General features: G+C 50.8%; 6 protein-coding genes and 2 long non-coding RNA genes across 23 annotated transcripts; 3 read left to right on the forward strand and 5 right to left on the reverse strand.

Moving 5' to 3' along the window:
- Positions 1–10,421: 10,421 nt before the first annotated feature.
- On the reverse strand, positions 10,422–30,489 carry B3GNT3 (UDP-GlcNAc:betaGal beta-1,3-N-acetylglucosaminyltransferase 3). 3 transcript variants are annotated; one of them, XM_070792546.1, is made up of 5 exons: positions 30,345–30,484; positions 17,821–17,924; positions 16,950–17,009; positions 14,654–15,270; positions 10,422–11,983 (listed from the first exon to the last, which is right to left on the reverse strand). In XM_070792546.1, the coding sequence occupies exons 4-5, from the start codon at positions 15,218–15,220 to the stop codon at positions 11,432–11,434; spliced, it is 1,119 nt and encodes a 372-aa protein (XP_070648647.1). In that variant the 5' UTR covers positions 15,221–15,270; positions 16,950–17,009; positions 17,821–17,924; positions 30,345–30,484; the 3' UTR covers positions 10,422–11,431. The 3 variants fall into 3 exon arrangements, with proteins under 3 accessions (XP_070648647.1, XP_070648646.1, XP_070648648.1); XM_070792545.1 differs by lacking the exon at positions 17,821–17,924 and having other exon boundaries at positions 30,345–30,476; XM_070792547.1 differs by lacking the exons at positions 16,950–17,009; positions 17,821–17,924 and having other exon boundaries at positions 30,345–30,489.
- Positions 30,490–34,409: 3,920 nt separating this feature from the next.
- On the reverse strand, positions 34,410–64,261 carry FCHO1 (FCH and mu domain containing endocytic adaptor 1). 7 transcript variants are annotated; one of them, XM_070792551.1, is made up of 30 exons: positions 64,175–64,260; positions 59,416–59,464; positions 59,096–59,181; positions 58,621–58,691; positions 54,490–55,195; positions 53,131–53,222; positions 51,995–52,069; positions 50,765–50,906; positions 48,831–48,983; positions 48,490–48,594; positions 47,395–47,493; positions 47,224–47,320; positions 45,620–45,664; positions 45,426–45,504; positions 44,409–44,433; positions 43,948–44,005; positions 43,079–43,257; positions 42,952–42,976; positions 42,518–42,569; positions 41,851–41,942; positions 41,210–41,485; positions 39,420–39,532; positions 39,228–39,315; positions 38,963–39,071; positions 37,868–38,023; positions 37,443–37,575; positions 36,837–37,036; positions 35,912–35,967; positions 35,236–35,400; positions 34,410–34,693 (listed from the first exon to the last, which is right to left on the reverse strand). In XM_070792551.1, exons 5-30 carry the CDS (start codon positions 54,490–54,492, stop codon positions 34,671–34,673), a joined length of 2,640 nt encoding a protein of 879 aa, XP_070648652.1. In that variant the 5' UTR covers positions 54,493–55,195; positions 58,621–58,691; positions 59,096–59,181; positions 59,416–59,464; positions 64,175–64,260; the 3' UTR covers positions 34,410–34,670. The 7 variants fall into 7 exon arrangements, with proteins under 7 accessions (XP_070648652.1, XP_019819426.2, XP_070648649.1 ...); XM_019963867.2 differs by lacking the exon at positions 54,490–55,195; XM_070792548.1 differs by lacking the exons at positions 54,490–55,195; positions 64,175–64,260 and adding an exon at positions 60,906–60,994.
- A 108-nt stretch (positions 64,262–64,369) lies between these two features.
- LOC139184041 (uncharacterized) lies at positions 64,370–70,050 on the forward strand. The gene is made up of 2 exons (XR_011567468.1): positions 64,370–65,041; positions 69,577–70,050. It is a non-coding gene; the product is annotated as an uncharacterized lncRNA (long non-coding RNA).
- Positions 70,051–73,702: 3,652 nt separating this feature from the next.
- MAP1S (microtubule associated protein 1S) lies at positions 73,703–106,700 on the reverse strand. The gene is made up of 7 exons (XM_070792554.1): positions 106,549–106,700; positions 105,190–105,291; positions 103,761–103,843; positions 102,605–102,745; positions 99,601–101,962; positions 75,846–76,081; positions 73,703–74,926 (listed from the first exon to the last, which is right to left on the reverse strand). Exons 1-7 carry the CDS (start codon positions 106,667–106,669, stop codon positions 74,771–74,773), a joined length of 3,201 nt encoding a protein of 1,066 aa, XP_070648655.1. The 5' UTR covers positions 106,670–106,700; the 3' UTR covers positions 73,703–74,770.
- On the forward strand, positions 106,131–120,102 carry LOC139184042 (uncharacterized). Its single transcript, XR_011567469.1, has 3 exons — positions 106,131–106,409; positions 108,882–109,008; positions 119,850–120,102. It is a non-coding gene; the product is annotated as an uncharacterized lncRNA (long non-coding RNA).
- A 6,014-nt stretch (positions 120,103–126,116) lies between these two features.
- Positions 126,117–195,599, forward strand: UNC13A (unc-13 homolog A). 5 transcript variants are annotated; one of them, XM_070792560.1, is made up of 44 exons: positions 126,117–126,224; positions 135,647–135,676; positions 136,266–136,365; positions 138,403–138,520; positions 140,126–140,249; positions 140,956–141,029; positions 141,879–141,933; positions 143,848–143,883; positions 147,134–147,341; positions 155,215–155,748; positions 156,257–156,365; positions 158,103–158,149; positions 159,967–160,045; positions 160,706–160,777; positions 161,066–161,285; positions 162,278–162,505; positions 163,705–163,846; positions 163,964–164,133; positions 165,120–165,235; positions 166,525–166,688; positions 167,055–167,205; positions 167,515–167,583; positions 167,897–167,986; positions 168,216–168,350; positions 170,254–170,387; positions 171,543–171,628; positions 171,824–171,950; positions 172,723–172,819; positions 173,194–173,337; positions 174,166–174,249; positions 174,823–174,900; positions 175,128–175,216; positions 175,882–176,034; positions 177,196–177,319; positions 178,246–178,251; positions 179,801–179,839; positions 180,962–180,991; positions 182,413–182,469; positions 182,825–182,905; positions 184,026–184,173; positions 185,342–185,398; positions 187,727–187,819; positions 188,544–188,703; positions 190,581–195,599. In XM_070792560.1, exons 1-44 carry the CDS (start codon positions 126,203–126,205, stop codon positions 190,879–190,881), a joined length of 5,181 nt encoding a protein of 1,726 aa, XP_070648661.1. In that variant the 5' UTR covers positions 126,117–126,202; the 3' UTR covers positions 190,882–195,599. The 5 variants fall into 5 exon arrangements, with proteins under 5 accessions (XP_070648661.1, XP_070648657.1, XP_070648658.1 ...); XM_070792556.1 differs by lacking the exons at positions 178,246–178,251; positions 179,801–179,839; positions 180,962–180,991; XM_070792557.1 differs by lacking the exons at positions 178,246–178,251; positions 179,801–179,839; positions 180,962–180,991 and having other exon boundaries at positions 174,166–174,246.
- A 14,562-nt stretch (positions 195,600–210,161) lies between these two features.
- Positions 210,162–232,749, reverse strand: COLGALT1 (collagen beta(1-O)galactosyltransferase 1). Of its 4 annotated transcripts, none has more exons than XM_070792561.1 (12): positions 232,337–232,749; positions 230,867–230,977; positions 230,008–230,125; positions 223,629–223,763; positions 222,260–222,464; positions 220,250–220,369; positions 215,170–215,246; positions 214,990–215,096; positions 214,600–214,732; positions 212,895–213,022; positions 211,920–212,126; positions 210,162–211,739 (listed from the first exon to the last, which is right to left on the reverse strand). In XM_070792561.1, exons 1-12 carry the CDS (start codon positions 232,597–232,599, stop codon positions 211,472–211,474), a joined length of 1,872 nt encoding a protein of 623 aa, XP_070648662.1. In that variant the 5' UTR covers positions 232,600–232,749; the 3' UTR covers positions 210,162–211,471. The 4 variants fall into 4 exon arrangements, with proteins under 4 accessions (XP_070648662.1, XP_070648665.1, XP_070648664.1 ...); XM_070792564.1 differs by lacking the exon at positions 232,337–232,749 and adding an exon at positions 231,785–232,308; XM_070792563.1 differs by lacking the exon at positions 232,337–232,749 and adding an exon at positions 231,773–232,308.
- Positions 232,750–233,531: 782 nt separating this feature from the next.
- NIBAN3 (niban apoptosis regulator 3) lies at positions 233,532–252,779 on the reverse strand. Its single transcript, XM_019963871.2, is given in 16 exon segments — positions 233,532–233,810; positions 233,813–233,891; positions 236,636–236,717; positions 238,538–238,649; positions 239,611–239,718; positions 239,799–239,915; positions 241,180–241,338; positions 242,854–243,044; positions 243,692–243,854; positions 244,051–244,155; positions 244,238–244,353; positions 245,078–245,245; positions 247,202–247,316; positions 247,882–248,007; positions 251,030–251,160; positions 252,533–252,779. Coding segments are annotated over 16 exon segments (1,959 nt in total). The 5' UTR covers positions 252,588–252,779; the 3' UTR covers positions 233,532–233,678.
- Positions 252,780–256,126: the final 3,347 nt, after the last annotated feature.

The raw sequence follows: 256,126 nt of genomic DNA on the forward strand, positions 1-256,126 counted from the left end.
GTTCTTGATGTCTCATTGGAGAAAGAATTCAATGAGAGACAAAGTGATAGGTAAGAAGTGGATTTATTCAGATACAGAGGGAAGCACACTCCAGAGTGTGGGCCATTGCAGAAGGCAAGCACAGCCCTGTAATTTGGTGTGGTTGTTTTATATAGGCTGGGTAATTTCATATGCTAATCTGTGGGAGGATTATTCCAACTATTTTGGGGAAAGGGTGGAGATTTCCAGGATTTCAGCCACCTCCCACTCCTTGGTCTTTTAATAGTGCCTTGGAACTGTCAGGGCACCTCTGGGTGTGTCATTGCACTTGAAGATTAAGAATCAAGGTCTAGTCTTATCTGCCATAAGACTGGTCATGATTCAGTTCAGTTCAGTTCAGTCGCTCAGTCATGTCTGACTCTTTGTGATCCCATGAATTGCAGCACACCAGGCCTCCCTGTCCATCACCAACTCCCGGAGTTCACTCAGACTCGTGTCCATCGAGTCGGTGATGTCATCCAGCCATCTCTTCCTCTGTCGTCCCCTTCTCCTCCTGCCCCCAATCCCTCCCAGCATCAGAGTCTTTTCCAATGAGTCAACTCTTCGCATGAGGTGGCCAAACTACTGGAGTTTCAGCTTTAGCATCATTCCTTCCAAAGAAATCCCAGGGCTGATCTCCTTCAGAATGGACTGGTTGGATCTCCTTGCAGTCCAAGGGACTCTCAAGAGTCTTCTCCAACACCACACTTCAAAAGCATCAATTCTTCGGCGCTCAGCCTTCTTCACAGTCCAACTCTCACATCCATACATGACCACAGGAAAAACCATAGCCTTGACTAGACGAACCTTTGTTGGCAAAGTAATGTCTCTGCTTTTCAATATGCTATCTAGGTTGGTCATAACTTTCCTTCCAAGGAGTAAGTGTCTTTTAATTTCATGGCTGCAGTCACCATCTGCAGTGATTTTGGAGCCCAGAAAAATAAAGTCTGACACTGTTTCCACTGTTTCCCCATCTATTTCCCATGAAGTGATGGGATCAGATGCCATGATCTTAGTTTTCTGAATGTTGAGCTTTAAGCCAACTTTTTCACTCTCCACTTTCACTTTCATCAAGAGGCTTTTGAGTTCCTCTTCACTTTCTGCCATAAGGGTGGTGTCATCTGCATATCTGAGGTTATTGAGATTTCTCCCAGCAATCTTGATTCCAGCTTGTGTTTCTTCCAGTCCAGCATTTCTCATGATGTACTCTGCATATAAGTTAAACAAGCAAGGTGACAATATACAGCCTTGATGTACTCCTTTTCCTATTTGGAACCAGTCTGTTGTTCCATGTCCAGTTCGAACTGTTGCTTCCTGACCTGCATACAGATTTCTCAGGAGGCAGGTCAGGTGGTCTGATATTCCCAACTCTTTCAGAATTTTCCACAGTTGATTGTGATGCACACAGTCAAAGGCTTTGGCATAGTCAATAAAGCAGAAGTAGATGTTTTTCTGGAACTCTCTTGCTTTTTCGATGATCCAGCAGATGTTGGCAATTTGATCTCTGGTTCCTCTGCTTTTTCTAAAATCAGCTTGAACATCTGGAAGTTCACGGTTCATGTATTGCTGAAGCCTGACTTGGAGAATTTTGAGCATTACTTTACTAGCGTGTGAGATGAGTACAATTGTGCAGTAGTTTGAGCATTCTTTGGCATTGCCTTTCTTTGGGATTGGAATGAAAACTGACCTTTTCCAGTCCTGTGGCCACTGCTGAGTTTTCCAAATTTGCTGGTCATGATTAATTGGTAGCAATTTATTCTAATCGTTTTATGTTGTGTCATTCTTTCAAAAGTTATGCCCTGCCCCTTTCCCTCCTGTTACATTCCCGCTCGGAGGTTTCACTCCCATATTCTTATGGGAAGCAGGAGGGTGAAGGTCCATCTTCTGTAAATTGCTTCGAGGGTGAGTAGAAATCCCTACCTAGCCATCATCTTGATGTAGAACTGCTGTAACTAGTTCCTTAGTCTTCTTATGTATCTTTTTGATTGATGAAGCATGTTTGTACCAGCACCGGTATACAGAAATATCTCTAAATGACAGAAGACTCAAAAGGCATGGTCAAATATCTGATTATAGTGTAACATAAAGTTTGGTTACAATAACCAGAATTAGAAATGATCACATTTAACATAACATACCAGATAACCCTAGTTAAATATTTCTCTTTAAGATGACTCAGGAGCCCTCTAAAACATCCCAAAGTTAGTTTTTAGTCAGATAAGATCGTAAGTTACTGGGAGACAGTCAGATCAGATCAGATCAGATCAGTCGCTCAGTCGTGTCCGACTCTTTGTGACCCCATGAATCGCAGCATGCCAGGCCTCCCTGTCCATCACCAACTGCCAGAGTTCACTCAGACTCACGTCCATCGAGTCAGTGATGCCATCCAGCCATCTCATCCTCTGTCGTCCCCTTCTCCTCCTGCCCCCAATCCCTCCCAGCATCAGAGTCTTTTCCGATGAGTCAACTCTTTGCATGAGGTGGCCAAAGTACTGGAGTTTCAGCTTTAGCATCATTCCTTCCAAAGAAATCCCAGGGCTGATCTCCTTCAGAATGGACTGGTTTGATCTCCTTGCAGTCCGAAGTTATAAAGATCTCAAAAGCAAATACAAATCACTTACAGCAAAGAAATTCACCTCAATCTATTTGTCAAAAGCAGCATTTCAGGAAAACTTCAGAGGGAGAAACCAAATACAGTCTTGTCTTAGCCCATTCCTAACAAAATCCATTTACCCAACTAAATTTAATCCGATCTTAGAAAATCCTGATCATGTGTAACTCTTTGCCTATATTAATCACACCAAAAAGCTTAAACCACTTTCAATGCCAGATATCCGTTTTGTCCTGAACATTTTTCAGATAACATGAGCCTGAAATTCATTCTGGCCAGATTATTTTGTATTTTTGAGTATTTACATGAGTATTTAATTTCCTTTAAGTCAATGAAATAGAACTCCTTTATGAATTAACTTTTGGCAATATCATACATCTATAATGATGCTTCCCTTGTGGCTCAGTCGGTAAAGAATCTGCCTACAGCGCAGGAGACCCGGGTTCTATCCCTGGGTCGGGAAGATCCCCTGGAGAAGGAAATGGCAACCCACTCCAGTATCCTTGCCTGGAGAATCTCATGGACACAGGAGCCTGGTGGGCCACAGTCCATGGGGTTGCAAAGAGTCGGGCACAACTGAGCAACTAACACTTCCTTACTTCCTTATACATCTATAATACACATATAAACACATATGAACACACAGACACAGAGACCTCATAGTTCCTGTTCCAGAATTTCAGCCATGATCTTGAGAACCAAACCATTTTTCAAAAATAGTTCCTAAATCCAGGAGAGATTCCTTATCATCTTGTATATATTAAGGTAATCTTAAAGGTGGGATTATCCTTTTAATCAAGTTCTTTGTTACTCCTGCCTTTTCTATCTGTATGGCAAAAGTCTCCACCCATCCAGTGAATGCATCTACCTATCCCAATAAATATTTGTATCCTCTGGACCTGGGCATCTGAGTAAAATCAATTTACCAGTTCTCCATGCTGCTTCCTTGGTGTTGAATGGATCTAAATAATGGAGGAGGGCGTGGCATTGTTCTAGGATTGTTTTGTCAACATGTGTCACATGATTTGGTAATCTGGGCCGCCATCATTTCCATTCCTTTACCCACAATCTTTGTAGTAAATTCCAAAGAGCTTCACATCCATAGTGTGTAGTTTCATATAGAAAGAAAGAAAGGGGAAAGTGAAGTCACTCAGTCGTGTCTGACTCTTTGCGACCCCATGGACTGTAGCCTACCAGGCTCCTCTGTCCATGGGATTTTCCAGGCAATGGTACTGGAGTGGATTGCCATTTCCTTCTCCAGGGGATCTTCCCAACCCAGGGCTCAAATCCGGGTCTCCTGCATTGTAAAGACATAAAGACATAAAGACAGACGCTTTAATGTCGGAGCCACCAGGGAAGTCTAGTTTCATATAAAGCCTTGATTACTTTCCATTGCTGAGCTTGTGTAAACATAATCTTTTCATCTAAGATATACCATCCCTTTTGATTTATTAAGCCTCTACTTTTAGCCCAGTCTTCTTCCTTGGTGTAGCAATGTTGTGACATTTCCTCCGTCAAGCCTAGGACTTTTAAAACTGCCCGTATTTTATCTGCTGATATGTCAGCTGCTTTCTTTGCTTCTTGGTCTGGTGATTTCCCTCTCCAATTTCAGACCTGGGATTCTGAGACTGGTGGGCCCTACAGTGAGCAGCAGCCATTTCTTGAGGGTCTTGCATAGTAACCTGTCAGGGAGCGTTTAACTTTAGGATGTTAAAGCGTTTAACTTTAGGATGTTAGGATGATTGTTTTTTGTTGTTTTCTGTTTCTCGTTAACCCTCTGTTCCTTATCAGTTCCTGGCAGACAGGATTGAGTGGGGCGGCACGCTGTTCCTAGGACTGAGGTCATGGGATGGAACACATGCATGGATTTCCTTCAGTAACCTGTTCCCCTAAGGTAACATTGTTTAGTCACGACCCTCTTACTCAAGTTATGGATTGTCTTCTGGCCTTGTGACGATTGTTATTTCTTGTTATTCCCTTGGTAACGGTTGTTATACGTCTGGTTTTTTGTTCTTTGCCTAATTTTTTACCTAAAGCTTCCTTGTATAACAATATATAAGTGAAAGTGAAAGTGAAGTTGCTGTCGTGTCTGACTCTTCACGACCCCATGGACTGCAGCCTACCAGGCTCCTCCGTCCAAGGGATTTTCCAGGCAAGAGTATTGGAATGGGGTGCCATTGCCTTCTCTGATATATAAGCTCAAGCAAACATGAATAAAGCACCCTTGTTCCACTAGAGACTTGGGTCCCCCGTGTCCTTCTTTCCCTTTCTGGCTAGTTCTTTGGAGCGTGGAGGCCTGCCAAGCTCATTTTCCTGCCCGGGCTTTCAAGACTTCCTCCAGAGAACGCCCTGTGCCTTTGTGAGCGGTACAAGCCCTATTCTAGGGCTTTATTGGTTTTCCACATAACCCAGAGAATATTAGTCTCTCTCTCTTTTGCTTTCTTTTTGTCAACTCCGATCCACCAGGTCCTGGTTTGTAAAAAAGACTGCAACAGTAGCCATTGGCTCGACCTCTTTGGCCAGACCTGGAACCTCGATATTCTACATTCCAGGGCCTATGAAATCTTCTATCTCAACTTCAGATTCAATCTGTCTCTTTCTGTTTTCTGTTAAAATCATTTGACGATGAGGGTGGTTCTCTTTCCCCTTCCAGAAACAGAGTGGCCGCTGTAAGGTAAAGAACTAGAGAAGGTGAGGTTCGGAAAAAGAACGAGACCAGCACTTTACAGGAACAGATCACCTTTAATGAGGCGAGAAGGGGCAGCAGTGAGATTAGAGAGCTGCTGTGCTAGGTCAAGAAGAGAGTACGTATATATAGAAAACATATATGTGGAGATATATTGTTTTGAGGGAGTCTGTTTTTCCTCAAGATTATTTTTGATTAGTTAGCTTTAAGCAACTGGGGCAAGAAATTCCTGAGACCGGCCGCAGACTGGGATTGGCTGGGAGCTGAACGTACTCAATCTTAATGTCCATTCCTTTCTTCGGGGGAGAAAGTTCTTTATTCTGTGTAGAATGGTGGGGAGAACCTGGAGGGGAGTTTTAACTACAGGGTATTTTGAGCCATGTAGCTTTCCTTCAGCCCCTGACTTAGTTAATAAATCTCTTCCCATTAAAGGGATGGGACAATCAGGCACAAACAGAAATGAATGTAAAAACAGCTGACTGTTCATTTCAGTTCAGTTCAGTCACTCAGTCGTGTCCGACTCTTTGCGACCCCATGAATCGCAGCATGCCAGGCCTCCCTGTCCATCACCAACTCCCGGAGTTTACTCAAACTCACGTCCATCACTTCGGTGATGCCATCCAGCCATCTCATCCTCTGTCATCCCCTTCTCCTCCTGCCCCCAATCCCTCCCAGCATCAGAGTCTTTTCCAATGAGTCAACTCTTCGCATGAGGTGGCCAAACTACTGGAGTTTCAGCTTTAGCATCATTCTTTCCAAAGAAATCCCAGGGCTGATCTCCTTCAGAATGGACTGGTTGGATCTCCTTGCAGTCCAAGGGACTCTCAAGAGTCTTCTCCAACACCACACTTCAAAAGCATCAATTCTTCGGCGCTCAGCCTTCTTCACAGTCCAACTCTCACATCCATACATGACCACAGGAAAAACCATAGCCTTGACTAGACGAACCTTTGTTGGCAAAGTAATATCTCTGCTTTTTAGTATGCTATCTAGGTTGGTCATTACTTTCCTTCCAAGGAGTAAGTGTCTTTTAATTTCATGGCTGCAGTCACCATCTGCAGTGATTTTGGAGCCCAAAAAAATAAAGTCTGACACTGTTTCCACTGTTTCCCCATCTATTTCCCATGAAGTGATGGGATCAGATGCCATGATCTTAGTTTTCTGAATGTTGAGCTTTAAGCCAACTTTTTCACTCTCCACTTTCACTTTCATCAAGAGGCTTTTGAGTTCCTCTTCACTTTCTGCCATGAGGGTGGTGTCATCTGCATATCTGAGGTTGTTGATATTTCTCCCGGCAATCTTGATTCTAGCTTGTGCTTCTTCCAGCCTAGCGTTTCTCATGATGTACTCTGCATATAAGTTAAATAAGCAGGGTGACAATATACAGCCTTGACGAACTCCTTTTCCTATTTGGAACCAGTCTGTTGTTCCATGTCCAGTTCGAACTGTTGCTTCCTGACCTGCATACAGATTTCTCAAGAGGCAGGTCAGGTGGTCTGATATTCCCATCTCTTTCAGAATTTTCCACAGTTGATTGTGATGCACACAGTCAAAGGCTTTGGCATAGTCAATAAAGCAGAAGTAGATGTTTTTCTGGAACTCTCTTGCTTTTTCGATGATCCAGTGGATTTTGGCAATTTGATCTCTGGTTCCTCTGCCTTTTCTAAAACCAGCTTGAACATCTGGAAGTTCACGGTTCACATATTGCTGAAGCCTGGCTTGGAGAATTTTGAGCATTACTTTACTAGCGTGTGAGATGAGTGCAATTGTGCAGTAGTTTGAGCATTCTTTGGCATTGCCTTTCTTTGGGATTGGAATGAAAACTGACCTTTTCCAGTCCTGTGGCCACATCTGAGTTTTCCAAATTTGCTGGCATAGTGAGTGCAGCACTTTAACAGCATCATCTTTAGGATTTGAAAGAGCTCAACTGGAATTCTATCACCTCCACTAGCTTTGTTCGTAGTGATGCTTCCTAAGGCCCACTTGACTTCACATTTCAGGATGTCTAGCTCTAGGTGAGTGATCACACCATTGTGATTATCTGGGTCATGAAGGTTTTTTCTGTACAGTTCTGTGTATTCTTGCCACCTCTTCTTAAATATCTTCTGCTTCTGTTAAGTCCATACCATTTCTGTCCTTTATTGAGCCCATCTTTGCATAAAATGTTCCCTTGGTATCTCTAATTTTCTTGAAGAGATCTCTAGTCTTTCCCATTCTGTTGTTTTCCTCTATTTCTTTGCATTGATCGCTGAGGAAGGCTTTCTTATCTCTCCTCACTATTCTTTGGAACTCTGCATTCAGATGCTTATATCTTTCCTTTTCTCCTTTGCTTTTCGCTTCTCTTCTTTTCACAGCTATTTGTAAGGCCTCCCCAGGCAGCCATTTTGCTTTTTTGCATTTCTTTTCCATGGGGATGGTCTCGCTCCCTGTCTCCTGTACAGTGTCATGAACCTCCATCCATAATTCATCAGGCACTCTGTCTATCAGATCTAATCCCTTAAATCTATTTCTCACTTCCACTGTATAATCATAAGGGATTTGATTTAGGTCATACCTGAATGGTCTAGTGGTTTTCCCTACTTTCTTCAATTTAAGTCTGAATTTGCCAATAAGGAGTTCATGATATGAGCCACAGTCAGCTCCTGGTCTTTTTTTTGCTGACTCTATAGAGCTTCTCCATCTTTGGCTGCAAAGAATATAATCTGATTTCGGTGTTGACTATCTGGTGATGTCCATGTGTAGAGTCTTCTCTTGTGTTGTTGGAAGAGGGTGTTTGCTATGACCAGTGCATTTTCTTGGCAGAACTCTGTTAGCCTTTGCCCTGCTTCATTCCGTACTCCCAGGCCAAATTTGCCTGTTACTCCAGGTGTTTCTTGACTTCCTACTTTTGCATTCCAGTCCCCTATAATGAAAAGGACATCTTTTTTGGATGTTAATTCTAGAAGGTCTTGTAGGTCTTCATAAAACCATTCAACTTCAGCTTCTTCAGCATTACTGGTTGGGGCATAGACTTGGATTACTGTGATATTGAATGGTTTGCCTTGGAAACAAACAGAGATCATTCTGTCTGCTGGGACTCAAACCCAGCCAAAACCCTGCTTGGGACTTGGACCCACGTGACTGGGATTTAAACCCAGCCAAAACCCACGATACCTGGTTTCAGAACCTAATGAAGCTCTGGCTCTTGATATCTCATCACAGAAAGAGTTCAGTGAGAGACAAAGAGATTTTAAGAAGTGGATTTAATCATACACAGAGAGAAGCACACTCCAGTGTGTGGGCCATTGCAAAGGGTGAGTGCAGCCCCGGAATTTGGCGTGGTTGGTTTTTGTAGGTTGGGTAATTTCATATGCTAATCAGTGGGAGGATTATTCCAACTATTTTTGGGAGTTCAGTTCAGTTCAGTCACTCAGTCGTGTCCGACTCTGTGACCTTATGGACTGCAGCACACCAGGCTTCCCTGTCCATCACCAACTCCTGGAGCTCACTCAAACTCATGTCCATCGAGTTGGTGATGCCATCCAATCATCTTATTCTCTGTCATGTGTGATGTCTTCAATCTGCCTTCAATCTTTCCCAGCATCAGGGTCTTTTCCAATGACTGAGTCTTTGCATCAGGTGGCTAAACCTTTGGAATTTCAGCTTCAGCATCAGTCCTTCCAGTGAATATTCAGGACTGATTTCCTTCACCTCACTTTAATTCTCTTCAAAGTTCTTACCACTTCTGGTAACTTCCTGTTTCACTGTTCACAGGCTTGTTTTCTCACTATAAGGTGGCTCAGTGCCCACTGACCTTTCCCAGGGGCTGGAGGAGGAGTACAGGGCAAGGTGTGTAGCATACAGTATGACAGAAGGGGAACTTCCCGGGTGATCCAGTGGTTATGAACCTGCCTGCCAATGCAGTGGACATGGGTTTGATCCCTGGTCCAGGAAGATCTCACGTGCCATGGAGCAACTGAGCCTGTGTGCGCCAACTGTTGAGCATGCATGCCGTCACTACTGAGCCCATGCAGGACAATAGTGAAGCCCGTGCGCCTAAAGCCTGTGCTCCACAATGAAGAGGAGCCCCTGCTCGCCACCACTAGAGAAAGCCCTTGTGCAGTAACAAAGACCCAGTGCAGCCAAAAATAAATAAAATGAAATTGAAAAAAAAAAAAAAAAAAAGCAGAGACACAAGGAAGGGGACAGAGGAAGGGGACAGAACTGTAGTCCCAGTGGGAGGAGGTGAACCCAGTGAAGAGAGGGAGGGCGGGTGGGAGCATTCACAAGGAGCCTGGCCAGCAGCGGGTGGGTCCAGTGTCCCATGTAGAGAGAGGAGCACTCTCTACATTGTGTCCCTCTTTCCTGAGTCTGCCACTAAACTGGCAGTGAGAATCAGTCTGGGGAGGTAATATTGTTAGGAGAAAGCATGCTGACTGAAACTGCCCACCCTGGCCAGGCACCATAGCAGCCATTTGCGTGAGTTATTTTATGACAGGAGGTCCTTGTAAGGTCCTTGTAAGGAATGCAGAACTAATAAGCCACCATCAACCAGAAGAATTTGGAAAAGGTCAAAAGAAGACATCACGTGTCCAACCACCTCCCAGAATCCTCGCTGGCATCCATCCTGGCTGAGCAATGCGGGCACCACCAGGAAGGATTCTGAGTCAGAATGATTAGTCAAAGGCAACCTCAACTCATGGGGAACTAACCCCATCACCATAAAACCTGAGACTGTGAGCCACGTGGCACAGCAGTTCTCCAGCATTCCCTTACCCTGCTGCTCTCCACCCAGGTGCCATTTCCCAACAAAGTCTCTTGCTTTGTCAGCACACGTGTCTCCTCGGACAGTTCCTTTCCAAATGTTAGACAAGAGCTCACTCTCAGACCCTGGAAGGTGTCCCTCTTCCTGCAACAATACGAGCTGAAGGCAATAGGGAGCCATGGAGGGTGTGTGAGCAGGTGGGGGGATAACGTGAGATCTGCCTGACAGAAGGTCTATAACTTCTTCATCCATGCCCTATTTTTACTGGGGTATATTTTCTTCTGGAAATAAGATTTTAAGGATGAATGTAGACTGATCTGATTTAAAACTTGTAAATCACTGTGAAAACAAAAGACCTCAAATTCTTTTGTGAAACATTTTATTCCCTGAGGTCTGCTCTCTGCAGTGAGACCCCCCTTGCCACCGTCCCAATTCCTGTGAAGCCCATTTCAGACACCTGTTTGAGGGTAGCAGGGTGGGGGGTCACCAGTTCACTTGGATCTCCTCAGTGGGAGAGACACACTGGGGTGGGGGCCAGACTGGGAACTTAGGCGTCCCAAATACCTGGATATCCCCCTTCTCTGGGCACAAAAGAGTGTGTATGCAGGACTTGGACCCAGTGAGAACCCCTCTGGCTTCATTACTCTTCCCTGAAATCTTGGGGAGCACAGATGTGGGTGCTGGGCCCTGCCAGGGACACCAGAAACTCTGAGCTCCCATAGCCTGAGACAGATAGCTGCCTCCCTCCGCTGCTCAATATTCCCACTATTAGAGCGATTGACGCCATAAACGGGGAGGAGGCAGTCACGTTCACAGCCTTTCTGGCCCCTCCCACCATCTGAGGGGTCCAAGATCTGGAGAGGCATGGAGAACAGTAACCCTCTCTCTAGCTGAAAAATCCCTCTCCCTTCAGCTATGTGTGGACCCAGAAGTTCTCAATTGGCCTTGAACCATGGCCAGAACTCACCTACCACAGCAGGTTCATGACCGAGAAGCGGCTGGCCACTGCTTAGGGTTCAGCCCGTGATGAAAGTTAGGGCTAGGAGGTGGGACACTGAAAAGGAATGGATGTAGCAGCAGTAGCTGGGACCTGAGCAGAAGTGCTTCTGCCCTTAACAGCCATGGAAAGAGACGGTCCCTCCAGCTGAGAATCTAGGGAGGAAGATGGAACATGGTCTAGGTAGTACCAGGTAGGTTTTGAAGGATGTGTAGGAGTTCACTGGCCAGATGATTCACTCATCAAGCCCTCCCTAGTACCCTCCTAGCTCCGCCTACTTAGGAGGACAAAGGTCTCAGCTTCCTGGATGGAAGATGCTGCCTTTTCCATAGGGATGGAGATAGTAGCCTCAAGGCTGGGGGCATCGACACCACCTCAGTAGACCTGTCCCTGCCTGCCACAGGTGACATTGGGCTGGCTCAGTGCATCCCACATGAGCAGCATCTCATAGGGTAAGAAGCGGTGCACCAGCAACAGCTCTCGGTAGAAGCAGGGGTCAAAGGAGGACAGGCGGCTGGAAGGGGACTGAACACCAGCTGTGCGAATACCACTGTGTGAGGCAGGCTCCAGGCCCTCCTGCTTCAGGCACATGCCCAGGAAGACATCATCGATGGGGAAGAGGTCCAGGGTGCGGGAGGCGTGGCGCAGGGCGGTGGCCGTGAAGCGGGACAGTAGGAAGCCACCACCCCCGCAGTAGGGCGGGTAGTGTTCCTCCTCCATGATCACCTTTGGCACGTAGTACTTGCTCCATGGAATCCGGATGGGGCCCACATCGTGGATCAGGTGGCCCACAAAGAGGTGGTGGTCAGGGTTGTGGCTCTGTAGGTAGGCGACCATGTTGTCTGTGTGGGCAAAGACGTCATCATCCCCGTTGAGCAAAAAGCTGGCATTGGTGCACCGTGTCTTCTGCCACTGTAGGAAGAGCACCTGCAAGGATCGGGGGTGGGGTGGGGGTGGGGTGGTAGACAGGGCATGAGGGCTTGATGCCTGGGCTATCGGCTTTGGGTCCCTATCGGCCACCCCAGTAGCCCCCAGTCAGGCTAACCTGGGTTCAGTAATTCACTCTGTGGGATGATCTTTGCAACCAACAGCCCCCTCTCGGTGCCTCAGTTTTCAACTTCCCAGACAGGACTTGTCATAAGACCTACCTCCTGGAGTGTTGGGGATCTTCAGAGATGATGCTTTGTAATGTCCCATCACTTCATGGGAAATAGATGGGGAAACAGCGGAAACAGTGTCAGACTTTATTTTTGGGGGCTCCAAAATCACTGCAGATGGTGACTGCAGCCATGAAATTAAAAGACACTCACTCCTTGGAAGAAAAGTAATGACCAACCTAGATAGCATATTAAAAAGCAGAGATATTACTTTGCTAACAAAGGTTCGTCTAGTCAAGGCTATGGTTTTTCCTGTGGTCATGTATGGATGTGAGAGGTGGACTGTGAAGAAGGCTGAGCGCCGAAGAATTGATGCTTTTGAAGTGTGGTGTTGGAGAAGACTCTTGAGAGTCCCTTAGACTGCATGGAGATCCAACCAGTCCATTCTGAAGGAGATCAGCCCTGGGTGTTCTTTGGAAGGAACGATGCTAAAGCTGAAACTCCAGTACTTTGGCCACCTCATGCGAAGAGTTGACTCATTGGAAAAGACTCTGATGCTGGGAAGGATTAGGGGCAGGAGGAGAAGGGGACGACAGAGGATGAGATGGCTAGATGGCATCACTGATTCGATGGACGTGAGTCTGGGTGAACTCCGGGGGTTGCTGATGGACAGGGAGGCCTGGCGTGCTGTGATTCATGGGTTTGCAAAGAGTCGGACACGACTGAGCGACTGAACTGAACTGAACTGAATGTACCAAGAAGTGCTTGAAAATTGTCTTATTTACATTTATTGCTATTCTTTCTCACTCTGCCTTGCCAAGCACTGCCATCACAGAATTACTTGTATGATTCTTATATAACATCTACTTCCCCTACCATGGTTCAGATGGTAAAGAATCTGCCTGCAATGCAGAAGACCCAGGTTCAATCCCTGGGTCTGGAAGATCCCCTGCAAAAGTTAATGACTACCTACCTCAGTATCCTTGCCTGGAGAATCCCATGGACAGAGGAGCCTGTCAGGCTTCAGTCCACGGAGTTGCAAAGAGTCAGACATGACTGAGCAACTAACGCTTCAGTACTTCCCCCACCAGACTCTGGACTGCCGCTGGGTGGGAGCTGTGTCTCTCCTATATGCCATCAGCACCCAGGAGGGGGTCAACACTTCGTAGACTCTGGATTCATGTTTGTCAAGTTGACGTTTATCACAGGCTGTTATGTTTTGCATTAAGAGGTTCTGGGTCCTCTGCCCACCTTGGCTTTAGTAACCTTCGTAACAACTATTGCTGCATGCCAGTACTTGCTCAGTGTCTGCCCTACCTTGAATCCTTAATACAATTTTAGGAAGCAGGTGTGGTCTTCAACCCCATTTACAGATGAGAAAATAGAGGCTCTCCAGAGAAAGCGCCTTGAGTAAGGTCACACAACAGAGATGGTCTATTGTTCAAGGTCTTGAACCCAGACCTTTCTGTACTTACTATGAGCAGGAATCTGCACTGGGTCTCTTTCAACCTGGATCTCTACTCAGCTTGCTCCATCCCTCCTACCCCCCCAAGCTGGTTGGGTCCTTGGAGCCTTCAATTCCTCCTCTGAGCATGAGCAAGATGACCTCGACTTCTCATGGTTTCTCTTCATCAGAAAGGTCTTTGTTGAATATCTACTGCACAGACCTGAGCCTCAGAGGGATTCAGACCAGAACAAAGAAACAAAGTGTGCTCTGTCTGGTGTTCCCCACTGTGGGACGTCGCTCAGTCATGTCCGACTCTTTGCGACCCCATGGACTACAGCCCACCAGGCTCCTCAGTCCATGGGATTTCTCTGGAAAGAATGCTGGAGTGGGTTGCCATGCCCTCCTCCAAGGGATCTTCCTGAGCCAGGGATCAAAGCCAGGTCTCTTGCATTTCCTGCATTGGCAGGTGAGTTCTTTACCACTAGCTCCCCCTGGGAAACCCTACCTGGCACTGGCCTAGGAACTTTATAAATATAATATCATCTCAGGGACTTCCCTGGCGGTCCAGTGGTTAAGACTCTGAGCTTCCACTGCAGGAGGCGCAGGTTTGAGCCCAGATGGAGGAAATCAAGATCCTGCATGCTGTACCACCAAATAAATAAATAAATAAAACCTCATATAATCCTCACTGTAGCCCTCAGAGGTGAATGAGTCCAATTAATATCCCATTTCCTTGATGAGGAAACTGAGGCACAGAGAAGTGAATGATCATCTAGGGCAAACAGCAAATAAGACGTTTGAACCCAGGTCATCAAGGCTTGGAAAGCCAGGCTTGCAAGCTCATACCACACTGTCCTTTCTCCCTGCCTTTCCTGGATAAAGAAGACTTCAGATCACTATAAGGACAGTAGAGGGGCTGGGGGTGAGGGGGATTCTGGTCTCTAGTACCCCTCAGAGGAGATGGTAGCAACTTCGGGCAGGAAGGACAGGTGGCCCCAAGTAGGTGACACCCCGCCCCCCCCGCCCCTCCCCCCACCACCACCCCCAGGCAACCTGCTTGAGCGTGAGGTTGAAGAATGTGTCATAGAAATCCCACTGCAGAATGTCCTCGTGTGTCCGCGCCTCCATGGCCAGCAGCCGGTTGACCTTTCGCGCCTCCAGCGGGTTGGAGTCGGTGCCCACCAGGAAGAGGCGGCGCAGCTGGACACCGAGAATCTGGCGCTCACGGCCCCACGTGCGCCGGACCAGCTCCCGGCGCTCGTAATTGCTGGGCGAGGACTTGATCACTAACAGCAGGAAGACAGGGTCCGCACACTTGTCGGGTGGCACTTCCTGGAGCAACGCGAAGTCGCGGCAGTGTTTGTACAGCAGGAAGTCGCGGATGTGCGGCGGCTGCCCTGCGAAGTCCGGCAGGGACATCAAGGAGGTGTTGGGCTGGCAAGGGGCGGGCGGGGCGCGGAAGTGCGGTGAGGGCCAGTCAGGAGCCTTGGGGGCGCGCGGCGGCTCCTTCAGGTGGGGGCAGGTGGGTGGTGACCAGTGCAGACTTAAGAGAAGGAGGGTGAAGGTGGCTAGAAGCAGAGCCAGGCCCGCCTCTTTCCGCAGGGGACGGGAACACCTCATTGTGGTCCACCGGAGTTCCGGAGTGGTCCGAGGAGACCCCTGGGGAGCTCCTGCAGACAATAACAGTCGCTGAACAGTTGCCAGAGGGGCCAAGCGCTTTTCCCGAGCTACCTGTGGACGCCAGCGCCTGGTTGCAGCCTTACAGTTGCTCAAGTCGGTAAAATGCTGAAACCTACCCCGAGATTCCCCTGCCCCCCACCCCCTCCAGTACCCCATTTGGCTCTGACTGTTGCCCAGGGCCTACTGGGGATCAATATTTACAGAGAAAACAGGCACGGAGATGCCAACGTGAGCCTCCTAGATTCAGTGTGCCCAGAATCCTCGACATCCAACCTGGCCCTCTTTATGTTCCAGCCTCAGAGATGGCTCAGGAGCCTCCCAGAGAAAGAGACAGAGAACTCCCCTTTTAGTAGCTGAGAGCTGCTGGGATCCTTTCTGCTTCCCTTTTCACTTGCCCCTCCAGGAAGCTCTGAGCTTCTGATATAACCATCACTCATTCTACATTCTGGTAGCAGGGCACTGTATGTGGGATCTTAGTTCCCCCACCAGGGGTTGAACCTGCTCCCCACTGTGGTGGAAGCACAGAGTCTTAACTCCTGGCCCACCAGGGAAGTCCCATGACTATTTTTAATGGTCCTGTGAGCTGAGCATGGACTTTCCTGATGGCTCAGTTGATAAGGAATTTCTTCCAAAGCAGGAAACTCAGGTTCAACCCCTGGGTCAGGGAGATCTCCTGGAGAAGGGAATGGCAATCCACGCCAGCATTCTTGCCTGGAGAATCTCATAATCAGCGGAGCCTGGTGGGCTCTAGTTCATGGGGTCACAAAGAGTTAGACGTGACTGAGGGACTAACACACACTGAGCTGAATGAACATGGGCCCTGGCTCTTCACAGACCTCTCAGGCTCAGCATGTCTCAAACAATGCTATCTTCTTTGGCAAACTCCTGTTTCTCTTCTAAAGCCCATCTCAAATGATCCATTCTCTGGGCTCAAATGATCCATTCTCCTGGAAGCCCTCTTTGACCCCTCAGGAAGAGTCCTGGTTCCCTATTCACCACCTCTAGTCCCATGGCCCTCTCTGGCTCAGTCATGGTTCCATGAGGGTGTCTGTATCTGACTTTGATTTCTTAAGCCTGAGGGCTCCTTGAGGGTCCTGGCATTGCCCAGCATGAGGCAGACACACAGGGGAAGCAAGGAGTGTCTGAATGAATAATTTATGAATAAAAGTAAGTTCACTTAGTTTCTTTCTGGCAAACTCTTGTTCATCCATCAAAACCCCTCCTCCTAGAAGAGTTCCTTTCCCATATCTATGCAGAGCCCTTGGTCTCCTGTTCAGATCCTTTCCCAGGCTTCCCTGGACTCCCTTGATGTCCTTTTGTCTGAAAAGGTGGTATCTGTGCTGTGTTCCGGCCCTAAATGTGAAGATGAACAGCATGAAAATGCTAAATTAGACCCAAGGCAGGACCTACCGATCCATTAAACGCTTACTGGCTTATCTCAAAAAGGTGCCCCCTGGAGCCACATTCCTGGGTTTCAATCCCAATTCCGTCACTCCCTGGCTGTGTGCCCTTCATACCTGGGGCCTTAGTATCCTCAGCTATAAAGGAGACACGTGAGCAACCCCCAAGTCACTGGGTTGTGCGGGTGTGAGGAGAGCTCCTGGCACCTGGCACCTAGTGGGCATTCGACCAGTGTTTGTTGAATGACTATGTGAACCTCAGCATTTACCTCAGATTGCTTCAGGAAGTCCGTGCTGGTCTGGGGTCCCCTCGTTCTCCCCTTTGGCACCTGAAACACCGTAGGGCAGTCAGCAGATCCTCCTAGGCCCCTCCAGCTCTAAGCAACTTCAACCAGCTCTTCCCTAAGAGCAAGAGTTTCCCATCTTATCTAGAGCCACAAAAGCGTGCTGGTGCTGGGGACAGGGCTTCCTTCCCTGATCCATGAAGTCGTTTCCCCAATGTGCCCATCATTATCTCTGCACACTGCCTAGCCAAGGACTGTCTGGCCAGGTATGTCCCCAAGAAAGGGCTCAGACTCCACTCTACAAGTTCTACTGTGTGACTTTGGGAAAGAAGCTTGACCTCTCTGAGCTTCAGCGTTAAATGGGAATTAACCCTATGTAAGAATGTGATTGGGATTTTAACCTCAAACATGCTGAGGACCTCAAAAATGGTCCTGCCTTAGGACCTCTGCGCAGGCTGTCTCCTCTGCCCGATTCCCCAGATTTCCACACATTCCCTGTCTCACCCCCTTCCTGTCTTTGCTCAAATGTCCCCGTCTCAGGAACACCTCCTCAGGACACATCGTCTCACTGGCAGCCCCGGATCCTCCACCTCAGCCCACTTTTTCTGTCTTCCACAGCGCTTTTCATCTTCTGAAGTGAAGTGAAAGTTGCTCAGTCGTGTCCCACTCTTTGCGACCCCATGGACTATGTAGTCCGTGGAATTCTCCAGGCCAGAATACTGGAGTGGGTAGCCATTCCCTTGTCTAGGGGATCTTCCCAACCCAGGGATCAAATCCAGGTCTCTGGTATTGCAGGCAGATTCTTTACCACCTGAGCAACCAGGGAAGCCCAAGAATACTGGAGTGGGCAACCTACCCTTTCTCCAGCAGTTCTTCCTGACTCAGGAATCGAACCAGGGTCTCCTGCATTGCAGGCCGATCCTTTACCAGGAGAGCTACCAGGGAAGCCCCTTTCATCTCCTAAAATACATGATAAAACTTTAAAAAGGTACTGCTTTTCATCCATCTTCTCCACCAGAACACGAGCTCCATGAAATGTCTTGTTCACCATTCTATCCCCAGCCCCCAGAACTGTGCTTCGTGCATAGTGGGTGTTGGGTAAATGAGTATTGAACGAATGAATGAATGCTCAAATGCCAAAGATTCTGAAAAAATATTGACTCTTGGGACTTCCCTGGTGGTCCACTGGTCGGGACTACTCGCTCCCACTGCAAAGTGCACAATCCCAGCTGGAGAACTAAGATCCTGGAAACCCCACAGTGTGGCCAAACATACCAACGTATATATAGACTCTCGGAATGACTTTATACATTCATTCAAGCCAATATTTAGTGCTTGTCCTATGTGCCAGGCACCTCCTGGGAGCTGAGGACCCAGTGATGAACAGGCATGGGTTACCTCAACATTTCTGCCACTCTGGGACCCACACTCTCCAGGGGGGAATAAACACTAAATAAAAACGTCAGTGAAATGACTTGGGAGGAAATGGGGTCTGGTGTGTGTGGAGTGTGGATTTTGAGATGACATTTAAGTGGGATGTGAATGGCACAGAGGAGCCAGCATGGCTGAGGTCGGTGGATGTGGGAGGAGGGCAGGAGGATACCAGGGAAGGAACAGCAAGTGCAAAGGCCCGGAGGTGCGGATGAGTCAGTGGAGTCTGAGTAGCTAGGGACCCTGTCTGCTCGTGGCACAGAGCCTGTCTTATTGCTGTGTGTCCCCGGCTTGGCTGCCGGCCTGAGAAGGGGTGGTTTCATCATCTGGAGGGCAGGTCTGTGAGTCCTAAAAGGACATATCACAATCTTGGAAATGACAAATGTGATGCAAGAATGAACAAATCCAAGAAGGACATTTTCCTGAGCTGAAGAGGAGCCTGAGTTCAGAGTGGACCACAAGAAAGGAGTGTTTCAGGCAAACCTGGCAGATTCCTGAGCTCCAAGGATGGGGGCAAAAAACTCAGGAGCTGCAATAGAAAGCCCAAGTCACCAAAAATCAGACGACAGATGTCACAATGTTCTTTGGTGACACTGGTGGCCAGAGACGCACAGATGCTGGAAGACACATGGGACCCCAACTTCTAACTCAGACACCTTCATTCAGAGGGTGAATTCATTTACAGTCTAAATCAGTTTCAACCAGGGATTATTCTGCTCCCAGGGGATATTTACTGGGCAACGTCTGGGGACATTTCTGGTTGTCATGATTGGGGGAGGGTAGAGATATGGGGCTGCTAATGGCATGGAGTGGGCGGACGCCAGAGATGCTGCTTAAATGAACATCCTACAGGTCACAGGACAGCCCCCACAACAGAGAATGATCCAGTTCCAAACGTCAATGTTGTCAGGATTGAGAAATCCTGGTCTTATTTAAATAAATAAGAAACGGAATAGAGAATTGAAAAGGAGGATGGATTCAAAGAGGGGAATGAGGGCTGGACACAGAACCTTGATATAGGTTTAGATAAATTCCCTGGATGGAGTATTTGAGATTTATTAGTGTTTATTTCTATTTAAATAGAAAATCAAACCTAAATGGCCAAAGATCCCTTAGCTGGGAATGTGTTTAGTTCCCATAGCAAAGAAAAATAATTCAGTGAAATAGGAATACCTACAACTCAGCAGGCTTCCCTGGTGGCTCAGTGATAAAGAATCCACCTGCCAATGCAGGAGAAAGGGGTTCAATCCTTGGGTCAGGAAGATCCCCTGGAGAAGAAAATGGCAACCCACTCCAGTATTCTTGCCTGGGAAATTGCACGGACAGAGGAGCCTGACAGGCTACTGTCTATGGGGTCAGAAAAGAGTCAGACACAACTTAGCCACTAAACAAGAAAAACAATTCAGCCAAACCTGGGCATTGGGAAGGGGGAAGGAATGAGAAGGGATAAAATGACTAAGTGGCTCATATTACAGGGATCAGTGTCCGGGCAAAAGAGAACCTCTTGAGGGTGGTCATTTGGTTCTAATTAATTCCATTAATGCTTGTTCTTTTCCTTGCACTTTCTTTCCTCTTTACTTGTAAGAACTCTTTGCATATGAAACATTCACTCTTTGTTGGCTACCTGCATTCCCAACTTTTTCTTGCCAGATCTCTTCTTAAAATGGAGGGAGCTTACAGAGACTCCATCTCCCAGTCTCTGTGAGTCTCCTGACTGGGATCTGAGAGTTCAGGTTGGGAGCAGGGGAGGGGATGGAAGTTCATTTCCCCTTCTCCCTACACTAGACCTCTATTAATGCACCCCAGTTCTCCTTCCCTTTTTCATCCACCAAGGTCACCCTCAGTGCTGACTCATGGCCCCTTGAAACTTCAAGCAGGAAATATTTCCGAACTCACAACATCCCACATCCAGATTGGCATAAAAAAGAACCCCTGGGGCTCCCTTTCAGTCAGGCTGAGAGTACTGGGGATTCACTGATCCAGAATACCTTGCTGGGTATCTCAGTGGATGGTACCCCACGTGGTCCCCAATCTCCCCTTATAGGCTTTACTTTCTTAAAGAGGTAATGACCTCACACCTACTGTGGGAAAGACTGGGTCTTAGGGGCCCAGTTGGGGAATCCCTTGGCATTACTTCCTCCAAGCAGCTATGCAGCAATTCTGGGACCTTTGTTGGGGGGCTGGGTGAGAAGTCCTTCTTGGTGAGAAGTTCCTCTCAGGCCTGCTTTCAATTCTCTGACCCTCCACCCCACCCCAAAATTCTGCTGTCTACCCTCTCCAGACTGGGAAGGACCGGACTTGTAGAAACCGAAATAGCTGCTCACTTTGAAGTCTGGGGGTCTGAATAACTCTGGGAGAATCCCCACCCTCACTCCATAGCTGGGGAAGTGAAGCTCAGAGAGTCATCCTAAGGTGGCCCAGCAGGTGACTTGCATTGCCGCAGAAACCCACTTTGTCTCCAAGTTCTTCAGTCCTAAGAAGGGTGTTGTAGTCTCTTACCCCAAAGCACACATATGAAACATTCATTCATTCAACAAACAGATTCTGGAGGAACTGAGAAGCCTCAGCCCTGGGCCTGGCCCTCCAGAAGCTCTCAGACTTGGGGAGACAAATCCAGACACCTGTGGTTTCAGGTCTGGGCCAGAAGAATGGATTGGGGTATTGAGGCTGAGGTTTTGAAGGACGCATATGAGTTCACCGAGGGCGTTCAGATAGGAGGGTGAATGCAAAAGCAAGTTAGAGAAAGAAAACAGACTATTCAAGGAATCATGTGGTTTATTTGGTTGAAAAGCAGAATTTGGAGAGGGGTTGATTTCTGAGGCTAAGAGGTGGGGCCAGACCCCATAAAGACCTTGAATGCCAAACTGAGTACTGGGGTTCTTTCCTGGGGGTAATAGAGAGCCATGAAATGTATGTGAGCAGAGAGGCCCGATTCCTTGTTGAAGGGTCCCTCTTTGCTCAGAGTTGAACTTGGTTAGGCACTTCCTCTGGGGCATCTATTTCTTTGCTAGCAGAGGGAAGTACTGAGAACATGCCTTGCCCTATAAACACACAATGGGTCACTTTCTATATTAAGTAGCAGAGGGCTTGGCATACACTGACTATGTGGGGACAACCTCAGTAACCTTGGCTTATGGTCCTGGATCCTTTAATGCCCCCAGAACCCCTACTTACAGATGGGGATAATGAGGCTCAGCATAAGGCAGGATTGGAACACAGAATCCGGATGGGTGGGAACCCTGTAGTTCCCACCTGGACGTCCCTCCAGAATCTGTCACAAGGAACCCATGTGCTAAACATCTGATGTAGGACTGAGAACCTGGTGAGCAGGTGGGGCATGCTGGGGGGAAGGAGGGAGTGGGTGGGGGGGACTGGTGAGTGAACCTAGGAATAGGCAGTAATCCTGTTGTTTCACTTGTTGCACTGACTTGTGGGCCACAGAGTATTTACTCTGCACCTACTATGTGCAAGATGCTGGGGACACAGCCACGCCCAAGTCAGCCCCTCTCTTATGATATCAACACACGAGGTGGTTCTTTTAGTTGCAACCGTGTTAAATGCTGTCAAAGACAAAGGGATCCGTGGCAGGGAAGGGACCTGACCAGCCTGCGGATCCCCTTAAGGATGAAGGGAAATCACGTGGGCAGAGCCCTGGGAGGAGGACATTCTAGGCAGAGGGTGCAGCAAGTGCCAAGGCCCTGAGGTAGGCACAACTTCAGGTTTTTGAAGGGAGAGGCAGGAAGTGGTGTGGCTGAAGCCGAGGAGGGGGAGGAGGAGGAGGAGGGGGAAGATGAAGGCAGGGTTGCCAAGGATGGCAGGGGGAGGAGCAGGAAATGGGGCCTGGAAACAGCTCTTGTGTTGCCGGTAAGGAGCCATGGAGGGTGTGTGAGTAGGGGAGGGACAGAGACTGAGTTATGCTTTGAAGATGTTCCCTGTGGCTGCTGAGCGGGGAAGTGCAATCAGGGCCCGAGTTAGAGGTCAGGGCAGCAAGAATTTGGGGACCTGGATAGGGGCTGGCTGGCAGGGTTCAGGGATGTGGGTGAGTTCAGCAAATAGGATGAAGGGAGTAATCAAAATTTAGAACCTGAGTCTTCCCCGGAGGTGTAGTGGTTCAGAGGCTGTGCTTCCACTGCAGGGGGCATGGGTTCAGTCCCTGGTCAGGGAATTAAGATCCTGTATGCAGCGCAGCGTAGCCAAAAAAAAGAAAACAAATTGAAACCTGGATGTGGGGGAAAGAGAAGAATGGACCAGGCAGAAGAAAATGTGGGAGGTCTCTGAGCCTTTCACAAGGGGATGTTATGGGACAGCAAGTGACCCAGGTACAGGGTCTGGGCAAGAGCCTTTGGCACACGATGGCAGGTACACCAGGAAGACCCCCCGGGTATCTGATGGATGAACACATCAGTCTATTGCTTGCACTTGGCAGGGCCTCCTCCCTCTAGCTCATAGTGCCACTATGTAGAGAGTTATAGCAGTGATGTCCAGGCTGACTCTCAAGGCCCATCACCCAACCCCGCACTGCAATACCAGCCAATCCTGCCGGGGGCTGTTTGCCTTCCATGCACCACTGCAAGTTCACCATCACCCAGAGCCTGCTTCTTCCACTGCACACGGCAAAGCCTCTTGTTCCCCCTGACTGAGACCCATGGCCTCTGCCTCTTGCTGTTCAGTCGCTCAGCCGTGTCTAGACCTTGGTGACCCCACGGACTGCAGCACACCAGGGTTCCCTGTCCTGCACCATCTCCCGGAGTTTGCTCAAATTCACGTCCACTGAATCGATAATGCTCCCCTCTCTTGGGTGCTCTCAACCCCCTTCTCCCCCCGCCCATGACCTCTGCCCCTTCTCCTCCACTCCAGCTACACACAACCTCTGGTGGCTCAGACTGTAAAGAATCTGCCTGCTGTGCAGGAGACCGAGGTTCGATCCCTGAGTCGGGAAGATCCCCTGGAGAAGGAAATGGCAACCCACTCCAGTATTCTTGCCTAGAGAATTCCATGGACAGAGGAGCCTGGTGGGCCCCAGAGTCCATGGGGTCACCAAGAGTGGGACACAACCGAGCGACTAAACACACACGCACTCAAAACCCAGGCTTGACCCTGCCACAGAGCCTTTGCACCTTCCACTTCAGACGCCCTTCCCTCCTGCTCTTCCCTTGGTTCTCCTTGATCTTCAGGCCTCCGTCCAACATTATCTCCTTAGAGAGGCCCCGGCCTCCCAACTAAACCACCCCACCTTGGCTCCACCACTGGACAAATCTACTCGCTTCTTTCCTGTTTATTTCCCCAGCCAACATGGAGTCCCAGAAATGGGGCCCAGCGTCTAGGCACTCACAGCTCAGTCCCCAGGTGACACTTGCTGCTGTTTGTTGTACGGGCAAAAATACTAATGATAATTCCCGTATCGGCTATTTCCTTGCGTGTCGTTTCAGCCTAACCCCATGGCAGACAACGACTGTCACCGTTCCCTACTCAGGACCCTAGAGGATGCAGTGATTCAGTCCTGGTAAATCAGCAAGCCCAACCGTGGAGCCAAGGGGGCAGGACCAAGAAGCACTGAATATCCCTGACTCCTTCTTAACATGTGAAAGGGCCAAATATTCCTGGCACTGAAATAGATTCACGGTGTATTTAATGAGCAAGAAGTGTTAAATATGAATGACCCACTAACTATACAGGAGACACTCAGTATTTATAAGACATGAAATAGTTATAAGGCAACAATTAAGAGTTGCAAGGTGCATTTGTTATGCATTAATGAATATGCATATTATCATAATTGTATTCAACTGTTTGCGACCCCAAGGACTGCAGCCCATCAGGCCCCTCTGTCCATGGGATTCTCCAGGCAAGAATATTGGAGTGGGCTGCCATTTCCTTCTCCAGGGGATCTTTTCTACCCAGGGATCAAACCTGGGTCTCTTGCATTGCCAGTGGGTTCTTTACCAACTGAGCCACCAGGGAAGCCCTAATGAATATGCATGTTATCATAATGAATATGATATGGACCAGCCACTAAACAGCCCCGAGGCACCAAGAGACATGCTCACTGAACAGTATTGATTCATTGCATGTATACATACACAGTACTTCTTGTTAATAACTTATTGAAAATTCATGAGACACTAGATGTGCAAAAGAGGCCAATCACTCAGCAGAATTAATTAGGAACCCCCACTGGTGAAAGGTTGTTGTTGAACCACGAAAAGATGCCTGGATTCTTGGCCTCCGGAGGAGAAGAATTTAATCCGGGGCCAGAAACAAGGCTTGATCGCTCAGAGCTTTTGTGTAATAAAGTTTTATTAAAGTATAAAGGAGATAGAGAAAGCTTCTGACGTAGGCATCAGAAGGGGGCAGAAAGAGGATCCCCCTGCTAGTCTTCAGCTGGATGTTATATAGTCACTAGCAGTCTGTTAATTAAAGAAAGAAATGTCTTAAAATTCAGAATGGCACCAGGCCCCTCATCCATAAAATGTATTTTGGAATAATCTTGGCACCAGATGAGTCATCCTGGGCCGTAAAACGATTGACTTGAATCTTGTAGAAGGGCAGATTACCATACAAATAGTTTCCTTTACATAGATTAGGGGACAATGTCTAACACACTGGTTTGTCAAGTAGGTTCTGAGCCATTAGGCAAACCGAATTGAAGGCAGAGTCTGGGGTGAATGACATTAACATAGCTTAAGACAAACATTTTCATAAGAAAAATACATCGGTTAACTCAAGGTTTGAAAACTTGTTAACTTCAGGTGAAACCAGGTGTCATTATGGCAACACAGTATTTTAAGAGAAACCTCCTTTTTAAATTTGTATGGAGAAGGCAATGGCACCCCACTCCAGTACTCTTGCCTGGAAAATCCCATGGATGGAGGAGCCTGGTAGGCTCCAGTCCATGGGGTCACTAAGAGTCGGGCACGACTGAGTGACTTCACTTTCGCTTTTCACTTTCATGCATTGGAGAAGGAAATGACAACCCACTCCAGTGTTCTTGCCGGGAGAATCCCAGGGATAGAGGAGCCTAGTGGGCTGCCGTCTATGGGGTCGCACAGAGTTGGACGTGACTGAGGCGACTTACCAGTGGCAGCCGCATCAGAGAAGGAAAAAATATCGCTAGTTTGTTTCCTTCTGTCGCTTAAGATAGAGAAAAACGTCTGACATTTGCAGCCTATCTCCTCCGTTTGGACACTGCTGGCCTTCCTGCCTGTTACCCTCTCACTGGTAACAGTGCTGTAGCCCCCATCCTCTGTCTACACCCCCAAGCGGCAGCCAAGGTGTGGCAAGGTCCGGGCATGTGTGGGTCCAGGCACCTCTATTCTCACCTGTTCTTGTCACTGTCCCTTGGGAGGCCAGGAAGACAGAGAGGCTGAGACACGCGTGCTTAGTCACTCAGTCGTGTCCGACTCTTTGCCACCCCATGGACTGTGGCCTGCCAGGCTCCTCTGTCCATGAAGATTCTCCAGGTAAGAATACTGGAGTGGGTAGCCATGCCCTGCTCCGGGGGATCTTCCCAACCCAGGGATTGAAACCAGGTATCCCACACTGCAGGCAGATCCTTTACCGTCTGAGCCACCAGTGAAGCCCTGGGACACGTGGGGAAGTGAGAATGCCACACGATCCAGGTTAGCATCCTTGGGGGTCTGGGCCAGCCCCGCAGCCCCACCCGGCACTAGTTCACAGATGGTGAAGGCGTGCCTGGCGCCAACTTGGAGGTCATGTCAAGGTGATTTCCCACACGAGACTCCCAACTTGCAGATGAGAGCACTGAGGTTTGAAGAGGGTGAATCCCGGGTCCTTCTCCAGACCTGTCAGACACACAGCCACCTGCCCCACTTCCTACCCTCCGGTCCCGGGTGCTCCCAAACAGCCCAGGCCCTGGGCTCCGTTTTTAAGTCAGGAACATGAGGGCTCGTTCCCCTCTCACCCAGCAGGTGTGAGGACCAAGAAAGCTGATGCTTCGGAAGCTGCCATGGTGGCCCCTGGGAGTAGGAAAGCCTGACCCAGCTGCTACTGGCCATCTGCAGACTCGGGGCAAACAGCTGTCCCTTCCCACTCCAGGCCTCAGCATCCCCTGTCCAAAGCCGCCTGGTGTCAGCTGACCACTCATGGTTACCCTCAGCACGTGCTAAATATCAGCCACTGGGGCTTTCCTTGTTCCTCCTCTCCCCAACAACCCTCAGCTGGCATCTGTATGGGGATGGGGACCTGAAACATTCTGGGGTGACAGGAGAACCCGATTTGTATATATAATCCCCTGAGCCCTGGGAGAGGCTAGAGGACCAAGCGGTGACTTTTCCTCCAAGTCACACACACAGTTATGAAGTGCCAACATAGTGCCAACAGTAACAATATTAGAGCAGCACCAGCTATTGATATGACTTGCACACTAGTCACATCTGGTAAGCTCTGAGGTGAACACCCAGTGTATGTATACCAGGCCCTACTCTAGGTTCTAGGCACCCAGCCAAGTCGAGGGAGACAAATCACCGTTACCATTGTCAGGGAGGTGATGGGCTAATAGGGGACAGAAGTATCGATTAAGACAATTTTCCAGGAAAGCCCAAGGATGGGAGTCGGGGGTGCTTGCAGGAAAGGGTTCGAATCGCTGGCCTGTGGATGGGCCTCTGTAGCTCTCAGTGAGCCTCCCAGGGAGGTCCCAGTTCCTGGGGGTGGGGGGTCAGGTGAGCACAGAGAGGGCATCCACTTACCAGAGGCCAGGCTGCTGGAATTTGAACACTGACCACCTGGACTGTGGGTGACCCCTCACTGGTTCATACCAGTTTGGCCTTCCAGCAATGATAGGCTGGTCCCTTTTTACAAGAACCATGGGTTGCTTTTGTAAACAGGAATAAAAAGGAGCGAAAGCCCAGTAAAGATAATTTCTAAGAATGGCTCATTATGAGCTGACATTGCTTACCAGGTGTATGAGTGGGTTTTATGCAAATATACGCCCAACATTCACTCTGGTGAACCCCTGGGTGTGGAAGAAAGGGTGGGAGGGGGCAACACATGCCCTTTAGACCCTTGAGTCCTGTTTCCAGGTCCCAGGGCTCCTAATGGATGACTCATTGAATGAGCCAGCCCTCACCTAGTGCAGAAACTGCCCGGGGTATCTGGGATGAGCCCAGGAAGGATTCTGAGGCTGGACATAGGCCCCTGATTAAATGCCAGCCCTGCCCCCGGATAAGCCACAAAGGGCATCTCTGGGCTCATTTCTTCAATGGGAAAACTGAGGCTGGGGGAGGCAGGCCATGCATCGCAGATCAAGGCTTCAACTCTTCCCATGATCCAGGGCTGATACGGAAACTGAACCCCTGGGAACCTTCTGAAGGACTCTCAAACTAGGTCAGGGCCCTTTTCCGGGCCTTGTTAATTTCTCGCATGCAACGATCAATAAATGTCATGAATGAGAACATAATCAAAGATAGAGTTAACATGCAGGTCTTGCAGGCAGCCTTTCCACCTGCATTGCGCACCTGCGCTGGGGTAGGGCTACGTTAGCGTCATTTCGTTTCCTAGGAGAACTGAAACACAGAGAGGTCAAGGAACTCATTCAAGGGAGGTTAAGTGGTAGCCCATTCCCTGCCTTTAACCACCACCTGGTGGGATCTCCTTTAGTTTGTGATGTTGGTAGTGAGTTTCCCTATCATGGGGGTCAATCAAGCTGAACCAGATTCCCATCAGGTGGAGGGACCACGGTGCATCCTCCTGGGGTCATGGGGGCTGGAGGGCAAACTATTGTCCCACTCTGAGCCTCAGAGGCCATTGGCAGGAAAAGAAGACTCAGTGACACCTTATCTCCTCCCCTTGGGCTAACCCAGCCCAGCCCTAGGGTCCCTGGGCCAAGCCGGCTTGTCTGGATTCCCCACGGTCTGGCTTGGAGGAGAGAAGCTCCAAGGCCCCTCCTCAGAGGTGTGTGGCCCCTCCCCTACACCCAGAGGATCAATCTTCACTCTCTGTTGTTAGGGATCAATCTTCACACTCTGGGCTGAGGGAGAGGTGAAGGGAGGGTGTCTGGGCTGGGCTGTGCAAACATGAGCTGTTCATACACGCAGCTAAGAGGTGGGGGCCCAGTAGCCTGACGCAGGGGCCACACCTCTTCCTCTGGACTCTTCAGACCTGTCTGGCATGGTGGCCACCTGGGAAGGCAGCTATACTCACCATTAAACCACCAATGCTGGCGGCCACCTTGGGAACAGACAGGGCTGTGGGAGAAAGCTGCGGCCCCAGTTGGAAGTGTGTGGCTAGTCGCTCAGTGTCAGACTCTTTGCGACCCATGGACTGTAGCCCACCAGGCTCCTCTGTCCATGGGATTCTCCAGGCAAGAATACTGGAGTGGGTAGCCATTCCCTTCTCTAGGGGATCTTCCCGACCCAGGGATCAAAACAAAGTCTCCTACATGGCAGGCAGATTCTTCACCATCTGAGCCACCAGGGGAAGCCCATGTGGCCCCAGGGCGAGTTCCAAATCCAGCAAACTTCCCCTGGGTCCTGAATTCCAGATTTGGACAAGGAGGCCCTGGCCCAAGGGATAGGGGATAAGGGTAGGGGTAGGGAGAGGGAGTGGAGAAGGCGATGGCACCCCACTCCAGTCCTCTTGCCTGGAAAATCCCATGGACGGAGGAGCCTGGTAGGCTGCAGTCCATGGGGTCGCTGGGAGTCGGACACGACTGAGCGACTTCACTTTCACTTTTCACTTTCATGCATTGGAGAAGGAAATGGCAACCCACTCCAGTGTTCTTGCCTGGAGAATCCCAGGGACGGGGGAGCCTGGTGGACTGCCATCTATGGGGTCGCACAGAGTCGGACACGACTGAAGTGACTTAGCAGCAGCAGGGAGAAGGGGCAGGAGAGGCCGGGGTAGAGGGTCGGGGGGAAGGGGAACAGGTCCTCAGTTTCTCCATCTGAAAAGTGGCCATAAAAAAAAAAATCGGGCCCAGAGGGAAAGTTGGTGGAGAAGCCATAAAGATGGCTAATGATGCAATGTAATAATTATAGTTACTAATATATTCATGGGGATGGCTGGCTTTCTGTGGCCCCACAGTTTGGCTGCTGCTCTTATTTCACCTTCACCACAGTTCCACATCATGAGCCCCACTTGACATACAGGGAAGCCAAGGCTCAGAGACATACAAGTCAGTTGCTTGAGGTCTTTCAGTGGCCAGAAGCGCCCCCACCATAAAAGCTTTTGCAGGCTAACCGCTCAGGCATCCTCGTGGAAGCTAGGTCATTTTGCTGCCCCACAGAGGGGACACTGAGGTGCATTCAGAGAGCAGGAGCAATCAGAAGCAAGCTATATAGCCAGGCACTGGCTGACCTGAATGAATTAGGCCTGAATGACCAGGACCTGAATGAATCCCAAAGGCAACTGTGAGCTGGGGTCCCGCGAGGGAACCAGGTGCAGCGCCTGACAAGGCTGTTGCTGTTTCTGCACAGACCCTCCCAATCAGCGTGCTAACAATCTCAACAATAACGATAACAGTAATAGTAATGGCCAGCGTGTACAAAGCGCACTCCACTCTTCGTTCGGTTCCCACTCTGTCCTAAGAGGAAGGCGGGAGGTGGGGGTCCAGGGTGGCTTCACTTTGTGCACCACGGCTGCAACGGGACACTTACAGGATCAGGGGCCTCGGTGTCCCGCCATTGCCCAGGCGTGAATGAGGCTTCCTTCGAGGCCAGGACTGATTCGGCCGTGGGAAGCAGGCGACTACTATTACCGATGGGTGACGGCAACAGGGTTATTGAGACCCGGGGCTCCAGGATCTCCCCCCATGGGATCCGCCCCCATGGGATCGCAAGAGTTGGTCACGACTTAGCGACTAAACCACCACCACACTTCAGGGTACACGCAGCGGGATACCGCGACCCCAGGGACCAGTCCAGGTTTCCCTAGAGCCCCGACTCCGCCCCTCCACCAGAGTTCCACTAGATCCTCAGGGGCCCCAGTACTTACCCCTAGACAACCGTCCAGCCTCCGACCCCTTATCCTGCTCCGGAGCAGGAGGAAGAGTTTCACTTAAGCGCGAGGCCCCGCCCTTCCAGGCTTCAAGCCTCCGGCCGGACCCCACACCCTAGCTGAACCGCGTTCCAGGAGGGCCGGGTTGGTTTTCCGGCCGGCCCCGCCCCTTCCCTCCCCGGCCCCGCCCCTGTCCCTCCACTGGCCGGATCGCGCCAACCCCGCGGCTTCTAACCTCCCCCGACCCTATCCTGGCCCCAGACCCCATTTGAGGGAGCCTGGAGCCAGAGAGTGAGCACTCCGAGGCTGGAGATACGCAAGAGGCGCCTTCCTATCTCTGGCAAAGGGCCCCAGGATTGGTCCAACATGTGTTCGATAAGAAATTATTAAGAGGGTGTGTGTGTCGAGGGGGTGGGGTGGGGGAGCAAGGAGGCGAGTTGATCCCAGTGGCTCTTCAAGGGGTTACAATATTTCAGAACTCCATAATCTATCCGGAGCCCCCAGACGTCCGGGTGCCGCGGGCTGGCATTGGAAGATTCTTGAGGTTGGGGCTGGCCAAGATGCGAACCCTGCCTGTGCTGCGTTTGAGTGTCTAGAACTTTCTGGTGTTGGCACATTAGATGGGTCGGGTTGCGGAGGAGAGCTCCAGTCCACAGGTGTAAGCCAGGTGGTGATTCAAGCCATCCTCTACTTCCTTCCCCATCGCGATTTTCTCCCTAGGAGGAAGAGGAGCAGGTCCTGGCTGCACTTCAGTTTCCTCATCTGTAAAATGGAGGAACTACACCCGGGCTCGTCCAGCTGGGACAGGTCTGGGGAGCAAGGTCAGCACAGAGCAACTGCATGAGCTACTCTGCGGGAGTTGAAGAGCGATGACATTAAATGTCTGCCTCAAATGGGGGCATCAGATCCCTGGGTCGGAAGATCTCCTGGAGAAGGAAACGGCTACCCAATCCGGTATTCTTGCCTGGAGAAGTCCTTAGACAGAGGAGCCTGATGGGCTTCAGTCCATGGCGTCGCAAAGAGTCGGACACAACTGAGCGACTAACACTTTTGGGCCCCAGAGACCCTAGCTCTTGCACTTTTTCGCAATGACAAACCTTTGAACTATGGAACCCGTTGAGGTTTCCTGGTTTAAAGTTCCTCTTTAAAGGATGGGGCCCCTCGGGTTTCCTGCGTTCACAAGCCCCGTGTGTGTGCATGGTCAAGTCGCTTTAGCTTTAGTCCTGCCCGACTGTTTGGGACCCCCTGGACAGTAGTCCCCCACGCCTCTCAGTCCATGAGACTCTCCAGGCAAGAATACTGGAGTGGGTTGCCATTTCCTTCTGCACAAGAGCCGGGTAGGAGAGCTTAATCAGACAACAGATCTGGTGGGTGTGCCTCTGCCCATCCCCCTCCACATCAGGCAAGGGCCCCCTTCCTGTGTCATCCCTCTCCCCAACCTCCCCTCCCCAAATGTGTGGGCCCTGGGAGCTGACCAGGCTCTCCCAGCCTGGCTGGCCGGCCTGGTAGGAAGTTGGAGTCTCTTATTACAGCCAGGGTAGAACCGTGGGGCTGGAGGGCTTGAGTTCAAATACAGACTAGAATTATCATATGACCCAGGAATTTAATTCCACTCCTAGGTATCCACCCCGCTAAAAATAAAAAACAGGTGTTCAAACAGGTGTACACCCTGTTTATAGTACATCAAGACAATCACCAAAAGGTGGAGACAACCCGTGTCCATCAAAGGATGAGTGGATGAAAACAATCTGGAATATTATTGAGCCACAACAAAGAAGAAAGCAGTGACACATGCTACAATGGGCTTCCCTGGTGGCTCAGAGGTTGAAGTGTCTGCCTGGAATGCAGGAGACCCGGGTTCAATCCCTGGGTTGGGAAGATTCCCTGGAGAAGGCAATGGCAACCCACTCCAGTACTCTTGCCCGGAGAATCCCATGGACAGAGGAGCCTGGTGGGCTACAGTCCATGGGGTTGCAAAGAGTCGGACACAACTGAGCGACTTCATGATGCTGAGTGAAAGAAACTGCCTCGTGTATGAACCCACTTACATGAAATGTCCAGAACAGGCAAATCTCTAGAGTCAGAGAGCAGATTAGTAGGTACCAGGGCCTGGAGGGAATGGGGAGTGGCAGCTAATGGGAATGGATTTCCTTTTGGTGTGTTCGGAATGTTCCAGAACTAGAGGGGACAGTTGACAACATTGTGGTTGTGCTATCTGGCACTAAATTCTTTTGTATTTAAAAAAAATATTGTTTTATTTATTTATTGGGCTGCGGGAGGGATCTTTTCACTGTGGCATGTGGGATCTAGTTCTCAGATCCAGGACCCTGCATTGGGAGCCCTGTGTTTTTAGCTACTGGACCACCAGGAAAGTCCCTGAATTGTTTAAATCATTAACTTTCTGTTATGTGAATGTCACCTCAATTAAAAAAAAAAATATCTCAGGCCATTCACCTACTGGGGGTGGCCTCTGGCTGGTCTCCTAATTGCTTTGTTTGGAGGCCTCCACGGTGTAGAAGACCAGGGCATTGTAAATCACCAAATGACAGGGCCGCCTGCCTGGGGTTGGCCACTTAAATGGGGATCCCACCTTCCCCCCTGGGACTCACCCTCCCACATAGGCACCTGTCACACCAGTTCTGGATGTCCGGGCACTTAAGAGGCCGCACCCAGAAATGCCCGACGTGATTTAAAGGTTGCCCAGCCTCACTTGTGACCCAAGGAAAGCAAATGAAAGCCACCAGGAGGTACCATTTTCCTGCTTCTTATCAGATGGGCCAGAACCCAAACCCAGATAATGCCCGGAGCCGTGATTAACACCAGTGTCTCCTCACGCTCTGGTCCACAGCGTGCATGTGGCACCGCAGCCTTTCAGCCATACAGGACTAGCAAAGGGACTGTTCTGGAGGGCTCAAAGCCACTGAGAATACGCGTACTCATGTATGCACGTGTGCAAATGGAGGGAGGGGACAATCCCACAGGCTGTGACATATGATTCTAGCTTATTTATGGGGCTCATGACTTAGGGAACCTAGGGTGAGTGTGGGCTATGAACCTGCAGCTGAGGAGTCGAGGGCCTGTGAGGGGAAGGACCCACCTGTACTGGCTCTAAAGTCCTGCTGGAGGCAGCAAGGTATGTGCGCTGGTGCCATCCTTGGGATCTCCATGGCCTTCAGGGTCAGGTACCCAGGATCCCCACATGTCCACCCGGACCCAGGACTTTCCATCAAGCTCAGACCTGCTCCCCACCGCAGTATGCTGGCTACCTCACTTGTTCTGGCCCTCCCTCAGGCCCCCTTGCCCACCTGCACTTAGGTCCCCACCTTCCCCCCGGGGACCCCTAGTAAATAAGAGAACACCAGGACTTCTGGAGTGCTTACTCTGTACCAGGCACTCTTCAAAGTATGTGACCTCCTCACAAGCACCTAGTGAGCTGGGTTACAGATGAGGCCTGGGGAGCTCATTACTGGCTCAGTCACACAGCCGCTGGCTCTAAACCCTGTCTTTTCAGCTTCACAGCCTCACGGCTTCCAAGAGCTTTGTTTTGCTCACAGCAGTAGGTGGCTGCAAGTCCTCGGTCAGTGTTTGTGGGCTATTCGCTGCCTCACACTAATTGCTTTTTGCACCATTTTCTTTTGGCCCCACAGGGCTGTGTGTGGTTTGCAAAGGAATCCTGCCTCGAGGTCTTTGCACCTCCTGTGCCCACCCCCTGGGATGCCAACTCATATTATTCTGCTTGGCATGTCCATGCCAGCCTGAAAACTTCTACTCAAACCTCAAAGCCCCGTTTATAATGCCTTCTGCTTAGGAAGTCTTTCAGGCATCCCCCACTAGGTTCCTGTAGTCCATGTTCTCTTTCACCAGCCCACGGGACTGGAGGTATCCATAGGGTTCAGGGTGTTCATATCTGGCTTTTTTCACCTCAATATCACCCTGCACTGGCTAGGTAAGGGTGGAGGGGTGGTGGTAAGATCATTAGGAACTTTAGATCTCTGCTACCCATCTGTCTATTCTTCCTCTCCTCTCTGGAAATGTGAAGGAAACTTCCTGGTGCAGGAAAAGTCTTGTTATTTATTTTATTAGAAAATAGAGTGTTTATGTAAAGAACATCAAAAGGTCGAGGACCTGCATGGGAGTTGGTGTGAGCAGGAGTGGATCTCAGGCTCAGCCAAATTGAGTACGGGGATCCTCTCCATGGAGTCAGGGCCTCGGGGGAGGCCAGGTGGGGAGCCCCCGGGGCCAGCAGGAGGGCAGGAAGCAGTGAGTGAGCACCATGATGCAGTGCAGAGCCGGGGCCAGCAACGCTGGTCAGCTTCTGCGGGCTTAACAGCTCACCAGGTACTTCCCTGTGGAGATAGAGTGGTGAGGGGAGAAAAGAGCCCCTAAGCTCTCCCAAACACCCCTGTAACTCACTGTTCCCACTGTCCCATGGACCCCAGCAGTCGCTCATGGGGACAGAAGCATGGGATGGGGCTGCGGTTGGATGCGCCAGTGGGGCTTCCGGCTCCCTGCCTCGGGTTCTTACAAGGACGCCAGCCAGCCAGGGGACACTTCTTTTTTTCTTTCTTTTTTGGCTGCACTGCACATGTGTTGTCTGACTAGGGCTCGAATCCACACCCCTTGTAGTGGAAGCATGGCATCTTAATCACCAGACGGTCAGGGAAGTCCCATAGAGGATACTTCTTGGTCCCTTTCACTGGGGCTCTGACCACCCATCTCTCCACCCGTACCCCCCACCTTGGGTCTCCAGGCCCCAACACCCACCTATCTTTTCCAAACACCCCAAATGTCTCCCCTCCCCCTGCATCCTAGCAGAAGCAATAAGTGGGACTCAGAGCCCGGCCTGGTCTTGGCTCTGGGGATGCGCAGTGGCAGGGCGAGGGCGTACCTGTGGCGAACCTCCTCTTTACCAGCGACATGCGGTAGCCACTCCCCACCAGCTCCAGGTCCACGCCGGACAGAGTGGCCCCCTCACTGGTGAACTGAGCAGCCACAGGGCTGGGCGTGCTGGGCCCAGAGCACGGCTCCCAGCTGGCAGACAGGCGGCCAGAGCCTGGGGAGGTCTGAGGTCAGCTGTGCCCTTTTCCTCACCCCAGCCCTCCAGTGCCCTGGGCTCCTCCTCAGCCCTGCACGCAAGCCCTTTAACCTGTGGCTGTGTTCCCTTTGACTTCTTCTTGTGTCCTGCACCCTTTCCTTTGGTCCTGCTGGGGTTGTGTGTGGTTTCCAAAGGAATTCTGTCTCAGGGCCTTTGCACCTCCTGTGCCCACCCTCTGGGATGCCCTCTCTTCCCACTTTGTCAAAGCCCTTTTAAGCTTTCCTTAATGCCTACATTTCTCTGCCTCCAGCACATCCCTAGTTTTCCCCTAGTTTATTTACAAAACATTTTTAGCCATGTCCCAGGGCTTACTGGATCTTAGTTCCCCACCCAGGAATCGAACCCCCGCCCTTGGCAGTGAAAGCGTGAAGTCCTAGCCACTAGTCTGCCAGGGAATTCCCTCTTCCCTAGTTTAAATAAGCCTTTCCCATTTGAGACCTCCAAGCCCTTACGTACAACCATAACTCACCCCCTGCCTCAGACACATCTGGAAGCTTCCATAGGAGCCGCTTCTCCTCCAGGTTCCTGGCATCAAGAGATCAGGTCAGGTCTTTCCCAGAAAAGATATTCGGAGCCCAGGGTCCCAGCTCAGTTGCCTCTTGGCTACATGACCCAAGAAAGCCATGTCCCCTCCCTGGCCTCAGTTGCCCCATGTGTGAAAACGGGGGCGGGAGTGTGGAGCAGCTGTTTCCTGAAGGCTCCTCAGCCTTATAGGACTTGTAGGTGATGCATCCAGGCCTATAAATTTGGTTTCTTGGTTGTAGGTTCTACCTTTTGTACAAAACAAAGTGGAACTGTGACTAAAAGCCCGGGGCCACGAGTGGGCGGCTGGTTCACATCCTGGTGTGACCTCCGGTAAGTGAATTTGCCTCTGTACACCTCAGCTCCCCCTCGGTAAGTGGGGATGATGGTGATCCACCCCTCAAGGGATTGCTAAAAGCCCCGCCCCAGTCAGTGTATGCAGAGATGGAGAACAAGCCTGACATGTAGGAAGCCTTTGGTGTCAGACACGACTTTTGTTAATGATATTGCTCTTAGCTCCAAGCAAGGCACGTGCATGCGTGCTCCGTCACTCCGGTCCTCCCTGACTCTTTGCGACCCCGTGGACTGTAGCCCACAGGCTGCTCTGTCCACGGGGATTCTCCAGGCAAGAATATTGGAGTGGGCTGCCATGTCCTCCTCCCGGGGACCTTCCTGACCCAGGGACTGAATCCACGTCTGCTGCGTCTCCTTGCACTGGTGGATGGGTTCTTTAACACCAAGCTTCTTTGGGAAGCCCCTGAGCAAGGTGAGCCCACAGTGAATGGTCAGGCCTACGGTGGACCCATCAGTGGCTGCATTGAAGGGAGGTCCACTAGGTTCTGAGCCTCCCTCGGCCTCCTGCTCGCCCTCACCAGGTGGCAGCTGGCTGCAGGCGGACATTGGTCACAGGTTCCCCCACGGGCAGCAGGATCTGGACATTGGTGAGTGGCGTGGGCACGGTTGTGGCACCGGGTTGGTAGCTGTACTCCACCGAGACCTGAGTGAGGGTCGGCCCACACTGCCAGTGGGCGCTCAGCTGCAGAGGCATGGACTGGGGACCGGGGCGGGAGAACTAGGGGGAACAAGAACAGGAAAGAGGATGTGGCTTGAGCTGCCCTGTCCTGCCACACCGCACACTATCCAGCCACGCTGCCCCTGCCATGCCACCCACCAAATGGCCTGATCCAAGGAGCTCTTTGTTGATGAGAGGTTGTACTACATGACATGTCCAGCAGAGGGCAGTAGAGTGCCTCATTCTAACAGTCTTGGGGACAGGCCCTGGGAAAAGGCCCCTTCTAATTTGCATAATGCAGCCGCCTGCCCCAGCAGAGTCCTGGCCCCCTTACACTGCCCACCCTGCCTACCTCCCACAGCTCACCCCGCTCTCATTGCTCTCACCAGTGAGAGCTGCCTGCTCACCCTGCCCCCACCCACCATCCTCTATGCCTGCTCTGCCCCACCCCATCTACCTGACCCACCTGGTACCGCAGGAGTACTACATTGTAGTAGGAGGCGGCTGGATTCTGCTCTGCCTGGCGCTGCAGAGTTTCAGTCAGAGTCGCCATGTTCAGCCAGAAGTCTTTGGTCTCCGGGTCACTCTGGGAAGGGTCACTGCAGAGACCGAGAATAATCACCCCAACCCTTGGGAGATGCCTACACCAAAGGCTTCCTAAAGATGCAGATTCCCAGGCTAACCTTGGGACCAGTGAAGTGTAACTCCCAGGAAAGGGGGGTGGTGGGAAGCAAAAGAGGGAAGGAAAGTGAGTTTCGGAGAGGGAGAGTGACTTGCCCAAGGTCACACAGCAAATCCCAGGAGGCAGAACAGAAATTCAGAGCCGGGGAGCGCCTGGCCTCCACCAGCCCCTGGTACCACCTAACTTTGCACCCTTTTCTCTAACGGTACCTGAAGAGCAGGTCAGCATTGGGCTGGAAGTGCTCAATGGGGGCCGTATGCACGAGGCGGAAGCTGAGGACGGGAGGGGGTGGGGTCCCGCTGAACACGCGTACGATGCCGGCAGGGAAGGTCATGGTCAGCTCCCCAGTTACTCGAGCCAGGCAGCTGGTGGGGGGAGTTGAAGAAACTGGGCATTGGCTTAGGGCTCTACCAGGCCCCTCATCCTCCCCTCGCTCCTAGCTCCACTGTAGCCTGTGGCTCACCAGGTCCATCAGAATCAGCAAGGCCCTGACCACAGCAGCGTCCCAGCCCCAGCTGCCTCCCCTTGTGTCCCTGCCTGGACAGCAATCTGGACACCAGGAAGAATCCACAATGAGCTGAAGGAGACAGGGACACTCCCTTCCCCAGTTCTCTTTTCCCCTAGGCCACCAGGAAGCTCAAAGCAAAACATTCAGCCCTCAGCTTAGGTTTTGGGTCTGATACTCTCCTCCTCTTTGTGGCTTGATCTTATGGTGTCTTTCAGCTGGGCGCTGCCCCCAGATTATCCCTGGTCCCTCGATTCACCCTACCCTTTCCCGCTCTGTGGCTGGCCTCTGGTCTTGCTCCTTCAGTGTGATGCCCACAGCAGCCTCGGAGGAGCTCCTCTAAACCATGGATACATCAGTGCCTGTCTGCCTGCCTGTGAGTGTGTGCACACCCGCTCAGTCACTAAGTCACGTCCGACTCTTTGCATCCCCATGGACTATAGCCCGCCAGGCTCCTCTGTTCGTGGGGTTTTCCAGGCAAGAATACTGGAGTGAGTTGCCATTTCCTTCTCCAGGGGATCTTCCTGACACAGGGAATCTGAATCTCCTGCTTGGCAGGCAGATTCTTTACCACTGAGCCCCCCTGGGAAGCCCACATCAATGCCTTAGCCCAGTTCAAACGCCCTCTATGGTTCCTATTGCTCTCAGGATGGGCCTAGTTGTTCAGCTCCATGTTCGCGGCCATTCCATGGTAAAGCAGATCATAAAACCCCGCTGAACGCTGGCCCTGCTGGAACCCAGATGCACAGCTCCCAGGAAGCCCTGTTTGCTGGTCACCATCTGCCCCACCCCTGTGTACCTGGGGCTGTGGCCACGGAAGTAGGCGTGGACGTACTCAGTGAAGGCAGTGGCCACGGGCAGGGCATCCTGGGAGCCCAGGACCACAGGGCTGGGACCCCGGGAGACTCCTGGGGGTGGCAGGGAGGGAATGGGGGACAGACAGAGTGAGCACAGGTCCCAGGCTCCCGAACCCCCACCCTCTGCAACAAAGCCTCCGTTGTATCTCTTGGCCACCCACCCGGACTGGAGAAGGTGAACCTGAAGCCCAGAGAGGACCCACATACCATGTCCGGTCTGGGATGCGAAGCTGGGCCGTTCAGGGATAGAGCTGGGAGCTGAAGAGCCCAGTGGGGAGGGGCTCAGGGAACGAGACTGGAAGGGAAGAGAAGCCGGCCTGTGAACACCCTAGCAGAAGTGCCCCGATGCTGGTCCTGGAGGCGACCACCCAGCCCAGCTCCTGCTCCCCCCGACCCTACCAGGTCTCCATTGCTGCGCATGAGGGGACAGGATGCCTTCCTGGAGCGCGGTCTCCGGGATGGGGCTGCCAGACCCTCCCTGACTGCAAGGTCAGCAGGTACAGGCATCAAGTCTGGGGAACAAGCATAAGCACAGACGTGGCTTAGCTGCTGTCTGGGCCTCTAGGCGGAAGAATTCAGCCCCAATCTGAGAATCGGGCTTACAGGGGGAAACCCCCTGATGGTCAGAAGTCCTCGGGCTGCAGAAAAGGTGCTGGACACGACTGGAGACACCACATGCAACCCTGAGTCTCCCAGACACTAGACTCGCAGCTCAATAAGGGGTGAGCTCCCGATTGCTGGAGGCATGCAAACAAGGGCTGGATGTTCAGAAGGCAGGCACACTGTTGCGGGGGGTGGATTTGGCAGAGACCTTTTATCCAACATTTGGCAATTCTACGACCTTCATCCTCTCTGAGAGGGTCTCTCACCCTGGCCAGTGTCGAGTCACACCCTTCTAATTTAACTAATCTCAGTGTTAACACCTCAGTTCCCCTTGCTCTCCTGCTTCCCTAGTATTCCTGCTTTACTCCATCTATAAACGCTTACTTGCCCACCTACACCCCAGACTATGCTGTCTATCCCAAGGTTCTCAACAGGGTCAGATCCTTTGCTGTGGTAGGGTTGTCTTCCTCCCTGGCCTCCATCCTGCAAACGTCAGGTGTACCCTGCCCCCAAGTGGTGACAATTAAGTATCAGTGATGCCGTTGCCAAGTGTGCCTGGAGAGTAAAGGGGCAGAACCGGCCCAGTTGAGAACCTTAATTCTACAATAAACCTCTGATAGCTTCATCTGTCTACACTTGTGGTCTACACTCACTCCTCTGAGCCCTGAGCCCTCCCTTGAACCATGTCCAACCAGGCTCTTTCTTTACACCAAGGATGGTACCCTCTGCCCCCACTGCTGGGGATCTCACGTGGCCAAAACCTGCAGCCCCTCTAACTCAGGCCCCAGAAGCCAAGCCATGCCTAATCCCCTCCTCCTTCCCGGCCTTGACACACCCCCACCCCAGCTTCTTCCGCCCCATCCTTTCTGCTCTTTCCGTCCCTCCCTCTCCTTTCAGCTGCTCTCAGGCCCTCCGCCCTGACTCCTCTTCTCTCTGGGCCCCATGTCTCTCAGCAGCTTCTCCCCACTGTTACCCCATCACCACTTACCTGGACTCATCTCCCTGGTCTCCAGCTCCCATCCTCACCGACCAAGTGGTCAGAGAGCCTGAAACCCCAGCAGGTTTCACCCCTCTCTGCTCACAGCCCCTCCCTTCTGTGGCTCTGACCTTGTTAGGGGTAAAACTCAGGTTTCTTCCTGGGATCACTGGGCCTCATCTGGTCCCATCTCCCTGTCGACATCTCCCCCTCCACTCCCTCCTTCTCCTTGTCATTATTCTGTTTCAGTCACACTGGCCTCCTTGCTCGTTGTTCTTCAAAGGGCCTAGCCCACTTCTACCCCAGGGCCTTTGCACATTCCTCTGCTGAGAATTCCATTCCTGGAGTCCACATGGCTTCATCCTCACCTCCATCAAATCTCAGTTCAGCCTCTGTAGGAGGCCCTACGTTTCGGAGCCGTCACCAGGCACCTGTCACCTCCTGCCTTGTTAAACATTCATCTCATTAATGTCCCTGCAAGGATTAGGGTTTCTGCCTGCCTGGGTTCCAGCTGTGTCCCTCAACACCCTGTTCAGGCCCTGGCCACACTAAGAACTCTCTCATCGCCCAGGGCTCAGAAAACTCTCAGACCAGGGGTAGAGGGACTCACCTCCTCCAGCCACAGCCTCCGGCCCCCAGGGGCTCGGGGATGCTGCAAGGGGATGTGGCGAGTCTGATGGCAGCAGGGACTGTGTGCCCCTCGACTCCGGGGGTGACACCCGACAAGTAGGTGGGCTCTGTGGGGTGCCGGGGCGTGGGACCCAGGAATCCGGGGAGGGACCCGGCGCCGCGTGGGATGGTGAGTCCAGTCCGGAGTCCTCCACGTTCTCAGGAGACGAGGAGGAGAAAGGCGAGGGGCTGGAGGTGAAGCCGAGGCTGCTAGAGCCTGGGGGGGGGAAGGGGGCAGCCAGCTGGAGACCCGACTCATACGGAGTGCTGTCAATCCTCCCGCAGGCCACACCCATGCTGAGATGGTCCGCCCCCATTCAATGTCTTGCCCTCCTCGGCAGGCCTCGTCCATCTCTACTGGTGCCCCGCCCACCCACTATGGTCATCCCACTCCCACAAACGCCGCACCTTCTCGCCAGCTCCGCCCATTCCTGCTGTGGCCTCCCCAACCCTCACTTTGACCCAAAGGATCCCCACCTCCTCCCTCCAACCCGTCCCGCCTATCCGAGCCTCCTACTCTGGTAGTGGCCCCACCCACCCTCCTGTAGCCACGCCCACGCCCCAAAGCCCCACCCCCATCACCTGTAAAGTCTTCGTGGTCCAAGGCGGACTCTAGGGTAGGCCCAAAGAGGTTCTTGGAAGCCTGCTCATCTGATTGCAGCTTCTCTGCACAGCTGGGGACACGGATTGGACAGGCGGGGTGCGTTCTATTACTTCCACGCTTCCTCCCTTCCACTTCAGGACCTTGGCATACCCTGTTTTTGGTCTTGAGCTCTGTTCCCCCAAATCTCCCTACAGCCACGTCCTGCTCCTCTTCAGGAGTCAGCTCCAGGCCCTCCCCACATCTCCTGTGACCCCTCCTAAAGTCACTCACTCCTATTTTCCATCACGGTCCCTGTTTTAGTTTCTTCACAGTACTTCGAAGCATCAGAGATGCTCTAACGTGCTTACTATTTAAAAAATCCGGGCCACTAGAATGTGACTCCGAGAAGGAGGATCTATCTAGATCATTTATCTTTGGAACCCAGAACAGCAGGAGTACACACAAAGCACTCAATAAATGTTCATCAAATGAATGACTAAGTGGTCCCTCAAAAATGGCACGTCCTTAACTCCCTGCCAGGGTAAAAGAAGGGGAGTCAGAGACCTGGGGAGGCAGCAGGGGAGGAAGAGGAAGAGGTGGTGTCGGGGACGGGCCACCCACCTGCCCACTCATGTGGGCCCAATGCCCCACCCCCATGGAACCCACCTGCTGGCCCTTGGGGCTGACTGAGGCCTCTGCGGTCTCCCGGGAGTGTCCCCTGTGAGAGATGGACCTCCTGAGCCTTCCCGTCGCCAGGCCTGCATGGCTTCCCACTCCATAGACCAGGAGACCAAGGCTTGGGGCTGTCCAGTCAGCCGCCCAAAGTGACCAGCAAATCAGGTAGAGAGGGATCTGAACCTGAGCCAACTTGTCTCCAGCTTTTGGCTTCTCTCCCAGCCTCAGTGATCCCTTTTGGCTCTCATTTAATTCTCATGAGGCATGACCCCACGTCATTAAAGGAGAGTAAGATCAGAGTGGGCAAGCAGCTTGCCCCAAGTCACATAGCAGAGCTGGCATTCAAACCCACACCCACACTCCAGGCCCAGTCTCCCCTCCGCGGGCGTCTTGTCGAACTAAAGAACCCTCAACAGACTACTTACGTGAAGAATGGCGTTTCATGGTGCCCTGTGGAGAAAGGGGTGGCGTCAGGTCCAGCGGCATTTGGCCAGTGCCCCCGCCCCACGCAGGGCATCTCCCCACGCCTCACCCCGGGGCCAGGCACCTCACCCCGGGGCCGGGAGGAAGAATGAGGCTGCCTGCTGTGGCCTTGAGCTGGGCCGCAGCTGCCTTGGGACTGCAGGGTGGGGCCCGGGCTGAGGCAGGCTTGATGTGCACGTAGATTTTGCGGGGCTCCTCGTCATCAAAATCAGAGTCACTGGATGAGAAGTGGGTGGACTCTGCTGTGCGTGCAGTGTAGTCAAGGCACCAACACTGGCTCCCCCCAGTCAACCCTCACACCTGTCCCTTCCTGCTCGTACCGCTTTGGGGTGCTGCACCATCTCCGCTCTCATCACTTGCCCCCCTCGCCTTGACACCACGCATTTGCCACCATGCTCCTCTCCCCACAAGCCTTCATACAAGCGTGTGTGTGTGCTCAGTCATTAAGTCATGTTTGACTATTCACAACCCCATGCACTGTAGCCCACCAGGCTCCTCTGCCCATGGGATTTCCCAGGTAAAAATACTGGAGTGGGTAGCCATTTTCTCCTCCAGGGGAACTTCCTGACCCAGGGATCAAACCCACGTCTCCTCCGTTGGCAGGCAGTTTCTTTACCACTGATGCCACCTGGGAAGCCCCTCATATAAACATTCCCTGACCTAAGTAGTAAACTAGCTGCTAAACCCCAACACATGACCACCTCTTCCAGGAAGCCCCTTTTGCTCCCCTCTCTGGGATAACCAAGCCCTCCTCTCCCTCTCTTGCTCAGCTCTGACCCCTCAGGGTGAGTGTCTGCATTTGAATCTGCTTGCTTCACAACTGGAGGCTCCACCAAGGATGTTCGCAGAGAGGGTTGCTAATGGTGGGTGGATCCCTGCGGATGGAGCTTTGTCCTTGCTGTGCCAACAACTGCCCCCAGAGGGCGCCAGGAGGATATTGTTCTGGGTGACATCAGGCCTGACGGTGAAACCTTCCTCATCCACCTCTGGACAAGTCTGGGGAGGGACAAGCAAGCAATGCGTTAGGCTCTCCGGTACCAAACCTCCCATCTCACCCTGCAATGCCTGCCTCCCACCTCGGGGCCCTGACTCAGATAAAAAAAAAAGAACCCCAATGGCAATAACTATCTTCCCGCAGCGTGCGGGCAGGTTCTTAGAGGAAGAGAACATGCCACTACCTGTCCTGAGGGGCAAACTGAAGCGAAAGGAGGGTATTGGTCCCTCCCACATCGTCCACGGGGCTTTGCAGCTGATGTGGGACTGGAACCTGGTCCCTAAGCTGTGTGACCTCTAGCCCCCTGAGCTCCAGGCGTGGTTTCCAGGCATGGGAGTGGGGAGCAAGGCAGGACTGGACCCCTCCCACTGGGCAGCGCGGCCCGGCCCGGCCCATGGCACTTACCCCTAAATCAGGTTCCAGGGAATCTCTGCGGATGGAGAGCAGATGTCAGTGTCTGCGTTGCCATCTCCTCTGGCCCTCCCCTCCGCCCCCAACACCAGATGGGGAACCTGCAGGCAGTCCCCTGGGCGGCTCTGTGGTCCTGGGCCAGCCCTGCGGGTGGGGCAACCTTGGAGCTAGCTTGGGGCTGGGGCCAGTGAGTCTGAGTTAGCTGAGTACAGGGCATTCTCAAACAGCTTGGAAGGGGAGGGACTTGGAAATCAGTCCGAACGCAGGGCTCACCTTGGCAGGGAAATAACGAGGCCAGCCTTGGCAAAGAGAAGAATTCTGGGCTAGCCTGGGCAAGGCTAACCCTGGTCTAGCCAGGGAGACCACGGGTATAGGGAAGAATTTGGTACTAGTTTGGGCAGAGAGACTCTTGGGCTCATCTTGACAAAGGTAGAATTACCAGGCTAGATGAGATGAGGGAAACAGCAAGTCTGGCCCTGCCAGGGAGAAATCCCGGGCCAGCCAGGGCAGGGGTAATCCTGGGTGGGTCTGGAACAGGCCGCCCCTGGTCTAGTCTTGGCAAAAGGAGAATTCTGGATGGCCTTGTGTGTGTGCTAAGTCACTTCGCTTGTGTCCAACTCTGTGTGACCCCATGGACTGTAGCCCCCAGGCTCCTCTGTCCATGGGATTTTCCAGGCAAGAATACTGGAGTGGGTTGCCATGCCTTCCTCCAGGGGACCTTCCCCACCCAGGGACTGAGCCCACGTCTCTTAAGTCTCCTGCATTGGCAGGTGGGTTCTTTGCCACTAGTACCATCTGGGTAGCCCCCTGGACTAGCTTGGGCACTGGTAATACTGAGCCAGCCTGGACAGAAGGGCTTCTGGGTTGGCCTGGGTAGAGGGGATCCTGGGCTAGCCTGGAATAGAAATTCTCTTGGGCTACCCTAAGCAGGGGGCTTCCAGGAGAGCCTCAGAATGAGGAGGGATCCTGGGTTAGCCTGGGCCAGGGCTGGGGGTCGGGGTGCTTCCTCACACAGCTGTAGGTGGCTCCCGCTCCCGCCGGCTCAGTCCTGGGAGGCGAAAGGCCTTGGCTCCACGCAAACGTTTCATTGCTGAGAACAGAGGAAGGGGTGCAGATCAGCCCTGGGTGGGGGTCCCCTTCCCATTCAGATTTGCCTCCCTCATCCCCACAGTCCAGCCTGGGCATCCAGGCCCAGACGTACTTGCCTTCCTGCAGCGTAGCCGTTCTGTATGCCTCAAAGTCCAAAGGCCCTGGGACAGAAAAAATTGAGAAACTCAGCCAGGCAGGGGGACTGAGCCTGGGAAGAGTAGCAATATACCTTTGGCCACACAGTGGCACCTGGATCTGAGCTTAAGGTGAGTCAGGGTCCAAGTCATGAGCCAAGATGCTGAACCAGTCTCTGAGATAGTCATGAGTGGGATGGGCCAAGGGTTCTTGGTCTTGCCTCGGATGGCTGCCACCTTGGGATGGACTGGAGGGACTGCCTGAGTTACTTCCACTTCCAGAATTTCTGGGTAGAACTTGGGTGGGTCAGAGGATGGATCATAAATGTCAGTGCAGTGGGCTGAGCCTTAAGTCCCAGGATGAGGACCTGGGACTCTCTCCCAAGGGTGATGGGAAGCCATAGAGGTTATGTGAGCAGGGACAGGGCATGGGAAATCTGGAGCCAGTGAAAGACAAGAATGAAGATTCACACAATGAGAGGTAGCCTGAGCTGGTGCTGAGCTATAGAGACGGGAGGAAGAAAAGACAGACCCTAGTGGTTGTCTATACCTAAGGATGTAAACAGCATTTACTAAAGTGCCTACTGTGTGCCAAGCACACATTTTTGTCCTTTATTTGCATCAAATTAGTGAACCCTGAATAGTCATTGGAAGGACTGATGCTGAAGCTCCAATACTTTGGCCACTTGATGCAAACAGCAGACTCACTGGAATAGACCCTGATGCTGGGAAAGACTGAGGGCAAGAGAAGAAGGAGCCAACAGGGGAGGAGATGGTTGGATGGCATCACTGACTCAATGATGTCCATTGAGTTTGAGCAAACTCAGTGAAGGACAGGGAAGCCTGGCGTGCTGCAGTTCATTGGGTTGCAAAGAGTCGGACATAACTTGGCGACTGAACAAGAGTAACAGTGAACTTTCACGACGCCGTCAGTTGGGCGCTACCATCCCTGCTTTACAGAAGAGGAAACAAACTCAGAGAAGGCAAGACTGACGCCCAGGGTAACACAATGACTGACAAGGGAAAGATACAAACCCAGACGTGACCCTACAACTTGGGCTCTCAGTTCTTCCTTGACCCTGTACCTGGGACATCTTCAAATGGGCCTTTTGCTCAACAATCCTCAGTGGTTCCCTTGGCCCCTCAGGGAAACAGCTGAAAGGCTGACCCTGGCATTCAAGGCCTCTCTGGCTTAGGCATCAAGTTCTCTCCCTCTGTAGGTTGCTGAGTTAGATTTGTCTTCAGTCCATTTGTTTAAAAGATTGTTTTTTAAAATGTGGACTATTTTTAAAGTCTTTTATTGAATTTGTTACAGTACTGTTTCTGTTTTATGTTTTGGTTTTTTGGCTGCAAGGCATGTGGGAGTTCCCCGACCAGGAATTGAATCTGCAGCCCCTGCATCGGAAGACGTCAACCTCTGACCACCAGGGAAGTTCCGTCCATCCATTTTTTCCTTTTTTTTTTAACCCCATTTTTCTGGTGAGGAAAATGAAGCTCAGGGAGGTTCATCCTCTAGGCTCTGGAATCCCGTTCCTTCCCCATAGCCGTGGCTCCACAGCCCAACTCCTATAGACGCCCCGACTCACCAGGCTTCTCCTGGCCTGTGCCTTTGCTCTCTGCAAACTTCCTCAGCAGCATCTCCACGCTGACGTTTTCTACGTTCTGCTTAAACTCCTCGTGCACCTGGGCCAGGAGGACGGAGGCTGTAACCAGGCAGGGCCTTCTTGCCCAGCACCCCAACCTCATGCCCCACTCACCTGCCCAATCTGCACATGGGTGTCCTCCACTGAGTGGGCGTAGGACCCCATCAGTGCCTTCATTTGCCGCAGGTGGGTCTCTTCCATGGCTTGGAAGCGCTGAGGCAGGAGGGGAGGAGCAAAATGGGAAGGTGTGGCTAGTGACCCCACCTGACCAATCAGAATGTTCCAAACCCCTGGCCTCAGTGATTGATTTGGGTAAGAGCTCTGGCACTTCTGCCGGAATCATAGAAAAAACACCTTCATATCCTGAGTCAATGAACTGGTAGATAAATGGGGCCGCTGCTGGTGGCTACTTTGCTACACACACACACACACTGAGGAGGATATGTTTACCTGGGAATGAAGCCCTCAGGGAGAAAAACAGATTTGAGAAGCAAAGAGGCACAACTTCCTGCCAACACCATTTGGGCACCTGGATCCAGCCATGCCTGAAGCTCTGCCCCACCCTGAACTTTTCAGTTCCCTGAGCCTGTAAGTCTCCTTGTCAGTTTGAATGAAGATTTCTATTGCTTGCAACTTTCTATCACTGCAAAATCAGAAGGAAAAAAAAAATCTAATTCTTAATCCTGAGGTCCCAATCTGCTTTTTAAACCTTTGAGTAGACAGAGACCCAGAGAGGTGCAGTGCCTGGCCAAAGGGTGTACAGCTGGTGACGGACAGAGGCTAGACCAGGAATCCAGGCTTTTCAGTCACCATGACATGTCAGGAGACTCTTGGCTTCTAAATCCTGCCCCATCTTGTTGAAAAACCTCATCAATAATAATAATAATAATACATCTTAGAGTGGTTTCTATGCACCTGGTACTAGTCTGAAAATTTCATATATGGTGACTCATTTAATCTTTACAAGTCTATGAGGCAGGTAGTATTACTGTCCCCATTTTACAAATGGTGAAATTAAGGCACAGAACTGATTTGGTCTTTGAAATAATAATAACAGCAACAACAAGAGCTAACTGGCTCTAGAATTTTACAGTTTTAGCCTGTGATTCTAAGGCTTCTGGGAGTCGAGGGTTTGGAAGGTTCTGGACTTCTGAGGCCCATAGCATCCTGGGCCCAGGAATGTGTAGGTCTCCAAGGCCCGGTTCTTACCAGAGCTGAGTCCAGCATTTTCTGCTCAAAGTCAGAGCGGGCTGAGTTGTATTTCTCCACCAAACGCCGCAGGCTCTCTGCTGCCTTCCTGGTCTTGGTCTCTGCCTAGAGGGCACAAGGAGGGGACGGGGCTGGGAAAGGGACACTCGGGGCACTTTCCCTGGCCCCATCCCCCAGCACGTGGACTCCCGGGGTGCCCAGGGTGCGGTTCATGCAGGTTCAATGACCATGGCTCTGTGCTATGTTTTCACTCTCCCATCAGGCAGCCCCGCCACCTCTCGGCAAATCCCTCGGGTTTGTGTGGGCCAGTGGTGGCTGGGGACCTGCAGCTGTGCGCCCACCTTGTCCATCTCCTTCTGGCTGGTGCTCTCCCTCCGCAGCCGCTCCTGGTCCATGCAACGGTTCAGGTAGTTCTCACGAGACTTGGGCAGGAGCTGGCTGACCCCTGTGAGGACCTGTATGGCATCTAAGGTGCCCACTGCTTCCTCTTTGCACTGTGGGGGTGGGGAAGAGCATGAGGACCCCCTGAAGCCCCTGCTGGGGTGCAGGACCTGAGCAGACCCTGGCACACCATGAAATTCCCAGCCTCCCAAACTTGTGGGGTTCCAGGTCCTACAGAATACTTTTTTTCTGAGAATTCTATGAATTTCAAAAATTTTAACTCTTTAAATAGGTAATGTTTACACATAATTCACATTTCAGAAAGTTTTAAGGAGTGAACTCCTCTCCCATAATTCACATATCAGAAAGTTTTAAGGAGTGAGCTCAGGTAAACCTCCTCTCCCCCCCTTTTTTTTTTACTATGAAGTCTTTTATTTTTCTTTTGCCCCACTGCAAGGCAGATATGTGGGATCTTAGTTCCCTGACCAGGGATCAAACCCACACCCCCTGCATTAGAAACACAGAGTCTTAACCACTGGACCACCCAGGAAATCCCAAACCTCCTATTATTACCATGACACATTTCCCGAAATAATGGGCATGAAGATCAGTGAATATGCCCATTTTTTATGACAAATGGTGACAGGCCATCCTGTTTAACTGACTGCTTTTTCCACTTAATAATTCATTCTCAAGACTGTTCTGTATCAGTCCAGAGAAAACTTCCTTGTTCTTTCATTTTTTAAAGAAAGTTGTGGTAAAATACACATAACGTAAAATTTGCCATCTTAACCATTTTTAAGTGTATGAAGTACTACAACTCTCTTCCTTAATGGGGGTTAAAAACTGCAGATTCTAGGGCTCTGTAAATGCAAACCCTCTATGACTCTAGATTTATAAGCTTCAAATATTTTGGAATCTTGAGAGTCTAAGGTCTGGGTCTTCCAGGATTTTAGTTTTGTCAGGAGTCTAGAAGCCTGGCACTCTGTGACGACATAGAGGGGCGGAATGGGTTGGGCATGGGAGGGAGGTTCAAGAAGGAGGGGATATATGTGTGTTAGTCACTCAGTTATGTCTGACTCTTTGTGATCCCATGGAGTTAGGGTCCTCTGTCCATGGAATTCTCCAGACGAGAATATTGGAGTGGGTAGCCATTCTCTTCTCCAGGGGATCTTCCTGACCCAGGGATCGAACCCAGGTCTCCTGCATTGTAGGCAGATTTTTTACCATCTGAGCCACCTGGGAAGCCCCATGTTATTGTATGGGAGAAACCAACATGACATTGCAAAGCAATTACCCTCCAATTAAGAATAAATTTAAAACAACTTCATTTAAAAAATAAAGTTTAGGCTAAAAAAAAAGAGTCTAGAAATGTCAAATAACAAGATCTGTAGCTTCTAACGCTCTAGATCAAGGGTCGGCAGACTTTTGCTGTGAAGGTTCAGGTGGTAAATCTGACACTGAACTCAGCCATTGCAGTTCACAAGCCAGCCACAGAAGATCTGAACGTGAATGGCCATGGCTGTGGCCAACACAGCTTTATTTACTGGCATTAAAATCTAAATGTCCTGTAATAGTCACACACCATAAAATATCCTTTTTTTAATTTTTTTCCCCCAATCCCTTAAAAGTAGAAAAACTACTCATAGCTCGAGGTGGTGGTCTAGCCATCGCCCGCTGGCTGTAGTTTGCAGACCCCCTGCTCTTAGAATTTTGAAAGTCTGAAATTCAACAATGCTCAGGTCTGTGAGATTCTGAGTTTGATGTCGTGGAATTAACAGAGCCCTCAGGGGCACACACCAGGAGCTGGGGTTCCAAGGCCCCAGAAGTCCTGGGATCCTAGCAGCCACAGCTGTTCCCCACCCACCGGCCCGGCGGCACCCACGGCACAGACCTTCTTGTGCGCCTTGAGCTGTTCCTCCCCGTGGCGGAGCACATCCTTGATGAGATCCTGAAGCTTCCGCGTCAGCTCCAGGTGGCAGAGCGCCAGCTTGTCTGAGGAGACTCGGAAGACCTCCCAGAGCGGGGCAAAGGTCCTGGAAACAGAGAGGTGGGGGTCACACCCAGGGCCCAGCAGGCCCGACCCCAACCCCTCGGCAAGGGACCCCTCACCCAGCATGGCCGGCTTTGGCTCAGACACCTCATGTGTTCTGGGCCCTGCTAAACATGAACACATATGAACTTATTTAATCCCCACTGCAGTCACGGAAGGTGGGCGACAGGGAAACTGAGGCATGGGAGGCCCTGTCCCTCACCCAAGGCCCCTCAGCAAATGAACATCAGAGCAGGAGTTTAAACGTAGGCTGACGCCCGCCGTCCTCTGTCTGGACTCCAGGCCCAGCCTGATACTCCCCTTCCCCTCTCTTTCTCCCCCACCTCATCTCCACTGTGCCCAGGCCCTGCAGCCACGCCTGCCTCCTTGCTCTTCCTCGAAATGCACAAGTGCGCTGCTGCCTCAGGGCCTTTGCACTGGCTGAGCCACCTCCCTGGGTCTCTGTCCCTCGGACACCCCCAGGCCTGATCCTTTCTCATTACTGAGATCTCAGCTCCAGATACAGTGCCCACCTTCTAATGCTCCTATTTCATTCTCTTCCTAGTACTGTTCTCTCTGGGAAAGGACTCTGCTCGCGTTTGGTTAACATCTGTCACATATCCCAGACGCACACCAGATGAACAGGGCATGACGGTGGCTGGAGGCTTGATCTGTTTTGATTGCCCCTGGGCCCCCTTGTGCCTCGAACAATGTCTGGCACACAGTATGGGCTCAGTAAATAGCCACTGAATGAATGAATGAATTATAGCCCGTCAGGCTCCTCTGTCCATGGGATTTCCCAGGCAAGAATACTGGAATGGGTTGCCATTTCCTTCTTCAGGGAATCTTCCCAACCCAGGGACTGAACCCAAGTTTCCTGCATTGCAGGCAGATTCTTTACCACTAGTGCTACCTGGGAAGCCTCTTTACCACTGAGCCACCTATATATACATTCATATTCCTCTGTCCAATTAGCCCATAAGCACAGGGATGACTCCACGCCCCACATATCACAAGTGTGAGGAGATGTACAGCCAAGGGCAGCCTCACCCACACCCTTGGCGACTCCTGCCTCACCCACAGCCCACTCACCCCATGGGGGTCCCGTTGCTGGCCAGCTTGGAAAGTTTTGCCATCGCCTTCGAGTAGGTCTCCTCGATGGTGGCCCTGGGTAGGAGGACAGGGAAAGGATGGGGAAGGTCCTGGGCACCTTGGGACAGGCCCCATACCCCTGGGCCTCAGTTTCCCCATCTCAAACATCTGAGCAGAGGCCTCCAGGAGAATGATACAGCCCCCTGGCAGGGGAAGATGCTTGGGAAATTCACGGGAGAGGTTTTCATCCTTACATAAAATTTTACTAACAGAGTAGTAGTAGCAGCAGCAGCAAGAGCAAGTAAACAAAATTTCGAGCTTAGTATCAATGTTTCATGTGCTTTGTCTCATTTAATTGCAGAAGATAAACTCAGATTTCTTTATTCCCTCTAGACAGACACTGCTAAATGCTTACCTAATATCCACTCACATTTTCATCCTAATAGAATTTCAGTTCTGTGTGGGGTAGCCATGTGCCCAGTTTAAACTAGTTACCCACTGGGGTATCTTTTGAAAGAGGCACCCATGGGGTACCACAGGCAATCGTGGATGGATCCAGGGTCTGAAGCCTCATGAAACGGAGCACGGCTGTGACAGTTCTTGTGTGACAGCCTCAGAGAGGAAAAACCTGGTTAATAATCCTTTGGACTCTCTGCCCGGATTTAATGGGCATTCAGCTGCTGAGTGGCTAGGGAGCAGAGGTTGCCTTGCAATTTGAGTTTATTGTGTTTTCAGGGACGTCAGAGCATTTACAAGCTGAAATGTAGATTATTTCATCATACATGTATTTTCTTTTATTGTACCCAGGGCCCGAGATTGAGTTTTCAAATTTCTCCTTGTAAGTAGGTCATATTATCATCTCTACAAGAGGAGGCCTTAGAAGTCTGGTGATTATTGCTTAAAATGGGGCATAGGGCTGACAGTGTTGAGAACTGTCGGTCAGGAGGGTCTTCAAGCTCATTTGGTTCCTGGAGACCCCAGGGATCAAGACCCTTTCTGGCAGAATGTGGTGCCCTGTCAGGGTGGGATGGGCAAGGGAAAAAGGGGGCAGAGCCTGGGTGGAAGTGCAAGATGGGCGTGGCAGTGTGGACTTCAGGTCTTGGCCGTGGGGATGGATGGGGCTTGGGGAACCTCACCTCTCCCGGATGAAGTCTGCCAGCTCCTTGGTGGAGATGGGCCCCTGCTTCACGGTGTGGTACAGGACCTCAAAGCCATGGTTCTTCTCTCCCTGCAGGGGGTGAGGATGGAGATTGAGAAAGGGGATGGAGAGGACATCAAGGATGCCTAGCAACAGGGGCCTGGGCTGAAGAGCTAACGGGCAGAAGTCCATCCTCTTGGCCATAGGCAGTGGTTCTGGCCTGAGCCAATCACCTGTTGCATTTCCCCTGGTCCTAAGGATTGGCTTATGGACCTTAATTTGGTCTAATTAGAAAAGACCCTGGGATTCTTGTGCCATAGTTGAGAGAGAGGCAGTCTCATTCACTCTTATCTTCCTCTCTCACTATCTTTCTGTCTTTCTGTGCGAGTGTGTACATATCTCTCTACCTCTGTTTGCTCCTTTCTCTTTGGTCTCTTCCCCTCTGTTTTTTCTCTGTATCTTTCCATAAGTGAGAGATTATGTGGTCACAGGAGATCATGGAAACCACGAATTTTGGAAAGATGCTGAACTTGAAGGTCTGAATAAAAAGCCTGTTGAGGGACTTTCCTGGGGGTCCAATGGTTAAGAATCCACCTTCCAATGCAACGGATGTGGGTTCAATCCCTGGTCAGGGACCTAAGATCCCACATGTCGTGGCGAAACGAAGCCCATGTGCCACAGCTACAGAGCCCAGGCACTCTGGAGCCTGTGTGTTGCAACAAAGGTCTTGGTTGTGAAGTCTTTAAAAAAAAAAAAAGCATCTTGAGTAGAGAAGTGCTGGATCAAACCAACCCTGAAAGCCACACTACTGCACAACTCCAGTTTTATGAATTAATACAACCCCTGTCGCTTAAGTCACTGTAGCCTTATTTTCTGTTCTCTTCAACATGAAACTTCTCTGAGGACCCCACAAAGCAAGATGTGGGTCTGATACTCTCTCAGGACCCAGCAATGTGCAGTGCAGGGCGGGGCGTAGAAAGGGCATTTGAGTTGGTTGAATAGAAGGACAAGCTATTTTGCTGTTGCCTGGTGCTGGTGGGGACAGAGCCTCTACCCTGGTGTCTGCTGATGCCTTGCACAGAACCCCTTTTCTCCCAGTTCTGGGCTCACCATAGTTTGAGCGGGGGCTAGGGTTACACTGTGTGATCCAGACCAGTCATGTCTCTCATCGAGCCTATAGTGCCTCCTCATTAAGATGGGGCCAGGGCGTCATCTACCTCTGATATGGGATGATCTACATCATGGTCCTCTAAAGTCCCAAAGGCAGCCCTCCTTGCTGAATAAGTCACTAGGTTAGTCACTATCATGCCCCACTCTTTGCAGCCCCATGGACTGTAGTCCACCAGGCTCCTCTCACCATGGGATTCTCCAGGCAAGCATACTGGAGTGGGCTGCCATGCCCTCCTCCAGGGGATCTTCCCGACCCAGGGATCGAACCCACATCTCTTGCGCCTCCTGCATCGGCAGGCAGGTACTTCACCACTAGCGCCACCTGGGAAGCACAGTGGGGAGGCCTCAGCAAACAACCCTAGCAGCCCCCTGCCCACCCCACCCAGGGGATCCTGGGGTGAGGCTGCACCAGGCACTGCTGCCCAGGCCGGCATCTGGAGCTGACTCAGAGCCAACTGCTGGCCTGCTTCCCAGACCTGGCAAACGCCCAGCAGTGTCTGACCCCCTCGGGCTGGGCTGGCAGCCGAGGGTCCTGGGAGGGGCTGTCTTGAGCCTATGTCTCCTATCAGAACCTCTGGACACCAGTCTTGCTCTCAAGCCAGGCCCAGAGAGATGTTTCTCTCTCTTTTAAACTTATTTGTTTTTGGCTGTGCTGCATCGTTGTTGGTGTGCAAGCTCTTCTCTAGTTGCAGTCCGTAGGCTTCTCATTGCAGTGGCTTCTCTTGTCGGGAAGAACGGGCTTTAGGGCGCGAGCGCTCCGGTTGTTGCAGCATATGGTCTCAACAGTTGCGGCTCCCCGGCTCTGGAGCGCAGGCTCAATAGTTGTGGCGCACGGGCTTAGTTGCTCTGCAGTATGTGGGCTTTTCCTGGATCAGGGATCGAACCTCTGTCTCCTGTATTGGTGGGCGGATTCTTTACCACTGAGCCACCAAGAACACCCAAGAGATCTTTCTAATACAGCTTGATCATGTCCTTCTCTTGCTCATACTTCCCCCGAGTGCCCTCCATGCCTCCAGCCCTGCCTTGGCCCAACAAGACTGGGGCATCCTTGTCTGGCTTGATCTCTCCCAAATGGAGCCTCCTTCAGATCAGTTTTTATTCCAATCCCAAAGAAAGGCAATGCCAAAGAATGCTCAAATGACCGCGCAGTTGCACTCATCGCACACGCTAGTAAAGTCATGCTCAAAATTCTCCAAGCCAGGCTTCAGCAATATGTGAACCGTGAACTTCCTGATGTTCAAGCTGGTTTTAGAAAAGGCAGAGGAACCAGAGATCAAATTGCCAACATCCGCTGGATCATGGAAAAAGCAAGAGAGTTCCAGAAAAACATCTATTTCTGCTTTATTGACTATGCCAAAGCCTTTGACTCTGTGGATCACAATAAACTGTGGAAAATTCTGAAAGAGATGGGAATACCAGACCACCTGATCTGCCTCTTGAGAAATTTGTATGCAGGTCAGGAAGAAACAGTTAGAACTGGACATGGAACCACAGACTGGTTCCAAATAGGAAAAGGAGTACGTCAAGGCTGTATATTGTCACCCTGCTTATTTAACTTATATGCAGAGTACATCATGAGAAATGCTGGGCTGAAAGAAACACAAGCTGGAATCAAGATTGCCCGGAGAAATCTCAATAACCTCAGATACGCAGATGACACCACCCTTATGGCAGAAAGTGAAGAGGAACTCAAAAGCCTCTTGATGAAAGTGAAAGTGGAGAGTGAAAAAGTTGGCTTAAAGCTCAACATTCAGAAAACAAATATCATGGCATCCGGTCCCATCACTTCATGGGAAATAGATGGAGAAACAGTGGAAATAGTGTCAGACTTTATTTTTTTGGGCTCCAAAATCACTGCAGATGGTGACTGCAGCCATGAAATTAAAAGACACTTACTCCTTGGAAGGAAAGTTATGACCAACCTAGATAGCATATTCAAAAGCAGAGACATCACTTTGCCAACAAAGGTTCGTCTAGTCAAGGCTATGGTTTTTCCTGTGGTTATGTATGGATGTGAGAGTTGGACTCTGAAGAAAGCTGAGTGCTGAAGAATTGATGCTTTTGAACTGTGGTGTTGGAGAAGACTCTTGAGAGTCCCTTGGACTGCAAGGAGATCCAGCCAGTCCATTCTGAAGGAGATCAGCCCTGGGATTTCTTTGGAAAGAATGATGCTAAAGCTGAAACTCCCGTACTTTGGCCACCTCATGCGAAGAGTTGACTCATTGGAAAAGACTCTGATGCTGGGAGGGATTGGGGGCAAGAGGAGAAGGGGACGACAGAGGATGAGATGGCTGGATGGCATCACTGACTCGATGGACATAAGTCTGAGTGAACTCCGGGAGTTGGTGATGGACAGGGAGGCCTGGTGTGCTGCAATTCATGGGGTCGCAAAGATTCGGACACGACTGAGCGACTGATCTGATCTGATCAGATCAGTCAGGGCCCCAGCATCATCCAGCAAAGAGCCAGCAATACTAATAATAGATTAAAAGAAACATTAATTAAAAGAAATAGACAGGGGACTTCCCTCACAGTGGTTAAGAATCTGCCTTGCAATGCAGGGGACACAGGTTCGATTCCTGGGCAGGGAACTAAGATCCCGCATGCCCCTGAGCAACTAAGCCTGCCTGCCGCCACTACTAAAGCCTGCATGCCCTGGAGCCTGTGCACTGCAATTACTGAGCCCACAACTAGACAGTCCGTGCACCACAATCAAAGATCCCACATGCTGCAACTAAGATCAGACACAGCCAATAAATAGATAAATAAATAAACAAATAAAAGAGAAACAGACATTCTGGGGTGCTCCCTGAGCCCTGGGGAAGTAGGAGCTTCATTCTCCTTTCCCAGATGGAGAAACTGAGTCTTCAAGATGCAAAGTCACTTGCCCAAGCGCTCCCAGAAGAGCCCAATTCAAATCTCAAACTCAAAGCTCTCATCCACTCTGTACCAGGCTATCTTTGGAGGGAGGGGTTGGGGGTAGCTACTATTTTCTCTTTGCTAGTCTGAATTTTCTGCAGTGAACTTGCCTGCCTCACACAATTAAAAAGAATTTAAAATACATGTAGGTGCCCCCGTCAGGACTGCAAAATGTGGGCAACAACTGATCCTCAAAAGGTCAAACCCCCTTACACAAAGTGCCACCGGGGTCTCAGAGAGGGGCAGCCCTTGGGTGAGGTCACACAGCCATTCAGAGGCAAATCCAGGGATTGTGACCCTTGGAAAGAAGGTGGAAGTCCAGCCCTCCCCCCAGCCCTCCCACCCCCCTACCCACCACCCGCAGGTGGCAAGGGGGTGCTGCCTCTTTAAGAAAGCAAATGCTAGTAAGAGGAGCCCCAGCTGGGGAGGGAGAAGGGCCTGTTGCCAGGGGCAACTAGTTGCCTAGCAACGGGCTTCCTCTCTGCAAGCTCTGGGCCTGCAACCAAGGAAGGGGCTTTCTGCCCTGCGTCCTACCCTATTCTCCTGTTCACATGTCCTCTGTGTCTCCCCATTAGCCTGGCTCTGCAAGAGGAGTCCTTGTGCCCTCCACTGGCCACCCCGTGTCACGCCTCTTTATTTTTGCCCAGGTGGCTCCCCCTGCCCAGAATGCCTTTCTGGCATCCTGGAAAATCAGCCTTCAAAGCCCATGGCAAACACAGCTCTGCATCCTGCTCCTTCTCTCGCACACACAAGGTTGGGCTCAGTCCTGACTCAGTAGGACTAGAGGTGTCTTACTAGCTCTGTGTCCCCCAGATTTGGGGTTCCTCAGGGTCAGGGTTGGGAGGCAGTCTCCTGGGGGCTCCAACATCTCCTAGAGTGGGCTGGGTGGGTGGTAGTGGTGACAGAGAGGGAGGAAGAGAGTGAACAAGTAAAAAAAAAAATCTGTCTCACTTGGCTCCTTGGGTCATACTATTTGGTCCCCAGTCTGGAGAGCAGACAGGTGAGCCGGTCCCTAGGGGTCAAGTCAAGAAAACCCCCCAACTCTCCAGCATGGGGAAGATGTGGAAATTCCCGGCTGGAATGATCCTGGAAGCTCGGTCGGGCCCTGGGTTTGAGACCTGACTCTACTTTCTCGCTGGGCAACTTCAGGTCAGAGATTCCTACTCTGGGCCTCAGTCATCCTGTTCAAGCTGTGACATGCCCAAGACCACAAGGCCTATGACATCTGGGGCTATAGATTCAAAGCCAGCCTGACTCTTCCCACTTTTAACTTCTAACCCCTGCAAACCCTCTGTCTGCCCAAAACTCTGCCCACAAGCCACCAGGTTTCTCCATCTCCATAAAAGCCCCCGCAGCCCTTCCAGGACACCCCACCAAAATAAGAGTGAATCTTACTTACCCAAAAATACTCCCCAAAATATGACATTTTGATGGCCTCTGTGGAGAGCCCTGAAGGTTCCTATCTTGTGCCTATACAAAGAGAGAGGCAAATTTGAGTTGCAGTCACAGCCAGCTCAGGCCTAAGGAGGGGAAATTCCAACTTCTCTCCTTGTGGAGGAAGGAGAAAGAGGATGGAGGAGGAACCAAAAGCCCCAAAGTTGGGAGTATGCCAGGGTCCCTGGAGTGATTCAGCTTTGGGCATGGTCCCCAAGTAGCTCCCAGCCTAGGGGGACAGAGTTGGATACAGATACCCCCAGCCCTGTGGGGTCAGAGCTAAACTAAATGAAGGGATAGGGGCTGGGGGAGCCTAGACTAGAGGAAGGGGCATGGGGGTGGGGTTTTTAAGCATGAAGAGGAGTTCAGGGTGGGGGATGGGTAGAAAAGCTCTGGACCATTTCAGAGACAGAAAAACTGAGTCCCCTCAAGCTACTTGCCAAGGTAACAAAGCCAGGAAACGACAGTGGATTTGCGCTTGGGTCAGCTGAGTCCCGTGAGCACTTGGCTCCGCACCGGGCAGCTCCTGTCGGAAGAGGGTCTGGTAAGAGGTGGATACTGGGACTGTGATTGGCCACGTGGGAGTTGGGGTCCTTCAAGTGGCCCTAAGGTTCCCTTAGGGTCTCCTGAATCCCTTTACAACAGTCCCCATGCCATGCACATTCCTGGGATGGAAAGTCCAACCCTTGCCACGGTGACTCAGCTGACACTGGTGTGTCCATGAGTCCTGCCCCTGCCCCCTGGAAGCCCGTGTGTTCACCTGGTAGGTATCTGAGTCACTGTCCAGCTCCGTGCCTCAGTTTCCCCATCTGCAAAACACGAGGAAATGCCTAGAAGGGATCTTACTGGAGGACCCCAGGCCTCCCAGGCGAGGGAGGGACACTTGGTGTCCTTGGCATGTTGTCAAGGTTGGGCTTGTCACTAGAGCCCACAAGCCTCATCCATAATTCATGACCCCGAGGGCAGTTCAGCAGCAGCTGGGAGCCCAAGAGGCACAGTAGCATCAGAGATGGGGCTGGTGACTGCAGGGATGGGAAAGCTACCTGGGCCTCACCAGAAAGGACTGAGCAAGGACCTTGGGCAAGGCTGCCCCTCTCTGAGCCACAGTTTTCTAATCTTGAGTTTAATTTGACCCTTTATCAGCTAGCCTCCAGTTATATGACTTCTATAAGTCACCTAGCACCCACCATGTGCCTACCTGGCCAGGACAATACCAGGGTCCATGAGATGATTCGGCTGGGGGACTTGAACTAAAGGAGAGGGCATGGGAGTTGGGATTTTAAAGCATGAATAGGAGTTCACCAAGCAAACAATTATTTTATTCAACAAATATTCCCAACCACCACCCTGTGTTGGGTGGTGCTGGGACCCCTGAGAAACTCCAGCCCCCAGTGTAGCCCATGAAGAAACCTAGTCTAACTGGGGACATACAAAGCTGACATCCCAAGAGGGAAAAGCCCTAAATTCCCATCTCATTTCTTAGATTTTGGCCATGACCTAGACCCTGAGCATCTTCAAATCCCTTGGAGCTATGCTAACTGATCATGGGAACCACTAGCCCCCATGTGGCAACTTAATTTTAAACTAAATAAAATTAACCTCCTACTTCCTCAGTTGTGCCAGCCTTGTTTCCAGGGCTCAGTAGCCACACAAGGCTGGTGGCCACTGTACCAGAAAGCACAGATGAAGTTCTGCTAGAGAGTACAGGCCTAGAAGATCCTAGGAGCCAGAGGGCCTACGTTCCCCCGAAACCAAGAATCTTTGCTACTGTTTTTACAGCTCCCATTGGATTGCCCCTCCCCGTTAGACATACACTGAGCACCAGTGTGAGTGCGACACTGTGTCCAGCTCCTTTCAGGCACCACACACTCATTCAACCTTCACAAGCACAACGTGGGGCTCAATATCAGCTTTACAGATGAGGAAACTGAACACAGAGAGGTCACTGACTGTCCCCAGGTCACTATGGTTTTGTCCCTGACCTGTCTGCCGAAGAACCCCTGTTTGAAACTACCAGATGGGGCTCTGGTTCGCCATATTTCCGCGACCGCCCTGCCATCCATCCTGCCGCTCAGGGTTGTAAAGTCGGGGAGCACAGTGGCAGAGCAAAGGGTGACCCTGCGCAGGCCCAGGAAGTGACACCTACTGTTTCTCTCGAAACCCGGGCCAGGTGGGGGGGGGGTCTCCCTTCTGTCCCTGAGAGGGGAAAGGAGGAGCAGTGGGGGCCTCCTGGCCTGGGCTCAAACTCACCGGACAGCGAGTGGGAACAGAGCCCCTGAGACAGGGCGGGTACCAGGAGATAACCACGTGGCCCCTGCCGCTTCCGTTAGCTGAGGCCCCTGTGCCTGGGGCACAGGAAGCTCACCCAGCCCCGCCCATGGCCCAACCGCCAGCTCACCTCCCCCGCCAGACCAGCACCCCTGGGACCTCCCTAGAACTGTGCAGGTGCTGGCTGGGAAAGCTGAGGCCCCTACCTTGGGGCTATTATTAGTGCGCAAATACAATCTTGATAACAATTGTCAAATAGTACCCACAAATTTGAGCACCAACCACATAGACTAAACATTCCACATCTCACCATTCTCAGGTGGGCCAAGACTCAGAGAGGGGAGTCCACGTGCCCAAGGTTGCACAGCCTGTGAATGGGAGCACCAAGACTCAAACCCAGGGCGGGATGAGGCCTTCCACGGGCCTGAGGCACTTTTGCTTTCAGAGTCCCTTCCTCCACTAAAAAAAGAGTCTAAACTATTTTTACAACTACATTTGACATAGAGACGAATATATTAATGGGAGGCTGGTGGCTCAGAGGTTAAAGCGTCTGCCTCCAATACCATATATTAAATGTTTTCTTTGACCCCAAAGCCTGGGTTTTCTTTCCCTTCTGATTTTAAAAGAAGTTAAAAACACCTTTATGGACTCCACGGTTGTGCCTGAGACAGGGTGGTCACCGTGTCTGATGGAGAAGTCAGCCCTGTGTGAACCCAGGTCTCCCAGCCTCCTCAGTGCCAGGGCAAAGCCCAGAGATGGACAGGTCCTTGCCCAAGGTCACAAAGCAGGCTGTCAGCTGACCCGGATGCCCCCATCCTCTGGCTGCTGGAAGTGGGGAACAGAGTCCTTCCCAGAGATGGCTGACACAAGCTCCGGGCACTGCCTGGAGATCCAGCCTCCCCAGCATCAATTCCCAAAACCCTGGGGTTTCTCGCCAGTTCAGCATTTGAGCAGGTCCGGGAGCAGATAAAACAAGACAGGAACCAAGTCAGCAAAGAAGGCAGGGCTCCTGTTCCTGACGGGTTGTCTGGAACTCCTGACCTCTCAGTAGGTGGCCTTGGGCTGCCCCTGACCTCTCTGGGCCTCTAGGCTTCTGCAAAACAGGATCTATCATTTTGCTCTCCCTCGGACTCCAGTTTGCTCACAGTAGGGCCAGTTTGGGGTCTTTCTCTTCTTTTCCTGTGACTGGCCTCTTGGCTATGCTGCTTCAAGGACCAGCTCTGTCATGCACTTGCTCCCCTCTAGGGCTGGCCACCAGGGTTGTGCCCATTTACACAGTCTGGCCTGATTCTCACAGTGGCACCTGGAGGCGGGGTCTCGACTCAGCCATCACCCCCAGTGAGGCAACTGAGGCAGTGGCCCCATGTCATACAGTAACTGGGTGATGAACAGCCTCTGAGCTTCTGCTCAGGAATTTTTCAATCTTCCCTGCTGTCTCCTCCCTCTCCGTCACTTTCCTTAGCCAACACCTATTGAGCACCAACTGACTACTGAGCTCTGGAGACACAGCAGGCAATACCCTTGCAAATTTCCTCCTTTCCTATCCTGCCCTGACCTGAATCAGCTGTTGACCCTGTTTATGCTCACTAATATTGCAATTAGTATTATAATTACAATATGGTAATGATTATAATACTGTATGATAATGACTATAGTATTACAATGTCTGCATTTACAGCGCTCCCGTTCTGCCAGTCTGCTCTGATCTTCCAAGGGGAATTCAGCCCATTTCATAGAAGAACACACCAAGGTGCAAAGGGGCAAAACCACTCACAGGAAAGCTGGATTTGAACCTGGGGACTCTGGACTTCCACCCCCACCACAGGGACAGAGCCTCAAGGCACAGGGGATAGACTAGCCCAGCACCTCCCACCTCGTCCTGCCCAGGATCCTATCTAGGTACTGGCTTGCCCCTGGCGTGGGTGAAGGTATGTGGGTCAGGATATGCCCTGGGCAGTCCCGCCAGCATGACAAGGGTGGAGGAGCCCCTGTTCTGAAGATAGCAGCTTGGTAATACGTTTTATTGTCTGGCAAAGCAACTCCTCTGGCAATGCCAGAGTGTGACCATCAGCCCATTTTTCAGTGCAGTAAACCGAGGCTCTGAGCCCAGCAAGGCATATGGAGGGATCTCCAAACCTGTCTCTCTCTCTCCTGCGACCATCGTCTTTAACAAAAGGGTGGAGTCACAATTTAGCAAAAGATGGAGTGGGTGGATTTCAGAATCAGTAGAGTACAAGCTTTGAAGCCTCAATCCCACTTTCAAATAAAAAAATAATAATAATAAAGGCTCAGGGAGGTCTGTCATCTGTCCAAGGTCACCAGTGAGGCAGGTCCATCCGAAGCTACCTCCTGGTACCTACTGCGGATGAGGCAGGCGAATTCTGGGATCTGAAGCAGATGGAGGGGCCGCCCACCCCCCAACCCTCCTCCGCACCCCACTTTCAGTCAGCCTCCAGCAAGATCCTAATTTACCTCGATTTATTTTAATCCCTGGGAACAGATGCTCACTGCCCATCTCCCACTGAAGTAGGGACCACCACTGAGTCCACGCTCCAGGTCTTTCCAAGCCTGGCCCGGCCTGGCCCTGCCAGGCAAGGGACTCTATCTGACCCTCCCCAGAATTCCAACCTTGGGGTCCCTGCAGAGGATGCCAGTGAAATGTCCCTCCATTACCCCATCCTTGTGGTAGGGAGCTAGAAAAAGACACTCTAGAGAAGGGACCAGGGGACCCCCAGCTCCTTAGCCAGGCCTAGATAGGGGTGCACAGAGGAAGGGGTTCCTCATGTTGGTCTCGGGGCCGGGGGTGGGGGTGGGTGGGGCGATCTACAGGCCAGAGCTGGGAAGAGGGAAATTGGGGGTGGTCTCCATTTCATCTGTCTTGAGTCCCAGGCTCGAGGGAGAGCGGCAAGCTCATCTTTGCAGCTCTGGAACCTAGACCCAGATCCAGGCTTAGAATAAAGGGATTTTGGGGAGGGGTCTCGATTCATAGCAGCCCCGCTGCACGCTCCAGTTCTAGGCCAGGAGATGGAGGATTTAGGAGGGGTCTCTATCTCCCTCCGCGGATCCCCGGTTATCACGCGGGAGGTGGAGGAAGGACCGGGTACCCACCGCGCAGCCCCCCACCCTCTGTTCTCCGTCCCTCACATCCCGCCGCGCCTTTGACCCTGGAGCCGCCGGGCTGCCAGGCGCGGTGCGCACGGGGTGCTGCGGGGGCCAGGGGGGTTCGGGGTGTTTCAGGGAACAGCACTCACCTCCCGAGCTCGGGCCGAGCCCCGCGCCCGCCGCCACCTGCGGCTCGGTAGCTGATACCCGAGCCCGCCCCGCCCCTCCCTCCGCGGCTGCGGCGCTGCCGCCGGATGGCCCCGCCTCCGGGGCGTGGCCGAGAGAGTCCCCACCTCCGCGGCGGCCTGGGAGGCAGGGGCGGGCTGCGAGTGCGCGCGGCCAGCCATTGGGCCATTTAGGCGGCCAGTTCCACCAGCCCTGCATGCTGATAGTCTGGGGGAGCGGCTCCTTTTTTTAATCTCCCCGCCCCACTACCCGCATTCATTTGCATAATTTAAAGCGATAGATCCGGTTCCTTCCACCTGAGACTCTGGGGGAAGAGTCTCCAAATGTGTGACAAGCACTGAGAAGGACTCTTCTGATTCCTCCTACAAGCCTGTGAGCGGCACATATAGATCCTCATTTTACAGATGGGAAAACTGAGGCTCAGAGAAGGCTCCTGCAGGCTACGCAGCGAATCTACAGCCTGATGCAGGCACCCTCAGGATCTGGTCACAGGGGTGGGGGAGAGCCATCCTTCAGAATGTTGTCATGTCATAAACCTGAGAGGCTCCGGTCGCCCTCAAGTGAGTGCTCTTAAAATGAGATTCATACAGCGGCCGTGGGTCCTCCATTCAAATCTCTGTTCCTGGCTGATCTGCTTGCCTCCAGACCTGCTCCTCCACCAGCCTCCCGAACTTAGAAGGGCCGCCCAGGAACCTGGCCAGAGGCCTGGGAGTCTCTGAGAGCCTTCTCTTCCGTTCATCATCCACACTGGTCACAGTTAGCTCATTTCCTGTACCCTGCAGTGGCCTGGGCCCAGGGTGCAGCCTGGATGCTGCCTCGGCTCCCTATTGGTACGTGTGCCTCTTCTTGCCTTTCCCCCTTCCTCCTGACAATCCCTGTTCCGCATGGCAACTATAGGGCTCCCCCCCAGCAAAGATTTACTTATTTAGTTGTTTTTGGCTGCTCTGGGTCTTTGTTGCTGTACTAAGCCTTTCTCTAGTTGCAGCGAGCAGGGATTACTCTCTAGCGATGGCATGTGGGCTTCTCATTGCGGTGGCTTCTCTTGTTCTGGAGCACAGGCTTCAGTGGTTGCAGCGTGTAGCCTCAGTCGTTGCAGCACACAGGTCTAGTTGCCATGCGGCATGTAGGCTCTTCCCAGACCAGGGATTGAACCTGTGTCCCCTGCATTGCAAGGCGGATTCTTAACCACTGGACCACCGGAGAAACCCTATAGAGGTTTTTAAAAATACATTTTAAATTGTAGAGCAGTTTTCAATTTACAGAATTACTATGAAGATATTACAGAGAGTTCCTGCATATCCCACACCCAATTTCTCCTGTTATTAACACCTGACATAATATGGTACATTTGTCACAGTTAGTGAACCAACACTGAGATGTTGTTATTAACGAAAATGCATACATTATTCAGATTTCCTCAGTTTTCCCTAATGTTCTTTTTCTGTCCCAGGACTCCTTCTGGGGAAATCAAGACATCATATTTCTTAGGCTTTTCTGAATTAAGCAGTTTCTTAGACTTTTTTGATATTAATGACCTTGACAGTTTTGAGAACTGGTTAGTTATTTTGTAGGATGCCCCTCAATGGGGATTAAATTTTTTTTTTTTAAATTTAACTGTGTTTGACATATAATATTGTGTGAATTTCCTGTGTAGTACATGTTGATTAGATATGTTTATATACTGTTATATGATTGCCACAATTGAAATTTGCCTGATGTTTTTCTCTGGGTTTGACTGGGGTGATGGGTTAGAAGATCACAGAGGTGAAACCTCCTCCCATCACAGTGTGTCCGGGGCGCACGCCTTCAGCATGAAATTTCAGTGACGTTGAGATTGCCTGGCTAAGCTAGTGTCTGGCAGGGGTTTCCATTATCAGGTTAGTCTCTGCCTCCTTTCCAAGCTCTATCCTTGGGAAGGAAGTGACTATTTACAGCCCACATCCAAGGGATAAGGAATCACTCTCTCCTACCTCGAGGGCAAAAAATTACTTGGAATTCCTCTGATGGGAAATAAGTTTCTTCTCCCATATTGGTATGGAATCATGGATACTTATTCTATACTTTGGGTTATAATCCAATACTACTTTATTGATTATCTTGTTCAAGTTGTTCCAGCCTTGGCCACTGGAAGCTCATTCAATTGGCTCTCATGTTGCTTTGACATGCCCCCATCTTTTGCATTTTTTGTCCTTTTGTCTTTGTCTTTTTTTCTCTTTTAACACTTCCCTTTCTTTGTCACTACGACAAGCTTCAAGCTCATCTGATACATTTCCTGCCCTAGTCCTAGAATCAGCCTTTCTCTAAGGAGCAGCCCTGGTGCCTTCGTTGGAGAGTACTTTTAGAAAACCATTTGGACAGTAAGTGTGCTCATCACTACTGGAGTGTAGTTCTTTCTAGGCCCTCTCAGTGGACAGAGCAAGGACATATATGTGTGTATATTAACTTGTGTATATACCCAGATCTATATATATTCCCATACATAACTGTATCTATAGGAATTAAACGTGAATTCATACAGATGCCTTTACATTTACTAAACTGATCCTCCTCACCTTCTACTTTGCCTGTCTATAACCTCCCACTCCAATAGGGAGAAACCTGGCTCCTACCATCCCCTCTCCATTCGCTGAATTATTCCATTCAGGGCTACAGGTATAGAGGCTCAGGATGTTAACTTGTACTCACAGGGAGCAGGTTTCAAACAGAGAGTGATCACCTGCCTCTCTAGCTCCAAACCCTGCCCCAGTGCCCAGGACCCTCAGTAAAGACCCTACACCCCCGCCCTCCCCATCCCTAAGCCCTCCAGGCCAGCGCAGTCTGGCCTCGCTCCTCTCACGGCAGTTCTACAAAGTTGGTCTCACCTCAGAGCCTTTGCTTCTGCTGTCCCCTCCTCCGGGAGTTCTCTCAGTTCCCCATCTGACTGGTAACTTAGCTCTCAGTTCCTGCGCGGTAGCTCTGGTCTGGCTTTCTTTCAGCTCAGAGATAACCCCTCAGGGCTGGGGCATGGTTAGGCTTGGCGCCCGCCCCATCAGAAGCTGGGAGGTCCATGGGGGCTCTGGCACCACCCGCACCAGCTAGGTGGTGTCTGAACTTCATCCATACCCCCATACATGGCTTCCTCAAGCCTGGGCCAGGGGCAAGGTGGGGAGAGGGCTTTGATTCTTGTTTTACAGGTGAAGGGACCAAGGCTGATAGACAAGAGGCTGCTCTCTGAAGTCACACATGAAGACATGTCAGAGGCAGGGCTTGGCCCAGGTACACTGAGGCCTAAGCTCTCACCGGTCCTGACCTTGGATCCCAGCAGATGTTGTGAGGATGGGGGAGGACAGGATGCAGAACAGGCCTGTCTGGGGTTGGGGAAGGAATCTCAGGTGTCTGGTCACCACCAATACAGTTCAAGGGTACCTGGAGGCTCATACCAATCTTCTGTGACTGGGTGTGGGATGAAGGTGTGGGGTCCAGAGAGCTTAAGTAATATTCCCCAGGCCGCAGTCCCAGTGCTGCCAAGCTGGAACACAACCAACGTTTCCTGAGCACCTGCTGTAGGTCAGGAAGGGAAAAGGCACATGCTATACAGGTAGGGCACCAGCCATGCCTGTCTCAGCAGCAGCCCTGGTTGCAGACCAGAAGGCAGCAGAAGAGTGACTTACTGGTGGACAGGGTGGTGTTTTAAACTGATCTGTTTTTGACTGTGCTGGGTCTGCATTGCTGTGCATGGGCTCTCTCTAGTTGAGCTGAGCGGGGGCTACTCGTTGTGGTGTGAGGGTTTCTCAGTGCAGTGGCTTCTCTTGTGGCAGAGAGAGGGCTCCAGTGGTTGTGCTGTGGGCTTAGCTGCCGCTCGCCATGTGGGATCTTCCCAGACCAGGGATCAAACCCATGTCGCTTGCATTGGCAGACAGACTCTTAAGCACTGGAGCGCCGGGGAAATCCAGGGTGGCGTTTAAAAGGGAAGAGCCAGAGGAGGAAGAGGCCAGAGGAGGCCCTGGGCTGGGGGTGGGGACCAGAAAGAGAGGAGGGAGGGCTTCCTGGAGATGGATCCCTAGGTGGTGGGTTTGGAAGATGAGAGCTTTTATGTTGCTCTCTCGGAGAAAGGCTACCCCTCCCCTCTCCATCTTGGCCTTTCAAGAGTCCACATCTTTCCAGATAAGTGCCCTGGCCACGCCCCACCAGGAACCAGGTCCCCCTAGCCCCGCCCCAAGCCCCTCTGGAAAGACTGCCAACTCTACATGCCAATCCTGGTGTGCTCACTGCTCCCCAGCTTGGCTGGTCTCTTCCAACACCCGGTCCTTTGAAGGGCAAGTTCCATTTGCTCAGTGGGGTGTCCATGAAGCTGTAGGGATGGCTCCACCCCCAGCCTCCCAGTGTTCTTGAAGCTTCAATTTTATGTCTCCTCTCGGTTCCTCAAAAAGACCAAGCCTCTGCTTCTGCGGGTCCCTCTGCCACCCTTGCTCCCAGTCGTCCCCTAATACTGGCTTAATCCTTTGCGTCCTTAATGTTTTTCCCCACCCCCAGGTGTGGTGGACTCCTCTGGCACCCAGTGCCAGCCAACAGGCCCGGCATCGTGGGGTGTTGTCCCCTCCTATGTGTCTGGCTCCCCTACTTGACACTGCTCCCCAACAGGGCAGCAGCCAGTATGCGTTGACTGATGCAAGGCTGGACGGTGGCATTCCAGGGAGGGGACACGTTGGGTGCAAAGGCCTGGAGGCATGATCCAGATGTTGGAGCAACACTGAGAAACCAGGGGGCAGTTGTTGCTCAGGCTCTGGGCAAGTATTGGGGAGGGGCTGCCGATGAGCAGGCAGTGCCCAGAGTGGGTGCCCAGGACAAGGTCACACACGGGTCACACATCTGGCTCCTGCCAGGGCTCCAGGGCCCCCGGTACTCAGGCTGCTGCCGGGGTATTTTTAGTGCATGCTCTGTAGAGGCTGGGCCAGACAGCTGTCAGCAGAGACTGGGGTGGGGAGGGAGGAAGAAGAGAGACGCAGAGAGGAGAGAGAGGAGAAAGGGGGTGGGGAACTCCAGGTCCCTAACTGTTCTAAGAGGTGAGATGGGAAGTCAGAGTAATGCCTGACACCAGCCGTTGGTAAACCACAGCCTTCGTAAGCTGACTCCAGCCCACTGGTTTCTTTCTGTAAACAAGATTTTATTGGAATGCAGCTATTTATTTCCATTTGTTCAGCTATAACAGCAGAAATGAGGTCTGGACAGACTCTATGGCCCACAACACCAAAAAAAAAAATTATTTTTTTAAATAGAACAAGCTTGCCGAACCTCCTGCCCGCCAGAACAAAACTATCTCTTTGGGGGGACTTGTCAGTGGCTATTCATTGATTTCCATCACTATTTCTGATTCTCCTCCTCCTAGGTACAAGAGAGGAGTATGTCTCTTTCAGCTCCTGTATTGGGCAGAGTCATGTGACTTGCTTTGGCCAATGAGACGAGAGTGGAAGTGGCACATAACTTCCCGCTGGAAATCCTTAGGAGCTGGTGCCTGATTTGTCGCATCCCTTTCCTGTCTGGCCACCCAATGTTCTGGGTGGTGGAAGCTCCATCATACTGGGCTGCTGAGTGAGGGTGATCAGAGTCACAGCAGCATGGGGAATCTGAAGGGCAGGGAAAGATCCGCCAGGTGTTGAGGGCAAAAGCCCAGACCCCTCCCTGCTCCCCACAACACACACAACTTATTGAAATAAAAATATAAGAAAATAAATATAATCCAGGTGGAGTTCTTTCTAGGAACGTAAAGACAGATCAATATTGAAAACCTACTGATAGATTAAAAAAAAAAACACAACATTTTGGCCCTGCTGCATGACATGTGGGATCTTAGTTCCCCAACCAGGGATTGAACCTGCACCCTCTATGGTGGAAGACTGCCAGAGAAGCCCCTAGATTTTCTTTTTAAAGATAAACTTACTCCCTCTGGTGGTTCATAACTTTGAGGCCCTGTTATTAGATGCATATAAATTTGGAACTGTTACATCCTTTCAGTGAGTTAAAAGCTTTCATCTGATAGTTCTTATTTCTAGTGTGTCTGTGCTAAGTCGCTCAGTCGTGTCCAACTCTTTGTGACCCCATGGACTGTAGCCTGCCAGGCTCCTCTGTCCATGGGATTCTCCAGGAAAGAATACTGGAGTGGGTTGCCACGCCCTCCTCCAGGGGATCGTCCCAACCCAGGGATGGAACCCATGTCTCTTGCACTGGCAGGCGTGTTCTTTACCCACTGAGCCACCCAGGAAACCCCTTGTTTCTAGTAATACACCAAAAATAAAACTTTATTAGTGTGGATGTATCAGCTTTAATTTCTTTCTGTAGTATTTTCCAGGTTTATTCTCCCCCACCCGCCCCCCCCGTCATTTACTTTCAAAATTTCAGCATCTTCATGTTTAGATGTTTCTTGTAAGTAGCACAAAAATTGAACTAAAAAATACAGTCTGAAAAAAATCTTATCTTTTAACTGGAGTTTTCTGCCCGTCTGCATTTACTTAATAACTGGCACATTTTTATGTATGTATTTTTATTATCTTGTGCTTTCTATTTGTACCTGTTTCCTTACGGAAGAATTTGGGACTTTTCTTTTTTTCAGTCTAATTTCTCCCCTCTACTAATCTGGAAGTTATAGACTGCTTCTGTTCACCCAGTATCTACTATAACTATTAATACTGCTACTCTGCTCAACTAAGCATATGTCACTCTCCCCTCAATGTAAAGATTTTAAAAGTTTACTCCACTAACTTTTTACTTATTTGCCACTGTGGCCTAAATGCAATTTTTCATTCTACATACAGGATACTGTAATTCTTGTTAAGGAGGGTGACACTTCGGCTGTTATTCAAACTTCTTTGCTGTTTCCTTGTGCAAGTCAGCTCTTCCACTTGGATCATTTTCTATCTGAAAAAAATTCCCTCAGGATTTCACTCAACAAGGGTCTTCATTTTTCTCACCCTCCAAAGATGCTTCTGCTGAATGAGAACTTCTGGGTTGCTAAAGACGGTACCCGACTGTGTCCTGAGTTTCATGCTGTGGGGCTGAGGAGCTCTCTCCGTCTACTATTCTTGCTTTTCTTGTTGACTTTGGCTTTCTGCACTGTTGTTCAGCTGCTCAGTCGTCTCTGACTCTCTGCGACCCCATGGACTGCAGCACACCAGGCTTCCCTGTCCTTCACTATCTCCCTGAGTTTGCTCGAACTCATGTCCATTGAGTCGATGATGCCATCCAACCATCTCATCCTCTGTCATCCCCTTCTCCTCCTGCTCTCAATCTTTCCCAGCATCAGTCTTTTCCAATGAATCTGCTCTTTGCATCAGGTGGCCAAAGTATAGGAGCTTCAGCTTCAGCTTCAGCATCAGTCCTTCCAATGAATATTCAGGGTTGATTTCCTTTAGTATTGACTGGTTTGATGTCCTTACAGTCCAAGGGACTATCAAGAGTCTTCTCCAACACCATAATTCGAAATCATCAATTCTTTGGCGCTCAGCTTTCCTTATGGTCCAACTCTCACATCTGTACATGACTACTGGAAAAACCATAGCTTTGACTAGATGGGCCTTTGTCAACAAAGTGATGTCTCTGCTTTTTAATATGCTGTCTAGGTTTGCCAAGTTGTCTTTTTATATATCCTGCTTTGGATTTGGCTGGCTTTCTGAATACGAGTGAATTGACACCTTTCATTACTTTTGAAAAATTCTCCACCATTATCCCCTTCAGAATTTGCCCTGCTCTCTCTCCTCTGCCTCCTCATCCCCCTTTTCCCCTTCCCCTGTTTAGGAAACTCATTCAGTCCCATCTTTCAGTTCACCTATTTTCTCTTCAGCTACCTACAGTTCACTGTTGACCCAACCCAATTATTTGCTTTTTCATTTCTCTTAGTCCTATTTGGTTCTTCTACAAATATTACTGTCTCTTGCACTTTGTTCACTTTTCAGGATTAAACACAGCAAAAACACCAGGATTAAAGACATCAGGTCTTTGCCACTGGCACTGACAGGCTGTGAATTTTGATGCTGGCTCATATGTCCTGGGATGTGACTGGGAGAACTCGTTAAGATTAGGTGAAAGTTCCCCCAGGGTCTCCAGCATCCGGGACTGCTTTAAACCATGTCATCCACCTAAGTCTGCTTTCCATTTGTGAGAAGATCTTATTTTGATATCTGCTTCATGCTCTGAGGTCTCTACTTATCAGACGCACCATCTTGAAGGTCCATGAAAAGAAGATGAAGACCACCTTGTGTAACAGAAAAGCTGTTTCCTTTTTCCCTCCTGGGGTTTCTGTCTGCACTGTTCTGGCCTCTGACTGTTCCTCATTTTCTGGGTGCTCACTGATACATTAACCAACACTTAACTCATTTTCACCCAGCAATTTTAGTTGTTTTCATTGGGACTCTAGCTGCCACTATCTGGTCAGAAGCAGAAGTTGACAGCTTTTCTTACGCATGTGTTTGGGCCCCCTCTGTGAAGGTTCTAGAGCTCCAAGAGGAATAAGAATGTAGAAACAACCTTTTATGAAGGGAAAAAGCAAAATTAAGGAGAAAGAACCTGCCTGATGACCTATTGAGGCACAGAAATCTATACCAGAGAAAGCAAGGAGATGGCCAGAAAAGTTGGCGATGGATTAGTATAGATTCGGAAATAAACAACACATTTGGGATCTTTTTCAGGGAGGAAGGCATGTTTTGAATCTGTACACTGCATTGAAAATTGAACTGTCCAGGTTGGGGCAATCCCTACCTCTCCCTTTATCCCAAAATAAGCCCTACGTGGGTAAAAATAAACAGAAAAAAAAAAAAAACCCAAAAAACCAACCTTGGGAGAATTTGTGCCAACTGTGCAAGGACCTCTAAAAGTACAAAGGAGAGACATTTAAAGAACTGAGGTTTGAAAATCATAAAAATAAAATGTTTACAGCAAAACTGCTCCTCAACAAAACTGAAAGGCAAATTTGGGGAAAAAAATTTTACAACGCAAGAGTTTATTAGTGGTTAAAATGGCAAATTTTATGTTATGTATTTTTTACAATTAAAAACTTTAACAAGTTTATTGTCCCTATTTAGAAAAAAAAAAGAATTATGATATCTGAATGAGAAAAAGACAAACGTCTAAATAAAAAAATTGAACTAATTAAAAATAAATATAAGAAAATGTTCCTAGAAAGAAATGAAATGAGAACAGGAGGCTGCACCTGTACTCAACAAGATGAAAAATCAGGGTGACATGGTATAAACAGTAAGCCTTCTTCAGACCCCAGACTAAGAGGTCTCTCCTTACAGGAAAACGAGCGTAGGTATTGAGGGGTTAGCACTTGTCACATTTTTCTTAGGTCGCCATCCAATCCAGTGAGATGGCATCTTACTGAAAATTAAATCTAGGTGTTCCTATACATGCAGAACAGGGAGATTAGGGAGGGGGGTTCATCGGGAGATTGGTGTTTTGTAGCTTTTAGGTTTCAGACTGCGTTTTAAACACATTGCTGACTGAAGACATATTAATACATCTTTTGTTACCTGAACATTATTGACCAAAGACGTATCAATATTTAGACAGTAATACAATTAACAACACCAGGCAAAGTTGTCAGAGCTTAAAACTGGTCAAGGGTTCATTATACAATGTACGATTGTCGTTACCATTCACGTTTTCCTCCATTAGTTCCAACCTTGTGTATTTTATAAACACAAGTTTGTTACCGTAAATTTTTCAAAAATGACGTATTGCTACATTCTGAGGAGACCTTGTCCGCGGGTTTTACGAGATGCCGGCTCTGACTGTCCGAGTGAGATACGCAGTCGTGTCGCCAAAGGCGGCAGCTCTTCAGACGACAGCTCCGATTCAGACGGCGTGAGCGTCAGACCGACGCAAGACGAGAAACCCCAGTGACTGACTCGGACACAGAAGCGAAAATGAAACGCACGGCGCTGGAGAAGACCTCACAGGTGTGTCAGGAGTAACTACTGAACGTAATAACCCACACAGTGTTAGTGAAACAACAGAAGAAAATTTTGGCCGGCCAAAATAAAAATGCTGGCCACGAGCATTAGTGTCTGCAAAAACCTCCCGGTCGATAATGAGTTGAGAGCTTGCTGTAGAGTATAAGACTGTCCTGCCATGAGTGTCAATCATCTCTAGGAACAGAGGGTGATTTCTATTGTAATGGATCGGGAGCAGAGTCAGGGCTCGGATCTCACCTTGGTTTGTGCAGCTGGGGTTTGGCAGCTGCCTTCCTGTCTATAAACCGGGGGACCCACAGGCACAGTTGCTGGGCTGGAGGGCTGATGTCGGCAGCCAGCTCTGCTGGCCTGGGAGGCACTGCCTCCCTGGGCCTGGGTTTTCCATCTGTGACATGGGGGCCAGGGCACATGTGACCTGGAGGCTGCTGGGGATTCCGCAGAAGCTGTCCCTCCCCACACTGGGGACCACCCCTTGGCAGCAGTGGCGTCTGGAGTGCGGCCGAGTCTCCTGCCGGCAGAAGGAACTGAGGCCACGGCTGAGTCGCACCCTGTTTATTTCTGATGCAGGCGCGTCCCAGGACAGTGGCGGGTGCTGGGGGTGCTGTTGGGGGGGGCCTAGAACTCCACCTTGCAGGCGGGGAAGGCCTCGTCCTGCATAGACACGGTGCTGTTGCTGCCCAGCACCGTGATGCCCAGCGCCTGGTGCCGCGTGTGTGTCTCCTCATACCACTCATGCATCGCCACCGAATCGAAGGTGGGGATCAGGGTCACCTGCGGGTGGGACAGATAGACCGACAGTGAGGGGCGCACCCTCTGCCCTCCCGGCCCAGCCCCAAGGCATCGGAGGCCCCTCTTCTCTGACCACATTTGCGCTGCCTCCGTTCTCCCGCTGAGGTGTCTGCAGCTGGCAGCCGGCCTGTCCCTGAAGTGCCTTTTCTCTCCCATGGCACCCCGAGCGCCCTTTCACAGCCGGGAGACCAGACCACTCCTCTGCCAATTCCTCTCCATGCTTCCCAGCCCCCCCACTCCCCTGCTGTGTCCCCTGCTGTGTTGCCCATACCGCCCGCCAGCTCCCTGCATACAGCGTGCTCCCGCCTCTGCTCGCAACATGCCCTCCCAGCCGCTCTGTAACCTGGGTGCCTGACCGGGTGTCAGCACACTTGCACTGTGTGGGCGGCCAGGCACTGGAGGCTCCTTCCACCCAAATTCACCTTTTGCTTCGAGGCTGTATTTCAAGGATTCTCATGGGGACAACCCCAGCCGTCAAGGGTCAATTGTCAACACACATAGACACCATACACCCCGTCCCTTCCTCCTGGATGATCCTCATAATATCAGGGAGACTCAATGCTAGGGCTCAGGTGAGGTGATCAAACCAGCCCTGCCCTACAACCTCACCCAGGGGTGCTGCAGACCAGGAAGTGGCGGTAACAGGAACAGAGCCCTGCGAGCTGGGCGGGCGGGTCCTGCATTTGCCCTCATAGCTGCATGGCCTTGGGGACAGGGATTAGTTTCTCTGAGCCCCACTCCCTCTTTGGATGTGGGTGAAGGTCACACCAACCTCACAGGACTGTGTGGGTTCGGCAGGAAGACCCTAGGAAGTGCTGCCCTGCCCAGTGCCAGGAGCTTGAAAATGCCCCAGGGACCTGTGCTGTCATCGGGACTGTCCGACGCCCCGGTCATCACACACCTGGAGCTGCCGATCCCACTGCTGCTTGCCAGCCAGGAGCGCGTCCAGGACAGCCCGCATGCCCTCTTCCTTGTGCTGGTCCTGGCCGCTGATGACGTAGCAGAGCGCACGCACCCGCCGGAAGAACTCCTCATCCACCAGGCGGGCACTGCCCCCGCTGGGCAGGTAGGCCAGGTCAAGGTAGACAGGGGAGCCCGGTGGGGCCGCTGACCCTCCTGACCGACTGCCAGCTGACCCTGTGGGTAAGAGGGATGGGATCAGTTGTGAGCTCTGGGGAACAAGGAAGGGCTGGCTGGAGACCCGGGGCCCAGGACGAGGCTCCCAGCTCTATCTGCACCTCTCAGAGTGGCTCCCTCCCTGGCAGGAGGCCTGATCTCACCATTTCATGGCAGACAAGTCCTCCCTGGCAGGTGCAGTAACTGGATGAATCCTGCATACACCCCAGTCAACCCCTCAAGGACACACCCTGGCCACTCCCTGGACATAGACATCCCCAGCACCTAAGGGGAGGGGTATTCAGGGAGGGCTTCCTCAAAGAGGGGGTTTTGGAGCTTGAGCCCCTGAAGCAGCAGTATCTGGAACGCTCTGCAGCAGCATCCATCTGTTTAATTACTCATGGGGAGTTTATCTGTTGTTTTTCAATTACTCATGGGCACCACAGCCATCCTAGGGACACAGCAGTGACCAGAACAAATAACAATCCCTGCCTTCAGGGTTGATGGGGAGCCAGAGTGGGTGTGGGAAGGAGAGAGTCGAGAAAGGGAGATGCAGGCTGGGGCAGCTGCAGCAGGGCCTTGTCTGCACCCTGAACCCAGAGCCTGGTGCGAGGGGGACAGGGCCATCACTCCCGGGCCAGTGAACCCATCAACTCTTGAGGATGTAGCCGGCTCCTGGGCACAGGAAGTCTGTCAGATGTCTGATCATCTTAAAATCCTAAACACTGCCCAGACCAGGGCGAGGGACCAGAGGCCTGCTGCACGGTGCAGGGTGAGGAGGGGGAGCATTTGCAGGACGAATGAAACCCGCCAGCTTTCAGCAAGTGCCATCCCTCACTTATGACTGGGTACAGTGATGCAGCAGGAAGGGAAAGCCACCAGAGCTGAGGAAGGCGAGAGGCAGACGGGAACAGGAGAGGCAGAATGGCAAAGAGAAGACAAGGGGAATGAGGACAGAAGCCAGGGGGCAGGAGGCCGAGGGTAGAGAAGAGGCCAGCAAGCTATGGCCTGGGGGCCAAATACAGCACCTGCCTGCTTTGGCCAACAGTTTTACTAGAACACCCATCTGGGTACTCACTGAGCTGCTTCTGTGCTAGTTGAGCTGCTGGGACAGAGACCCTCTGGCCTGCAAAGGTGAGAGCCCTCTGGCCCTTTAAGACAGGCTTGGCTGGCGCTGGCGTGGGCCGCTGGTTTGTTAGAGGCAGTGGGAGCAGGAGACCCCAAGTGGCCGAGACGTGTGGTCTCTGAAAGAGGCCAAACACCCCAGCAGAGAGGACCTCAGATGACCCCCCAGTCTCTGGGTGCCAGCCTTGTTCATCGCCCTGAGGGCCACCATCTCTCCCCTTGTACTGGGAACCCTTGACTTGCCAAAGGTCACAGGAGCCCACCAGGTGCCTCTCTTGTAATCTACCCATGAAAGACAAGAGGTGGTGGCTCAGGGAGGCGCTGAGGCTAGAGGCCCCAGAGACCAAGAGACCAAGGTGGCTAGGAACCCAGGACAGGCCATATGGGGAGAGAAGCTGGAGATGTTTCTCAGCTCCTGGAGGGCAGGGCCACCCCAAGCAACTAGCACACTGCCTAGCCCACAGCAAGCTGGATTCAGAAAAGTCAGAGGAACCAGAGATCAAACTGCCAATAGATCACAGAGAGGGCAAGGGAATTCCAGAAAACAATGATTTTTGCTTCACAGACTACACTAAAGCCACTGTGTAGATCACAACCAACCGTGGAAAATACTTAAAAGAGACGGGAATACCAGACAACCTTACCTGCTTCCTGAGAAATCTGTATTCAGGTCAAGAAGCAACAGTTAGAACTGGACATGGAACAACAGACTGGTTTAAAACTGGGAAAGAAGTACTGTTTCAAGGCTGTATACTGTCACCCTGCTTATTTAATTTGTATGCAGAATACATCATGTGAAACGCCAGGCTGGATGAAGCACAAGCAGGAATCAAGACTGCCAGGAGAAATATCAATAACTTCTGATATGCGGATGGTACCACTCTAATGGCAGAAAGCGAAATAAAAAGCTTCTTGATGAGGATAAAACAGGAGAGTGAAAAAGCTGGCTTGCAACTCAACATCCAAAAAGTTAAGATCATGGCATCTTGTCCCATCACTTCACAGCAAGTAGAAGTGAAAAAGTGGAAACAGTGACAGACTGTTTTCTCGGGCTCCAAAATCACTGTGGACGAGGACTGCAGCCATGAAATTAAAAGACGCCTGCTTCTTGGAAGGAAAGCTATGACAAACCTAGGCAGTGTATTAAAAAGCAGAGATATCACTTTGCTGACAAAGGTCCGTATAGTCAAAGCTATGGTTTTTCCAGTGGTCATACATGGATGTGACAGCTGGACCATAAGGAAACACCGAGAAAGTAATGCTTTCAAATTATGGTGCTGGAGAAGACTCTTGAGAGTCCCTTGGACATCAAGGAGGTCAAACAAGTCAATCTTAAGGGAAATCAACCCTGAATATTTGTTGGAAGGACTGATGCTAAAGCTGACACTCCGATACTTTAGACCCTGATGCTGGGAAAGATTAAGGGCAGGAGGAGAGGTGGGGAACAGAGGATGAGATGGTTGGATGGCATCACTGACTCAAGGAACTTGAGTTTGGGCTAACTCTGGGAGACAGTAAAGGACAGGGAGGCCTGGTGTGCTGTAGTCCATGGTGTCGCAGAGAGCTGGACATGACTTAGGGACTAAATAACAGCAACAGAGAAAGCACTCAGTGAGATGAGCTGGAGCTACTATTGCTGCCATTGCTGTGGCTGCTTTCTCGCCAGCCTTCCGGGTAGTTGTCGGCCTGCTCTAACTGACGCGTCGGCCACTGAGCACTGGAGCACGGTGCGAGCCGAGCTATGCTGGGGGTGCAAAGCGCGCACTGGGCGCCCAAGATGCAGTATGGAAAAGGGAAAAGGGGACTGCCTAGTGGTGTTCAATGCTGGTTATATGCTGCACTATCATTGTGATACAGTAGCGTGCAGGCAAGAATGGACATAGCAGGATTCTGGGACGATGGCAGAGCAGGAAGCTCCAGGAATCTGTCTCCCCTTCTAGGCAGCTGTGCTGGCAGCCCCGCCCTGTAGGTGTGGAGCTACTTGAAGAAGATGATAAGAAGTCGCTCAGTTGTGTCCGACTCTTTGCACCCCCATGGACTGTAGCCCACTGGGCTTCTTGGTCCATGGGATTTTCCAGGCATGAATACTGGAGTGGTTGCCATTTCCTGCTCCAGGGGATCTTCCCGACCCAGGGATCAAAGCCAGGTTTCCCGCACTGCAGGCAGAAGCTTTATTGCCCAAGCTACCAGGGAAGCCCCAGGGGCTTACTCCCTACTTACACAGGATTTAAGAACTGCAAATTTTTAATTCTTCTTTTCTTCCCCCTTCATTTTTTTTTTCTTTTTCCCCTTTTGGGAGCCAGAGAGTCAAGGACTAGGACACTCAAAAGCAGATACAGGGGAATTCAGAAAGGAACCACAGATGCCCAGGGAAAGGTACAGGATCAGAAAAGGCAGACTGCTGCTGCTGCTGCTAAGTCACTTCAGTCGTGTCCGACTCTGTGTGACCCCATAGATGGCAGCCCACCAGGCTCCCCTGTCCCTGGGATTCTCCAGGCAAGAACACTGGAGTGGGCTGCCATTTCCTTCTCCAATGCATGAAAGTGAAAAGTGAAAGTGAAGTCACTTCAGTGGTATCCGACTCTGTGTGACCCCATAGATGGCAGGCCACCAGGCTCCCCTGTCCCTGGGGTTCTCCAGGCAAGAACACTGAAGCGGGTTGCCATTTCCTTCTCCAATGTATGCATGCATGCTAAGTCACTTCAGTCACGTCCGACTCTGCGCAACCCTACGGATAGCAGCCCACCAGGCTCCGCCGTCCCTGGGATTCTCCAGGCAAGAACACTGGAGTGGCCTGCCATTTCTTTCTCCAAGAAAAGGCATAAGAACACCTTAAGTTTATACCTCAGACTGATCTCCAGCACAGAGACAGCCCACAATAATCAAACCAAAGAGCCACAGCAAACCCTGGGGAAGAGGAAATTTTGGCTCTCTAGAGTCATCACATTTGTTAGATTCAAGTGTAAAGTTTTCAATTATAAAAAATCACAAGCCACACAAATAAACAGGAAAGTATGGCCCAGTCAAAGGGAGAAAAAATTAACAGAAACCATCCTTAAGGAAGACGAAAGGCAAGATCACCAGACAAGACTTTAAAAAACTGTTCAAAAAATACTCAAAGAACTAAAGGAAGATGTGGAAAAAAATCAAGAAAAACAATGTATGGACAAAGCACAAATATCAATAAGGAGACAGAAAACATAAAAGTAAACGAGCTGGGAAGTATAATAACTGAAATGGAAAATTCACCAGGAAGATTCAACTCAAGGTTTAAACAAGCAGAAGATCAGTGGTCTTGATAACAGAACAATGGAAGTGATCGAGTCCAAGGAACAGAAAGAAAAATAACTGAAGTTAGTGAACAGAGTCTAAGGAACCTATCAGATACTATCAAGACGATCAACATACACATTATGGAAATCTCAGAAGAAAAAGAAAGAGAAAGGGGCAGAGAGATTATTTCAAGAAATAATGGTTAACATCTTCCCATTTTTAATGAAAGACATGAATAGAAACATCTGAGAAACTCGATGAACTCCAAATAGGATAAACTCAAAGAGAACCACACTGAAACACAATATAATCAAACTGCCCAACAATAAAGATACAGTAATACAGAGATTAAGGGATGTTTAATGGTATAAATGCTGTTATTAATATCTCAGATCAACAACCTAACTTTACAACTGAACCCAAAGGCAGCAAAGGAAGGAAACAGTAAAGATTAGAGCAGAGATTTTAAGAACAGGGAATAGAAAAACATCACAGAAGAAAAAAAGCAAAACCAAAAGTTGGTTCTTTGAAAAGATCAACAAATCTTCAGCTACACTGACTAAGAAAGAAAAAGAAGACTCAAATTAGTAACATCAGATATGAAAGGGGATGTTACTGCCAATCCTATAGAAATAAAAAGTAAAAAAAAAAGTAAAGAAATAAAAAGCATTGTGAGAAAATTATGAACAATTATATACCAAGAAACTGCATAACTTAGAAGAGATGTATAAATTCCTAGAAACACAAAACCTGCCTAGACTGACTCACAAAGCGTGAACAGAATTAAAACTAGCAAAGAAACTGGATCAGTAATCAAAAACCTCCTGGGCTTCACTGAGTTTCTACCAAACATTTAAAGAAGAACCAATCCTCAAACTTTCCCAAAAAACTGAAGAGCAGGAAATACTTTCCAATTCATTCTGACAACATTCGGAGGCCAACACTGCCCTGATGCTAAGGTCACACAAAGATATTATGAGAAAAGAAAACTACTGACCAATACCTCTCATAAACACTGATGCAAAACCCCTCAAGAAGACACTCGCAAGTTGAATTCAGCAGCATATTAAAAGGATTATACACCATGACCAAGGGGGAGCTATTCCTGGGATGCAGGAATAACTAGCCTGACACATAAAAATCAGTGTAACACATTAACAGAAAAGGTTTTGACAAAATCCAACACTTTCATGATAAACATACTCAACAAACTAGGATTAAAAGGAAACCATCTTAACATAATAAAACCATATAATGAAAAACCCACAGTTCACAGATACTCAGTGGAGAAAGACTGAAAGGTTTTCCTTTAAGATCAGGAACAAGACCAGAATGTCTGCTTTAGCCACTTCTGCTTCATACAGCCAGTGAAAACAAGACCAAGAGCTGACAATGGCTCAGACATGAACTCCTTATTGCCAAATTGAGATTTAAATTGAAGAAAAGTACAGAAAACCACCAGGCCATTCAAGTATGACCTAAATCAAATCCGTTATGATTATACAGTGGAAGTGACAAATAGATTCAAGGGATTAGGTCTGATAGAGTGCCTGAAAAACTATGGACAGAGGTTCCTAATATTGTACAGAGGCGGTGATCAAAACCATCCCCAAGAAAAAGAAATGCAAAAAGGCAAAGTGGTCGTCTGAGGGGGCCTTATAAATAGTTGAGAAAAGAAGTGAAAGGCAAAGGAGAAAAGGAAAGATATACCCATTTGAATGCAGAGTTCCAAAGAATGGCAAGGAGAGATAAGAAAGCCTTCCTACGTGGACAATGCAAAGAAACAGAGGAAAACACTAGAATGGGAGAGACTAGCGATCTCTTCAAGAAAATTTGAGATTCCAAGGGAATATTTCATGCAAAGATGGGCTCAAAAAAGGACAGAAATGGTATGGACCTAACAGAAGCAGAAGATATTAAGAAGAGGTGGCAAGAATACACAGAAGAACTGTACAAAACAGATCTTCACGACCCAGATAATCACAATGGTGTGCTCACTCACCTAGAGCCAGACGTCCTGGAGCGTGAAGTCAAGTGGGCCTTAAGAAGCATCACTACAAAGCTAGTGGAGGTGATGGCATTCCAGTTGAGCTATTCCAAATCCTAAAAGATGATGCTGTGAAAGTGCTGCACTCAATATGCCAGCAAATATGGAAAACTCAGCAGTGGCCGCAGGACTGGAAAAGGTCAGTTTTCATTCCAATCCCAAAGAAGGGCAATGCCAAAGAATGTTCAAACTACTGCACAATTGTACTCATTTCACATGCTAGCAAAGTAATGCTCAAAATCCTCCAAACCAGGCTTGGAGAATAGTACATGAACCAAGAACTTCCAGATGTTCAAGCTGGATTTAGAAAAAGGCAGAGGAACCAGAGATAAAATTGCCAGCATCCGCTGGATCATAGAAAAAGCAAGAGAGTTCCAGAAAAACATCTACTTCTGCTTCAATGACTATACTAAGCCTTTGATTGTGTGGATCAAAACAAACTGTGGAAATTTTTTACAGAGATGGGAATACCAGACCATCTTATCTGCCTCCTGAGAAATCTCTGTGCAGGTCAAGAAGCAAGAGTTAGAACCAAACTTGGAACAACAGACTGGTTCCAAATTGGGAGAGGAGTACATCAAGGCTGTATATAGTCACCCTGCTTATTTAAACTTAGATGAAGAGTATATCATGTGAAATGCTGGGCTGGATGAAACACAACTGGAATCAAGATTGCTGGGAGAAATATCGATAACCTCAGATATGCAGACGACACCACCCTTATGGCAGAAAGTGAAGAGGAACTAAACAGCCTCTTGATGAAGGTGAAAGAGGAGAGTGAAAAAGCTGGCTTATAGCTCAACATTCAGAAAACGAAGATCATGGCATCTGGTCCCATCACTTCATGGCAAATAGGTGGAGAAACAATGAAAACAGTGACAGACTTTATTTTCTTGGGCTCCAAAATCATTGCAGATGGTGACTGCAGCCATGAAATTAAAAGACATTTGCTCCTTGACCAACCTAGGCAGCATATTAAAAAGCAATGACATTACTTTGCCAACAAAGGTCAGTATAGTCAAAGCTATGGTTTTTCCAGTAGTCGTGTATGGATGTGAGAGCTGGACCATAAAGTAGGCTGAACTGATGCTCTTGAGCTGTGGTGTTGATGAAGACTCTTGAGAGTCCCTTGGACTGCAAGGAGATCAAACCAGTCCATCCTAAAGGAAATCAATCCTGAATATTCATCAGAAGGATGGATGCTGAAGCTGAAACTCCAATACTTTGGCCACCTGAAGAGCTGACTCATTAGAAGAGACCCTGATGCTGGGAAAGATTGAGGGCAGGAGGAGAAGGGGATGACAGAGGACGAGATAGTTGGATGGCATCACCAACTCTACGGGCATGTGTTTGAGCAACGTCCAGGAATTTGTTGCAGTCCATGAGATCGCCAGGAGTCAGACACGACTGAGCGACTGAACAACAAGCCACTCCGGGTCAACACAGTGCTAGGAATTCTAGCCAGAACAATTAGGCAAGAAAAAGAATTAAAAGGTAACCACATTAGAATGGAAAAAATAAAGTTCTCTGTTCACATGTGATATAATGTTATGGGTAGAAAATCTGAAAGATTTCACACACAAAAAAGAAACCTGTTAGCGTGCCAATGCAGGAGACACGAATTCAATCCCTGATCCAGGAAGATCCCACATGCCTTGGAGCAACTAAGCCCACGCGCCACAACTACTGATCCTGTGCTCTAGATCCCAGAAATGCAAGTGCGGAGCCCACGCGCCACAACTACTGATCCTGTGCTCTAGGTCCCAGAAATGCAAGTGTGGAGCCCACGCGCCACAGCTACTGAAGTCTGGGCGTCCTAGCGCGTGCGCTCTGCAACAAGAGAAGCCGCTGCAGTGAGAAGCCCGCACCACAAAGGGAGGCAGCCCCTGCTTGCCACAGCGCAACCAGAGAAAAGCCCGCGCAGCCACGATTACCCAGCACAGCCAAAAATAAATAGTTTTAAGAAAAAAGACTTCTGTTAGATGAATTTAGAAAATAGCTGGATATAAAATTAACACACAAAAAGCAATTGCATTTCCATACACTAACAATGAACAATTCAAAAAGAACATTAAGAAAACAATAACCTTTATGATAGATAGCATAAAAAGAATGAAATAACTGGGAATTAACTTAAAAAGAAGGTAAAATATTTGTACACGAAAACTACAAAACAGTACCGAAAGAAACTAAAAAGAACATGAATTAACGGAAAGCCGCCCCCTGTTCATGGATTGGAAGATAATACTGTTCGGATGCCAACACTACAGGATTTTTTTTTTTTTTGGTAGACATAAAAATTTACACTCTAAAATTCAGATGGAATCTCATGGGATCCCAAATAGCCAAGATAACCTTGAAAAGGAAGAACAAAATTGGAGGACTCACATTTCATGATTTCTAAAATTACTATGAAGCTATAGTAATCAAGGCAATATGGTAAGACTATTAAGACAGACCTACAGATCAATGGAACAGAACAGATAATAAACTGTCACATATATGCTCAGATGATTTGTGACAGGGGTGCCAAGAACGTTCAGTGGGGGAAAGGACAGTCTTTTCAGCAAATGGTCCTGGGAAACTGGATATCAACATGCAAAAGAATGAAGTTCAATGTTTATAATAAGCACTATATCTAAAAACTGGGACTTTCCTGTAGCTCAAACGGTAAAAAACCTGCCTGCCGTGCAGGGGGCCCGCGTTCAGTCTCTGAGCAATAGCCTCTGGAGAAGGGAATGGCAATCCATTCCAGTACTCTTGGAGTACAGCCTGGAGAATCCCATGGACAGAGAAGCCTAGCAGGCCACAGTCTGTGGGGTTGCAGCGTTGGACACAACTGAGCGACTAACACACACACACGTATCCAAAAATTAACTCAAAACCGATCAAACAGCAAAATGTAAGAGTTAAAACTATAAAATTCTTAGAAGAAAACATAAGGCAAAAGCTTCATGACCCTGGGCTTGGCAATGACACCTACAGCACAGATAACAAAAGAGAAAACAGAAAAACTGGGCTTTGTGAAAATTAAAAATTTTTGTGCATCAAAGGATACTAGCAACAGAGTAAAAAGGCAACCCACAGAATGGAAGAAAATATTCATAAATCATGTATCTGATAAGGGATGAATATCAGAATATACAGAGAACTCACAACCTAACCACAGAAAGACAACCTGATTCAAAAATGGGCAAAGGATGTTTTCACAAAGATATACAAATGTCCCACAGGCACATAAAATGGTGCTCAACACCACTAATCATTAGTGAAATGCAAATCAAAACCACCACCAGATACCACCTCACACCCATTAGGAGGGCTACTGTCAAGAAGCTATAAAGCGAGTGGCAGCAGGGATGCGGAGAGACGGAACCCCTGTGCATTGCTGGTGGACTCTAAGACGGTGCAGCCGCTGTGGAAAACCAGGATGGCAGTTCCTCAAGAAAATAAAAATCGACTCACCATAAGATCCAGCAGCCCCACTTCCGAGTATGTACCCCAAAGAATCGAAACCAGGGGTCCCAGAGAGGCATCCAGGTTCACAGCAGCCAAGGCCGGAAGCAACTCAAGGGTCCATCCATGGATGAACGGGTATGTGGCCCATCCACATGAAGGAACATTTTTCACTCTTAAAAAGGAAGTTCTGACATATGCTACAGCATGGATAAAGCATGAGGACAATATGCCAAGTGGAAGAAACCAGTTACCAAAAAACCCCAAGACTCTATGATTCCCCTTACATGAGGTCCCCTGAGGTGCAAAGTAGAATGGCAGTTGCCGTGGGCTAGGGGCAGGGAGGAGTGGGGAGTTCGTATCTCGTGGGGACAGAGCTTCCGGTTTCACAAGATGCAAGGAGCTCTGGAGACGGATGGTGGTGATGGTCGTACAATGAGTCCAGTATACTTCATGCTACTCAACTGCGCACTGAAAAATGGCTTAAGGTGGTTACTTTTATGTTAATCTTATCACAATTTTCAAAAATTGAAAAGAAAAAGTTAGTACATGAAGCCTGAGACTGCTATCCTTAGAAAGCTGACAAGATGGCCCTTGGCTACCTTCTGGGAACTTGAATTTCAGAAGGGTTCCCAGCGTTTCCCAAATGGTAAAAGTGGCTCACTGCGCCCACACTGCCTGTACAGCAAGCAGTTTATGCTGTGCACCTGCTCATTCCTTTCTGGTGGTGGTGGGGGGATGTCTGAAACTTTGGTGTATACAATTTTGTGATTTATTATATATATATAATTTGATCATTTGCAGATGTATCTGGTCTTTATCCACAGTTCTGCCTCTTTGAGCCCTTGAAATTTTCTGATCTGTAAGAGCAATGTCAGTTATCTGTCACAATAGTTGGTTTCTTGTCTTCACTTCCTGAAACCACTTCAGGGTCATAACAGTGAAGTGAGTGTCTTGTTATTCAAAACAAACCCTTTCCATCACAACTGGGTTTCTGCTAATGAAGGTGACTTTGGCCCCCCTCTGCCCCCAACCCCTGCCAGGATAGGGGCTGGCTCCCAGGAGAGCCAAGCCTGTGATTAAAAAGTTGAAACTTTCAGTCTTGCCCCTTGATTTCGATGGAAGGGAGAGGGACTTGAGGTTGAATCAATGCCCTTGGCCAATGATTTAGTCACTCACAACTGTGTAATGAAGCTTCCATAACAGCTCCAAAGGACAGCTTTCTGGCCCTTTCCCACATCAGGGAACCTGGAGGCTTCTGCATGCTGCTGTGTGAGCCCCAAGCTCCACAAGGACATCAGATCCCTTGTTGGGGACCTCGTTCTGCGTATCTCTTCATCTGGTTGTTGATTTGTATCCTTTAATAGCCTCATATATATAATAAACTGGTAATCTAGTGAGTAAACCTGTCTTTCCCTGTGTTCTGTGAGCTGTGCTACCGAATTAACCAAACCCAAGGAGGGGCCAGGGGAACCTCTTATCGCTAGTCAGTCAGAAGCACAGGTAACAAACCAGACTTGCAACTGGCATCCTGAGTTGCACAAGGTCATCAGAACCTCCAGTCTGCAGCTGGTCGAAGCACACGTAGAAACCTGGGCTTGTGACTGGCATCTGAAATGGAGAGCGGCCTTGTGAGACTGAATGGAACACGATTCCATCTCTGGGTAGATGGTGGCGGGACTGAGTCAAATTCCTGGACAGCCTGCTGGCACCCAAGCTTGTTAGTGTGCAGAAACCTACACACTGGACCTGGGTACAGCAACCTTCTTTGGTTGGTGTCAGTAGTGGGATCCACTAGAACGGCCCTGGCTCACAGAAACGTGTTTTTTGAAGAGTAAGGATAAAAAGATGGGGAATGAAGAAACCCTGGTCCCTGGATGGCTACCTAGGCAACCACAATGAAACCGCAGCTGTGCTGCAATCAGTTACTAAAGGTAACTGTTACCAGTGGAACCCAGACACGACAGTAGAGCCAACTTCCAAGCAGTTGGCTCACAGGATATATAAAGAGATGCAAAATTACACGCAGCACACAAAATACACAGCTTCCCGATGACCGCTGCAGTGAAAAGGGAAAAAGAGGAATGCGTTTTTCTTTCTTGAGAACAAAGACGATAAAAAGACCAGGGACCAGGCTCGATCACTCCCAGTTTTCACTTCAACCATTCCTCGTCTGCGGTGTGTAAGTCTGCTTTTCTGCCCCCTAACTTGGTGTGAGCTACATTTTGCACCCATCACCCTTTGACTCTCTAATGACATCTTGCATCCAGTGCTCGCCTTTACAGCACTCTCTTCAGACTACCCCTTGTGGTTCTTCTCTTTTTGCATTACAGAAACAAGGCCGCAGAACGACAGACAGAAGACAACGCACCCAGTTACCAGGTTACCTGACGCCAGCCTATGGCTGTTTCCGAAACAATGCAAGAGAAAGAAGACAAGATCCTTGCGCCTTTGTTCCTCATCACCCACCCGACTGCGTGCTCTCATCTTGTGTAATCCCCCAGATTCCTCACGGAAGGGGGGCTGCAGCTCGAGGCCCGAGCCTACTGCACTCTCCCACTCTGCAGGCCGAGGAGTAAAGCCGCCTTTCTATTTCCTCCAAACTCTGCCTCTGAATTTTTTTAAATTTGGCTTCAGTAGGCAGAAAAAGCCAAGATTTTAACAGCAATGTTATCTGTAATAGCCTAAATGAAATTTTAAAAAAGTGCTCACTCAGGCCTTGATCCTGCACCAAGTTCAGATCTAGATAGATCCAAGCTTTGGCCATTAGCCTCAAAGCTGCCCCAAACTATGCAGGGACACCAGCAAGTACCTCTAAGGTCTGTCTCTGGTCACCAAGAAGGTAGTTCATGTCGGGGGAGGGCAAAACCAAGGAACAACTAAAACCAAGGGGTGGAGTGTGAAGAAGCTGACTCACTTTGCGGACTGGTATCGCCGGTTTCCCGGAGCAGCTGTGTCTTTGGTTTTGAAGGCTTCGGGTGGAAGAATACATTTGGGTGGATGCAGGACCCGTAGCTCACTACTGAACAGTCACAGACTGTCCCAGACACACAGGAGGTTATTCCCGAAGGAAGAGCCAGCCTGGTCAACTGGATAAAAGACACTGAAAAGGGTGCTTATCCTGAGAGCGGGGACTGCCCAGCTGGCCCTATAAACGCCGAGTGGGACACCCCAGATGAAGCAGCTGAGGTGCTTCCTGTGCAAGCTACATGGGACTGGCTTCACAGCTGGGACATTCACCACTGACAATGCCTATTACCCAGGTTTTGGTCAATGCTGTGATTTAGGGACCCTTACTGCATGGGCACCCCATGGAACATTACTTTCCAGTTTACAAAACTGTTCTAGAAGCCTTATTAGATCTGCTATCTCAGCTTCCCCTATGGCACCAAGAATATTCAAGTAATTTAGAAAACAGGGAGAGACAAAGGAGAGTCAAGGGACTCAACCAAGCAGAGTGGGAGTCTTCAGATGGTTGTTGAAATGAAGAGAGAATGAAGCATGGATGGAGCTGAAACAGGGGTCGATGTGAAACCAAGCGGGACCCTGTGGGGCTCCTGGATACAGAAGCCGCTCTGTGTCCCTCCTTATTTGTAGGGAAAAGACTCCATCCTCCAAGACAGACGTTCCCTGAGGTCCAAAGGGCAGATTCAAGCAGGTGCTAAATCAGGGATGGGAGGGGAAGCGCAGGAAAAGAGAAGCAGCCAAGAAACCAGGTTCTACCTCAAGGGCTACTCGGAGCTCTTTACAGAACTAAAATCAACAAACAGAAGACGTCAGCATTCTTGACTCCAGAGACCACCACCAGATTAAAGGAATTAAAGGATGCTCATCAGGAGAGTACCTGAAGGACTTCCCTGGTGGTCCAGTGGTTAAGAATCTGCCTGCCAATGCAGGGACACAGGATTGATCCCTGGTCTGGGAAGACTCCGCGTGCCCCAGAGCAACGAAGCCCCTGCATCAGCACTCTGGAGCCTGTGCTCTAGAGCTCGCCAGCTGCAACTGTGTTCATGCACCGCAACCACTAAAGCCCACATGCCCTGGGGCCTGCAAGCCTCAACTACTGAGCCCGTGTGTGGCAACTACTGAAGCCCACAAGCCTAGAGTCCATGCTTCCCAACCAGAGAAGCCACCGCAATGAGAAGCCTGCGCGTTGCAACGAGAGAAAGCCTGTGCGCAGCAACCAAGACCTAGCACGACCAGAAACATAAATTTAAAAAAAAAAGAGAGAGAGAAAGAGACTACCCGACACCAGATTACAGGTGTGCAGGCCCGGCACACACCCTAACCTCATCAGCAACTGTGCCCTGGAACCTTGGCTATTAAACTCATCAAATCCCCCCGGGTTGGGGGACAGTTTTTCAGGGGCACAAACCCACACATCCCCTTTTGCCTGGCAAAGTAGTATAACAGTCCTCTTTCCTACTTCATCCAAAACTGTCTCCAAGATTTAATTTGGCACCGGAGCCCAGAGGCTGAGTTTTCAGCTGATGAAGTTGTCAACTGATGCAGCACTCCCAGATGGGAGTGGACCAGTGTGGACCCCAACATTAAAGGGCCCCAAAGAAGTCCATGATTTACTCTAGAAAATCCCATGGACGGAGGAGCCTGGTAGGCTGCAGACCATGGGGTCGCGAAGAGTCGGACACGACTGAGCGACTTCCCTTTCACTTTTCCCTTTCATGCATTGGAGAAGGAAATGGCAACCCACTCCAGTGTTCTTGCCTGGAGAATCCCAGGGATCGGGGAGCCTGGTGGGCTGCTGTCTATGGGGTCGCACAGAGTCCGACACAACTGAAGCGACTTAGCAGCAGCAGCAGCAGGAAGAGTTTGAAAAGCTGGAAGCAAAAAATTAAATAAGAAACCTGACTAGGGATCCCTGGGTGTTCACTGATTAATCAAGATAAAGACTGGAGCCAGGGCCAGGGCCTTCTGGTCCCACGCCTGGGCAGGGACCCAAGGCCGTATGCAAACGAGTGTGTGCTGTGTCACTCAGTCGTGTCCAACTCCTGGAGACCCCACGGACTGTAGCCCGTCAAGCTCCTCTGTCCACAGGATTCTCCAGGAAGAGAATCCTGGAGTGGGTTGCCATTTCCTCCTCCAAGGGATCTTCCCAACCCAGGGGTTGAACCCAGATGTCTCCTGTCTCCCGCACTGGCAGGCGGGCTCTTTACCACTGGTGCCACCTGGGAAGCCCACGTGCATATGCAGGTGTGGATAAAACGGCCAGGAGAGGAGCGAGGCCTTCCCCAGGACTCCTAGATACAGGAGCCCGACACACTGTGATTCCAACCCTTGCTGGTGAAGGCTTAGCGGGCAGCTTAGGTTAGACTGGGATGAATGGAGATGAAACGTTGATGGGATTAAGGTGAACATTTGAATGAAAACTGGGGTGTATGAACAGATTTTGTGTGAGATGGTCACATCTCCTTTACATGAATATATAACTACGATGGAGGTTGTCTTCCTTACATAACACTGTACAGCAAAGACCTGTTAAGTCTGCCCTCTGGCCAGTTTTAATCAGAGACACTAGGTGGGAACCTGAATGCATATAGGTGGCTAATGCAGAATGATCTAGAGTACCTGGGGAGCAAAAAGAGTTGGGTACTTTAATTCATTACAGACTAGAAGCGGAGTGCCGGTGCCAATGAGTTCACTGTACCATACAGCCCTGTGTGGCCTGAAAAAGGCAGATGGTTCGTGGAAACTGCAGACTATTGAGGCTGAAATCAAGCTGTACTGCCCACTGGCTCAGCAGTTTGGACACGGTCTCAACCACACAGAAATTGCCAGGGGGCTGCTACTCAGCAACTCATGTCTCGGATGCTCTTCTCTGTCTTGATCTCAGAAGAGGGCCAGCAGCAACTGGCCTTCACGTGGGAAGGATCCCACCATTCTTTTTCTGCACTGCTAAGGGATCCGTGAACTCAGTCGTAATCTGCTCAGAAGCGACGTGGCCTCGAGGCAGATCCCCAGGTACTCATGCACGCTGCTGATGCCACTTGGTGGCAGTGGAAAGCAAAGAGCAGGGGAGGGCTGATCTGAACGCAATGGGACACACATGACCAGCTTGTTCAGTCCCTCAGTTGTGTCTGACTCCTTGCGACCCCATGGACTGCAGCACACCAGCCTTCCCTGTCCTTCACCATCTCCTGGAGTTTGCTCAAACTCATGTCCACTGACCAACTAGGGTGCGTAAATAAGCCCAGCACCAGTCCCCAGGCCGGCCCAAACAGGCAAGTTTTCAGGGAGGACCTGGGCAGGAGCTGCCTGGGATAGTCTCCCAAAGACTAAAAACAAACGGCTGTCACTACTGTCCCCGGGGCTTAACGGGAATCCCAGCATTTGGCTGGGTTTGCGTTTTCATTCGGGAACCGTGCTAGCTCTCATCTGTAAGACCACCCGAAAGACAGGTCTATCTGAACTGGGGACCCAAACGAGCAGGTTGCGTGTGAATTACAAGTGGCGGCAGCCCTCTCAACTTGGCCTTTGGGCCCTGCTGACCCCCCAACTCAGATATGATTTGGGGAATCTCTGCCACCATACTCTGAAGACTGGAGCTTCTGACAAAAGTCCACAAGTGCCTTCTAGCAACAACTGTTGGGATTTTGGACCACAAAATTCCAAGATGCTGCCGTCTGAACAAGGTACTTGAGAGACAGTTAGCAGCCTGTGACTGGGCATTCACTGAGCTGGCCCTGATGATTGACAGACATAAAGCAATCACGAGACCCGAGGCGCCCATAATGTCCTGGGCGATGTCAGAGAAGCACTGATGAGGGGGACAGTGCCCAGGAGAGTTCCAGAATACTTTTTTTTTTGCTACACCGCACAGCCTGCAGGATCTTAGTTTCTTGACCAGAGAGCAAACCCGGGTCCCCTGCAGCAGAACTGTGAAGTCCTAACCACTGGACCACCAGGAAAGTCCTAAGAGCTCCATCATAAAATGCAATTGGTTCAGAGGGCTGCGGGCTGCCAGGGGGAAGCAGGGAGGCACCCACTGTATCCTGGGCACATATCCTCTTTTCCTCCAAGACCGACTTTGGAGCCAACTGAGGAGCTGCTGGAACCAACTGGCATGAGGACAAGCCCCGTGGACGAGCTCTCAAACGAATCACAGCGAGCGCTTGCTTTATGGATGGCGGTTTTAAGATGAATGGATAATACCCTGTTTGGCAAGTGACTGCATTAAGACCAGGAGATGGCCAGACTGTGATTGAAGGCAGCAAGAACAAATCGGCTCAGTGGGCTGAAGTGCATGCTGTTTTCCTAGCGGCGGTGGAAGAATTGAGCAACGGTAAAAGCCCCTTCGTGTTTTTACTGACTCCTGGCGGTGTGGTCAGGTATGGGCAATGGAAAGCTGGGCTATAAAAGGGACGTCTGCAAGGGGCACAGCCCTATGGAAAGCACTCTGGGAATTTAAAGGACGTGGTCAAGTAGGACATGTCAACCTCCAACAGAAGAGCCCCTTCTAGATCTGGAAGGTCACTGAACTACAAAGGACATGTTCTGGGGGCCCAAGAATGAGTCAGCACGGGGAGGTGCGCTGCAGCAATTCAGTAGTGAAAGTGTTAGTTGTTCAACTGTGTCCGACTCTTTGCGACCCAAGGACTGCAGCCTGCTAGGCTCCTCTATCCATGGGATTCTCCAGGCAAGAATATTGGAGTGGGTAGCTGTTCCTTTCTCCAGGGGATCTTCCTGACCCAGGGATCAAACTCAGGTCCCCCTCATTGTAGGCAGATTCTCAGCAATGAGGAGGAGGGGGCCAAATCTAGACCTAGATCTAGTCCTCTGGCGCCCTGCGAGGCACAAAAATGCAGGTAAGAACACTGTCAACAAGAGAGAGAAACTGCAGGTGGCTCTGGGGGAAATGCCCCGGGAGATGGAGCTGGCAAGCGGGTCACAGTGGACCGAGGCCAGTAACCCTGGGGGCTATAAATGAGTCCCAACAGGAACAGACCCTCTAGGTTTGCATACCTGAAGGTCCAACGCAAATGCTCAAAATACTATTGAAGAGTTGGAACAGAAAATACTGTAAGTTTGAGCCACCGAGTTACATTCCTTCAGACAGACAAAGAGATGTACTTTTTCAGCCCATACTGTCCAACAGTGGGGCAAGAGATTTCACATCAGGGATGTTGCGTATCATCCGCTGAGTGATGGTTTAGTAGAAAATTCGACTGACTGGCTGGAACATTTGCTGTCTAAAACCAGGGTAGATGATAAAGGCTTGAGAGGCTGGCTTACTCGCATTCCTGAGTGTGTGCTCACACTCAACACGAGGGCTAAGGGAGGGTCCCCACTGAACAGCTTCCTCCACTTTTCTGGAGGGTATGGGGAAGCAGGCGTGGATGCTGGTACATCTTCCCCACACCATGGCAACCCACCCCCGCCCCGCCCAGCTACCTGATGCAGTGGCCCCAGAACCAGGCATGCAGCTGCAGACGCCAGCAGCGTGGCCGAGGCCCAAACAGGAAACTAACTGCACCTTTAAATCTGTCAGAATTCCTAAGGGCCCACTGGAGTGGAAAGCGCCCTCATCCCCTCTGGCGACGTAGGGGCTGACAGTGAATGCTGCTGTGTTGTCTAGAGGTTGTGAAAGCCCACCGGTTCTGTACTTGTGCAACCCTGGGAGGGGAGGGGGCGGGGAGGAGGTTGGGGTTAGCTTCCTGGCAGCAAGATGGACCAGTGTAGTGGCCAAACTAATGTCCCTTCCAAGGGTGCAAAAGTGTGAGCAAAAGAGAAATGACAAATGGAAAGGAGAAAGGAAAAATTACCTCTGAGGGTAAAGGGATGAGTAAGTGGGTTATGCAATGAGGGAAACCCAACATTTTATTAATACCTGGAGAGAGGCTTAGAGCAGAATAATATGATCTCTTAGCAGAAGCATGCCAGATGCCTGGCAGGCTGAAGCTAGTTTGCTGAGACCAGCCCTGATCTGGGGACCTGACGAGATGGAGCAGCAGCCTGCAAACCCGAATGGTGTCACTCTGGGAGACATTCTGGTCCTAAAATATATTAATGAACAGGAAAACTGTTCATGACTAAATGGAATTTAAGCGATGTGCCTGTATCTCGGACTCCTATTTTTAGGCTACATCTACTACACAAAGGACAACATTTGGGAACCCTTTCCTCTGGGACTGCAAACCGCATGGTGCGTGGCTCCCAGCAGACTGGTCTACGTAATCACTGTGTAACCGCAAATCCTGATCATCAACTGCTTAGAAACGTCCCTGGCTATGATGTTCAAAATATAATGGCAGCATGCCCAACATGGGGCTTCCCCAGGTGACACTCGTGGTAAAGAACCTGCCTGCTGATGCGGCAGACTTAGGAGACATGGGTTAGATCCCTGGGTCGGGAAGATGCCCTGGAGGAGGGCATGGCAACCCACTCCAGCATTCTTGCCTGGAGCATCCTATGGACAGAGGAGTCTGGTGGGCTACACAATCCATTGGGTCACCGAGTTGGATACAACTGAAGCGACGTAGCACACACGCACACCTGAGGGTGTGCCATGCCCAAGCACGTGGCATCCTGTTTTTGCAGACAGAAAACTATTCATCAAAAAGAGGGAAAAATAGTGGGTCCCTGATGGGATTAAAGCAGAGGGCATCACTTGGTAGCTCAAGTTCCTTGGGGGAACGACCCCAGCAGAGACAAGGCAGGCTGTGCGAAGTCTCGTGGCATGCTCCAACTAAACTACATTTAGGCGACTTCCCTGGTGGCTCAGATGGTATAGCATCTGCCTACAATGCGGGAGACCCGGGTTCAATCCCTGGGTTGGGAAGATCCCCTGGAGAAGGAAATGGCAACCTGCTCCAGTATCCTTGCCTGGGAAATCCCATGGACAGAGAAACCTGGTGGGCTACAGTCCATGGGGTCGCAAAGAGTCGGACATGACTGAGCGACTTCACTTTCTTTCTTTCTAGGTATGCTTATCATGCATCTAACTCTAGTCTGGGGATCCAACATTTTGGGGTGCAAAACACGCATGCTCAGTGCACCCAGCCACTAGTATACAGGGGCATCAACGTCCCCACTGGATTCAATAATACACCCACAAGCCAGAGGCTGAGGCTGAACAGGTGCTAATGGGGATCTGAGGACAAGTGGAATTTGCTTTTAATGAGGAGCAGCATTCAGAGGAAAAAGATGACCTAGAATAGGCAGATCAGGGGGAGTTCTCTTCCAGGTGGAAGGCAAAGGATGGGAACCAACCTGGAGAGATGAGGGGAGAGAGGGAGAGAGAGAGAGAGAGAGTGTGTGTGTGTCTGTGTGTCTGCTCAGTTGTGTTCAATGCTCTGTGATCCCATGGACTGTAGCCCCCCAGGCTCCTCTGTCCATGGGATTTTCTAGGCAAGACTACTGGAGCAGGTTGCCATTTCCTACTCCAGGGGATCTTTCTGGACCAGGGAAAGAGAATGAGGTAGTAGCAAAGTGGGTCAGGCAGATTCAGCCAGCAATGCTGGATACACTGGAACCCAGCGCTGGGAAGGGGCCTGTACCCTGACCTAACAAGCCCAAGGCCTCTTGACTGTTTTACTACGAACAGAGGCTGAAGTGGCCAGGGGCACGTGGCCCTCCGTTCTAGCTACTGAGGCTTGGGGCACACACACTTATTGCAATGCTATGGCTCTTCAAGATTAGAGAAGTCCTCTAGAGGCATTAACAATTTAAACAGATGCACCCAGACTGCTCTCGCCTCCAGGAAAGCTAGAAATAAAATATACCCCGTGGCAGAGCCAGTAGGGACAGGAATAACCTAAATGCCATTTATGTTCTCCTTATAGGAGAGGTGGGCCCTGCTGTAAAACACAGACTCAGTACAAGCCTGTGAGTTTGTCCCTGGTTACCTTGGAATTCAGAGCTAACTGAATCACGATCAACCGTTACAACCTCTAATAACGTCTGGTACACGGGCGAAGGCAGATGCTGTCGGGGAGGCAAAGTGAACACCTCCATGGTTCTTACTGATTTGTTCTGTAATGAAACTGAACCGTACCCTGGCCATACTTTGACACGGTACAACCCTGGCATTGGTAAGCTTCAACTACCTCTTGTAAATGAGTTTATGGTAACCCTGCATGTGTGTGTGCTCACTCAGTTGTGTCTGACTCTTTTCAACTCTATGGACCGACAAACTGTAGCCCCCCAGCTTCCTCTGTCCACAGGATCTCCAGGCAAGAATATACTGGAGCAGGTTGCCATTTCCTCCTCCAGGGGATCTTCCTAAAGCAGGGATAGAACCCTTACCTCCTGCGTCTCCTGCACTTCAGGCAGATTCTTTACTGCTGAGCCACTGTGGAAGCCAGTGGCTTCACCAGTAACACTGCATTTTGATGATCCAATGTATTGAGGGCCTGAGTTAAGTCTCCTGAGGATGTAACAGTTGTGGAAAATGACTGGCCTGAGGAGGAAGAGGATCTAGCTAATCTACCAGCTGATTTCTGTGCCAAATAGTTCTGTACAAATTGACTGTAAGGTTCAAGGAGCAATGACGTTTCTTTAAATCAATCCCACACTGATTTCTCCCAAACGTCAGGCCTATTTGTGTCGGTACTATTGTTTTATCTGTTCTATAAATGTGACCCCAAATGTAAGTCTGTAACAGGGACCCACAGTTTTCCACTACTTTTGATTAATCATTTTCTATCCACAAAAACAGGGTGTCATTTGCCATAAGGGATCTATTCCACCAGGGGGTAGACTGCAATACTGTGATTTATGAGAAATAAATATATTTGGTCATTCTCAGGTATCAGTACAGTTGCTCAGTTGTGTCTGCTCTTTGCAACCCCATGGACTGCAGCACGCCAGGCTTCCCTGTCCATCACCAACTGCCAGAGCCTGCTCAGATATACTTGGTCTTTATCCCCAGTTCCTGACTCATAGTTCTCAAACTCTTGGAATTTTCTGATCAATAAGAGCAATGGGAGCATCTTTTGCCATATTTGCTCTCTGGTCTTCAGTTCCAAAAAATATTTTAGGGCCAGAGAGGTAAAATGGGTGTCTTGTTATTCCTCAGAAGCTCTCTTCCATCACAACCAGGTTTGGCTAACGGCTTTAGATCCCAGCCCAGGGTGGGGGCTGGTTGTCAGGAGAACCAATCATGTGATTAGAGGGTCAGAACTTTCAGCCCTGCCCCTGAATTTTGAGGAGGGGCATGGCATGAGGCTGAACCAACTGCCATTGGCCAATGATTTAGTCAATCGTTACTATGTAATAAAGCCTCCATAAAACCCTCAAGCTTTCTAGCCCTTTTTCTGAGCTTTCCACCTCAGGGAACCAGAACCACACAGGGCCCCAAGGCTTGTGAGAAAAGAGAATCCCTTGTGCGGTATCTTGCCCTAGGTATCTCTTCATCTGGTTGTTGATCTGTATTCTCTAGGACCCTTTTGTAATAAAATGGTCATCTAGTAAGTACACAGGTTTTCCTGAGTTCTGTCAGCTGCTCTGGCATATTAACAAATGGAAGGAAGGGGTCACAGGAGCCCCTGATTCGCAGCCCGTGAGCAGCACAGGTGACAGTCTGCACTGGGACTGGCACGGGAGTGGAGTGCCCGTGGGACTGAGCCTTTTGCCTGTGGAATGGGATTCTCTCTCCAGGTAGACAGTGTCAACACGCAGGGGAATGTTGGGCCCCCAGCTGGTGTCCAAGATTTGGACCAGGAAGCCTTTTCAGTGTGTGTGTAAGGCGGAAGGTGCCTGCACGCCCAGCGCCACTAGAAACCCTGGGCCCTGAGTCTCTAAGGAGCTGCCCTGGAAGGCGGCATGTCACATGTGTCGTCACAGCTCGGAGATCAGGGACTCGAGCATGTGATGTGTAATTCCACTAGGGTTCAAACTATGTGCTGGAGAAGACTCTTGAGTCCCTTGGACAATAAGGAGATCAAACCAGTCAATCCTAAAGGAAATCAGTCCTGAATATTCATTGGAAGGACTGATGCTGAAGCTAAAGCTCCAGTACTTTGGCCACTGGATATGAAGAGCCTACTCATTAGAAAAGACCTTGATGCCGGGAAAGATTGAGCGGAGAAGAGGGCGACAGAGGGTGAGATGGCTGGATGGCATCACTGACACAACGGACTTGAATTTGAGCAAATTCCATGAGACAGTGAAGGACAGAGAAGCCTGGCGTGCTGCAGTTCGTAAGGTTGCAGAGTTGGACGTGGCTTAGCAACTGAACAACAAAGGCTCCAGAAGCTTGTGCCTGGTTTCCCAGACTTCCCCACGCCTCGTCCCTTTGCTGATCCTCTATGTCCTTCTGTTGTAATACATTTACAAGTATGACCACACACTGAATCTTCCTACCCAATCATCAAACCTGGAGGTGGTTTTGGGACCCTGGACACAAAGGGGTTTCATGACAATGTACCATTAAAATTAATTTCACTGGTTTCTTTCTGCTTCAAGTGGCTACTGGAAATATCACTACCACAGATGTACTCACTGGGATGATGTTTCCACTGACGATACTGCTCAAGCACCTCAGAACTGCAAGTGCTTAAGACAGTCAGGCCAGAGCTTCCATTTTATAGAATAAACAGAGGCCAGAGAGGGTGGTGGGTGTGGCTGAGACCACACTGAATATAGGAAACCCACTGCAGGATTCCAGCCCACGGGTACTTACCAGATGGACCTCGAGTGGTTGTCTTGGGGACCGAGGGCTTTCTGGACAGGGATGCCCGATTTCCTTTATCACTGGGCTCGCTGCGGGCGCTGAGTGGCCGACTGGCCCTGTCCCCACTGGCCAGCCCCTTGGTTTTGGCAGCAGTCACTGGAGTGGCTTTGGGGGGAATAGTGCCAGAGCTGGGGCGGGTAAGGGGCTTCCGGGTACGGCTGCCACCTCCTTTCAGCCGGGCCTGCTCGGGAGGCAGCATCTCCGGGTCCACCATGCAGATACTAGGTGGGGTGGGCAGCGGTGGGGGGATCTTGAGGGGGTCAGGCAGCGGGTCACGGCGGGGGACCCCGAAGCCCTCCGTGTCCTCGTCTGAGTCGGCAGTGCCAGGGGCAGCCGGCAGGGGGTCCGAGTCAGACAGGGTGGGCAGGGACTCGCTGACAGATGTGGGTGGTGTCTCCTCGGCGCCTCCCGGAGCTCCCGCCCGCTCCTGCGACCGGGCGCTGCTGTCATTGGAGCTACCGGGGGACACGGGGGCTGGCGCCATGGGCACGGCCTTGCGGTGCTCGAACTCACAGGGCGACACCAGGCACAGGTCCACGTCGTGCGGGGAGGCCGAGCGCCGCACCCGAGGGCCGCAGAGCGGGAGGCTGAGCCCAGCTTCACTCGCAGCTGCAGCTGGTGGCGGGAGCACCTGCTCAAAGGAGACGGACAGGGACTCGTCCACCTCTGTGGAGTGTGGGGAGCCCACCTCCGCGGGCAGCGAGGGCGTGGTCACTGTGGGGGAGGCATCTGGCCCGGGCTCCCCACCCCGCAGGGGGCTCAGCGACAGCGGCCCGCTGCTCTCTGTTGGGCCCTGCTGGGCCCCGGCGGGAGAGGGTGTGCACGGCTCGGGGGTGCTGGCGGCCAACAGCAGCTCCAGGGTTTTCTCCTCTAAGCTGCCGCCTTCCTCCCCTGCCGGGCTGAGCCCCAGATCCAGGCTGCTCTCTTGGCTGGGTGTGGCCACAAGCTGGGGGGCCGGGGAGCTGCAGGCCTCTGTCGGGGGGCTGGCCTCTCCGCTCCGGAAGCTGGGGGGGCTGCGGGGCCCATTCTCAGCTGGTGGGACCCCTGGGCGGGGTGTGTTGGGTGCTCTGCGGGTCTTGGGAGCCACCTGGGCACCCACGTTCTTGCCACTAACCACGGCAGAGGCTGCCCGGCGCACCTCCCGGGGTTGGGTGCGAGGGGCACTGGGTCTGGGGTCCTTCTTCACCTCCCGGGAGGGCCTGGCTTCTTTCTCAGCCCTGCGAGGGGCCTCAGTCCGTGGAGAGTCTTTCCGGGCCACCCCAGGGCGCTCCTGGGTGGGCCTGGAGGGCACTGTCGTGCGGCCCTCTCTCCTCAAGCTGTCCCGGGAGGCCACGCTCTCCTTGCTCTCAGCTCGCCGAGGCCCCGCCAGGTCTTGGGGCGTCACCACCGGCTCCCGCAGGAACCCCAGGTGCTGCAGGCGGACCAGGCCATCCAGGAGGCGGGCGGGGGGCGTGCAGCCAGGGAATAGCACACGCACCACCTTCTCTGAGGGGCCCGCAGGGTGCCACACCAGCAGGGCGCACACGGAGGCCAGGGTGTGGTCAGTGGTGGCGGCTGAGGGCGGGTGCAGCACATACATGTCCAGCCGGCCCACGCCCATCTTCTGGAAGAGCACGGTGGGCTCAGCAGGCAGTGGCCCTCGGTTCAGGGGCACAGGGGTGATGCCCAGCTGGCTCAGGAGGCTCAGGGCCAGTTCGGCCTCATCCTCGCCACGCACCAGCCGAGAGGCAGCAGCGCGGGCGTTGAGAAACACGACGCCCAGGTTGGGGGAGATCAGCCGGCGGAGCCGGTCGTCCCCGGAGCCCCCGCCAGCAGCCGCCTCGTCGCGCTCCGCCAGCTTGCGTCGCAGCAGACTGTTGAGGCCCGGGAGGCTGTCGGCGCCAGCGTGGGTCACCAGCACAGCGTCCACCCGGTCCAGGTGCCGCACCAGCTTCCAGAAGCTCGACTTGGGGTTGGAGCCGCCGTTGACCAGCACGGTGAAGCCATTGACGGCGAAGAAGGCGGCATCACCTAGGCCACCAGGGAAGATGTAGCAGCAGGGCCGGGCGAGCCTGAGGAAGCCCACAGAGGCCGGAGGCTCGAGCAGCTCGAAGGGCGAGGGCGGCTCCAGTGACTCGGCCACGTACTCCAGGAACTCGCGCAGGCCCTCGGAAGCCGGCAGCTGCACCGGAGGGTTCAACCGCAGGTGGAGTACGCCCTGCAGGCCGGGCACTTCAGGGGCCAGCCGGGCCCAGTCACCAAAGGTCGGGCAGGTGATGGTGAGCTTGGGCGGCGCTGCAGGCGGGGGTGTGGAGGCCAGGAGATCCCGGATCTGAACAAGGGGGAATGGTTAAGGGGTCACCCGGAGCCAGGCAACACCCAGCCCCTTAGGAAAGCTAAGCCCCTTTGCCTCCCCTTGTCACCCTCAGGACAAAACCAAGCTCTCCCCACAGCCCAGCAGGGCCCATGGTCCTGTCTCACCACATGTTCCCCTCCGGCCCTCCCCCACCTTCTCACTCTCCCTGCCTCTGGGCCTTTGCACTTGCTGTTCTCATACCCTAGAGCACACTTCCCTGCAGGGAGACTTTCTACACACACCCCGACCCCCACCTCCATCTACTGGCCTTTATCTTACCATCACTACATCACTCACTACAGTACGAAAACATGGTTTCCCAGCTTTCTGCGCATTTGCCCCGCTCAGACTAGGGGTCAGAAACGACCCCATCCAGTTGTGTCCCAGATGGGACCTAGAATCTGGGATGCCACTTGGAGCCTTTGCAACATCTGATCTGAAGGCCCTCACCTTGCAGTGGGCCATGGGACTGAGCCTGACAGTACATGTTGTTACCATCACCCTACATAGGAAGAAGGGACGATGCTCGGGGCGGGGGGGACAGTAGGTCACCTAGGCAGCTCAGCCCAGTGGGGATAAGCCAGACTTCAGAGGCAGGATGGCGAGGGGGCAGCTCACCTCTTTGTCCCCCAGGACCTGGAGGAAGTGGCGGGGTGAGAAGCCCCCGGTCTGGAGCAGCAGCTCCCCTGTCTCCTCCAGGCAGGGCCCCGCCAGCACCAGCAGCTTGTGAGAGGCAGGGTCTAGCAGAAGGTTCCGGAGCTGAGAGAGGGGGAGAGTGTTCAAAGCGCTACTCCATGCAGTGAGATGGCCAGCACCCCTCTTTGGGGTGGTCCCCAGCCCCAGATCTATGTATAACCACCCTACTCTTGTCCTATCAGGGCTTCCCTGGTGGCTCAGGGGTAAAGAACCTGCCTGCCAATGCAGGAGACACGGGTTTGATCCCTGGGTTGGGAAGATCCCCTGGAGAAGGACAGGGTAACCCACTCCTATATTCTTGCCTGGGAAATCCCATGGACAGAGGAGCCTGGTGGGCTACAGTCCATGGGGTCACCAAAGAGTCGGACACGACTTAGTGACCAAAACACAACAATCTGTCCCCCAAGTGGCCTGGCTAGTACTAAACTAGAAGCCAGGATTGTAGCCTGTGGGCCTCCTGCTGGAGCTGGCCCCCATCCTCCCTGCCAACTCCTGCTCATTCTACAAAGCCCAGCTCCAGCGCCCCCTCCAAGTATTCCTGGCCCCCCCCAAGCCCACATTTCCCTCTGGCCCAGCCCAGGTGCCATAGGGAAGAGGGGACTGTGTCTGGCTGTTTCCACCAGAGCCTCCTCAGGGAGCAAACAGGGCATTTTTGATCAAAGGCATCAACCTGTACAAGGATCTCTAGAGGGCTCTATCTCATACGAAACTGAGAGAAGAGTGCTGATGTCCACAAGCTAGAATTATTAAGAAGTCAGTTCAGACAACTAGCAGGGCCCAGCCCACAGGAACACATGAGACCCAAAAACACCGGTTGGGTTCTGCCCTCCCACACTCCAGCCCTTCCCTATCCCATTCAATCCTCCCATGCTCCAGCCTTTTCTGACTCCACCTACTCCCATCAGCAGCTCTGAAGAGGGACTAAATTGAGGCTGGAGTCATCAGGGGAGGCTTTGTTGCTGCTGGGTGTCAGGAAGAGAATTTCAGGCAGATGAAGTCAGGGGCCCCCAGAGGCTGGGGCCAGGGGATGGCAGCGGTCCCAGCAGCCCATTTCCCCCAGAAGCCTTCCCTTTCCTACCTCGTCACACAGGGATTTGTCTGATGGATTCAGGAGGACCAGCGTCTCCAGGGTGTCACCACGGTGGTGCAGACTCCGCTGGCCTGTGGGAGAACCGGGCCCTTTAACTTTAGGGCTGAGCCACACAAGCCAGGGTCAAATCCTGCCTCACTGGGTGACCCTAGGTGGCCAGGAGCCCCTCCAGCACTCTGGTTTCCCAGGACCTCCAGCCAGGGGGTCATCCAGAGATTAACAGACATGAGATAGAGCTGCAGGTGAGGATGAGGCAAGAACAAGAAACCGCCTTGGCAGGCCCCATGCTGGAGACAGCAGGGACAAGGCCTCCACTGCTGGCAGGACCCAACTGCAGCTGTCAGCCCTGTGGGGGACAGCATCGTCACCCCACTTTATAATCAAGGAGCCTGAGCCCAGGGAAGGCCAAGGAGGGTACACTAGGCAAAGGGTACATGAGCACAGGCCCTGAGGCAGCACCGAGCTCTCGGTGTCTGAGGATCAGGAAGGGGCGAGAGCGAGGGGCAGCAAGAGGGAGCCGAGGGCAGGGAGGCCTCATGGGTCACGGAGAGGGCAGTGGGGTTGATTCTGGGATCTGAACCCTTACCCTTTATCAGCTTATCACAAGCTTCTTATCATGTGTGCATATTGCCCCATTCAGGCAGGGAAAGTAAGGCACAGAGAGGGGAAGTGGCGGCCAAGGTCACACAGCACAGATGGGATTTCCAGCCCTCCCCAATCCCCCCAATCTGATACAGTGAGGGTCAGGAAGCCACCAGGAACCGCTGGGACAATGAGGTGACGGACACTTCCTTCCCCTCCTGAAGCAGCCTGGAGGTGACTCAACAGGCCAGCTGAGCAGGGGCTAGCTAGGCAATACCCAGGCCCCACCCAGCAGCTACTCTGCTCACCCCAGTCACCCCAGAATCCCCAGGGAGCACGGGCCATGTAGGGCTGCCCAAGAGTCCCAACCCCCTCCTCGACCTTGCTTTCTCAGCTCCCCATCTACTGAGCACTTATTTGTACCCTGTGCAAGAATCACAGCCATAAACCACACCCAGTCCCTGCCCTGCTCTGCCCACACGCACCAGCCCCTCACTTTCCAAATGTCTTGTCCCTTTGCTTGGGTGTGTCCCTCCACCCTCCCCACCAGCTGCTTCTCATCCAAAAAGACCCTCCTCAGAGGTCTCCCTGTCCCCCACACCACAGAGTCTCATTTGTTACATGGGAACAAAAATGCAAGTTCTGACCTCATGAGTTGGTGATGACTGAGGAGTGAGTGCTGGCTCAGGGGCTGCCCCTGCTCTTACTCAGCGGATCTCAGCTGTATTATTACTGTTGTTTACAGCCATCCCTGACGCACACAGCTGGCACTCGGAGAACATCTGCCCACTGAGTGAGCAGCTGGTGCACGCAGGGTCACCTTTCACAGCCTCACCTTTCACAATGCTGGAGAAGGTGGCTGAGTGCCGGGACACGAAGACCTTGAGCTGCTCATCGAGGCTGCAGACGCCAGGGTCAATGTCCCAAGACCGGATGCCTGGTGGGGTGGGCGGGAAAGGGAGATAGGAAATCAGTTGGGCTCCCCAGCTCCCAGAATATTTCAATAACTAGCAAAGGGCAGGTGAGGGCCACCACAGCCCCCTTTCCCCCAACCTGTCCCCACACACAAAGGCCAGGAGATTCAGAAACATCCATTGTGCCTCTGGATCTCACTGCATCCACCATCAAGGAACCCCAAAAGTCGGGCACTTTACAAAGAAGACTTAGGACCTCAGCAAGAAAGTCCCCACCTCCTAGACAGTCATCTTGTCCCCTTCAGTATCCTCCCACCCCCACCACTGGTTTCACTGATCCTCAGCCCTGCCACGCACAGGTTCCACCTCTAAGCTTTTGCAGGAACTGATCCCACTGCCCAGAGGCCCCTCCCCCTGCCTTCCCATCCTTCAGGTCCTCTCAGCCCTTGGCATCTTCCTCTGAACAGTCCTGAAACCATCTGACCTTAAAACTTGATCCATCTCCCTGCCTCCCTCCCCACCAGACCATTAGTCCTGAGAGTGCAGGTCTGAACCTGCCAGAGGTCCCCGCCCTATCCTCGACGCCCTGCGGGGTGACATTCCCTAAACCCATGAGCTGTGTGCTGCCATCCCATTTTCCTGGCCATGGAGGACAGGCGCTGACTATCTGAGAGATGCGGGATGACGGATCTAGGGTGCCCTCCAAGCAGCACGGTGCGGGATGCACCACGCCCGCCGGTCCCACCGTGCCAAGTGCTTGGCAGGTGAATCCTGCAGGTGCATCTATGACTCACATGTTCAGGTGCCAAATCCCCTAAGCAGGCCGCACCCGCCCACACCCCAATTAGCAGTTCCTCATGGAGCTACGGAAAGTGGCCCCCGGGGCTCCGGGTCCAACCTCCCTATCCCTGCTCCTCCCTCCAGGACGTCAAGGCTACTAAGAGCCGGGGAATCGAGGCGCGCCCGGAGGGCGGGAAGCGGAGCCGTTGCCCATGCCGCCCAGTCTCGTGGGCCCCCAAAGCCGGGGCCCGTGTCCCCTCCCCGGTGTGCACCAGGCTCGAGGCGGAGCAGCTGAGCCCGACCCCGAACGCTGCTTCCTCCGCGGGCGCCCATAGACTCTGCCTGCGCCCTGCGTCTAACGGTAAGAGGATAGGGGCCCGGGCCACCCCCGCCCCCCGATCTGGCCGGCCCCCGCCCCGACCGCTCCATCCTCCGGCTCTTAGGCCGAGATGCGCGGCCGCTACCGCCTCCCCGGCACCGCGTTCCCGGACCGGTCCGACCTCGTTCAAGCTCCTCCAGCACGTAGGCAAGCAGCCCCCTGCATCCGCACTCGCCGCCTACTACGAGCAGCAGCGAGCTGGGGACCTCGGCCGCCCCGGACCCTGCGACCGTCGCCGCCATCTTAGCGCCGCCCTGACGCTCCGAGCGCCCGCCCTACTGTCCCCGCCCCTTAAAGGGGCCGGACCGGAAGGGCTGAAGACCCCTCCCGGAAGCCCCTCCTCGCTCGTTATCTGCCCCCTTGCGCCCTCTGCGGTAGTGGGACTTGCGGATACAGGCTCCTAAGCGTTAGCCGAGTCTTGAATCTCGGCTTTGGACACCTCTCCCAAATGACTACTGTTTCATTCATTCATTCACTCATTGATTCTTTCACTCATTTATCCAGCAAGTTCTGACTGCGTGTCTACTACTTGCCAATTGGAATCTCTGCCCTCCAGAAACTCATATTACATGTCAGTGGGTCCAGTCTTGAACCAGATCCCAGATGGTCCCGGTTCCCTAGGTCAGGGCTTAAACAAAGAAAACAAGGGTAACTTTGAGGGCTTTGAGAGATGTTTAGGAGTTTTCCAGGTGTGGGTTATGAGATAATGACATGTGAGGTGTAAGTTAGAGCATGTGCAGAGCTTAGAGATTAGGAAAGTACATATGAAGTTGAGACAGATTCCAGAGCACTCTGGATCTGGAGCAGGGCACCACAGTTATTCTGCACCTACAGTTTGCAGGGCATCTTGCTCATTGAAGATATGCATAAATCTATGAAGTTGGTAGTTATGAAGTAGGCTGTGGGCACAGTCATTTCAGAGGAATGGAGAGGAAATAGACTTGGAGAGATGAAGTCACCAGACGCATAAGAGGTAGAGGAGAGATTCAGGTGGGTTTGACTCCAGATCCAGCCTGCAACAGGGACTGGCTGCCTGGTTCACATGGGTAACCCTCCTTCCCCAGTCAATTGCATTCAGCCTTTTTACCCACGGTGGCCACTACTTGAAAAATCATGTTGCATCAAACTTCTTGACAGATGATCATGCCTAGGAAGGGCTAGGTTGCATCCCTCAGGAGTTAGCTCCCCATCTTTGGAGGTATACAAAACCAACCAAGACAAGCGAAAAGATCTGCCAAGAAGGATTAACCTCCCACTGCCCTTCATTATCTATTCAGTCCAACTTCCTCCCTGGTCAGTGTATAACAGTCGCTGGCCACGTGCCGTCCGTCTAACGTTTGAGCGCTCCACTTCCTCTCTCTTTATGGCCCTGGCATCCTTCCTCTATCCCAGTCCCTCCCCCTTGGCTCCCTTCCCTGTTTGCTGGCTGCCTGTGATTTCTTCTATTATTGCTCTCAACAGTAATAAAAGTGGGAATGTCTGTGTCAGGTTCTATCTTCCTCAGCAGGATAGGAGATTGTTGGAGGCCAGACTAGGCTGAGATTTCTCTGGGATCCCAGTTTTTTTGCAGGACAAAGCTGAGCATCTGGGAAGTGCATGATAAAGGGTGTGAAATGGGAGCGAAAAGCTCCTTCATCCACCATTCACTCATGTGTATTGATTGATTGGGTCAGGACAGGAACCTGGGACCTTCTGCTCGAAGTCTATGCTCTCTCTTCTGCCCAAGGCTGTGAATTATGATGGGCAGTGCTCATTCTGAAGGTGAAAGTGGGAGTGGCAAAGTCATGTCCAACTCTTTGCCATGGAATAATCCTTAGAATTCTCCAGGCCAGAATACTCGAGTGGGTAGCTGTTCCTTTTTCCAGGGGATCTTCCCAACCCAGGGATCAAACCCAGTCTACTGCATTGCAGGCAGATTCTTTACCAGCTGAGGCACCAGGGAAGCCCAAGAATACCTGTGTGGATAGCCTATCCCTTCTCCAGTGGATCTTCCCTACCTAGGAATTGAACTGGGTCTCCTGCATTGCAGGTGGATTCTTTACCAGCTGAGCTACCAGGGAAGCCCTAATGTTCATTCTAGTGGGTCTTAAAGGGCTCTGAGTTGCCAAGGCATCTGGGACCTGATGTTCTGAGTGTTCTGGAGTCCTGAGGTTTTCCTGTCCCAGAGTGTCTCTCAGTCTGGAGACCCTAATGTGAAGAGTGGGGGGAGCATCTCCCAAGAGATGAAAGAAGCGTCTGGGGACCATTTCTGAAATCCCAGGCAACAGACTCCAGTCACTGCTCTCCTGCTTTTGTCCATGCCCAGCTCCATGCCTCTTTTCAGGTCATCAGTTACCAGAGGGATCAGGTGCTGAAATTATGGGGGAAATGGAAAACCCTCAACCGTCAGGACTGCTGGATGCCCTAGTCTCCTTCCCCTGGCAAATCTTTTCTCTTTTTAACATTTTTATTGAGGTTGAACATAAACATGGTCAAGTTCATGAATGTCAGGAGTGGAGGTTGATGGAGGTCAGGATTTAGGACATTTCCAGCCCCCGCTGCACCACCTTGGATACTCCAGTTCATTCTCCACTCCCTCAAGGTGAGCACTTATCTGACTGTCATCACTTGGGTGAATTTACCTGAGTTTGAACTTCTCAGAGATGGGATTGCACAGGGTATCCACTCTTGGTTCTGGCTTCTCTTGCTCCTCATGTGTGTGGAACAGGCATTTGTCCCTTTTCATGGTTATGTAGTATTCCCAAGTATCTTTTCTTTCTTTTTATATTGTGATCAAATAAATATAACATATTACTTACCATTTTAGGGGCTTCCCTGATGGCTCAGCAGATAAAGAATCTGCCTGCAATGCAGGAATCACAGGAGATGGAGGTTCAATCCCAGGGTCGGGAATATCCTCTAGAGGAAGAAAATGGCAACCCATTCCAGTATTCTTGCCTGAAAAATCCCAGGGACAGAAGAGCCTTGTGGGCTACAGTTCAAAGGGTCAAAAAGAGTAAGACACAACTGAGTGACTAGGCATGCGCTTATTGTTTAACCATTTAAAGTGTATAATTCAGGGTATTTAGGAGACTCACAATGTAGTATGACCCTCACTAGCATCTAGCCCCAAAATACCTAAAGGACCCCACACTCTTTAGCAGTCTTCCCCAACCCCCTCCCTCCCAGCCACTGGCAACCACTAATCTGCTTTCTGTCCCTGTCGACCGTCCTGTTCTGCACATTTCATACGATACGAAACCATTTCTCTCTGGCTTTCTTCACTCAGCATAATGTTTTCAAGGTGCATCCATGCTGTATCATATGTGACCACTTTATTCCTTCCTGTGGACCCATCACATTCGGCTTGCCCATTCATCTGCTGATGGACATCTGGATTGTTACTACCTTTCCACTCTTGCAAACAGTGCTGTTGTAAACATTCATGTGCAAGTTTTTCTTGAACATTGCTTTCAATTCTCTTGGGTCTGTACCTAGGAGTGGAATTGCTGGGTCATATGGTAAATCTCTATTTAGCTTTTGAAGAACTGCCAGGCTGTTTTCCACAGCAGCTGTTAAATTGTACATTCCTACTGGCAGTGTACAGGGGTTCCAAAGGCTCCACATCCTTGCAAACAATTAGATTTTTTTCCTTTCTTATTGTAACCACTGGGTACCAATTTTTCACGATTCATCCATTTTCCTCATTGGTGAGCATTTGGGTTGTTTCCAGTCTGGAGCAATTGTGGATAAAGCTGTTTGAGCATACTTGTACATGTCTCTTGGTGACTATACTCTTTTCTCCCCCAGTGTGTGCCTAGGGGTGGAATGGCTGAGTCATGGGGTAAGGAATGGTCAGGCTGTTTTCTCAGGTAGGCTGTGAGGGAGGAAATGTCCCCCGTGTCATACCAACACTTAGATTTCAGCCTTTTTGTTTTGTTTATATTTTATTTTTTGAAGTATAGTTTATTTACAATATTGTGTTAGTTTCTGATGTGCAGCAAAGTGATCCAGTTGCACACACACACACACACACACACGTCCTTTTTCATGTTCTTTTCCATTATGGTTTATCATAGGATATTTAAGATTATTCCCTGTGCTATACAGTAAGACTTTGTTTATTCATTCTATAGATAATAGCTTACATCTGCTAATCCCCAAATTCCCAATCCATCCGTCCCCCACCCCTCCTCCCGCTTGGCAACCACAAGTCTGTCCCCAAGTCTGTGAGTCTGTTTCTGCTTCCTAGATAAGCTCATTCATGTCATATTTTAGATTCCACATACAACTAGGGTCATATGGTATTTATCCTTCTCTTTCTGCCTTACTCCAGTTAGTATGATAATTCTATTTCTATCCATGTTATTGCAAATGTCATTATTTTATTCTTTTTTATGACAGCTATTTTAATATTTGCCTTTTCCCCCTTCTTCCCCCACGCCTATCACCAACCCTGTTCATCAACATTCATTAAGCGCTTGCGTTGACAACACTCTAGCTCTGGGTGCTGAGAAGGGAACAAAATGACTGGTCCTCAGTGCAAATCGCTCTGAATCTGGAACGGCGGGGGGGAGCCTGAGGCTTGTATGCCTATATGTCAGTTCGTTTAATTCTTGCAAAAACTTGGCCCCAAGCTCTGAGTAAACACATTTAATAAAGGAGAAAAAAGGATTCAGAGAGTTAAGGGGCAGATCCAGTATCTAGCACCCCAGCGGGGATGTGAACCCCGGGTATGTGACTCCGGGCCCTGCAAGAGGCATTCATTCATCCATTCAGTAAACACTTCCTGACAAATTTCCTATGCCTCCAAGAGGTCCCCAAGGAGACCCCAGTCTTCAGGAGGAAGAGCTGGCCACAGATGCCCCCTAACTGTGGAGCCAGGGCTGGGCTAGAGGGTGGACCTGGAGCTGGAGGAGTCCAGAATGGGGCAGTGAAGGTTCTGTATGGGGAGACAGGAAAGATATCCTGGGAAAAGGGACATTGAAGCTGGGCTTTTGAAGAATGCACTTGAGTTCATCAGGCAGATCTTGCATTCATTAATTCAGCAAACACCCTCAGCCAAATCCTCTGTGCCAACCTCACCTCAGCCTGGTTGCAAGGAGCTAGGAGAGACAGAACCAGACACGGACTCCCCATAGGGTCATGGATGGGCTGGAAGGGGAGGGAGGGGCTGGTATTGCCCCAAATGGAAGAACATAGAAGTTCTTCAGGGGACCAGCAGGGGTCTCCTGAGAGGAGGATGTGGCTTCAATTCCCTCCTGCAGAGCAGAGAGTTGATGCTAAATGTTTTTGTTTTGGAATATATTGCATGGGTTAAATGAGACCAAGAAAACATGTGTGTGTGTGTGTGTGTGTGTGCTGAGTTTCCCAGTCATGCCTGACTCTTTGCGATCCTTTGGACTGTAGCCCATGGCTCCTCTGTTCATAGGATTCTGTAGGCAAGAATACTGAAGTGGGTAGCTATTCCCTTCTCCAGCAGATCTTCCTGACCCAAGGATCGAACCTGGGTCTCCTGCATAGCAGAAGAATTCTTTACTGTCTGAGCCACCAAGGAAGCCCTCTTAAACCCCACACTATGGAGCAAAAAGGAAAGAGGCGTCTAGGAGTGACTTGATAGGGATAGGCACTTGCTTGCAATGAGTTTATTTCATAAAATCACCAGGATGTGGGGTGGGGGTGGGTGGAATGGGGGAGAGAGGCTGCCTCTTGTTTATGATCCAGGTCCTCTCTGGGTGGGTGATCTCTCAGCCACTCCCCCAAATTCCCCAATTAGTGCAAAGATGCCCCCAGAAATGGTGATTCCCTCCTTTCTCCTCTTATCAGCCCAGGGTCCCGCCAAGCTCCGCCTCCATGGGGGACTGGACAAGACAGCCCACTTTGGACATCTAACAGAGGCTCGCGGACATGAATGCCCACCCCTTCCTCTCCCTTGGGCCACTCCAAATCCTACCTCAGTGTGGGCCCTAGATAGAGGATGAGTAGGGAGGGAGGTGCTAGGCTGGAGTGGCTTGGATCCCTGAGGGCTGCAGAGGATCATGTAGGGGAACCATGGAGCACATATTGTGCTCAATGTCATCCTCACAAAAGACCAGTACCCTTTCCCTGCCCCATTCCACACACATGTATTGAATGCCAGACCAGTAGCGGGGGAGTCTTGGTCCTGACCTCAGGAGCTTCTAGCTCAGAGCTCCCAAAAGTGTTATCAAACTGATCTCAGGTCCTCTCACCCAATGCACTGCAAAGCCAGTCAACTGGTACCAGGTGTGGTGAAGGAAAGTGTAGCATACCTTTGCACAGTGCCAAGCAAGAAGAGAAGGTAGCCAAAGTGCCAAAGATGTCCGACCTCTGATGGCTTCCAGGAAAGGGTTTTTCAAAGCAGCATTAGGGGTGAGGGTCACAGGGTGTATGACCATGTCATGGACATTTTTCTGATTGGTTGGTGGTGAGTTAACAGAGTGATCAATCTTCTGCCTCCAACCAGTTTAGGCTCTATATGTTTGAGGTCAGCAGTTTCCATCTGGTAGGGTCCTGGTTTCTGCCAAAACAGCATAAGAATATGTGTCAGAAGGCTCTCCATAGAGGGGTAACCTCAAGGAGAAGCTAGGGGTTTTGTGACTCTTTTTTCTGGTGGACCTATTATTTAATTTGCTATTACTTTCCCGCTTGACTGCTTCATTTTTGTCCCTGATTTCCCACTTCTCCAATCATCAATTGCTGAGTCTGCTCTCAGATAAGGCCTAAGAGGCTAAAAGCTTTTTCTACAAGCAAGAAGTGGGGAACACAGATGTCTGTCACTGGGAAGGCCCCACAGGGCCTGTTTCTGTTTCACAAGGGTGGAGAGCTCCCAAATCTCTGCTACCAGATTAATTCATTAATTATACCAGTCGATATTTATTTCTTTTTAAATTTTACTTATCTTCAGCTGCGCGGGATCTTTGTTGCTGCACGCAGCCTTTCTTTAGCTGTGAAAATGGAGCTACTCTCTAGTCTCTAGTCTAGCCAGCTTGTCATTGCTTTGGCTTGTCTTGTTGAGGAGCACAGATTCTAGGGCACCACAGGCTTCAGTAGCTGCAGAAACGCGGGCTCGAGATCCCTCAGGCTTCAGTAGTTGAGGTGCACTGGGCTTGGTTGCTCTGCTGGCATGTGGAATCTTCCCAGACCAGGGATCAAACCCGTGTCCCCTGCATTGGCAAGCGGATTCTTAACCACTGGTCCACCAGGGAAGTCCAACATATATCGATTGCTTGAGCTCCCTCTGTATGCTACTGGGCAACGGGGAGACAATGTTTTCTGAGCCCCAGCCTTAGCTTCTAAACAACTTGCTGCCTGGTTGGGAAACAGACAAGAAAACTGGTATAAGAACAGAAGATGCTGAAGGCCCAAGGGGTGTTCTCCCACCAGCCTTGGGCATCAGGGCTTTCCCAGAGGAGGGGACATTTCAGCTGAGAAGGGGAGAGAAAGCAGCCTATACAGGAGAGAGGAAGAGGTGTTTCTGGCAATGGGAACAGTGCGTGCAGAAGCCTGCACAAGAGGTGTGTCAGAGGAATTAAAGACATCTTACTGAGACACAGTTTGGAGGCAGATGCTAGAGGAGAAGGGAAGATTGGGAGCCAATCACCGCGCAAGAAGAGCCGTGCAGGCCGATCTTTCGAAGTACGTCCTCTAATTCGCTACCAGCTGTTGTATGAAGTACTGCTCTAGGGGTTACACCCACCCGGATCCAATCAGAGCCGGCCACCAGGGCGTGGTCAGGGGCGGGGCTGCACACTGTCTGGCAGCCAGGTCCAGGGCGGGAGGCGACCTGCCTTGGGTGGCTTGCAGTCCGGGGAGGAGAACGGGGATTGGAGGGGACATAGAGGAGTCCTGACCTAGCTTCCCACCATCGTCCAGATCTGGAACCCCAAACTGCGCCGTGCCCGACATCCATACCCTTTCAAAATCAAACGGTCACCATGGTATCCGCATCTCCAGTTCCACGGAAGACTCTGCCGTGAAACACAAGGCTGAAGACAGCACAGGGGTCAAGAGTGCCGACCACATGAGGGGGTCTGGTGAGGTTCAAACCCCAGCTGTGTCCCTCCTCAGCTCTTTGACTTCCCTGTGCCTCAGTTTCCCTATCGCATGGACCTGTATCAAAACAGCCGCACCCAGTAGAGGCGATGTTGGGATTAAAGGAGTTAAAACACTCCCAACTCGAAGCAGACTCTCCACGTGCTAAATGCGCATCGGGTTAATTATTCTTGTAATTTATCATTTTGCTTTGGAAATCTATTGGCCACAGGCAGCTCTCTAAAGTAGACAACTGCCGGCGATCTGCTTGGGGTCTTCTCAGGGAGAGCATTCCCAACCCAAGCCTCTTTCCAGATGGATGGATTTTAACCACAATAAAGTTGACATCCTGTTCTTAAACATAATAAAACATGGGTTCATTTGGACTTGGCGTTCCCCTTTTGCATTCTAGAGCCCAAGTGTTTATGCATCTGGGTCTCAAACATTTTCAAAGGATTCTCTGCAGTTCTTGGGTGCCTTGCGCACCGGGACTCATACAGACCTGCCTGACAGTGCCTTAATGGTAGTCTTAGAGGCATGGCTCCCGTCCAACTGTTACCTCTTACTGTCAGCAGTTTGGGCAAATGTTTTGGCGTTTCTGATCAGTTTCCCACCTGTCAAAGATGACATCACTGAAGCCCCTTTGTCGAGTGTTCTCAGCTCTCTCCCTTGGCTGGGCGGGAGTCCATGGGGTCTTCAGCCAGTCTGGGGTGGGGAAGCAGGTCTCGGAAGGGTAGCATGAATGAGGGTGCATCTCTGAGTTGGGGCACGCCGAGGGCCTTGACTGGGGCAGTGGTGGCAGCAGGGGCCTGGAGACTGGAAAAGGCAGAGGCTTTGGGTTCCTGCTGGTTCCTTCCCTGAGCTGGCCCGAGGGTGGATGAGCCTCACAAACTCTTGAGATTTTCACTTTGGACATAAAAGCATCTCGACTCCAAGAGTTACTCGTTTATGCCTTGGTTTAATGGTACCGAAGCATAAAGGAGTAATGGAATGATTGTGCACACCTGGGGAATGGGAATGATTGTATGCACCTGGAAAGATGGCCACAAGAAAGGTAAGCAAGAAGAGCTCAGTAATTGTTGAGAGGGAGCCCTTGCTTTAAAAAAACAAACAAAAACTATCATTTTAGAGGATTTGGGAATGTAGGTGTTAAGGGCTGCAGCTGAATTCCCTGGGTTTAAACCCCAACTCTGGCACTTCCTTGCTGTGTGAATTTGGGTATGTGACTTAAATTTTTTGTTCTGTTTCTCTGCCCATATAATCAATTTGAGGATTAAAGGAGTGAACATTTGTAGAGTTTTGCCCAGCACCTGGCACACTGAAGGAACTCACTAGATAAATTAACTCCTCTCGAGCTGGTACCTCACTCCGACCCCCAACCGTGGGCACCAGCCGTTGGCCCAGTGCTGCCCCCTGCTGGTCACTCTGGGGACTTTGGACTGAGCCCCGCCTCTGAGGCCGGAGCCCCGCCCGCCATCCCATTCAGACCAGTCCCATGACTGTGCCCCTTTCGAGGCCTGATGCTCTTGGCCAATTCAATCGTTGTCTTGTATTATTAGCCTCCTCAGGCCAATCCCTCATAGCTCATAACCAAGGCATAAAGGAGTAATGGGATGAGCTATGAGGGAGGGCGTCCTCCCTTTGCCGTCGGACCCTTGTCCTCAATGTCTCTACTTTTTAATATGCTGTCTAGGTTGGTCATAGCTTTTCTTCCAAGGAGCAAGTGATTTTAATTTCATGGCTGCAGTCACCATCTGCGGTGATTTTGAAGCCCAAAAAATAGTCTCTCACTGTTTCCATTGTTTCCCTATCTATTTGCCATGAAGTGATGGGACCAGGTGCCATGATCTTTGTTTTTTGAATGTTGAGTTTTAAGCAAACTTGTTCACTCTCCTCTTTCACTTCCTTTTGAAAGTTCAAGTTGCTTTTGAACTATGGTGTTGGAGAAGACTCTTGAGAGTTCCTTGAGAGCAAGAGGATCAAATCAGTTAATCCTAAAGGAAATCAGTCCTGAATATTCATTGGAAGGACTGATGCTGAAGCTGAAGCTCCAATACTTTGGCCACCTGATGCAAAGAACTGACTCACTGGAAAAGACCCTGGTGCTGGGAAAGATTGAAGGCAGGAGGAGAAGGCAATGACAGAGGATGAGATGATTGGATGGTATCACCGATTCAGTGGACATGAGTTTGAGCAAGCTCTGGGAGTTTGTGATGGACGGGGAGGCCTGGTGTGCTGCAGTCCATGGGATTGCAAAGAGTTGGACACGATTGAGTGACTGAACTTTCATCAAGAGGCTCTTTAGTTTTTCTTTGCTTTCTGCCATAAGGATGGTGTCATCTGTGTAGCTGAGGTTATTGATATAATATTTGCTATGCTATCTGCTAGGAATGCCCTTCCTCCAATTCTACAGTGCTTAGGGAGACCTCTTCACTCTCCAGTTTCCTCTTTTCCAGGACACCTTTCCCAGCATACCAATCAGAGCCTCCTTCCCCCTTAGTCATCTCCCAGCGCTGACTGCAGAGATCGGATTCTGTGGCCCCACATCCTTCTCCTGGACTCCAGGCAGGATCCACCCCCTCCCCCAGCCTCGGACGTGGCATGGACATGGGTGTGGATCCAGGCTGTGTTTTTTGAATGAATGAGTGATTACATGAACATCTGTGTTGCATAAACAGCCTATTCCGAGAGTTGGTCCAATCTTGTTTTATATTCCAGCCTTGTCTCCCCAATATCTCAGGAACTCAGTCTTCCTATTTGTGAAATGAGCACAGTATTGCACCCACCTCGGGTTGCAGAGGATTAAGGAAAATAGGATATGTCAGGCACCCAGCATGTTGCCAAGCACACAGTAGGCCTTCAGGAACCACGTGAGCTCTCTTGTGCTCTCCAATTATGAGAAATAATTATGAGAAACTTGGACTCAGGACTCATGTCCTGCCTCATCTATTGCAGTACTCCCCCATTCCCAACCTGCCCCAGGACAAGGCCATTGATAACAGAACTGTCAGAGGAAGAGGATTTGTTCCACAGGACAGTCCCAAGGGCTCTGAATTCCATGTCCCCCACACATAACATTGCTTGCTACCCTGATTACAGGGACTGGAGTCACAGATAGACAAACAGCTGGACGGTGGAACCCTGAGTTTGATGTCTTGATTTTGGTCCTAGAAGCCAGGCAGCCCTTTACCCTCTGTCTGCACTCTGGCCCCAAGTGGCTACACCCCATCTCATGTTGATGGCTCTCCCATTTGCATCACCAGCCCAACCTCTCCCCTGAACTTCAGACTCAAATATCCACCTGTACTGGGTCTTCTCACTGGGTACCTTGTAAGTATCTTGCATTCAGCCAGTCTGAAGCACAGGTCCCAGTTCCTCACCCTGAGATCAACTTCTTCATCAGCATGGCAGGGGAATGGCTGCACCATCATTCTGCTCCCCAGGTCCCCAAACCTCGACTCATTCTCATCACTTCTCTTCCTTCACCCCACATGTCCAGTTCATCCAGTTGTCCTGTAGGCTCAGACTTCAGAATGAACCCAAACCTGCCCAGCACTCCTGTGGGTCCTGCCAGCTCCTTCCTGGATCCTTCCCTGGCGTTCCACCACTTACATTCCCGCCCTAAACATCCCTGCTCCCCTGGGCAGCCTCAGAGAGATCCTTAAAATGATAAATCAGAGATTCTTAAAATGACGCTGAGCTCAGCACAGTGCAGTCACCCCTCCCCACGTCCAACCTGGGCAGTTGGGGCATCAGAGAGAGGTCCGGCATGGGGTTTGTGGGTGAAGATGAGGCCTTGTTGGTCACAAAACGCCCATGGAGTCTCTGGTCCTCCTGGGTCTCTGTTCTGCCCCCCGGGCTGAGGTCTCATCTCTCCCTCTCGGTCTCCCTCTCTGCATCTCAGACTCCTCCCCATATCCCCTAGGCTCTTTATAACCCTTGCTATCTCTCACCTCTCTCACTCTGCTCCAGCCACACCAGCCTCCTTGGTTTTCCTCCAACACACCAGACACAGTCACACTTCAGGGCCTTTGCATCTGCTCTGCCCTCTGTCTCGAACCTCCCTCCCCAAACTCTCCCCATGCCTGTTTCCTTCTCAGCTTCTGTGTTGCCTCCACCAGGAGGAGGCAGTTACCTTCTCCTCCACCATTTCTATCATGGGACCCTTCCTGTTTTCCTCCTAATTTTCCTTGATTTTCTCTGTGCATGCTTATTTTCATTTCCAATTCTCGAGTTAGGGACCATGTCACTTTGTTGGAACCTGTTGACAAGAGTAGTTCCCAGCATCCAGATGGCGCCAAGAAATGTTTGCTGGATAAACTGATTGACATCTGATTCATATCTGTCTCCTCCATGGAGCTTCACTCAGTGCCAGAAACATCACATGTACCCAGTAAGGACTGGAAATTTATCTGAAGACCAAACAGTGTTGCCCTGTGTGGGGATTCTAGAAGCAGCTCTGTTCATTCCCCACTAGAAAGCTGAGCTCAGCAGATGCTGTGGAGGAGGAATTTTCTTATTCAAAGCCCAAACCTCTCCACAGCTTCTCTTGGCACCAGGGATTGAAAAGTTTTAATAAGAGCAGAGTCTCTGGGGATGGCCAGGAGCTTGGATGGCTGGGAGGGATGTGTGTGTGCATTTGGTGGAGTGGGGAGGGGGGTGGGTGCACTCTTCACAGATATGTGTGTCTATATGTGTGTGTTGCACTTTTCACCAGTCTGTGAGCTATCTCCCGTCGCCTCTCTTTCAACAGTTTTTATCTGTGGATTTCATAGGATGGTGGAGAGAAAGTGAGACATCGGAAGCTACGTGAGAGATGGAGGGAGAGATAGATAAAGAGTGGAAGGGAGTTTGCAAAATTCATGAATGTAGATGCACAGTGAGCAGAGTCAGGGAAAGAGGGAACCACAGAGAAGAGAGGGCAAGAGAAAGACAGCAGGGCATAATTAAGTGGGGAGATGAGATAGCTCAGATAAATAGCTTTGGAATGAGCCAAGTTGTTGCTGGGAGCGAAATGGGACACCGGGGCTTAAAAATTAATTGGATCTGAGTGATCAATTTATCAGGGTCTTTGGCAAAAGGACAGAGATCAGGGATGGGTGAGAGAGAATAAGAGAGACCAATGGGTATCAAACATATTAAGAGAACATAATTCACACTAACAAATTAAAGGTAAAGAGTTACATAGTTATCCTGACTGATGTAGGAAATGCAGTTGCTAAAATTCACCACCTGTTTATGATAAAGAAAAATCTTTTTTTTTTTTTTAAAAGAAAAACATTTTAACACACTGGAAATAGAAGTAGATCTCCTTTATTTGATTTTCTATTAAAAACCATAGCAGGTATCATATTTAATGGTAACTGTTGAAATGTTTTCTTTCAAATGCAGAACAAGGGAAGGATGCCTGTTACCATGGTGTCTGAGATTGTGCTGAAGTACCTGACCTGTATGGTAGGCTAGGAAAAAGAAATGAAAGGCCAAAGGACTGGAAAGGAAATGAAAGTGTCTTTATTTACAGATGACATCTTTGTGTACAATGAAAATCTCAAAGAATCTGCAGATCTATTTCTTGGATTTACAGAAGGTTAATAAAGTTTCTTAGATACTTGAGCCAATTGCATTTTAAACTCCTATGATTAACAGGTAAAAAAAAAAAAAAAAGTAACCTAAAAAGGCCACTTATTCATAGCATCAAACATACAAATTACCTAGAAATAAATCTGAAAAACAAAGACATGGAAGATTTATGGAGGAAGTTGTCAGCTTTATTGAAAGATAGACAAATGGAAAGACCTTTATTCACACTTCGGATGAGTCAATATGAGGAAAGATTCTTCCCTTATTTGGTTATAGATTCATGCAATTTCAATCAAAGTCCCAACTGGATTTCTCCACAGAACCCAACAAGCTGAGAGAAAAAGAATAATCTGGATGCTCTGAAGATGAAAGAATGGCATTATTAGCAGATATCAAGGACAGGCATAAAGTTCTGTAACAGTGATAGATGGTCCCAGGACAGAAGAAGCAGCCAGAACAGACCCCAGGTGGGACAGATATCCTGCAGCACTGTGTACTCTGGTTGCTCTGTGTCTGCTATGAAGTCCACACTTGTTCAAAAACTTGCTTTGTGACCGTTTCATTAAAGAATGTTGGGACAATTGATTATCCACATTGGAAAAAATATACACAATTGGACTTTATCTCACTCCACACTCCCAAATCAGTTCCAAGAGAGATCAAAATGCTGCTGCTGCTGGTAAGTCACATCAGTCGTGTCGGACTCTGTGCGACCCCATAGACGGCAGCCCACCAGGCTCCCCCGTCCCTGGGATTCTCCAGGCAAGAACACTGGAGTGAGTTGCCATTTCCTTCTCCAATGCATGAAAGCGAAAAGTGAAAGTGAAGTCGCTCAGTCATGTCCGACTCTTAGCGACCCCATGGACTGCAGCCTACCAGGCTCCTCCATCCATGGGATTTTTCCAGGCAAGAGTACTGGAGTGGGGCACCATTGCCTTCTCTGAGAGAGATCAAGACTTGACTGTAAATGACAAGGCCTAGGATATAGAAGATGCTATGAAAATATCTTTCTGATCCTGGGACAGGAAAGAATTCCTTAAACAAGACTTAATGTCTGTTCATCACAAGAAAAGAAATCTGTCACTATGTATAGTGATGGATGTTAACTAGACTCTGCATAATGAGCATTTCAAAATGTGTGCAAATATCAAATCATTATGTTGTACATCTGAAACTAATATAATGTTATATGTTGATTATGCCTCAAAGAAAAAAGTGTGCTTACTGTAAAGGTAAATATTGATCAAGTGGAAGAATTTAAAATTTAATCCATAGAGACAGAAAACAGATTAATCGTTGCCAGGGCCTCAGGGGAGAGGGGAATGGGGAGTGCCTGCTGATAGGGATGGGGTTTCCTTTTGGGGTGATGGAAATGTTTTAGTTCTAGATAGAAGTAGTACTGTTTTTTCCAGTGGTCATATATGGATGTGAGAGTTGGACTATTAAGAAAACTGAGCACCAAAGAATTGATGCTTTTGAACCGTGGTGTTGGAGAAGACTCTTGAGAGTCCCTTGGACTGCAAGGAGATCCAACCAGTCCATCCTATAGGAAATCAGTCCTGAATATTCATTGGAAGGACTGATGCTGAAGCTGAAGCTCCAATACTTTGGCTACCTAATGCGAAGAACTGACTCATTTGAAAAGACCCTGATGCTGGAAAAGATTGAGGGCAGGAGGAGAAGGGGATGACAGAGGATGAGATGGTTGGATGGCATCACCGACTCAATAGAGATGAGTTTGAGTGAACTCCGGGAGTTGGTGATGGACAGGGAGGCCTGGCGTGCTGCAGTCCATGGGGTTGCAAAGAGTCGGACACGACTAGCAACTGAACTGAACTGAACTGAGTAGTGCCTGCACAACATTGTGACTATACTAAATGCCACTGAACTGTCCACTTTAATATACGTAAATGGTAAATTTTGTGATTATTTTATGACAATAAGATAAAGGAATTTAAAATTAAGAGCTTCTTAGAAACTTCCACTCACCACTTCCATTCACCACTTCAGTTCAGTCAGTTCAGTCGCTCAGTCGTGTCCGACTCTTCTCGACCCCATGAATCGCAGCATGCCAGGCCTCCCTGTCCATCATCAACTCCCGGAGTTCACTCAGACTCACGTCCATCGAGTCAGTGATGCCATCCAGCCATCTCATCCTCTGGCGTCCCCTTTTCCTCCTGCCCCCAATCCCTCCCAGCATCAGAGTCTTTTCCAATGAGTCAACTCTTCGCATGAGGTGGCCAAAGTACTGGAGCTTCAGCTTCAGCATCATTCCCTCCAAAGAAATTCCAGGGCCCATCTCCTTCAGAATGGACTGGTTGGATCTCCTTGCAGTCCAAGGGACTCTCAAGAGTCTTCCCCAACACCACAGTTCAAAAGCATCAATTCTTCGGTGCTCAGCCTTCTTCACAGTCCAACTCTCACATCCATACATGACCACAGGAAAAACCATAGCCTTGACTAGACGGACCTTTGTTGGCAAAGTATGGTCTCTGCTTTTGAATATGCTATCTAGGTTGGTCATAACTTTCCTTCCAAGGAGTAAGTGTCCCTCCCCACGAGTCTGGGCTGGGCTTAGTGATTTGCTTACAAATGACAGAGCAGGGAAAGGTGAAAACGATAGCTTGAGAGTGGATAAACTTGGCAGATAACACCTTACCCAGGTGATCAAAATTAACATGCTCTGTGACATCATTGGCCATCAGGGACCTCCGGTATGAAATGATGTGGAGGGAACCCCAGATCTGTGGTCTTCCTCCCGAACCCGATAACCCCAGTCTAATCATGAGAAAATATTAGATGAACCCAGATCAGGGTGTTTTCATCAAAATACCTGGCCAGTGCTCTTCAAAATTATCAAGGCCATGAAAAATGAGGCAAAAGAAACTCACAGAGAGGAGGAGATCAAGGAGATAAGATGACTAAATGCAACACAGGAGCCTGGATTGGATCGTGGACCAGAAAGAGACTATTAGTGGAAAAACTAGTGAAATATAAAGTTTGCAATTTAGTTAACAATAAGTGAATAATAAATGCCAATGTTGATGTTTTAGTTTTGACATATGTATCTTGTAGGGCCTTCCAGGTGGTACAGTGGTAAAGAATCTGCCTGCTAAAGCAGGAGATGCAAGAGACGCAAGTTCTATCCCTGGGTCGGGAAGATCCCCTAGAGTAGGAAACAGCAACCCACTCCAGTATTCTTGCCTGGAAAATTCCATGGACAGAGGATCCTGGTAAACTACAGTCCATGAGGTACAGAGAGTCAGACATGACTGAGCAACTGAGTATGATGTACCTTGTAACCATATGTAAGATGTTAATATTAGTGGAGGCTGGATGAAGGATATGCAGAAATGCTCTGTGCTTTTTAGAGCTCTGTACTTCTGCAGCTTTTTTATACATCCAACATCTTTCCAAAATAAAAAGGTTATTTTAAAAATTAAGAGCTTCTGTTGAGAAAATGACACCATGAATAGAATAAAAACAAGCCACAAAATTGGAGATTTTTACAACACATGAAACCAACAACAGAGTCATAACTACAAATCAATAGGAAAAGACCATCGTATTTTTTAAATAAAAGACTTCAACAGGCATTTCACCCTCATAAGAAACCAAAAAATTACATAAAGTGTTCTACTTTATGAGCAATCGGAAAGCTAATCAAGACAAAAATGAGGCACCATTTCACCCTTTCTATTTTGGAACAATTCAAAAACCCAGACAACTCAAAGTGTTGGCAAGGATGTGGAACAGTCAGATGCTTATATGATGCTATTGCAATGTAGATTGCTGAAGCCACATCAAAACAAGTTGAATATTATTTCATGAAGCCAAGTATGTAGGTGTTTTATGATCAAGCTATCACTACTCGCGTGTACCAGCCTACATTTCTGAGAATGGTTATAAAAGCTGTGTTTGTGATAATCCCAGTGGGCAAACAACCTTAAAGTTCACCAACTGGAAGGTAGATAAAGATGTACTAATCAGGAACTTCTCTGGCAATCCAGGATTAAGACTCCTCGCTTCCACTGCAGGGGGAATGGGTTCGATTCCTGGTTGGAGAACTAAGATCCTGCATTCCATATAATTAAATAAACAAATACTTTAATAAAAATGTAATAGGTCAGAGGAATACTATACAGCAGTGAAAATGCATGCTCTACAGCTAACCACAGAAACTCAGATGAATATCAGTAAAATCATGTTGCACACACACACAAAGTTATAAGAATGTGAGTTTCATTCTAGTTGTGTCAAGTAAAAAATATACAAACCGGAACCATGATAAATATGTGGTAAAACTATGAGGAAAAGTAGGGGAATGAAAAACAAATTCAACATAGTTCATCCTTCAGAGCCGAGACAATAGATTGGGGAGGGGCAGCGGCCCACAGGATCTTCCACTGTGATGATACTGTTCTGTATTCAAGCACCTGTCATTGCTGCTCCTTATTCCTCATGCTTGCTCCTTGGAAGAAAAGCTACGACAAACCTAGACAGCGTATTAAAAAGCAGAGACATCACCTTACCGACAAAAGTCCATATAGCCAAAGCTTTGGCTTTTCCAGTTGTATTGATGTGAGAGTTGGACCATAAAGAAGGCTGAATGTTGAAGAACTGAGGCTTTGGGGCTCTGGTGTTGGAGGAGACTTTTGAGAGTCCCTTGGACTGCACGGAGATGGAACCAGTCAATCTTAAAGGAAATCAATCCTGAATATTCATTGGAAGGACTGAAGCTGAAGCTCCACTACTTTGCCCACCTGATTTGAAGCACTGACTCATTAGAAAAGACCCTGATGCTGGGAAAGATTGAAGGCAGGAGAAGGGGATGATATGGCAAGATGGTTGGATGGCATCACTGACTCAATGGACATGAGTTTGAGCATGCTCTGAGAGATGGTGAAGGACAAGGAAGCCTGGTGTGCTTCAGTCCATGGGGTCACAAAGAGTCAGACACGACTGAGTGACTGAACAACAACAAAGTCCTTACCTATGGTTAATGGGTATGGAATAAAAAATGTTAAGGCAATGAGAATCACAACAATGGTTAATGTTATACATTACTATCCCAAGTGCTTTCAGGTGTTAACTTATACAGTATATCCTGCAACTCTGTGAAGGAGTTCCTGTTACCTCTGTTTTACAGGCAGGGAAACTGAGGCAGAGTGGTCACATGACCTGTCTGAGGTCATGCTGGTGATTACAGGCAGAGTTGGGTTTTGAACACAGGCTTCACTAACTCCATATACATCTTGTGTTGATGAAGTTCCTTCATGTATGCTGGGGGCTGGGGACTCTCTGGGGCTCAGCCTCTGGGACTGTTCTGGGTACTGGCGTTACGGAGTGAACAGGTTTGTTGGCCACCAGCTCACTTGGAACTGCCGGGTCAGATGTGTGGAGAGAGATGGTGAGCAGAGCTATGCTGGGGTCAGGGCCCAACCAGAGGAAGAGTTGGAATCCAGGGGAGTCCAGAAAGGTGAAGTCAGGGCTCAGTTTGGGGGAATTAGGTAAGGCTTTCTGGAGAAGGGTATATTCAAACTGGGCATTGATGGATGAATAGGAGTTGCCAGTTACACAAGGGAGTGAAGGATGGAATCCAGTCCAAGTATGTGCAAAGATCCACAGGCTGAGCAAAACAGGGACACAGAGAGAGACCTAAACAGGACGTGGCAGAGACACAGAGAGACTGGACAGAGGCACAGAGGGAGACACATTACCGAGAGAGACCGGGAGCCAGAGAGGAGAACAGAGAGACAGAGGCAAAGAGACAGAGAAATAGAGATACTCAGAAAGAGCAGAGAGACAGCCAAGATCTTGAGGTTGAGGGCTAAAGGAGAAACGAAAACACGTAGAATCAGAAGGGAATCTGCGTGGTGGCCGCCCTCAGCCCCCACCTGCTCCGGCCCTTTAAACCCCACCCCCACCCCTCGAGCTCGCTGCGCCCTCGCCCCATCAGGCGTCCGTGGGCTCCGCCCGCCAGGCTCACATCAGCACCACGTCAGGAGCTGTCCGCGCCCCCGGTGCTGAACCAAGATGGCCGGCGGCGGAGGCCGGGCCCCGGCGTGAGCTGAGCGAGCGCGGGCTGCAGCCCCCGCCATGCCCCACCCCAGCGGCAGCTAAACCTGACCTGACAGAGCCGGCCCGCCGGCGACTCTGGAGACATGTCTCTGCTTTGCGTTGGAGGTAGGAGGCGAGGCTGCGGGACGGGGAGCGATGTGGACCCTAACTGGGCTCGGGGTCCGTGTGGATGCGGCTGGGCTCCTGAGGGGGTGACCCGCGTACACGCGGCTGGACTTATGAGGGGGTGGCCCTTGTAGAGAAGTCAGGGTGCCTGAGAAGGTGATCCATGTAGACACAGCTGGGCCCTCAAGGGGTGCTGGTTGCCCCTGTTGGGGTCGTGTGGACATGGCTGAACGCGGAGGCCCGTGTGGACGCGGGCAGGGGTTCGGGGCTCCATCTGGAAACGGTCTAGTCTGGGTTGTCTGTGTTGAACAAGTTATTATAGGGTTCGTGTGGAAGGAGCTGTAGTTCGAATGAATCCTGCAGGGTCCTTGGAAGGAGTCTTGGACTGTAGGCTGGGATGCGGACCCGCCTCGGAATTCGGAGGAGTGCAGGGGGAGCGGTCTCCAAGCCCTGGGCGTGTAAGATTTGGGTAGAGGGGCTTGACTGTTAGGACTACCGGTGCGCTCTAGGCACTCCTCACCCTGGGAGTGGAGCGGACTTGGGGAGGAGGCCGGGGAGACCCCTTCCAGCATCCTAAGAGAGCTGTGATGGAGGGGTCTGGAGGCGCTTTTCCAGTTACCTCTTTGGTTTCCCTAGTGGGGGCTGGGGGAGTCGCCTGAGGGCCTCACCCTCTCAGCCCTCTTTGGCCCCACGGAACAAACACCTATCCGACCTTCTCCGCAGGGAGCCGACCCCTTGGAAGTACAGTAGCCCCCTGCACCCCTCACGGCCCATCCTCACCTCACCCACTTTGCGCTGGAGGGAGGGAGGAAGGGAGAGGTGGGGTGGAGCTATTTTGGGGCCAGAACGCCATCTGCACCGAGGCCCACGCCCAGGCCCACGCTCTGCGTTTGGGTGGGTGGAGTGAGAGATTCCGGAGGGCCATGACTCCTTCCACCCCCCCCCCCCCCAACCCGCCGCCGCACCCCTGAGGCAGGGTAGGGGAGAAGCCAGCCCACCTGGACCAAGGCGCCTGGGGCACTCCTGAGTTCTCAGCAGGGGGCCTTGGCGGCGGGGGTGGTGGCCCAACCAGGGTTCAAGGCTTATAGAGAGCTCAATCTTGGGTTTTAAGTACCGAGGTCCACCTCCCCTCACTTCTACTCCCTTCCAGAAGGCTGAGGTGGAAGAAGAGGTGTATTGGCCAAGCCTGAGCCAGCAGGCTTCAGGACACCTTAGGCAGCCCGGAGTGTGATGTGTGTGTGTGTGTGTGTGTGTGTGTGTGTGTGTGTGTGTGAAAGAGAATGAGAGAGAGAAATCTAGAGATGGGGAGAGAGAGAGAGAGAAGGATGATGAACCCCGGCCTTCTGGACCCTGGTGGGAAGGCCCAGGAGCCGGGAACCGCCCCCGCTGCCCCTCCCCCTTTCTCCCCTCCCCCTGTGCTGTGACTCTCCATTCACAAACCCAGCCCCGCCCGCCCGCTCCCCGCCGCGGTGGCTTCCCGTGTACTGCTAGCGCGGGGCTGTGCTGGCGTGGACGCGGGTGTTCTTAAAGGGACAGGTGCCTCCTTTCCTTGAACTCATTCCTGACGGGCGGGGCTGGTGGTGGGCGAAGGGCCGGTAAAATCAAAAGTCAACTCGTTCAGCCCTTAACCTAAGGAGTTAGGAGAGTCGAGAGGCGGAGCAGACCACCATGCATCCCTCACAGTCTAGGCCCAAGGGGAGGGGGAGGTGAACATCCAAACCCCCTACTGGCCCCTCTCCCCTCCTCTGAACTGCCTAACACTTGAGAGGGGATAGCCCTGGAGGAGGGGGTCAATGGGGGTTCCTGGCTGACTCCTCCAAGCTCACTCTCCTCTGCCCCCTAGCCCCATCTCTTCTCTGAAATCTCACCCTTAACTCTGATGCAAACTGGAGTCTTGGCTACAGGGGTGGTGTGAAGCGGAGGCAATAAGAGGGGTGAGAAAGAATTGTATTGGATGACTTTGTGGAACTTATAGGGAAGGAGTCAGCAGAGTAGAGGGGGCTCGCTGGGAGGAGTAAGAAAGGGGATGAGGTGGGAAGTAGAGCCCTGAGGTGTAACACGAACAGCTGATGCTGGGAAAGGCTGTGTGTGTGTGTGGGGGGGGGGAGTGGGGGGGTGACAGGGAGAAGCAGGGAGAGAAAGAATTGCTGAATGGAGTGGGGGTGATGCCCAGAGTGGGACGTCTTGAAGGCTGAGGGGGAAGGGGGAAGGATCAGGGCTTTCCTTGGATCTGAGTTCATCCTCAGAGTTGAGGAAATACCTGCCCCTGACCCAGGGACCCACCCATGTTTGCCCACACCGGCACACACTGGGGCCAGTACATCCATGCTCAGGCTTGCCTGCCTTGTGTGAACAGAAGTGCTTAGGATTCACCAAGTATCTATGAAGACCATGTGCCTGTGACTGTGCATTCATGGACACATGTGCAGATTTGCATGCCTATTGACACACACATACATATACACTGGACACAGTCTGTGCCACGGACATGGTCCCCATGATACAGGCATGTGTATCTGTACACACACACACACACACACACACACGCACAGATATATCCACACATGTTTGATGCATGTTTATAGTATCCATGTCACCTAAATATCAACACATGCCCTAACACTCAGTCCTGTACCTATGTATACCTGTTAGGGCCCAAATCACAAAAGACACACATGTACACAAGAGTACATGCCAAGGCCATATATGAACACACATGATAACCCTTCCCTGGACTTTCAAAGCTGTCACTTTGAGCAGGTGGCTGATGCTGCACGCACACACACACTAGTATATGTAGCTTCAGAGGAGTCTGCATGTGTATGCAAGTAAACAAAAATACACATGCTATACAATTGCATAGTGCATACACACACACACACAACAGGTGTTTATATTTAAGATATCACTCAAAAGCCTGCACATACCTAAGCTCACACCAGCATGTCCCACATACAGCCACACCCCACTCCACAGCACATATGTGCAGGCCCTCACCTGCACTCAGATGGTGCACATGTGTAATTATCCCACCACACATGTACACACACACACACTCATGTACACTCACTTGCCTGCCCTGGTAACGAGCAAATACACATTCAAGCACACACAATGCAATTCTTGTGTGCATATCCTGAACTTACATATGGGAGACTACCCTGTATAGACCTGGCCTCTGTCCCCTCTCATTTCATTATGTAGAGCCCCATTGCCCCTCCCCAACCTTAATTCACTTTCTAAGTCTTGGCAGAGTCCCAAGGCTGCTAATAGCAAGTGCCACTTAACTCCTTTGTGAATTTATTCATATATTTACTCAGCAAGCATTGAGTACCCACTATATGCCAGGCACTGGTCCTGGCTCTTAGAACCTGGCCTTACTCCTGGCCTCATGCTGGTGGAGTCAGATTGGGAGGGATGGGGAGCTAAGGAGAAGGGTTTCCATGGCCCTTTTCCTCTGGCAAGCCTACCCCATTCCTATCATCACCATTTGCCTGTGTCTCAGAAGATGAGGGGAAACTGAGAAGAGAGATCTTGCTCTAGGTGGAGGGCATATGCAAAAACATGATGGTAGTACTTTGGTTCCAGACCTCCCTATATGTCTTGTGGCATTTTGTTAGGCCACTCAGTGTTTAAAAGGCTTCATAAATATTTGATGACTGAATGTTGCATATAAATTAACAATGCATTTGAAGGTGAGTTTGCCTCACAACTGATAATGATATCTACAACAAGTTCCATCTATCCAGCATTCCACAGGCATAGTTTTTAGGACTTTTATGCCCATTCCCCACTTTAATCCTCAGAGCAACCCATATTACAGATGAGGAAAACTGAGGCTCATGGAAGTTCAACAACTTGCCTGGTGCCACAGAGTCAGAGGTATAGCTGCCTGACTCCACAGTCTACTAGGAGTGAAGGGTGAAGGTCAAGGCTACCCTCAGCCTTCAGGACCTGGAGACACCTAAGTCCTTGCCATGGGGTGAGAATCTGTCTCAGGTTCATCCTTTTCCTTCATCCACTCAGTAAACAGACACATCATGATTTCCCCATTCATCATGGCTGTTCCCCTGCCTCTCTCCCAGGAAGCCTTCACAAATCTCTCTGCCTCTTGCTGCCCTGTTTCTGATACCATCCAGCCAGGGGGTGGGGGAACTGCATCTGGGTATTTGCTTCTACCACCCTCGTAGGCTGCCTCTGGGTTTGGCTCTGATTCATCTTCAGGGCTGCAATCTCAGCTATCTACCTATCTTGCACCTCACTTTCCTCCTGCATACAATGGGTTTCCTCTGTGAATTTATTTTATTTTTAGATTTATCAACTTACCTGTGAGGTGCCGACCAGGACATCCTGAGTCCAGAAGGCCTGGGTTTGAATCCCCAAATCCACCACTTCCTGGAAAGTCCCATAACTTTTTCATTCCTCAGTGTGTCTATCTGTAGAATGGGCACACTAATAGCGTACACTGCCTAGATTTACTGGAACTCTCCAGTCAGATGAGGCATGGAGAGATACTGGCATGATGCATGGCTTCTGGAAAGTTTCAATAAGTGTGAGCCAAAGGCAGGAAAAATCAATGACGGTGTTTTTATTAATGGGGACTAAAAGCTCCGTGAGTGTAGGACATTTCCTGAGAGCTCACTGCGTTCTCAGGCCTGAGGATGGCTCAGTGATACACAGAGGGGGCAAAAGAAGTACCAATTCTTGGAAGTACTTGGGTAGGGATGAAAAGTTCAGCACCGCGGACAGTTCAGAGAGGAGCCATAGATTTCAGCACCGTGGACAGCACGGTTCCGCGTCACTGGACCCGCTCTCAGTGCTGGACTGCTGGAGGAAGCAATGACGTCATTCTTTCAATGACCAGTATTTAATAAGCACCTACTATATGCCAGACATAGTTCTAAGTGGTGCTTGGTAAGCAACACTGACTATCTGTCAAGGTTCTTGGTGTGTTTTTTTCACCTATGGCTTCAATTGGGTTCTGGCTTATTTCTGTCCATGGATGATGAGAGTCCTCATTTATTCTCTCCCAGATGCCAAGTCAGAGGGACCAATGTCCTCATCACAAAGCCCATGTCTGCTACAAACATTGCATATTAAATACCAGACTTCCTAGAATCTAGTTTTGAATTCTCTATGCTTCCCTTCTACCATGTGTAGTGTCTTCTGACACCCAATAAGCACCTCCTGTGGGTGGGCTTTTGGAAAGTGAAAGTCGCTCAATTGTGTCTGACTCTTTGTGACCCCATGGACTATACAGTCCATGGAATTCCTCTGGCCAGAATACTGGAGTGGGTAGCCTTTCCCTTCCTTAGGGGATCATTCCAACCTAGGGGATCGAACCAAGGTCTCCTGCATTGCAGGTGGATTCTTTACCAACTAAGCTATCAGGGAAGAACCTCCTGTGGGTGGGCTTTTAGCCGCTTCCATTGATGGCTGGAACTCTCTATTCCTCCACTCCCACCACCAGGCCTGGCAGGTTAATGGACCCCAAGGACTGGAGTCTATCTCAATTAGAATCCAGAGTCATCTAGGCCAGTGCGTTCTCAGGCCTGAGGATGGCTCAGTGATACACAGAACCTGTGCATCTGACTACCCACCCCTCCATTCCCCTCCCCCTTCCTGTGTCCCCTCCCCCATCGTGAGCCGCCTCCAGCTCTCTGAGCCCCCATCCCTTAGTCCCCTACCTTCCTCCTCCTTACCTCATACCCTATTCCCCCGCATCCAGGGTACACTTAAAATTCAACCAAATAATAAAGATACTAGTGATGGTAATAATAATAGGAACAACAGTATAATAATGGTAATGCTAATAATGAAGAAGAAAGGGGAGAAGACAGAAGAGAAAGGAAGAAGAAACTGAGACCAAGCAGGGCCATTTTCTAGATACAGAAACTGAGGCCCAGAGCCTGGCAGTGCCAATGCCTTGCTCCCACCGCCACCGGCTCTGCCCCCGGCAACAACTGCCTGTGCAACGACATTAATCAGCCAGCGCCGATGGGCGCTGGGGGGTGGGGTGGGCAGGGACCGAGGAGTCCGCAGGCTGCTGACCTGGCCGTGACGCGGTATCTCCAGCCCGTCTGTCAGTGGGCACCTCCCCCACTCAGCACTCCCCGCGGTCGCGTAGCTCACGCCCTCGGCGCCCACGTTATAAATAGCCCGGTGCTTGTGACCAGGAGCTCGCGAAGGAGGGGCGGCGCTTCCGCCCTGGTGACCCCGATACCGCGGGCAGGAGGAAGGCGGCGGGGCGGAGATGTGATGACAATGACTCGGTTCGCTGGCTGACGGGGAAGAGAGATGGGGAGAGAGCCGTGACTCTTTCTCGGAGCCCCTGCCTCCAAGCCCTCTCTTCCTACAGAGCCCCTCCCCCAGGCTACCCGCCCCTCCATTCCCCTCCCCCTTCCTGTGTCCCTTCCCCCATCGTGAGCCGCCTCCAGCTCTCTGAGCCCCCATCCCTTAGTCCCCTACCTTCCTCCTCCTTACCTCATACCCTATTCCCCCGCCATGAGCTTCCTACTTTGAACCCCCTTCTCTGATTCTCCATTCTTCTCTGAACTCCGTCTCCCACCCTGAGTCTGACCATCCTCCCTCTGAGTCCCCATGATGAACCAACACTGATGTCCTCACCCTGGATTTTCTGAAGGGGCCTGGGGCCCTGCTGTTAGAGCTAGAGCTCTCTGACAATCTCCCACTGCCAGTGGACCCCAGCTGAGCCCTTTACCCTCTGGCCTAGAAAGGATTAGGGAGAAGGGAAGGGAGAGAGACTGAGGGACTAGGAACAAGAGAGACAGAGACAGAGAGAGAAAGGGAAGAAGACAGACAGAAATATGACAGGAGTGGAGAGACACAGAATTGGAAGGAGGGAGCAGGGAGAGACCTTCTTCCTGGAGGAGAGGATGAAGGACAGACCTTGGACAACTTGCTTCCCCTCTGAGACCTGCCCCTCCTAGAACTGCAGGGACCCAGGTTGGGTCAGACACCAGTGAGCTCCTCTGATCCCTCAGGGCCAGGCACCTACCCCACTCTGGTACCTGCTCCCAACTTTTCTTTCCCAACCCTGCCTCTCCTCTCTGCAGCATCTCCCCTGCCCGCCCTCCCTAGTGCAAATCTGTGTGTCTCTTTCTGTCTCTCTGTGTCTCTGTCTGTCTGATTCTCATGTCTTATCGCCCCTCACTTCTTCTCGCTCATTTTCCTTTCTCTCCTGTTGATGCCCCTGTGTGTGCCTTTCTGAGCCTCTGTGTCTCTCCCATCCTTCTCCCTCCCCATCCTCCCCGTGCACCCTCCTCCCCCATTACAGAGTCATTAGGTTTGCCAGCTGAAGCTCCCCCAGGAGGGAGGCCTGGAGCTCCTGCTGGGCACAGTCCTAAGTGCCCCTAAGCCTCACTCAGTCCCAGGGGTGAGGGGCTAGGTGGGTGGGCTCTCTGTAGTCCGGGTGGGGCTGAGGGTATGAGAGGGGGCATGTGGGACAGGGGGAGGGACCTTGTGGGAGAGAGAACTTTGCATGTGCAGTTATGTGCCTCAAGTGGGAAGATTTTGGATGCGGAAGAAAGAGACAGAGAGGGAGAGACGGAGATGGAAGCCCATAGAGGGGGTTTCACTTGCCCAGAGTCACACAGCACCATAGTCTGAATCCAGCTCCACCTGACTCCATGCTGAACCAGGGCTCAACTTTCCTAATGCCCAGTCAAGGGCTCTATCTACCTTCTACTTTCCAAAACCAAATCCAGGTATAGTGGGCATTTGCATTTAAAATCTGGGTCTTAGGGTGATGGTGGTGTTGGTATAGGAAGGCGCTCATTCCCTCTTCTGCTCTGCAACTCTGGGGAGCTCACTCAGTGCTTCTGGGCACCAGTTCCCACCCCCACAGTCGATCTGCAATGGGAACAAGTAGTATTTACTGACTAGTGTTTAGAGCCACCCTACTTCCCCAGCCCTTGATGGGAATTCTCTTTTCACTGGCTCCATTCAGGTACTTCTTTGAGAAAGAAATTCAAGTGGTGAGGACAGAGAAATGAAATCCCTATGGGAGATTGAATCCCAGATGGGAGGCCATTGTACTTGCAAGGAAAAAGGCTGAACTTGACTCTCAAAAAAAAAAAAAAAAAAAAAGGAGAAAGAATAGAAATGCAATTCTGATTGTAGGAATTTATCCTTTAACTTACTTGCACACACTCTTCAAGACATGCAGAGGGTATGAAATGTTACCATTTGTGTAGGAAATAGCACACACGTGCACACAACTGCTGATGCATGGACTATCTGTCTCCAGTCCCACGAGGAACAGCTAATGTTGATTGCATCCTGGAGGGATAGTGAGAACTGGGGTAGAAAGAGCCTCATTTTCATCGTATAATCTTTGGGTTGCTTTGGATTTTGTAAAATATGCATGATTGCTTGCTCAAACAAAAATAGTCTCTTGAAAAGTTTAAAGGGAAAAGGAAATACAGAAACCAGGAGTGAGGCCTCAGTTTGGCAGCAGCTTTTGGGTGGGAGTAGAGAGTAATGGTAGAGAAACACATTGAGGGCAGATATAGAATCTGGGAGATATTGAAAGTGAAAGTTTAATACCCTGTAAGAAAGTCCAGTAATGAATGAAATTGCTTTGAATCACTCGGGGCTGTGGGGTTATGTAAAATATGAAGAGACTGGACCACCTGGGACCCTGAGGTATATCTGGCTTGCGCCTTTCACAGTCAAGTAGGGCTGGACAAACTAACAACCTACCTGGCCAGGACTGGGATGTCTCTATGTACACTGCAGCTTCAGCTCTCTGGGTTGATTTTTCTCACTTCTCCCAATCCCTTTTGAATATTGGACTCTAAACCCTGGGAGCATTTGATAGGACACACTGAGCTGGACAGTTAGGGGAGAAGTCTCACTAATCTAACTGGGGGATGGGAATCATTGGAGATTGATTCTCCTTCCTCCTCGACCTCCTTCTCCCCGACTCCCTGGCTCCTTCTAAAGAAATCCTGGAGGGCTTCCTGTAGGAGGTCTCTTCTTTTGAATCTTTGTTCAATTGTGAGTAAAGTCACCACTGGAGGGAGGGAGGGAGCTTTGGGGAAATTTGATGGGGAGGAGGGTGGGACAGAGAATATTCCCAAGGTCCAAACTTCCTTCCGTCACAGGTCTGCCTGTGCTCATCTCTCTGATGACTTCTCTCTCTCCCACTCATCCCTGCCTCCCTCCTCTCCTTATTTCTCTTCCTCTCGTTGTCTCTGCCTCTGTCTTTATTATTCTCTTTTTTTAATCTGGTCTCTTTATCTGCCTCTTTTGCTCTGTTTTTTGCCTCTCTTCTCTCTCTCTTTCTGCGTCTCTCTCTCTATCTCTCTCACTATGTCTCTATTTTCCTGTGTCTCTCTGTCTCTCTCCTCCCCACCACTCTCCCGGTCTCCCTTCCCTATTTCTGTCTCTCTCCACAGTCAAAAAAGCGAAGTTTGATGGTGCCCAAGGTAAGTACCCTCTATTCCTGTCCTGTCCTGTGTTGCCTGTCTGTCTCTTAGAGAGATGAGGGAGGGTGTCTGAGCCAGTGATGGGGAACTTGAGCTGCACGTCTGCAAGCATCACAAAGAGCATCGGAATTGGTCCGGGGTCCCCCAGCAGTCTTCCCGACCATCCCCTGAAAACCCTAATGGGAATAGGGCTCACCCTGAGCCAGTGGTGCTTCCCAGGATCCTAAGAGAGGGCAGGGACTCTTAGATTAGGCTACGGGGAACAAAACTGGGGCTCAGAGAGGCAAAGGAAATTTCTTATGTCCGTGGATATTGGACGTCATCATTTCTAAGCATAAGGATTAGGCATCCCCAAATTCCCAGTCTCCTTGCACCAAGGCCCCACCCTGGTGTGCTCTGAGGCACTGGGGTGGGATTCTGGGGGCTGACCTGGGGGTGGGAGGCACAGAATCACCCCAGTGTATTGGACCTGGGGTGGCCCCCAGAACTCACAGACCCTTGGGGATCATAGTGGGGTCACTGAGAGCTTGGGAAGGGACACAGGGGGGTGCCTGAGCCCCTGCACTGACATCTGCCTTCACTGCCACAGAGAAATTCAACACCTACGTGACCCTGAAGGTGCAGAATGTCAAAAGCACGACTATCGCTGTCCGAGGCAGCCAGCCCAGCTGGGAGCAGGATTTCATGTTGTGAGTCTGCAGTAACTGGAACCTGCATGGCCTCACCCCCTGGCACAGTCAGGCCTGTCACTGGTCCCGCAAGGCACAGCCGGACACTCGGGTGTCGTCTGGGACTCCCCTCCCTCCTCCTTCAGCCCCTTGTCCAGTCATCAGCTTTGCCTCTGAAGCGCTTCTCGAATCCAGTCACTTTCTTTTGTCTCCGAGGCCAGCAGCCAAGTCCCCGCTGCCCGCCAGCCTCCACCCTGGCCTCCTGCTGCCATCCGCCTCCCGCAATCTGTTCTCCTCCAGGCAGCCAGGGGGATATTTTTAAAACTGCAAATCATATCCTGCCACTCTCCAAACTTGCCCCTGGCTTGTGGCTCATCAACCTCGAAACAAAGCCCATATCCCTCCCTGTAGCCCCCCGAGACCTGGTCCTTGTGACCTCACACCAGTATGTGCTCCATTTCTCCTGGCTCACCTGCCCCAGATACACTCACCTCTGCATGGTTCTGCCAACATGTCCAGCTTGTTCCTGCCTGCAGGACCTTTGCTCTTGTCCTCTCCCCATCCCAGCTGGCTCCTTCTGGTCCTTTGGGTCTGAACTGTGTCACCTCCTCAGGGCAGTCCCCTCTGATCACCACCCTCAAACTGTAATTGAAGAGTAGTGTCATGCCTCACCATCAATTGTAATTTTATCCATTTGTGTGACATTTGATACATTTCTGGCCCCTTCCCCTGGACTATGACCTCCAAGAGGGTAACGCCCTATTGGTCTCTGCCCCTGTGACCTCCATGCCAAGCACAGAGGCTGACACATAATAGATGCTCAATAAATATTTGTCTAAGAACTGAATGAATTCATGATCTGGACCCTCTTCTCAACCTGGAGCCACTTACGACCTCCTATTAAGTGAAGTGAAGTCATTCAGTCATGTCCGACTCTTTGTGACCCCATGGACTGTAGCCTACCACGCTCCTCCATCCATGGGATTTTCCAGGCAAGAGTACGCAAGTGGGTTGCCATTTCCTTCTCCAGACCATCTTCCTGACCCAGGGATCGAACCTGGGTCTCCCACATTGTAGGCAGATGCTTTACCATCTGAGCCATCAGGGAAGTCTCTAGGAAGACCTCCTATTACATCCTTCCTACTCTGATGATGGCCAACATCTGCCGTGACCTCTTCCAAGGCGTTGATTAAATCAGTTTTGCCTTATAGCCCTGGGAGAGAGTGTGCTAACACAATCCTCATGTTACAGATGAGGGAACAGAGGACCGGAGGGGCAAAGCCACCTGCTCAGTGTCATATAGCCTCTAGCTGGCAGAGCTGGAATGGGGACCCAGGCAGCCCTCAACCCCTGAGCAGAGGCTGGCTGGAGACTGTGGGAGGCCATGGGAGAATCCAGAGTTGGGATTCTGGAGCAAGGGGGCACTTAGAGAAGGGGAGGAAGGTGCTAGTCCTACAATTTAGGGGAAAGGTGAAGGGAGAGGGAAACAATAGTCCTCAACTTCCCCTAAAGCCAGTTACTGAATGACCAGATATATTCAAGGAGAACATTCCTTAAGATGAATCTTTGGTAAATTGGTAGATTCAGTGAATTGGACATTCATGAAGATTTTCCCCCAAAATCTCTACATTTCCTGCAGGGAAAGTGCTTAGAGGTGGGATCATTCATATGCTTAAGGGTGTCCCTGTATGACTGGAGAGGGATGACACTGGGAAGGATGAATTGCCCTTATCATGGGAGTAATAGGGAGCCATGGAGGGTGTTGGAGCCTCTTCCTCACTTAACCAGCATTCTCAGGGTCTGAGGGCTAGAGGAAGGGCCAGGTGAATTGAAGGTACATGTAATACTTGTCCCCACTCCTTCTTTCCCAACTTGGAATCCTGATTCTGCTGTGACACCCTAAGCATGTAACTTAGCCCTCTGGCCTCAGTTTCCCTCTGTAGAACAAGAACTACTGTGTCACCTTCCTGGCTGGCACTCATTCAGACCTGGGTTTGCATTCCAGTTGGTCATGTGTCCAAAGGCTATTGAACTGACTTTTCTGTCCTCTCTCAACAGTGAGATTAATCGCCTGGATTTGGGGCTAACGGTGGAGGTGTGGAACAAGGGTCTCATCTGGGACACGATGGTGGGCACTGTGTGGATCCCCCTGCGGACCATCCGCCAGTCCAATGAAGTGAGTGGTTGGATAGGAGTGCCTGGGAGGGGCCTAGAGGCCAGTGGTCTAAACGAGACAGGCCTCTCTCTCCATCTCCTGACAATGTTCACATAGGCGTTCAGGGTGGCTGTGGCAGCTCCAGTCACCAGGCTGTAAAGTCCTTCCATCTTGTCATTCTGCCTTTCTCCCCACGTGGCTTCCATCTCATGGCCCAAGATGGCTGGCCAAGGATTACCATTGCATCTGCATTCCAGTCAGGGGAGGGAAAGGTGACAAGGGAGGGGGTTTGCACTCCTAATCAAGGGCCCAAACTGGAAACTGCTCAAGGCACTTCACTCACATGTTATTGTCCAGAACTGGCATGTGGCCCCACCTACCTACAAGGGAATCTGGAGAATACAGTCTTTAGCTGCACAGCCCCACTAGAAATGTATCCCTACGGAAGAGAGGAGAAGGGATATTGTGAGCAACTAGCACTTTGTGCCCAGGTGGGCATCCGGGAGGGAGGTTGCAGCTGTCCCAGAGAAGTACTAGAAAATAACCTTGGCCTCCTTCTCTAGCCGCCTGGCCTTAAATCTCACCCCCTCCACTTGACCCCTAGAATCCTATCCTGCCCTCCCTGCCTATCACCCTGGGAGGCCTTCCAGGTGGCATCCACCAACTTTGCCAGCCTTATTTCCCCCACACCGCAACCTACACTCCTCACGGGTCCCACAGATGGCTTTTGAGCTTTCTTTCAGATACACTGTTCTCTGGGTTTCAAGTGTCCTCCTTTCCATCACCTTTAAGCCCAGCTCCAATGTCCTCTCCTCCAGGAAGCCCCCCTTGAATCCCTCAGCTCCCCTTCCAGCTTCTGGTCTTCCCATGGCTTTGTGGTGCTGGGAGTGTCTGTGTCAGACTCTGTGACTGTGGGCTTCTCAGGGATTGCCCAGTATGGCCCAGGCTTAGAGCAGGCACCAAGGAGGGTTTATTGCTTAATGAGTGAATGGAAAGGGAAGAAAGGGGTGCAATAGTCCAGGCAAGCGATTCCAAAAGGAAGCCTTGTGGCTGAACCACAATGTCCTCAGTGACCCCTCCCCCCAAGCATGAGGAGGGCCTTGTCATCTGGGACAACTGCGACCTATGGCTGGGGACCCTGGACTGCTCCCCTGACCCCTGCCAGCCTCTCCCTGGGGCTACAGAGCATCAGTCTCCTTTGAGAGATGAAAACTGAGGTTCAGAGTGGACCCCACTGCTCAAGAGCTCATTTCCCTGAACCAAGTGGGACTGGTTCATTCACTCTGGGGGTTTCCTCCCAGGATGGTGGTAAGATCAGGTCTTCTATCTGAAGCTGACCCCTCAGGAAGGATGAGCGCTGTGCGAGGCTGGGACCACCCCTACCTGACCCTGCAGGTCCCTCTCTCTGGGTTCCCCAGACTCACCATGATGCGTTGAATTTGTGACCCTTCTTCTTGGTTTCCTTATCTGAAGTGAGGATGTGGCCCTGTTCTTGGCCTAAGGGTGAGATGAAGGGAGAGAGGCATGGCACGTGAGGGCAGAGGCCTGCTGGCCCATGCACAGCAAGTGTGTGACTCACCTGGCCTCACGCGGGACCCCACCCCCTGTCACCCCACCGCCCCACAGGAGGGTCCTGGAGAGTGGCTGACCCTGGACTCTCAGGTCATCATGGCGGACAGCGAGATCTGCGGTACTAAGGACCCCACCTTCCACCGCATCCTCCTCGACACCCGCTTTGAGCTGCCCTTAGGTGAGTGTGGTTGGGGAGGCGTCGGGAGGAACACTTGCTCAGCCCCAGGAGAATGACCAGGCCTGGGTGGATCCAGATAACCCTTCATGTCTATAGCCATACCATCCTGAACGTGCCTGATCTCATCAGATGACCCTTCATTCTGAGGAGGAGGCTCCCCCTCCCCAGAAGAGAGTCTCCCAGATCATAGTCAGCAGAGATGTGTGCCTGCTGGATACAGAGCACACTCCAGCTCCTGCAGGTCACGAATGGGCTGCCAGTGCTTTTCAACCTATGGGGCTCAGATATGAGCTGTCCTGGCTGGCCCTTGGTGAGGTCTTAGGCTGCAGCAGTGAGCTGGATATGGAGAAGATACAGACAGAGGCAGAAAGACAAAGAGAGAGAATCAGAGAGAGATGTAGAGATAAGCAAAGGCAGAGACACAGAGAAGCCTCTCTACCTTTCCTGGAAGCAGCTCAGTTCTCCCATGTCATCCTTCCAAGAACCCATGGCATCCCCATCCCCTAATGCTAGGGTGCGCCTCCTCTCCTGTCTTCCATTCATTCCCAAGGCAGCTCTGGGTGGCGTGGTGGAGGGGGTGTTTCTGTTTTCCTGTCCTCTCTCCCCACTCACTGGAGACCAGCCCCATAGGCGGGCAGGACACACTGGATGGAGGCTGAGGGGCAGGGAGGGGCTCCCAGGCTCATGGCCAGGCCTCTGCCTCCAGACATCCCGGAAGAGGAGGCCCGTTACTGGGCCAAGAAGCTGGAGCAGCTGAACGCCATGCGGGACCAGGATGAGGTGAGCGTTGGCATCATCTTCCTCTCTTTCCTTCCTCTCTCTCTCCTTGTCTCCCCATGTCCTCCACCCTCTATTTCTCTCTCCACTTGTCTTCCCCTGTGTCTGTGTCTCTAACTCTGTAACCTGCCTAAATACTGTGACTCACATGGTCCAGTCTCAAACCAATGATGGCGTCAAGGAACAGACAGCCCACCAAGGACGTGATGATATCAATGGACTGAGGTTCTATATTTACTAAATACTCTTAAGGAGATGCAGAGGCCCCGTTACAGTTCTTAAAACCCCCTTTCTGCCCCTCACCCCTCAACTCCTCAAGTCACACTTTCAGGTTTTCTTAAAAATTTGCCTTTCCCACCAGCCCTTGCCCCCGTACCTGTTCTTCCCTGCCATCCCCCTTCTTCTGGGCTCTGTATTCTCACAGCTCAAAAACCCAGTGTGGCCCGGAAGACAGTCTTCAGAAGGTAAGGGCAGGGAAGAAAGAGCAGGCAAGTTTAGAACATTCTTTAGTGGGAGGCAGGGGGCAGAGGGAGTATCACTCACTTGTTAGTAATTTTTGTTCAAACTCAGCTCTCACCTTCTCCTTTCTTTAGCTCCCCGCTTCAGGGTTCTCTCTTCTCTCTCTCATTCCCCTCTGGGTTTTCCCCTCGTCTGTGTTTCTTTTTCTGTTTTTTCTATATCTGTTTCTCACTGTCTTTGTGTATCTCTCTCCCTCTTCCTCTGTGGACAGCTGTATCCTCCTCCAGAGGGAGGCAACTTAGGAGGCAGGGAAAGTCAAGAGGGAAGAGAACAGAGGGCTACGGCTTCTGGCAGCCCACTGAGATGAACCCTCTCTCCTTCCCTCCCCCACAGTATTCATTCCAGGATGAGCAAGACAAGCCTCTTCCTGTTCCCAGCAATCAGTGTTGTAAGTACTTCTCAGCTCCTTCCTGGGCACCAGATGAAACTCTCATCCTTCCTCTACCCCATGACTGTGCTCTGTAATGAATGGGTCACTCCCCTCCAATGATACGGGTCCTAAGAGTGAGCAGAATCCAGTCACAGTGTAGTGGAAAGAGGAAAAGATCTGGCCCTTGGGTTTGAATCTTGCCTTGCCATGTGGCCACTGGCATGCCAGGGTCTTTGTCTGATCCTTAGAGTTCCTGTCTTTGAAACAGGGGCATCTGATAGCCCCCCGCATTCTGATCTTTTTTGGAAGAATGCAGGACATCTAGAGGGTTGAAAAGCATTTTGCAGAGTCTTCAGTTCCGTTCCTTAGGTCCTGGATGAGGACCCATAACTCATTCAACAAACTTTCTTGAGGCCAGCACAGACCCCCAAGCAGCCCACAGTCAGACGATGCAGACAGACAATCCTGCCGACACATGTATAACAGGCTCCTATTTTCTTAGATAAAGAAGTGGAGGTCCAAGAGGAGGGGTGACTTGCCAAGGTCACACACGTGGCAGGAGGCAGAGCCCGGGTTTGAACCCAGGTTCCAGGGACTCCGAGTTGTCTTCTCTTTCCACTCTGCTGTATCTCTTAATGATGATGATGGTCACTGTATTCCTCTACACACTGCTCCTTCACCAAAGGCTGGACTTTTCAAGAGTGTTTATCCTCCTTGGTTGGCCCTGTAGACACTCGGATGCCCCCAGACCAGGTCTTCAAAGATCTAGGAGATGTCTTTCTCCTTAAAGCGCCCTCCAAGTCCTCTGAGATGGGGAAGTGAAAATTATAGTCTCTGGGCAAAACCCAAAGCCATGACACTTTGCCTCCACCCCACCCTTCAACCTCTTTCTCCTCTTCCATCTGCTTCCCCATCCTCCTCTCCTCCCCTCTCATGGTCTCTCCTGTATCCGTCTTCCCCCTGCCCCCCCCCCCCATTATGCCCAGGATATGTGATGATGGAGATTGGTGGAGGGAGGAGCTGAGCAACTGCAATTGAAGGACCCCATTCCTACACTCGCTTGGGGTGTGAGATGGAGAAGGTCCCTTGATTTCCACACCTGGGAAGGGATCACCACTGTTCTGAAGAAATTATAAGCCCCCTCTCTGGTGAATGGGGTCATTGAAGGATTGTGGTGGGAGCAGGGCCAGGCAAGGTGGGGGCAGGAGCAGATGACAAAGAGTACCTGGGCCGGTGACCTGAAGCCAGAGGTGGGTTCGGTTTAAGAATGGAGACCTACCACCCAGCATTTACTGCCAAGGTCTCCTGGGACTGTTTTATCACACTTATTTCACAAAGGAGGCAGCCGAGTGTCAGAGGAGTCAGAATTCTGGTCCAAGCTGTGTTTCTGAGATGCCAGAAGATGAGCTGAGGGAGTGAAGGTGTAGTTCTCTCCCTGGTTCTGACGCTCGGGCTCTGTGACTTTAGGCTGTTCACTCTGCCTTTCTGAGCGTTGTTTCTTCACTTATAAAATAAGAATCGTTAAAATAAAAACTCACACAACAGGGATGTTTCAAAGCTGAAGATCTCCAGTGCAGTGTTTCCTTCATTATCTGGAGGATGGGGAGGTGGGGGGAGAGGAATGAGGCGTGCTGACCCCAGACTTCAGAGATGGAAAACCCTGGGTCCAAATGGCTTCTTTATCACTTCCTGGCTGAGCTTGTGGTCTTGTCAGACAATGAGGATATGCTCCCTTCTTCCCAAGATGGTGAGTGAAGCTATAACAAAAGTCAGTGGTTACAGTGATACTCGGGAAAGATCCTCAGGGCAAAAGGGCATGGGGTCCTGGGTGGGAGGAGGAGATGGGGAGAATGAGGAGGATGGGGGAGCCCCCCTCCCCATGCCTCCCCCTCTGTCTGCTCCCTTTTATTATTTCTGCCCTTCTCTTTGTAGGCAACTGGAATTATTTTGGCTGGGGTGAGCAGCAGAGTAAGTACTCAGCTTGATGTTCTGGGAGGCCACGGGGAGGTAGGCCCCTTGGAGACCATGAGGCCCCTGCCCCTTCGATCAGGGAAGCGGGGAGCCTGTGGCTGATGCATTGAGGCCAGAGGACCGGCAAGACCACTCTTGTGCCCTCTGCCCCCCCATCACTAACATCTGCTTGAGGGTCATGATCTGTCTCATGGGGAGTGGGTCCCATCATTCGGGTGGGGGGATTCAGCTGGGAGGAGTGGGCATTTAGACAGGAGACCTGCCTGTCTCCAGCTGGGCACTGTGATCTCCCTACCACCTTGCTCCCCATGTATAACCTCATTTCCTCTCCTGTGATTCCTTCCTCTTTTTGTCTCCCCATCTTCCTCCTCCACCCGGAGCCCTCCTCCAGCCCCAGTGTCACTCAGAAGCTGGTGGGTGGGGAGGGGAGAGGGTCTCAGACAGAGCAGCTGGGCAGAGAACCCCCCAGGTAGATAGCACTCTGAAGAACTCAGCTCCCAAAGCCCCCCCACCCCCAACACACACAGCTTCCTCCAAGTTGCCCCCAGGGAAAGGAAACAAGCCACCTCTCCCCAGATTAGAGGACTGTGTTCTCTCTAAGGAATAGCTCCCTTTTCCCCATGCCTTTCCCCCAGAAATCTAGCCCTCTAGTCTGACCATGTATCTACCTCCTGATTTCTACTCCATCAACTGGAGGCTCCTCCACCCCATCCCCACATCCCGATGGGCAAGTTCCACCCCACCCTCCCTTCAGGATCAGGAAAGTGTAAGTTACTCAGTTGTGTCTGACTCTTTGTGACCCCATGGACCATAACCTGCCAGGCTCCTCTGTCCATGGAATTCTCCAGGCAAGAATACTGGAGTAGGCTGCCATTCCCTTCTCCAGGGGATCTTCCTGACCCTGGAATCAGGAAAACTGTTTACAGATACAGCTGACCCTTGGACAACATGGCTTTGAGCTGCACAGGTCTACTTATATGTGGATTTTTTTCAGTAAATACTACTTCAGTGCTACACAATCCCAGTAGGTTGAATCCACGGATGCAGAAGTGTGACTATGGAGGGCCAATTATAAAATCACACGTGAATTTTCGACTGCCCAGAGGGTTGGCGTCCCTAGCCGTTGTATTGTTCAAGGGTCAGCTGTATTTTGACCCAAAAGAATTTATCAAAGCAAGTTGATCAGAAGCCAGTTTAGCCAAAATAGACATTTGGCAGACAAGAAGGCTTGGTCACAAGCAGTTTCACACAAACAAGCAATACAGTTAAAAAAAAGAAAGAAAAGACATTCTGGATTAAAACCAATTTAGCAAAAACCTGTAACAATAATTGGGTCAAGAAGAGCAAAGACGATGGGGCCCAAAGCAGATCATTTTGTCAAAACAAAAGTGGCTGAAAATGTCTTATCCAGAAGCAGGCAATTTGGTCAGAAACAATTTGGTAAAGAGCAGAGTCTGGGCAAAAGCAGAAAGAATCCAACAGAGAGCAATCTTCCCCTTAAAAACTGATAATCTGTCCGAAAAAAAATCAGTGTGGTGAACATGCACAGAGTCTCATGCGATTTGACTGGAAATATTTAAGCCTGGTCAAGGGCAGTTTGGTAGACTCCAAACCCAAATAACTGTGTAGAAAACAAGGTGGTGAGAGGGGCAGTTTGGTAGCCCTGCCACATTGTCCCCAGCCTCAGATGCCCCACTGCAGGCCTGAAGGCCCATCAGTTTCACCCTGACGCTCATACATCTAAGCTGTGGAAATTCACAGCTGTGTCTGCCTCTGACGCCCCACAGCAGGTGGCGGTGGTCGCACGGCAGGGACAGGATGAAAAGCTCGCCGGTCACAGCAGCCCACATCAAATGAGAGATCGGGAAGCCAGAGCTATGCTAAGCAAAGCCAGAGCTATGCTGCTAAAGCCAGCACTGCTGCTAAAAAGGACTTTAAGGTTTTTCTGGAGGCAAAATAGGGACTTAATCAGATAGCTAGTTCTAAGCAAAGGATGAAACTAATATTTTAATTGTTTACCATATTAAAAAAATTTGACCTTTTTTTAATATAAAGAAATAGACTCTATTAGAGGGAGAAGGAATTAGAAAGTTAAAATAATAAAGCAAAAAAAAAATCTAGGAGATGAGAAAAAATGTTTAAAGACATAAAAATAAGTATAAGCCAGGGACTTCCCTGGTGGCCCAGTGGTTAAGACTCTGCACTTCCAATGCAGGGAGTACAGGTTCAGTTGGGGAGCTAAGATTACAGATCAAAAAAAAAAAAAAGCAATATTGTATCAAATTCAATAAAGACTTGAAAAATGGTCCACGTTAAAAAAAAAAATCTTTAAATAAAAAGTATAACCCACCCTCTTGGTGTTTAAAATCACCAGTAAGTTGGTACCACAGCCTAGTGTACCATGGGGGACCCAATCAGGAAGTTAATTTGGGGCAGGCAGCTCACTTCTTTTCAGCTCAACTATTGCTTTCCAAATAAATTGAGTCTCTCCTGTTCGCACCACAATTTAACATCCTTTGAGACGGTTTCTTTTTTACTGAGAAAGAAAATCTGTTTTGTGTTTACTAAGGAAAGCAAACTGAACTGAAGTACTCTTTAATTCTTACTAAACACTTGGAGTTTGGCAGCCCTACCTTGTTCTATCTGAGCGATAGATTCTGGGCTTGTGATGGTGCTGCCAACCCAATAATCTAATCTTTCTGAGGGAGACAATACCTTGTCAGAGCTCCTCCCTATACATATGAGTTCAAGTCTGGGTCTGAAGGACATCAAGAAATCTCTGAAGGTTAAAGGGCATTTATACTCTACCTTGTCTTCCTGATCTCCCTCCAACTTCCCCCTAAGTGTCTGGGTGACTCTCATTATGGGAAACGCATTACCTGATGAAAAACCCATATTGTTTTCAGAGAGCCTGGACTGGTCCATTCTCACATCTGACCTGAAAGACACCTTCCAATTTGTTCCTGTCCTCTTCACATTGTAGGACCTACCCTTGTCCCCAGACTCTAGGTCCCATTTGACCCACATACAGAAAAGCAGGGTTTTCACCTCCTTTATTCTAAAACCTATACCTCTAGTAATATGACCCAAGATCCTTTATTCATTTTGGTAGATTCCTCTTCTTGGGTTAGCAGTCAATGAAGACCCTCCTAAGTCTGCAAGGCTGTGTTGGCCTCCACTGCGTGCTCACTCTCTCTCTCTCTGCCTCCCTTCCTCACTCTCTCCCCTCACCTCCTCTCTCTTTCAGATGATGACCCTGACAGCGCAGTGGATGACCGTGACAGTGACTACCGCAGTGAAACAAGCAACAGCATCCCGCCACCCTATTACACTACGTCCCAGCCCAATGCCTCAGTCCACCAGTATTCTGTCCGCCCACCACCCCTGGGTTCCCGGGAATCCTACAGCGACTCCATGCACAGCTATGAGGAGTTCTCCGAGCCGCGGGCCCTCAGGTAGTCACTGTGGGATGGAGGGTGTGTGTGTGTGTGTATGTGTGTGTGTGTGTGTGTCTGTGTGTGTGTGTCTGTGTCTGTGTGTGTCCAACTCTATCTCCTGGAGTGGAGAGAGGAATAGGAGGCTGGAGGGAGCTGGAGGCAAGTGGGTCTAAGGAAGCAGCATCCATGCTTTCTTGTAGGCACGAGAAATTTTCTTTACCCAAAATCTTACCAAGAAAACCCCGCAAGCCTGATAAAAAAGGGGTTTGCTTTGGTTGAAGGAGGAGAAGGAAGTCACAAAGCCCCTAAGAGTTTCCCCTGCAAAATGGGGCTCCTTGGCACTCCAATTCAAAGCCTCTGGTCCCTGTGTACTCTCTAACTGCTTAGGCGAGCAGGTGGATGAAGAGATGGGCATTACCAGGGATGGGGAGGGGATGAGGGTGGTTTGAAACACAGTTGTGCTAGAAAGACACCCAGCAAGTGGGTGGCTCGTGGTCCTGCTCAGCCTTCCTGGTGGCCCCTGACTCTGTGTTCCTGACCAGCAGGCATGGGCACTGCTAGTCAGGCATGGGCATGTGTGCGACTCTTTGAGACCTTATGGACCATAGCCTGCCAAGCTCCTCTGTCCATGCATTCTCCAGGCAAGAAGACTGGAGTGGGTTGCCATGCCCTCCTCCAGGGGATCTTCCTGACCTAGGGATCAAACACGCGTCTCTTACAAATCCTGCATTGGCAGGCAGGCTCTTTACCACTGTGACCAGGGTGTGGTGACTTAGGAGTTACCCCTTCTCAGCCCAGCCACCATCACTACTCTTTTCAAAGTAGGCTGTCCCCAGACCTACCTCATAGATTGGTCCCCTGGCTTACATGAGCATGGCGTGTTGGCCCTTGAGCCCAGGAGACTGAAACGTGTGCCTGCAGCTCCCCTCTTCACTGACTTGATCTCCCCAGTCCTGGTTTCTTAACAGCAGCAAACATGATATTAAACAGGTTGGATATTTGTAAAGTACTTTGGGTGGCTTCTGAAAGTGCTGTGTAGTGACTGTTAGGTAAATAACACAAATAATAGTATTCGGAGCTAACTGGGTGCCCAGCTCTGGTCCAACTTTTTTCCTTCATCATCTTATTTCATTCTCTGGGTGGGAATATTATTGACTCCATTTCACAGATGGGAAATCAAGGCCCAGAGGGGTTAAGTCACTTGCTTGAAGTCACACAGTTGGTAAATCATCATAAGGACAAGTATTTGTGGTGAACCTACTGGGTGGAAGCAGTGGCTTGGTGAATTACTGGTCATCGGTCTTCTTCTAAAATGTTTGATCCCCAAATAATACATTTCCTTCACTAAAAGATGGGCAGGATGAAAATTTTGAGTGTTCTCTACTCTCTTGTTGAACCTATACTTCTATTAATGCATGTGCGTGCTAAGTTGCTTCAGTTTGTGTCTGACTCTTTGAGACCTCATGGACCGTAGCCTGCCAGGCTCCTCTGTCCATGGGATTCTCCAGACAAGAAGACTGGAGTGGGTTGCCATACCCTCCTCCAGGGGATCTTCCTGACCCAGGGTTCAAACACACGTCTCTTATAAGTCCTGCATTGGCAGGCGGGTTCTTTACCACTATCACCACCTGGGAAGCCCAATTCTATTAATATGACCCCTCAGATCTCTGTAAGATATTAGATCAGGGACTTCCCTGGTGCTCCAGCAATTAGGACTCTGCACTTCCAATGCAGGGGTTGTGGGTTCTATCCCTGGTCAGAGAACTAAGATCCCAAATGTCTCATGGCATGTGGCCAAGAAAATTAAAAATAGAACATATAAATAAGTAAATAAATAAGATATTAGGCTCAGTTCACACATATACCAGGGCCTCCAATTTGTGTGAGACTCTGATATAGCAGCGGAGAAGGCGATGGCTTCCCACTCCAGTACTCTTGCCTGGAAAATCCCATGGACAGAGGAGCCTGGTAGGCTGGAGTCAATGGGGTCATGAAGAGTCGGACACAACTGAGCGACTTCACTTTCACTTTTCACTTTCATACACTGGAGAAGGAAATGGCAACCCACTCCAGTGTTCTTGCCTGGAGAATCCCAGGGACGGCAGAGCCTGGTGGGCTGCCGTCTATGGGGTCGCACAGAGTCAGACACGACTGAAGTGACTTAGCAGTTGATATAGCAGAGTTGGAGGTTAAACCCTATAAGATAGGTCCAGGACTAGGCTGGGGCAAGTGTGGTACACTTGAGGTTGCCTCAAGTACAAAATTTAGAGGGTGCCAAAAAACTCAGTCATCAAGATCAATATGTCAATGCAATATTTTAAAAATCAAAATGAGTCTCAAAATAGCCCATGACAAAAAATTCACCAAAATACATCTTCGTAAGAGTGAATTTTGTTGTATGTAAGTTACACTTCAGTGAATTTTCTAAAAAATCCATGCTGAGGAAAATACACAGTTTAAGTAAAAGCAGGAGCTGAACCTGCACTCGAAGGACTCGGCTGCACCTGCCTCATCCTGTCTTGGTTCTGCCATGTCTATAAGCAAGAAAAATAATGCTGGTTAATTGAACACTTATTAAGTGCTACATTTGTTTTGTTTTATGAGACTTCCCTGGTGGTCCAGTGGTTAAGAATTCACCTTGCAGTGCAGGGGATGCAAGTTCAATCCCTGGTCGGGGAACTAAGACCCCACATGCCTCAGGGCAGCTGTGGAAAATGAAGCAGAGAGATTAAGTGACTTTCTTAAGATCACACAGCTAGTAAGTGACTGAGCCAGAATTTAAACCCTGTCAGGCAGACTTCTGAGTCCATGACCACAGACACAATGCCACACTGCCTATCAGCCCTAAAAAGACACCTGGGAACCCACATGCCGCAAAGTTAGCCTCCCAGGGTCCTATAGCTGGACAGAAGTGGTGTTCTTTCTACATCAGCAGCAAGGACACCCACCAAGGAGATGGTCCATTCTCTCTGCTCCCAGCAGCGTCTTAGAACCACCCCTGGGTTGACCACATTCTGGCTGATTCATGTTGATGTTTGACAGAAAACAAAATTCTGTAAAACAATTATCCTTCAATTAAAAAATTCAGGGACAAACCCTGAATTCAAAAATTCAGGGGCAAACCTGGTATTAAACATAGCCATCCAGCCTCCTGAATGGCAAGACTTCTCAACTCTTGACAAAAACGTTAATGATGCAAACAAGTGTTTACATCCTGGTTGAGATTTGGAGAAACCCTCAGAATCACTTTATTTTGAATAAAGCAGTAAGAAAAGAAATCTTAAATGGTTTCTCTTTGTGCCATCGAAGTAAATGAGCTTTCAGGGTTGTGCCATCCAACATGGCAGCCCCAAGTGGCTTTTTAAAGTTAAATTTTAAATGCTGAGCACTGTGCTTTATCGCTCAGTTGTGTCCAACTCTCTGCGACCCCATGGACTGTAGCCCACCAGGTACTTCTCTCCATGGGGATTCTCCAGGCAAGAATACTGGAGTGGGTTGCCATGCCCTCCTCCAGGGAATCTTCCCAAGCCAGGGACTGAACCCAGGTCTCCCACATTGAGGGTTGATTCTTCACCATCTGAGCCACCAGGGAAGCTCAAATTTTAAATAATAAGTAAAACAAAAGTTCAGTCCCTCCAGCATACTGGAAGCTTTTCAAATGCTCAACAGCCATGCACGTATGGCTACTCTGTTGGATAGTATGGACAGAAAACGTTTCCATTGGACAACACTCTAGAGCGTTTGGGTAGAACATAAGTTGGAGAAAACCTTGATAAGCTCCCTACTCAGTCTTTTTTTCTTAACGTTTATTTTCTTATTTCTGGGTTTGCTGGGTCTCCCTTGCTTTGCATAGGCTTTCTCTAGTTTGCAGTGGGTAGGGGCTAGTCTCTTGTAGCTGCGCTCTGGCTTCTCATCGCGTTGGTCTCTCTTGTCACGGAGCACAGGCTGTAGGTGCGAGGGCTTCGGTAGTCGTGGCAAGTGGGCTCTAGAGCGCGGGCTCGGTAGTCGCGGCACGTGGGCTCTAGAGCGCGGGCTCGGTAGTCGCGGCACGTGGGCTCTAGAGCGCGGGCTCGGTAGTCGCGGCACGTGGGCTCTAGAGCGCGGGCTCGGTAGTCGCGGCCTGTGGGCTCTAGAGCGCGGGCTCGGTAGTCGCGGCACGTGGGCTCTAGAGCGCGGGTTCTGTAGTCGCGGCCAGTGGGCTCTAGAGCTCGGGCTCCTTAGTTGTGGCGCAGGGGCCTGGTTGCTGCACTACATGTGGAATCGTCCCAGACCAGGGATCGAACCTGTGTCTCCCGCCTTGGCAGGTGGGTTCTTATCCACTGCACCACCAGGGAAGTCCTCCCTACTCACTCTTTAGCACCATCCAGTACAATGTTTTGTGTTTTTTTTTGCAGGTATTTAAACAAGTTTTATGTTAAACTTCTCTATGTTTTGCACATACCATAGAAAGTTCAGATAGTTTATAGATGACATGTGTTAGAAGGAACTTTTTCCAGAGTATTTTTGGATGCAACTAGGGATTATCATAAGAAGTAAAGTAACTCAGAAGGAGAAAACAAATATTTAATATATGATATCACTTACATGTGAAATCTAAAACAAGACACTAATGAACTTGTCTGTGAAACAGAAAATTTCAGGCATAGAGAAGAAACTTATGGTTGCCAAAGGGGAGGGGTTTGGGGGAGGGATGGGGTGGGAGTTTGGCTTAGCAGATGTAAGTTATTATATATAGAATAAATAAATAACAAGGTCCTACTGTACAGCACAGAGAACTATATTCAATATCTTCTGATAAACCATAATGAAAAAGAATATGAAAAGAATATATATGTATAACTGAATCACTTTGCTGTACAGTAGAAATTAACACAACTTTGTAAATCAACTGGACTTCAAAAAAGAGAAAATGAGATTGAGCATTTAGTCCAACCTCTTTATTTTTTAGGTCCAAGGAAATGAAATGACATACTCAAGGTAAACCGCTTAGTGATATAAGAGGGAGTAGAATTAGTCTTACCCTGGATTTACTCTAGTATCCTTCATTTAACTCCTTTGTGTGTGAGCCATCCTGAAAACAAAGAATTAGATCCCTTTCAGTTTGTATTAGTGACTTCCTTATTCCAAATATCTTCAGAAGCATTCCTGTCTCCCTAACAGCCTCTCCTACCATTTTTTCCACCACTAACATTTGTAAAGCATCATTCACTTGCATATTCAAACTGGCTCAGACTCATGCAATTATTGGAACAAAGTTTCAACATATGGGAAACAGCTGAAAGGAGAGTAAGATATCAAATATAATGAAAATATGAGCTCTTTTAGTAGGTGGAAGAGTCTTCTCTTAGAGGAAAAAAGCAGAAGAGTGCCCTTCTTACAGATAGGGAAACTGAGGCTCAAAGTGTAGGAGCGAGTTGCCTGGGTCTCAAAGCAGGGTGTGCACAGAGCTGGTCCCGGACTGGCTCCCATTCTGTGTGCATGGGCTTGTCTTGTCCTTCTCCAGCCCTGGGTGTACCTGTATGTCCCAGGGAGAGTCTGTTTATTGTAAGCATTCCTGGGATGGAATTTGGGGTGGGAATGGAAAAGAGGGAGCCCTCTCCACTCTCCCCATGAACAGGTCACACAGCAGAGACTGGGTGCATAGGCAGAACAGCCTGACAGTGACTCAAGACACCATCCTGTGCCACCTTGGTCTTGCTGCCCAGTGTGGGCACTGCGTGTCCCCAGAGGAATAGACATCCCATCCTGCAGGTCAGGGCTTGGCTTAAGGGAGGGACACAACTGGACACCCTGGTGGTGGGAAAGGGCCAGGTGGGCTTCCTGGAGGAAGGTGCCCGGGAGCTAGCCCTCGAAGGATAAATGAGGAGTCTGAGGAGAAGAATTCCAGGCAGAAAAAACAGCTCAGCTAAAGGTAGACTTGGCCAGATCATACAGGGAGGTTCTTGGTGGCTAACTCAATGGGATCCAGGAGAAGCGTCTGGGATCAGAGTTGTGTTGGCTCCCGAATGTCAGAGCTGGGGTGGGAGGAGTCTTGGGCACCATCAGTCCCACCATCTTGTGGCCTGGAGCGATTTACATGGTGCCTGGTGTCACAGGAGGGAATTTCCAGACCTGTGTGGGGACCCCAGTCCTAGGCACACTCCTCACTTGGGAACCCAGAATGTGCCGGAGTGGACTTTGGGAGTATTCACCAGCAGAGGGAGTTGGGAGTCTGTTCCAGCCCAATAATACCTGAGGATTCCTCCATCCTTGCTGTCTATAAGGACAGGCAATGAAAAGCAGTCAACCACACACATAGCTGAGCAAATAAGGATGGGGCGGGGGGTGGGGGTGGGGAGAAACCCCTGTTTGATTCCTAAAGCATCCCAGGGGCTAGTTGAGAAACAGGATCCTAGTCACTGAGAGTGGAGGAAGTGTTTAAGACAAGGAACGCTGTTTATTAAGTGTCTGAATGAGTGGTTAGAAGGGGCCTGTGTGTCTGCCCTCACGATGTTTTTTCCTGGTTACATTGAGTGTGATCCAGGGTGCATATAAGGAGCATATAATGTGGATGGGGGTAGGTTTGACCTGACTAGAGGTTGAAGGAGACTCAACTCACCCAAAGAAGTGCTATTTCAGTGGGCACCAAAGGAATTTTCCAGGTAAAGCAGGCAAGGAAGGAGGTTCCTGGGGGAGCACAGCAAGTGCTAGGGCCCAGTTGCTGTTTAGTTGCATTCTGCTCTTTTTGCAACCCCATGGACTGTAATCCGCCAGGCTCCTCTGTCCATGGTATTTCCCGGGCTAGAATACTGGAGTGGGTTGCCACTTCCTTCTATAAGGGACCTTCGTGATCCAGGGATCAAATCTGCTTCTCTTACATCTCCTGCATTGGCAGGCAGGTTCTTTACCACTGGTCCAGAGGTGGGAGCGGTTTAGGGTGTTGGAGGGACAGTCGGGAGGTCAGTGTGGCTGGAGCAGGGGGAGAGAAGGGAGGATGGAGGCGGCTGAGGGTAGGGAAGTTGGAGGGCCTGGGCCACACACAGGTGCAGAGATGGCATGGGGTTTTAGAGAATCTGCCTGCGATGTGGGAGGCCTGGGTTCGATCCCTGGGTCGGGAAGATCCCCAGGAGGAAGAAATGGCACCCCACTCCAGTATTCTTGCCTGGAGAATCCCTTGGACCCAGGAGCCTGGTGGGGTACAGTCCACGGGATCGCAAAGAGTTGGACATGATGAGCGACTAACTTTACTTTTATGGTCGAGTTTGGAACAGAGGAGGTCTGTGATTGGGTTTATGATTCCGATAAACCCATAGTGGCTTTCATGGAAAATGTTAATGTCCAGGAGAGAAGTGGACATTGAGTAAGACAGCATCTAATGGAGATGGCAGAGCCTGGACTAACGTGGGGCCCAGGATGCAAGGAAGTGGATGCATTGCACATATGTCTTTGAGCTGAGGGGGAGTCCTGATGAATGGAGGGGGCTCAGCAGGGGGAGAACCAGGCTGAGGTGGGGGTAGGGGAGACATCAGGAGACAGGGGCAACTATGTTTGTTGCAGGAGGGCTAGGTCTCCAAGGGGGCTGTGGCAGGGACACTCATTCGGGGTCCTCAACATGTGGGTGAATGCCTTACAGTTTCCACAGTGCCTGGACAGGCGCGCAGTAGGGCACTGATTTTGTCGTCAATCTGACTTTATTGCCTGCCCCCCAAGATAGTCAATGACCTAAGAACAGGTGTTTTGTCTCTTTGGTTCACGGCTGTGTTTTCCTGGTGCCCAGAGGTGCTCCACCAATGCTGGGAATAAAGGGAATGACCAACCCAAAGAATGACTGGGTGAGGGAACCTGTGTGACCAGGGCTGGGACAGGCAGCAGCTCTGAGCTCCAGCCCCTGAGCCCTGGCCCAACCCTGTAGCCCCACAGGCAGCAGCCGCTACGCCTCCTCAGGGGAGCTGAGCCAAGGCAGTTCACAGCTGAGCGAGGACTTCGACCCGGATGAGCAGAGCCTGCAGGGCTCTGAGCTAGAAGATGAGCGGGACCGGGACTCCTACCACTCCTGCCACAGCTCGGTCAGCTACCACAAGGACTCGCCACGCTGGGACCAGGACGAGGACGAATTGGATGAGGAGCTGGATGAAGAGCTGGATGAGGACCTGGAGGACTTCCTGGAGGAGGAGGAGGAGCTACCTGAAGACGAGGAAGAGCTGGAGGAGGAGGAGGAGGTGCCAGATGACATCCGAGGCTATGCCATGCGAGAGGAGGTGGCCGTGGCCGAGCCCAAGGACTTCAAGCGTGTCAGCCTTCCACCTGCCGCCCCCGAGAAAGAGGAGCAGGCCCCAGCCATGCCCACTGAGGCCCCTGACGTACCCAAGGTGGCCCCTGAGCCAGCCGTGCCTGAGGAAGTGCCTGCATCTGAGCAGGAGCCTGAGGCCCCCAAGGCTGAGGAGAGGTAATGGGAAGGGGTTGAAAGGTATCACAAGGTTACAGGGTCAGTGGTGTCATGGTAGGGTCAGTGCAGACCTGGGGAATAGGGAGGAGGGCTCTCACAGAGTCATGGGTCTAGGATGGGATAGGAGGGTCTCGGTGATCAGAAAGGGCTCAGTGGGGTCAGAGTGGGTCAAGCAGGGTCATGAAGGAGTCTTGGGGGTTGTGAGGGGCTGGAGGGCTTTCCAGGGTTGGAGGGGTCACAAAAGCATCAGAAGAATCTTGGGCAGATAGGATTACAAAGTTACAGAAGGTCCAGGAAGGTGGCAAGGGGACATAGGGGGACCCAAAGGTGTCAGAGAGGTGATGGGCATGTGGGAAGTGGGGAGGGAAACTGAGGATGGCCGGAGGGTTGTGGGTGGGTGATTGTATCTCTGAAGTGCCAGGGAGGCCATGGAGGGCCCAGCATCACTTAGACAGTGGAGGGCCAAGAGAGTGCTGGCCCTGGAGCATCATGAAACCCTTTGCCTCAGTTTCAGGCCACGAGAAGATGAGGAAGGCCAAGAGGGTCAGGACTCCATGTCTAGAGCCAAGGCCAATTGGCTGCGAGCCTTCAACAAAGTGCGGCTGCAGCTACAGGAGGTGAGTGGCAGCAGTAGCCTGGCCATGCCACGCCTCATCCACACCCACGACCAGGCTGGCCACGCCCACACCTCACCTACACCTGTGACCAGGCTGGCCATGCCCGTTTCCCCACTCCTTCCAAGCCCCAATCTACTACTGTGGTCCTTTCCCTGGCCCTGCCCACGCAAGCCCATGCCACCCACTTCCCCCTTCCTTAGCCCCACCCACGCCTGCCCTGGCTTCAGCCCCACCATTCCCAGCTCAGCGCCTGCCCAATCTGACTCCTCCCTGGCCCTACCCATGCCTACCTACTCTCTGGTGCAACCTGCTGCCTCCACCAAGCCCCAGTACAACTTCCCCAGGGCAGCCCTGGATTTCTAAGTGGGGAAGAAGGAGAGGTGAAGTAGAACCTGGAGCTGAAATTAAGCTGAGAGCATGGCTATGGCCAAGTTCAGGGGCCAGGTTCACGGACGGGGATACAAGCCAGAGATAGGAATGGACACCAGGGTTAGGGCAGCAGCCAAACATTAGTGTTCAGGGTTAGACTTGGTGTTAGGGGAAGAGGTCAGTGCTTGGGGTCATACTGGGTGTCAGTGTTGGGATTAGGGAAAGGTCTGAAGTCTGATCAGTATTGGAAAAGGAATTAGATGAAAAATAGAATTAATGTCAGGGTCAGGATAACTGTTCTAATGGGCAGCAGGAATGAGGCCATTCATTCACTGCTTTATTCATTCAGCCTTCTCTGGGCTGGGGACAGAGCAGTGTTGTTATCCAGAGCGACCTCCCAAACTGGGGTGAGGCTGGCAGGAGGAGGAGATCCTAAACAGACTCCCAAAGTCTCAGACCATCAATTATCAGAGCTACAAAAGTTTCAAGTCAAATTTCTTATCAGTTGTGCAATAGAATTTTCTTTTACTATACACTCCCATGGCTCTAGATTCAAAGAGTAGCAAAGAATATGCTGTGAAAAGGCTATTGACTAACTTTCCCTAAGTCAACAAATGAAATGAAAAAATGCAGCAGCTACCCTTGTAATGAAACTAATAATATGACAAGAAAAAATAAACATGAGTGGGACCTCTGGGTTTCATAGAAGGGGCATAAAGCTAATCTGGCAATTAGGAAAACTTACGGAAGGAGATGATACTTAAAGTGAAGTGATATTCAAAGTACTTTAACAGTATTTCAGGAGAAAGTGCCAGACCATTCTCCCTGCCCTGCTCGTCGCCCCCTCTCCCTGACCCCATGATGCCACCCTTTAGTTGCATGGCGGGAGGTGTTGACTTTGGGTCTAGCTGAGACCTAAATGATAGATGGAGGCTGGTTGAGAATGAAGATGGGAAAGCATACAGAGAGGTAGTGCAGCTTGTACAAAGGCCCTGGGGCATGAGATCAAATAATCAGGTGACATAATCAAATGACAGGCTCTTATGAATGTTGAGCCAGCTTCTAAGAATTCCAGGACTATAGAGCATGAGCTGTTGCTTGAGATGATGCTCAAAAAACCCTCCATTTTCACAGACAAGGGGACTAAAGTTCACTGCAGTTGGTGGCAGAGAGTATCTCCTTTCTTCTCATTTTACAGATGGATAAACTGAGGCCCAGAAAAAGTCAGTGAGCTCCCTAAGGATACACAGTGAGGACTAGGACCCAGGCTTTGTGACTCCCAGCGCAAAGGGGAGACGGTTGTGGGTGTGGTACCTGTGCTGCCCTGGGAAGGGGCAACCACACCGACTCTATCTATCTGTCCTGCAGGCCCGGGGAGAAGGAGAAATGTCCAAGTCCCTGTGGTTCAAAGGCGGGTGAGTAATGGATCTTGGTGGGGAGAAAGAGGAAGTTTTGAATCCAGAGCCTGAGGCTGGTTTGCACCATAGCCTCAGCCCAACCAGAGCAGGGAGAGATTCCATTTAGACAGGAGACAGATTGAGCATGAGTGAAATAATGTAGCCACTGTCATAAGACACTCAAGTCCAGCATGAGCCAAAGATAGTAACACATCAAATCCTCACAATGAACCCATGGGGGACCCACTACCCCTATTTTACAGACGAGAAAACCGAGTCCAGAAAGGTCTTGCCCAAGCCACTCATATAATTCAAGACCGTTTCCCCCTAGACAAAATGTAAGGTAAAGAAGAAATCCACTTCCTGCATGATACAGCTGCAACCTTGGAGTGAATTTTTTGCTTCAATTCTGCATTTCTCAGATTTTTGCTACAGTTGCTGGCTGTTTGATGACACTAGTTGTTCTTACATGGAACATTTTTCATGTCTAGTTTCTTAAGTTACTGATTTTCCAGGGTGCTTTTTCAGCATTTGTGCATTCCAGCACAATTCAACCCTTAATGCCTGGGGAGATTAAGTGTGGTTAGAGGATGTGCAAGATGTTTGTAAATTACACTAATATTTTAAATGGCAGCTGGAGGGTTACTACTTTCCCTTGTACAGACTTTGAAGCTGTGACTCCCAGGTGGGCAAGTGTCCCAGGTGGGGAGCCCTGGAAGCAGGGTCTGAAAGTGGGGCTCCTGTGTGCATGATTTATGCAGGAAGCGCTCTCAAGAGTGCTTCCCTCACAGGCAGGGCCAGGCAGGGGAAGCAGCCAAGCAGAGACAGAGTTCAGACGTCTCCAAGCCTCTGTCTGATCCTTCAGGGAATGCTGGTACATGAATAGCACCCCAGGGCTTGTCCTGGTGTCATTGGCCGCAGGCATCACTCTCATTGGCCAGTGGGAACATTCAGGAGAGTAACCACAGCTGAATTGTCTCCGGGATTAGTCTCTCAGTAAAGTGAATTTGGACTTGCCGCCAGGCATCTGCCACAGCCCTCATTCCAATTCACCAGCTATGCCAAAGCAGCAGAGAGGAAATAGCACACATATCATTTCCTGTTTCCTCCTTCCCATGGGCTTTGAAGTCCCTTCTTCCAGGATAGACTTTAAATATGCACATATATTTCCAATTTTGAGCATAAAGTTTTCATTGATTTCTTAAATATATTTTTATTTAGATTTGCCTTAATTTGAATTTTCATTAAATGTGGGCAACTGCATCTCCCCATTCCTCAGACCAGGAAGTTGAGGCCCAGTGTCTTTGTTTCTTAGGGCTGCCGTAACAAACTGCCACGAACGGGGCCCTTAAAGCAACAGCATTTATCCTCTTGTGGTTCTTGGAGGCCAGAATTCCAAAACCAGCGTTGGCAAGGGTCATACTGACATCTGTAGGGGAGAATCCTTGCTTTTCTAGCTTCTGGTAGTTAGTTGTTGGAAGTCCCTGGTATTCCTTGGGTGGTAAACGAGTCACTCCAGTCTCTGCCCCTGTTATCACACCACCGTCTCCTCCTCGTGTGTCTCTCTTCTTATAAAGATACCACTTACATTGAATTAGGAATGAATCCTACTCCAGTATGATCTTGCCTTAACTAATTACTCCTGCAATGACTCTGTTTCCAAATAAGGTTCCATTCTGAGATACTGGGGGTTAGGTCTTCAATGTATCTTTTGAGGAGACATAATTCAACCCTTAGTATCTGGGGAGATCAGGTATCCTCCCCAGGGCTAAGATAATGTCTGTTGAAGGAAGGGGGACTTCCCTGGGCCCTTGACGTTCCTGGATGTCTTGCAGCCCTGGCGGTGGTCTCATCATCATTGATAGCATGCCGGACATCCGCAAGAGGAAGCCGATCCCACTCGTGAGCGACCTGGTGAGTGCCTGTGCCCTCCCCTCCCCCAACAGAGCAGCCCTGCCTCAGGCAGTGCTCAACCTGTACAACTGCCCATGGCAGACCTGGGGCTAGGGGCTGGCCAGGCATTCTCTGAGACTAATGTGATCTGATTTCTATTCTGCGTGCTGCCTGGACACTTCAGGCCATGGTGAGTGACGGTGACCCAGGCCCTTGAATATCCTCCCCAGGCCCCCACCCCGCACTGGGATCTTCCAGCTGGCCCCCAGCACATGGGTTCTGGGGAGGGAGCCTTGCCATGTACTACATACAGTTCACTGGTGGGAAGAAAGGAGGTGACTCCCCACTTTGGTTCATGCTGTGGCTGGTGGTTTTGTTCTGTGGCTGGTGACCACGGCCAAGTGTAGTTCCCTAGTCTGGTCCATTGTGGTGAGGGATGGCTGAGTCAGAGATGTGGAACTGCTCCCCTTCCAGGGTCTCTTCTAACCTGGAGCTTCTGTTACTTCCCCAATTTTTTTTTTTTTTTTGCCATTTTTGCTCTCACTGCTGTGACCTGTTTCCTGTTTGTGGCTGTGACCTGAATCGGTGGTTGGTGGCCTCAAACCGTGGATTCTGCCTGCGGTGATAACCCTGGGTGTCAATGGACCCTTCTGACTCCCTCGATGACTTCCCTGTTTCCAGTCCCTTGTCCAGTCCAGAAAAGCAGGCATCACCTCCGCCTTGGCATCCAGCACTTTGAACAACGAAGAGCTGGTACGTGGGGCTCTTTTCCCCAGATTGGAGGGTGGACTGGGCTGGGGGTTCCTGGAGGAAAGGAAGTGGGGTGTGGCAGAGACAGGCACTCCTCACTTTACAGAATTCGACAACACAGCAGCATAGTCTATACACAGAAACCGTGGATTCCTACAGTGTGGAGGTGGGGGAGGGACGGGGACTTTACCGTACTCAGCAAGCCGAGGAGGTGGAAGGCGGAGAGGGAGAGGGAAGAAGCCAGTGCCCCCAGGTTAGGGCTCTATGTCACATGCCCTGCTTCCCCCGCAGAAAAATCACGTTTACAAGAAGACCCTGCAAGCCTTAATCTACCCCATCTCGTGCACGACGCCACACAACTTCGAGGTGTGGACGGCTACCACACCCACCTATTGCTACGAGTGTGAGGGGCTGCTGTGGGGCATCGCGCGGCAGGGCATGCGCTGTACCGAGTGCGGTGTCAAGTGCCACGAGAAGTGCCAGGACCTGCTCAATGCAGACTGTCTGCAGCGTGAGTGCTGGACGCTGGCGGGAGCCGAGCGGAGACCAAGGGGAGGGACTGTTAAGGATGGGGCGGGGCTCTGACGAGTGGCGGGGCGGGGCGGAGCTATGCTGCTGGGAAGTGTTGGGGGGTATTGGGAAGGGAGAAGTGCAGGAGGTCCTAGAGGGGTGGGGCAGGACTCAGGGAGGAGCTAAACGGTACACTATGGAAGGATGCGCGTGCGTGCTCGGTTGTGTCCGACTCTCTGTGACCCCACAAACTGCAGCCCGCCAGGCTCCTCTGCCCATGAAGATTCTCCAGGCAAGAATACTGGAGTAGGCTGCCATGCCCTTCTCCACGTTTGGCAGGAGGGTTCTTTACCACTAGCGCCACCTGGGAAGCGAATAAACTGTACAAGGGGTGGGCTTAATGGGAGGTAGAGGTTTTTTCACGGAGAAAAATGGATTATGGTTAGGGTTAACTCAAAGGACAGAGAGGACTCAAGTTGGGCAGAAGAGTAAGAGAAGGGGGGGTACTGGGCGAGGGCTGGGGTCAGAGCAGGAGGGGACTCCCGCGGAGAGGAGGGGCTAAGACAGAGGGTGGGAACTTTAGAGGGAAAGGCCTGTTTGGGGGAGAATTCAGAGAGCTGGTAGGAGCTCTGGTATCTCTTGAGCGCTTCCCAAGTAGCTCAGTGGTAAAAAAAAATCTGCCTGCCAATGCAGGAGACTGGGGTTCGATCCCTGTGTCTGGAAGATCCGCTGGAGAAGGAAAACGTGGATTGCCACCCACTCCAGTATTCTTGCCTGGGAAATCCCATGGACAGAGGAGCCTGGCGGACTACAGTTCATAGGGTCTCAAAGAGTCGGACACAACTGAGCACGCACTCTAGCTTGGGGGCAGTGACTCACCTGAACCCCGTATCCGTGACAAGGGACGAGGAAGCCCTGGAATGAGAATCAGGGCTGTCGCTTCTGGGAGGGGGTGCACTGTGTAAGATGACGCCTGTCTGCGTCCATCCTCAGGGGCGGCGGAGAAGAGCTCCAAGCACGGGGCGGAGGACCGGACGCAGAACATCATCATGGTGCTCAAGGACCGCATGAAGATCCGGGAGCGCAACAAGCCCGAGATCTTCGAGCTCATCCAGGAGATCTTCGCGGTGACCAAGACTGCACACACGCAACAGATGAAGGCAGTCAAGCAGAGCGTGCTGGACGGAACATCCAAGTGGTCGGCCAAGATCAGCATCACTGGTGAGGCCTCGGAGTGGGGGAGGGGCTGCCACGGGGTTCCATCTTAGCCTCCTGCGGTCCCTCCCACGCTCCTTCCTTCCCTTTGCTACACATATCTGAGGGTTTCCCTGACTTTCTCATGGCTGTGTGTACATGTTTGTGCCCACAGTTGGGCATATCTCCAAACGTGTGTGCATGAAACGGTTTCTAGGTGTATCTCGGTTGGTAGACGCTAGAACCAGACCTGAAGAAGAGATGAGGGCAAGCAGTTTATCTGGGAGGTGAACCCAGGAAGCACCCAGGAATATTGGGAAGTGACACCAGGAGGGAATAAGTCCTACCAACTGGCTCTAGTGGTAAAGAACCTGCCTGCCAATGCAGGAGACATAAGAGATGCAAGTTTGATTCCTGGGTCGGGAACACCCCCTAGAGGAGGGCATGACAACCCACTCCAGTATTCTTGCCTGGAGAAACCCATGGACAGAGGGGATGTAGGGCTACAGTCCTGGAGGTCTACAGTCCATAGAGTCGCAGAGTCAGATATGACAAGCGATTTAGCATGCGCGCGGGGTGCCACCTAGCAAGCGATGTAGTGGACACATGCAACCACTAGGGGACACTATTGAGCTCCCAGACCTGAGAGGTCCTTCCCAGGGGCTGGGGCCTTGTAGTGTTTATCCGTTCCTCACCCTCCTTGGGATTTCCCGGGAAACAGATGACAAGATGAGGATTTCAGGGCAGATGGGTATCCGGGATGCTGTCCCAGAAAGTCCCAGTGGGAGATGGAGACTTGGATGGAGTGGGAGATGCCAGCAGGAAGGATTTAAACAAGTAGTTAAGCAGGACTTCCAGATCCTCCCTCAATTTGGGAGCAGGGAGGTAAGAAGCTCAGAGGAGGATGCCAATCGGGTCATACTGTGGGCAACTGACGGCTCAATCCTTCTGGGGACTTTATGGGGGCTGTGTAGAGCATATGCATGAGAATGACCCGCCCCAGGGGTGACCATGGGGCACCTTCACCTTCACCGGGTGAGGTTTCCCCGGGTTGTTAAAGCGCGAGCACGTCGCGCATGCGCAGTGGGTATGCTTACGGCTCCTGTGGCCAGAGCAAAGCCCTCAGTCCTCGTCACAGGGGTTCCCTGCGGAGCCTGTGGGCGTGACTGTTCTTGGCCTGCCTACTCCTGGAGCCCACATTTATATTTGTTTTGTGTGTCTTCCAGTGGTCTGTGCCCAGGGGTTGCAGGCAAAGGACAAGACGGGATCCAGTGACCCCTATGTCACCGTCCAAGTTGGGAAGACCAAGAAACGGACAAAAACCATCTATGGAAACCTGAACCCCGTGTGGGAGGAGAACTTTCACTTGTAAGTGTCTGGCTGGGGCCCCCCATACGGAGCTTCCTGTGGGGGCAGCTTAAGGCGGCGGGGATGGAGGGGGGCAGCTTCAAGAATCCTGCCCTGACCTCCTCCTCCCCTCTGCAGTGAATGCCACAACTCCTCAGACCGAATCAAGGTGCGCGTCTGGGATGAGGACGACGATATCAAATCTCGCGTGAAGCAGCGGTTCAAAAGGGAATCCGATGACTTCCTGGGTCAGACGATCATCGAGGTGCGGACACTCAGTGGCGAGATGGACGTGTGGTACAACCTGGGTGAGCAAGGGTGGGGTTCGGTGGGGGGCAGGGGAGGGGGAGTCCCAGACGAAGTGGGGAGCCTGGCTGGAGGGAAGAGACAGTGTCCGGAGGAGTTAGTCTAGGAGCCCAGTCTAATGAAGGGGGCAGGGTCAGTGGGGCCCCATCTGATGAGGAAGGCAGAGTCTGTGAGCCCAGTCTGAAAAGAGCAGGAAGCCCCCAGGCTGAGAGGGTGAGCAGAACCTAGGCGTCTCTTAGTTCAGTTTGGGAGATTGAGGGAGGGGCAGAATCTCCATATCCCATTCCGATGCGGGAGGCACAAACAAGACCAGAGGATCCTAGTGCAAGGAGAGAGGCACAGAGCCAGGCATCTAAACTAAGAAGGGGAATTGAACTTTGAGAATCCAGCATAAGGGAAGAGGGAAGAGGTGGATTTGGGGATTCCTAATCTGAGAGCGGGAGCCATAAACCCAAGAACTCTAGGAAGATGAGTAGGATCTGTGAGCCCAAACCAAGGGCAGAGGAAGAACCCCAGTCTGAGAGGGGTGAGCAGAGTCTTGGAACTTCTTAGTTTGGTTAGAGGAAATCTAGATCTCCCATTCTGATGGGGGAGCCAGGAAGCAAGACCTGAAGATAGTAGTCTGAGGAAAGAGGCACAGATCCAGGAATCCTGTCTAAGAGGATAAGTAGATTCTGGGGAGCTTGATCTGATGAGGAAGACAGAGTCTGAGAGCTCAGCCTCAGGAAGAAGCAAGGCTCTGAGTATAAAGAAGGAGATGCAGACCAAGGCATTTAATCTGGGAGAGGAAGCAAGATCTGGGATCCTAGTTAGAAGGCAGACACAGGGCTTAAGAATTCTAGTCTAATGGGAGAGACACAAGTCTAGGGAGCCAATCTAAGGAGAAACTCCTAGGTCTCATCAAGGAGTCTGGGAGGCCTGTAGTTAGGCATATGTGAAAATAGCCCGGGGCTATAGTTCCGACACTGCCATCATTTCTGCTCTGCAGACAAGCGGACTGACAAATCTGCTGTGTCAGGTGCCATCCGGCTGCACATCAGTGTGGAGATCAAAGGTGAAGAGAAGGTGGCTCCATACCACGTCCAGTACACCTGTTTGCACGAGGTGAGGCCCGCTGCTCCACCTTGCCTTTGGAGTCCACCTTCATCCCCCACGTTCCCTCCACTCACCACTCCTACCTGCCCCAGCTGCTTCTTCCTCTTTCTGACCACACCACCCACACTCCTCTGGGCCTCTAAGACTGTCCCCCATGCCATTCTTTCTGCTCCGAAAACTCCTCCCCATCAATCAAGTTCCATCTTCAGGCCCCTCTCCTCTGGGAAGGGGAATGGACCCCCACCAGCAAACTCCAGGTCTTCCATCTGTCTCAGCCCTGAACACTCACAGTTAGGTTCTTTGTGCCAAGGTTTGTCTCTTCTAACTGCCTGGGGGTTCCTGGAGAGAACTCAGTTTGTTGATTGAATGGATGAAGGAGTGCTGAGTGGATAAAAAGTGCGTGAAAAGATGAAAGGATGGGTGGATGGATGTGTGGTTGAATTGTTGGAAGTACAGATGAATTGAATTGGTGAATTGGAAATAGTTGGATAGATAGATGGGTGAGTAGATGGATGGACAGATGGATGATGGATGGAAAGATGGATGGATAAATAAATTGATGGGTGGATAGATAGGATAGATGGTTGAATGGGTTGATAAATTATTAAATGGAGAGATTAAGCTGAATGGGTAGTTAGATGGGATAGAAGGATGTGTGGTTGAATTAGTTAGAGGAAAGTTTGAGTATAGAGGTGAATTTGGGGGTTGTTGGAATGGTGGGTAGGTAGGTGAGTGGATAGACAAATGGATGGGAGGAAGGGTGGGTGGATGGATGTGTGGTTCAACTACTGGAAGTATAGGTGTGTGGATGGGAGAGTTTTGAGGTAGGTGGGTGGATGTGTAGGTGCACAGACAGGTGAGTGATAGATGGGTGGATTGATGGTTGATGGGTAGAAGGATGAATTATGGATGGACAGTGAAGTTGTGGGTAAATGTATGGGATGGATGGATGTGCGGTTGAATTATTGAAAGAGTGAATACGTGAACAGGTGGGTTTTGGGGTCGTTGTATTGATGGGTAAATGAATAGATGGATCGCGAGATGGATGGGTGGGTAGGTGGCTGGATGGCCAGACGTACAGATGGATGGGTGTGTAGTTGAACTGTTGGAAGGATGGATGAGGGATAACTGAAATTTGGGGTAGTTGGATGGATGGATGGGTGGTGGATGGACCAAAGAGATGAATGAATTAGTGAATAAACAGATCGGTGAATGAGGTAAGCTGCCGTCTACCTGGGATCCCTGACCCTTTGTGTCCCCTTATACTCTCGATGACACCTTCTCCCTTGTGGTGGCAGAACCTGTTCCACTTCGTGACAGACGTGCAGAACAATGGGGTCGTGAAGATCCCAGATGCCAAGGGTGATGACGCCTGGAAAGTTTACTATGATGAGACAGCCCAGGAGATTGTAGATGAATTTGCCATGCGCTACGGCGTCGAGTCCATCTACCAAGCCATGACGTAAGGCTGCAGACTGAGGTGGACGTGAGGTGCAGGAAACGTGGCGGGGTGGAGGGATGGTTACTAAGAGGCCACTGGCAGGTCTGGGGTGGAAGGGGCTCTTGGGAGGGAAATCCAGGGAGAAGATGAGTGTGGTCGGGGTTCTGTAATTTTCCTGGAGGCTAGGGAAGTGTCATTGGTGGGAACCTGAGTGACAAGGATGAGAGCTGGAGATGGAGGCAGAGATAGGGCAGTTCAGAGAAGAGACAGAAACTCAGGGCAGAATCAAGCAGAGGGTAAGGGGATGGTTTGCGAGGTTGGGGGCTGTCTTGGAGGCATTCTGGGGTCTGGACACCAGGCCCAGTGCTTCCCATTCCCTCCTACCAGCCACTTTGCCTGCCTCTCGTCCAAGTACATGTGTCCTGGGGTGCCTGCCGTCATGAGCACCCTGCTTGCCAACATCAACGCCTATTATGCTCACACCACCGCCTCCACCAACGTGTCTGCCTCTGACCGCTTCGCCGCCTCCAACTTTGGGGTCAGTTCCAGGAGCCTAGAGATAAGGGAGAGCTTGACCCTGTGCTGGTCAGACCTCATGTGACTCCCAGATCCCCAGTCTGGACCTCACTTGCTGTGTGACTTTGCACCATTCAGTTCCCCTCTCTGAGCCTAAATTTGCCCCTGTGTTGAATGGAAATGGATGTTATGAGGGGTCAGTTCAACAGTGGATGGGGTGTTTGAGTATATAGCAACCTCTTAGCCAATATGTCAGCCAACTTTGGCTGGTGCGCTTGATCCCCAAGTCCCTGCTTTCGCCCAACCTCCTCCTCCACCTCTGCCTCCTCAGAAAGAGCGCTTTGTGAAGCTCCTGGACCAGCTGCATAACTCCCTGCGGATAGACCTCTCCATGTATCGGGTGAGAAGTGCACGTATGACGATTCACTCAGCACATGCATGTGTGTGCCTGGAGGAGACTGCTGCCAGCAAGCATGCATATCGGAGGGCCCATCTTAACATGTGGAATGTGTTCTTCCAACACATGTGCACATTTGTGGGCAGCACCTGCTCAGCACATTTAGTACATCCAAGAAGATACCCCCAGATACTTCAAGATGTTCTCAATTGCCCCTAACACACCTCTTGAAACTTGGAGGCTCTTGTGTCTCCCCTAAAACATGATCTCCCATTAACCCCTAGCCTTCTTCCATAACTCCACCTCCCTTCCATAGAATAACTTCCCAGCCAGCAGCCCAGAGAGACTCCAGGACCTCAAATCCACTGTGGACCTTCTCACCAGCATCACCTTCTTTCGGATGAAGGTAGGTAAGGGGACCTAGTTCCATTAGCTCTCCGAGAAGGATACTCCAGGACTGTTAGGTCCTAAACAAGTAACATTTCATCTGGAAAGCAGGGCCCTTTCTCAGTGACCCTGTGCTTCCATATTGCTACATCATTTCCTTAAACATAGATCCACCTGTAGCCACTTTCTAGGTACCTCCTGTCCCAATTTTGCACAACCATACCCTTCTCCCTTCCTCCTCCCTCCAGGTACAAGAACTCCAGAGCCCACCCCGAGCCAGCCAGGTGGTGAAGGACTGTGTGAAAGCCTGCCTCAACTCTACTTATGAGTACATCTTCAACAATTGTCATGAACTCTATAGTCGAGAGTACCAGACTGACCCGGTGAGAACCCCAGATGAGGCAGAGGGGACCAGGGGGCTCCAACTAGACCCTGGTCTGAGTCTCACTTCCCAAGTGATTTAACTCTTCTCAACCTCCGTATCTTCCCCTGTAAAATGGAGTCATAAACCCACACCTCAGGACTGAGGAGGAAATTCAATGAGATGCAAGCTTTAGATAAAGTATAGTTAAGTACTTAGCATCTGGTACACAGTAGGAGCTCAATCAGTTTGGTTTTAGGGGCTTCCCAGGTAGCTCAGTGGTAAAGAATCTGCCTGCCAATTCAGGAGCCGCAGGAGTCAAAAGTTCAAACCCTGGGTTGGGAAGATCCCCTGGAGGAGGAAATGGCAAACCACTCCAGTATTCTTACCTGGGAAATCCCATGGACAGAGGAGCCTGGCAGGCTACAGTCTGTGGGATCACAAAGAACCAGATATGACTGAAGTGTCTGAGCACAAACTTAGTTGAGTCTGGCATAGTACAATGTGCCTGCAGTAGAGTACCTGTTCAATAAATGTTGAGTTGAATTGAATTTCTTCAGTTCAGTCTTGAACTCAATTTATTTGAGTATTTATTTATCTATTTGAGATCTTTCAACACATTGTTTACACATATAATATCCCAGGATTGTCAATGAGGTTTCAAGGAGTTTATAGTCTACTGGGGGGAAAGTGTATAAATTGGAAATTTACAACCGGAGTTATTAGCATTGGGATGGAGAAATCACAAGAGGCTGTGGGAGCTGAGCCCTTCCATCAGCTTGGGCTTCTGATACGAGATAACACAGACGCTGAATTCCGCTCAATTTTCTTTTATTCCGTTCATTTACATTCAGATGACTTGAGTTGAAATCAAGTAGCTCTTAACTGGGTTGGGATGAAGTAGATTAAACTGGATTTGGTTTAGTTCAATTATTAATATAATAATCAGTTTAGGTCTGTTTATTTCTATTCACTTGACTTAAGTTAAAATTGCTCTAGGCTAATCAGGTGAGCATCACCAAGTTGGACTGAGTTGAGTAAAAATTTATTCATTTCCAGTTAGTTTTATTTGAAATTGTTCTTGACTGGGTTGAATTGGCTTGAGTTAGGATGAGCTTGGCTGTTGGATTAGGTATAGTTGAGTTCAGTTGAGTCGGACTTATTTCAGTTGAGTTTATCTACCAATATTTTCTCGTTTCCATTGATTGACCAAAGTTGGATTGAGTTGGCCTGAGTATGTTAGGCTAAGCAGGTGAAGTTGGATTGGGTTGACTTGGGTTGAATTGAATTAGATTACTTTAGGTTGGATTGAGTTCAAGTTGGTATATTTCCATTATTTTGATTTAGATTGATGTTGATCTTGGGCACATTGGTTAGGTTCAATCCAATTGGATTCATCTGAGTTTAATTCAATCCTGTTAAGTTTAATTCTATTCATTCAGTGTAACTGGCCCTGTTCCACTGAATTAACTCTGAGAAGTGCCATCTGTTAACCTAAGTAGTCCTGATTTGCATTTATTTCGATTCTGTTTGGTTTAGTGGGCTTGAGTTTGTTCAACTAAATTCAGTTCCACTTATTCTTATGAGTCTAATTAAGCTTCATGAGCTGTGTGGACATGAGCTCTCTTGAGGCCTGTTTTGTTGTTGCTGTTCAGTCGCTAAGTCGTGTTTGACTCTTTTTGACCCCATGGACTGCTGCATGCCAGGCTTCCCCGTCCTCCACTGTCTTCCAGAGTTTGCTCAAACTCATGTCCATTGAGGCCAGTTTACATGAGTTTAATTCCTTTTTCAAGAAGACCTCCCACCTGAATCATACACATGTTAGTTGGGCCCTTCCTCCCTAACCTCCTGCCCCTCAATAATGAACTGTCTGAGCTCCCTACCCCTGAACCCTTTGTGACCAACATCCCCACTGTTCTTTCCAGGCCAAGAAGGGGGAAGTTCCCCCAGAGGAACAAGGCCCCAGCATCAAGAACCTCGACTTCTGGTCCAAGCTGATCACTCTCATAGTGTCCATCATTGAGGAAGACAAAAATTCGTACACTCCCTGCCTCAACCAGTGAGTTCTGTGTCTGTGTAATTAATTATCTGGAGGTCGTCATGAATGTGTGTCACAATTTTGTGTCTTGTGTGTAAAGGCAACCCTATCTAATTATATACGAAATGTGTATATGGGGGCAGCTGTGCATGTGGTTGTGCATGGATGAAATACAGCATAATTTGCAAACGGAATTGTGCGTATATACACAAGCACTGGTCTAGTCAGACATGTATTTTCTATGCGTTGATGTGTGTAACAGTGTGTACCTATATATGTATAATTTTATGTGTCTGTAGGTTCATAAATAACAATAGTGTTGCTCGAGTATTCCCTGTGTGTTAGATACTCTGCTAAATCTTTTGCATGTACATTGCATTATCTCTTACATGTGTGAATGTAATTTTCTGTATCGTTGCGGTCTGTGGGTTTAATTGTTATTTGTGTACAGTTGTGTACTTTAATATGTGATGTGAATTGGGTAATTATGTATGAATGTGCGCACAATTTTGGTTTGTGGCTTTACATGTCTGTAGAATTTTCATCTGTGTTAACTGAGTGAGCTATTGTGTTTTCTTGCTCCCTGAGGTGAATGCTAGAAGGGCTCCTGACTCTGGAGTGCCAGCATCTCTTGGTTACTTAAATATTAAGTTAAGATCAGGGATTTTGGATGAATGGACCAAAGGGTGGACAGATGAAGGGATATATGGACAGGTGAATGGAGATGGATAGATGAATAGATGGATATATACACAGGTGGATGAATGGATGGGTGAATGAATAGATGGATGGACAGACAGATGGCTGGATGGATAAACAGATGGATTAATAGGTGGATGGATGAATAGATTGGTGGACAGATGGTTGGGTGAGTAAAGGAATGGATGCAGGAATAGATGGGTGGTGAGATGGGAGGATGGGTGACTAGACAGATGGGTGGGTGAATGGATGGGTAGACAGATGGATGAGTGGGGTAACGAATGAATGGAGGGATGGGTAGGTGGAGGCTCAGAGAGAAGCAGACCTCAGTGCAGAGTCACTTAGCAAGTCAGTGGCTATGAATGAACTTGAATCCAGACCCCTTGCCTGTCCCACACTACCCTCTAGGACTGGGAAGGCCAAAGCAGCCGATCTGCTTCTGTCCGCCAAGGTTTCATACTTTATGACCTTCACTAGGTTTCCCCAGGAGTTGAACGTGGGTAAAATCAGCGCTGAAGTGATGTGGAATCTGTTTGCCCAGGATATGAAGTATGCAATGGAGGGTGAGTGACCCCAACCCCTACATCTCCCAGCCTGGAAACAGCGGTTAGCTTTGCCTCAGTGTCCCTACTAAGGTTGTGAGTTCCCCTGGTCCCTCATATTGGAGGTCAGACCTCAGTGATGGCCAGAGTGGGCACTGCCAAAGCAGAGAGAGGTAGACACCTCCGGCTAAGTTGCCCCCTTGCTTTCCCCACCAGAGCATGATAAGCATCGCCTGTGCAAGAGTGCCGACTACATGAACCTCCACTTCAAGGTCAAATGGCTCTACAATGAGTATGTGGCTGAGCTGCCTGCCTTTAAGGACCGAGTGCCTGAGTATCCTGCGTAAGTCCCCTGTCCTGAGCCCAAGCCAGAACTGTAGTGCTGACAGCTAGACTGAAGTCCCATATGGGAGAGTTGACGTCCTCAGAGTTCCCTGGGCATCAGACAGCTAGACTGAGGTCCCGGGCGGGAGAGTTGACGTCCTCAGAGTTCCCTGGGCATCAGACAGCTAGACTGAGGTCCCGGGCAGGAGAGTTGACCTCCTCAGAGCTTCCTGGGCATCAGGGGGGCACAAGTGAGGTACAATCCCAGTGTTCTCCATTCTCAGCTTTTGAACTATGGACTTCTCTAGCCAGATAGTTAATGATCAGAAGATCCAGGAACCATGCTGAGCAGTCCCACTTGTTCTTTCTCCTTTAATCCTTTTGCCAATTCTATGAGATAGGAGTATTGTCATTTCTACTTTGTGGATTGAAAAATAGAGGATAAAATACTGAAGGATTTGCCCAAGATGATGTCCAATTAGTGACAGAGCCAGGATTTGAACTCGGGACGTCTGACTCTTGGGCTCTGTTGGAAAGTGGGATGGTCACCATTTACCAGGACCTACTGTGTGCTATATCAGGATCTCAGAGAATAAACCCACTTGCCCAAAGGCAGTTTATCCACCAGGATCCCACATGTCTGGGCCTTGCTCCAACAATGGTCATTCAGTCCATTTCAAGGGTGAGGTAGGAGGGGAGCTGGGGAGTGGCCACCCAGGCCATAGGTGAGTCTGAGCAGAGGATTAGGGAGACAAGAGATGGTAGGGCCCCATCTTGGCTGTCCATTCCAGGTGGTTTGAGCCCTTTGTCATCCAGTGGCTGGACGAGAATGAGGAAGTGTCCCGAGATTTCTTGCATGGAGCCCTGGAGAGAGACAAGAAGGATGGGGTAAGAAAACTGATCCACCACCAAGCTTCCAGTCTGCCCGCAGTGGCCTCACTACTTCTGGGGTCCATTGAGATCCAATCTGGGGTCAAAACTGCCCTTGGGATGAGACCAGTCTCTGGAAAACATGTCCATCTTTGTCTTGTTCACAGTGTTGATGGGTCTTTTGTTCCTCTATCAAATGAATGAGAGTTTATCAAGCCTGACCCATCCCCCTGCATCCACCTCTGAGGCTTGGCTCTGAGTTCACCTTGCCCACTATCCATCTCACTGTCATCCCAGGGCATTCTGGTTCTCCCTGTAAAGCAGGAGGGTTGGACTGTGGGGACTATCTGGCTCTGACCTCTCTCCTCTCTCCATCCTCCATTCCAATGCAGTTCCAGCAGACTTCAGAGCATGCCCTGTTCTCCTGCTCTGTGGTGGATGTCTTCTCCCAGCTCAATCAGAGCTTTGAGATCATCAAGAAACTCGAGTGTCCTGACCCCCAGATTGTGGGGCACTACATGAGGCGCTTTGCCAAGGTTTGGGGGTGTGGATGGGGTCCAGGTGGGGGATGGAATAGGGTCAAAGTCGGGGTTGGTGTTGAGGTGGGATTGAGGTCAAGGTTGGGGTTGTTGATATCACTGGTGTTAAGGTAGGGGTTGATGCCAGTGTTGGGATTGGTCATGCCATAGACATTGGAGTCGTGGTTGGAGTTTGGGGTTGGGATTCGAGGTTGGAGGTTGGGTTGAGGTTAGGGTTGAGGTCATTGAGATTGGAGTTGAAGTTGGGATCAGGGTTTGGGTTGAGAGTTTGAGGTTGGGGTTAAGGTCAGGGTCATAGTTAAAGTTGGAGTTGAATTTGGACCTGGGGTCAGGGTTAGGGGTGAGATTGAGATTTGGGTTAGTTTTTGGGTTACTATTAGGACTAGGACTCAATCAGACATTGAGTTTGGAGTGAGTATTGGGATTTATATAGAATGTGAGCAGGTATTGAGATGAGTTTGAAGGTTGGGGCCATTGACCTGGGGTTGCAGTTCAGCTGGATTGACTTTAACCTGGGGTAAAGTTGAGGATTGTAGATAGGAATTGGGATTCAATTTGGGGCTGAGTTATGCTTATGCTTGGGGTTAGGTTAATATGACTGCTGGGTTGCTCTGAAGAGGAGCTATGTCTGTGTGAAACTATCGTCTTCATTGGTGGTGTCTCCCCTTCGTCATGATGGACATTCTGGGTGGAGAACTTGCCCAGCCCGGTGGTCCATCGTAGGTGCTGGTAGGGGTTCAGGTTCATCCCTGATCTCACTAACGGTTCTTGCTGGGCCCACCAAGCCCAGCCCCTTGTCTCACCCACCCTCTGTGTCCCCTCCAGACCATCAGTAATGTGCTCCTCCAGTATGCAGACATCATCTCCAAGGACTTCGCTTCCTACTGCTCCAAGGAGAAGGAGAAAGTGGTGACCTGCGGGGGTCCCTGTCCTCTTTCCCCCAAGCCCATTTTGTACCCCCAGAGCATCCTTCCCTGGGCTCTGATACCTGTGTCTGCATGTATGTCCAACTGTGTGTGTGTGTCTCTGTGTCTGGCTGTATGAGTCCAGGGGGATCTACAGGTGAGGGGACATGTCTTCAATGTGTCATCGTCTGGTTGTTGTGAATGAAGTCCTCAGGGAGTATGTATGTGAGCTTACAAAGTTTTGAGCCCATGTAGAAGAATACTGGTGTGTGACAGAAACGCCTCTTTCTGCTACTCCCAGAGGTCCAGCCCTTCTGGACTCACCAGGTCCAGCCTACCCAGAGGGGAAGTTCTCCTTCCCCCTCTTGATCTCTAGAGATCCCCCCAGGACTCCCAGGGACCTGATCCCAAATGCTGTCTTCCATGCTCAGATGACCTTATGGGACCCCAGCTTCCTCCAGACACAGACCCTGTAACCATCTGAAGTCCCTGGCAGTGGGAGGGTCAGGGAGGCCCTGGGGGGAAGCCCTGGGGAGAGGTCCTAAGCCCTGACTCCCTCCTCTTTTCCCATCTGCAGCCCTGCATCCTCATGAACAACACTCAGCAGCTGAGAGTTCAGCTGGAGAAGATGTTTGAAGCCATGGGAGGGAAGGAGGTGAGCCAGGGTCTGGGCAGGGTCACTATCATCCCCATGTCCCCACAGGCCCCAGAACTCGTACCTGATGAATTCCAGCTCAGCGACTTCATCAGACCCAAGCAAGCAGCTTAACTGTCTGAGCCTCAGTTTCCTCTCTAGCTCCTTTCCCCTGAATTGGATGGGAAAATGCCCCATCCATGCGGATGCCCTATGAGCCTGACCTGATGTTCCTTCTCGCTCCTCAGCTGGATGCCGAGGCTAGTGACATCTTGAAGGAGCTACAGGTGAAACTCAACAACGTCTTGGATGAGCTCAGCCGGGTGTTTGCTACCAGGTGGGGGCATCTCCAGAGCTGGGAGCAGAAGGGAGGGGACAGCCCCCAGCCTGGGGCATCTGGAGACTCAGCAGATGTAGTGGCGAAGACCTCAGGCCCTTAGGAGCTATACAAAGCTGAGTTCAAGCCTAGATTCCCTGCTTACTACTGTGTGGCCTTGGGTGAGTTGTTTAACTTCTCTGAATGTTAGTTTAACCATCTATAAAGTGGGGATGATGATAACAATGTGAAAGTGTTGATCACTCAGTCGTGTTCGACTCTTTGTGACCCCATGGACTGTAGCCCACCAGGCTCCTCTGTCCACGGAATTCTCCAGGCAGGAATACTGGAGTGGGTTGCCATTCCCTTCGCTAGGGGCTCTTCCTCACCAAGAGATTGAACTCAGGTCTCCTGAGTTGCGAGCAGATTCTTTACTGTCTGAGCCACCAGGGAAGCTCAGATGGTAAAGATGATTAACAGTAGTACCTGAGTAGGACCATGTGATGAAATAGACAACCCAAGTAAATATCTTAGCCTGATGCCCAATTCTGCTATTAAACCCCACTCCTGTTATATGCCATGGCTCTCTGATGCTGGTGATAAAAGGTCCACAGATCAGCCTCATCCTGCCCTTCTTCCAGAGGCCAGGAAAGTCTAATCTGAGGTCCTCCTCTCTGTGTCCCCAGCTTCCAGCCGCACATTGAAGACTGTGTCAAGCAGATGGGTGACATCCTCAGCCAGGTGAAAGGCACAGGCAATGTGCCAGCCAGTGCCTGCAGCAGCGTGGCCCAGGATGCTGACAATGTGCTACAACCCATCATGGACCTGCTGGATAGCAAGTGAGCCAGGCTGGGTGGCCAGGGTCCACAAGGGAGGGCTCCTTGGGTGGGGCCTCAGTAACCTTGGGGCTGGCCTGGAGAGGATAGTCAGGGTATGCTTTCTGGGTGGTGGTTGAATGGTTTGGATGGGCGGGTGAGCAGAGGCATGAAGAGATGGAAAGATGGGTGGGGTAATGATTGGAAGGATCAGTGGGTCAATATTTGTATGAATGAATGGATGGTGAAAGCCATGAGGGATGGATGGGTGGATGGATGAGTGGATTAAAAGAAAAATGCTTAGAAAGCTATATGGAGAGTATATGGATAAAAGGATGGATGGACAGATGGATAAATGGATGGAGAGTTGGGTAAATATTTGGATGGATGAATAACTGTTTGGAGGATAGGTATATGGATGTATGGGTGGGAGGATGGAAGAAAGGAAAGAAGGGAGGTAGGGAAAAGTGATGGTTGCTGTTGTTCAGTCACTAAGTCATGTCCAACTCTTTACGACCTCATGGACTGCAGCATGCCAGGCCTCCCTGTCCTTTACCATCTCCCAGAGTTTGCACAAATTCACGTCTATTGAGTCAGTTCACTTTCACTTCATTTTTTTCAAAAAATGATAGAGGAAGCATTAGGGTTGGGGGAAGGATGATTTGGTGGAGGGTGGCTAAGTTGTTGGAAGGATCATGACAGATTACCCTCTGTCAACCCCATATAGCCAGTTATGAACTCTGTCGTTTTTCCCTCTCAAGGTTGTCCCCTTCCCTAGCATTCCCTTCTTCTCCTGAGCATGGCCCCAGCCCCCGCATAGCCCGTCTCCAACCTTCCTATTCTAGTTCATCCCCCACTCTATTCGTTCAAATAGAAAAATCTGGCTCTCTCTCTTGAACACTCCACAGCTCCCCCATTGCCCTCATGCTAAGGCCCAGGCCTTCCTCCTAGATTTTGAGGCTCCTTCCCAGTCCCGCTCCTGCTGATCTGTCCAGCTGCCGTTCACTCTTCCCCCTGTGCGTCACACACTGTAGCCCCATCAGACCACCTGGGGTCTGTGTACAGGCTCTGGACCCTCTTGCATGTCCATGGCATGCCTTCCCACCTTGCCCATGTAGTGAGGGGAAGGGGTTCCTCAGGTTGGGACCATCTGGGCCCTTTCTCAGACCTATCCCTTGCCCCCAGCCTGACTCTCTTTGCCAAAATCTGTGAGAAGACGGTGCTGAAGCGGGTGCTGAAGGAGTTATGGAAGCTGGTCATGAACACCATGGAGAAGACCATCGTCCTGCCACCCCTCACTGACCAGACGGTGAGGCCTGCAGGGGGCCAGAGGGAACACCTGGGCCACTCCTCTGTGAGAGCCCAGAGAGCTTGATGTCAAAGGCACTGGGGCTTAGAGGTCATCCAGGCACAAGGGCCATTTGAGAGGTCACACATGGGTGAAAAGTCATAAAAGGGTCAAAAGGTCACTCGGGTCAGTTATTTAAGGGTCAAAGAGGTCAAGTAAAGAGACATCTAGGGGATATAGGGGTCATAGGAGGAACAAGTGATTATTTAAAGGTCAGAGATTACCCAGAAAATAGATCAGCTTGGGCATCAAGGCCATCCATGGGTCACAGAGGTTATAGAGGTCAGTGGGTTCATCAGGGGGCTGTGGAGGTCAATCAAGAGGCAAGTAAAGGAGATACCCAGATTTCAAAGCTCAGAGGCCAATAGAACAGAGTTGCAGGAGGTCAACGAGAGGTTACAGAGAGCTCGGAAGTTAACAGATGTCAAGCAAAAGTCCGTGGTCATCTGGAGACCAGGACCGTGCCCCTGGGACTCTTTTGGTCACAGCCCAGGGATAGTGATCTGCAGAGTCAGGCTGCTGGGTAGGGGCGAGGGATTGTGTCATCTTCAGAGGGGTGTGGCTGGAAATGGCTTCCCCTGGGGAGGTGTCGGGGCCTAAGGACAGTGAGGGCATGTAGTTAAAGGCACAGCATAGAGTGGGAGGAAGTTTCTGGGTGGATGAGGGGGGCGTGGGAGGGGCGGCGGGGGCAACCGAGAGGCAGTGATGGTGGGGGATGCTGGGGACCTCCAGCTGTCCGCCCGTCCGCTCCTCCCCTGGACTGGGCTGGGCTGGGACACGGGGTCCACCCTTTGGTGCCGTCTCCGCCCCTTCCCTGGCTTTTCTGGGAGACTCACGGTGACTTATTCCCCCCTCCCCCACCGCCCCGCCCCCATCACGGCTGACAGATGATCGTAAGTAGAGGCCCCTCTGTCCGTCTGTCTGTCCGTCCGCTCTGTGTCTGGACTCGGCCCACCGCGTGGCTGCACCCCACCCCCCGCCCAGCGCCCCCTCCTCACCTACTGGCCCCCCACCCACTGTCCCACCTTCTGCCTAGATGTGCCTGTGTCTGTCTGGGGCGGGGCATGGGGAGGGGCGGGGCCGGGAGGGAGGGAGGCCACGCCCCACCCCGCCCAATTAGAAGTACGGAGGAGGGGCCTTCCGCCTTCCGAAACCCGGGTCCACCACCTTCACTCTGCTGACATGATTTAGTTAGAATTCACCCTTACTGCCAGGCTGAGACGCCACCAGGATATCTGGGTCTCTCCCTGAAGCTTAAAGGATGTTCAAAGTCAATGGAACTTCTCTGACCTCCCTTTTCCACTCTGAACTGTTAGTAACCGTATGAACTACACCCTCACCACCCCGGTTCCCAAAGCTATCGGATCAGGCAGACCGCCCATCACCCCTGCCCACCCGACTCCCATCACACATGCTAACACACAGGAATCCCAGACAGGCACCCAGGTGGGGACAATGTTGTGACTCCTTGGTGTCAGGCAGACTTGGCATCAAATCTCAGCCCAGCCGTTTTCTCTGTGACCTTGGGAAGTCATTTCACCTCCCAAACTCCATTTCCTTGTCTGGCGGGAAAAAAAAGAGGTTAATTGTAGCAGCTCTCTGAGTGTTGTTTTCAGAACCAAGTAGGATGATGTGTTCAAGTGCTCAGTGACTGACTAAGGCAGTGCTCGCTAAGTTAGAGCTAATATTATTGGTGGTGGTGGTTGGGTGTAGACACACAAAAGGGCAGAGATCAGTTAGAACCACTCTGGAGTCCTCTTTTTGGGCAAGACAAGGCTGTTATAAAATTCAAGTTTTGTCGAAAACTTGCTTGGGCTCATCTCACTTCTTGTGGCTGCAGTCTGACTGTAACCACGCGGTGGCAACCTATTCAGCTACAGACAGTGCGTCTGTGGGTAGAGAGCTAAGGGAATATACATTTGCTGAGGATTTCCTGTATTCCAGACCTCACGGCTATTGTTTCAGCTCGCCTTCATGACACGCGTTTGAGTGAGATAGATATTATTATTTCCATTTTACAGATGAGGAAAGTTGAGGCTCAGAGAGGAAGAGTCACCTGGTCAAAACCACATAGTAAATATATGCCAGGATTCAAATTCAGGTCTGTCTGAACATGGAGCCCATTTACTTTCCTGTTGACTCAAAAACCAACAGCCTCATATATACAGTAAATATAAATGGATTATATTTTGGCAGTGACTTCTCTTTATCTGGCTCTGAATTTCTATTTCTCCTTCTCTCTCTCTTTCCTGCCTCTCTGGCTCTCACACCTTTTAAGTCAGTCATTAAGGCACACACATTATTCCCCCCAGCAACTGTCTCCAGCCCACTGTGCAGTGAAGATGCCCTTTACTTCCTATCCCCATGAGTGTGTTTTCTCACCCTGGGTTCCCACCCCACACAGCTTGCTAGGTTGATCACCCTGTGACATTGTCTCTGCAGGGCACCCTCTTGAGAAAACATGGCAAGGGATTAGAAAAGGTAATGAGGGCCTCGCCTGTGCTGAGGCCCCAAACTCTGCTGTGTGGGTGTGTGTGTATGTGTGTGTGTCCACTTGCATGGGCAGGGAGGTCAGCTGGGGGTTTCATGGGTAGGAGGTGGGTGCCCTAACCGAGTCCCACAAAACCAGGAATCAGAAACAAAGTGGATCCCCAGGGACATAGCTTGGAGCATGTGTGTTTGTGCACACACAGCCCCTGTCCTCTCACAACAGTGCCCAAAGGGCTAATCCCAGTCCTGGGCTCAGCTGAAATTCTTTTGCCTTTAGAAGGGCCCAGACACTGGACTGCCCTGAACTGAGACATGTTTTGTTCATTTTAATGGATGTTTGTTGTAAGGAGATGGGAGCTGTGGTAATACATGAACAGTTACCCTTGCTGTGCACTCATATAGGAGCTATCGTGCCTCTGTGCACACAAGGTGTGTCTCCACTTCATGAACAGAGGTTGTAGGGCTTCCAACTCACCCATCCAGCCCTTTGGAGGGCATATGTGTTCAGTATGTTCAGGCACTCTATGCATGTATGTGCATCCCTGTCAGGGTGGAGAGTGTGGGTTTATGTGTGTGATTGTGTACATGTGGCAGGTGTTTAGTAGTACATGTATTTTAGCTCCTGAGTTCTTTTGCATGTGTGTGTGTCTTTGTATGTCGATCCAGGTGTGTGTGTGCGTAAACGTTCTGCATACCCGTGGATATGCCTGGGTGTGTGTCTGTGTATTGTGTGAACTTGTGATACTTGTGTTAGTATGTCTCTTTAGAGTCAGGCCTGCTGGGGTGAGGTCTTGGGAGTTGAGGAAGGAGAGACCGCAAGCTCTGTCTCTCTCTTCCCCGCCTCCCCAAGGCACCCAATCTTGGGGCAGGCTGACTGTGGGATTGGATACCTGTCCCAGGTGATGGGCTGACTCTAGTCTCCTGGCAGTTCAGAGTCTGACCCCGAATCCCCACCAGGGGAAGGGAGGTGCCTAGCTGGGGAGGGGGTCCAGCATTGGACCCAGAACCTGGGAGGGAGCTTGTGGGCTGTGTGTTGAGGGGGACAGGAAAGCCCCACTGAATATCTTCTCAGCAGCAACCCAAACTCTGACCCTCACCTGATTCTCTCCACAGGGCAGGGTGAAATTGCCAAGCCACTCAGATGTAAGACCGGCCTCTCACTGTCTGTCTGGCTCCCACCCTCACCCCTTCCCCCGCACCCCACCCATGCCTCTTTCCACTTCTGTGATCCGTGCCGTCTGGGGGTGTACTGTGACCCTGTCTGTCGGTCTCTTCTTCCTCTGTCTGTCTGGCTTGCTCGTGAGGGGTGGCAGGGGCGGGTGGCAAGTGGGGAGGAGGGTGTGGCAGGGGAAACCGAGGCCCAGGCTGGGCTCGGGAGTAACTGTGCCTTGTGACAGCCTCGGGGACCACAGACAAGGACTAAGAAGAGTAGCTACAGCCAGGATGATAATGCTAATACCACTAGTGGCAGGGTGACCGGACCCCACTGGCCAGCTTGGAAAAGCATCAGTGTGATTCCAAATATTCCAGCTGAAAATGGCCCTCCTCCCTGCTTAGCCTTGCCCAGGTCTCCCAGGCCACCCCAGGACCAGTAATTCAGGGCTCGTAACCTCAATGGTACTCAGCCCCACCCCCCACCATTCCCTAAGCTAGTGTAGGTGCCCCTAGCGGCCAGGGGAGGAAACTGAGGCCCAGAGAGGGCTTGAGACATGTCTCAGTTCACTCAGCATCATGATGGGGGCTGAGGGGCAGGATATATAGCTTCCAGGCCAGGGCCCCGTCTCCCCTAGCGCTGCCCATGACCTTGATACCGAGTAGTAATAACTGTGAACACTGAACAAAGACATGTTTAGTCCCAGCTAAGCCACAAATGGAATAGGATTTCCTCCATCGGAGATGGGAAAACTGAGGCTCAGAGAGGTTCAGTGACTTGCCCAGGACCACACAGCAGAGCTGGGATTTGAACCCAGGCCCACCTGGCCCATCGGAGCCATAACCAGGATGTCATCTTGCTGATGTCTGTTTTGGGGAGGAATGGGAGATGGGTCCAGAGGTGGGTGTTAAGGGGGAGGATTCTTTCTTTAAAAGTTCAGGTTAACAGTCCCCTACCCACCCCCTCAGATTACTGGGGAAGTTTTCCCACAGAGGGAGTTGGGCCCATGGTGGGTGGTAGGTTTCACCACAGTCCATCCCATGGTTTTTTCAAGGCTCCGTGGCCCGGGGCTGGCAAGTCCCACTCATACCCATAAACATCAAGTTGGGCTTCCCCCTCCCACTGCCCTGTTTTCTTCTCTGTGCCATAAACCTGGGGCCATGGTGGAGGTGGGAGGATGGGTAGTGCCCCTCACAGGACTGAGATTCCTGGGGACACGGTCACCATCTCCTCCTCAGCACTTTCTGGGGGATCCAAACGTCTGTCCCCAGGGTGCAACCTGGGGACAAGGTTGTCCAGAGCCTTTGGACAAGAACCAAGATGGCGTCCAGGGCTAGGGTGTCAATGAGGGCTTGGGCACTGGGCAGGAGGGCCTCACCCTCACCGGGGTTATGTCGGTTATTACCCACAGGGAACCCAGATGATCTTCAATGCAGCCAAGGAGCTGGGTCAGCTATCTAAACTCAAGGTGAGGCCAGGGGTTGGGGGCTTCCTGGGGAAGAGGTCTGAGAATAGTGGCGTGCTTTGCAGGCTCAAAGGACAGAAACCCTATTCAGACTGGCTTAAGCATAATTTATTTGCTCAGTGTATTGTAAGGTTCAGCTTCAGATACAGCTTGATCAAGAGGAAAATAATTATTCAGCAAATGTTTATTGAGCACATGTCGAGTGTCAGCCACATGCTAGGCACTGAGAGCACAATGACGAAAAGAAAGACCCACTTGTCCAACTCCTTGGAGTTTAGCGAAGATGAGACCCATAGATAGGCAAATCTCCAGGGAAGAGTTTGCACTGCCCACCTGGCCCCTCTCTCCATCCATCCAGGACCACATGGTACGAGAAGAAGCCAAGAGCTTGACCCCGAAGCAGTGTGCAGTTGTTGAGCTGGCCCTGGATACTATCAAGGTGAGAGGCCTCCCCTGCCCATCCCAGGGGGGGCAAGCAGAGGATGTGGCTAGTGTGGACATGAATCTAGGCTGCAACCCACCTTAATCCATTCCATTTATAAACACTCCCTGATCACCCTTCTTTGTCAGTTCAAGGCTGGCTGAGGGCAGACCCCTGTGGACATCCCCAGCTCTGTGGGGTCAGGACAGGGTACTGGAAAGGATGGGAGAGCCCAGGGAGGGCTTTCTGGAAGACAGCATATGGGAGGTGGAGTTTGAGGAATAGAAATTCACAAGGCAAAACAAATAGAGCATTCTTAGGCAGGGAACCAGCCCTTGCGATAACATGGAGCCGTGAAAGGGAGCTGTGGTTTCCATGAAATAAAAAGTGTGAAGACTACTCTTGTAGAAGGAAATGTTTTGTTGAAATGGAGAATTACAGCGAAATATGGTTGGCAACATATTAAGGAGGGGTGGTTAAGGAAAACCCTTTGAAAACTTAATCAAAGAAAGACAGGGAGCCAGCCATGGCAAAATGGAAAATTAGGGGTGGGGACTGGGAGGACCTTCTCACCAGCAAACATAGAAAGTGAAAACGCCATGAGGCGAGGGAAGACTTTGGGAAAGGTTAGGAGATTGCAGGTTAGAGCTGCAAAGGGCCAGGGAGGGGGTGCAAGACATGGGTGTTATTCTGAGGGTGCTGGTAGCCCACCTGTGGGTTTGGGGCAGGGGTAAGGGTGGGAGTAGCAGGACCTGGGTTTTTTGTTTGCTTGTTTGAATATTTATTTTTATATATTTACTTATTTGGGTGTGTTGGGTCTTACTTGCGGCTCGCAGGGTCTTAGATCTTCAGGGCAGCATGTGGGATCTTTAGTTACAGCAGTGAACTCTTAGTTGCCCCACGTAGGATCTAGTTCCCTGACCAGGGATCAAAACCACACCCCTTGCATTGGGAGCGCAAGGTCTTGGCCACTGGACCACCAGGGAAGTCCTGGGCCCTGGGTGTTATGAAGACCCGCCCTGTCACCCCACCCATCACAGTAGAGGGCAGCAGAGTGGGGGAGGGGCGTTGGGGCTGCCCAGCCAGAAGGGCAGGTCGAGGGTCCGAGCCTGACCTCTTTCTACCCTGCTCCCCACAGCAATACTTCCATGCAGGTGGCGTGGGCCTCAAGAAAACTTTCCTGGAGAAGAGCCCAGACCTGCAGTCCCTGCGCTATGCCCTGTCCCTCTACACGCAGGCCACCGACCTGCTCATCAAGACATTCGTGCAGACGCAGTCGGCCCAGGGTAAGGAGCCGCTGGTTAGCGCGAAGAAAATCCCACCTCCCGTAGGGGCAGCACAGCCCCAAGCCCCGGCGAGGCGGTCGCCTTGGACTCACCTCTGTGACGTCACGAGTCCGGGAAGAATTGACAGCTCCGGGGCGCACGTGAGCTCCATTATGTCACCGGGCCAATGAATGATCTACAGCTTGTACGAGCGACATCAGTGGGCCAGGAGGGAATACATCTCCTGGGAAAACCCATGACGTTAGGGGGTCAGGATGTAATTGAAATCTGTAGAGCGGGACCTCTGTCCGCAGGGACCAGGAGTGATTGACAGCAGTTGGGGGGGGGACCTCGACTCCTTGGTTCCAGAGAGTGGTTGATAGCTTTAGGGGAGGGACTTTGTGAGTCGGAGACAGTGATTGACATCCATGGCAGGGGCGGGATCTCTGACGTCACGAGACCAACGAATGATTGGCAGTTCCGGGGGAGGGACCTCTGGAAGAATGGTTGAAAGTACCCTGGGAGGGACCTCTGTACTGTCGGGGGCTAAGGAGTGACAGCACCAGAGACGGGAGGGACGCCGACCTGGAGGGGGCGGACGGAGAGGGAGTTCTTATTTCTCAAATTCTCTCTTTCTCTTTCTTCTCTTGCCTCTGTCTCCTGTCCATCTCTGAGTTCGCACACAGCAGCTGGGGCTGGGGGGCAGGACTCTAGGGTCCTAGTTCCCCTCCCTGGGGACCCTCCTTTTCAAAATTGGCCCTAAGAGTGCAGACACGGGCGAGAAGGTTGGCCGCTAACCCAGGCTTAGTACCGGCAGTGGAAGAGGAGGCTGGGGTGAGGGGAGCTAAACCCTACGGCCACCAGCTGCCCCCTTCCCCCCGAGTCAGCCCAGGGCTTAGGGCCCTCCCTGGGCGTCGGGCCTCTGCGCTCAGCTTCGTGCCCAGCCCACGCTGCTGCTTTTAGTGTTCCTGGTGTCCCCCCGGAGCGGGAGGCTGTCTGTCTGTCCGTCTGCAGCTGACGTTTCTCTCTCTCTTGTTTCTCCTCCCTCTCACTCGCCGCCCCCTCTCCGCGCCTACCCTGCTCCCCGCCACGCACACTCGCCCTCCATCCTCGCCTCTCTCTCGCTCGCTCGTCTTTCCCCTCCCTCCTCCCTCCCCTCCTTTCTCCACCTCCCCACTCCCGTGATTAGTCCATGGTGGAAAAGGGACTAGGTTTACCCTTAGTGAAGACATTTATCCTGAGAAGGGTACGTGCTTCCGCCGCCCGCCCGCCCGCGCCCGGTGCCCGGTGCCTGCACCCCTCCTGGCCCGGCTAGTAAAAGGCCCGTCCTTCCGCCTCCCTGGCCTGCGGGGCCCCTCCCAGGCCCGAATGGCTTCAGGGGTGCCTAGGCGGACCAGGGGGAAGGACGGCTTGCTGGTTCCACGTGGGGAAGGAGTAGCGATTCGAGTCGGAATCTGTTTCTCCCTAGGTGCTGCTCTTAACCCAGATCCCGGGTCCCCCAGACAGGCGCTTGCCCATCTCAGATTCCAGCTGTGCCACTCCGTGGGTGGGCGCCTCCCGCAACCGGCTGCCTCCTTGAGCCTCAGTTTTCTCATCTGTAAAATGAGAACAGTCAAGGACCCTAATTCATAAGATTATTTTTAGCACTAGATGAATTAAATTTAGAGCAGTTCTTGACATGTACTAGCTGGCAGCAATTGTTAATTGTATTATTATTGTTATTATTTTTATTGATGTCACTTTTATGAGCAAAGAAAAAGAGCATTTTTCAGGCTCTAACTCTGAGCTAGCTTTTGTGCCAAGTATTTCTCGGTATTCTAGAAGACATTCCTTTAGGTTGCCCCTCAGGGTGATCCGTTATTCCATAGATGAGGAAGCTGCCTCAAAGGAGATTAAGCCCCTTGCCCAAGGAACCTTCCCCCTCAAGGGGGCCTGGGATTGGGGGAGTGGGGGTGGGGTTGGGACAAGCACAGAGAGGCCTGGGAAAGACACTTCCCCTTGGAGCCAGCAAACCATGGGATGGGGGTGCCCAGCACTGCCCCCCTCCCCCTTCTTACTAGCTTTGGCCGTGATCTGACCCCTCACCCCACCCACCACTGTCCGACTCCCCCCTGGCACCCCTCAGTCTGGCCCGGATTGAGCTTGCTATGAAGCATCAGCCTGGGGTGGGGGTTGGGGGGGTGAGGCTGAGCATGTGACTGGTTGGGGGAAGTGGGGTGGGAGCCTGAGATGACAAGGAAGGCAGCCTGGGGTGGGTGGCAAAGATGAGGGGGTGCATACCCCAATAATGGGGCAATGGGGGACTTCTGCCCCCTGAGCCTTGGTCACTAACCGCCAGAGCCAGGTAACCTGATCAACCTTGGACTGACCCATTCTCCTACCCCACCCCACCCCAACTTTCTCCCTGTTCCTCCCCCCATGCATGGGGTGCTCCAGGCGTGGTAAGCTTCCTGAGGGGCAGGGGAGGGGCCTGGTGGAGGTGCTGGCGGTCACAGGTCCCCAGGCCCCACAGGATGCCCTTCCCAAGAGTCACGGAAGGTTGGGGACAGAAGCTTCTAAACTGCTCCTTCAATGATCCCCATCAGAATCAATCAATTGGGATGCTTGTCGTGGCTGAAATTGAAAAGTACCTTACCTTGATTCAGGCAGACTAGAGAATTTGTGAGCCTGTAACTGAAAGCCTGTGGATTGATTTGCCATCAGTAATAGCTGGATCTAGAGTCTCCAACAATGCCATTGGTCATTGGTCTCTGTTGAGACCTCTGTGGGATGAGCTCTCCCCTCAGTGGGCCTTGGAGCAGCTTAACCAGAGAGAGACTCTTTGCTAAGAGTTACAGCAGAAGTCCTGGGCCAGTTCCTATTGGCCCAGATTGGGTCACATGACCATCCCTGAGCCAATCACTGCAGCCATGGTCGGAGAATGCTCTGATTGGGCAGCTGTGGTTCATTTAGCCATACCAGAAGTATGAGATGGAGCCACATGGTTGATGGGGACTGAACCAGGATGGAGGCTGTGGAGGTGGGCCAGAGTCTGGATGTATTTTGAAGGCAGACCTGGCAGTATCTTCCACCATATCAGTATTTAGCAAGGAAGTGAAAACAAAAGAGGGGTTGAAGACTGAGGTACAGGGTGCCCCGACAGTTTGAAGATCAACAGAGTAGGAAATGGAAAAAGAGGGTGAGAAGGAGAGACTAACTGTAAGATGAGAACTTGGAGAATGTAGCCTTGTTGCAGCCAAGAGGAGAAACTGAGGCACAGAAAGCCAAAGTGTCAGATGCTGCCAAGATGGTGTGAAAGATGAAGACTGAGTCTGATGACAGGGAATGAAGAAGAGGACATTAGGCTCAGAGAAGTTAAGAGATGTGCCTGAGATCACAAAACAAAGTAGTGAAAGGCTGAGGATTCCCGGCCTCCTTATGAGCACCCATCTTCCCAGCCTGCCCTCAGTGCCAACCTGTCATGGCTGATGACCTGATGCCGCCAGCATATGGTGGGTGGGAGGCAGTCCACATCCTTTCTGGTGGGTGGGAAAGAATGAAGCTCATGCCAAGCACCCTCCCCTGCCCTGCCCAGGCTCGGGTGTGGAAGACCCTGTGGGTGAAGTCTCCGTCCACGTAGAGCTCTTCACTCATCCAGGAACTGGGGAACACAAGGTCACAGTGAAAGGTGAGTGGCCTGAGGTGGGAGGGAGAGTGCCTTAGTCAAGATGCACTAGATTCTAAGACTGAAACCAAACTCAAATAGGCTTAAGAAAGAAAAAAAAATTTTTTTCATTAAAAAAAAAAGTCTTCATAAAACTGAAATGTTCAGAAGTATCCACCTTCAGGCACAGCTGGATCAAGAGGTACAAAGAGTGTTACAGGACTCATTCCACTTTCTCTCCCAGCTCTGCTTTCCTCTTGTGGGCTTTAATTTTCTAGTTAGAACACAGATTGGTCTGTTTTATCCAAGACCTAAAATAACAATGGCTTAAACAAGATATTATTAGATGGAATGAATCTTCCTGTGGGGTAACTCCAAGAACAATCAACCCAGAACTCATGTGGGGGCTGTGTTGGGGATCCAGGCTCCAAACATCTTTTGCTGTATTTTTATCTCTAATGTGTTTTCTTCCTCTATAGGGTCCCAAAGAACTCAGCCCCCATCAGCTTCCCAGTCTGCAGCTAGGGGAAAGAGAAAATGTAGGGCATTCCCCCTGCCTTTGGGGCATTCCCCTGCTGAAAGTTGTTTGTGTCACTTCCTCTTACATCTCATTGGCTGGAAGTTAGTCACGTGGTCATATTTAGCTACAGAAGCATGCTGGGAAATGTAATCTTTCAGCCAGGTTTCAAAAACCACAGCTATGTAGTGCGGAACCCTAAGCAGTCTTACCTTTTAATTCCCCCAACAGTGGTGGCTGCCAATGATCTCAAGTGGCAGACTTCTGGCATTTTCCGGCCATTCATCGAGGTCAACATCATTGGGCCCCAGCTTAGTGACAAGAAACGCAAGTTTGCGACCAAATCCAAGAACAACAGCTGGGCCCCCAAGTACAATGAGAGCTTTCAGTTGTAAGTCTGGGATGCTTTGGGGAGCATGGCTAGGGGACATGATCCTATATGGACCTCAGGGCCCAGTAGGCGGGAGGGATGTCTGGTGGACCAGTGGTTTCTGGGGACAGGAACAGGAGGGATCACATTGTAAGTGGGGATGCTGGGAAGGGAGACACCTTAGTGCAGGAGTGATACCAGGGTGGAGTTGACCACCTTGGGGGACACACAGGTCAGGGTCGGGGACAGTGAGTATGATATAATAGCATAATGAAGGCTCATGAAGGGGAGAAGATGTCTGGCCAGAAGGAACATGTTGACCTGGGGCATTTGGGGGCTAAAAATTCTGGTCTGAGAGGTGTGGGTGGTCATGATGAGGCAAGAAACTTGGGGCTGAGGGGCATAGGGGTGGACCTCCTGGAGTCAGCAATGAGCTTTCTTGGTGCTGTTGGGATAGGTCATCTGGAGAAGTCTGCTCTGGGGAACAAGATTGGAATGTGGCTTGGTCCAGGGCATGGGGATATGTGTCATGTGGGTAGGGCTGAGATCACATCTAGATGGGGCTTCGCAACAAGCAAGAGTAATCTTGGTCAGGGGCGTCAGGAACTTAGAGGAGTGGATGATTTATAAGGAACATAAATAAGTCTGATCAAGGTATATACCTGGGGTGAGGGTGAGGGTTGGCGGATCTTTGGATCATGTGTGAGCCCCACTGGGGCAGGGTAACACTGGGGAGGTGTTCTTGGGGGACAGAGTGCAGCAGGGGAAGAGGGAATCAGAGCTGAAGGGAGGGGGCCCCGGAGCCTGGCCAATCCTATCAGAGAAGAGCTCCTGGTCAGAGGACTTTGGAGAGGTAGGTCACCTAAAGCAATACCTGGGAACAAGAGCACCGCCTAGTAGGGGCAGATACCTCCTGGGGGTGGGCCCAAATAGTCGAGGGCTAGGAATGCAGCCTGGGAAGGAGATGCAAGAGATCAGTGTGGGTGTAGCCGGAGAGAAGAGAGTTCTTGACTAGCCAGCATCAGGGCAGGACCCAGCAGCAGGAACTTTGTAACCTGGAGGAGGGGGAAGAGTGCTAGAGTGGGCAGTCACTCATGGTGAGACATCAGGGCAGGGTTATACGGAGAGGGCACCTTGGGGGTAAGAAGAGTAGGCTAGGGAGCACGGGGGAGGGGCCACGTCAAGGGGAGAACTTGAGTTCAGATGGGAGCCTGGTAAAGGGTCTTCTGGGTGCCACATCTGGGTCAAGGTGGTGCAGGCAGCAGTTCAGCCGGCTGTGGGTGTGGGCGCTGGTATCACGGGGTGGGAACATGGGGCTCTTGGGGTGAGGATGTGGCTTGGCTGGGGGCTGGGAGTAGTTTCATGGGGGTGTCCTTGAGTGAGGAATGAGAGAAGTAAAGGTAGAGAGAATGGGCAAGGATCATGCTAGGGAGAGGAGTTGTCAGCTGATGTGGCCGTGGCCCAGCATGGGGTTGTGAGGCAAGACACCTGGGGCAGGGGCAGAGCCAGGCTCATTCTCTTGGAAGGCTATGAAAATCAGTTAGTCACTCAGTCGTGTCGGACTCTGCGACCCCATGGACTGCAGCACGCCAGGTTTCCCTGTCCATCACCAACTCCCGGACCTTACTCAAACTCATGTCCATCGAGTTGATGATGCCATCCAACCATCTTATCTTCTGTTGCCCCCTTCTCCTGCCTTCAATCTTTCCCAGCATCAGGGTCTTTTCCAATGAGTCAGTTCTTCGCACCAGGTTATGAAAATAGGATCACTTAATGTGGGCGTGGCCCAGCCTCGGAATGCCCAGGTGTGGGCGTGACCCGGTGAGGGAGGAGGAGTCACCGGTGGGGTTGGTTGGCCAGGGGGGCGAGGCCTGTCCTCACGCTCCGCCCTCCCGCAGCACGCTGAGCGCTGACACAGGCCCTGAGTGCTACGAGCTGCAGGTGTGCGTCAAGGACTACTGCTTCGCGCGCGAGGACCGCACGGTGGGGCTGGCCGTGCTGCAGCTGCGCGAGCTGGTCCAGCGCGGGAGCGCCGCCTGCTGGTTGCCCCTTGGCCGCCGCATCCACATGGACGACACGGGCCTCACGGTGCTGCGCATCCTGTCGCAACGCAGCAATGACGAGGTGGCCAAGGAATTCGTCAAGCTCAAGTCGGACACGCGCTCCGCCGAGGAAGGCGGTGCCGCGCCTGCCCCCTAGTGCGGTGCACGCAGGCAGGCACCATTGCGCCTGCGCAGAGCGCGCAGGGCGGGGCGGTGCCTGTGCGCTTGGACCTCCCTGAGGGCGAGTCTCCGGGCTCTGAACGGAAGGCATCCTGCCTCTGCGCCTTTGATTTAGTTTCCCATTCTGGGGAAAGGTGAATGGCAGCGCCCTACCCCCTCAGGAGGCCTTGCGCCAGGGCAAGAGGAAGGAAGAAGCCACATCCCCCCTACTTGAGGCTACTCCCCCAGCGTTTAGGGGCTTTTCGAGCTGGAATGGGAGGAAAACCAGCCCCTGGAGAGGAGGCCAGGTCCCAGAGCTGTGTTACCGGGACGCCCTGCCTCCTGCCCCCTGGAAAAGCCATAAGATGGGTCCCAACCTTTGGGGCCCGAGACCAATTTGCCAAGTATGGAACTCTCAGCTCCCTTGAGGGGAGAGCCTTGGGCAAGGGGCAGGGTTTCCTGGCGCGCCCCCTGGGGTGGTGTGGGGACTGGAGGGGCTAGGGTGGTGGTTAGAGAGCCCCCCCACCAAGGTGGACCAGAGTCCCTTTTGATGTTTGTGCAAAAAATAAGGAAGCGGGGGAGGATGGGATTTCAAAAGCACATGCGCTCTTGGGCGCCCAAACCCGGCCAAGGGGTCTGCTCTGGGACATCCACGCTGCCCCAGCTTCCCTACGGGGTTTTGCCTCCCCCGTTCCCCACCACATATCATAGAGTTCAACCCACTCGTTTGACAGATGGCAAAACCGAGGCCCAGAGAGCTGCTTAAGACAATGCCGAGGGTTCCAGTACCACATCCCCTCCCCATTCCCTTTGGCCTGTGTGCCCCTTTGAAGGGTGAGCTGACATCGGATAACCCGATACAGCTCCCCATTGCTGCTAACCCCCCTCAGGGGACTGCCCCCAATCCTTAAAGAGGTGGGGGTTCAGGGCAAAATCCCCCAGTGCCCCCTTCCACCTCTGGCTGCCACGCAGAACCCCTGCCTTCACTGCTTTCCATTGGGACACCAGGGTTAGATACCTGAGAACTCTTGATCTCCCACCAAAATAGAGTGAAGATTTGGGATTCCCTGGACCCAGTTCCCTGCCCCAACCACTTCCTCCCCTAGAATGCTCCAGTCAGGAAAGAACTGAAAGAGACCAGAAACTTGAGAGGGGTGTGTGTGTGTGTGTAAGTGAATATACAAATTTGCTGGGGAGCTTACTCCCCCCAAATTTCATTCATTCATTTAAACACACAGGCCACAGGATACCCCAGGTGGAGCCTCTACCTGCCTGAAACTCTTCCTCCACCAGGGATTTTGGGGCAGTTTGGCCACATTTCTCCATTTTAGCTCACACAGGCATTTGGGGAGACGTTTTGGGAAAGTTTGGCATGGCTTGTCTTTGCTCAGGATCTTTTTCATGTTGGACCAGTATGTGTATGCTGTGGGGTTTTTTCCCACCAGATTGATGAATACAGGATTGTGCTGTACAAGGGAAAAATTTAAACAGAGGGATGAGAAGAGAGTTAACTAGGCTCCTGGAGTGATGGGGGCTACCTCAGATGGGGAAGGGCTTTCTGCGGAGGTGAAAAGTGTAAAGGAACCACCCATTGGAGAGAAAAGAGCTCCAGGCAGAGGCAACTTCGGATGCAAAGGCTTGGAAGTGGGCTGACTTGAAGCATAGCCAGGTCAGGTGGCTGGAGCTGAGTCAACCAATGGGGTGGTGGGAGATGCTGATGAGGTTGAGGAGGTCTGCCGAGGTCTCAGGCCAGGTGGGATCTGGTATAAAGTCCTGAGGAGTTTTGATTTTACCCTAGAGACTTGGGAGGCCCCAGGAGATTTTAAATCTGGGGAGAGTCTGGATTTCAGGTTTTGACTCTCCCTCTGGCTACCTCATGAAGAATAGACTGATGTGGTGGTGGGGGAGGACAAAATGCTTTCAGGACACTGAAATTAATTCTTGGAAAGATTTTGGAGGATATATTAAAGGATATATATGCCTTGGATGAGCCCCAGGGCCCCTTGGTACAGATGTCCCGATTGTGCACTGCCCAGGGGTTGAGCATCTTTAAGGAGGCCATGTGCAAACTGAGGGTTGTATATTTATGGTAATGGTTTCCCCATCTGTGAACAAGGGTTTGGATGAAGCCGCTGTTATTTCTAATTTACCTGAAAGTATTTGTGTGTCCCCTAAATTCCCTGGTGGCTCAGACTGTAAAGAATCCACCTGCAATGTGGGAGACCCGGGTTCAATCCCTGGTTTGGGAAAATCCCCTGGAGAAGGGAATGGCTACCCAGTCTAGTATTCTTGCCTGGGAAATCCCATGGACAGAGGAGCCTGATGGGCTACAGTCCATGGGGTCACAAAGAGTCAGACATGACTGAGCGTTTTGAGTGTGTGTAAATTCAGGCAGTTTCAGGTGACTGACGGTTCAGAATTAGAGATTAGGATGAAAGTTCTCATTCAGGATGGTGGGGCGGGAGGGCCCCCCCGCCCCAGGGACAAGGGACAGGCTGGAGGTGTCTTGCAGGGAACTTGGAGTCTCCGTCATGAGGCCCAAGAGGGAAATTTGAACTTCAGACCATCCAAGAGGTGGCGGTGGACTGGATGGCTGACTTGGAGATGCGGAGAGGAGCAACATCCAAAGGGGAGTTAATCTGTGATTTGGAGTAGGCTCTGAAAGACTTCCTGAATGACTGGCAGGAAAGGGCAGGGGGAGCTGAGCTTCTGCCAGAGAAAGCCAAGGTGTTTCCCAAAAGCTTTATTGGGAGGTGCTCTGGTCTAGGGTGTGTGAGTGAGTGTGTGTGTGTGTGTGTGTGTGTGTGTGCTTCCCTAGCACCGGGCCAGGCACATGGAGGGAGCCTCAGGGAGTATTTGTCAAATGACGTTTTCTGACTCCCAGGCTAAAACTGTTGGGGAAATTTTCTCTCACTTCTTCCCCCCAGAGAACTGGTAGTCATTCCTCAAAACTCATCACAAATATTCCCTTCTGTGGAAAACCTCTGATCCCCCTCAGGACTTCCCCAGACACTGTCCCTCTGTCCGCCCCTCCCCCAGCCTCTGTCTCTGATGCCATGGAGCTGAGGGTATCTGTGAAAGGCTCTCTTTCCCTGCAAGATGGGGCTCTGAAGCCCCTCGAGAGCCCGTTTCAGTGAGCAAAGGCTGGGCCCGGGGGGAGGGGATGTCTAATTGAATTATGTCTCAGGCAGGGAGTTCTGTGTGTCCCCACACATTCACGTGTGTCTGTCCATACCAACCTTCCCCTCCCACACAGATCTAGGCACCCAGGAGGTATTCCCAGCAGACTGGCTGAGCCACAGGGCAAAGAGTAAAGAGAGGACAGAGGGGACTGGAAGTGTTTGAAATCACAACGACAAGGCTCAGAGAGGAGCAGAGGGCCACCCAGCATTGGACGATACCTTTGGGCTTCCACCATTTCACCTGGGGTGCCTGGGGTTCTGAGCGCAGGTGGGGTCCTGGCATTGCATTTGGAACTTGTTCCATGCGGGGAACTTGCCCCAGACTTTCATGGATCAGGAAAAGGATAAAATAGGCTCGTAGTGGGATCAGGGTAGGGTGGGGGGTGACATTGAGGGACACAGCCAATCCCCGCTCAAAAGGGAGGAGACAGCAAGGACCCAAAGAAGAGAAGGGAGGGAAGGAGAGAAAAGAGGGGTGGGCAGACAGAGGAAGAAGTCAAGAGGATCAGATCCTGCCTGGATGGGAACAGCCAGAACTTTGAAATGAAGAGAGAGCAATTCAGAGATGGGGCTGCAGAGACAGGAGAGAAAGGGCAAAAACAGAACTAGAAGGAAGAGGGACCTCCTTGCTCTCTCCAGTCTGTCCTCAAAAGATTTACCTAAAATAAGGAGGTGCCCAGTGGCATCCCCCAATCCTGGTTCTCCGGCACTACATCCTGAAACCTCACCATGCCCCCATCAGAGATGCAAAAAAAAAAAAAAAAAAAGACTTAGCCAACTAGAAATCCTTGGGACCTCTCCAGCTGGGACCTCAGAGACCTTTCTGTCCTTCACCCCCAGCAATGTCCATCTTACAGGTGGGAACACTGAGACACGGGGGCAGAGGGGAGACAGCCCAGAGTTGCCCCAACTCTGCTGCTCAGGCAGAGAGGGAGGGGAACTCACTGTGGAGCTGCTCTACATCATGACCCCTGCTGTCTCCTGAACATCCTTTCCTAATAATTGTCAAGGACCAAAGTCATTTTCGCTGACACGTGTTGCTTTTCTCTTTGCCTTTTTTTTTTTTAAAGAGACAAATCAAGTTGACAGTGTCAAGTAAGACCCCCTCCATCTGCCCCCCACCCCCCGCCCAGCCACAGTGACTCTTGTGCAAGGCATAGGTCACTGGCGGACGGTCCCTAGGCATCCCTGGCTACACAGTCAGGGAAACTCAGACCCCACTTCCGGCCCCGGCCCCTTGAGACCCTGAAACCTGGCCACGCAGTCCAGGGAGGTTCTTCCTCCACACACCTTCTCTTAGCATGTGATTGCAAATGTGAACTCAAAATGCTGTTTGTCTGTTTTAATTCCATCCCGTCAGTCTGGCATCTGCACAGATGTCCCCATTTCTCTGTAAATATTGGAACAAATGTTTAAAACCAACGAGAAGTGGTCATGAATGCATGGTGTTGAGATGTTTTGCACTATTCTGACTTTTTGGTCTCTGTAAAAATATTTTATTAACAGCAGACATTAAAAGAAGAAAAAGCACACAGCCTCGATGTGTGGTGACCTCCTTGTCTTCCTAAATTGGCCAAAAAACCACAAAGAACCTACTGTGAGCAGCCACTCTTCAATATACTTCCCGCCCACGAATGCAAATCATTACAACTACCATGGTCTCATTTTACAGAGAAGAAAGCAGGTCTAGGGAAGGGAGATACTTCGGAAGGAATGGAGCCAGGCTCTGAACCCAAGGTATTGGGCAGCTGTCGCTCTTTGCTCAAACAAGACACAAATGCCAGAGACACATTTAAATTCCACCCACTCACCCTTGTTTGGAAGTATTTTTGTTTTGTTTTCTGATGTAGCAGGTGAGAATCTCATGTTATCAACTTGGATGGGCAAAGAATGAAGCTTCATTTTTCTATATATCTGAGTTTGACTTCTCTGTTGATCCCCCATCCCACCAGGGAGCCAAAATGGAATCTTACTCAACTCAGGGTTTCCTCGGTAAAGTCCGGAGATTCCTCTTGAGGTTTCTTCTATAGGTTTCCTCCTAAGACCCGGAGTTGTCTCTACATTTGAGTGGCCAGGGCAGGGGCTGTGGGATCCACCCCTGGAAGCGAGTTTGATAAGTGCATTTGGCTGCAAGTAACAGTCAGAAAGGCTAAAAGTAAGGGACTTCCCTGGTGATCCAGCAGCTAAGACTCTGTGCTTCCACTGCAGGAGGCATGAGTTTGATCCCTGATTGGGGAACGAGCATCCTGCATGCTGCATGCCAAAAAAAAAAAAGGGTAAAATATAAAAGAAAAAGTGGCTAAACCACAGGGGTAACCCATAGCTCAGTAACTCTGTCCTCAAGAGAGGCTTGCATGTGGGCAAGATTGGAAGCCGCGTCAATGACATGGTATCTTCACACAGTGGAGGAATATTATACAGCTATGAAATGGATAAGGCACACGTGTCTGCCTGACCTCTGTGCAGGCAGCCTGCAGGTCCTGAGCACCCTGCAAGTTCTTTTTTTAAAAATGAATGCTTTTTAAAAGTTATCTGTTTGAGTAAAAGACTCCTTACTTCTATTTCTGCAGACTCCACCTGGCTTTCAATTATTCGGATACATTGTCTTTTGCAGTTCTTCACTTATAACAGTTTCTTCAGCAACGTCCTTTGCTGGTACTGTTAATACTTGTTGTCCATCTGGCCCGACCACAATGATGGGCTGACCTAGTCCACTTGTTTGAGCGGAGTGCAAATTTCCAAGCTGAATTCCATCTGTTAACTATTGTGATGACCTGAGGGATTTTTGGTCTTTGTTACATCATGCTGGTTCCTTGGTTGTGGCATGCGGAATCTTTAGTTGTGGCACTCAAACTCGTGTGGCATGCGGGATGTAGTTCCCTGACTAGGGATTGAACCCAGGCCCCTGCACTGGGAGCTTGGAGTCTTAGCCACTGGACCACCAGGGAAGTCCACCTGCAAGCTTTTGCTGACTGTGCCAGACTGCAGATGCGTACTTCTCCCAAGACCAAGCAGTTTCCATAGCTAAGCACATAGGCTACACAACATGACTTTCTTTTCTTTTTAGCTGGGCCACGAGGCATGCGAAATCTTAGTTCCCAGACTAGGGATTGAACTCATGCCCCTGCGGTGGAAGCAAGGAGTCTTAACCATTGGACTGCCAGGAACCCTGCCCCCACACCCCCTGCCCAGCATGACTTCTGCGTAACTAATTCGTTCCTGACAGAGGGAAGCCGGCTTGTTTACCGCTTTCTACAGAAGGTGCTCAGCCCTTGGCCCCCTGCCTCTCAGCATGTGAGTCCACTGTGTCACCCATGAGGCTTGGGGGCTGAGGCTCATGCTTGCTGAACTGTGAGAAAGAAACTTTCTTGCTCCGATGCAGTGAGTCCCACAGCTGACTCCACACCAGTGGCTGAAGGACAGGCTTATTTCTGCCGTTCTCTAGGAAGTGAGCTGCTTCATTCTGACGAATGAAGTGTGATGATGAGTGAAAAAAAAAAAATCCTAGAAGGTTTCAAAGAGCATGATACTACCTTTATAAAGCTCAAAAGATCTACCAGGTACACCCACAGAGATTTTGTCTAGGGATAATTAAGGGTGAAGGCAATGGCACCCCACTCCAGCACTCTTGCCTGGAAAATCCCACGGACGGAGGAGCCTGGTGGGCCACAGTCCATGGGGTTGCTAAGAGTCAGACAAGACTCAGCGACTTCACTTTCACTTTTCACTTTCATGCATTGGAGAAGGAAATGGCAACCCACTCCAGTGTTCTTGCCTGGAGAATCCCAGGGATGGGGGATCCTGGTGGGCTGCCGTCTATGGGGTCACACAGAGTCAGACATGAGTCTGCTAAGTCAGACTTAGCAGCAGCAAGGGTGATTAATAAAACAGGATAAGCACAAAACTTCCCCAGTGGCTCAGTGGATAAAGAATCCGTCAGCAAAGCGGGAGACATGGGTTCAATCCATGAGTTGGGAAGATCCCCTAGAGAAGGAAATGGCAACCCCCTCCGGTATTCTTGCCTGAAAAATCACATGGACAGAGGAGCCTGGTGGGCTACAATCCAAAGGGTCACAAAGAGTTGGACACAACTGAGCGACTAAGCACAGCACATACAGCAAGGTTGAAAAATTGAGAATTCTACCCTTATATACACTGGCTGTTATCAAAAAGCAAAAAAAAAACAGGAAACAAGCATTGGTGAATATGTGGTGAAATTGGAACATCTGTGCACTGTAGGCGGCAATGCAAAATGATATACCTGTTGTGGAAAACAGTACATGGTTCCTCAAAAGATTAAACATGAAATGTAAGTTGGTGCAGCCACTATGGGGAAGAGTATGGAGACTCTTTTAAAAAAAACTAAACACAGAGTTACCATATGATCCTGCAATCCTACTTCTGGGCATATATCTGGAAAAACAAAACTCTAATTCAAGAAGATACCTGCATCGCAGTGTTCACAGCAGCACTATTACAATTGCCGAGACACGGAGAAATAGCAACAACCTCAGATATGCAGGTGACACCACCCTAATGGCAGCAAGCGAAGAGGATCCAAGGAGCCTGTTGATGAAGATGAAAGAGGAGAGTGAAAAAGCTGGCTTAAAGCTCAGCATTCAAAAAATGAAGATCATGGCATCCAGTCCCATCACTTTATAGAAAATAGATGGGAAAAAAGGTGGAAACAGTCTCAGATTTCATTTTCTTGGGTTTCAAAATCAGTGCAGATGGCGACAGAGTCATGAAATTAAAAGACACGTGTTCCTTGGAAGAAAAGCTATGACGGATCTAGACAGCACATTAAAAAGCAGAGATCATTTTGCAGACAAAGGTTTGTATAGTCAAAGCTATGTTTTTTTCAATAGTCGTGTATGGATGTGAGAGTTAGACCGTAAAGAAGTCTAGGCGCCAAAGAATTGATGCTTTGAACTGTGGTGTTGGAGAAGACTTTTGAGAGTTCCTTGGATTGCAAGGACATCAAACCAGTCAATCCAAAAGGAAATCAACCCTGAATATTCATTGAAAGGACTGGTGCTGAAGCTGAAGCTCCAATAGTTTGGCCACCTGATGTGAAGAAATGAATTTATTTACAAAAGAGAAATAGACTCACATATAGAAAACAAACTTTTGATTGCCAAAGGGGAAAGGAGGGTACAAATTGATAATTTGGGATTAAAAGATACATACTACTATATATAAAAAAGATAAATAACAAGGACCTACTGTATACACAGAGAACTATATTCAATATCTTGTAATAATTGAAAAGAATCTGAAAAAGGAATATATATGTATAAATATACATATAACTGAATCACTTTGCTGTATACTTGAAACATTCTAAATCATCTATACTTAAAAGTCAAAAATAGAATTACCAAATGATCCAGCAATTCCACCTCTTGGCATATGCCCCGAAGAACAGAAATCAGGGTCTCAAAAAGATATTTGTACACCAATGTTCATAGCAGCATTATTCACAATAGCTAAAACATGGAAGAAACTCAAGTGTCCCTCATCAGAAGAATGGATAAGCAAAATGGGATCCATCCAGTCAATGGAATATTATTCAGCCTTAAAAAAGAAAGCAATTCTGCTGTATGCTACAACCGGATAAACCTTGAGGACATTCTACTGAGTGAAATAAGCCAGTTACAAAGTGACAAATACTCTATGATTCTAATTATATGAGGTACTCAAGACTAAGCAAAATCACAGAGACAGAAAATATAGTGGTGGTTTCCAGGGACTGGGGAAGGGGGAATGAAGAGTTAGTGTTTAACAGGTACAGAATATCAGTTTTACAAATGAAATAATTTTGGGGATGAAGGGTGGTGATGGTACGCAACACTGTGAATGTATTTAATACTACTGAGCTGTACACTTAAAAATGGTTAAAATGGTAAAATTTAGGTTATATGTATTTTAACACAATTTCTAAAAATCAAGGATTAAAAAAGGAAACATAAAAACCAAGGACAGTGGTTGCCTTGCGGAGTGGGGAGGGCAGGGAGGTGGGAGCAGGGAGCAGGGAAAAGTGGGCGAGATATCAATAAAAAGCTGGTCCTTTAGTGGGCAGTGGCTTTGTAGGGGTTTATTTTATAATGTACAACATATATTTTTGTGGTAGAGGTAGATGGTTACCCCTCCCCCAGCACTTTCTTCCCTCCTTTAGTACAATAATAGAAGCATCATTTGTGGACATGGCTAATCAAAGGCTACATTTACCAGCCTTCCCTGTAGCTTATGGTCATGTGACCATTTCTGGCCAATGAGGTATGAGCAGAAGCCACATGGATGAAACTAGGTCATATCCTTAAAAAGAAGGCTAGACAGGTCCTGTGTTGGCCAGTGTTTGCTGTCTTTTCTCTGTCTTTAATGGCCTTTTTCTCAATCCCAGAATGGCTGTCAGAGCTCCAAAACTCCATTTGTGTATATCTCTTTTTCTAAGGCAGTTAAAATTTTCTGGGACTCTCCTTTTGCACACCATTGGCCAGAAATGGGTCACAAGCCTACACCTAAGCTGACAAGGGAGATGGATCACCAGGGTTGGTGTAGACCAATGAGACCTTTAATACTGGTTCCTACCTCCCACCAGGCTACCCAGCCCATGAAGCAAATGGTGGCTTCCAGGTAAACAGCCCCCAGAATCAGCCACGTTCATTGTCCTTGCTCCACTCTGGGATGGCCTCTGTATTAGTTACCTAATACTATGTAACAACTGCCTTCAAATGCACCAACTTAGAACAACAAATACTGGGACTTCCCTTATGGTCCAGTGGCTAAGACTCTGAGTTCCCAATGCAGAGAGCCCAGGTTTGATCCCTGGTCAGGGAACAAGATCCCACGTGCTGCAACTAAGAGTTCATATGCTGTAACTAAAGATACCACAAGTCACAGCTAAAAAAGATGCAGCATGCTGCAGCTAAGGCCTGGCCCAGCAAAATAAGGAAATATAAATACTTTTAGAAAAAAAAGAGCAACCAATATTTATCATCTCACGGTTTCTCTGGGTCAGGGATATGCCTCTTCCTCAAAGTCTCACACAGGCCACAATCAAGATGTTGGCCAGACCTGTGGTTTCATGTGAAAGCTCGACTGTGGGAGGAGCTACTTCCCAATTCACTCATGTGGTTGTTGGCTGGTTGATGGCTCCTTGCTGGCCATTAACTGGGGGTTCCCTTCAGTTCTATGCCAGGGGCCTCTGCACAGGACAGCTCACAACATAGCAGCTGGCTTTATCAGAGAGAGACATAGATGTTCCAGTCCTTTGTAACCTAATCTCAGATGTGACATCCCATTACTTTTGTTATAATCTATTAGTTAGGAGGGAGTCATTATGTCCAGCCCACATCAAGGGGAGAAGATGACACAAGGGCTTGAAGACCAGGCAGAGATCATTGGGGGCCATCTTGGGGGTTCCCCAACTATGACCACACTCCCTTTGGTTTTAAATTCCCACCCTAATCCTGAGGCTTACAGGAGTTTGGCCATTTTGGTCTGCCTTTTTTTCTGCTGGAAAAAATGCATTGGAACTGAATGACAATAGAGTATAATCCAACATCAGAAATAAATGGAAGATAATCCTGCCAGAAGTTTACAAGGGCTCCACTGAGGATTTTCATAAAAACAGAAATGGGGTTTCTGTGTCAAAAATTAAAAGCAAAGCATTTGAGGGCTCTGGCTTACCCAACATGAAACTACTCTTGTTGAACCTCTAAGTCATGTCCAACTCTTGGTGACCCCATGGACTGAAGCCTGCCAGGCTCCTCTGTCCGTGGGACTTCCCAGACAAGAATACTGGAGTAGGTTGCCATTTCCTTCTTCAGGGGATCTTCCCAACCTAATGATCAAACCTGTGTCTCCTGCTTGGCAGGCAGATTCTTTCCACTGAGCCACTTGGGAAGTCCCTACATGAAATTATATACAAAACCCAACTCTGGGCATATTAAACATTGTGAAAAGCAAAATGATAAAAGATTTTAGGAGTCAGTGTAAGAAAATAGCTTTATGACGTTGGCACCAGGAAAACTTTTTAAAGGAGACACAACAAGCATGAAAAGGAAGATACAGGAAAAGATGATCAACTCAACTTCATTAAAATGAAATATTTCAGTTCATCAAAGACACCGTGAAGAGAATGAAATGCCAAGCCAAATATTGGGAGCATATGTGTGCACCACACCTGACCAAAAAAAAGAATAGTATCAGGACTTCTCTCGTGGTCCAGTGGTTAAGCATCCACCTTCCAATGCAGACAACTTGGGTTTCATCCCTGGCTGGGAAGTTAAGCTCCCATACGATGTGGGGCAACCAAGTCTGAATGCTGCAGCTGGAGAAAGCCAGAGCCCCGCAACAAACAGCCCTCATGCTACAACAAAGACCCAGTGTGGCCAGAAAGAGAAAGAAAAGAATAGGATCTGTGAAGAACCCTGAATTAGTAAGGGACAGATCACACCCTATAGAACATGCACTAAAACATGTATAGGAATTTCCTGAATGGAAAACTTGGTGGCTGATAAACATATGGAGAGGCACACACTTCTGGTAATCAGAGAATGAAACTGAGAGAGCCACAGTGGGCTCTCATATCACATTACATTATATTACCAGGGCTGATACGGCCATGCGGAACCATCTTTTCATCTTGCTTCTTCTCCCTCAGGGTCCAAGATGTCTGCTCCAGCTGGTGGTAAAGGGGGAAGGCCGGAGGAGGTCAAATCTCATCCCTTCAGGCAAGACCAAGCGGCTGTGATCATTGCCTCCATTAGGAGTCCTCCGGCCAGAACCTCCTTATGGCGTGTACCTAGTTGCAAAGGATGCTGGGAAATGCGCTCTTTGCGGCCATTTTCTCAACCATAGTTACAGTTCTACAGGAGAAAAGAATGTTATTGGGGCAAAACCAGAAGTTTCTACAAGCACAGAGAACTATATTCAATATCCTATGATAAACCATAAGAACATCCCTGGTGGCTCAGATGGTAAAGAATCTGCAGCAGTGTGGAGGACCAGGGTTCAGTCCTTGGATATGGGACGTTCCCCTGGAGTAGGAAATAGCAACCTACTCAGTATTCTTGCCTGGAAACCTCATGCCCGGAGAAGCCTGGCAGGCTACAGTCCATGGGGTCACATGGGGTCACATGGACACGACTGAGCAACTAACACACACATAACACGATAAACCATTGTGAACAGAATATTTTTAAAAAAGAATATACATATATATGTATAATTGAATCACTTTGTTGTACAGCAGAAATTAACACATTGTCAACCAACAATAAAAAATACATATTGAGTAAAAAAAAAAAAAACCTAGCAGTTTCTCCCAGGTGACCCAGCTCCCAAATTCATTCACTCAGAAGTCAACAAATTTTTTCTGTAAAGAGTCAAATAATACATAACTTAGGCCATACAGATTCTGACACCACTCTTCAACTCTGCCACTGTAGCATGAACGCAGCCCCACGTGAATGATGGCGAGGGTTCAGCGGCGATAGAACTTTGCTCGGAAAAGCAAGCCGCTCTAGTTCAGGGGAGCACTGCTCACAGTAGTCAAAGGTTGGAAACAACCCCAGATGTCCATCAACAGATGAGTGGATGAACACAATGCAGTCCATCCATACACTGGAGTATTACTTGGCTTTAAAAAGGAAAGAAGCACTGATGCATACTACAATGTGAATGAACCTAAAAAGCATGGTGATGAAAGAAACGAGCCATAAAAGACTGCATAGATATGATTCCATTCATATGAAACGTCCAGAGGAGGAGACAGAAAGGAGATTGCCAAGGTCTGCAGGGAGGAGACATTGGGGAGTGACTGCTCAAGGGTACCTGGTTTCCACTGGGGTGATGGAAATGTTCGCATAACTTGGTGAATGTATCAAATGTCATTAAATTGTACACTTTAATTGGTTAATTTGATATTATGTGAGTTTCACCAAAATGAACAATAATAAATAATTTTTTAAAAAGAAATGGGCTTCCCTGCTGGCTCAGTGGTAACGAATCTGCCTGCCAGTGCAGGAGACACAGGTTGGATCCCTCATCTCGGGAGCTCCCACATGCTGCAGGGTAACTAAGCCCGTGAGCCACAACTACTGAGCCTGTGTGCTGCAACTGCTGAAGCCCTCGGGCCCTGGAGCCTGTGCTCTGCTACAAGAGAGGCCACCACAGTGAGAAGCCCGCACACCGCAGCTAGAGAGGAGCTCCCGCTCACAGCAACCGGAAAAAAAGCCCTCGAAGCAACGAAGACACAGCACAGCCAAAAATAAAATATGTAATTTTTTAAAAAAGAAATGGGGAGGGAAAAAAGGAAATTTGGGCTTCCCTGGTGGTCCAGTGGTTGAGAAGCCACCTTCCAATGTAGGGGACAGTCATTTGATCCCTGGTTGGGGAGCTAATATCCCACATGCCATGGGGCAATGAACCCTGTGTGCCACAAGTACTGAATCTGCAACAAGGACCCTGCATGCTGCAACTGCTGCTGCTGCTGTGAAGTCGCTTCAGTCGCGTCCGACTCTGTGCAACCCCATAGACGGCAGCCCACCAGGCTCCCCCGTCCCTGGGATTCTCCAGGCAAGAACACTGGAGTGGGTTGCCATTTCCTTCTCCAATGCATGAAAGTGAAAAGTGAAAGTGAAGTCGCTCAGTCGTGTCCGACTCTTATCGACCCCACGGACTGCAGCCTACCAGGCTCCTCCGTCCAACTGGGACCTGATAAATAAATAAATGCTTAAAAAAATTTTTTTTTAATGTAGCCACTATAGAGCATTGGATGAGAGTTCCTCAAAAAATTAAACAGAATTACCATATGATCCAACAACACATTTCTGAGTGTATACCCAAAAGAACTGAAAATAAATATGGAACAGATACTTGTACATCTATGTTCACAGCAGCTTTATTCAGAATAGCCAGACGGTGGAAGCAATCCAAGTGTCTGAATAGGTAAACAAAATGTGGTCTGTACATACATGCAGTGGAACTGAGGCAGGAGAGAGATGAGCTCCAGGCTGAGCAGCTGAAGTCTGTCCCCTGTGGACAGATATTCCAAGATAAAGACAATGTCAGGGACAGAGAGGACCTGTGTCCTGTCCAGATAAAAGATAAAGAGATCCCTTAGGTCTTGTTCTTGAGGTTGAGGAGACCTTTCCAACTACACACGTACAGAGAGGCTCCTTGGGGGCCAAAAAAAGAGGCCACGCCAGCCCATCATAGGTGGTGTCAACCTTCCCATAGGCCTCTGCGCTGGAGTCCATCTTGGCTAAGAGATGCGCACGCACACAGAGGAGGGCCCTGAGTTATACTAAATACAGGCTCAGAGCCAGGGAAAGCAGTGATTGGCCAGAGGAAACCGGGAAGAAAGGGCCCCGTATAAATGATTTAGACTACCACAAAGGAGAGATTCTCCGAGTCTATTCACACGTGCTCTTATTCTCCTCCTGATACACACTTTACTTGTTTCACCACTTTCTGTCTCTTTAAGAATTCATTTCCACAAAGCAGAAAAGCCAGGGCCTTGTCACTGGCCACTGGCCCTCATAGTCTCGTGGTTAGCAGTCAGTGCTCTCGCTGCTGCAGCCTGGCTTCAGCCTCTGGTGGGTGAGCTGAGAGCCTGCTTCAAGCCGCTGCCAGCCAAGGCCACCCAGATCAGAAAATTGCTCAGCCTTAAAAAGGAAGGCAATTTTCAGACTTCCCAGCAGTCCCGTGGTTAAGACTCTACACTCCAAATAATGGGGTCCCCAGTTCAATCCCTGGTCAGGGAACTAGAGCCCACATGTAGCAAGTAATAAGAGAAAGATGAAAAAATAATCCCACATGCCCTAGTGAAGACTGAAGATCCCATGTGCTGCAACTAACACTTCGAACAGCTAAATAAGTCAATAATTTTTTTTTAAAGGAAGGCAATTCTGGTTCTTGCTACAACATAGATGAACCTGGACGGTACTATGCTGAGTGAAAGAAGCTACATACAAAATGACAATCACAGCATAATTCCACTTATATGAAGTCACTAGAGTCATCAGATTCATAGAGAGAGAAAACAAGATGGTGGGCGCCAGGGGCTGGGAGGGGGAGAAGGGCGAGTTAGTCTCTACTGTGGACAGAATTTCAGTTTCAGAGGATGAAAATGTTTGGAAATGGCTAGTGGTGATAGTCGCACAACAACGTGAATACGGTGAATGCTATGAGATTGTACACTTTAATATGACTGATTTTCTGTTACCTGCGTTTCATCTCAATAAAAATTTTATTTTTATTTTTTAATATTTATTTATTTATTTTTGGCTGTGCATGCGTGCTCAGTCATGTCCGATTCTTTGTGACCCCATGGACTGTACCCCACCAGGCTCCTTTTCCCATGGGGATTTTCCAGTCAAGAATACTGGATGGGGTGCTATTTCCTCCTCCAGGGGAATCTTCCCAACCCAGGGATCAAGCCCATATCTCGTGTCTCCTGCATTGGCAGGCAGATTCTTTACCTCTGGCGCCACTTGCTGTGGCTCAAAGGTTCAGTAGCATCCCCAGGGCATGTGGGATCTTAGTTCCCTGACCAGGGATCAAACCTGAGTACCCTGTACTGCAAGGCAGATTCTTAACCACTGGACAACCAGGGAAGTCCCAGTTTTTAAAAAAAAACAACGATGAAACATGGTTGGCCAGATTTGGCCCTCAGGCCATAGTTTGCCAACCCCTGACTTAATCCATTTTTTAAAAAATATTTATTTTTTATTTATTTGGCTGAGTTGGGTCTTAGCTGAGACACGTGGGCTCTTTTGTTGTGGCATTCGAACTCTCAGTTGCAGCATGTGGGATCTAGTTCCCTGACCAGGGATGGGAACACAGGCCCCCTGGATTGGGACCTCAGAGTCTTAGCTACTGGCCCACCAGGATGCTACATGACTTAATCCATTTTTCTTCAACTTCCCTCTGGTTCTCCTCACTTCTCCCAACCTTAGGCTAAACTGTATCACCTCCCTTCCTTATACTCACCCCACCCTCCACTCTCACCTGAACCCTCTGCTCCCCCTTAAACTACATAATCCCACCCTCTCCCCATTTACCCACACCTCTTCGTCATGACACCTGCCACCACAGCAGGCTCTCTCAGAGAAAGTCAGCAAAATGCACACTTAGTTCCTGGAGGGTGTAACATGACTATGTGATTCCGGATCTACGTAGGATTACATTTCATTCTGTAATTTGTTATACTGCATTATAATTATTCAGTTCCTAATCCTGCAATTACATAGCATGGTTTCTATGATTATGCAGTCTGCAATTACACAGTCATTCTTCCCACCATCACAATGGACAGTCACTAAATGAGAGGGAGTGCTGGGTTGGCATCAGCACCCGCCCCCACCCAACTCCTTTCTGGGCAGAGGCTGCAGAGCTGTAGCCACACTGCGAGAAGTCCCTGCATCAGTGTCTGCGCTCAGGTCCACAGGCCAGAGGAGCCCTCGGGCGGGGGCGGAGGGTTGGAAGGCAGAAGCAATCGGAGATGTCTTGGTTTTGCTTTCACTTCACACTGCCGGCAGTGGGGCATGGAAACATCTGATATTTTGGAATTCAAATTCCCTTGTTCAGTGACCAATTTGGAAGGCATTGAAAAGCAGCTGTGGGACGTCCCTGCCAGTCCAGGGCTTAAGACTCCGTGGTTCCATAGCAGAGGCACAGGTTTGATCCCTGGTCGGGGAACTAAGGATCTTGTATGCTACGTGGCATGACCAAAACTCAAAACAAAACCAAAAACAACAATAAAAGAAAGGCAGTTCTGATGGAGGTGCCCCAAGTTGGAGGTTTCTAGAATCTCCCAACTGCCCCTTCTGTGAGTGTGGGGAGCCTCAGTTCCCCCTGGTAAGCCAGTTCTGTTGGAATGTTCTAGAAGGATGCCATTCTCCCAGTTTCAGAGAGCAAAGGAGAGATCCAAGTTAGATAACAAGATGCCTACGTATGTGCTCAGTCACCCAGTTTTGTTCAACTGTTTGCGACCCCACGGACTATAGCCCACCAGGCTCCTCTGTTCATGGGATTTCCCAAGCAAGAATACTGGAGCGGGTTGCTAGTCCCTTCTCTAGCAGGATCTTCCCAACCCAGGATCAAACCTGAGTCTCTTGCGTCTCCTGCCTTGGCAGGTGGGTTCTTTACTGCTGTGCCACCTGGAAAGCCCCATAGACAATTGGACTGTTGTTGTTCAGTGGCTAAGTCATGTCTGACTCTTTGCAACCCATGGATGTAGCATGCCAGGCTTCCCTGTCTTTCACTATCTCCCAGAGTTTCTCCAAATTCATAGTCACTAATGCTATCTAACCATCTCATCCTCTGCTGCCCTCTAAATAAAATTCTGGTTCTTAGGCATCACCTCCAAGATTCTGACCCCTTCAGTTTGGAAACAGAGCCTAAGAATCTACATTTGAATCAGAGACATTTCATAGCAAAGGCAATTTTACTCACGCCAGGAAGAAGTCTCTTCTAGAGGCTCATGTCTTCAAGAGGCTGAATGGAATTGGGTGTGACTGTGGACTTCTGGGGCCAAATCATTCTTTGTTATGGACCTTCTCCATGCACTGCACGGTGTTTAATTTCTGTCCACCAGATGCCAATGGCACCCACCCCCAGTCATGACAACCAGAAATGTCTCCAGACATCACCAAATGTCCTGGAGAGACACAATCCAATCCAATAGTGACCCACCAAATTTTAAAATCTTAATTTAACCCCTAAGAGTTAAAAATAAGATATGGAAACATCACTTGCAACAGTAACACATGAGAAATGATTCCAGTGTTTGATGAGAGGGGACTGGACACCCTGGTAGACAAACGATGAATAGTTAGGCTTTAACAAGAGTAAATAAGATAGTCTCTACTGAATCATCAAGCGTTCATTTCTGTTAACCCAGCAATCTCATCTGTATCAACTTACCCAACTGAAATAAAAAATCCAGTAGGAAAGATGTGTTGTACAATGCTGTTCACTGCCGGACTGTAATGTTCTTCAGTCAGGATGATTAAGTAAATGGCGGTCCATCCTGATTATGGTATTTTTTATTATATGTAACAATCCAAAAAGAGCTGGTAGGTGCCTGAGCTGATTAGAATGTCCACAATATGCTGTTAAACTTAAAAAGAACCTTGACAGGAGAGAAAAAAAAAAAAACAAAAACCTGGGTACAATTTGATCCTGTGTTTCTGAAATAAAAATGTGTTGTGTGGGAGAAAATACAAGCAGGTTGTAACAGAGTTTATGTAATATGAAACTTCTTTTTTCAAAACATGTATATATTTGCACCATGCACATGGTAAGACTGAAAAGGTTTGTCACCAGAAAGTTAAGTTGTTGCCTCTGAGGAGGTGTGATTTAATTTTGCTTTTTTCAGTTTGCTTAGCTGTAAATTCTCATTTCTTCACTAGAATCACACACCATCTGTTATTTTGTAAAAGCCTCTGGTATATGCCTGCAAGCCCTAAGGGCTTAAGAATCTTGAAAACTTTTAAGTATTCGACCCAGAAAATGTACATGTTGTTGAGGGTTGATAAATGCCCCACCTCCCTCATCTGGAGGCCGGGACCACTCTAAGGTCGATGCTATATATTGTTCAGCCTCATCTAAGGTCCCCAGTTACTGGTAGTTAAATTAATGGCTCACTGTCAGAGTCGGACACAACTGAGCGACTGAACTGAATGGCTCACTGGCGACCCCTGCAGGACTCCTTCCCGCTCTTCTTTACGTCACCCTGGGGGCTACCTGGGGGTCATCTCTTGGATAACTCAGGTCCTCATCTCAGGGTCTCTTTTTTGGAGACTCCAAACTATGACAGCGCTCTCCTCACTCTGTCATCTGAGACAGTCCTGCAGCTGCCCCTATAGGCCAGAGTGCGGCTGGCCATCTGTCGTCCCTGCGCTATTCTGGGTGTTTCACGGGGCGCCCTGGGATACCGGCTCTCATTCCGCCCTCACCCGCCTCACTGGCTCCCCGCCAGCACCTGGTCTCCTCCCACATCTTGGTCTGAAGCAGGGGGTGGCGAGTGTGGGTGGTGTGTAGGCGATGAGCAGACCATCGGGCCAAGAAGGGAACACAGATGTATGTGAAAACCCAACCAGGAACATTTAATAAAAAAATAAGCAAGTTATCCAGGACCTGACCGGGACAGCAGTTAGTTACCCCTCAGAGGACAAGGCACTGCTGGCCGGTTCTGACATTCGTCTCAGGCTTGAAGGCACGGTGAGTCCTCCAGGCTATGCTGGGGGACGTCCTGCCCAGGCCATGGAGAGCGCCCCAGTGCAGCGGAGCCCGTCCGAGGCCCCAAACACATGATCCCACCAGAGGCTTGGACAAAAGAATGCCATCAAGCAGGTAGACCACACCTGAGATGCAGGGCAGGGCAGCCAAGCAACCGAGGACAGGGGCGTCCTCACCCCCTCCAGGGGGGCTGGGTCTAGGGGAGCGTTGCAAGAGGACATGGGGTCACGGAAACACGTGGCTCTCCCTCTTGAGGGAAGAGTCACCCCTGCTCCTGGGCAGTGGTGGGGGGGATGTTATATACACACATTCCAGGTGACGGGGGTGGTGCACCAGAGGAGTCAAACTCAGCCCCACCGGGAGCCCGCGAGGTCAGGCACACAGCAGGCACTCAATAAGTGCTTGCTGCATGAAGAAATGGAAGGACTCATCTATCTCTGTGGGGGTATCAAATGGTGACTGAACAGTTGTCATCCTGCTTTCTGCATCACTACTGCAGGAGATGCTCTCTGGATGTGTGGAGAAGAAACCAATTAGAGTGAAAAGCACCTTGATTATCTTCAGCCCTAGCACCACGCTCAGCTCCCGGCACACAGCAGGCACTCCATAAATGCACCGAGTCAGTAAGAGCTTTTGTGTCACAAGTACCGGGCACAAAGTCGGTGTTCAGTATGTGTTCAAATAAGTGGAAGTCTGCCTCACTTGTCCCAGAGCCTGGGATGGTGCCTTGCATACAGTAGGCACTCAATAAATACTCGCATGAATTGAAACAGTGAATGTGTATCACTAGGGCGTGATTCTTGATGGGGGATCGATAACGCTTGATGACTGACTCCATCACTGATGGAGGGAGTAATCAAACCTCATTCACTGCCAGAGCAAGGGAACCTGGCACCCTGTGACCAATCCAAGTGTTGGGTGCACCCAGAGATGAACAGTTCCCACCCAGTCCGCCTGGCATACAGTAGGCACTCCATTAATGCTGCCTGCGTGCACGTGATTGCTGAGCAAGAGCCGGCTGGACGCTGCCCTGTGCGGGGAGCCCTCCGGGGCCTGCCAGGGGCCAGAGGGGCCCCGCCGTCCCCAGTGGGCGTGTGGGGGCCAGGCCAGCGACCGCTGCTTTGGCTCCACGGCCACCGCCCCTCAGAGCTCTCAGAGCTCATCCCGGGCGGCACTGTCCAGCGGGGACTGGAGCACGTCGGAGTTCTTGGCCTCGCGGCTCAGGGCCTGCTGTTCCCGCATCTTCTGGGACTTGGCGCGGTCCCAGTCGGTCTTGACGTGCTCGTTGTTCCACACGACTGAGGTCTCTGTGTCGCTCACGTACCCGTCGTCCCCTGTGTAGTGCGTGGGGTAGATGAGCAGGGGCTCCACGGAGAAGGCGCGCAGGTCCCGAGGGGAGAAGTGGGCCTTGTATTCAGACCTGCAGGGGAGGAGCGGGGTGGGGGTGAGGCAGATGGAGACAGAAATGCGTGGCGAAGGGGACTCATGAAGGAAGCGGTAGAGAAGCCCCCTCCTGGGGCCCGCGAGCCTCACGCCCCCTACCCAGGCCAGCTGCACAGCAAGACCCCAGCTCCCCTTGCCCACTGCTGCCCCCTCTCACACTGGGTGCTTGTCGAACATGACTGGCAAGAACTCGTCCACCGGCAGCATTTTGGAGAGCGGCCGGGCAGCCAGCAGCTTGCGGGCGCCTTGCAGGGAGATCACGTAGGCCAGGGTCCAGTACGAGTAGTCGGCCTCCACCAGGTTCCTCACGCGGGGCACAGCCTTCTCAGGGTGCTCCACCTGCATCCGCTTCCGGCCCACGTAGCTGGGGTGCAGAATGGGGGCTCTGTCACCCTCCGCCTGTCTACCTGCCCAAGAGTGCTAACGCAGGGAGCCACTGAGCCGCTGTCAGACCCTGGGGTAGGGGGAGCTGGGGAGCACTGAGGAAGCTGGTGTGACTGGACTGGGTGAGAACAGGCCCACAGAGGTCTAGGGCCCACAAGGAGGAGAGTGGGACTGAGAAGGAAGCTTCTCTGGGTTCAGCGGGCAGTGGGACGGGTGAGCAAGGTGGTGGGTTCAGGTGAAGCGGTCAGGAGTGAAGGGGACCCATTACTACTCATTTTAATGACACTCTGGTGAGTCTGAGGCTCAGAACCTGGATCAGGGCTCTGCACAGCAGCGGGGGGAAGCAGGGTGGGATGAACCAACCCACCTACATGAGACTGTTCTGGAAATACGTTGGCCACCCTCCACCTAGTACTGGTCTAAGACCCAGGCTCCCTTGGCCACACCCCACACTCGGCACCAAAGGCTCCGCCCTGCTCCCAAGCCTTGACCACACCCACCCAGGCCACACCCCCAAGTCCTTTAGCCACACCCACAGGGTTCCAGGTTAAATCTTAGCCACACTGGCTAAGTAAGAGGAAGGCCCCAGTCAAGTCTCCAAGCCCTGAGAAAGAGCTGGCAGGCTTCCAAGACCCCCGACTTCCAGGTCAAGTATGAGTCCTCCTGCCAACCTCCCACAAGACCCAACCTATTAACCTGCAAAGGCCCTCAGAGCTAGTCTCCAGGCCACCACGCAGGCCCGACTCACATGAGGTCCCAGTCCAGACCCTCCCGCTCCACATCCTGCATAAGGTTCATCAGTCGCCTCTTGAAGAAGATCTCGAAGCGTAGGTCATCCTCAAACACGAGTGATTTCTGCAGCCCGCGGTCCACAACCTGAGGGAGGAGGCCCACTGAGATCCTGGACAAATCAAGCCCAGGCCTGACCCCAAAGCCAGTTCTGCTTCAGAGGTCTGGGCACCAGGAAAAAAGCAAAACACACACACACACACCACCAGAAGTTCAGATCTACCTCTTGGCCAAAACCTTCTCCTTACAACTTGGAAGCAGATTCCACAGCCTCAGCCTGGCTGCCCCTTCCCACCCCAGGGCCTGGGCCTGGGCCTGCCCTGTGCCTTTGATACAGAGCACCCTTCTCCCATGCAGCAGCAGGCAGGATCCCTCTCACCCTGCTGGCCTCAGTTCCAATGTCAACTAAAGAGATCCTTCGTGACCATCACCCAAAGCAGCTAGTTGAGGACGATTCATAACCCTGGACCTCTCCTGTAGGTGCCTCTCACTCATTTCAACGTTAGTCATTTCTCTGTGGTTTAGCATCAGTCTCCCCAGCTCCCAGGGCTGTGAATCCCCTGTGGGGAGCTGGGTGTGTCTTGGGGGCTGTCGTGTCCCCTGGACCAGCACCAGGCTGGGCACGCAGTCAGTACTTGACAAATCTTCCGTGAACTAATGAACTTGATAAGCTTCGTGACTGAAGAAGACTCTGTCTTCTTCATCTGGGAAAACGAGGCTGAGATTGGGAAATGCCTTCCTTGCTCACAGAGCTCACCCCGCTCAGAGGCAGGGCTGGACTTGAACCTGGATCCCCTCTGGCTCCATAGCTGCCTGGACACCGCAGCCTTTGCCCCGTACCTTCCATGATCAATGTCAGAAAAAGAGAGCAACCTGGGCGAGAATGCACTGCCTCAAATACCAAATCTGACCTCAAGTTGGATGGCTCCAGGTTCAAAGCCCCATCTGGCATCCTCGCCCATCATAACCTTTCCCTCCCAGGGTGTCTGATGAGCCTCTGTGGCTAATGGGATACCAATGTGTGGGGTGTACATTAGTTAACATCACCATGGCTGGTGCTCCAATTAGTAAGCTCTGAGCACGGTGTCCAGACTCTAGATACTTGACAGTGGCTGGGTATGAAGAGGCTTCACTTGGAGGTCCAGGGCCTCAGACCCCACCGTTTCTAGAGTCAGGCTCACCCCTCCTCAGACTCAGGACTCACATCTGCACAGTGGGAGGATGGCAGCTGCCCCACCTGGGGTTCAGGGGCCACATTCACCCAAGGAGAGAGGCTGAGTGTCCTGCAGTGGTTCTGGAAGCCTGCCTGGGGTGCAGGGGATTCCCTCCCTGAGCTGTTAAGAAGCCCGAGGAGGGGACTTCCCTGGTGGTCCAGTGGTTAAGAATCTGCCTTGCAAAGCAGGGGGACACGGGTTTGATCCCTGGTCGGGGAACTAAGATACGGCATGCCGTGAGACAACTAAGCCTGCGAGCCCCAACTAGAGACTCCGAGTGCCGCAACTGGAGAATCCCCCAGCTGCAAGGAAAAGCCCCCACGTGAAGGGAAGATTCTGAGTGCTGCAATTAGGACTAGATGCAGCCAAATACATAAAAATCATAATACATAAGATGTTTTTAAATAAAAACAAGGGCTAAGGAGGGTCCTGACCCCCTGCCAGACGTACCTCCTTCCAGATGTTATAGTGGCTGAGGAAGCAGCCCAGTTCGCCCTTGGTGAGGGGCCGCCCATGGTAGGGGTCCCGGTAGCCTGGCAGCATCTGGATGCCCAGAGCCTCCACCTGGCTGGTGTTCATGGCTCTGCAAGTGTGGAGGGGTGGGGGGCAGAGGAAGACTGTATCTATCCACAATCCCACCAGTGAGCCTCCCTCCCCCACCCTCCCCCACCCTCCCCCACCCCATCCCGGACCGGATGTGGCCTGCCTGGGTGTGGCCTATACCCATGCGTACCCAGCCAGCGTACCCAGCCAGCGTCAGACCCACGCCGCCTCCGCGGCCATCAGGGTGGTCTACACCCACCCGCGGCGCCGCCCCTCTCCAGGCAGGGCTCAACTCACTTGCCGTCCACAGCCTCCACCAGCCGGCACGCTATCTCCTGCTCTTCCAGGGCCCGCAGCATGCGTTCCCGCCGGTCCTGCCGCCGCTTCAGGTTGATCATGAAGACCTGCGGCCCACAGCCTCTGTTGTACCCTCTGGGCTGGCCCCCGGCCCCCACCCCGAGGGAAGGCCCGGCCTACCTCGTCAAAGCCCATCTTGTCTGGCGTCTTGGTAGGCACTGAGATGAACCGCGAGGGCTCCGAGGGTGGGTGCTTCACTGGGGGGGCAGCAAAGCCGAGGGGTCACCAGGCGGTCATGGAGACGGAGGGCTCCAGCCTCGCTCCTGATGCCCCCTCCCCAACCTCTGCATGGCTCCGTGTCACCCCGGGCTCCTCAGCCTGATGCTAGAGACCCTGCCTGACCCAGCCCTGCCCACAGAAGCAGTGCCAGTCTCTCTCCTCTGCCTCTTACCCACTCTGGCTGTTGGCACTGCTCCAGACTTACCCATCCCCTCTTCCTGCCTCTGGACCTTTGCACATGCTGTGCCTCTGCTGAAACCCTGTTCCTCCCTTGTTTCCTTTCCCTGAGTTACCAGCTAAGATGTCTTCTTGGGGTAGGGGGCGATGCACCAACAGGAGTCTCCTGGCCTCCCCAGGCTGAGTCAGGTACCTCTCTGGAGGCCCCCACAGCACCCGGCCTTCCATCAAAGCCTCATTCCGCAAAGCCTCATTCTGCTCTAAGTCCCAATTCTCTGATTATCTCCCATGAGCTCCACCAGAGGGACACCAGGTCCACCCACCCACGTTGGCTCCCTGGCACCCAACAAGGAGCTAGGCACAAACTCATAAAACAAGCAAAGGAATTACATTCCTCATCTGTGCTGTTGTTCAGTCGCTCAGCCATGTCCGACTCTTTGCGACCCCATGAACTGCAGCACACCAGGCTTCCCGGTCCTTCACCATCTCCCAGAGTTTGCTCAAACTCATGCCTAGAGTTGGGGATGCCATCCAACCATCTCATCCTCTGTCGCCCCCTTCTCCTCCTTCCCTCAATCTTGAAAGTGGACTAAAAAACCTCTCAGAGGTTTCTATCATGAGACGATCCCATGAAATCACATGTTATTTTGGGTTAAATTGTGTCCGCCCTCCAAAGATATGCTGGCATCTTGATCCCCAGTACCTCAGAAGGTGACCTTATCTACAAATAGGATCTTTAATGAGGTCATTAGGGTGGTGGGCTCTAATCAATATGGGTGTTCCTGGTAGCCCAGGCGGTAAAGAATCTGCCTGCAGTGCAGGAGACAGGTTTGATCCTTCGGTCAGGAAGATCCCCCGGGGAAGGGAATGGCTACCCACTCCAGTATTCTTGCCTGGAGAATCCCATGGACAGAGCTGCAGTCCATGGGGTCACAAAGTGTCAGACACGACTGAGCCACTAACATATACACGTGGCATGTAATCAGTATGATTGGGGTCCTTATAAAAATGGGAAATCTGGACACAGAGACCTCCACGGAGGGCACACGGGGTGAAGATGCACAGGGAGCTGGTGCCGTGTGACTGGAGTGACACACCTCCAAGCCCAGGGATGCTACGAAGCTCAGGGTGGTCATGATCACTCCCCTTTTAGCTGCTGTGGGCAGTGCTCAAACCACATCCCCAGGGCCCTGTCTCGGCCCATCCCTGATGGTTTCCCATAGAAGGAATAGATCCACAGGGGACTGTGAGCCTGCTGAGGCCCAGAAAAGCCCAGCATGCCAGTGAGTGTAGCATCCACCTCCGCAAGAACAAAGGCCCCGTGTGAGCTAGCAGGGCAGACACAGGCCCCTCTGTCTGGGAGAGGCCTGGGTGAGGCCCAGAGTCCACCCGGAGCCTCCCACCTCGCAGCCTGGGCCTCCTCCTCTAGGGACACTGCACCCTGGGGCTTCTTCCTATTCGGGACCCATCACAGCTCCCTGCCACCTGCTGCCATCCTCAGGGGACCTTGGGACCCAAAAGGGCAAGGCTTTGGGATCTGAGAATCCGGCTGCAAAGCACTTTCCCTCTCTTTCTCAGTCTCCGCCTGCCTCCTTGGGGTGTACGTGTGGGAAGGATCTGCCTGTGGGAAGTGGAGGTATCTCTTTATCCTGTCTTACCAGTTCTGGGGAAATGGAACATATTAAAGTCCAGAAAGAACAAGGCAATGCAGCTATGTCACAGTGATAGAAAAATGCAACACCCCTAGGGACTTCCCCTGTCGTCCAGTAGCTAAGAATCCGCCTTCCTGTGCAGGGGATGCAGGTTCAATCCCTAGTCGGGAAACTAAGATCCCACATGCTCGGGGCAACTAAGCTGGCACACGGGCAACTACAAAGCCCGTGAGCTACCGTGGAAGATCCCACAGGCTGCAACTAACACCAGACGAAGTCAAAGAAAAAAAAAATTGTAACATTGCTAGACCTATTATAGGGTGAAGGATTAAACTTGACCACAGAGCAGTCTGGCCTTTGCTCTCTGCTCCTGGGTAGTTGAAGACCTTGGAAATATCTTTATTTCAGGCCTTGGGCTATAGTGGGTATCTATGCCAACAGTGTAATTTAGGGTGGGGGTCTTGGCTCAGTCTCTACAGTGACTGGAGATGGGGGTCAGCCACGTGGCAGTCAGCTGTATCTGTAAGAGCCCCAGCATAAGCCCTCGATGCAGAGGCTCGGGGAGCAGCCTGGCTGGAAGTACACCATGCGTGTTGTCACGCGCTGGTGCTGGGAGAAGCAAGCACTGTCCACGCGACTCCACAGAGAACGGACCCCAGGAGTCCCTGTGCTTGGAATGCTCCTGGACGCTGCCCCACACGCCTTTTCCCTTTGCCAAGATGGCAATTTGTGTCTTTTTGCTGTAATAAATTGTGAGTTTAATAGCTTCAGCTCTGAGTACTTCTAGTGGATTATCCAACCTGAACATGTTCTTGGGGACTCCTGATGTAAGAAGTGAGAGCAATCTTGTAGGTATCTCCTAACTTTGCACCCACAGAAGCATGTCTAGAACTCTCTGCAATGCTGGCAAACAAGAAATGCCCTACATGCCCCAGAGAAGATGGGTGAAGTGACATATGGCACAGCCAAGAGTACATAAATCTGTAGCTGAACATCTACATGGAGTACGAGACAGCAAGGCAAGGGAATGAGTCACAGCCACACTCAGCAGCCAGTGGCAGCAGACAGGGACACTGCGTGGACGACACCACGCTTGAGCAGCACACGGTGTGATTCCACTGATGTGAAGCACAAAATGGGAAAGCCAGTCAGCTGGTGGATTCAGAGGGGACACTGGGGAGCGTCAGGGCTTGGTCTGCATCTGGATATAAAGGGATATAAAACAATCATCACACTGCACACCCATGACCCGTTACTGCTGTGTGTGCTAAAACTCAGAGAACAGCCCTTATACTGAGCCAAGTGTATGGGGCCAACTGGGAAAGACACCCCATGAGCAGGCAGGGAAGGAAGCAAGTTGCTGGATTCCCCATAAACAGAGGGCATCTCTCTGAGGTTTTCTGTAAGCTTGAAATTTTACTGTAAGAAAGATCTTTGAACACATGTAAAATCACATGCATAGCCTGGACCAGGTACCCACACACAGGTAGAGAGAAAAGATGGTTTTCACAAGAACTGTGAAGAAGGATTTGCACAAATATCTGAAACTTCCAGACCCCCTCCTTCTATCTGTCCTGCGTGATCTGCTCGAGCCCTCAAACAGGAAAATATTCATGCCTCTGTTGTGTGTGAGTTTATAACAGTGGAGTGAACGGTTTCCTAACCAGAAACAAGAATATATGTGAAAATTTAAACTAGGACCATTGATAGTAGCCACAGAGAAGCTTCTCAGGGCCCAGTCACAGAAAGGAGTTGGCAATAAGCAGAGACCCACCTCTTGTGACTATGGTGGGGTTGCCATCCTGGGCCTGGACAACCGCATGGGACAGACACTTGGGTGTTGGGGGCGGGGTGGGGGGGTCTTTGCCCTGGTGACCTTGCAGCCTCCAGGTGTTATCTCAGAAGACCCAAAGTGTTAAGTGTTAGTCGCTCAGTTGTGTCTGACTCTTTGTGACCCCTGTGGACTGTGGCCCGCCAGGCTCCTCTGTTCATAGAATTCTCCAGGCAAGAATATTGGAGTGGGTAGCCATTCTTTTCTCCAGGGGATCTTCCTGACCCAGGGATCGAATCCCGGTCTCCCGCATTGCAGGCAGATTCTTTACAATCTGAACCACCAGGGAAGACCCCAAAGCCCCCTCCAGAGAGCAGAGTGTCATTCCATCTTCAACCACAAGGGGGAGCCATAGACAGAACCTTCTAGAAATGGATGGGGTGATGGGGACTGAGCCCTGGGACAGGGGCCTGGCCCTCCAATCCTCTTTCTGTGCAGTGGAAGGCATCGCTGTGCTGCTTCACAGGCCTTCACAGGGAAGTGGGTGCTCAGCACAGGGCCAGGCCCCCACAGAAGAGGATGTTGCTCCATTGTCTGGTTGCTTCAGAGACTCCCCAGCTGGGGGAGAGGCCCCTTCCTCAAGCAGCCTCAATGGTGACTCAGCCCTGCGCACTCAGCCCACCTCACCAGAGGTACAGGTGCTAACATAATAGCCTATGGATTTATTTGTATATGCATTAGAAAGACATCAGCTTGTAACCACAGTAAAAATACATATTAAAGTTTCCTTTTCAAAGTGTATTCAAATAAAAGAAAGTGTCCGATAAGATAAACATTAAACAAACAGTGGGTCTGGGGGCTGGCAGGGGCATGGGTGATGAAATGGCTGACCCGGCCATGCACGCAGGGTCATCAGTGAAACCTCCTACCTCCCGTGCTCCCACACCCTCCACGGCTCCTGCCTATCCCTGGGGACAAGACCCACTCCTAAGTCCAATGTCTGATGCCCCCACCGTGGCCCTGCCTGCTGGCTCTGTACCCCTTCTGCCCCACCAACCTTGCCTGTTTTCTGAGCTCACAGCCCCTCCAGCTGCCCAGCTCCTGCACGTGCTGCTCCCTCCAGCTGCAATCTCCCTTCCAGCTAACTCACCCTGCATCTTAATGCCACCCCCACCAGAAAGCTCACCCTGATTTCCCCAAGCGTGCCATGCATAGCTGCTTGCAAGCCATAAGAGTGGGGACAACTGTTCACACTGGATTCTCAGTGCCTGGCAAAAAGACTGATGCCCAACAGACACTCAATCAGTGTTCACGGATAGATGAGAGATGGTGGGGAGAGGGAGACAATGTGGCCCTCCTGGGGTGGTGCGCACAGACTCACCCATGACCTCCAGCTGCACGTGCATGAAGCTCTCGGCCTCGTCCTGGAGGGTGCTGTGTGACCGCAGTGGCACCGGCAGAAAGCCATACACTTCCTTGTTGCAGACGTACATCTGGACCTCTGGGGCCAAGCAAACAACGATGAGAATTGAACACAGAGCAGTAAGGCCGCGGAGGCAGCCTCTGAGCAGCAGCATTAGCCTCACTGCCCGGCGTGGGGCTGGGGCATAAATGGGTCCAGCTGTTCCCAGCAACCAGCAGAGACCACCCCAGCACTCCATCTGGGAACTGGAGTCAGAAGAGGGGTTCACAGTGCCAGGCGAGAAGACAAAAAAAAACTCCACCTTGCATGGGTACTGACAGTCCCTGCAGGCTTCCATGACAAAGCAAACCACAGAACGGTGGGTGGACAGCAAATACTCACATTTATGCACAGAAATGAGATGCAGTCGGACAAACCATGAATATCATTACCTCTGTCTGTGTTTGTCCTCCTCTGAATAGCTAAAACATTTTTTTGAATGGTTTAAAACTTTACAACAAATATATATATATTTTTAAAGTGATGATCCCAACGAAAATGATTTTCATTCAAGGTATGTGGGTGCTAAGTCGCTTCAGTTGCGTCTCACTCTTTGTGACCCCATGGACTGTAGTCCATCAGGCTCCTCTGTCCATGGGATTCTCCAGGCAAGAATACCGGAGTGGTTGCCATGCCCTCTTCGAGGGGATCTTCCCAACCCAGGGATTGAACCTACATCTCCTGAGGCTCCTGCATTGCAAATGGATTCTTTATTGCTGAGCTACCAGGGAAGCCCTTCATTAAAGGGCCAGATAGTAAATGTTTAGGTTTGTGGGCCAAACTGCTCTATCTCAATAACTCAAGTCTGCCTTCAGAATGTGCCCAGAAAGGGCATGGAAGCTCTGCGCCCCTCGCCACATCTTGCCCCATGCATCTCTTCCTGCAGGTTGTTCTGGGATTATATACAGTTTTATAATAAATAGTAACCTAGTGAGTAAATGAGTTTCCTGCATTCTGTGAGCTGCTCTTGCAAATTAGCAGAACCCAAGGAAGGAGTTGTGAAACCTCTGATTTATAGCCATTTGGTCAGAAGCATGGGGGCTTCCCTGGTGGCTCAGTGGTAAAGAATCCACCCGCAATGTATGCAGGACACGCAGGAGATGTGAGTTCTATCCCGGGGTTGGGAAGATCCCCTGGAGGAGGGCATGGCAACCCACTCCAGTATTCTTGCCTGGAGAATCCCATGGACAGAGGAGCCTGTCGGGCTACAGTCCATGGGGTTGCGCAGTCAGACACAACTGAGCAACTGAGTATGCAGTAGAAATACAGGTGACAACTTGAACTTGTGACCAGCATCTGAAGCAGGAGAGGGGTCAGTACTGTGGGCCCGAGACCTTAACCTGTGGAATCGGATGCGATCTCCAAGCAAGCAGAGTCAAAATTGAAATAGAATTGAGCTGAATTATCAGACACCTTGCTGGTGTCCTAGAATTGCTGGTTGGCGTGGGAAATTACCCATCTCCAGCACACACACACGGGAGTTGGATCCTAGAACCCAAAAGACATTCTAGCCTGTGTCCACATGAATACAAGTGGTGGGCTGGATTTGGCCCACGGGCCATGAGTTGCTGACCCATGTTTAAAATAAGTGACAAGTCAGCATTCAGTGTTCTCTTTCTCTTAAAAAAAATTTTTTTTTGCCCTAAGTATACAATTAGAGAGCAATTATGCTCAACTATAGATAATTGGAAGAATATAGGGAAATATCAGTAAGGAGGTCTTAAAGACCTGGGGAGTGAAGTCACCCAGCAGAGCTAGGGCTGGAGACAGAATGGGTCCTGAGGATATCACCTGAACACCTGGATACAGCTGCACCTGAAGTCATCGCTGTACTCTATAGTGCTGGTTCTGTGAAACTTCTGTGGGCTGATAATTGGTCCCAAAGAACCAGACAGACACCCCATGATGGCAGATCCCCCGTGGGCTCACCTGCCTGCTTGCAGGAGAAGGCAAAAACAATGATGTCATCAAAGGACCAGGTGTAGTCAGGGTGCGGAGGATAGAAGGCCAAGTTCCTGGATGCCGCCTTCCGCAGGTCGATCAGGAAGGTCGAGTGCACCATGGGGACTGCAAAGCAGCCCCGGCGTTCCCGCTTGCGGATGGGGATGTAGGCAGGCGTGCGCTTGTAGTAGCCCTGCGGGGAGTGGAGGCAGAGTTCTGTGTGGGGGTCCCTAAAGGGGAGGCTGGAGACCAGGACAATGGGAGGCCCAGAACACCTGGAGGGTAGGACCAGGTGTCAGCTTCTGGCTGTAGTGGGCATCCCCTGAGTACAGAGCTCTGGGCAGGGCCAAGCAGTCTCCAACCCCCAAACCTCAGTTGCTGGGCAGTGGCAGAGAACACAGGGAAACAGTCACTCACAGACCCAGATCAATACTTCTGATCTGAAAGGCATTTGGGAAGGAAAATTAAAAACCTGAAAAGGGACCAGATACTTGAGCTTCTTTAATTTTATAACTAAAACACCAGAAGTGGGACTTCAAAAAAGTCAGGGGGAATCTTTTAGAAGTTCTAAAAGCTTCTGGAACAATCTGGAATTGTTATCTCTCTTCCTTGTACCCTTTACAAATTGGAATTGTTAGCATATAAATTTAGACTTCTATGAATACTTTAAAATATAGACACCACTGAATTATTCACTTTTAAAATGGTGAACTTCATATTCTATGAATTATATATCAATTCAAAACAAAAAGACAGGAAGAGATAGGATAGGTCAGCATCCTAGCTCTAGCCACCTGGCCCCCTTCCGGTGGCACAGCCCTGCTCCAGCTCCTGTCCCTCACTCCGTCCGGCTTTCCCTACAACCCCACCCTCAACTCTGGGGTGGGACGATCAGAGCCTGGCATTTTAATGGCTTCAGTAATTGGTTCAGGTGAAGGAGATGGGACAAGGTTCAATCATAGTGAACTAGCTGAATGCTGCTGGAATTATTCCCCAGGAGTTTGAAAATGAAGTCACTCAAGGGAGGGAGGAAGAGGAATGTTGGCTGAACACATGGATCAAGCCATGCCTGAAGTCCTGTCCTGGCACTACCACGTCATAGCTATGTTTGCATAGGCAAGTCACTCCCCCTCTCTGTATGTGTGTTTCTGCCTCAGAGTACTGGTGGCTGGGGGCAGCGGGCAAGGTGGGAACAATCGCAGACCATCCCCTAATTTGAGGATTGTCACAATGGTGTTTATAAAATGGTCACGAAGAGGCAGCATGGTAATAAGCTAGATTTCAAACCCAGCCCCTACTTGCTCTGTCTAGCCCCCACCACCCCCAGGCCCCTGCCCTACCCCAGCAGCCCCCTGACCTGGGATGTCATCCCACACCAGAAGTTGGAATACGCAGCTCGGGAATCCAACATGGGGGCCACCACCGTCTTGTTCTCTGCGATGAGCAGGGTCAGCGTGTCAGGGTTGAGGATCAGGTTGTCGGCGTCTACAAACTGCAAAACACCCAATATGGCATCAGCGTGGGTCATCAGAGTCACCTGGGCTGACATCAGCGTGGGCCATCAGAGACACCTGGGCTGACATCAATGTGGGCCAGGAGAGTCACCTGGGCTGACATCAGCGTGGGCCAGCAGAGACACCTGGGCTGGGCCATGGCTTGGAACAGCTGGGGCTGAGGCTAGGGTCCCGGGGGCCTGGGGTACCCTGAGTAGCACACGCAGCCTTGGAAGCCCCCGTGCTTCTCAACAGACAGCTCTGACCTAAGTCACCAGCAGAGTTACGATCACATGATGAAATACACTACACGGCAAGAGAAGGGATGGGCCACACGGCACAAAGCAATACAAACGGGCCCCACGCACAGTGCTGGCGCGACCCCGGAAGTGACAGCGGGGTACCACACGGCTCCATTTGTGGGAACTTTCAAGATGGGCAGCGCTGGTTGACGAGGAGGACGGCTGGGGCAGGAGCCGCCTCTGCAGGGAGGGGCCGGGAGAAAGACACTTTTTTCTATGTGAGTTAAATGCCAACCAAAAATTTTGTAAAAATAGGATCTTTACGTAAGGTTCTTTTTTTCCTTTAACACTTTGAACATTGGAGTAAAACGATGATCACTCGTTTGTGGAAACCTGGAAGGAAATTCACCAACCCACAGACAGGGTCATCACAGTGGGGTGTGCGCCTGCTGGTGCCCCCCGTCAGGCCACACGGCAGAGCTGTTCATCACACGAGCTGGGAACGACTCAGGAATCTAGCCGTGGAGAACCAGCTACAGAAACTCTGGCCCTGTCCCACTGTGTGGCTACAGAGTCGAGACAAGTGAGAATCAAGCAACAAAACACAGGTAAGGATCTCTCTATTGACCCAGATGTGAAAACAGATCACAGTATATTACAGAGAGCTGTCAAGAGGTGGGATTCTTGGTTTTTCATTGTTTTTTTTAATGCATCTAGTCCACAGAACATGCTTTCCGTTACCCACGCAGGGTTTTCAGAATGCTCGAATCATTTGCTGCAAACAGCAAACACTAGAACCCCAGCCTTCTCCAGCAACACGGGAACGGCGTTCCCACAAGGCGAGGCGCAGCTGCAGGTGGGAGGCGGCTGCCCAGCCGCTCCGGACATTTGAATCTGCGACCTTGGAATTACACACGGTGAAAACGGCCAGTCTGGTGGTTTCTCCACAAGTGGAACACTGAGTTACAGCAAGCTCACTCAGAGATACAGAATGGGGAAACTGGAAACGTGGACTTGAAGGGACATTTGTTCACCGTGTTTAGCAGCATTATCCACAGAAGCCAAACAGTGGCAACAACCACGGGTCCATCAGCGGAGGAAAAACAGAATGTGTTCCTTTCACGCACAGAACATGACTCAGCAGTGACGAGGCGTGAAGCAGGGCCACAGGCTGCAACACGGGTGAGCTCTGAAAGCACCAGGCTGAGGGAAGTCAGCTGCATAGCTTACGAAACGCCCTGGACAGGCCAGACACAAAAACACTCAGCAGATCAGTGGTCCCCAGGGACTGGGAGAATCGGGGGTGACTGCTCATGGGCACTGGGTTTCCCCTGGGGGTGATGGAAGCTAGTTTTGGAACCAGACAGAGGCTGTGGTTGCAAAGCATGATGAATGTACTAAATGCCACTGATCTGTACACTTGAAAAGGGCTAATTTTATGTTATGTGACTTGTACCTCAAGTAAAAAAACACAGTCAGAAAGTCAGTCTCTCTAGGAGGTGACATTACAAGGTATGTTTTTTTTTCCTCTTAAACTAATTCTTACTGTTTCTTGTGTATTTTCTTACACGTAACACCCACAGTATCCATAAAAAAGAGAAAGAGGGCTTTTTAATAATAATTTTCAAACACTAGGGACTTCCCTGGTGGGACAGTAGATGTGGATCTGCCCGTCAATGCAGGGGGTGGCGGGTTAGATCCCTGGTCTGGGAAGAGTCCACGTGCCGTGGTGTAACTGGGCCTGTGTGCTACAACTATGGAGCCTGCCACCCTCAAGCCCATGCTCCGCAAAGAAGAGTAGCTCCTGCTGGCCGCAACTAGAGAAAGCCCACGTGCAGCAATGAAGACCCAGGGCAGTAAAAAATCAACAAATAAATGCATGTACTCAGGTACTCAGTCATGTCTGACTTTGCAGCCGCATGGACAGAAGCCCTCTAGGTTCCTCTGTCCATGGAATTTTCCAGACAAGAATACTGGAGTGTGTTGCCATTTCCTCCTCCAGGGGATCTTCCCAACCCAGAGATGGAACCTGGATCTCTTGAGTCTCCTGCATTGATAGGCAGATTCTTTACCACGGCACCATCTGGGAAGCCCCAAATAAACGCATAAAATTATTAAAAAAAAAACAACACTCAACAAATGATTTCACATTCCAATATGGATTACCAAAGCCCTCAGTTACAAAAATACATCCGTGTGTCAAAAGCTGCTTTGAGTTCTGAAGCAGATTCCTGAGTTCCACCCAGGTTTGCTGAGGGAAAAAAGTGAAAACCAGCCAACCTCAAACCGTGAAAGCGAAACCCAGGGAGGCAGACAAGGTGGCCCTGGGCTGGATGGTGCCAGGAGGTCTGAGCCCACCTCTGTCCCTCACTGATTCTGAGACACCACCCAGCAGGCTGTCACTTCTCTAAGCCTCCATTTTCCCATCTATAAAATGGTCTGATAAGGCACCAAGTCACAGGGCTCCCAGGAGGAGCCTGTCACCTCCTTCCTCCTCCCAGGAGGTGGCTCTGTCCTCCCCATAAGGCTCACGCCAGGATGTGAGGTCCTTCTGGCACCCAAACATCCAGCAGGGACTGTTCTCTCAGCCTCAGAGCACATCCTGAAGCCACAGCCCCACACCAGCACCCACCCTGGCCTCCTGCTGCCGCTATTCCTGCCCAATCGGCCCTGCCCCCCGGGCAGCCACAGGAACTTCTAAAAATCAGAAATCAGAACCAAGCCCTCCCCTGCTCACACATCCTCCATGGCTCCCCATTACCCTCAAAATAAAAGCCACATCCCTCCCTCTTGGCCTGTACAGTCCAGCCCCCACCCACCACCTCAGCATCACCCCCTCCATCGCTCCACTCTGGCTACACTGGCTTCCTAGCCAGTCCCAGAATGTCCCAGACTTGCTTCCTGCTCTGTTCGCTCTGCCTCAGACATTGGCCCCCAGCTCCCACTGAGGCTGGCTCCTCTGCTCCTTCAGATCTCTACTAGGGCCCCCTCCTAAGGGAGGTCCCCAACCCCCGGTACCTGTGACTGTGACCTTATTTGGAAGCTGGGGACTGTGACCTTATTTGGAAGCTGGGTCTCTGCAGATGTAATTAAGATGGAGTTCATCCCTCTTACGCTGTTGGTGGGAATGTAAGTCGGTGCAGCCACTATGGAAAACTATGGAGACGGCTCAGAAAACTAAAAATAGAATGACCGTATGATCCAGCAATCCCAGATCCGGGCATATATCCAGACGAAACTCTAATTCAAAAAGACACATGCACCTCCCTGTTCACAACAGCACTGTTCACAACAGCCAGGACACGCAAACAGCCCGCATGTCCATCAGCAGACGAGTGGATACAGAAGACATGCATATACGTGATGGGACCATGCCATGCGCAGCAACACGGATGCAGCTAGAGAGGATCATACTGAGCAAGGTAAGCCAGAAAGAGAAAGGCAGACACCGTATGATATCACTTACATGCAGAAGCTAAAATACCGTACCGATGAACCTGTTCCATAAAACAGAAACAGATTCACAGGCTTTGAGAGCAGACTTGCGGCTGCCCAGCGGGAGGGGTGGGGGTGGGAGGGGCTAGGGGTACAGGATTAGCAGATGTCCACTATTATACAGAGAGTAGATGAATCCCAGGGACGGTGGAGCCTGATGGGCTGCCGTGTCGGGTCACACAGAGTCGGACACGACTGAAGTGACTTAGCAGCAGCAGATGAACAAAAAGGTCCCACTGTATAGCACAGGGAACTATGTGCAGTATCCTGTGATAAGCCACAATGGAAAAGAATATAAAATAAACAAATAAAACAATAATCACTTTAAAAAAGAGATGGGATTCATACTACATTAGTGAAAGGGTCAGTCTCCAGTCTGTCCGACTCTGTGATCCCATGGACTGTAGCTGGCCAGGCTCCTCTGTCCACAGGGAGTCTCCAGGCAAGAATACTGGAGTGGGTTGCCATTTGCCTCTCTAGGGGATCTTCCCGACCCAGGGATTGAACCTGGCTCTCCCATACTGCAGGCAGATTCTTGACCATCTGAGCCACCAGGAAGACCATACTAGATTAGTGCATGCATGCCAAGTCGCTTCAGTCGTGTCTGACTCTTTGCGACCCTATGGACGGTAGCCCGCCAGGCTCCTCTGTCCATGGAACTCTCCCGGCAAGAATCCTGGAGTGGGTTGCCATGCCCTTCTTCAGGGGATCTTCCCGATGCAGTGATCGAACCTTTGTCTCTCTGGAGCTCCTGCACGGCAGGCAGGTTTTTCACTGCTGAGCCACGGGGGAAGCCCCATGCTAGATTAGAGTGGGCCTTAAATCCAGTGACTGGTGACTTTATAAGAAGAGATCACGTGATCACAAAAGCACAGACTGCAGGGATGCTGCCCACAAGCCAAGGAATACCTGAAGCCTCCAGAAGCTGGAAGCGGCAAGGAAGCCCCCTCCCCTAGGTTTCAGACTGCGGGCCTCCAGAAGTGTGAGACAAGAAACTTGCATCATGGTAAGCCCCTTGGTGTTGACCCTTTGTTACAGGAGCCCCTGAACGCTGACCACGCTCTCAAGTGTCTTTCAGGGCACTGGCCGCCTTCTGATATTTCCTCGTTCGGTTTTGTTTGCTTTCTGGTCACATTCACCTTTCCTGGGAAGCTAGGAAGGTGGGGCTCAGCTTGTGCTTATCGTCACTGTGTCCACCAGGCCTGGCACGAGGAGGGCACAGGGAGTGGCTGATAGACATACGCTGATTGATACATTAAGAAGGTACAGACCAGAGCTTCCCTGGTGGCTCAGCGGTAAAGAATTCACTGGCCAGTGTAGGAGACACAGGTTAGATCCCTGATTCAGGAAGATCCCACATGCAACTAAGCCCGGGCACCACAGCTATTGAGCCCGAGCTCTAGAGCCCATGGACGGCACCTACCTAAGCCTGTGCGCCCTAGAGCCCGCGCCCCACAACAAGAGACGCCACCGCCATGAGAAGCCCGTGCACCTCAACGAAAAGTAGCTCCCACTCGCCACAACTAGAGAAAGCCTGCATGCAGCAACCAAGACCCAGCGCAGCCTAAAATAAATAAAGAAGAAGATAGAGACCAGCACTTTCCTGGTGGCCCAGGGGCTAAGAATCTGCCTGCCAATGCAGGGGACACAGGTGCAGTCCCTGGTCCAGGACAATCCCACATGCCACAGAGCCACTAAGCCAATGTACCACAACTACTGAAGCCCACGGGTTCCAGAGGCCGTGCTCCACAACGAGAGAAACCACGGCAATGAGGAGCTCACACACCGCAATTAGAGAGTAGCCTGCACACAGCGCAGCCAAAAACAATTTTTTTAAGACAAGGAAAAGATCTTGGGGTCTGGTGCATAGATGGGAAACCACCATAGGCACTGTTAGTCCGACATTATTACATTTAACCTCTACAGAGAGTTAAGCTCAGTGGTCAGTGCCCCCTGCCCATCACACCAAGTGAGGGGACCACGCCTGGTCAAGGGGCCAGGCTGAAGGAGCTCACAGAAGACTCGTGATCTGTGGGCATGCATCCCAATATTGCACTCAAACCTCAACCAGCCCCTTCCTGCCAGGGGCCCAGGAGGGGGAAGTGAAAGTCAGGGGTCAGCAGCTCAGTGTCGCCAACATCCCCCAGGCCCCACCCCATCCTCCTGCTTCTCAGAGTCACCCAGAGGTCATCACTGTGACTGGGCAGAGATATCAGATCACTGGTGATGGTGATAAAAGGGGAGATGAACAAGTGTCCAACCACGGGGGACATAAAAACCCACTCATTTCTGATGATTAAGAACCAAGGTGGCCTAGGATCAAGACCCAGCTCCTCCACTAACCAGCTGTGTCACCTCTGATAACTCACTTCCCCTCTTAGAGTCTCAGTTTCCCCCTCTTTAAAATGGGGTTAAGGTTGGTCTCTGAATTCCACGGCTCCACCTTCCCTTGGAGACGCCAGACCTTCCACCGGGGACCCCTGCGTTGGGCGGCCGAGAAACTCACCAGGATGTAATCAGCCCACATATCCCGGGCTGATTTCAGAGCCGCCTGGCGCAACTTCATGACATGCTCGTAGCGTGAGTCAGACCAGTGTTTGGGGCCCTCCTCATCTGGGTAGGACCTGCGGAGAGGCAGCTGTGATGGGAGAAGCACAGGGCACTGTCGGAGCCCAGAGAGGCCTTGAGCTGGCTGAACGCGGGTAGTCAGAGAGGGCCTCCCGGAGGAGGGGATGTGTAAGCTAGATCTGAAGGCTGGGAAGAAGCAAGGACAAAATAGAGGAGGACGGAGGTATGGTGTGTCCCAAGTAGGGGACACGGTGTGTGCAAAGACCCAGAGGGGAAGAATGCTGGGAGAGGGGTGAGGGGCAAAGGGGTCTCTACTGCCTTGTAGGGACACGCCCCCATCTCTGAGGGGAGGGGGAGTCGAAGAAACTTGGGAGCCTGTCCTCATAGACTCCTAATCTGGTTTGGGCAGTGGGTGGGTACAGAACTAAAGCCTAAAAGAACGAAAAGAACTAAGTCCACGTCAGCCAAGGGCTCATGGGGAAGGTAAACAGCTGAGCTAAGAGAGATAAGGAATAAAGCAGCAGGCGTCCACCACAAAGCCCAGGGAATGAAGGAATTCCAGGTGGAATAAATAGAGGGGGTAAAAGTCCAACCGGAGGATTATGGCCCACTGGGGAAGCTGGAGGCGAGGTGCCAGAGCCAGTGCTAAAGGCTGCAGAGCTGGACTGGAGCGTCAGGGGCTGGAGGCAGGGGGCGGGCATGTCTGTCTCGGGACAACGGGAGCCATAGAGGGTGTGTGAGCAGGGACACAGCCAGGTCCAACTGGAGGAGGGATCAGGGCAGGGCCTGGCGCTTACCTGGGCTCCTCCGATGGCCGCCACTCCACAGAGTGGTACAATCCCTTCACAGCCACCAGCCACTCCCGAAGCACTGCCGAAGTGTTGTCTGCATTGTGGTCTGTGGCCACCCTGTAGGCAGAGCAGGACAGGGAGTGAAGTGAGGGAGACGGAGGCAGGACAGGCAGCAGGAAGGCCCCAAGGGCTGCCACACACCAGCTGGGCCTCACACCAGTGACACAGCCCTGGGCATGACACGCCCCCCACCACGACATTTCCTCATCTGTAACACAGGGGGTGAGGACTGGGCCCACTTCCCTGAGTTGCAGAGGGGACTATTTTACAAGATCATTTTGGAAAAACACATTAGACATGATGCCAGTATTCTAGGGCATCTAGGATCTTACAACCATATTCGCTACTAAATATGAACAATTTAGTAAAAATACATTTATATCACACAGTCCGGTCCTGCCTTCTTCAACTCTCTCCTGTGAGTAGTGGGGTTGCTGTCACTCATTCAAGAAGCATTTCTTAAGCACCAACTAAGTGCTTGGATTATCTGGACTGGAGGGAAAAGGAATATTTGGAAGCCATCAGCCGATAACTATTCTCCGAAATGAATTGTTCTTTAGTTGACAACAATAACACTGATGACAGTAATAACAACAAAATCGAACAAAATTATTATTGTAATATTCACAACTCGGGTCACTGATGCCCAGCACAAGGGCTTCACACTCATTAACTGGTTCATCTTCAAAAACAACTCAGAGTTATCTTAGTATCCCCACTTTTCAGAAGAGAAAACTGAGGTAGGAAGCAATGAGTCACCAGCCAGATTTGTTCCTGGCCCTGCCCCATTCCGCTTCCAGGAAGGATCTGCTCCCCCGCTACCCTCCGCCAGCCGCCGGGCACCCCACCCACCCACTCCAGTACTTAGGAGGCAGGAAGTCTGATTGAGGCTGGGCTCAGGGATCAAAACGGCAGCAGGAGCGAAAAGACGTTCAGTTAGTAGAAGTGCAATGTGGGCCACGGCAACGCCCCAGTGCGGGGGGTGGTTCTCAGGCTTCCCATCTTTCAAGCTGTGAGTGCTCCCAAGTGGGTTAAGGGGTTAGTCTCGGGCTGCGCGGCACGGGTGATCCCGGATATGTCCTAATGGGAGTGGGGGCAGGGAAGCCAGTAGGCGGCAGAGCAGTGGCTCGCCCCACCCTAAAGGGGCCAGCGGGCTCAGCGCGGTTCCGCCGGTGCTAACGCGGCGGAGGAAAGCAGGCAGGAAGGCACACGCAGCTCTGGTCCGCTCTGATGCGGGACAGCAAGCAGGGCGCGCGGCGCGGTTCTGGCCCGCCCGCCCGAAGGAGACAGCAAGCAGAGAGCACGCGTGGGTCTGGTCCGCCCTCCCCAGTGCGAAGACAGAGAGCAAGGCGCGGCGTGGACCCGCCGGGACGGGGACAGCAGGCCTGATGCGGAGCCGGTGGGCGCCGCGCTCACCACAGCGCCGTGCGCTCCCGCGGATGCCGCAGCCGCTCGAGCGCGCCCAGCGTGGCAGGCAGCGCGTGGGCCGCGTTGCGCGCCAGCAGCGCGATCAGCACTCGCGGCGCCTGCAGCGGCGACTCAGGGCTCCAGCGCTCCTCGGGGAAGTAGGCGGCGGCGCCGGGCGGGCCCCCCAAAGGCGGCAGCGCCAGCAGCAGCAGCAGCAGCAGTACCGGGAGCGGCCGCCCGTGTCCCCTGCACGCGCGTGGGGCCGCCGCCATCGCGCCACGAGTCGCCTTTAAGCCGCTTTTCTGCCGGCGTACGCGGACCGCGCCTTAAAGGGGACGTCAGGACCCCGCCCCTGCTGCGCGCCTTAAAGGGGAAGAGAGCTCCAGGCGGATTCAGGCTTTAGGGCCTGCCTCCAAACGGTCTTAAAGACACAAAGTGCCTTGTACCCTCAGCAGCAGCCCCCTAGGAAGAATGACGTCAACCTACAGGCAGGCTCAGGATCCCCCGCCCCCTCATAGACTTGGAGCGCTCTGAACTTGGGTCTGTGCAGTAAAGGTGTCAGAGCTCAGAACCTGCCTTGCCTCAGAAACTGCTCCCCTCCGGGATCAACCCGATTCTCTGTCCCACTCCTATTTGTGTAAGACCCCGATTGTGTCACGAGGCAGACCTGGATAGTTAGGATCTGGGTTGAGACTCCTGAGGTCTGAATCTCAGTTTCCTCTGCTGCAACATGGTTTTACCGTCTTAGTTTTCCACCTCCCAGAGATGTCCTCAGGGTTTGTTGAATACTAAGAGCATGGGCCCTGGAGTCCCCAGACCTGGCTATAAATCCAGCCCGCGCGTGGGGTCGCTGTGTGAGCCTCAGTTTGCCCATATGTAAAATGGAGTCATAACGACTTCAGGATTGTCAGAGGATGGAACTCGCTGAGCACACGCTCTGGAGACAAGGTGGGCGTTTCCCTAGAAATGCTACAAGGGGATTGTTTTTCAATAATCTATTTTTTTCCAATAATCTAATTTTTTCCCAATAATTAATGTGTTTCTAATCACTTTTTGTTGCTGTTCAGTTGCTAAGTCGTGTCCCACTCTTTGTGACCCCATGAACGGCATCACACCAGGCTTCCCTGATCGTTTTTGTGTCGTTATAAAAAATTGTTTTAAGAAAGATGCTCAGATGTCTGTTAACGTGAGCGGCAGGGGGAGGCTCAATATTGTGAAGTAAAATTCAGAGCACAGATTGCATGTCCTCAATGTGCTCAAGGGACATGAGGCAAAAGTTTAGGAGGGAAAGCTAAGGAAAAGCTCATTCTCCTGGGGGAGGATGAACATTCCAGGGCAGAATGGGAGAAAATCAGGGAGTCTGCATGTCCTCCCTCTGAAAGCTGAACTGAGAAAAACACTGGGGAAATCCCTCTCGGGACTGGCGCCGGAAGCAGCTGGAAGGCTTGTGATGTGCAGAAGCTGCCAACCTCCAGTGGATTGATGGCTTCTGGCAGGCAGGGGGAAACCAGTAAAAGCTCTAATGTCAGCTGGGAAACTTGATACTAAGTTAAGATTTGGAGCAAGTAAACAATCCCAAAGGCACACAAATCTGAGGGGAAAAAAAATCTATAGCTTGTATCACAAAACTGTTAATATCCTTAATATATAAAGAGTTATTAGAGATCAATAAGAAAAAGATAAACTCTCCTGAAGAGAAAAGTAGGTAAAAGCTCTGAACAGGCAACTCACTAAAACAAAGAAAAACATAAAAACACACAAACATATAAATGGTCAGTAGAGATATTTTTAGGTGATGCTCGCTAGTGGTAAAGAACCCCCCTCCCACTGTATAAGATGTAAGAGATAAGGGTTCCATCCCTGGGTCGGGAGGATGCCCTGGAGAAGGAAATGGCAACCCACTTGAGGATTCCTGCCTGGAGAATCCCATGGACAGAAGAGGCTGATGGGCTACAGTCCAAAGGGTCACAAAGAGTCAGACACAACTGAGTGACTTAGTATGCATGCACGTAGTCATCAAAGAAATTAAAACAATGCAATCTGTGTGTGTCTATCAGATTGGCAGTCTTTCTTTCATGAAAAGTCCCAGTGTTTGGAAAGGATAATATGCACAAATACTGTTGGTGGGAGTGTTAATAAAAGGCACAGCCTTTCTGGAGAGGAGTAGGGGTCATAATAAGCCTTGAAACGGTACATATGTTTTGACTCAGAAATTCCACAAGTAGACATTTATCCGCTGAGAATGATGATAAATGTGGGCAGAGCTTCAGCGCTGGAATGTCCCCAGAGGAGGCCGTGGGCGTAGTGGCTAGACCTCGGTGCTGGGGCCTGGTTGCCTGGAGCAAGTCCCTCTCTGAGCCTCAGTTTATACATCTGTAAAATGGAAAAGTATCGTAATGATGCCAAAACATTTGGACATATCAAGTGCCTAGCATATAATATATACCTAGGAAATAGAAACTTAGTGAGAAAAGCTTAATACAAACGTAAAAGCACCCAGAAGATACGTACGTGGGCCACCGAGAGAAATAGAGTTTCACAGAGAGGCTCCTAAACACATGAAAAGACTCTCCACCTCATTCCCAATAAGATATGTTCACTAAGAAGATCTGAGAAATCCCAAGTCAGCTGACAGCCTGTGGGGAAATAGTCCACCTCCAGGTGAGGGGGTACCAGGTGGGACCACCTTGATGGAGAGCACTCAGGAAACTGCTACTGAAATGACAAACATATATGCTCTAAACCCTGAGATTTCACCTTGGGGGATTTACCCCCTTACAATGAAAAGTACATGAAAGGTCATTCACAGTGGCATTAGCTATCAGTGCAAAAGACTAGAAGCAAAACCCTATCATCAATTATATTCTGGTTAAATTGATGCTGGGAAAGGTTGAAGGCAGGAGGAGAAGGGGACAACAGAGGACGAGATGGTTGGATGTCACCACTGACTCAATGGACATGAGTTTGAGCAAGCTCTGGTAAATGGTGAAGGACAGGGAATCCTGGCATGCTGCAGTCTATGAGGTCGCAAAGAATCAAACATGACTGAGCAACTGAACAACAGTAGGTTAAGAAGCCCATCCACAATCCCTCATCCTAGCTGCAAATCCCCAAATATTCTGACATTTCAGGATAATTTTAATCATTTAAAAAGTGTCCAATCTTCATTCATCCCAGTGAGTGAGAATATTCATCAGTTTATCTACAGCAATTGACTCTGAGTTCATTAAAAGGCACAGCCTTTCCAGAGAGGAGTGAGGTGAAGGTGTGGGGGTCATAATAAGCCTTGAAATGGTACATATGTTTTGACTCAGATATTTCACTAGTAGACATTTAAATCTGTTGAGAAATGACCCTGAGCTCAGTCACTTCAGTCGTGTCCAACTCTTTGCAGCCTTATGGACTATAGCCTGTCAGGCTCCTCTGTCCATGGGATTTCCCAGGCATGAATACTGGAGTGAGTTGCCATGCCCTCCTCCAGAGGATCTTCCTGACCCAGGGATTGAAACCATATCTTCTGCATTGCAGACAGATTGTTTACCCACTGAGCTACCTGAGAAACCCAATTGACTCTGAGATGCTGTCCCAGATCAGCTGGGATGTGTATTAGTTACTGCCACATAACAAAGGACCCCAAAAGTTAGCCACTGAAAACTACATTTATTATCTCAGAGTTTCTGTGGGTAAAGAATGTGGGAGCCACGTAGCTGGGTGGATTCACAAAGCTCTCAAAACAGTGATACCCAAGGGAGTTGAGGAGCTGTGAGCCACTCCAGAATCCCTACATCCACCCTGGGCTCTGAGCACCCAGATTATAAACATCTTGCCCATTGGTTCGCTTCCAGTTGGACCAGCTGTTTTCTGTCCCATTTCAGGGAATTCCCGCCCTACATGCATTTACTGTTCCAACAAGGAGCTTGCTGTAGGGTCCTATAGTAGGAGGCCAGGCTGCCCCAGCCCTGGGGCAGTTCCTTGCATTGTTTGAGGTGAACTCAAAACTCCCATCACCACTATCTTCCCCATCAGTGTTGGGAACCAGTGGCTGCTGGGAGAGGCCCTATAGGGTCCTGACAAGAAGAAATGGGACACAAATTCATACGCATGTCAGAGGAGGCCTCTGTCACTCAGGTACACTCTGTGGCTTCCCATTGCCCTAGTTCACTATGAGCCTGGCCAAACCGGCCAAGTCAGCAGACAAGGTGCATGCTGCTCCATCCAAGAACCCACACTCACAACCCCCTGAAGACCCTCCTGCCTGAGCCCCAGCAATTCACTGGCATGGGCCAAGAACCTCTGAGCGCCTCACCTGCTTCTGCCTGGTCCCATGGCTCCTCTGAGCAGTCATCCAGAATGCAGGATATGTTTCTGGCCCCAAGGGCCTTTTTCAATTCTAAAATAAAACAGAAACCCCTGGGCCCACGTGGATAAACCCCGTAATCCCACGGCTTCCATGAATTTTCCCTGAGAGGCCACAAGAGGGCAAAGGATGGGGGATGTATCTCAACCAGGAACCCTAAAGGAATGGCTCATACGAACCTTTGTCCACACCTGTGCCCATGGCAGGCATTTCTAGCCAATCCTCACACCTTCACTGAGCCTGAATGCGACCTACTCTACCTTCCAGCCCAGCACTTCAAACAGACATCACAAATCAATTCAGGATGGAAACCCCGCCCCCAGCTACCCACCATACCCCACCCACATGACATGTAAAGCCTCTAGGAATAGAAACTTGTTTTCTAAAAACTTTTTTCCACAGAACAGCCTTTTTCCATTTAAAATGTCCCCTATTCTAAGATAACTGGGTTGTTTTCGTTTGGCCATGCACAGAACAAGGAAACTTCTTACCCTTACTTCCTGGCTCCCAGAAATTTGCTATCTCTGAGTTTCTCCTCTGAGATTCTCTGAGTTTCTTCTCACCCTTACTTCCTGGCTCCCAGAATTTTGCTAACTCTGACTGCTCCGTCTGCATCCCTTCTTACTCTTTTTTTTTTTTTTTTAAATACATATACATATATATGCGTTGAATTTTATTTATTTATCTTGGTTTTTGGCTGCACTGGGTCTTTGTTGCTATGTGGGCTTTTCTCTAGTTGCAGCGGGTGGGGGCTTCTCTCCAACTGCAGAGTAGCTTCTCGTTGCAGTGGCTTCTCTTGTTGCAGAGCACAGGCTCTGGGGGGCTTCAGTAGTTGCAGTGCGTGGGCTTAGTTGCCCTGAGGCATATGGGATCTTAGTTCCCAGACCAGGGATCGAACCTGTGTCCCTGCACTGGCAGGCAGATTCTTAACCACTGGACTGCCAGGGAAATCCCCTTTCTTCTTCTTTGTGTCCTTCAAATCCAGGCCCTTTGGGACGCCTCTCCAGTCTATCCACACCATTTCCAGGGTTGTGGTCCCTCCCATGTACCTAGTAACACCCAAGACCAACAACAGCCTCTGATTTCTGCCTCTTCCTCATGCCTGGGCTGTGTCCGCTTGGTTTCTGCCCCTGCTCAAGTCCATCGTTTGCTCCCAGGACCAGGTCCTCAGCCTCCTCTCTAGCTGCCAGTCTGGCCTCTCTTGCCCTCTGCTCACACACTCTCCATGGCTCTCTATTGCCGGCCACGAAATGTCTAAACTCCTCTGCCTGTCATGCAAGGCCCTGCACATCTTCCCTGACAGGCTCCAGCCTCCTCTCCTTCCGTCTGTGTCAGCGGTGGCTTTCCCTGAATAACCATTACACGTTGCTCATTACCCTGTGAGTACACACGTCTCAGCAGTCACAGGCATTGGGTCAAGAAGGAAGCAACAAGGCAGGAGGGAGAAGAGACCATTCAGGAGCCTCTTCCCAGTCCAGGAAATCCTGAGAGGCCTACTCCCAAGTCCAGGTACACTTGGGGCCTCAATGCCAGCTCAGAATAAAACAGGGAGAGGTTATTTGAATGAATAAATGTAAATATGTATCCCAAGTTTTTAAATTTTCCCTCCCTCCTTTCAGCCTAAGAACTCCTACACATCCCTCACAGCCCCACTCCAGTGCCCCCTCCTTCAGGGAACTTCTATCACTGTCCCTATAGCCTCTCCCACCCCAGATACCTTCTTTCCCAGTCCTGGCCCTGAGTCAAAAGGCTAGTGTTCACAGGAAGTGAGAGGCAATGGGGACTCTAGTAGGGCTCAGTAGATACAGCAAGGAGTCACCAGGCTCCCCTGAGCTGTAGGGGGAGGGGCCCACCTCGATTGATCCTCTGGAGCAGGAACCCCCGGACAACATCCTCGTAAATCCCCTCGATGGTCAGGGCAGGGCTGCCCACAGCAAGGATGTCCCCTTCAAACTTAAGCAGCTCCTGGAACCGAAGCAGGTGAGGGGCTGAGCTAGAGGAGTGGGCTGTGTGTGACATGGGTTCCAGCCCCAGCTTTGTCACTGATTAGTCAGGGAAATTTGGGCCTCAGTCTCCTCATCTTTAAAATGGACTCCTTCCCCAGCTTTGTCACTGATTCAGTTCAGTTCAGTTGCTCAGTCGTGTCTGACTCTTTGCCACCCAATGGACTGCAGCACGCCAGACTTCCCTGTCCATCACCAACTCCCAGAGTTTACTCAAACTCATGTCCATTGATTAGCCAGGGAAATTTGGGCCTCAGTCTTGTCATCTTTAAAATGGACTCCTTGGCTCATTATTCCCTTTGTTGTTGTGGGAATTGGTGAAACAAAGCACATCACAGCTCAGTGGGAACAGTATAGGTTTTCCTGCTGGGTCCCCTCACAGCCACTTTCTGCCTGACCCCTGCTGCAGACCGCTTTCCAGTGCCCCTAAGCCGCGTGTAGCCAGGTGCCTGTGACCTCTTCCCTTTTCTACTTCCCACCTTCTTGCTCGCCAAGCTCCAACCACACTCGCCTTTTCACTGTTTTCCAACATACCAGGAACAGATCTACCTCAGGACCTATGCACATGCAAAAAACACCCTTCCCCCGAATATGGCTCATGCCTTTAGTTCACTGCTTCTCAAGCATCGTCTTCTCAAAGACAGCCTCCCTAACCTCTCAGAACCCTCCCCACACACACACTCCCTCTCTGCTTCCTCCTTTCTCTGAAGCCTGTATCACCTGCTGATATATGATACTTGGGACCCCACGCCAGCTCTCAAATGGCAGACATCGAGCTTTGTCATGGGAGAAGCAGAAACGTTATGGAAGCCCAGAGGAGCCATCTGACCCAGCCTCAGGGCTCAGGGAACCAAAGCCTTTAAGCATCAGGGTGGCTCTATGATGCTTGGTTGTTCTGTAGGGCCTGCCCCCCATCAGCTCACCGCTTTGCAGCTCGGCTCCAGCTGGCTCAACACAAAGGGCAAGAAGATGCAGAGCAGCCAGCTGTGGATGAATGTCCTCCGCGCCGAGCTGCTATCCGACTGGAATTTCTGCATGACACACACAGCAGCTGGTCCCCCAACCACCTGAACAGGCAGGCCCATTGCCATGCCCTCCTCGCAGACCTCACCTTCAGCACGCGCCCCCTGACTTTCTCCAGCTGCTGGGTGGCCTGGTCGCAGTCCAGAGTCGTGGTCAGACACTGGTCAGCCAGCTGTAGGAAGGTGGTCACGGCGTCAGCCATGAGCTGTGGGAGGAGATGCTGAGATGAGCCTTGGAAATCTATGCTCTCTCTGGGCCCTGCGCCTGATCAGTTGAACCCTTCTCAGTATCCAGCCTGCCCTGAGCACCTACCTCCCCCCAGGTTCCTTCTTGTCCCAAGATACAGTACCCTTGAGCCTTCCTTGGTGGTTCAGTGGCTAGGACTCTGAGCTCCCAATGCAGGAGGCCTGGTTTGATCCCTGATCAGGGAACTAGGTCCCACATTATGCAACTAAGAGTTCGCCTGGCACAACTGAAGATTCCCATGTGCTGCAACTAAGGATCCTGCGTCCACAACTAAGACTGGGAACAGCCAAATAAATATTTTAAAATACAATTTTAAAAAAGAAAAATATAGCACTCTCTTCCTCTCAGGATCTGAGCCTCATCCAGTCAGTGCCAGGAGGCCCAGCATGGGGAGCAGAGAGTTCTCCAGAGTCCAGGCTGCATGACTGAGCCCTCTTGTGCAGTATGCAGACCGAACAACCGGGCCAGGCAGTACTGGGTCTTCTCAATCTGTCTCTCTCACTTACCATGTCCATTAGCAGGTCCCATCCCCTTGGCCTTCAAAACCCCTGGCTTCTCTCCACCAACCTGCTCTGGTTCAGACCTCCTTGCTTCCATTCCTGCCACCAACAGCCACTGCTCCCCATGGCAGGCAGGGCTTTCTAAAAAACTTTGAATTTGCTCGTGCCCCTTTCCTGCTCACACACTTGCTGTGGTTCCCATTGCCCTTGAAAAGAACCCAGCCCCTGCAGCCCCATCAAGGCCCTGATTCATCTGCCTCCCCACCTCTCTGTCATATCTCTCACATCGTTGCCCACTCTTGAAATCTACAACTCAATGTCTCTAAACTGTTTTACTTTCCTGAAGGTGGACAAGCTCTCTCACCTTCCAGGGCTTAACCACATTACATTGTTCATTACGCCCAGGACATACCCTAGTCCCATTCCTCCCATGGCTGCCCCAGCCTGGCAGTCCTCTCCTGCTGGAAACTCTCCCGACCCTGGAGATGAACCAGGTGCCCCCTCAGGGTTCCCATAGCACCTCGGGTGTCCCCATCACAGCCCTGTCCATCAGATGAGGTTACTGCCTGCTCATGAGTTCATGTCTGCGTGACACTAGGAGCCCGGGCAGGGAGGCTCAGGTCTGTCTGGGTCATTGTGGTCTCCTCAGCACACACGTAGCACCTGTTAAGTAGGGGCTGCCATCCTTGCCTTGTCTCCTCCCAGTCTTCCACTAACCCTTACCTGCTGTGCGAGATCCTGGGCCCCAAACACTAGGCTCTGTATTCCAAAGAAGCCAAACAGTGCTGCCAGCTGCCCCAGCTGCCCCCGGCTCCTCTTGGCCTCTCGGTAGCAAATCTGCATCAGCTCTGGGTCCCATGGCATCTCCCCAAATGAGTACACCTGCATTCCAATGACAGTCAGGTGAGAAAAACACCACCAGTGGAAAAGCAGGGCTAAGGGCCTCACAGCCAATTCATTGAAGGGGAAACACAACTTGGAACACATCCCAACTCAGTTGTTACCAAAAAAAAAAAAAAACAAACAAACCACAATAAAGGTGAGGTATGGTGTGATGGACATAAAATGGTGAAACTTGAAAAAAATGATAATGTGGTGATGGCGTGACTGAGGGGAAATGGGCACACCCAGCCCTTGTCCCACCAGTGCCAACACCTGATGTTCTCTTTGTGCCAGATCCTGGGGCTGCAGAAGTGGAATAATCCAAAGTTGTATTTTCCCTCAAATTGCCCACGCAAAAGTTGGAGGAGACAGAGTTTAGACAAACAACTATAGTAGTGTGTAAATGCTCATGTGAGGGAAGGATAAGCAGCTGCAGCTGCAGAAAGGACCAGGGGAAATTTCTGCAGGAGGTGACTATGAAACAGAGATGTGAAAATTAATAAAGGGAGTGTTAGTGTTAGTCACTCAGTCATGTCTGACTCTTTGAGACCCTATGGGCTGTAGCACACCAGGCTCCTCTGTCAATGGGATTCTCCAGGCAAGAATACTGGAAACCTCATTTAAAATGAAGTCATGGGAGTTCCCTGGCAGTCTAGAGGTTAGGATTTGGCACGTTCACTGCCATGGCCCAGGTTCAGTCCCTGGTCAGGGAACTGAGATCCCACAAGTCGAGTGGCTGGTCCAAATAAATAAATAAAATGAAGCCATTAAACCCTAAAGGGAGAGCTCTCATGCACTGCCACTCCTTGTCCTCTGCCCTCCCCTCCAAATAGGGAAAAGAAAATTACTGCTTTACCACTCCCACAGGAGGAAGATTTTCTCCTTAACCAGTAACAGCCCCAACCAATGAGAAACTACCACCACTCAGCCAATGAGAAAGTGTCACCATCCTGAACTGCTTTCCTTTAAAGTCACCCCTCCCAACTTCCTCCTTTTTCTCTATAAAGTAACATTCCTCCCCTTTGTCAGACTTGCCTATGGTTTTGCCCTAGCTTGCATGTCCCAAATTGCAATATGGAGGCTGTCTCTCTCTCCCTAAAATGTTTTGTTGGTAAAATAACTGGCTGTTTCATTTTAAAGGTCAACAGACAGTGAGTTGAATGTTTCTTGGCATGTAGTACGCTCTCATTTCATAGCAGAAGAACTGAGCTGACCTGCATAGAGCAGAATTCTGTCTTAGGAGATGGGGTGGGCTGTGGCCAAACAAGTGAATGGGAGGAGGAAGAATTTTCAGGTGCGGTGACTCCAGATGAATGTTACTAAATCGCTAATCTTGTTCTCTTACTCCTCCCCGCCCCATCGTGGCCCACCCCGAGTAAAACGCAGCCTAGAAGAAAGTTCGGAGATTTTCAAAAGATGATTTTCAAACAAGAAAGATGCAAGGTTCACGTGACTCTTCCATAAAGTTAAGACACTGCCCATAGGCCCGATGAACCCAGAGCCCCGGGAGCTCACCTCCTTCCGCAGCTGGGTGCTGGAGGAACTCCCACGAAGGAGGCGGAACAGGCGGTCCATGCCCTGGGTTAGGAGGGTCCGCACCGCCGCGAGTTCGGCTTCCACAGTGCTCAGCAGCGTCTGCGTGATCCGGGGCAGCTGTGCATCCACCTTCCCGCGCAGGCACGACTCCAGGGGGCCCTGGACCTCCGCTACGAGTGGAAGACACTGGCCTGGATCTCCTCCAGGTGCTCAGCAAATGGGAGAGGGGAGGGGAGGAGGTGTGCGACTATTTCCTCAACAGGGTGAGGAAGATGGGAGCGCAGACTCTGAGCATCCTCCTCTACCCTATTTTACGAATGAGAAAACTGAGGCTTCAAGTGCGATGAGGATCAGCTCAAAAGTCGCACACTGGGAGGCTGAGTCCGGATTCAAACCCAGTTCTCTTTGTTACTGCGCTGAGTAGGAGCCATCTCCGCCGTTTGACCGGACAACCCCCAACCCGGGTCAGACCCCGCTATTGCCAACGCCTCGGCGCATCTCCCCACCGAGTCAGGGTCTGGAGTCTCACCCTCTGCATCCCTGGCTCCCCCTTCCCGAGGCCCAGTTCTTCCTCTTGACTCGGCCCTTGTCTCGCCCCTAAACCTAACCCTAACCCTCACCCTAAACCTCAAAACCACGTCCATTCTCCCACTTCGGCCCCGCCCTTTCCTTTTCTGGCCCTGCCCTGCTAGGTTTCCGGGTTCCAGATCATTGGCCCCCACCCCTTACACCCAACCAGTTCCCCTTCTTTCTCTAGGGCTCCCAGCCCCGCCCCCACTCAAGCCCCGCCCCTCTGGGCCACGCCCCCGGACCTCACCCTTCAGCCTCGAAGCCACGCGCGCCCGCAGCAGCAGCATCTGATCCACGTCTGGGCGGATTGTCTTCTCCAGGGCCGCGAGCAGCTCTTCCTTTTCTGGCTGGAAGGCGCGGAGCCCCGCGGTGGCCCCAGCCAGGACTGCAGCGTGGACGGCGTCCAGGAGCTGCTCAGACCAGCGAGGGGACCCGACAAAGGCCAGGGGCGCGGTAGACAGCCAAGATGGGGCGGGGATGAGAGGAACGGAGAGACAGAGACAGGCACAGAGAGACGCGCAGAGAAACTGGGCACTCAAGTCCGACTCCTATCCCACTCCTGGCCTCCCGAGAATCCCTACTCCACCTCCTCGACCCTGTGCCTACCTTGGTCCAGGCCCAGGCCCGGGCGCGGCCGGCTCCTCGCAGGCCGGGCAGAGTCTGGGCTCGCAGCGCTGGCAACAGCTCCTGTATCAGTACCGAGGTCAGCACCTGCGGGAGAGGTGGCCATGGGTGCTTCGGTGGGCCGAGAGGGGTCCTGGGGGTCCCGGGTGCGGCCTGATGGGGCACTGACCTCAGCGTCGGAACCTAGGGTCACGTCATCGTTCCCAAATTGGCCATGTTGTTGCCGGTAGAGCCGTATGGCATCTAGGAAGGCACGGGCTGCCGGCGCTTGACTTCGCTGCAGGACTGAGGGGGCGACTCCTAAGTGTCCACCCATCCCTCCCCTGCTCTCCTCAGGCTGCCTGGCTCCCCATCACTTCAGGAGGAAGCCCTCCACCTCCTCGCCAGATTCAAACAGCTAGGTCAACCACTTCCAGACCTTTGCACAAAAAATTGCCCTCCGCAGGAAGCACACCTCCCTAAGACCATCATCAGCCCATAAGCGAGCTTTATGTTTTGTTGTTGTTCAGATGCTGTCATGTCTGATTCTTTGTGACCTCGTGAACTGTAGCACACCAGATTCCTCTGTCCTCCACTATCTCCTGTAGTTGGCTTAAATTCCTGTCGATGCCGATGCCATTTAGGAAAAGACGTCCCCTACAGGCAGTCACTACCCAGGTCCAAGGCAGTCTCCAATTGCCTCTCCAGTTAGGTACGCTTGTTCAGTCAACAACCTGCCCAACTGTACGTGTCAATTCTGTTCCTCTTCTTGACCTGGCTGGTCCCTCATCTTTTTGAGACTCCAGCTTTGACCTCCCCTCCCTGATCCCCAGGCTAAGCTCCCACAGGCCTGTACCCTCATCACAGCCCTGGCCATGCATAATTGCCTGTTTCCCCTCTGTCCTTCCCCACGATCCATTTTATAGATAAGGAAACTGAGGCTTGGAGAGGATTCCACAGCCAGCAGGAGCAGAGCCATCTGACCCTAGATTCTGCACCCCACCACTGCCTGCCCTTTGCCAGGACCCACCTGTGCCTCGAAGCCGGATGCCGCCCTGCAGGGCTAGTCTCCAGGCACGCTGCGCCTCCCCTGTGGCTGCAGAGAAACAGAGGTGCTGGCGGAAGGGATGCTGCAGGAACAGGGGGAAGCTAACAGGCATTTCCAAGAGGGGATCAGGCTCTTCCTGTGTATGGTCTCCTGAAAGCAGACAGAGAAGCTCGCATCTTCATTCATTCATTCCCTTCATTCACCATGAAATCCTTCTCTGTGTGTGAGCTCAATTGCTCAAGTCATGTCCAACTCTTTGGACTACTCCCATGGACTGTAGCCCACCAGGCTCCTCTGTCCGTGGAATTTTCGCAAGAATACTGAAATGCTTAGAAGATCCTTATTCCAGCTCAGTCCCAGGAGGAGGTGTGCCCAGGGCAGATATTAATAATCCACCTCAGCATTCTCCTCAACACAGAGGCCTGGGCAGCCACCAACAACTGTCTGAATTGGCATGTGATCTGAGTCCTGCTTGCTGGAGGGTGCTGGAGTCAGCTAGGCCCAGATTCATACCTGGCCAAACCATTTTCTAGCTCTTTGCACAGATTTCCATCACCCTAAAAAAAACCTCAGTTTTCTTATCTGTAAAATGGACTAAAAAGTGATACCAATGACCTAGAACTATTGGGAGGACAAAAATGAGTGAATTTATTTCAATTAATTAAATTGGCAGTGGTTTAGTTGCTAAATTGTGTCTGACTCTTGTGGCCCCATGGACTGTAGCCCACCAGGTTCCTCTGTGCATGGAATTTTCCAGGCAAGAATACTGGAGTGGGTTGCCATTTCCTTCTCTAGGGGATCTTTGCTACCCAGGGATCAAACCCAGGTCTCCTAGGCTACCTGTGGTCTCTTGCACCGCAGGCAGATTCTTTACCAACGGAGACACCAGGGAATCCCAGATTACTTAAATTGGGATCTTGTAAATCCTTAAGTGTTTTGTTCAGATTTCCAGAATGATATATATAAACTGCAGTAAAATACAATAATGCAAAAAGAAGTGGACATTCCTCATCATGTGGCCCTTTAATCGCAGGCTCCAGAGATGAGAATAACTGTTAACAGTTTGGGAGACATTACTCCAGATTTTAAAATCTGCACAAAGCTGTATGGGATGCATTTTTAACAGGATGGAGTTTTCTGATGTATAACTGGCCTTTGGCTCCTGTGTATGTCTGGGATACATTCAGAGGCTGCACAGATTTCCTTCCTAAGGGTCAGGCCATAGTTTATTTAATCAACCCCAAAGGATGAGTATTTGGGTGGACTCCCATCTTTTCAACATCATCAACATTTCTGCAGACGGTTTCTATTGCTACATCTTTGCATCATTAAGCAGCAGAATAGCTCTGCAGTGAAGCAAAGGGTGGAATTCTAGCTCTATCTCTTACAGTGTGGTAGTCCTCAGCCACAGTGTCCCCTTCTACGAAATGGGGTGATTAGTGATGGGACTGCCTCCTGGGCAGAGTCAATGAGATGACGCAGGCCCTCAGTCAGATGCATGCCAGCCACTTATGTTGCTCCTTACTCTATTCAGAGAGAGGAGGAGGAGGAGTGGGGAAGAAGGGGAGGTGAGGGGAAGGGAGGTTGGAGGGGCAGGAAGAGGAGGAGGATGGAGGAAGGGAGAAAAGGCAGGAAGGAGGGAAGGAGAACCCTCCTGGAAACACTAAACTGAACAGTTAGATTCTTACCCAGTCTGTACAGTTTTCCTGCCCACCACTGTCCATCTCTCCATATGCTTGCTGACACCAGATTTTTATCATTTCTACCCTTTGCTGCTTTGATTCTGGTTTAGTGACCTAACTCCTTCACCCTGACAAGAGTGGGTGTTTCTCTTCCAAGAGACAGAGTGCTCACCAGAGGCAATGCTGCCCCTAAGGACACTTGGCAATTTCTGGAGTTATATTTAGTTGTCACATTTGGGATGCAGAGTGCTATTGGCATCTGGTGGGTGGAGGCCAGGGATACTATTTACCAGTAGTAAATAGTGAATAGGATACTATTTAACTGTGGTGCAGTGGGCAGCCCTCACTGCAGAAAAAAGTGATCTGACTCTATCACCAGTGCAAAAGTTGAGAAGCCAGCTCTTGGGGTCCCCAGGAGCCTTACTTGAGGAGTCTGGGCAGAGAGCATCCAACAGGCAGAGATATTCACGTTGGGAAGTCAGGACTGTGTACCCCGTCAGGGTCGTGGAGCCCAGGGGACGGTCCCCATTTTCATATTCCTGCAAAAGGCATCCAAAGAACTGTCTTGAGACAGATCTAAACGGTGGCTTCTATGTCCCAACGTGGGATCAGGGAAAGATTTGGTGTTAACTGGGGTTAACCCACCTCCCTGCCTCCACCTGTCCCCGCTTTCCCACAGTGGAGCACCCAGTACCCACTGTGTGTTAGGCCAGTCCTACGTGAGGACTCTCTCATTGAATCCTCACAGCCCCACGTGGCATAGACCATCATCATCCCATTTCACAGAGGTGAAAACTGAGTCCCAGGGAGACAAGGATTCCCCAGCTGGGAAGCAGGACGCAAGTGGGATATGCAAAGGCCTCGCATGGTTTCAACCTCACTCTGCTGATGACCACAAGTGAGCCCCTACCCTGGCCTGGGCCTCAGTTTACCCACCTGGCACAGCAGGAGATGGTTGCCCATCCAGGGGCCAAGCACACAGATGACCTTGATTCATATTTGATGACTGAAGAAAGGAGGGGGGCTATGCTAGGAACTGGACCCCAAACCCACACTGGGGAGGGTGGGATGGAGAGGTAGACGGACTGTAAGCCACTCACTCACCTCCCTGTGGCTGAACCACTCCAGGCGGCCATCCCCATGCAGAACACAGAAGCTTGGCTGCCACTGGGGTGGGTGGCCCCACAGCTGGGTCAGGGGCCCTCGGTGCTCACGGACTCGGGGTAGCTTCTGCGGGAGGATGGGCAGGCAGAGGTCAGAAGCATCAGATGGTGCCCCAGTGTCCAAATCCCATGGACAGCTCGTGCTGTGAGCTGGGTGCCCCCAAGTACGAGGGGCTTGGGAGCTGCTGTTGTGCTGTTTTATTCTTTATCACACGTGCTCACAGCATTCACTTCCAAATATGAATCGAGGTGGACACTTTTGTTATCTCCAATTTACTTGCAAGGGAATCCCCCGACTTGAGCTTCAGATGAGACCCCAGCCCTGACCAACATCTTGATTGAGAAACTGAAAGAAGCCCCATCTGGATTCCTGACCCAGCGTAACTGAGATGATGAATGTGTGTGGGGACGTCCCTGGTGGTCCAGTGGTAAAGAATCCGCCTGCCAATGCAGGGGACGTGGGTTTGACCCCTGGTCTGGGAAGATTCCTTGCCATGGCCCAGCTAAGCCTGCGCATGACAACTCTGGGCCCACGTGCTCTGGAGCCCATAAGTTGCAATTACTGAGCCCGCCCACCCTATAGCCCCCACCCTGCAACAGAAAAGCCACTGCAATGAGAAGCCCACGCACTGCAACTGAAGAGTAGCCCCTGCTTGCTTGCTGCAACTACAGAAGCCTGCACATTCAACGAAGACCCAGTACAGCCAAAATTAAATTTAAAGACATATTTTTAAAGATAAATGTGTGTTGTTTGAAGGAGTGATTTTGCAGTGTATTGTTATGCAGCATAGCTGATACGGGTGGGATTGCTAGATCACGGAACAGGTGTTAGTTTAAGTTTATGAGAAATGGCCAGGCCTCTTGTCCACAGGCCCCTCCCTCAGGCAGGATGGGACATTAACTTGTTTCGTTTTCTTTATTGCTCATCTCACTACCTGTCCACCTGAATTGTGTTGTCCACGACTGGGCCCCAAAGTGGTGCCTGGTGCATAGTTGGCACTTGGTAAATATTTGATGACTAAATGACCAGCATTTGTGATGTTTTAATTCTTTGGGAGAGTAGTGGGAACTAAGATGTTTGTTAAAGGATTCTCCATCCCTCTTCCTAGGTCTGACATTTTTCACAGCAACAGAAATGATATACCTAATGCAAATAGATAAAAATAAATATTAAAGAAAATGTTCCAACTGAAGCAAGAGGAAATCCCTCCACGCTGCTTGAACCCCCACATCAGCTGTGCCCTGGCCAGGTGGCTGGGACCAACAGGTGGTGGAAGGTGCAGGTGGGGCCGACACCCAGACTCCGTGGGGCCCCAAGCGGGGCAGGTGACATCCCAGGTGGGAGTGGGCTCTGTGTCCACAGAGCCCCGATCCCAGGGCAGACACAGCTAGGAGATGGGGTGTCCAAGAGGAAATCTCAGAGCCCTGGTTGGGACAGATGACCCAGTGCCATAAGGACTGTGGGCTCTGGGTTCCAATCTCGCCTCTGCCTCTTGCTGCCAGTGTGACCTCAGGCAGGTCACTTCACCTCTCTGTACTTTGGTTTCCTCAATAGTCAAAGACTCATCTTCTGAGGCTGGTGAAGATGGAGTAAGTTGGGCAGGACACATGGAGATCCTGGGCACTGTCGTCCAGCTCAGAAGACATTTGGAGCTGAGACTGGGCGGCTCCAGGCTCTTTCGTTCCATCGACACATTCTTCCTGAGCCCCTACTAGGTACAGGCACCACGGGGTCAGGCGAAATAAGACTTGAACCCTGTTCTTACAGAGCAGACAAGTGGAGGAGGCAGACCTGTGACTCTGGAGCTGCACTGGAGAAGCAGACAGACGGGGGGTTCCAGAGGAGGTGCCCAACTCAGGCAAGGGTGATGGTAATCAAGGAAGGCTTCTTGGAAGAAGTAGCAGCCAAAGTATGGGATGGAATAGGGAGGGTGGCACGTGAAAAGGCCTGGGGGTCCAATGGGCATGCTGTGCCTTTGGGAACCACACTCAGCCAGGTCACACCTTTTCCAACTGCTGGGCTTTTGTATTGGCTGTGTCCTCTCCCAAAATGACCTTCCGATGTGGGCTCCAGAATGCTCTGGCTCTGCCTCATCCTTTACATCTCAGCTCAGAAGGGCCCTCCTACACCCCAGCTTCCCACCCTCAACACGACCTTTCATTTTGTCTTCCTGGCACCTGTCAGGGGTTATCCTGCATCATGATACATTAACTTGATAACTAACTTGTCATTTCTCCCAATTAGACTGTGAGCCCTGGAGGGCAGAGGGAAGTCTCTCTCAGTTACTACTGTGTCCCCAGCATCCCCGGTGGGGCTTCCCAGGTGGCACTAGTGGTAAAGGACCTGCCTGCCAATGCAGGAGACACAAGGGATGTGGGTTTGATCCCTGGGTTGTGAAGATGCCCAAGAGAGCATGGCAGCCCACTCCAGTATTCTTGCCTGGAGAATCCCATGGACAGAGGGGCCTGGTGGGTTACAGTCCATGGGGTCGCAAAGAGTCAAACATGACTGAAGCAACTTAGCACCCCCTGCACCCCCGCATCCAAGCAGGGATGTGGCAGGCCACTGATGCTTAGTGAATGTTTGTTCAAAGGATGAATCTTTTTTTTTCTTATTTGTATCCTTTCTGCCCCCAAACTCCTCTCCCATTCAGGCTGCCCGTAACACTGGGCAGAGTTCCCTGTGCTATACAGCAGGCCCTCGTTGGTTTTCCACTTTAAATAAAGCAGTGTGTTCATCCCAAACTCCTCGACTATCCCTTCGCCCGATCCTTCCCCCTGGCAACCATAAGTTCCTTCTCTAAGTCTATGAGTCTCTTTTCTAAGTTCACTTGTATCATTTCTTTTTAGATTCCACATATAAGGGATGTCATACGATACTTCTCCTTCTCTGACTTACTTTACTCTGCATGACAATCTCTAGCTTCATCCATGTGGCTGCAAATGTCATTACTGCATTCCAAGAATGGATTTTTAACAGTCACCCTAGGTCGTGGCTCCAGCAAGGGCAAAGAGGTGAAGAGGGACCCTCAAACAAACGGCGTCCCCAGCCTTGCCTGCTCTGCGCCCCTCCCCCTTGTGGCACCCACTTTGCTATGCAGCAGTTGGCATCTGGCTGGCTCCTGGGGGCCCAGCTCTCTGGAGATTTGCCGCAGGACCGAGGCCGCCAGCTGTCCGCGGTAGCAAGGCAGGAAGTTTCTCAGCAGGGTGTCCACCTGGCCTGCAGGGATGAGAGGGTGGTGAGGTGGCTGAATTAGGTCCTCTCAGCCTGCCCGAGTGGAGGCCAAACCGGCAGAGAGGCTACTTACGGATTCCCACCCACACCCCAAAGCATCCCCGAAAGACAGGCTCCAAATCCATTCATCCTTAACCCTCCACGACCTGTTTTTATCCACAGGGGGGTTGGTGGGGGGCAGGGGAGTTAAGGGACTCAGGCTTAATTTATAACCAATATACAACAGAACTTAATTGTATAAATCACAAACGTTAATGAGTCTGACACACGTGCACGTCTGTTAAATCATCACAGATAAAGAACAGATCATTGCATCTGAAAATTTCCTTGTGCCCCTTACCTGAGGAGACTATCAAAATCTTTAAAAACCTCACCCAGCACAAGGGGACTTTCTGGGGGTGATGGACGTGTCCTGTAGCCTGATCTAGGAGGTGATCACACTCCTGTTAAAGCTCTTCAAGCTGTTCTAAGATGTGTGCACTTGACTGTGTCTACAGCACATCCATCGAGCAGACTGGAATGTGGATCTAATGGCTGGAGCTTGAGCAGCAGTTCTGGGCCAGGTGGTGACTCAGGCACAGAAGCCACGCGTGGCAGAACCGTGAGATGGGAGGGGTTGGGTTGTCTGTGATCAGCCTGCCTCCACTGTTCCCCTCTGTGTTGTTGCTGTTCACTCAGTCACTCAACTCTTTTGCAACCCTGTGGACTGGAGCCCACCAGGCTCCTCTGTCCATGGGATTTCCCAGGCATTGCCATTTCCTTCTTCAGGGATTCTAACCCTCTATGAGAGAGAGAATAAATATCTCATTTAAGCCACTACAGAAAAAATGTCAAAACTCTGCAGAGTAGCTTATTGAATCCATTCATGTAGTGATAACTTGACCTTGTTTCTTGGTCTCTGTGAGCCCCCCCCGCATCCCCAGTGCGCATGACACAGTGAGTGCTCAGCTGTAGGTACGGAGTGGGAAGGACACTGGCCCTTCTTTGTCTCAAAAGAAGATCTGTGACTCAGTCCCTGAGGTCCACACGGAGGGGCCTATCAGTCCCTGCCCGCCTGAGAGATCATTCCACATCTGGCCAGGTTCTGGGCACCTTCCTCCTGGCCCCATGCCCCAAGTAGGATTACCACATTTACCCAAATAAAAGTACATGACACCAATTAAATTTGAATTTCAGGTAACTAAGGAATACTTTTTTCCAGCACAAATATGCCCTCATGCAAAATTTGAGACACACTGATACTAAAATAAGTATTCATTGCTTTTCTAGAATTCACATTAACAGGACATCCTGTGTAGCTGACAACCCAGCCCTAAATCCAACCTGCCAACATTGGGCTCCTTCCCACCTCACTCACCTTTCAGGTACTGCTGCTGCTGTTTGTCCAGGGGGCTCGAGGGGCGCCCGCCCATCCTGCTGCCGTCTCCTGGGCTCCGCTGAGTGAAGTAAACACCCCTCTGTTCCCCACAACGCCCCAGGTTCCTCAGCTCAGGGGCCACCCTGGGAGCAAGGTGACCTGCGGGGCCGAGTGCTGCAAGGCCAGCCACCTGGGATCCAAAGCCAGAGCACAGTCCTAGAGTGTGTGCGAGGGATACCTGCTCCCCACTCTGCCCTGCCCCCTGCCCCGCCCGCCTCACCCTGCACCTGTGTCCTCCTGCTTCCCCTGGGCCAAGTTCCCCAGAACCGGTGGTTTCTGTAGGGGCTGCCCCAGGGTGCGGGTGGAGAAAAAAGACCTAGCTGGCCTTGGAGGGTGGATGAAGGGCAGACATCTGGCAGCACATGAGAGCAACTGTTAGTGTGGGGAGGGCAGGGAAATGGGGAGAAGGCAGGGATAGGGCATCTAAATCATGTACCTATCCGCTCATCTGTACCCAGGCAGAGTGATTCTGGGACCCAAGAGGATTCAGGCCTAGTCCAGCCCCATGTTGGGAAGACAGAACTGGACTGACACCTCCAGTCCTGGGGTCCGTGCTAGGGCAGGAGTAGGTGGGGTGCCACTGTTCTGCTGTAGACAGGTGGGACATGTCCCTTCAGATCCTGCTTTACCCGTCTACAGCAGAGGACTGTGTTGAATGAGTTGGGCCTCCTTACCCCTTCACCTGTTTTTCCACTGCCTGGCACAAAGCAGTCCTCACTGTTTGGCAATGGAAGGAAGAGAGGGAGGGAGGAAAGACAGAAAGGCAGACAGGGAGGAAGGAAGGTCTACATTTCAGACTGAAATGTGATCAGATGGGGTTTTCACAGGATTTCAGATGAAGAGAGCATCAAATTCCAGTGGGTGCAACATGGACATGATGGCTGGAGCATAAGCAGCCACTTTGGACCACGAGGTAAAACTCTTGTGATGACAATGCACAACTATGATGTCAGTTGCAGAGTCCCCAAAGAGTTCACGACATTGCTCCACCAGTTCTGGGTGGCCTCCCTCCAGAGGAAAAGCTAAATCTCCATTTTGTTTAAACCAGGAACATCTGACTGTAATCTTCACCAATTCCCCAGAATTCCTGTTTTCAACATCACTCCATAATAGCCTGAGTGCCATCCCTGAGCAGGGGATGCAGATATGGGCAAAACAGACCACACGGCAGCCCCCGTGGGCCACTGGTTAGCACAACAACAAAACTGTCAGACAGTATGGATAAGGGAGAAACATGGAATGGGAAAAAATAGAAAATGCTAGGGGCAAGGAGGGGTCAGAGAGGTTATGGTGCACCACGATCTGAAGGAAACAAGGGTCAAGCCATGCAAAGGCCCTGAGGTGGGAACGGACTCGGCTGGTTCCAGGAAGAACACAAGGTGGATGGATTGGAGGAGAGTGAATGGGGAGTAGATATTAGGTAGGAGGGTGGGGGATTGCAGGGGCCACATGGGGGCTTGTGGGTCGAGTGAGAAGGATGGGTTTCACTATGAAGGCAAAGGGGAGCCACAGGCAGGTCTGGAGCAGGAACAGCTGCTGCTACCGGGAGAGGGGCACAGGAGAAGTGACATGCCTCAGGCAGGGCCCTCCACGTGGGGTCTTTCTAAATGTCTAATCACTTTCCCTCCACTTCTCAGCCTCTGCCTGCGGCTTCAGGGGTCATAACACCTGCTGTTGTCCAAGGTCACGGCTGGGCAGCTTTCCTTCCAAACCTCTCCTCAACCTTCCTCGGTTTCCACTCAGAATCGGTCCCACTTCCTCACTCTCACATCTGAGTGATCAACCCAGACAAGATGTTGAAAGAAACTTCACTTTCTGTGGTTTCGGATTTGAGGTTTCACTTCCCACGCCCCTCGCCCACTCTGCTTGCCCTGGCCCCTGGAGCCAGGTGGGCCATAAGCGGACACACTCTGGGGAAATGCTGTAGCCCTGAGGCAAAGAAGCAGTGCCTTGGCACATTCAAGGTTCTCAGCAGACCTGCAGCAGGGCCAAGTGCAGAAGTCACCCTGGCCCTGGGTTTTGCAGCGGGAGTTCAGCCAAGTGAGAGTGGAGAGGGTTGAACTGTGTCCCCCCCAAAGGATAATGTCTACAGGCCACTATCAAGAAACCAGAAAACAAGCGTGAGCCAGGATGTGGAGAAATGGGAATCCTTGTGTACTGTTGGCGGGAATATAAAAATGGTACAAGTGCTATGGAAAACAACAGAAGGTCCTCCAAAAATTAAAACTAGAATTACCATATGCATATGACCCAGCAATTCCACTTCTGGATGTCTGTTGAAAAGAATTGAGAGTAGGCTCTGGAAGAGATATTTGTCCACCCTTGTTCACAGGAGCATTATCCACAATAGCAAAACACAGAAGTAACCCGAGTGTCAGCCGATTGATGAATAAATAACTAAAATGTGCTATGATCGTATTTTAAAGAGGAAGGAAGTTCACACACACTACAACATGGATGAATCCTGAGGACACTGTGCAGAGTGAAATAAGCCCATCACATTAATACAAATACTGTATGATTTTAATTGTATGATGCACTTAAGAGTAGCCAAAATCATAAAGATAAGAGGATAAGCAGTAAGGTCCTACCATATAGCACAGAGAACAACATTCAATACTCTATGATAAATCATGGATGGAAAAGAATTTAGAAAATGTATATGTATGTGACTGAATAATGTACTGTACAGCAGAAATTAACACAGCATTGTAAATCAACTATACTTCCAAAAAGAAAATTCATAAAGACGGAAAACAGAATGGTGGTTGCCAGGGCTGGGGAGAGGAGAGAATAGAAAGTGAGCATTTAATAAGTATGTGGTTTTAAAATAAGCAAATATCTACACATATTTATACATATATATTATTTTTATTTAATTATTTGGCTGCACTGGGTCTTAGTTGCGACATGGGGGCTCTAGTTCCCTGACCAGCGATTGAACCTGGGCGCCCTGCACTGGGAGCACAGCGTCTTAGCCACAGGACCGGCAGGGAAGTCCCAAATACAGAGTTTTAGATTTACAAGGTGAAAAGAGTTATGGGGATGGATGGCAGGTAAATGTATTTGAAAACACTGAATTGTATAAAAATGGTTAAGATGGTAAATTTGATGTTATGTGTTATTTTAATACAGTTAAAAAAAAAACAGTTAAGTCCATGTCCTAACGCTTGAAACTTCAGAATGCGATCTTATTTGGAATAAGCATTTTTATAGACATAATGAATTAAGGATCTTGAGACAAACTCTCAAGATTTAGGACTTAGGGTGGACTTATGTCCAAGGACAGGGGTCCATATCAGAAGAGGATGGGAGTGAGTTCCCTGGTGGCCTAGTGGTTAGGATTCTGGACTTTCCCTGTTGTGGCCCAAGTTCAATCCTTGGTCTGGGACCTGAGATCTCATAAACCTAAGGGCGTGGCCAAAGAAAAAAAACAAGACAAACCAAAAGAAAAAAAGAAAAGGACAAGATACGGAAAGACACACGAAGAGAAGGCCAGACACGGACAGTTTGCCAGACAAGAGAGGCAGACAC

The sequence above is a fragment of the Bos indicus genome, chromosome 7 (assembly GCF_029378745.1).
Source record: "Bos indicus isolate NIAB-ARS_2022 breed Sahiwal x Tharparkar chromosome 7, NIAB-ARS_B.indTharparkar_mat_pri_1.0, whole genome shotgun sequence".
In the NCBI taxonomy this organism is placed as follows: Eukaryota; Metazoa; Chordata; class Mammalia; order Artiodactyla; family Bovidae; genus Bos; species Bos indicus.

Excerpts from the sequence above, each read along its gene's own strand:
- B3GNT3 (XM_070792547.1), bottom strand. The coding sequence starts at position 15,220 with ATGAGGTGTTCCCGTCCCCTGCGGAAAGAGGCGGGCCTGGCTCTGCTT. Across the intron at positions 11,984-14,653 it reads TCAACCTCACGCTCAAGCAG|GTGCTCTTCCTACAGTGGCA; the intron begins GTTGCCTGGGGG and ends CGATCCTTGCAG.
- FCHO1 (XM_019963867.2), bottom strand. The coding sequence starts at position 58,647 with ATGTCATATTTTGGGGAGTATTTTTGG. Across the intron at positions 44,006-44,408 it reads CCCTGGAACCTGATTTAGGG|ACTTGTCCAGAGGTGGATGA; the intron begins GTAAGTGCCATG and ends GTCCCTCCCCAG. Across the intron at positions 39,533-41,209 it reads GGAGGCTGTGGCTGGAGGAG|ACTTGATGCCTGTACCTGCT; the intron begins GTGAGTCCCTCT and ends CTTGTTCCCCAG.
- MAP1S (XM_070792554.1), bottom strand. The coding sequence starts at position 106,669 with ATGGCGGCGACGGTCGCAGGGTCCGGGGCGGCCGAGGTCCCCAGCTCG. Across the intron at positions 105,292-106,548 it reads GCTGGAGGAGCTTGAACGAG|GCATCCGGTCTTGGGACATT; the intron begins GTCGGACCGGTC and ends CCACCCCACCAG. Across the intron at positions 102,746-103,760 it reads ACAAATCCCTGTGTGACGAG|CTCCGGAACCTTCTGCTAGA; the intron begins GTAGGAAAGGGA and ends CCCCTCTCTCAG.
- UNC13A (XM_070792560.1), top strand. The coding sequence starts at position 126,203 with ATGTCTCTGCTTTGCGTTGGAG. Across the intron at positions 162,506-163,704 it reads GGCCAAGATCAGCATCACTG|TGGTCTGTGCCCAGGGGTTG; the intron begins GTGAGGCCTCGG and ends TGTGTCTTCCAG. Across the intron at positions 164,134-165,119 it reads GGACGTGTGGTACAACCTGG|ACAAGCGGACTGACAAATCT; the intron begins GTGAGCAAGGGT and ends TCTGCTCTGCAG.
- COLGALT1 (XM_070792561.1), bottom strand. The coding sequence starts at position 232,599 with ATGGCGGCGGCCCCACGCGCGTGCAGGGGACACGGGCGGCCGCTCCCG. Across the intron at positions 215,097-215,169 it reads ACAAGATGGGCTTTGACGAG|GTCTTCATGATCAACCTGAA; the intron begins GTAGGCCGGGCC and ends TGTGGGCCGCAG. Across the intron at positions 214,733-214,989 it reads GTGGAGGCTGTGGACGGCAA|AGCCATGAACACCAGCCAGG; the intron begins GTGAGTTGAGCC and ends CCACACTTGCAG.